At 34.9% G+C, this 288358-nt stretch overlaps 1 protein-coding gene across 1 annotated transcript; it reads right to left on the bottom strand.

The window, feature by feature from the left end:
• Positions 1-104831: 104831 nt before the first annotated feature.
• Positions 104832-107464, bottom strand: LOC149559987 (uncharacterized). Its single transcript, XM_089823526.1, has 2 exons — positions 107079-107464; positions 104832-105032 (listed from the first exon to the last, which is right to left on the bottom strand). The coding sequence occupies exons 1-2, from the start codon at positions 107295-107297 to the stop codon at positions 104946-104948; spliced, it is 306 nt and encodes a 101-aa protein (XP_089679652.1). The 5' UTR covers positions 107298-107464; the 3' UTR covers positions 104832-104945.
• Between the last annotated feature and the right edge of the window lie 180894 nt (positions 107465-288358).

Below are 288358 nucleotides of genomic sequence, written 5' to 3'. Positions count from 1 at the left end.
GTATAATCCTCAGAGCAAATGGTCACAATGAGTCTCCCCATCATTCTTCTGTAATACATTAGCATAAATTCCAAACTGTTACTTTAGCAGCAGTTTAAATGAAGCTTCATAGTCACGTTCCCATGACCAATTTCCACCAACAAACCTAACCTTCACTGATTACTCCGAACTCAACCCCAGGTGTCTCAGAGTGGACTCTTTGCGGTGATCTCTGAATAAGCTTTTGTCTCATGCTATGTCGTTGCAAGGAGATAGTCCCCGACGGTGAGAAAGAATGACAGATAAGAACAGTAAACCTGACCTTAGCAAAATGGTCAGCAACCAGAATGACTGTGGTAGTGGCGTCAGAGGAACCTGTGACAGAAGCTGTCAAGTCATGGAAGGCCTCGAGCTTTCCAAGACCAACAGTAAGATGATCTTGATGTGGAGGCGTCTCACAACACTGCAGACCTACCATTTTATTTCTTACTTACAAACCATCTGTGATTTGTGTCTCTATATTTAGCTCAGACCCTGTAAGTATTTATAATACAATTTATTTCCCTGGTCACAAAAAATTGTTGATTGTTTGCGTAATATCCTGTTATCGTTTCTCAGTTCTCACTGCCACCTAAATTTCCACATTCAGAACAGACTGATAATGTCGTTTGAAGACTTCCTCATTGTAAAAAAAAATGAAGAGTTTGATCATGCGAGTACCCAAATATGAGTCAAAGAAATACAAATGGCAGTAATTAATTGCAAACGCCACTCATATTGGCGAGGCACAATAAGGTTTTAATGCTGATGACAGAGAGACAAAACTGACGATAGAGGAATTTGAAGAGAAAAAGAAACGGCAATGCCAAGTCATCACAACACATGAAGAGGAGACCACATCAGATCTGAATGCAATTTATCGACCATACAAAAGAAAGATCTAATAATCTAAGTCGCTTATTAATTGAAGGACTCACTGAGAGTATTGCGATGTTGCCTCGAAAAAAATTCCGACATCAACATAAAAGATGACTGCCAAAACCATAAGAATGTGCTAGACAGAAAGAATGATGAGCACTTCAGATGCCTTAGTCAAATCTGGCAGCATGCCAGCAACAATGAGCTACTGATCTGTATACTGTTAAGTGACGCCTGATGTGGCATTCATGAAACTCCAGTAGAAACAAATTGTCCCTTTGTGAGATGTGAAAGACATATTACATCCTCTGACGTTATGTACAGTGAAATGTTATCCAACATCGGCAAGTAATATGTACACTTAAGCCACCAAAAAGAACCAACAAACTGGAGTAAACAAATACCCCTGCATATTATCAAGAATCCATGCCTCGGTCTTAGGGTTGATTTCCATGAAAAGTTCGGGTTATTTAACTCTTTCTGTCTTAGCAGCAGAGATGGAGCTTTTCCTGCTGCTGTCTCACAAAGCAGCATCAAAACAAGAGCATAAAGGCTACCCATGCTTAAATCCTCTGGATTTTGCCAAAGCTCTTCTGCTCATCTATAAGCAAATTGATATTTTGATATTTCTCATTCCATTCAAAACCTTGAAAAGTCATTAAGAACCAAGCTCAAGCCTAACTTATAACTGATGAAGGTAATCATGCAATACTTCTTACAAAAACTTCAAAACTTCCAATCAAAAGATATTGCCAGGTACCCGTAAAAGCTGTTATCTAACTAGGCTTTGCTACCATGTTATGTTCTTGTTGCACCCTGAAAAATATAGGTAAACAACAATAAGGGAGAGCCAAAATGGATACAAGAGATGCACAAGTTTATCCTGGGAAAATCCTTCCACTTGAGGGAAAGACCCAGTCACACAACAAAATATTCTTTTTATTGATCAAGAAAATGTTAAGAGTCCAATGCTTTTCGTTTGATGTGATATATATATAAAGAATAGAGAGACTCTTCACATCACAATTGAAGGTCTCTTCAATTTCCTAAAACGCCTCTTTGTATTTCCAAATGCACGCCTCTACTCATGATGCACAACATGTCTTCTATATTTAATATTTTCTTAATTATAATTACAAATGTCTTCTTCAGCTTAAGATGACCATAACAGTTATAACAATCATATTTCTAAAAATCAGAGATAAATATCCCTATCGCAGCTGCAACTTCAACATTTGCATCATGCATAAAATCTATATCTAGATACTTTGTTTGTCGTTTGTGCATGTTGATGTAACAACCGATGATTCAGTTTCAAGTTCATTGATATTTTAATAATAAATATTTTTTTTAAGGTTCAATAAAAAAAATACTTTTGAGCAGATTTGTTTTTATATTTATAATCATTAGATGTGGTCTGCTGTAAATATTTTTGGTTTCTTATTTGATAACAACCCACTTCCTTCAACAAAATTTATTTTCTTATGTTAGAATTCATTCTAAGAAGAAAAAAGTAAAAATAGAGCATTGCCATGACCCAGCCATAATTTGTAGTTTACTATTTATAGAATCTGTAATTATCTTAGTTTAAAAAATGTGACTGTAACAATGCAAGTTGTGTAATTATTTATGTAAAGGGGTGATAAAAATGTCTCTAATGTTATCTCTAATCAAATGACACTTAAACAAGGAACTTGGAGTAGATTTGCTTGATCATGGGCAATTACTAGAAGCTGTGTTAATTAATTCCTGTTACATTTATTAAACATAGAACAAATCTGCCTATTTTGACAATAGGGAGGGACTCCAGCTGTACCACTGTAGCTCTTGTTGCTTTTTGTTTTAATTTATTATTTAGTTGTTTTATGTATCACATTACATTTTGTATATAGTATTTGGCCTTAAGGATATTTGGGCCATTTCTTAAGGAGAAGCCCTTGTTTGAATCTTGAAATGATCAGAGAAGTCATTTCAATGATGTTCGTGTGAGTGCTATAATGTTACTACTAGAGTATGGCAATGAAACTTTGGATCATTGGGATGATTGGAGCAACAACACATTTTGCACTTGAGCTTGGTATGCTTAATGAGGACATTCTTAGTTATGCTAAGGAGAAGCCTTTATTTGAATCTTGAAATTATCCAATTCATAGAGAAGTGCTTTTAATGATGTTTGTGTGCGCACTATTATGTTACTACTACTATCAAGCATGGCAATAAAATTTGGGATCACTAAGGATGTTTGGAGCAACATATTTTGCACATGAGCTTGCCTTGTTTGTTGAGGTGGATGGCCCTAAATGTTTGATTTGAGCTTTTAATGTTTTACCATTTACTAAGCAATTTGGTTTGTAAATTATTCTAAATATGATATACCCTTCAATTTCATTCCTTGCATTTCTCCCCTTGTAACGATAGAGCTTCTTATATCTATCAGCCACCTTTTGCTTGATACATACTTTTCCTTCCTTTCAAGCTGCTATAATATCACCGATCTTTAATGCTTTCCTTGCTAGAGCTATAATTGCATATTGTCCTAAGGTTGTCTCAGACCAAATCTTCTAGTGCATTGCCTACATCGATAATTATTTGTCCTTCATTCCAGTCTTAGCTTCACATCTCATTCCACATCCTCTTAACACTTCTTCCATTTCTGATTCCATTCTTTATGTGGTCATGTTTATGTCCTATGCCTTATTTTATTACCTTATTTCTTGTCCTTATCACCATTATTCTTACCTACCTTGGAAAATCTTTTTCAAAAGCTAGGTAAGATGGAGCATAACTTGAATGATCAAGACATAGATGAATATTGAAAAGAACAAAATATTCATCTCAGATTTAGGTTGTTATTTGTCTATCACTTATTTTGAAAAGAACAAAATACACTTTGAAGATATTGATATTAAGTGGATGGGCATTTTAAAAGCTGATAGGACAAGATTAAGATGAATATGAGGAAACATGGAATACATAACTTGCATATGAGATTGTTATGTATTCCTTAGTGGTTCTATGGTATCTCAATTTGAATTTTACAATGGCAAAGATGGAACATGATACTATTACAGATTTTAAAGTTTTGTGTATTTAGATCATATATATGAAGATAAAGAGTTGGCTTAGTTGTACCAACGTAGTTTAAAGCTTATGCTATTGAGTAGTTTTTGTACTTGGCTTAATGGACGTATCCATTATTATTTGGAACTAGTTAAATTATTTGTAAAAATGCTTTGAAGGTCATGGATTTGAACTACTGTTGTTGGCTTATTTGGGCATACCTAAGAGCCTATCGAGCAAATACGTAAGCATTTTATTAGATTTTATTTGCCAATTTGCAAATTAAACAATGGGGTTGCTGCTACCTCACAAAGATGAAATGTACTTGGATAGCCTTGCTTTTTTTATAGATATGTGGGCTCACATGAAGAATATGGAATTGACATTGATTGCATCCAATGGGCTTTAGTATATCTCACCTACTCATGGATCTTTGACATCCTACCTTGCGAAATTCCAAGAGTCTTGTAAATTTTCAATGAAATTGCTTTACGACACCTTTCTAATACATTTGATGTTCCATCTTTAAAGCCTCAAACTTTAGGGAAGTTTAATGAATTGTACGACCCCTTACAATGTGTGTTAAAGTTGCTTGAGATCTAATTTAATCACTTCTCTACTTAAATATTCTATAAGCTTCAAATAGAGGTAGACTTGAAAGTTACAATAATAGTGTATTTTGCAATCTTAAGAGTTAATGACTGTCACACTCTAAGGTCACATGACTATAAGATGCAAGATGCAATATTTAATTAATATTAAAATCACCAGTTCACACGAAGGGTGTAAATTAATTCTAAGATTTTATGCTGATCTATTCCATTTGAATAACATCAATATGTCATGGATATAATGTGTTGTATAAGAGTGACAGGGATTCATGGGAAGATTACTATGTGGATTTTCATGTACAAATGTGGTTATACATACTCTTCCACTTATATAACTATATTAACAACTTTCGTAGATGAGGATACCCTATAAAATAATTGTGATGGTCCAAAAGATAGGAATGGTCCAAATCAAAAAGCTTTAAAAATACGGGCCAAACCAAAATGCACCCCTAACCAAGATAAAAAAACATGACTAAAAGAAGAAACCAAAGAAAGCCCAACATGCAATCCACCTAGGTATAACTAGTTTAGATTTTGGTTTACCTTTGTGGGAAAAAAGATCATACCAGATGAAGATTGGGGAGATTTAGTTTTTGTACTATTGACTGTAATCCAACCATCCTCCTCCCTAGCAACAATATTTTTCTAAGAAATTGAGTCTAACATACAAGTTTTCCTAGTGTGGGAGGGAAGACAAATAGAGGGACCAATAGGAACTTGTGGAGTAGGATGAACATAAATTGGAGAAGTTGAAGTATCTGAGATAGATCCAATGGAAGCTCGAGAAGTCAATGATAACCATAGGAGAACCAACAATCTTCATCTGATCAACAGAATAAACCAACATTTTCTGAAGTAACCATATAATTATGAGAGACAACAACATTGCTAGCAAAACCACCACCATCAAGGACCTCAATAGGGGTAAAAGATCCAGTAGTTGCAGTAGTAATTTGAGGCACGCTAGTCTAACACTCAAAGCTTCAATTGGGACAAACTTTTCTTCCTAATAGAGTAATGCTTATAAGAATAATCAAAAGCACAATCTAGAGTATGATTAAAGATGAATAATCAAAATCACAATCTAGAGTGTTGGTCTGATTTTTCACAGGGCAGAGATTGAATAAATTTTTGGTGAAAAATCAATTAGGTCCTTATTTCTTGCAAATTAGGGTTGCGAACTTTATGATTTTTATTTGTCATTATGACCTATAATTGCTATGTGTTGTTTAAATTCTTGCTAAATTCTCAAGGTTTGTTATCAGAGCAATTATCAAAATACCCTAGATAAAAAGGACCCTGAATTTCTTGTTAAGTTTTCAAAAGGTTTGGAAAAGCACTCGAATTTGCCCCTTTTACGGTCTTACGGTGTAGGGTTGAGCGAGTGAACGCAAAGGGTTTGAAAAGGCATTCTCGGGCATACGCTTAAGGTGATTTGCGAGTAAGCGTAAAGGTTTTGAAGGGAGATATTATATTGTTTTACGTGGTTATGGGTGAGCCTTTGAGCAAGTGAAAATGTGTTTGGTCTTGATCTACGCGCTTATGATCTAGGGGATAGCGTAAGAGCGTAATGCTTTGCACAGTGAGAAGGCATAAAATCCTTTACAGTCTTACGTATGAAAGGATCCAGTAGTTGCAGTAGTAATTTGAGGCACGCTAGTCTAACACTCAAAGCTTCAATTGGGACAAACTTTTCTTCCTAATAGAGTAATGCTTATAAGAATAATCAAAAGCACAATCTAGAGTATGATTAAAGATGAATAATCAAAATCACAATCTAGAGTGTTGGTCTGATTTTTCACAGGGCAGAGATTGAATAAATTTTTGGTGAAAAATCAATTAGGTCCTTATTTCTTGCAAATTAGGGTTGCGAACTTTATGATTTTTATTTGTCATTATGACCTATAATTGCTATGTGTTGTTTAAATTCTTGCTAAATTCTCAAGGTTTGTTATCAGAGCAATTATCAAAATACCCTAGATAAAAAGGACCCTGAATTTCTTGTTAAGTTTTCAAAAGGTTTGGAAAAGCACTCGAATTTGCCCCTTTTACGGTCTTACGGTGTAGGGTTGAGCGAGTGAACGCAAAGGGTTTGAAAAGGCATTCTCGGGCATACGCTTAAGGTGATTTGCGAGTAAGCGTAAAGGTTTTGAAGGGAGATATTATATTGTTTTACGTGGTTATGGGTGAGCCTTTGAGCAAGTGAAAATGTGTTTGGTCTTGATCTACGCGCTTATGATCTAGGGGATAGCGTAAGAGCGTAATGCTTTGCACAGTGAGAAGGCATAAAATCCTTTACAGTCTTACGTATGAAAGGAACTCGTAAGACTGAAAGTGTTGATCAATAATGTTTATGTGCCTTTGCTTTGAAAGGCCTATGGACAACCGTAAAAGCTATATTATGATGTGAATGTGTTGAGTGGGACCTTTTGAGTTGTCAAGTGGGCCCTGATGCAAGTAAATTTGATAATGACATGTCATGTTTAATAGATGGGCCCAACCAATGTGGCGCATGACTTAAGTTTTTCTATATGCACGTGTTTTAAATCAACGGTTATGATTTCTCTAAATCTGTTAAGGTTGAATCTGGATTGTTGTTGGGCTAAAGCAAGAATTTCGCTTTACGTTTTGACGGTTTCAAGGTAAGCGTATGAGCAAAAGGGTGTTGAAACTTTGTTTCCATTATGCTTTGATCATGAGCATGTAAGCATGAAGGACGAATGAAGAAAAGGTAAAGGGTATTACGATATCACGGGTAGACTTTGAGCGTAAGATTGGAGAATGGTTGAGATAAGTCTTGAGATATTTCGCGTAATGAATTGCGTATAGGCGTAAAGGGTGAAGAAGGCTATGACAAAGGTTATACGTTTATATGACAAAAGTCTAAATTGTAAGAACGAAAGTATCAAGTGAAAAGGTTTGAGGTCATACGGGATTTTCAATATAGTGCCAAGACATCATTACGTTCTTACGATTAGGGCATGCTGAAGCATCTTTGAGTGAACGTAGAAATTCATCAGGGGTATCTCTAGTGTTACAAAGATTGAAGGTTTGACTCAACTTAAGAGCGGGAGACCATAATTTGAAAGAAAGCAACTGATGTGTCATGCTAGGTAAGCAGGGAAGACAAAATCCCCATAGCCAAGTAAAATAGAGCTTTGAAAAGTACATCAGAATTAAATTTTGCGACTGATATACCTTGATGACAGCTTGCATGAATGGTTCTAAAGCTCGTGCATGCTAAATTTATTGAAAAAGCTAGTAGTTGCATGATTAAAACATCAAGGGTTTAATTAAATAATAGAGTATTTGTCACTTTGAAGAATTCGTTTTCTGTTCCATTCTAAAATCTACCAGTTGCAGAGTTTTGTGTATCCTATGTAAAGAGTGAAGAGCATACTTATGGAGAAGATGGTAGACAAGGAAGTTGAAGAAATGCATGAAGAAGAAGTTGAAGTTGCAGACGAGGGTGACAATGTTGTAGAGGTCACCCCTGAAGGAAAAAGGAAGAAATCTGCTACGAAGACCGAGAAGAAGTCAAGGGTTAGGAAACCAAATAAGCATGCTGAGGATTGGCTGAAAGTTCTCCCAGGATCATCGAATGTAATTTCAGCAAATGATCATGTTTTCCGAGACCCATATGTTTTTGTTTGAGATGCTGAATGCGCTAGAGTGATTGGTTATGATCTTTTTATGTACTTCTATCATAATAGAACAGAAAATTTGCCAGTGTGTAACCCATGGAACAGAAATATGGCAAAATTGATATTTCCAGAAGTATTCATTGATGTTGATTTGTTGAAGGCCCTAATGAATTCCTACAATTCAATAACCAGGACATTCCATAGGCATAATGGGAGTATATTATGCACATTGGACATAACTTCTTTTGTTGAGGCCTTTGGATTAATGTGACAAATGGATGTACCTATTGACATTGCAGATTTGCAGGGAAAGTTTGACAGGAATAAAACCTACTTTGTGAACAATGTTATTCGGCCACATATTCCTTTCATGGTAAAAAAGGCAGGGATACTTCCAAAAAAAGGTGGGGGATTTTCTACCTTTGAGTAGGTTTAAGAATTATTTCAAAAACACAATGTATGGGTTGCACAAAGTGATGGGAAGTGATGGTGCAGAGGATTGTGTGTATTGTTCCCTTTTTTTGATGGCATGTGATATACATGATCCTTTCCACCATAAGGAGTATAATTATGTAGCCTTCATCATTGACAATATGCACATGCAGATTTGTAATGCAAAGAAGGGAGAGATGAAAGACTTCAAGTTCCACCATTATTCACCGCTGATGCACCTTATCCTATATAACAACATTGGATACATCAACGGGGACTTCATTGATCAAACTTCTGATGAATTTGGTGAGTTCCACAGCCTCCTCACATTTTACCCAAATATGTACCCCCCAGATTGGCCATTATTGAATTCTTTTGGCAATTTCTATTGATGAACAAGGAAATGATCCCTCCTACCTTACATAAGCCTGCATTTGTTCGTAGAACTTTTAAAATAGGGGATTTTGAAATTGGGAAAAATGCATATGAGGAATTGAATGAGTATTTGAGCCAATATAAATTTGCTACTAGGCCATATAGGATGTATGACCCTGAAAATTATATTACCAATGAGGTCAAGGCCATTAGGGGATATGTCCTGCCTCCAAGCAAACCTATTCTTGTCAAGGATTTGATTGCAAATATGGTAGCACCAGGGGAGGCTGATGAGCTACTGGGAAAATATGGTGAAATTAGGAAGGTGGAAGAGGCTTTGAGGAGAACAAATCCTGATTTTAAGGGTTTTTACATAGAAGTGCCCTACCCTAAAAATTTAAAGAAAATGGTAGAGAATTTTGACTACATTATGTCCCAAATGCCACATGAACCAGAAGGGGAAGAGGCCACTATAAATAGGGAGTCACCTGAGCTAGATGTGCAGCTAGAGGTTGAGTTAGAAGAAGAACAACCATCAACCTCTACATGGGTCCACAAGGGAAATAAAAGACAAAAAACAATGCATATCTCGGAGAAGGTATGAGTAGAGCTTTCCAGGTAATCTCAGGAAATGATGAATATTTTGCTGAAATTAGGCAAAATTATCTATATCAAAGAGCTACTGAAGCAGGAAAGGCTTCTACTGATTTACAAATTTCAGCTTCAAGACTGGATGACAGGCTCATCCAATCTAAAAAATTCATGGAGAGTTTAAAAGTTTCTTGCATAAAATAAAATAAAATGAGCTCACTTTGAGCCTTATGCCAGGAGAAGACCTTGAGAAGAATAAAGAACTAGTGGAAAAATTGCTTGCATATGATCTTGAGACTGACACAATGACCCTTGATGAGGCTAGGGAGTTAGTACACAGGAGTGGTATGATTTTGATACCTAACTGGGATATTGAGAGAGCTTTTGTCCTTGATCAGATGAGAAGACATGACAAAGCTATTAGCTATGAGGCTAGTGGTAGTGAGGGATTAAAGAGGGGGTTAGGTTTTAATGTAGATACAAAAACTCTAGCAGTTTGGAGTATTCCCCCTGAGACAAAGAAGCCAAAAATGATGGATATACAAGAAACTACCCAAGGTAATATGATTGTTTGGACATTAGATAATACTTCTGGAAGAGAAATTTCTAGCCTGGTCAAACATTTTGCACTCATGAATGAGGCCAAAGTTGATCAAATTGAAGATAGGTTAGCTGCTATGTACAATAAATGTATAAATATCTGGAAGTTGTATGAGGAGGAGCTTAAAATAAACATGTATAGAAGCAGAGGATAGAAGAGTTAGAGGAAAAAATTCAGAGTTCGGAGACAGAAGTGTCATCTCTCAAAGAACAACTCAAAGGTGCATTAGAGGCAGAAAAGGTACCAAGGTAGGTTGAAGAAGAAAGGCACATTGCAGAAGCAGAGATACAGACCGAGGAAGTACCTATAGGAGTAACAATACCAGTGCCTGTAATGAATGTGGAAACAAAGAATCCTCCACTTGATAATATAACCATGAAAAGTGTTATGATGAATGTATTGAGCCATGGGATAAGTGTTTTGAAAAGAATATCTTAAGATGCCTATAATGCTTTCATCAATTTACAATCTGCTGAACAGGTATGCAAGGATGCAATAGGATGGCTTGATCCGATCTTCCAGCAGTGGGGCCCTACATGCAATTTTTTGACAAATTGATACCCTTGTTAGCAAAAAAGCCAGATTTGCCGGATAAAGTGATTGTTGTGAAAGAAGGTATGGACAAAGTAAAAGAATTATTGCAATTCTTCATAGGCAAGCTATCATCTATACAGAGTAAAATGAAGATTTTGACAAGCGGTTTTTATTTTTAATTCTTCCTATTATTGATTCTGATGGAAAAGTGAAGGATTTTAATGAGTGGTCTAATTCCTTTGATCATATTGTAGACTTGCCACAAGTGGTACCCATTTTCCAAGATGGTATTGATGAATGTCTTTTCAATGAGTTGGTTGATACCTTATTCAAAATTGAAACAGAATTGAATAGGTTTACAATAGAAGGAAGAGTGATTACTGATGCTAGGTGGCAAAAGTCTGTTAATGAATTAGCAATAGCCAAGAGATGCGAGTGGCCCACTAAAATAGAAGTCATTGTTTGGGAAGCAATTGCAGAAATAAAGGCTTTGCCAGCAGGGAGCAGTTAGAGAAAAGTAAAAATTTGAAGTTTTATGCTCTGGCTGTCATCTATAACTTCCTTTTTTGTTCTTTTTGAGTAAAAGTGTCCAGATATTTTGGAGTAAAAGTTGTTTTGTTTTTTGTTTGGAAGGACACTTGTTAATCACAATTGCCCTTTGCTTGTTGCAACTCATGTTTATATAAATGAGTTTTCAAGGCAATGTGATGATCTGAAAAACTTGAAATTTTTTGTTTTCTTTCAAGAAAAGTATGTTCAGTCGGTCCAATAGTATGTAGTTGTTTTGAATTTGCTTCCAATTGTACTCTCTGATGACACATTGGAATGACAGAGATAGCCATCTGTTCTGGGCTTTCAATTATTTTCTATTGGTCATTGTATTAGTCATCTGAAAGGATAATACGAAGGGGTATTTACACTATATTTGTGTCATCAATTTCTGTCTCCTTTTTATGGGTTTGTTTACTTTGAAGTCATTTTAAATAAGGTTTAACTTGGCTGAATGCAATCTGGATGGGTTGTATGTTGATATCACTGTTGCTTTTAATTCAAGGAATTATAGAAATGATTCAATGAATCAGTAGGGTTTATGAGTTTATATAAAGGATACTTCATAAGAATTGAAATGGGTGATTATAATTGATTAATTCATTTACAAGTTATTTGAATTAGATCTCTCGCCATTAATCAATTTTCTGCCCAAATCGATAAGGCATTGGTCACATGAGTCAGAAATGAGCAAGGGTGAATTTTGCTGCTACATATCAAATCATTTTTTAAAAAATCAAAATTATTTCATTCCAATTTATTTACAGGTTATAAAAAGCTGGTCAATACTCATTTATATCTAATTCCTGAGTCTTAGATAGTTGCTATTTCCAGGAATATTTGTAAATTCTAGGAGAATTATAACCAGATCTGCTTATAGGGGATGCATATAGATTTGAGAAGCCTTTAGAGAAAGTTGATAAACTGTGTATGTGGCTGAGGGTAAAAGGTGAGAATCAAAATGAAACTAAGATAATTTCATATTATAGTTTGCATTAGAATTATCCCTAGGTATACCCGCCTTGGTTTAGTAGAGCCTAAAGAGTAGAAAACCATTCTTGGTTTTGTTGAAGTTGGGTCAAAGTGGTTTATTCATGTAGTTGCTACTAGGTATTGGCTACTCCTTAGATTTTGTGAGAAATTTCACTGTGATATTGAGCATTTTGTTGCTCAGTAGTTTCAAGCACCAACAAAATGGCGACTCTGCTGGGGAATACACTCTATGTTGTCATAAACCAATATATCATTTAAGATCTGTGTTTACCTTGGGTAGAGTTTGAAGTAAGCGTTTCATGTTGAATTTACTCGTGGATTTAGAAATTGTGCATATTTTCCGGAACCCGTTAGCTAAGCATTTGTCATTATATCCAGTGATTTTCCCATTCAGATAAGAGTGGGTGGCGACTCAAAAGGTTTAACCAGTGTCAATACTTGCAAGTTTTTTCTCTCAATGATGACAAATAATAAGAAAAATACATGGGCAAATATGAAGCAAAATTATGGAATCAAGTTACAAACTGATCTCCCTCCTAGGAGAAGGCAGAATTGGGCTGTGAAAGGAGATCAGATACAGAAAGGAGGTTATTCTCAAGAACAAATAATAAGGAAAGACAATGCTTATCATCTTGTTGTTGATAAGGAACATTTCTCAAAAGGTCCTAGATCTCACCAAGGGTTGTCTGATGATGAATTCTATAATACTCTATAAATGATACATTAGGAAAAGATTGTACAACCCCGTGCACTTGGTTTAGGTGATAAAAATAGTACAAATATGTGCCAATGTAGTACGAACCCTTTCATGTCAGATTATTCACCTGAAAAGGTGAGACCCAAATACTTGGAGCCTGAAAGTTTTAATGAAGATAGAACGACTGGTTCTGAATTTACTGTTCCTGATCATAATGAGATTGAAATCTTGAGAGAGAGGTGTGCTGAGCAAGAAGCTATTGATATGGGGATTCAGAAGGTAAGGGAAGAAATGATTACGAAGAATTATCAAGAAAAACAAGAATTACTAAGGTGAATTGCTACTTTAAAAAGGAAAAATGAGATAGCAGCTAGTGATGGGCAACCTGAGATTGTGGGTCAAGTTGAGCGACTTAGATTACAAGAGCAAAAATTATTACAGAATGAAGACATGAATCAAGAGGGTCTTGTAATACAACAGATCAAGAGTTATAAGGCTCTAGAAGCTAGGAGAGATATATGATGTGCTGTTGATTTTCAAGATAAAGAAAAACAAAAGGAAGTTGGTATTAGGATCAATGAACCAGTACAAGTTGTCCAAATCCATGATTCTGTGTCACTTTTAGATATTGAGTTAGAAAGGAAAAGAAAAGAGAGAGATTCTTTAGGTAAGAAATTGGAGATTGCAGAAAATGAGGCTGCTATAGTTGAGATGAATAATAAGATCAAGTTCCTAGAAATTGCTAAGAAGCAATCTGCAGTTATGCCTAGGAGTAGTGTAGATGGTGGATATGATAAGGCAGATCAAGATACCACCTAGGTACCTTTTCCTTTTTTATCTTCTTTTTCACAGAAGGTAGATCTAAATAAGCCTCTTGGTGATGCTAGTACTAGTAATGCTAATGATAATGTCAAAAGAAATGATCCCTACCATCCTAGGATTGATTTGCAAAGAAGACCTGTCCATTTAGAAGGCTATAGGCAAATATGTTTTGATGGAATTCCTGGTTTCCCTAATCCTATTCCACAAGAGATGAGAAAAAGATTGCCTAAGTTTGCTTAAAATAATGCTATTACCTTTGAAGATCACTTAAGAAGTTTTCTAGATATGATGAGTGACTATGAGGTTGAAGCTGAAGATGTTATAATGAAGTTGTTTGTTCAGTCACTTACAGAAGATGCTAGGGAATGGTTTAAAAGACTTCCTAAATTGTCTATTATGGATTGGAAGGATATTGAATATTGTTTCAGGGAACAATATGGTGACAAGTTAAATCAGAGTTACATTCTGATTGAATTTAATAACATCAAGAGATTGCCCAATGAATCTATCACTGAGTTCAACAATAGGTTCCAAAAAAGGATGTATAAGCTAATGCAAGCCATGCAAATTGATGACAAGGTATGCTTGATCACTTATTTGAATGCTTTCAATTGTAAAGTAGCATATCAGCTTAGGGACAAAGAGCCTAGAACTTTAAGGGAGGCCTTTAGGATTGCTATTAATATTGAAAATAATCTGAGAATTTCAGGCAGATTAGAAAGTAAAAGAGATGACCCTAGATTGTTTGGTAATAAGGGAAATAGGAGAGTGGACCATAAAGTTGTGGGTGGGAAGAAACAAGAGCCTAGTGAGATAACTCAACTTCTCAATGCCATAAAAAGTTTAAATCTTCCTCAAGTAAAAAAAATGATAGGAATCCCACCGACAATAGGATCCCTTATCAATCTAACTTCAATAGACATAATAGATTGCAGAATTTCCCCTACAATACTACTTGGAAGGATTGTCAACCTAGCGTTCCCCCTCCTAAGAACAACATCAATAAAGTGACCCCTGATCCTTTATCAATTTTTTTTGTGAATTTGGTAGATGACCCTGAGTTTATTGTTGAGCCTATTTGGTGTTTTGCATGTCAGTTAACTCATTCTCTTGAATCTTGTGCAGTAGTACTGTCATGTCTAGGGAATAAGAATGTAGTGGAAAACTATTAGGAACAGGAGGAAACTAATGATGATGTAGGATGTAACATGTTTGATTCACAATATTCTGACAATGAAAGTTATGACAGAGATGTAAATGATTAGAGACGGTTTCAAAATGTCAATCAACAAGAAGTATTTTTTGATGAAAGTGATGTTGAGGACAATGTGTGTAACATGGTAGGTTCAAAGGAAGAAGTGACCCTCAGAAAACCCTCTAGAGAAGAAATTGACCAAATTACTTCTAATATGGTAGCTCAGGTTCAGACTAGAAGTATGGTGCAAGGAAATGAAAGTAATAAGGTAGCTAGTATCTTCATAAAAGGGGCTGATCCTAAGAAGGGGGAAATTGTGAAACCTAAAGAAGCTCCTGTTGTGAAGGTTAAAACTATTAATAGAAGGTGGGAACAAAAGAAAGGAGGAAATCCTAAAGATATGGAGTTTTCAAATAATGTCCCCAGAAAAATAGATGAAAAGGTATCAAAGATTGTCATAAAACATGATAAGAATCATCAAAATGTTCTGAACATTTTGGATAAACAAGATGAGAAAAGGAATGTGACTAATGATGATCCTCTTGGTTCTTCCATAGATATGCTTGCTGTTTTGTCTTAGATTACTGTTAAGGTTCCTCTATCTGAATTACTAAGAATTCCTGACCACCGAAATAAAGCTATAGCATGGTTGGGAAATACTGATGTAAAGGTAAGTCAGGATTGTAATGAAAATCACAGTCCCAAAGAAAGTACTAAAGAAGAAGTAAAGGACAATGAAGCTCAAGGAGTTGTCTCTTAAATTCCTCAAATGTTTTTGGATAATTCTATAAATCAGTGTTTGGGAAATGTTGAACCATTTTTCTTAAGCATTGTAGTAAATGGTAAAACATTAAAAAATTGCATGATTGATTCTGGTGCTTCCAACATTGTGATGCCTTTTGAAATAATGAAGGAATTAGGCTTAAAAGTGGATACAACTCAAGGAAGATGTTGTGCTATGGATAAAAGAGAAGTGATAGTCATAGGCACTATAAACTCTTGGCCATATAGATTAACAGCCTACCCTAACAAAGAACTTACTATGAGTGTATTGGTTGTTGACATTCCACCTCAGTATGGCATGTTATTATCAAGAAAATGGAGTGCTGCTATGGGTGGGAGTCTACAATGCGACTTGTCATTTGCCACTTTTAATATTGAGGGGAATTTGATAAAAGTCAATAGGGAGCCTAAAAGTATATACATGATAGAGGAAGATGTAGAAGACAATATGACAAATTTTGTGGATACAAATATTAATGCATTTAGAGCTGAGGTCCTGACTTTGAAAAAATCTAAGCATAAGTCTCAGATGGAAATGGAAGCTGATACAAAAACAGATAAGGGTGATTTATGGACTATGTTTTTTGATGGTGCATGTTGCAAAAATGGATCTGGTGCAGGCATTTTGCTGATATCTCCAGCAAGGGTAACATACAAATTCTCCTTTACTTTAAGTTTCCCTTGTACTAACAATATAGCAGAATATGAGGCTCTATTGTTAGGTCTTAGATTAGCTCATAAGCATGGGATAAAATGTTTACATGTTGTAGGAGTTTCTGAATTAGTGGTATCCCAAGTAAGAAATGCTTATGTGTCAAAGAATAAAAGATTGGAACAATATAGAAATGCAGTGTGGGACATGATTGAATGTTTTGATGCATTTGGGATTATTTGAAAAGATAGGACAGATAATAAAATGGCAGACTTAGCAAACATAGCAATAAAACCGGATGATATCACATTTGCTGGTGTATCTAAAATTGAGCTTCAAACTAGACCCTCTGTCCCTGATAATGTTCAAAACTGGCAAGCATTTCAAGATGATAAGGTTATTTTGAGATTTTTGAATTGTGAGCATATGTTATCAGGACAAGAAATTGATTGTGCAGCTTATGTAGAAAATATAGATGGAAAAGATACAATTTTTGGGCAGGAAGTTGTACAATTGAAAACAAATAAAATTCCAAAGGGTCTAGTTGTTTTAGAAACTGTTTTTGACAACCAAGATAGGTCACAAATGGACACTAGTGGATATAATGCCAAGGATTTAGAGGAGGTGAAATTGGGAACTCAGGAAACACCTAAAAAGGTATATATTGGTAAGAAATTGCTGTAATGCCCTACCAAGGGATCCAAAGAATTAACTTAGAATTTCACTAAATTTGGTAGCATTTTTTATTTCTAACATGAAAATAAATACCACATATAACTTATGCACAATAACAGAAGCAATAGTAATGTCCATTTGAAATTAAACATAACATACATATCATATTACATTCTTTAAGATCCCTTAATGTTGGAGTACATCTAGAAACATCTAACATACATGAATCTATCTGGTACAACATCCACATGAAATAATAATCATAAGTCCAATGTTTATACATTACATTTCAAATGCTCAATCATCCACTGTACATGTCACAGGGTATGACAAGCTCAAAAGAATATACATATGTAGAATAAGGTACATCATCTTATTCTAATCCATGATTCATGATATACATGATACATCATCATAGAAGACAAATACATCCATCATAAAGATCAACATAATAAACTAAGTGCAAGGTTCCTCCCAAACGTTAATAGCATCATTAGACCATCGTGGATCCTGGCCATCCCTTTGTGCGTAACATTCCAAATCACCGAAGAGATCATCGACACTAACATAGTAGGAATGTCACTCCTAACATATACAACATCATATGTAGAAAGTAATCTAACATGCAAATGTAAGCATAAGATAACATCATCTAACATATGCTAATCATCAATGAAAGGATACATATCTACCATCATGAAGGATGCATCAACCACGATGTCTCAATGAATCTCAAATGATAAGAGTGGAAAAACACTACCACCTGACCGCGTGGTACCTAAGTGGTCCACTCCCACCGTGCTGAGGAGATAATCTCAAGTCCCAAATAGCCTAACAAAATCACATAGCACAAATTTCTATAAGTTTAGGAATCCTAAAAGTATACTAACTCAAAGGGTTCCAAACACAACATCGACATCTAATTCCCAGAGGCACAAAATGACATGTAGGAACCTACTATGCAAGAGGAAAAGTGTCATCGCATTTATCACATACAAGTTACCCTGGCAGTTAGCTAAACTCCACGGGTCCATACTGATCTCATGCGGCCACTAGTATCCTCTCATAATGACGAGGCATACTGCGGAATGCAAGGTCGCAACCATGCGTTCTCACTACTTCCATCCTAGCCTGTACAAGCACTCAAGGCATGGGTGAGAACAAAACACTTACCTTTTTAGGTTCATTTAGTTAGTATTAGGTGTGAATGTTATCACTTATTAATCCAACTTACAATGAGTTACCTTGGCAGCCTCTTAGGGCCCCGACCCCCATTGCAAGCCACTTCCCGTCACTACATGCAGATATCCTACCCTAAGCTCATGGAATCATAAATCTCAAAATCACAAAAGATAATCCATAATAAAATCATCAAATATGCATAAAAGCATCAAATCTCCATGAGAAAACATCCATAGAAAATCATGAACACAACAACTCTCCATTGACAACTAAAGTATCACTGATAATCAAAGTATCCAATGGTTCTCAATAACCAAAATATATCTCAATCATTCTGATCAAAGACTCCAAAAATGGTTGCGTCAAACATGTCACAACATGACATCATCAAGAATAAATCCACATTTCAGTCCCATCATGGCAATTAGAAAATAACCAAGGATAACTGATCGATGACCAAAACTAATGGTTAAGTCAAGTATCTCATACATAAGAATCTCAACTATAACAATCAGTAATCACATCCAATACATAGAGCATTCCATCACATAACCATGGTTGGGTTTATAAAGATCGAAACTAAACATCATCATGACATCACAATCACATAACCCCCAAGCCTCTGGTAGACGTCCTATAACTGGTTAACACTAGTCAACCCGAACCCAAGACAATAGCATAAAAAATACACAATGCAAACACATGTTTTGGTTTTGCTAAATTTACAACTTAAATTTAAATGCAAAAGTCTTGATTTACGTTTCCAAGTTTAGAGAAAGAATTGGAGGAACATTTATATGTTTTGAATGAATACAAATATTCTTTAAAATCCATCTTTCAATTATAATTTTAATTCAAACGTCTCCCACCAAACTAACAATTAAATTTTATATAAAATAATTAATTTAAACCATGAACCTTTGATATAAATCATTTATCAGTTATACAATTTTAAAACAAATTATTAATAATCATATTTACATATTATATACATACTTTTATATATATATATATATAAATATATATATATAAATACATATATGAATATATAAATTATTTTCTCATTAAACAAAATCGAATTAACAAATTCGATTAATACCAAAATTTTTAATAACAATTAAAATCGACTTCATACATATGGCAAATGTTTTAAACACATATATAACATAACCGCCGGTACGCAGGACCCTGCGGTCGTAGGGCATGTGACGGCAGTACACTGCGACCACAGTGGGGGAGCGAGTCTCGTCTCCCCCCCCGACTTAATGCATAATATGTATATAATTTTTTTAAAATCACTAATGCGATTCCCATTCAGGTTTTGCGATTTGGTTTAAAATGTTTCTTAAAACGTTTTTGCCTAAGGATATATACTTTGGATTTTAACAAATATATATTATATATACATATGTATGTATATATATATGAGGGTATATATATATGTGTGTGTGTGTGTGTGTGTGTGTGTGTGTGTGTGTGTATGTATGCAAATTGACAATATATATATATATATATATATATATATATATTTCAATTTTCAAAATTTGTCCATAAACTTTTGATCTCCAAAATTTTCAATAATTAATCTAATGGGTTTGACTATGAATCTCAACCCTAGCCCCGTGTTCTTTTCAGATCTATGCATATAGAATTCTCAAATAAATTAAACTACCCATATTGAGAATGCATATAATAAAAATATGAAATTCCTCAGAAGACATATGGAAGACACGAAGAAGACAGGGAATGCATGATGCGGAAATAGCATAAGTAAAATCACAAGAATCTATCCGAATTCTGATGCTAATTCAATCTTCCTCAGAAAACTCGCAAAGCAAGCTCCCTTTTTCAGAATTCTCGAATCCTCCAATGCTCCAATTGCACTCCAAATGCTATGTCTAAGCTTCTAGGAATGACTGAATATAAAGAGCTCTCAAGAAACACCTAGAAGGCTTCTAGAAATAGCTAGAAGGTGTCACCAACTAAGCATGGGTCTTTTCTAACCTTCAAGATGAGCCATAGGGTTGTAGACACCATGTGCTTAATTGATGCACTAACCCCCGTGTTGTTGACACATGAGAAATAGAAAAGTGTGTTAAATCGCATGCAAGCTTATAACTCCAATTCACTTTTATATAATTTTCTATTAAATATTTATAACTTTCATTTTAATCTTTATAACTTTTATTATTATTATTTATTTATTACTTTATTACTTTATTATTATTTTATTATTATTATTAATTTTAATTTTCCAATTTTCTTTTATTTATTTCTTTTTCCTCAAATAATTCACATTTAATTAATTATAATCAAAATATCAAATAACATGATATTTTATATTAATTTTTTTAAATAATTAATTTATTAATTAAATCTATTTATTAAGACTTAATTAATAGAAAATTCACCATAGACCTCCAAGATAAAATATGAAAACCCATCATAGAGAAAATCACACAAACTCAGTCTAAAGAGTTAAAAATCACGAATTATGTCATGCGACACATTCGGTGGGTAGAATATCCAGATACTTGTCCTACCTCACTAGGACAATTGGCTTAAAGGTTTGGGATTTGGACTTGAGAATTTATCTCCTTTCTCTTATCATTGAGATAGTATAATAGGGTACGCTCATCTTGGCAATTCAGAGAAGTCGATACCCAGTACCTACAACCTGCAGAAAAACCATGCATGTACATACAATATATATAATGCTAAGCTAAACAGACAATGGCAGGAAGTGGTGCATCGTGTAGATCCCAGCTAAGCAGGTGACTACGATTCCCCTCCTTAACCACATCAAAAATGCCATACAATAAGAAAACATGCACACCATACATATGCAAGTATGGGGTAAGTATCCATAATAAAACACATGAGATAATAAACCATCTAACTAATCATCAACAATAACTGAAAACAATATAATGATCATCATGTATGCATGAAATGTAAAGTCTAAATGATTTCATCACATAACCACTAAATCCATAACATAATGTCTGATAGTCTCAAAACAATACCACTAATCCATCAACATAAAACTAGTCCATCATAGTCTGATAATAATAGCAACAATATGTCCAGAAAATGTGTGAACGAGGGTAGGCACTACATCCACCCCCCTTGGGTTAGGCTTACTCTTGGAAGCCTACAAACAAGTAGGGATATAACTCCCTCAATCTAGCTGCATCCTCCCAAGTAGCTGAAGAATCATCAGTAGGGTCCCATTGGACCCTTACCTACTCGATAGTTCGACCCCTGAGGGTCAACTCCCGCTGCTCTAGAATATGAACCGGCTCCAAAGCCAGTTGCTCATCCTCTACCTGCAACGCATTCCAATCAAGAACATGTACAATATCAAGAATATACTGCCGAAGCACTAAAACATGGAAAACATCATGAATGCGAGCTAGGCTGGGCAATAGAGCAAGGCGGTAAGCAATCGGGCCAATCCTCTCTAGAATTTCGAATGGTCCCACAAAGCAAGGTGCTAGCTTAGAACCCTTTCCGTACCAGATTGGACTCTTTCGCAGATGCACTCTCAAGAAAACCTTATCTCCCACAACAAACTGCTTATCAGTCCTATGAGCATCAGCATACTTCTTCTGCCTATCCTGTGCCATAGTCGAGTGCTCATGGATACACACTACCTGTTGCTCCATATCACGAAGCATCTTAGGACCCAACAGGATGCGATCCTCAAGACTGTCCCAAGACAAGGGTGTACGACAAGGACGTCCATATAATTCTTGAAATGGTGCCATGCCAATAGAACTATGATACCCATTGTTGCAAGAAAACTCCACCAGGTAGAGATAGTCCTCCCAATATGTCTGCCTATCCATGACATACATCTGTAACATGTCCTTCAAAACCTGATTCACCCTCTCTGTCTAACCATCAGTCTCTGGATGATATGCCGAACTGAAGTTTAACTGTGCTCCAAGCTCATGTTGCAGTGATGTCCAGAATGTAGTTGTGAATATAGGATCCCTATCAGAAATGATCTTTCTAGGAATACCATGTAATCTCACAATGTCACGCATGAAAACATTGGCTACAGAAGCTGTTGTGTAGGAAGACCTAATTGGTAAAAAAATGCGCCACCTTAGTCAACCGATCAATGGTGACCATGATAGCATCATGATGACGAACAGTCATAGGTAATCCTACAATAAAGTCCATGGAGATGATATCCCACTTCCAAGAAGGAATGAGATTAGGTTGCAAAAGTCTAGTGGGGTGCTGATGTTCTACCTTAACTCTCTGACACTCAAGGCACCTAGCCACAAAATCAACAATATCTCGCTTCATCCCAGACCAAAAGAACAAATGTCTCAAATCGACATGCATCTTCTTGACACCTAGATGTGCTGAGTAAGGTGTATGATGGGCTTCTGCTAGAATCAAGGTGCGAAGCTCATCCAAAAATGGCACATAAATCCTCCCCAAATGTCTTAAAAGACCATCTGATTCTCGAACGTAACCTGCAAACTACCTTCCAAAGGTTTTTTTGAATCTATCTCTCTGCACACTTCGTGATACCATGAATCCATAGGAAGTGCCTGAAGGATCCGACTCCTCAAATCCACACTAAGGGTCATCGATGATACCACATGTCTCTTGCGACTCAAAGCATCCACCACCACATTCTCCTTACCTTGAATGTACTTAACCTCAAAATCATACTCGCATAGAAACTCCATCTATCGCCTCTGGCGAGCATTCAAATTAGGCTAAGTAAAAATGTACTGAAGACTACGATGATCACTGTGTAGCTCAAATCTGTGCCCCAATAAGAAATGTGTCCACCTTGTCAAAGCATGAACTACTGCTGCTAACTCAAGATCATGCGTAGGGTAGTTTAACTCATGATCCTTGAGCTTGCGTGATTCATACGCAATCACCCGTCCATTCTGCATCAACATTGCCCCAATCCCTTCAAGAGAAGCATTTGTACACACCATAAAATCACCTTCTGGATCAGGTACGGCTAGAATTGATGCACTAGTCAAAATCTCCTTGAGCTTCTGAAAAGCTTCCTCACATTTCTTTGTCCACATGAACTTCTTTCCTTTCCTCTGAAGAGAAGTGATAGGATGTGCTATCCTAGAGAAGTTCTGGACAAATTTACGATAATAACTGGCTAAACCCATGAAACTATGAATCTCTGACACATTAGTCAGTGTCGGCCAATCTATTATCGCTCAAATCTTTGTAGGATCCACTGAAATAGCATCAATTGAAATAACATGCCCTAAATACTGAATCTTTGATTTGAAGAATTCACACTTAGTTGCATTGGCATAAAGCTGATTGTCTCTCAAACACTGCAATACCAACCGCAGGTGTTCCTCATGCTCCTTTTGAGTCTTAGAATATATCAATATGTCATCAAAAAACACGAGTACAAACCTGTCCAGATAAGATTGAAACACACCATTCATCAAACTCATGAACACCGATGGAGCATTAGTCAACCCAAAAGGTACCACTGTGAACTCATAATGCCCATAGCAAGTTCAAAAAGCGGTCTTGTGAATATCTGCTTCCTTAATGCAAAGCTGGTGGTATCCTGACTTAAGGTCAATCTTGGAGAACACTGTAGCTCCTTTGATTTGATCGAATAAGTCATCAATCCTAGGCAGAGGATACCTGTTCTTAATAGTGATCTTATTCAACTGTCTGTAGTCGATACAAAGGTGCAAAGAACCATCTTTCTTCTTCACAAAGAGCACTGGAGCTCCCCATGGTGATACACTAGGTCGAATGCTCCTTTTGGCCAGAAGTTCCTCTAGCTAAAGACATAGCTCACCCAATTCCTGTGTAGTCATGTGATAAGGAGCTTTAGAGATAGGCTCCGCTCCAGGAATCAGATCAATATTAAAGTCAATGTTCCTCTTTGGAGGCATGCCTGAAACCTCACTCAAAAAGACATCTGCGTACTCCTGTAAAATTGGGTGATCTAAAGTCTTCCTCATGGGATCTTCCTCATCAAGATCATTTACCATAACAGAAAATATTTGACATCCCTTACAGAAACTCCGCTTCAATTGCATAGCAGAAATCATCCGTAGAGATATAGGCCTTGGTATCCCAAATATTTGCACATTCCCTTGGTCATCTTGGCACAAAATAATCTTCTTCCTGCAATCTATACTAGCTCTATGAGATCCAAGCTAGTCCATGCCTAAAACCACATCATAGGAACCAAGGGGTATAACTCGAAGATCCACTGCCGTATCAAAGCTTCCTAAGCTAAGCCCACACTTATGAACTATAGAGTTTGTGGAGACCTTAAAACCTGAGGCTAGTTCCACTTGCCAACCATGATCTTGTTTCACCACATCCATCTTACACTTAGAAACTATAGATGGTGAAATAAATGAATCTGTAGCTCCTGAATCAAACAATACTGAAAGAGATATACCTCTAATAGCACCTGTGGTCTCAACCACTATTCCCTGATGATCTGCCTAACGCTGATCAACTGCTGCAAAAAATCTATGAGCTCTACTTGCATCACCTACTGTAGGCTCTGAAATTGTAGGTCTAGGTCTTGAAAATTGAGGTGCTCGCTGAGGACACTGAGCTGCATAATGTCCAATCTGACCACATGAAAAACATTCCGTATTTCTGCCAGATCCTCTACCCATAGGTGGTACATTTGATTGTTGATGACTATTCCTGCTAACAAAAGACTGGCTACTCTAAGCTGGCTGATTGGACTGATTCTATTTATTGCATTGAGCATTGCGGTTGTTCTTGGTGTTAGAACCTTTGCCACCGCCTTGAGCTTGAGAATTCAATCCCTTCTATTACTATGTCTGTTGAGACTGCTGCTAATACTGTTTCCCCTTAGAAGAAGAAAACTTCTTGTTACCACCTGAATTGTAGTTGCCTTTAGATCCTGATGCTGCTAGTACTCCTACAAAACCACCTTGACTAAGATTGACACTTTGCTCAACAAAGATAGCTTGATGTACCGCATCCTTGAGGGTTTTTGGCTCAAATACTTTAACTCCCCCAATAGTACGATTATTCAACCCCCTAATGAAATGTTGTGTCAACTGAGTTGAATTTTCACTGAACCCTGAAAAAGACATGAGATTATAAAACTTACACTCATACTCGATCACTGACAAGGTGTACTGTCTAAGATTATGAAATTCATCATCCCTTTGCTGTTTCCATTCCTCTGGTAGGAATCGTTCACGAAAACTTTCCAAGAATAGTTCCCACGTAACACTGCTCATATCGATTCCTAGCTTCTTCTCCTCAATCGTCCACCAAGTGGCCCCAAAATTCTCTAAATTAGTGATCACAAATTTTGCCTTAACATTGATGTCAAACTCCTGCATGGCAAAAATCCTATTGAGGGAAATAAGCCACTTCTCGGCCACATAACCAGAACCTTGCCCATTGAAAGGCTTAACCTTGGATCTTGAAAGATCTTTCATCTGAGTGGACACAATGGACCTCTGACAATCCTTCCAAGGACTTCTAGATTTGGGTCTATGCTCTTGTTTTATCTGGTGCACTTTGGGCTGTTCTTGAACAGGAGGTAGACGTTCTAGAATAGTCTGCATCATCTATCTCAAACCGACCTCTTCAGACTCAGCTTGGTTCTCTCTATGGCTCTCTTGCTACTGCCTACTAGAGTGCTCTTCCCTGCTCTCTACATGAGCTGAGCCCTCATGGGCAGACTCATGGACACTGATAGCTTTGCCACCACCATGACCTCTACCACAAACTCTACCACGACCTCTAATAGAAGACCTAGTCCCAGATACCATCCTACAATAGTGCAAGGTACAATTACAATCACATGTTGCAATAAACTAAGTTCAGTTCTATGTTTAGGTTTAAGTAAAATTTCCAATTTTGAAACTAAGTGTTGAAGTATGAAAAATATGCATGTAACAGTTTAGGTTCTATCTCAGTTCACCTAGTTTCAAGTTCGAAAAGATACACTTAATAGTTCAAAGTTTCAGTTGTTCCAAAATACCCAGAGCTCCCAATGTAGAAACTCAGGCTCTGATACCAAATGTAATGCCCCACCAAGGGATCCAAAGAATTAACCTAGAATTTCACTAAGTTTGGTAGCATTTTTTTTTTCTAACATGAAAGTAAATACCACATATAACTTATGCACAATAACGGAAGCAATAGTAATGTCCATCTGAAATTAAACATAACATACATATCAGATTACATTCTTTAAGATCCCTTAACGTTGGATTACATCTAGAAACATCTAACATACATGAATCTATCTTGTACAATATCCACATGAAATAATAATGATAAGTCCAATGTTTATACATTACATTTCAAATGCTCAATCATCCACTGTACATGTCATAGGGTATGCCAAGCTCAAAAGAATATACATATGAAGAATAAGGTACATCATCCTATTCTAATCCATGATGCATGATATACATGATACATCATCATAGAAGAAAAATACATCCATCATAAAGATCAACATAATAAACTAAGTGCACGGTTCCTCCCAACCGTTAATAGCATCATTAGATCATCGTGGATCCTAGCCATCCCTTCATGCGTAAGATTCCAAATCATCGAAGAGATCATCGACACTAACATAGTAGGAATGTCACTCCTAACATATACAACATCATATGTAGAAAGTAATCTAACATGCAAATGTAAGCATAAGATAACATCATCTAACATATGTTAATCATCAATGAAAGGATACATATCTACCATCATGAAGGACGCATCAGCCACGATGTCTCAATGAATCTCAAATGATAAGAGTGGAAAAACACTACCATCTGACCGCGTGGTACCTAAGTGGTCCACTCCCACCGTGCTGAGGAGATAATCTCAAGTCCCAAATAGCCTAACAAAATCACATAGCACAAATCTCTATAAGTTCAGGAATCCTAAAAGTATACTAACTCAAAGGGTTCCAAACACAACATCGACATCTAATTCCCAGAGGCACACAATGACATGTAGGAACCTACTATGCAAGCGGGAAAGTGTCATCGCATTTATCACGTACAAGTTACCCTGGAAGTTAGCTAAACTCCACAGGTCCATACTGATCTCATGCAACCACTAGTATCCTCTCATACTAACGAGACATATTATGAAATGCAAGGTCACAACCATGTGTTCTCACTACTCCCATCCTAGCTTGTACAAGCACTCAAGGCATGGGCGAGAACAAAAAACTTATCTTTTTAGGTTCATTCAGTTAGTATTAGGTGTGAATGTTATCACTTATTAATCCAACTTACAATGAGTTACCCTGGTAGCCTCTTAGGGCCCCGGCCCCCATTGCAAGCCACTTCCCGTCACTACATGCAGATATCCTACCCTAAGCTCATGGAATCATAAATCTCAAAATCTTAAAAGATAATACATAATTAAATCATCAAATATGCATAAAAGCATCAAATCTCCATGAGCAAACATCCATAGAAAATCATGAACACAACAGCTCTCCATTGGCAACTAAAGTATCACTGATAATCAAAGTATCCAATGGTTCTCAATAACCAAAATATATCTCAATCATTCTGATCGAAGACTCCAAAAATGGTTGATTCAAACATGTCACAACATGACATCATCAAGAATAAATCCACATTTCAGTCCCATCATGGCGACTAGAAAATAACCAAGGATAACTGATCGATGACCAAAACTAATGGTTAAGTCAAGTATCTCATACATAAGAATCTCAACTATAACAATCAGTAATCACATCCAATACATAGAGCATTCCATCACATAACCATGGTTGAGTTTATATAGATCGAAATTAAACATCATCATGACATCACAATCACATAACCCCCAAGCCTCTGGTAGACGTCCTATAACTGGTCAACACTAGTAAACCCGAACCCAAGACAATAGCATAAAGAATACACAATGCGAACACATGTTTTGGTTTTGCTAAATTTACAACTTAAATTTAAATGCAAAAGTCCCAATTTACGTTTCCAAGTTTGGAGAAAGAATTGGAGGAACATTTATATGTTTTGAATGAATACAAATATTTTTAAAAATCCATCTTTCAATTATAATTTTAATTCAAACGTCTCCCACCAAACTAACAATTAAATTTCATATAAAACAATTAATTTAAACCATGAACCTTTGATATAAATCATTTATCAGTTATACAATTATAAAAAAAATTATTAATAATTATATATATATATATATATATATATATATATATATATATATATATATATATATATATATAAATATAAATACATATATGAATATATAAATTATTTTTCCATTAAACAAAATCGAATTAACAAATTCAACTAATACCAAAAATTTCAATAACAATTAAAATCGACTTCATACTTATGGCAAATGTTTTAAACACATATATATAACATAACCACCAGTACGCAGGACCCTGCGGTCGTAGGGCCTGCAATGTCAGTGGTACTGGGTACCACTACTGTCGCAGTACCTACGACGGCGGTACACTACGACCGCAGTGGGGGAGTGGGTCTCATCCCCCCCCCAACTTAATGCATAATATGTATATAATTTTTTTAAAATTGCTTACGCGATTCCCATTCGAGTTTTGCGATTTGATTTAAAATGTTTCTTAAAACATTTTTGCCTAATGATATATAATTTTGATTTTAACAAATATATATTATATATACATATGTATGTATGTATACACACACACACACACACACACACACATGCAAAATTAAAAATATCATAGCATATGAACATATATATATATATATATATATATATATATATATATATATATATATATATATATATATATATATATATATATATATATATATATATATATGATTGCATACATATATACGTATATGTGTATGCAAATTGACAAAATATATATATAAATTTCAATTTTCAAAATTTGTCCATAAAACTTTAATCTCCAAAATTTCCAATAATTAATTTAATGGGTTTGACTATGAATCTCAACCCTAGCCCTGTGTTCTTTTCAGATCTATGCATATAGAATTCTCAAATAAATTAAACTACCCACATTGAGAATGCATACAATAAAAATATGAAATTCTTCAGAAGACATATGGAAGACACGAAGAAGACAGGGAATGCATGATGCGAAAATAGTATAAGTAAAATCACAAGAATCTACCCAGATTCTGATGTTAATTCACTCTTCCTCAGAAAACTTGCAAAGCAAGCTCCCTTCTTCAGAATTCTCAAATCCTCCAATGCTCCAGTTGCACTCCAAACGCTATGTCTAAGCTTCTAGGAATGCTTGAATATAAAGAGCTCTCAGGAAACACCTAGAATGCTTCTAGAAACAGCTAGAATGTGTCACCAACTAAGCATGGGTCTTTTTCAACCTTCAAGATGAGCTATAGGGTTGTAGACACCATGTGCTTAATTGATGCACTAACCCCCGTGTTGTTGACACATGAGAAATAGAAAAGTGCGTTAACTCCCATGCAAGCTTATAACTCCAATTCACTTTTATATAATTTTCTATTAAATATTTATAACTTCCATTTTAATCTTTATAACTTTTATTATTATTATTTATTTATTACTTTATTATTATTATTAATTTTAATTTTCTAATTTTCTTTTATTTATTTCTTTTTCCTCAAATAATTCACATTTAATTAATTATAATCAAAATATCAAATAACATGATATTTTATATTAATTTTCTCAAACAATTAATTTATTAATTAAATCTATTTATTAGGACTTAATTAATAGAAAATTCACCATAGACCTCCAAGATAAAATATGAAAACCCATCATAGAGCAAATCACACAAACTCAGTCTAAAGAGTTAAAAATCACGAATTATGTCATCCGACACATTCGGTGGGTAGAATATCCAGATACTTGTCCTACCTCACTAGGACAATTGGCTTAAAGGTTTGGGATTTGGACTTGAGAATTTATCTCCCTTCTCTTATCATTGAGATAGTATAATAGGGTACGTTCATCCTGGTAATTCAGGGAAGTCGATATCCAGTACCTGCAACCTGCATAAAAACCATGCATATACATACAATATATATAATGCTAAGCTAAACAGACAATGGCAGGAAGTGATGCATCGTGTAGATCCCGACTAATCAGGTGATTACGACTCCCTTCTTTAACCACATCAAAAATGCCATACAATAAGAAAACACACACACCATACACATGCAAGTATGGGGTAAGTATCCATAATAAAACACATGAGATAATAAACCATCTAACTAATCATCAACAATAACTAAAAACAATATAATGATCATCATGTATGCATGAAATATAAAGTCTAAATGATATCATCACATAACCACTGAATCCATAACATAATGTCTGATAGTCTCAAAACAATACCACTAATCCATCAACATAAAACTAGTCCATCATAGTTTGATAATAATAGCAACAATATGTCCAGAAAAGATGTGAACGAGGGTAGGCACTACATCCACCCCCCTTTGGGTTAGGTTTACTCAAAGCATCCACCACCACATTCTCCTTACCTTGAATGTACTTAACCTCAAAATCATACTCGCATAGAAACTCCATCCATCGCCTCTGGCGAGGATTTAAATTAGGCTGAGTAAAAATGTACTGAAGACTACAATGATCACTGTGTAGCTCAAATCTGTGCCCCAATAAGAAATGTCTCCACCTTGTACAAGAGTTCAATATTGAAATTCAAATCACTAAACTAGTTAGGGGTCAAGGTTTGGCAAAATTAATGACAGAAGCCAATTTAGAAGCAAACCAGATTAATCAATTTGATGATAGCTTTAGCGATAATCTCTGTGACATGGATGCTTTTAACTGGTATAAAGATGTAATCTATTATTTGCAAAATATTAAATCTCCATCAGAGTTAACAAAAAATCAGAAAAGATGTCTTAAGTTACATGCCATAAGGTATGTTATAGTACAGGGTCAATTGTGGTGGAGGAGTATGGAAGGGGTACTTTTGAAATGTATAGATGAAATTGAGTCTGTAAGGATTTTGAAAGACATGCATGAAGGTGTATGTGGAGGTCATTACATGGCTAAAACCACAGCCCACAAATTCCTTAGATCTAGTTTTTGGTGGCCAACACTTTTCAAAGATGCTCATGAATTTATTAAGACATGTGATACTTGTCAAAGATTCAGTAGAAAGTTGAATTTTTTTGGGAATTTACCATTAAGACACCATTTCAATAGTGGAGATTTGATTTCATAGGTGAGATCTCAAACAAATCCAGTGGTGGACATTCTTTGATCTTAGTGGCTATTGATTACTTCACTAAATGGGTTGAATCAATCCCTACCAAAAATGCTACAAGAAAAGTGGTGATCAACTTCATCTTAAATAATATCATAACCAGATTTGGTTGCCCATAGAAGATAATAACTAATAATGCCATGTGTTTCAGATCTGATGAGTATAAAGAATTCTGCAGGAAATATGGCATTATAGAGTATACATCCTCACCTTATCATCCTCAAGGGAATGGCCAAGAAGAATCAAGTAATAAGAGTATATTAAAATTATCAAGAGGATATTAGGAGAAAACAAGAAGGCTTGGGACTCAAAGTTGCCATTAGCTCTGTGGGTTGACAGGGTTACTGTGGAAAAGGCCATTGGATGTGCCCCATTTGATTTGGTTTATGGTATACAGGCCAGACTTCCACAAAATAACTTAAAGGAGATGTATAAATTTGTTCAACTATATGAAGATGACATCATTGATGAGATGCAACTCAGAATGGATGATATTTTGCAACTAGAAGAAGCAAGGAGAGAGTCTTCTATTCAAAATGCCAATTTACAATCACAAATGAAGCATTTGTATGACAAGAGAGCCAGTGAAATGAAATTTGAAATAGGTGACATGGTACTAATGTGGAATGCTAGATTGGAAGATAAAGGAAAACATGGTAAATTTGACCCAATCTGGCTTGGCCCATATACCATTTGTGATAAAAATGGAGAAGATTCATATTTTATGAAGTATTTAACTAGAGGTATTCTTGAATTGCTAGTTCATGGATAATTCTTGAAGAGGTACTTTTCTTAAAAGTATCTGTTTTTCATGTTCTTGGTTTTCCTATACATTCTGTATATTTAGTAAATCCCTGTAAATAGTCTCTCTGTACAATTGGTTTCTTGTTCTTGTGTCTTGCTCTGTGCTCTCTGAAAAAGTTATCTCTTTACCAAGTATGTGGCCTGCTCTCCCAAAGATTATGAATTCTTGCATAGACTCAAGTAGTCTATCATCCCCAGATAGAGCCACCGTTGGTCTGATTTTTCACAGGGGAGAGATTGAATAAATTTTTGGTGAAAAATCAATTAGGTTGTTATTTCTTGCAAATTAGGATTGTGAACTTTATGATTTTTATTGGTCATTATGCCCTATTATTGCTCTGTGTTGTTTAAATTCCTGCTAAATTCTCAAGGTTTGTTATTAGACCAATTACCAAAATAACCTGGATAAAAAGGACCCTGAGTTTCTTGTTAAGTTTTCAAAAGGTTTGGAAAAGCACTCAAATCTGCCCCTTTTACAGTCTCACGGTATAGGGTTGAGCGGGTGAGCGCAAAGGGTTTGAAAAGGCATTCCTGGGCATACGCTTAAGTTGATTTGCGAGTAAGCGTAAAGGTTTTAAAGGGAGATATTATATTGTTTTACATGGTTACAGGTGATCCTTTGAGTGAGTAAGCAAAAATGTGTTTGGTCTTGATCTACGCGCTTACGATCTAGAGGATAGCATAAGAGTGTAATGCTTTGCACAGTGAGAAGGCATAAAATCCTTTACGGTCTTACGTATGAAAGGGACTCGTAAGATCGAAAGTGTTGATCAATAATGTTTATGTGCCTTTGCTTTGCAAGGCTTGCAGACAAACATAAAAGCTATATTATGATGTGAATGTGTCGGGTGGGACCTGTTGAGTTGTGAAATGGGCCCTGATGTAAGAAAATTTGATAATGACACGTCATGTTTAATAGATGGGCCCAACCAATGTGGCACATGACTTAATATTTTCTATATGCACGTATTTTAAATCAACAGTTATGATTTCTCTAGATCTATTAAGGTTGAATTTGGATTGTTGTTGGGCTAAAGCAAGAATTTTACTTTACATTCTGAAGGTTTCAAGGTAAGCGTATGAGCAAAAGGGTGTTCAAACTTTGTTTCCATTGTTGCACTTTGATCGTGAGCGTGTAAGCATAAAGGAGGAATGAAGAAAAGGTAAAGGGTATTACGATATCACGGGTAGACTTTGAGCGTAAGATCAGAGAATGGGTGAGATAAGTCTTGCAAAATTTCCAGTAATGAATTGCGTATAGGCGTAAAGGGTGAAGAAGGCTATGACAAAGGTTTTACACTTATATGACGAAAGTCTAAATCATAAGAACGGAAGTATCAAGTGAAAAGGTTTGAGGTCATACGGGGTAAAGGGTATCGTAAGAACGTAAAAGGGATTTTTAGTATAGTGCCAAGACATCATTACGTTCTTACAATTAGGGTATGCTAAAGCATCTCCGAGTGAACGTAGAAATTCATCAAGGATATCTCTGGTGTTACAAAGATTGAAGGTTTGACTCAATGTAAGATAGGGAGACCATAATTTGAAAGAAAGAAACTAATGTGTCATGCTAGGTAAGCAATGAAGACAAAATCACTATAGCCAAGTAAAATAGAGCTTTGAAAAGTACATCAGAATCAAATTTTACAGCTGATATACTTTGATGACAACTTGCATGTATGGTTTTAAAGCTCATGCATGCTAAATTTATTTAAAAAGATGGTAGTTGCATGATTAAAACATCAAGGGTTTAATTAAATAACATAATATTTGCCACTTTGAAGAATTCATTTTCTATTCCATTCTAAAATCTACTAGTTGCAGAGTTTTGTGTATCCTATGTAAAGAGTCAAGAGCTTACTTATGGAGAAGATGGCAGACAAGGAAGTTGAAGAAGTGCATGAAGAAGAAGTTGAAGTTGAAGATGAGGGTGAGGATGTTGTAGAGGTCACACCTGAAGGAAAAAGGAAGAAATCTACTACTAAGACCGAGAAGAAGTCAAGGGTCAGGAAACCAAATAAGCATGTTGAGGATTGGCTGAAAGTTCTCCCAGGATCATCGAATGCAATTTCAGCAAATGATCATGTTTTTTGAGACTCATATGTTTTTGTTCGAGATGTTGAATGCCCTAGAATGATTGGTTATGATATTTTTATGTACTTCTATCAGAATAGAACATAAAATGTGCCAGTGTGTAACCCATGGAATAGAAATATGGCTAAATTGATATTTCCAAAAGTATTCATTGATGTTGATTTGTTGAAGGCCCTAATGAATTCCTGCAATTCAATAACTAAGACATTTCATATGAATAATGGGAGTATATTATGCACATTGGATAAAACTTCTTTTGTTGAGGGCTTTGGATTAATGGGACAAATAGATGTACCTATTGACATTACAGATTTGCAGGGAAAGTTTGACAACAAAACCTACGTTGTGAACAATGTTATGCTGCCACATATTCCTTACAGGGTAAAAAAAAGTAGGGTTACTTCCAAAAAAAGGTGGGGGATTTTCTACCTTTGAGTAGGATTAAGAATTATTTAAAAAACACAGTGTATGGGTTGCACAAATTGATGGGAAGTGATGGTGCAAAGGATTGTGTGTATGGTTCCCTTTTCCTGATGGCATGTGATATACATGACCCTTTCCACCATAAGGAGTATGATTATGTAGCCTTCATCACTGACAGTATGCACATGCAGATTTGTAATGCAAAGAAGGGAGAGATGAAAGACTTCAAGTTCCACCATTATTCACTGCTAATGCACCTTATCCTATATAAGCACATTGGATACATCAGCTGGGACTTCATTGATCAAACTTCTGATGAATTTGGTGAGTTACCTATGCAAGTTTAGACTCGTATTTGGCACAAGGATTTCTATTAGTCAAATGGCCTTGTGTTCTTTAATTTGTTTAGTTCTGTTATTATGAGGATGGTAGACCGTACATTTTTCAGAGCACCAAATGTTTTGAAATCTTTGCTTAGACCTACTTTCCTAGATGAGAAAAATAGGACAGATCATAATTGTGGGAAAAATGCATATGAGGAATTGAGTGAGTATTTGAGCCAATATAAATTTGCTACTAGGCCATATAGGACGTATGACCCTAAAAATTATATTACCAATGAGGTCAAGGCCATTAGGGGATATGTCTTGCCTCTAAGAAAACCTATTCCTGTCGAGGATTTGATTACAAATATAGTAGCAACAGGGGAGGCTAATGAGCTACTGGGAAAATACGGTGAAATTAGGAAGGTGGAAGAGGCTTTGAGGAGAACAAATCCTAATTTTAAGGGTTTTTACATAGAAGTTCCCAACCCTAAAAATTTAAAGAAAATGGTGGAGAATTTTGACTACATTATGTCCCAAATGCTACATGAACCAGAAGGGGAAGAGGCCACTATAAATAGGGAGTCACCTGAACCAGATGCGTAGCTAGAGGTTGAGTTAGAAGAAGAACAACCATCAACCTCAACATGGGTCCCTAAGGGAAATAAAAGACAAAAATTAATGCATATCTCGGAGAAGATAGTGAGTAGAGCTTTGCAGGTAATCTCGGGAAATGATGAATATTTTGCTGAAATTAGGCAAAATTATCTATATCAAAGAGCTACTAAGACAGGAAAGGCTTCTACTGATTTAAAAATTTCAGCTTCAAGACTGGATGATTTTATTAAATCATCAGTGTTTAAAAGTTTCTTGTATAAAATAAAACAAAATGAGCTCACTTTGAGCCTTATGCGAGGAGAAGACCCTGCGAAGAATAAAGAACTAGTGGACAAACTACTTGCATATGATCCTGAGACTGAAAAGCTGATCCCTGATGAGGGTAGGGAGTTAGTACAGAGGAGTGGTATGATTTTGATACTTAACTGGGATATTGAGAGAGCTTTTGTCCTTGATCAGATGAGAAGACAAGACAAACCTATTAGCTATGAGGCTAGTGGTAGTGAGGGATTAAAGAGGGGGTGAGGTTTTAATGTAGATACAAAAACCTTGGTAGTTTGGAGTATTGCCTCGGATACAAAGAAGCTAAAAATGATGGATATACAAGAAACTGCCCAAGGTAATATGATTGTTTGGACATTAGATAATACTTATGGAAGAGAAATTTCTAGCCTGGTCAAACATTTTGCAATCATGAATGAGGCCAAAGTTGAGAAAATTGAAGACAAGTTAGCTTCTATGTACAATGAATGTATTGATATCCGGAAGTTGTATGAGGAGGAGCTTAAAATAAAACATGTACAAAAGCAGAGGATAGAATAGTTATAGGAAAAAATTCAGAGTTTGGAGACATAAGTGTCATCTCTTAAAGAACAACTCAAAGCTGCATCAGAGGCAGAAAAGGTACCAAGGTAGGTTGAAGAAGAAAGACACACTGCAAAAGCAGAGATACAGACCAAGGAAGTACCTATAGGAGTAACAATACCAATGCCTGTAATGAATGTGGAAACATAGACTCCTCCACCTGATAATGAAACCAGGAAAAGTGTTATGATGAATGTATTGAGCCATAGGATAAGTGTTTTGAAAAGAATATCTCAAGATGCCTATAATGCTTTCATCAATTTACAATCTATTGAACAGGTATGCAAGGATGCAATAGGATGGCTTGATCCGATCTTCCAGCAGTGGGGACCCTACATGCAATTTTTTGATAGATTGATACCCTTGTTAGCAAAAAAACCAGATTTGCCGGATAAAATGATTGTAGTAAAAGAAGGTATGGACAAAGTAAAAGAATTATTGCAATTCTTCATAGGCAAGCTATCAACTATACAGAGTAAAATGAAGATTTTGATAAGTGGTTTTTATTCTTTAATTCTTCTTGTTACTGATTCTGATGGAAAAGTGAAGGATTTTAATGAGTGGTCTAATTCCTTTGATCATATTGTAGACTTGCCACAAGTGGTACCCATTTTCCAAGATGGTATTGATGAATTTCTTTTCAATGAGTTGGTTGATACCTTATTCAAAATTGAAACTGAATTGAATAGGTTTACAACAGAAGGAAGAGTGATTACTGATGCCAGGTGGCAAAAGTCTGTTAAATAATTAGTAGTAGCCAAGAGATGCGAGTGGCCCATTAAAAGAGAAGTCATTGTTTGGGAAGCTATTGTAGAAATAAAGGCTTTTCCAATAGGGAGCAGTTAGAGAAAAGGAAAAATTTGAAGTTTTATGTTTTAGCTGTCATCTATAACTTCCTTTTTTGTTCTTTTTGAGTAAAAGTGTCCAGATATTTTGGAGTAAAAGTTGTTTTATTTTTTGTTTGGAAGGACACTTGTCAATCACAATTGCCCTTTGCTTTTTGTGACTCATGTCTATATAAATGAGTTTTCAAGGTAATGTGATGGTCCAAAAAACTTGAAATTTTTTGTTTTCTTTCAAAAAAAGTATGTTCAGTCGATCCAATAGTATGTAGTTGTTTTGAATTTGCTTCCAATTGTACTCTCTGATGACACATTGGAATGATAGAGATAGCCATCTGTTCTAGGCTTTCAATTATTTTCTATTTGTCATTGTATTAGTCATTTGAAAGGATAAAAGGAAGGGGTATTTACACTATATTTGTGTCATTAATTTCTGTCTCCTTTTTATGGGTTTGTCTACTTTGAAGTTATTTTAAATAAGGTTTAACATGGCTGAATGCAATCTAGATGGGTTGTATGTTGATATCACTGTTTGTTTTAATTCAAGGAATTATAGAAATGATTCAATGAATTAGTAGGGTTTATGAGTTTATATAAAGGATACTTCATAAGAATTGAAATGGGTGATTATAATTGATTAATTCATTTACAAGTTATTTGAATTAGATCTCCCACCATTAGTCAATTTTCTACCCAAATGGATAAGGCACTGGTCACATGAGTAAGAAATGAGCAAGGGTGAATTTTGCTACTAGATATCAAATCATTTAAAAAAAAAATCAAACTTATTTCATTCCAATTTATTTACAGGTTATAAAAAGCTGGTCAATACTCATTTATATCTAATTCCTAAGTCTTAGATAGCTTCTATTTCCAGGAATATTTGTAAATTCTAAGAGAATTATAACCAGATTTGCTTATAGGGGATGCATATAGATTTGAGAAGCCTTTAGAGAAAGTTGATAAACTATGTATGTGCCTGAGGGTAAAAGGTGAGAATCAAAATGAAACTAAGATAATTTGTGTTTCCATTATATTGTATTTGTCATTAGTGACAACACTTACTTGATTCTAAATGATTATGGAGTTTATCACTCAGTCTACAATGTATACCGGGTATTCAATGGTTACCTTGTACGCTCATCACTTAAGTAGTTCATATCGAGCATTCCTAAAGCTACCAAGTGAGTGTGCAGTCAAGTAGTTCATACCGAACATTCATGAAGCTACCAAGTGGGTGTGCAACCCAACAGTATCTATCAAGCATACAGTGTTCATCGAGCTTCATAGTGTTTACTGAGTGATGGAAGTCCAGTGTTTACCGAGTAATGAAAGTGTAGTGTTTATCGAGTGAAAGCAAGGTAAACGAAGGATTTAGTTTTTACTAAGTGATACTATATCTACCGAGTTCCAAGCTATGTTGTGTGATTAGTATGGACCGAGCTTCTACTTCTACCAAGTGCATGATGATGCCAAGTAATGCAGTGGATGTCGAGTATCAAAAGGTTACCAAGTCAGCTTGAAGAACCTAAGTTTTCTACTATTTGGCTGACTCAGTAATATTTTGTTCACTTGTGTTTTGCCCGACCTTGCAATTGTAATTATTGGAATGGTATATATGTAATGTATTATATCATTTACAATGTATGCATGAGAGTATCAAGATAGACATGTAATTCTTTGGGAAGAATGAAACCGAATTAGAAGTAGAGCAGAGTGTTCAGCAAGGTCTACAAGGAGAAGTAAAGATTCATCAGTCCCAAGAGGTGATCTATACTTCAAGGATCTAATTAGCAATCAAGTTGTAAGTAGATCCACTATTTAATCCTAACTGATGAATCAATTTTGTAAATCTTTTAACAGGGTAGACTTAATAGTCTTTGAATAAATCTCCTAATAGAGTGCATACTTCATTGTATTTTTGTAAAATCCTCTAACAAGGTGGACCTAGCAGTCCTTTTTGCTCATAACATGGAAAATCATTGAAAGTGGTCAATGTAAGTCTTAATAGGCTAACTTCATACTGTAGTAATGAAGTTTTGTGGGTACCATCCCCACCCCAGTTTTAATTTCTATTTGGAAGGTTTTTGGGTTGCTAAATCACTGTGTACATGTGTTATAAAAGTTTGATCTCTCATATATGCAGTAGATTAGATGAATGAATGGTGAATAGTATATATGGTTAAAATGTTGAATTATTTAAAAGTTTTGAGGTTACTAATTCACACCTCCCCTCTTAGTAACCTATCATATGTTGAATATTTCTAACAATTTCTATCAGAGCTTTTGTGGTTCTTAGGATAAAAGTTTGACAATTTGAGCAAAGATCAAGGGAAATGGAGATATTCAGACTTGAAAAAGCTATTGAAAATGAAAAGCTAGATCTGGAAATGGCCATGGCTCAACTCAAAGAAGCAAAGGAGCTTCTTTCTCAATCCCTGAAGAGAAGGAAGGAACTTGCAAGATGAATGAATGACCATCAGTATGTTGAAGAAAAGATTGAAAACCTTTTACCATCAAGTAGTTCAGATGAAGCTAATGAGGCAATCAAGGCACTCCTAGCAAAGAATGGCTCTCTGTAGGAAGAAGTAAGAAATCTCAAAAGAGAACAAGAAATCCAATCAATTAGGCTATGTGAAGTTTTGGAACAGAGAAACAAGGTAAATAAAGACTTAGAGACAAGAAATAATCAATCCCTTCAGCATGAAGATCTTATAGATCAACTATCTAATGCAAATGAAGAAATTATGAATCTGAGATCTGAAAATGAAAGCCCGAGGAATGATTTAATCATTGAAAGACAAATCAATGAAAGATTACAAAGTGACTTAAGATCTAAAAGATAAATCAATGAAAGTTTGGAAAATGACTTAATCACTGAAAAGCAAGTCAATGAAAGGATAATGAAATCTCAAGCAGACATGACTCAATTATATGAACAAAGTGAGCAAAATCTTCATTGAAAAAAAGGTAAAGCTGGTCTTGGTTATAAGGAAGAAGGTGAAACCTCCAAAAAAGGTGCCCAAAGGAATCAAAGACCTACTTGCAATCATTGTGGTAAGTCAGGTCACACATTAAACAAGTGTTGGAGCAATGGAAAAGGTAAATTCAATGGCAAATGCTACAATTGCAGTCAGCATGGTCATAAAGCTAATGAATGCAAGGAGACACCAAAATTTGAAGGAAATTGTTACAAATGCAAGAAGCATGGTCACTAGGCATTCCAATGCAGATCCAAATCATTCAATCCAGCTGAACAACTTGTTAAAGCAATATTTGGATGGGATTACAATACCTAGTGTAGATGTCATTATTGTGGAGAATATGGACATATTGGTATAAATTATGCAAGACATCACCTAAGGAAGAAGGACACTACTGTAAGATGCTATACATGCACAAAACTCGGTCATATAGGTGAAAATTGCATGAACATAAGAAGAGTTGAAGATGAAAAGAAAGCTAAAGCTGATAACATTCAGAAGCAGATGAGGCAACAATGGATTCCTAAATCTACCGACCAAGATAGTTCAAATGATGGCAATGTCACTGAAGAAGTGAGTGACTCCACCATCTCCAGTTAAGATCCATAAACAAAGATATGGAGCTACATCTTCTAGTGATATCTCAAGCAGTTCCAAAATAAAAGAAAGAAAAATGATCAAATCAGTATTCCAGATACACAAGGATCAAAGAAAGCATATCTTTCGCTGAGTTGCATCTACCGAGGAAAGTCAGTTAAAGACCTTGCCGAGCTAGGTCAGGAGCAACAAAAGTTTTATTTGGTCACTGAGTTGTAAGCTTCTACCAAGCAAGTGAATGACAGCTTGTCAAGCACTATGTCATCTCAGCTACCTTCGTAACAAGCATTTATGGCAAAAAAATTGTCAAAAAGGGTAGAATTTAATTTCATTCTTCACTGTGATTATAGAGTTAAGAAATTTTCAGCAATTCCAAAGCAAATTCCAAGCGATTTCAAGCAATTTTTAAGCAGAGAATTTGTTCAAAATTTTCTTACACCTACCAAGCAGCGATAGCATCCGGGAGTAGCAGCAGCACCAAGGCAAAAAGAGGTTCAAAAATGCTAGTTAAAGGTGTGGAGTGGAAGGCGCCAAATTTCAAGCTAGTTCCAGAAATTACAGAATCACTTGACCCCAATGGAGCTCAATCAAAAAATCCACCAAAGGTACTTCTCATAAATGACATTCGTACACATTTCAAATGTTTTTTTCAAGAGATTGAAAACCTAGAGATGGACAATGCCCTAAGAGAAATGAGTGTTGATGGCTCTCTAAAAACCAAGCATAAGAATCTAGAGACCAAAGGGTTAACCCATATCTCGCATATGCCAAGAAGTTTCCAAATTAAGTGGATCAGGTACATACTTAGTCGTGTTCACAATGGGCAACTATGGTCAGAGCAGCGAATGTTAATCACCAAGAAGATGATTCACAAGATTACTAGTCTCCCCATGCTAAGTAAAGCGAAATCTACCAAAACCCTAGGTCGGGAGGAGCTATAGAAGAAAACCCTAGCTGAATAGGATGGTAGAGGTTTGAAGGTCAACATTGTATCTGATGTTGAATTAAGGTTTGGAATTCACATCATTGCCCACAAAATTTATATCTCTAGTCATTTGAACAGTGTGCCTTGTGAGGCTATTTGTTTAGCATTCAAAATTGTGAAGAAAATTTTTGAATTTGACCTGTTAGAATTGTTGTTGAAACAATTGAACAAGAATATGGACAGCATAAGGACTTCAAAGAATAATCCCTGCAAATTTGGTTCCCTGTTAATTTGTTAATTTTTCTATATTCAAAAATTCTTTCCATCAAAGGGCTCAGTTGTATGGAGAAAAGATATTCCAATTTTATATCAGATTAATGAGTTTATTGCTAACATGGGTGAGAACTTTGAGAAGGTTATGGATAATTATTTTGAAGATTTCAAGGAAAGAATGAATAATAGGTTCCAAATTCCACCAAAATTGGTTGAAGATTACAAAGATGATGTATGCTTCATGGTTGACTATGATAAGGTATACATTCAGGCAGTCAGACCCCGAGTTGTATGGGTGAAACCTCTTCCTTTTGAGGTGAATATTGATGAAGCCAAGGACATTATTGAAGCACTGGTAAATGAGCCTATAGATCCTAAGCTTCCTGCCTTTGGCACTTATGATGAAGCCAAGACTAGAATTGAGATTGAAATCAAGCTACCCTAGGCTATAAGCAAAGGCAAGAGAAAGATAGCAAAGTTAAAAATTGCAATCGGCCCTCTTATGCTTACTGAAGGAAAAGATGAGAATGAAGAAGAAGAAGAAGAAGAAAGTAAAGAACTTGAATCTAAAAAAGAAGAGGAACTGTCAAAGAAGAAAGGGAAGGTGATTATCACCAAACCTAAAAAGAAACCTACTGCAGTATTCTCTAGAAGAACTAGACAAGGCAAGCATGAAACTGTATTTGTTAGGCCTCCACTCACATTTAAGGAAAGGCTAAAAAAATTGGAAGAGGGAGCTGGCATCACAAATTTCAAGGCATTGAAATTTGAAACAAGGACTGATGTAGAGAAAATGCAGATTGAGGAACTGGTACTCAATAAGATGAGAAAATGGAAATACTCCCCAGACTAGCTTGCCTCTCAAATCTCCAAAGAGCTATTGGAGAGATTGCAACCAAGATGGGAGTCAGCCACCCAAATGACCAAGGACATATATGAGAAATCCCTGAAGAATCTTCTACTGAGTCTTACTGAAGCGAAAATAAAGGCAGCAATGAAGAACAATGAAGGTAAAATGATGATTAGATTTCACACATGTTTGATTTTAACTAAGGACATTGAGCATGTTGTAAGAGATGCAACAAACATGTGGAAGAACATTTATCATCTACAAAAGCCTAGTGATGATTCTATTGAATCAAGGATGATGATAGCAGTGACAACGATGATTTTGATAGCACTCCATCCATCACAGTTACTCGAGGAGAGCTGCATGCACTAATGGAAGAAAAGGAGGAAGAAGCACTTGAGGAAAAAAAAGATGAAGAAGATCCAGTAAAAATTGCAGCAGAAGTTTTTGCATCCCTTCCTCACTCTCCACCAAAGACAGTTAAATCTACTATGGAGACAGCTTTTGTCAGTGAATTTTTGAGTACAATAGTCACTAACACAACTCAATCTTCACCAGCCACCTCTTAGCTCCAAGTATCTAAAATAGATGTGCCAAGCACTTCATCTACCGAGCTATTTGTCACTTCTTCAGCTACTGAGTTAGCTTCCTTAGCTCCTTCACCATCAGTGAGTGTAACAGTAAGTTCTACAATTTTTTCTCCATCAATTTGAGTAAGTTCTATAGTTTTGCTCTGATCAACATTATCTGTATCCACTTCGACTCCAATCAATTCAAATAGTACTATGGGTACTCTACTAAGTGTGATACCATTTTTGGAAAGTGTTTCAATTTTTGATCTGGTTAGTACTTCTGTTGGTATTCAATCCTTGAGTCCTATCCTAGTTTTTACTGCTAGCCCTTCTATCTCCACTATTGTGTCTATTCCTAAGGTCAAACCAGTCATCACATAAGTCAAAAAAAAGCATCCATTAAAACTTTTGATCACTGGAAAGGAAATTGGAGAAGACATTGACTTAGACACAAAAATAGTGATTCCAAAGATTGACTATGACAATGCTACCATTGAAGAGATGAGGTTAGCCAGTCAACTTATAGAGATGAAAGCTATGCAGAAGTAGTTAAGGTCTGAAAGGGATAAGGAATATATAATAATTGAGAATGCCAAGGATATAATTACAGATGCTGTAGGTGTTGAAGTAGATTCCACTCAACACATTTTGATTTAGTTAGAAGAGGCAATACATAAATTTAATGAAGATCCTTCTGGACAAGAGAAACTAATTGAAAAAGCTAAAAGGAAATTTGATAATAAGATGCTAGAGCATATTACTCAAAATATAGCAATCAAGCAAGTTGAATTGTCAACATTTTTGGGTAATTTTGAATATTCTTTTAATAATGCAACATCACTTTTTGCCAAATTTTGTGATGTTTCTAGTTTTACTAAAGAAATAAAGGATAAGCTAAATAAGATTGACATTGATATGCAATCACGTGCATCCAAGTTAAAGGTGGACTCCTCCTCGACAACCTCCCATCACACCAAAATTAGATATTTGGCAGATGTACAGGCAAAACTATTGAGAGAGGAAGCAAGGATCTGGTCTACACTCATAGACATCCAGAACATGATCCTTCCTATCATGGATACAATGCAGAAACATATTGCTCATTGAAAAACATTATTCCAAGATCAAAACTTCTCAGTGGTTGATCACATGATCCAATTATCAGCAGAAGTTCAAATTGCTCTCTCCACCTATCAAATTTTGTAGCAGACTTGGGATAATAATTTTGCCACCATCCTTAAGGTACATCAAGATTTTCTATCTCACTTTGGTGTAGTCATATAAAATATATATGTAGTCCTTTGGCATTATTGTCAAAAAGGGGAAGAGATTCAGCATAATAAGTGAGGAGAGTTATCACTATAAGTGAAAGGGGGAGTTAGCACCCAATAGAGTTAGCATGTGTACATAAGTATATTTATATATACATTATAAGTCATCAAGAAGATACACAGAAACATATATGCAACAATTCTACAAAGATCAATTTTGAAAAACAAAAATTCATTGAGTCAGGTTATGTACATATGTTTTGGCTTATAAGTATTTTTTCACTAATGCCAAAGGGGGAGATTGTTGGCATTATATTGTATTTTTCATTAGTGATAACACTTACTCGATTCTGAATGATTATCGAGTTCATCACTCAGTCTACAATGTATACCAAGCATTCAGTGGTTACCTTGTAGGTTCATCACTTAAGTAGTTTATATCGAGCATTCTTGAAGCTACCGAGTGAGTGTGCAGTCAAGCAGTTCATACCGAGCATTCACGAAGCTACTGAGTGGGTGTGCAGCTCAGTAGTATCTACCGAGCATACAGTGTTCACCGAGCTTCATAATGTTTATCGAGTGATGGAAGTCCAATGTTTACCAAGTAATGAAAGTGTAGTGTTTACCGAGTGAAAGCAAGGTAAAAAAAGGATTCAATTTTTACCAAGTGATACTATATCTACCGAGTCTCCAATGGTTACCAAGTTCCAAGATATTTTGAGTGATTAGTATGGACTGAGCTTCTACTTCTACCGAGTACATGACGATGCCAAGTAATGCAGTGGATGCTGAGTATCAGAAGGTTACCAAGTCAGCTTGAAGAACTCGAGTTTTCTACTGTTTGGTCGACTCAGTAATATTTTATTCACTAGTGTTTTGGCCGACCTTGCAATTGTAATTATTGGAATGGTATATATGTAATGTATTATATCATTTACAATGTATGCATGAGAGTATCAAGATAGACATGTAATTCTTTGAGAAGAATGAAAGCAAATTAGCAGCAGAGCAGAGTATTCAGCAAGGTCTACAAGGAGAAGTAAAGATTCATCAGTCCCAAGAGGTGATCTATACTTCAAGGATCTAATTAGAAATCAAGTTGTAAGTAGATCCATTGTTTCATCCTAACTGGTGAATCAATTTTGTAAATCCTTTAACAGGGTAGACTTAATAGTCTTTAAATAAATCTCCTAACAGAGTGCATACTTCATTGTATGTTTGTAAAATCCTCTAACAAGGTGGACCTAGCAGTCCCTTGTGCTCCTAACACGACAGATCATCAGAAGTGGTCAATGTAAGTCTTAACAGGCTAACTTCATACTGCAGTAAGAAAGTTTTGTGGATACCATCCCCACCCCAGTTTTACTTTCTATTTGGAAGGTTTTTGGGTTACCAAATTACTGTGTACATGTGTTATAAATGTTTGATCTCTCATATATGCAGTAGATTAGATGAATGAATGGTGAATAGTATATATGGTTAAAGTGCTAAATTATTTAAAATTTTTGAGGTTACTGATTCATCCCTCCCCTCTTAGTAACCTATCATATCTTGAATATTTCCAACAATTTTCATATCACAGTTTGCATTAGAATTATCCCTAGGTATACCCACCTTGGTTTAGTAGAGCCTAAAGTGTAGAAAACCATTCTTGGTTTTGTTGAAGTTGGGTCAAAGTGGTTTATTCATGTAATTGGTACTAGGAATTGGCTAATCCTTAGATTGTGTGAGAAATTTCACTGTGATATTGAGCATTTTGTTGCTCAGTAGTTTCAAACACCAACATAGAGTACGATAAATGATGAATAATCGAAACCATAATCTAGAGTATGATTAAAAAATAGCAATTCTATTTTTATTGAGACCTTGGGATTTATCATTTTACCTTTAGTGTTACTAGGTATACAATGTATACAATAATATAATCAATTGCTTTATTTTTGCATCAATGAGTCAAACTTGTGCACATCTATAAGTTTGTTATGTTGAATGATTATAGCATTATCCATATAATATTCATTATGCTCTTCTTGTTAGGATCCTACTAATTTTTGACTGACATTTCACCATCTTAATTTTGTAAATTACGCTTCACCTAGTTTGAATAATATATTTCATAGTCATTTGATGAGATAAAGGTAGAGTATAGAGAATAATGTTACATTGGCTATTTTTATTTCAATGTAGAAATTCATACTAACATAGTTCCCTTATTATATCAATTTACGTTAAATCAATAGTAAAAATTACCTATTGATATAACCATGAAATGATGCTAGTATCAATCTCTAGATGAAAATGAGATTTTATTATGTAACATACTAATTTGTAGTAGTCAATTTATCCATTACTTAAATGTAATACCTTTACAATCTTGACCGAATGAAAGGAGTGAAACTTATAATAGTTGCTCTACACATTCACAAATATGGGAATTACGAGTTTAACTATAACTTACAATTCATAAAACTGAAAAATTGAAATAACATTTCTAATCTAGATTCACATGAAATAAAATTAAGACTACCACATCTATTTCATTTCCAAATCATGATTATTATGCTGAGAGGCATTCTATATAATGGCAACACGAATGCCCAACATGAGAATATGCCAAAAAAAAATTCTGTCAATAAAAAAGAATTGGGAGCGGTTTCAAGCTTCTAAATCATAAAATACAAAAGCATTCCCAAAATAATAGCTGGCTCAAATAACACAAACCTTAATGAATCTAAAGTAAATTTGAAATAATAGGCGGTCAAATATTAGAAAGCCAAATGGCATGCCCAGATTAATAAGGCTCAAAATTGCTTAAAATACGAAATCAAAACTAATAAAAAAAGAAAGTTCAATTTAGACCACCTGTTATTTAATTTCATTAAAAAAATAAAATAAAAATTAAACTAAAAAGAATTAAAAAAATAAAAAAAGAAAAAAAATAAAAAAAAGAAAAAAAAGAAGAAAAAGAAAAAGAAAACAATACACAATTTTTTAAATCCACCACAACTGTGGGGGTTATACCTTGCACGTGGTAGGCGGCGGCACACTGTCGATGCTGATAGTGACAATAAGTGCTGAGGTGGGGTGCATGAATAGGTAGACGTGGGTGTACATGGCACCTCCACGTGCAACATTTTTAAATTTGTTTTCATTCACATTTCCCTCCTTCATCGTAGGGTTTATTTTGTTTTTGCATTTTCCAAGATTCTTAAAGGTTAGTGTAGACACCTAAAATTAGGCAAAGACCTAAACTATGCAATTTCGATTAATCAACGCAAATTAAAGAAGAAACTAGAGGAACACAATAGATTTTCAAATCAATGATCACATCAGGTCATTAATCATTTATCAAATCAACAAGAGCTAAATCAACTTTAGAAAAAGAAGAGAACAACAATTCAAAATCATAAAATGAAATTCAAAAAGGTAGAAAGAAAAAGACAAACTTTTGAAAATAAGTAGAAAATTTATTAAATCAACAAAATCATTTATCCTCACAAAAGTGAAAATCCCATTTTTGCATTTAAAAGAGTTGGAAAAATCCTCATTTTATTCTCAAATCTATGTTTGTTGGACTCTTCCTCCTAGTCTTTTATGAGATATTCTCAATTTCACCTCGATCCTCCAGTCAAAGGTAAAATTCAGATTCTTGCCTCAACCCCTTCGGAAATACTATTAATAAGAGGGAAATTCAAGAGCTAAGGGTCCCAAGTTTTAAGCATCTGCACTATAGGCACATTCTGAGTTATCATCTTAGCATTGTCATTATAGCAAGTTCATGTCATTTTGATAGTATTTTAACTTTCTCTTCATGTTATTTAGTATCATTTTAGCACATCCTTAGCTCATTGCATATTCATTTAATATCATTCTAGAGTTGTTACTCGCATATAAGCTGCATTATAGTCATATATCTTGCATGCATTCTTGTAGATCTGCATTGTAAGCATAATCCTGTTCTAGAACTATCATTGAGATGCTGGTCTGAGAGCTTTCGTAGTGGTTGTAGTTAGGGAATCATGAGACGTTCATAGAGTTTACATTTTGATAATGATTTCTTGGGTTTAGTTTAGTTCATTGTCATTTTATCTGCACTCTACATTAAAGTCTCATGAATATGTGAATATATTGTGTACAAATTGGCACCCACTGTGGGGCTTGAACTCAAAGCCTCTCTATTCTTCAATCTTTTTGTTTAATCTCTTATTTTAGTGTAGATCTGTGTTTCTTGTTGTTTTCTTGTACAAATCTGATTGGTTGTAGATCCTACAACATTTTGTAGGTTTCATAACAATGATAACAAACTATCAAAGGCTTCCCCAAACTCACAAAGGCCAAATCTACAATTTTCTGATGCTACAATGCTTTTGAACTCTGTTTTAATGCATTAAATTTTTTTTCTAGCACTTTTAAAGAGTTTTATATCGCATTTAAACATTTATGTAGTGCATTTAAATTTTCCCATAACACATTTGCCACTTTCTGTAGCGCATTTACTAGTTTAAATAGCACATATGATACATTTTGTAACACAAATGCTTATTCCTCTAGTGCATTTAATAAAAGTTATAAATTGCTGAATCTGACTTTCAAATTTGATTATCAATTGTTTATAGGTCTTTTGCAAGCTAACAGGAACTCTTAGACTAACCCTCAGAAATGTGCCTAGCCTTTGTTAGCATCAAATCAGGTAAGTGAACCTCGACCCTTTTCAATTCAAAGTGTGACATTTCTAAGTTCAAAACATAGTTTAATAGAAACATTTGATCTTGTTGGCTTAAAGAGGAGTTGAGTTGATTAGAATGCCCGACCTTATGTAAAGATCAGTTATAATTGAACAATGAAAGAACCCACACATAGCTTAACTAGGAGCCCCTTTGTTTTCTATAGTATAAGGGCTGGTAATTGAACAATTATGTCTATTGTGTTTGGGAGGTCAGGATAGAAGGGATATTCTCTCACTCTCCTAGAGTGATCAAATTCCCATACCTATTTGTGATTTCCATTTTCCTGCTTTCTACTAGGTAGGATTACTCAGCCATAGAAAGGCTACTCAAATCGAAGGCTACTCACTGAGTTGCCTTAGCAGGGTCAGTGAGAGGGAATGCCTTTCAATTTTGCATTTCCAATTGAATGCAAGCCACTCATGTTCAGAATATAGCCTTCCTCTAGTAGTCCTGTAAGCAATTGTGCCAAACCTCCTTAGCGTTGGTGGGAAGCTTTTTGTCGCAAGAGAGGTAAATCTGAACATTGTTGGTTAAAAACTAAAACCCACTAGTCACCAACTCTAGACAACCTTGTTAGGAAGCCCTTTTCTTCCATTTTCTAGGTGCGAGCAATTTTATATTTTATTGTGGTTTTTACTATTAGTGTGCGCGAATGTGTCTTAAAACTTTATAAAAAACTCCACTTTGGATCATAGTCCTTCCAAAAGGCACAACTATAAACTGATATGAGAAACCAAGTTCAAAATGAGAACACTACCAAAAGAACCTAAAATAACACATTTACTGCTTAAAACAATGCATTCGACCCATTCTATGACGCATCTAAGCTCTGTTAGAGCGCATATGACTAAAAAATAACACATTTGAAGATTTAAATATTGCTTTTTATTTGCAAAACAATGCATTTAAGCCCTCAAACAATGCATATGACTGACAAAATAACATATGTGAAAATTTAAATAGCACATATAGTCGGTGAAATAGTGCATTTGATCAATCCTATGACACATCTGATAAAAAACCTAAAATAGAGGCTATCTGCATACACAACACTTGCAAATAGAAAATAGATTCAGATACCCTTTTCCATCATTGATATTTTCCAATACCAAGAGATCCTGAAATTGACCGAAACCATTTTTGAAACAAGCAAAGCTACAAGTTCCCTTTAGAGATTTTTAATCCAACGGTCATTGTTGCTTCACTTTGCATATCAAGCAAGAAACGTTTGGATACACACATCTGTTTCCTACCCAACTTTGTAAAAGTAAACTTACCCTATCAACATTACCAAACACCTTGTTCAGCCTAGCTTGTTACCTCAAACAAATCATAGTCAACAGAAACCTTCATATTGCAAAAATGCATAAGAGTTAGAGGGGTCCTATTCACATCTCATGCCACTATGTAAAACCAGTGTAGCCATGAAACCAAAATGATCACTTAAATGGGTGAGTGCTAGAATAGCCAATAGAACCATAAAATGCATGAAACCTCTAGATCTTATTGAACCTATCACATCAACGGATTATTCACCAAACACAATTATCCATGAGTCACCCCTATTCAACCAAAGTTCATAACCCCTTGCCAAAATGGGATCATCCAACATGTGGGATGAAAAGAGCATCGTAACTAAAATTGAAGACTTTCAGCAAAATCTTGAGCTTGTCAATATCATGGACAAGATCCTTGAAAAACACAAAGAATGTTACATACTAGCATTAGCACAACAAGGTGCAAAATTGCCATCCAACTTTGATGTGACCAACCTGAAATGAGATGAAGAAGAGTCACCCTTGGATATTTTCACACAAAAATTATAAGACCTACAATTGGAAATGGAAAGGATGAAACAAGGAAAAATACAACCTATAGAATTTAGCCTCAAAAAGATGTGCCCTCTTCCATTTGATAAAAGCATTACCTTCACACCTTTCCCTCAAAATGTGCAAATACCTAAATACAATAAATATTTTGGTACATCAGATCCACAAGATCAGCTTAGACAATTTTATACCCTAAGTATGGAGTTTTTCCATGACACGACTTAACTAATGCGTTTGTTTCCTAGAAGCCTCGGAAGACAAGCCATGTAGTGGCTCTCCAAGTTACCCTCGAACATTAAGACCTTTGATCAATTGGCTTATGTTCTTATCATTCAGTATTCTTATAATATTGAAAGGGAAGTTATAGTGATTGATTTGTATAACATAAAACAACTTTCAGATGAATAATTCAAGGTCTTCCTATAGTAGTGGAGACACACGTTTTCCAAGTATCATAAAGACATACCAAAAAAAGAGAAGATTGACATCTTCATCAATAGTCTCTCAAAATGCATGAACTACTGGGTCCAACTCCAAGGGCTTAAAGACTTTAATACTACCCTAGAGAATGTCACCAAAGTAGAAGAAACCCTAATAAACAATGATATCATCAAATTATCAAAAGATGGTAAGGGTTTCTCAAACAGCTCCACACAGACTCACCATTCCTCTAATTGGTCCATTGACAAATAAAAGTCATGGTGGAGAAACAACAACAAAAACACTGTCAATAATGGGGTGATTGAAGCTAACCATGTCAAACCTCAAACTCAACCTCATCCAAATTAGCTGTATCCTATCATCAACACCAATCCAAACACACCTTGACAAGATAATGCCTGTCCATTTTATTGACGCAACATGAAAACTCCCTTGAAATCTAATCAACAAGTTGCTTATAATCAAGCTCCTCCTCCATGAAGATATCAGTCTTCCGATATACCCAAGGAGTATACACCTATTGGGGTGTCTTATGAGAGTTCTTTACAAACCCTCTTGGGCAATGAACTCATTGTACTCCTTGAGGAAGAACCTTATGAACCTCAAGTCAAGCCCAAGTGGTGGAATGACAAGCACATTTGTGCCTACCATCGAAACAGGGGGCACTTAACAAACAATTGTTTTGCCCTTAAGAGGGCCATACAAAAATTAATCAACGCCAGGACTATCAAAGTGAATAACCTTAGCAAGAATGAAGACCATACGGCCTTCAAGAACCCTTTCATGAGTTATGAAAATGGTGAATCCTTTAGAGATAATCAAAATACACCTTCTCATGATAAGGTTGATTATGCACATCACTACAATAATACCATCAACACGATCTCTAGATTTGATGACACTATAAATGTTATCATAATTAAGGATAAAAACAAGAAACAATCATCAAATGTTGTTACCCAAGGCCAGGCCTCTAAAGTTATTTTACTAGGACCCATGACAAATTCTGCTCATGCAACTACGAGTTCCTCCTTGTCCAAATACAACTTAGTCAACTAGTTACTTAAGACTCCTGCCCATATCTCTATTTTTGAATTGTTGCAAATTACCTCAAAGCATAAGGAAATGCTCATCAAAGCCCTAGTGCCCAATGACCTAGATGTGAGTAGGTTTTAAAACATGGTCAACAATCTTGCTGCCCCTCATTGCATTTCCTTTTTAGCCCAAGATGACATGTTCGTCATCTAGCCATAAAATTCCCCTTTGCATATTGAAGTCTTTATCCATAGAAACAAAGTTAAGAGAGCATTGGTTGACGGTGGGACAAGTCTTAACATTTGCACAATAAATTTAGTAAAAGCCCTAGGATATATAGAGGATGCTATTGATCCAAGAAAGAAAATCACCATTAAAGCTTATGATGATGAGGAGAGATCCTCCAAAGACATGGTTATTCTGTTGATCGAGGTAGGCCCGATTGTGGAAGAAACTATTTGTTAAGTCTTGGAACTACAATTAACTTACAATATCTAGTTGGGGAGACTGTGGACTCATGAAATGCAAGCCATTCCCTCCACTTACCATCAATGTCTTAAATTTTCATACATGGGTCAAGAAGTGACCATACCCAGGGATCAAAACTTTGCCCAATATTGTAACTCCCTTGTTCCTCATAATAGGGAAGAAACCAACACTCTAATAGATGACATCAACTGGTCCATATCAATGAATACTTCATGTTCTATCAGCCAAAATAATGACTACTCATCTACATCAACTAAGGGTAAAGATAAAGTTGGTTGTTCAAGTTATTCTCTTCCTTCACCATCATCATCAAAGGACTCTAAGCAGTCACACTATGAAGAAATAGATAGGTTAATGAAGAATTTTGATAGGAAGTGTAAACTACAATGCAAAGGGGTAGGTGAGTACTCAGTCTCCTTACTTGATCCCCCACTTTCTCCAAGATCTCATGGCAAACCGTCATCCACCACTAGACCTTACCACACACATTTTTTCAAAGCAAGTGAAGTACCTCCAAGCTTGGTAGAAGAAATCAATTTAAAAATATTGACATCTCCCATCACCTATATGAAAAAGGTTTTGATTTGATGAAAAGATGGGATATATGGGAGATGGTCCCTTAGGGAAAGAGAAAGGCATCGTCAAACCCCTAGTAGCACAGTTCAGGTCTAACAGATTCAAAATAGCAGTAGGGTACAATGAACAAGACAATGCACAAATCACTCCCGAATCTCATCCCAAGCATAGTGACTCCTTTTCCACATAGGTGTGGGTGCCTAAAGAAAGGGATGGTAATAACAAGAAAGCAATTGACATTATAAATGTAAATCTATCCCTCCCAGGTTCGCATCACACAAGAGAACCACTCATGGCTGCCTCTAATAATGAAGACAATGATGATTCCACTAAGTGAGAATTCAAATCATTATTTGAAGAGTCCATTCATGACAAAGAATGTGATGTTGTTCACATTCCTACATCCACTAGTTTCATTGCACAAGGATCAACCTCTCGTTAGATTTCACTTCACCAAGAGTTAGAGTACAATAGAAAAACTTAGAGGCTACTACAAAACATATATGTCACATAAAATCATATGAGGATGATGAACATATTGAAGGGTTTCAATTTCAAACCCTATTTCCTAACTTCTTTCCATCAGAAGTTGAAGATGACTACTATGAGCTGCTTGTGAGCTCTACTTTTCTTAACACTTTAGAGAAAGCACATGTCATAGACCTAACTGATACAACGTATGAATCATCTAATGAGATAATGTCTTTAAACCCCACATAAACCTTCCCATATTATGACTCACTCTCCCTAGTCCATTTCAAACTCATTAGTTGGGATATAACTGAGCCTCACCATATTCCCCATTTTGACATTGACCATGATGTCTTTGTCTACCTTAATGTGGTTGAACCATCTCATCCATGAAGAATAGAAGAAATGCACATAGCCGGGTCTGATATCAATCATTTGAGTCATACTAGAACAGGCTGAGCATTTCATGGCCTTGATGATCAATACCAAGTTGTAGTTGATCTTGAGAAAACATAAAAAAAAATAGAAATGACACATCCAAACTGAAAACCCAACTGTGGCACCTACAGATGAGATGACTAATACCTTACCCAAGCACTTAGAGGAAAGATTATCTATCCTTATTGAATCAATAGAAAAGTTCAACATTGGAATAGAGTAGGAATCAAGGGTCATCTATTTGGCATAGTCCTTAAACGTAGAAGAAAGAGACAATTTTATCCATTTCTTCAGAGTTTGAGGTAGATAAACTTTGCATGGTCCTATGCAGAAATGCTAGGGCTAAATCTGACTTTAATCCTCCATCACCTCAAAATTTCTCTTGAGGTCAAGTAGATTAAGAAAAAGCTTAGGAAAATTCATCCTTACATAGCTCTACTAGTCAAAATAGAAATAGAGAAATTGATCAGAACCAACTTCATCTAACCTTTACCATATGTGTCATGGATATCAAACATTATGCCTATATCAAAGAAAGATGGTAGCATACACATTTGCATTAATTTTTGGGATGTAAATAAAGCATATCCTAAAGATGATTTCCCCCTGCCCAACATTGACACCATCTTAGATTTGACAGTGGACCATTCCATGTTTTCACTCATGGATGGATTTCCAAAGTATAATCAGATTAGGATAGCACTAGAGGATCAAGAGAAAACAACCTTTACTTGTGCATGGGGCACGTTTTGTTGGAATGTGATGCCCTTTGGGCTAAAGAACGCAAGGGCCACCTATCAATGGACCATGACCACTATCTTTCATGACATGATGTACATCTTTATGGAAGATAATGTAGATGATATCCTTTCCAAATTCCATACTCAAGAAGAACATCTCCCCATCTTGGACAAGATATTTACCTGCCTAGAAACATTCAAAGTTAGGCTAAATCCAAAGAAATGTGCTTTTGGCATCAAATCTGGCAAGCTTCTAGGATAGATTGTCTTGGCCAAAGGGATAAAAGTTAATTCTGAAAAGGTACAGGCTATAGTCAACATGCAACCTCTGAAGAACTTGAGTTAGCTATGTTCTCTTCAAGGCAAGCTTCAATCAGTCCATTGTTTGATTTCCTAGTCAGCATAAAAGTGTGTGCCTTTCAACCACTTACTACACAAGAACATAATTTTTAAATGGGATGATCAATGTCAGCATGCCTTTGATTTACTTAAAAATTACTTGATGTATTCGGCCATGTCGGTGCCTCGAATATCACACAAACCATTGTTGCTATACATTTTTCTAACCGATAAATCAATTGGAGCCCCCTTAGCACAAGAAAATGACCAAGGAAAAGAAAGGGCCATTTATTACATTAGTCACACCCTGGTTAACTATGAGTTCAATTGTTCCTTTATTGGAAAAGCTTGTTTGGCTATAGTTTTTGCTTCCCAAAAACTATGACATTATCTATTGACACATAAGGTTAAACTCATCTTCAAGATTGATCTCCTCAAGTATCTTCTCAGGAAAACAACATTAGCAGGTAGATTGGCCAAGTGGGTGATGATCCTCAGTGAGTTTGATATTAAGTATGTTAATAGGAAAGTAATAAAAGAACAAATCATTGCTAATCAATTGGAAAATGTGCCCATAGGGAGCTCAAATCCTATCTTAGTTGATTTTTTGGATATGCACATTCTTCAAATCAAGCTGGTAACTTGGAAGTTCTATTTTGATGGTTTTGATAAATACCATGGTTTAGGCGCTAGTATTTTGTTCATCATGCCGCTGGGTGTTACCATCCCCAAATCCTACAAACTACTTTTTCCCTACACCAACAACATGGTAGAATATGAAGCCTTGGTCTTGGGCCTTAAACTAGCTTTGAAATGGAAACTAATAGGGTTAGAAGTTTGTGGAGATTCCCAACTGATCATCAATCAAGTCACCAACACATATCAAACCAAGGAGGAAAAGTTATTGCCATACAAACATATGGTTGACACACTTAAGACATGTTTTGTTCATATCACTTTTGAACAAATTCCTAGAGATAAGAATAGAGCAGCAGACACCATGGCCACTTTGGCCTCCTTGCTTCAGTTACCAGAGTAGCACAAGTAGTATGAGTTCCTAGTAGAAGAGGTGGTTTAGTCTACATTTACTCAACCTAATTCCTTTATTATTTTCCATTTAGAGACTCTTGATTCCCTTTAGTATAACCCTATCATCACTTACCTCCACGATAACACTATCCCCTCTTACCTCTCATGTAGCCAAAGATGTAATTTTATTCGACAAACCTTGCAATACACTTTGGTGGCTGATATGTTGTATAGGAAGAGTCTTGATGGTACTTTTTTTAGAGGTCTTGAAAAGGATGAGTCAAGAGCCACTCTGCAAGAAGTCCATCTAGGGATCTATGGGTCACACTCCAGTGGGTTTACACTAGCAAAGAAGATCCTTAGGATGGGTTATTTTTGGCCAACCATAGAAAATGATTCTATTGACTATGTTAAAATTTGCAACAAGTGTCAAATCCATTGTAACCTCATCCACACACCAACCTAGGAGCTTAACTCTTTGGTCACATGGCAATCCACCCACCTTCCTTTAGTGGCCATAGATGGATTATCACTACAACAAAATACTTCATGAAGTGGGTTAAAGCAGTGCCACTTGTCGACTCTACGGGAAAACAAATCTCTTCCTTCATTCTAAACCATATCATTTGTTGGTTTGGAATACCACATGCCATTCTCACTGAGAATGACTTGTAATTTAAGAATCAAATACTTGATGAATTATGTAAGAAATTTCATATTATACACCACTCCTCATCAATTTTATATCCCCAAGGAAATGGCCAAATAGGGGCCACTAACAAAACCGTTATCAACATTCTCAAAAGAATCGGCAACAAAATTGGTAGAGATTGGAATCTATAGCTAAATCCTACCCTTTGGGTCTACAAGACAAGTGTTAGGACACCTACAGGTGCAACACCCTTCTCTTTGGTTTATGGTTGTGAAGCCATTCTTCCTTTAGAGGTTGAAATCCCATCCTTGAGAGTTACTCTTCGTGATGTTCTACCAGATGAGGACTATAGAGTGGCTCATTTAGAGCAACTCAAGTTATTATAAGAACATCAACGTGCAACACATTAACACCTCAAAGTGTATCAAAACAAGCTATCAAGACATTACAACAAAAAGTTCAAACCCCGTTTGTGTCTTTTAGGTTGGTGACCTAGTGCTCCAAGGAAACCCTAAGAACCAAGATGTTAGGGAAAAGAAAGGAAAATGAGAGGCCAACTGGATTGGTCCCTACATTATCACAAAATCTTTTGGGACTGGTACTTATAGACTTTCAGATTGTTATGTTGCAGACCTGGTAGAACCCATCAACAACATCCACCTCAAAAGGTTTTATTTCTAGAGCTTTGAGAAACACATCATCACCAAAAATACTAAAAAAATAAAAAAGTACCCAATAATAATAATAATAATAAAAATGGTACAAATGAGATGAGAAATGCCACCTTTCATTTAAAAAGGAGCGAGAGATAGCACCTCTAGATTTCCCTAAACAACACAAGTCCTTCAATGTAGAAATACAATCAAGGTAGGAATCAAGCAACTTCCTCAGAGACAAATTTTTCTTGTTTGTGGCCTACCTAGCATAGTTGAGTTAATTTCACACATACCTAATTGAGAAACAGTTGTAGGTTATAGTTTATTGGTTTCTTGGCATCAAACATTGTTCTTAACAACAGAGATAGTCAGTATAACAACACTAAAGAGAAGCACAATAGATCAAGAGAAACATGGAGTCAGATTATGTATTAAGATACCACATACATGAATTGTAGGAAAATTAGTGCACATCTCATCCATTTTCCATGGCCAATAATTCCCAATATCCATGTTTAGCTTTTATTCAATGTTTGTGATGTTCTAGAGGTCCTTTTTGCCTTCATCATCTCCAATTTAGCTTCTTGATCCCACTCTTAGCCTTTTTGACTCACTTTAGTATCCTTGACTCTTTAGGTACCTCCACACAAGCTGGTTATCTCCACAGTCCAAAAAATCTCACACACATCCTCGTCTCACTCCCGCCAGTTGAAAAATTGTTAAAAATTATCAAAAACATTGAAAAATTGTTAAAAATTATTAAAAAAAATTTCAAAAATTATCAAAAACATTCAAAAATTGTCAAAAATTATCAAAAACATTCAAAAATTGTCAAAACTTATCAAAAACATTCAAAATTGTCAAAAATGATCAAAAACATTGAAAAATTGTCAAAAATTATTAAAAACATTTAAAATTTGTAAAAATTATCAAAAACATTGAAAAATTGTCAAAAATTATCAAAAACATTCAAATATTGTAAAAAATTATCAAAAATATTGAAGAATTGTCAAAGATTCTCAAAAACATTAAAAAATTGTCAAAAATTCTCAAAAACATTGAAAAATTGTCAAAAATTATCAAAAACATTAAAAATTGTCCAAAATTACAAAAAAAATTCAAAAGGAGGGTAATAATTAAAAAAAATCCAAAAAAAAATAACACCCCAAAGTTTCAGTCAAACATGGTTCACTTCAAATGAAATAAGCTATTTAACAATGCATAAATTATTGATGTATTTTTCACATTGATGATCCATTATTTCATGTCGAACTGGTGTTTGTTTACAATTGCTGCTCCTGTAGGATAGGTTTGCGTACCTTGACCGATTTTATATGAAGTCAATGGCGAGGCCCAATATCTTGAAAAATATTAAATATTTTATGACATGTTTTGTGGCTCTATTAACTATGGCAAAACAATAAAGAGTACCTCAAAGGGGTTTAAAATGGCATAGTTATGTCCTAAAACATCTCGCTAGGCTTTGGGAAATTTGGTATAGCACGAATAGTGAAAGAGGCTCCACTAGAGTCCCTCTTCTTTCCTCCAACCAAGAACAACAATTCCCAACTAATTATTAGTCTTATTTATGTTGTAGTGGCCACAATTGATCTAGACCTCTTCAACAAATATATCAATGCTATCCCGAGAGGCCTAATAATCCATTAAATTCTTTTGTCGTGCCTTAACAGGGGGCACAGAATAAGCAAGAATAAGTTTGAGAGATCATAGTGGTCTTCTTTCCTTTTCAGGTCCCTCAAGTGCCTTTTCAGGCCCCCAAAGCACCTCTTTATGCCCAAACACCTTTTTTAGGCCCCTTAAACACCTTTTTAGGCCCCTCCAATGCCTTTTTAGGCCCCTAAAGCACCTCTTTAGGCCCAAACACCTTTTTCAAGCCCCTTAAGCACCTTTTTAGGCCCCTCAAGTACCTTTTCAAGCCCCCAAAGTCACCCCTTAGGCCCTTAGGAGCCTTTTCCAGCCCTAGATACCTTTTTCAAAGACCAAACATCATTCTTAGACCCCCAAGCACCTTTTTCAAGGTCCTTTTAGGCCTCTTTTGGCCATCAAATCCTCCTATAGGTCCTAACACCTTTTCATAGGCCTCATGAGCATCCATCTCAACACACACCTAGAGAAAAATCCTAACTTTGGTCTTAAGCTTGTTTGTAAAGGCTATCAACACATACAGACTTGTGCCTTACAATTTGTGGTTTAGCACTTCCTACTTTCTCCACATTATACACCATCACTCTCCAAATGTTACACAAGTTTGTACTCATCTTTTGTTGAGAGCCTCCATTGACATTTAGTTCCCTACACATAAGGGAAGGTCTTTCTTCCTCTACAAATCTTATCGTTCTCACTTTTACAAAGGTTGATGCCTTTCCAAATATTTCCAAAAATTACAAAAACATTTAAATATTCACAAAAGTATGCCAAAAGCATCCACATATTTCTCAAAATTCTAAAAACATTTGAATACATTCTAAAAATATCAACAACCAACACAACAATGTCATCCGACACATTAACATTGACACTAGTCATCCTTTTGCTTGCCACTAAAAAAAACACAACTTTTATTCCATTATGATGGAAAAACAACATTACATTCAAATAACATTTAGTGGATCATTTATTCTAACCCCCCTTGGGGGAGGTGGCAAGGTAGGGTGTCCAATCAATGGCCTTTCTTTAGACCCAGCTCCTAATGATGAAGCCCCTAGCATCAATCCTCTACGTACCCACATTGCATCCATGGGAATCAGAAACCTACCACCACACACACATTTAATAGTTGTGTAAATTCCCTATCTACAAACTGCGTCTCTCATCGGTTCTCATTTGTGAATGCCTGATGATAACATCCCATATAATAAGTGGCTTCTTGGTGTACTTTCATTGTTTGTTGCATATCCACGAACACATTCTCCACCAGCTTTTTTATCCCTGGTACAATGATCACTCATTGCACCACATCCCACTCCTGCTGCATTTGATCAGTCACCATTCACCAATGCTCCATGTTCACTTTTGCCTTGCCCAACCATTGCTGCAACTGTCTCACCTTTGATTCACTCAATGCTAACCGCTCCTACAGCTTGAAAGATAGGGAGTTTGAATTTGCAATTGCCTCCCTAAATGACTTAGACTATGACTGCTGTAACACCAGCTCGTTTTGCGCACTCTCCAAACCTGCTTATGCCATCTTTAGAGATTCCTGCAACCTTTGAGCTTGCGACCGCTCTACCTATATCCCCATGTTATTTCCCTCTACTCATGATTACTCCACCTGTAGTTTTTCTTTTAATGATTGTGACCACACCTGCTTCATATTCACCACTGCTTTGAGCTATCTTGCCTCTATTTGTGCTCCATCTTCTCATGCTTTCTCCATCAGCCCCAACAAAAATATAACTTACTATTTCACATTTTTTCCCTGACCTCTCTCCATAGCCAACATTCTCTGTAATTCTTCCACATTACTTGATGATTGACCTCCATGTCCAACCTCTAGCCATGGCTCCTCTACATTCACACCGCTTGCTTCTTCTTCCATGGACCCTTGTCCTGGAATCCCAAGGTTGATCAACTGACATGCTCCACTCATCACCTCGCTTGCACTAACGTCTTCCACCTCCCTCAGAGATTTTCCCATAGACTTTTCAAGAGATTTTATCTCCTTCGCCTCCTTCGCCACTTCAGACATGCCCTTCATCATGCTGGGCAGACTATTCTTTGCCTACATCATCAACCCATCATCCAATACCAGCTGCAATGCTTGCTGCACTGCAGTCCCTAAAAACATCATTAATGTTGACAAGGGTGTTTCTTCTACATTGACACCCACATCCACAAGTTGTGTTGGCCCCCATCCTGCATGACTTGATTCACCCTGCTCTTGAACTAATGCCTGAAGTTCAGATTGATATACTAATTCCCCATAGGCCCATCGACTATGTTTCACTTTTTGCCCTTGCCTAATCCCCCTTCCTTGGCTTGCATCACCCTCCTACTATGACTGATCTAGTGAGCTCGACATGGTTTCACTTGCACACTTCCCAAGATTTCTTGATAAACCTGATACCCAAGTTACGATCTTCACCTTGCTTCATTCCATCTCCATGCTATCTACCTATTTATGGCCATCATTGGCCTGGACTCATCCTTTACTAGCCTTACCACGTGTCTTCTCTTTGGATCTCACCACACTAGTACCAGGTACACTTGACACTTGAATTTGCCACTCAGACACCCTAATTCACACCGACACATACCATCAGATAGAATCTGCTGCTAAGTTGCCACTAACACATCTTGTAGTGCCTCTCGTGTTTGTAGTCTATACATTGTTTATTTTTTATTTGAGAGATACTTGATACTCTTATTGATATTTGTACCTTAAGATGACCTGAGGGTTGAATGTTATACTTTGATTTCCATACCATAGATGCTTTGTTGCTATGCTATTTAGTTTATCATATTCACATGTTGATGCTATTTTGAGATGATAGTAGATCTATGATATCTGATTATCTGGTTATATGATGTATTGGACAAATTTGTGGTTTTTATGACGTGATGAATCTTATGCTTTGATTATTTACTTCATTCTCATCTTTTATGATTAATGCGAATGTGAGTGGTGTAAATGGATTAATGAGTTATTTAATGCTTTAATTGCTTTAGCTATTATGTTATATGCAATTGTAGTTGATCGTGTGTTTTAGTGTGCAGGAATTACATCCCTGGCAATGGCCTATGGAGTTAGTGATCCATCTATTCATATTTTGCCAATGTCACTCCTGTATGGTCGACGTATCCTTATTTAGTTGTTTTAAATTAAAACCTTTAGGTGATTAGTAAATCCAAACTTCATCTGCATTATGTGATTAGACCAGTGAGCATGTCTATGCATTTAGAAGTTCACATTTGTTGCGAAAGTGTTAAGTGATTTTCTATGATTTTGGGTTTTCAAGTTTTAAATCTTTTTGGATTTAACTTCTAGTAGCTTTGCCTTAGGTGAATTTCCATTACAGATAATAACCTATTTTTGTTTGGGTTGATTCGAAGTTTAACTACTCCAGCTAGCTATTTTCCATAATCAACTATTCATTCAAAATGAATAAGCATTGAAAAAGTGAATTCATTATTCACTTCTCATATTTTGGAAATTGAATTTGGAGAGAAAATTTGGAAATCCTCTTCTAAAGGATTATTTTTTTGTTTGTTGTGGGAGTTGTGAGTGTGGGATCTTTGTGAGGTTGGTCTTGTTGGATTCAGCTCGAGGAGCTCTTGCTTTGTTGTCAATTTCAACAGTTTTGGCGGATTGTTTATTTTATTCTGCGGATTTCTGTTTTGGCTTCTTTTGCTGTCAGGTAGGGCCTTCCTATTTTAATGTTTTTGCTCTATTTTTGCTTTCGTTTCTTGTAGCAATATGTTAGGAGGTTGAGAACTAGTGTTCCCCTCCATTTATGTTTGCTAGTTCTGCTCGGTTGGTCGGGTATGAATGTTTTCCCTATTTTTGAAATGGGGGTTTGGGTTTTTGGGCCATTATGCTGACCATTTTTGCATATGGTGTTTGATTTCTTTTATTTTTTGGATTTTTGGGGTTTTTGAACCCAAAGGTCAAATGGGTTTTAATTTTGAAATTTTTTCAAAATTTGGGATTTTTACCTCATTTTGTGTGCTGCCCTATTTTCTTGGGTTTTCTCGACACATTGTGGTTCATGGACCTGGATAATCCATTTGGATATCAGTCAGACCATTTTTGCATCTTTTGTTGCATTGGGATGCATGATACACACATCCTCTTCATTATGTTTTGATTGAGGGATTTTCTGCTTTGTGTTCTCATCTAGTCCTTTAGTATGATCTTCATGATGGTGGTGCGCCACACACAAGTACATTTGTCAGGTGACCTGCGAGGCTCGATCTTCTATGGTACTTTCAAAAGTTGTGATCATTTGGGATGGGTTGGGAATTTGCATGCCTACGAGCACTCATCATTGGATGAGCATGGGTAGGGTAGGGTAGCATATGGAGGGGCCTTCTACCTCGCAGCCTGGTGATCATTGTGCCCTGAGGGTTGGCGAAGGAAGCTTTAATTAAGTGATAATTAAATAAAATACTGGGTTGTAATAATCTTAAGATAATAAAATGTTTGGGGTGCCAGAGCCTTTCCGTTGAGGGATGTTGAATCTGTACAAGTCCTAGCTTGGGCTTTTGATGCCAAGCAACTCTCCATGATGTTAGTCCCTACGTAGTATCCATTGAGATGTCTGACCAGGACCTATAGTTTTGCATTGTCTATGTCTTGAGTTCAGTCACCATACTGCCTAGCATGAGTGTTAGCCTTGGATGTTGTCTTGCGTGTGTTTGTGGTTGGATCATTATCTCCATCAGCACGATGGGTGTGGACCTATGGGTGCCACATGGTTGGGAGGCATAGCTACCTTCACCACTACTAGGGATCAGTGTACATAGACGGTCTTGAGCCTAGTACGATCGCTGCTGGATGTTTTCACTTAGTACTTCGATCTTCAAAGTATGCTTCCTTGTGATTTATGCTTTCATTAGGATGCTTGTTTATCATGTGTAGATGATGTTAGTTTGATACATTTCCTTATGAAAATGAATAGCATATGTTAGATGATTTTATCTCACACTTTACTACTACTAGCATGTTAGATTTCCTTATGATTGTTGTAGCATGTTTAGTAGTGACGTCCTGTTACGATAGCACCGATGATCTGATCGGTGGGTTGGGACGTTATGCGTAGGGGGATGGCTAGGACCCACGATGGTCTTATGATGCCATTGACAGTTGGGAGGAACCGCATACTTAGTGGTTGTTTTCTCTTTGTGAGGTTTTCCCTTTTCATACTTTCTCTTCATTATTTGATAGATGGTTAGATTTCAGCTTTTCATCTTTTAATTATTCAGTTATAGTTCGAGTGTTCATGCCTCGAGATGTGGATCTGGTACTACCCGATGTGGAGGTTTTATACTCTATTTTTCCCTTTTGTGTTCTTTTTAGCTATTTTTGTGTTCTTTGGGCGGCACTTTGTCAGCATGGTGCGACATAAAAGTGTATCACATGCCCATAAAAATTGTGTCATGTGACACTGGAAAGTATCACACGCCTCTTGGAGAAATGTCGTGCGATGCTGGAAAGTATCACACCTCCTCAGAAGAAATTTCATATGATACACTTCCAGTATCGCACGCCCTTTTGAGAAGTATCGCCTAAACCTTGATTATGTCACCCTCCTTGTGGAGAAATGTCATACGACACTGGTGAAGTATCGCACAGTGCTGATATAGTGTCACACAGATTTTATGAAACCTATGCGAGTGGGTAGCGAGCACTTTTCGGTCTGATCCAATCTTTTTAGGGATGGTTCGAGGTACCCTCTTAGGTGTTCTTCAATCCCTTGGCAATGCATTTTGAATTATGTTGTTTTTTTTTTGTAGTTCGTTCTTTGGGGTTAATTTCTTATACTTACGATATATTTTAATATATGCAACGATTCATTTGAGATGGGTTTCAAACCTCTACGGGCTAAGATAAAGGTTCTAGGAAATTTCAGGGTTTCAAAATTCAGACTTAGCCAATTTTCAGGAGTCTATTTTGATCTTTTAGCTTGGTCAAATTCTTATGTTTTCTTGTTTGTTTTTTGGTTAGTGGTGACATTTGGAGATCTGTTGGGTGCTAGGATGGTCATTAAGTCTTTCGTTACGATCTGTATGATCTGTGTATGTTGTTGTCATGTGCACTTGCACTTGTTTAAAAAAAAAAATATTCTGGCTTGTTTTCCATCCTTGTTCCAAGGATCTCTAGGTGGGGCATTACACATCTCATGCTTTGTTACAAGACATGTACAATAGTTGCTTCCAAGAAGAATTGAACAAATTTGACACTACTATACATAACTATCAACACTCCTGGTCTGCAAATAATGGGTTTTTCTACTATCATGCACTTCTAGTACCTCAATGATGTAGTTTACTAGAGGTACTGGGATGAAGTCATGATATTTTATTTGCCTTTGGTTTTTCACTATTCCACTCTAGTGATCCTATGATTTCATGCATTATTGGTGTCCACTTATAAGTGCCTCCTCTCATTTGGAAAGCCATGTGTACCTTGACTAGTTTTGCACAATATCTTAGGTGAGGTCCTTTCTTTGACATGTGACTGTTTGCATGATTGTTTTTATTTACTATGGCTATAACTTTTATTTTTAGTAGTTGTCATATTTTTCATGTACATTGTCCATGTTTGATAGTTCTTTTCGGCATGATACAATATTCATATCACCATAGCTGAGCTAGTGGTGGTTGTACTAGGTCACTTTGTATTAAATACTCTATGATGATAGTTAATTTTCATCTCTTTACAATAAAGTCATAGTTAGTTGTATTCATTTAGTTTGCATTTTCATCTTCGGTACCTTAAAAATAAATGGTTGGGATATAAATTAGGGTAATACACACACACACACATATCTGATCAATAATGATCAACATAAAGGGTTAAACAATTTGCGTAAGGCTATCCAACAAGAAGTTACAAACCAAACATCCTCGTGCACAGTTAATACTCTACTATTGTGGAATAGGTCTCATCACCTTGCATTGCACTTCATTCTCACCTTTCATTTATTCCACCTATTGCATAATGTGGCTTTCAAATCTCAAACAATTATGTCCACTATTTCATTACCCCATTCATCACATTTTATGCATTCACTTCTTCATCTATTCTTACGAAGGCCTCAACTTTCATTTCATGGCTTTTGAATGTCAAAGGTTGAGTCCCATCCCATGTCTTTTCATCTCTAGCACATTCATTTCCTTCCATTTTTCACTTTCATTCGACTCATTTTATCTCATTATGTTCACTTCATTTTTACATCTTCTTTACAAACTTCATTACATTCCCATTTCATTTATTACATTCCATTTTATCATATTTCACTTCATTCCATTTTATTACATTTCATTTCCATTTCAGTTTATCACATTTCCATTCATTTACAAATTTCACTTCATTTCATTTCTTTTCATTTCATTACCATTTCATTCCATTTTATCATATTTCATTCCCTTACATTTTATCACATTTCCATTTCATTTCATTTCATTCCCTTTTATCCAATTTCATTTCATTACGTTTTATCACATTTCCATTTCACTTCATCTCATTACCATTTCTTTCCATTTTATCACAGTTCATCCCCTTACATTTTATCACATTTCCATTACATTTCATTTCATTCCCTTTTATCCAATTTCTTTTTATTACATTTTGTCACATCTCTATTCATTTACAAATTTCATTTTGTTTACATATTCATTTCATTACATTCCATGTTCTCACATTTCATTCCATAATATTTCCATTCATTCACAAATTTTATTTCATTTCATTTCCCCTCATTTCATCACATTTTATTTATTACATTTCTTCCATTATATTTCATTTATCACAATTTATTACATCACATAACATTACATCAATTTTCATTTCACTACGTTTCATATTATTATGTCACATTGCATTACATCAAATTTCATTTCACCACATTTCATTTCATTTACACATTTTTCATTACATTCATACTATTCCATTACATTTTCATTCATTACATTTTATTTCATTCATGCATCTCGTTACTTAACATTTCCTTCACACATCACATTTCACTCATACATGTCATTTAATAGCTTCATTCGTTCTCCACATATCATGCTATTCTATATACTATATTCATCATCCACAACTCAATCCATATCAACATAATCCCATCAATCAAACTACACCATCACATGCATAACATGAGTCCATGATATAACTAGTGCACTAGACAGAACATCAAAAAGCTTGAATATCTCATAAAGATAACATCAAAATGATAACATCACATGAAGATTACAAGATTGCAAAGTATATCCATATGAACATCAAAAGGTCACCAAGTACTCAACATGGCTATCCAATAATCCTCATCAATAACAAAGCACATGATAAGCACTATGATGCTATATGATATACAATCATCCTCGTGTCTCACCGCCTGCACCATCTCTATGTGGCTAATCTGGAGGACCCTGCTTGCTGGGGGAACTCCTATCACCTTGTGGAGCTTGCTCGGTCACGTCTATCATCGCCGTGATATGTATGGCTATGGCTATCTGACTGGTCATAGCCCCATTTGTTCTTGGTGGTGGTGGTGGTGTTGGTGTCATTGCCACTATAAAATCCTATAGCATACTCATCAACTCACCCATTTGAGCTTCCATGGCACTCATCTGAGCCTCTAAATTAGTGGATCCTCCAAGCCTCTCTAGTGGTTGCTATGTATCTGGTGGCATCTGCTACTGCCCTTGTGGCTATAAATCTTCTGCAACTTTGATAAGAACTTTTACTCGTGGCCTTTGTTGCCAAACAAACTGTACATCATCAGGTAACTTGGCCCTTACATGCTCTGTCCTGCCCTACCCAACACCACTGTCTTGCTGACAAGATCTTGTAGCACTACCCATCCCTCCTCTCACCCTTGCACCTCCACAGCCTTGGATCCCTCCAAACCTCCCTACACCCACATCACTTGGCCTCTGCACTGGACCTTGTGCAACAACCCTTTGTGGTAGTACCATTGTTGCTCGACCTCGGCCTCCATATCTCCACCAAGCTCTAACTGCACCTCTAGCTTTCCCTCTGGCCTAATGCCTCCCTCTACCTCTCCCCCGTTCACCATCCTCATCATCTCCATCCTTTCTTCCACTTGATTTCTCATCAATCCCAAGAATATGCTCTATTGTATCTGTGTATCTCAAAAATGGATGCTCACAGAACCATTGTGCATAATCCCCCTCCATCCCCGCATTTTCTTGTCCATCTCTCAATGCCCATGAATATAGAGTATCTATCATCTAAAGAAAAGCCTCAAGGCATGCCTCATACTCAAATGTCAGCCCCTATACTGCCCTCTTTGCCTGCACTCGAGAAGAATGCACTGATCCCTGTGGCATGCCCTGTTGTCACCCAAGCTGTCTTGCAACCTGCTTGAAACAAAATCTCTCTATCACTATGGGCACTCGACCAAGAAAATATCTTGGGCCAAATAAATATACCATCTCATCATTTTCCTTGGCCCATGACTCTGTAAAGTTGTATGGTCTCCATATGACCTCATCAATGTCATCCAATATCCGTCGCCAATACTCTATCTTTCCTAGATGGGGCTGCATTATCACACTGGAATAAGTGTATATGTAAGGCATATCTTGAGGATGTTATTGCACACATATCAAATGAGTAATGGGTAGATGCTCCCATGTCCATAATTGTAAAAAAATCACCCCCACTGACAATGATGAGGCCCCATAATATACAACCTGATGCAAATCATGATATAAGTGGGCCAATATGCAACTGCCCCATGCAAATCTCTATGGATGATCAATCATGTCCTATATCAACTGACCCCATCCAACTAGACATCCCTGCCCTCATCTATTTGGCAACAAAAACCTTCCTATCAATCTAGCCAACACCACCAACAATGGCTCATACTCCAACATATGGAACCATGATACACTATCATCACCAATGCTGTTGTCTCCAAACAAATCTCTAAACGTAGTGCCATTTATAGTCTAATCATAGTACGTTAGGTCTCCCATTGTTGAGATCCACAATAATCGATATACATACTTTGGCATCACGATCATCTCACCCATGGGAAGGTGAAAGGTGTTGTGGTTTGAGTGCCATCGCTCAACCACAACTATCAATAGCCCTTTGTTCACTTGGAACTGGGGCATCTGTAGTAAATAAGTGAACCGATAATCTGCCTATAGCCTCTAAGAGCCATGGATACAATCCTTGCACCATGAGCTTTCACCCACGTACCTGTTTACATAAAAAAAACACACAATAATGTCAATTTTCATCCCAAGTGATCATCATACATTAGTCTACTGTCAATATCTAGCTAATCAGCTACTAGTTCTATCTTGGACCTATTAATTGTCCTTCTTTATCCTGAGCTAGACATGTTTGTTTTCCCTACTATGTATCCTAAGTTGGGGCATCATTCTTTATCTATCTATTTTCAGATTGATCCTACAACATCACTTTATGACTACTTGATTGCTATTGTTTGCTTGGTCCAATAGACCACTACTAGACACACTCAAAAATCTTGCCTTTTCCGCTAATTTTGGGCTTCATAATCTGCTTCTTCTCTTCAAGTCCCCATTAGCACCATTTTAACAAGTACATGCGCTTTAGAATTCATTTGCACTATTTCTTAGAACATATGCACTATTTGATCCGACAGATGTGCTAAAAAAGCATATGTGCTATTAGAATAATCAAAAGCTCTATTCAACATGTCGGATGTGTTATGGCAGCATATGCACTATTACATCACATGTATGTGCTCTTTGAAAATGCATAAGTACTATCAAAATTAGAAATGTTAAAATATCATTCATATGCACTACAAGATCAATCAAATGTGCCTTCAAATTCAAATGTGCAATCTAAAGCTATATATGCACTATCATTCTACTAAATGTGCTATTTCACTCCTAAAGTAGGGTTTCATATGTGCTAATTTATCTTGCATATGTGCTAAAACATTGTTCGAATGCGCTATAAGATTTCAAATGCACTAAAATAGCTAAACTACAATATTTACCACAAAAATTCACACAAAATTCAAAAAACTCAAGTACAAATGCAAAAATCTTAAAAATGGAGGATCTGGATGACTTACCAAGGCACCATAGTCAATTGGATGCTCGTACCTGCGACCCCTCTTAAATCTATGCACTTGTAAAGGGACCACCATCCTCGCTAGCTCAAAGCTCCAAATTACCAAATGTCAAAGGGGAGTCTGAAAATGACAAGGGTAAAAGGTTTTTTGACCTATTTAACCCTTTAGGGGCATTTATATCACCTTTTCACTCTACATACCCAACATTAGAACCTTTTACTCACTTTCATGAGTTGGGTATTGTCTTAAACCAAGTTGATCATCTTCATCTACCAATTATCAAACATTTCAGAAATAAAATTTGAACCTCCATATCTTGTGCTCATTCATTTTTTTCCAATTTCATTTTCGAGGGGGCAATATATCCATATCAAACTGGGGCATCCAAACTAGGGCATCAAATTTTTTTGAAAAATCAAAAAAATCCTACCCCAACCAAAATTTCAAAATGTTAAATCAAAAAAATCATAGTATCCAAGTAAAAACATCGCAGCATCAATCAACAAAATCAACGACAATTAGACATGAAGTCATCGACGATCAGACATCAAGCCATCAACAATCAGACACCATGATAACCATGAAATGTCAAAATATCATTGAATAGACATTCAATCATCAAAATTTGACCTAAAATTAGAAAATCAAGACAATCTTTGGATTAGCATATTAGCTCAAAGAGGGGAATTTGTAGGCACCGAAAATTTAGCAAAGACCTAAACTACACAATTTTGATCAATCAATGCAAATTAAGGAAGAAATGAGAGGAACACAACAGAATTTCAAATCAAGCATCTCATCAAGTCATTAATCATTTATCAAATCAACAAGACCTAAATCAACTTCAGAAAAAAGAAGAGAAAAATAATTCAAAATCATAAAATGAAATTCAAAAAGGAAGAAAGAAAAAGAAAAACACTTGAAAATAAATAGAATATTTATTAAATCATTAAAATCATTTATCCTCACAAAAGTGAAAATCTCATTTTTGCATTTAAAAGAATTGGAAAAATCCTCATTTTATCCTAAAATATAAGTCTATTGGACTCTTCCTCCTAGTCTTTTATGAGATATTTTCACTTTCACCTCCATCCTCCCCTCAAAGTTAACATTTTGAATCTTACCCGAAGCCCTTCCAAAATCCTATAAATAGGAGGGAAATTCAAGAGCAAAGGGACCCAAGTTTTAGGCATCTGCACTATAGGCACATTCTAAGTTATCATCTTAGCATTGTCATTATAGCAAGTTCATGTAATTTTGATAGCATTTTAGCTTTCTCTTCAAGTTATTTAGTATCATTTTAGCACATGCTTAGCTCATTGCATATTCATTTAATAGCATTCTAGAGTTGTTACTCGCATGTGATATTCATTATAGTCATAGATCTTGCATGCATTCTTGTAGATCGACATTGTAAGCACAATCCCATTCTAGAACTATCACTGAGATGCTGGTCTGAGAGCTTTCTTAGCAGTTGTAGATAGGGAAACAAGGGACACTCGTAGAGTTTACATTTTTATAGTGATTTCTTGGGTTTAATTTAGTTCGTTGTCATTTTTTCTACAGTCTACATTAAAGTCTCATGAATACACGAATACACTGTGAACAATTAGTTTAATGCATTTTATATTATTGGTTATTCAATTTTTAATAAATGAATATGCCATACAAATATTTTGTGGGGTGGGAGAGGAAAATTTTTTGTTGAGAAAAGAAGAGTTACTTTCACTCATTATATAAGAATGTTTTCATTTAATTCTTGTGTTGCAAAGGAGAGTACATTTACATTGCAAAGGAGACTGCATTTATAGAGAGTACAATAGAAATTAGAATGTTTTTTTGGAGAGTTTGTGTAGGATAGAAAAGATAGATAGTGAGTAGAATATAGATTTTTTGTGAAAGATTACAGGTTGCTAAAGAAGAGAAGAAATTTAGACAACGAAATTGCAAATTTGGCGATCAAGATTCAAGAGTCACATCAAATACAGAAGTAAGTTTCTGCTCGAATTTTTTTAATTTATTTTAAATCATGATTGTATTTTATTTAGATTGGTATTTTGATATATAAAAGTAGATATATTTATATTATTTGTTAGATTTACATTACTAATATCATTCACATTACTAATTTCATTTATAATAGTCTTTTAGTTTAGAGTACTATTTAGATTTTGAATAATATTTAGATTTACAATAGTATTTTGATTTAGATTAATTTTTACATATTATTTCTATTTAACTTTTAGGCAATTATGTTTGAAAAGTGGAAGGCAATGCTGCCATTTTTCTAATATAATATTGCTAAGTCTTTTATTGAAATATATTTTATGCATACATTAATTTAATGTTTGAAATGTGGAAGGCAATGACGCCATTTTTAAACATTAGAATATAATTTTTTTGTAGAACATTAGAATATAATTTTTATGCATAAATAAATTTAATGTTTGAAATGTGGAAGGCAATGCTGCCATTTTCGAATATTACAATGTAATTTTTATGCATAAATAAATTTAACGTTTCAAATGTCAAAGGCAATGCTATCATTTTCAAACATTAGAATGTAATATTTTCTAATGCATATTTCAATACTAACCATTTCTTTATACTCTTATTTTGAACTAAATACATGTAATTGACAATATTTTATGTACTTTGTTTATGTTAAAGCTGCACATCATGAATTTTAACTATGGAATGAAAGTGGAAGTTTGTTGTGATGATGATGGCTTCCAGGGAGCATGGTTTCCTAGTACCATAATAGTCGAGTGGAAAATGCTCAAAGGCCAACATTTGTTGTTCAATATGATCATTTTATTATAGGTGAGCTTACTCAAGAACCTCTTATAGAGGAGATTTTTTTTTATCATATTAGACGTACACCACCAACCGTTTCACTACTAGGATACATTCCATTAGATTTGGCTGTAGATGTCTTTGAGAATGATTGTCGGTGATTTGGCATGGTTGTTGATAAGTTTCAGTCCCTGCTAAGTCAACAACAACTTTTTGAAATCTACTTTCCACATATCCAAACTCTTGAAGCCTATTCTCGAGCTCACTTGTGTCGATCTCATGATTGGGTTAACAGAAGGTGGATATTAAGGCAGTGGTATTGAATATGCTCTTGGTTCTTTTTTTTGTGGAGACCCACATATGTTTCAGCAAGTACTCTACTCTATTAGAAAGTGAACATTCATTGTCTTCTAAAGTGAACTTCCTATTATTTTTGGTATTGGTATTTTGTATTGTAAAATGGTACATCATGTACTTATCTATTTTGTAATAAAATGATGTAATAAATAAGATTATTGTTTTCCATGATGTAATAATCTTTTGTGACTATTTATCTTGATGTTGTATATTTCATAATAAAAGTATACACTTCCATAAATCTTTTAATTTGATTAAAAAAAAAAAAAAAACATTCTTCATGCTCTTTTTTGTTCTTTATTAATATATATTTTAACAATCTAATAAACTTTCTCCAATGTTTCTCTCCATTTATGGATACTCTATGCATATAGTTTGATGCTTATATAATCTCATCGATCTACTTGCACAATAACTTTCTCCATTTTTTTTCTACATTGTAATAGTAAGGTTCATTCATTGTGTATTTCTCATTTATATACAAACATATGTTACTTTTCCAAGGTTATTTATCTTCATTCAAGCATATGTTATATAAAAAATTTAAATCACATTTCATAATATTTATTGGTGAAATATTTGTCATTTATATATAAATAAATGTTACTTTATTAATATTTTTTTTTTCGACTAGCTATGGTGAGACCTAGGTTGAATTTTGAGATAGAGAAGGAAAGGAGAGAATACCAAAGACAATATCAAAGAGAGTATCATAGATGTCAACAAGAAAAACAAACAAAACCTAAAATAGAACAATAAAGAGTAATAGAAAATCAAGGGCGCAGGCGAAGATATGCTAGGAGAAGTGAAAAAATAACGGTTGAACAACAAGAAACTGAAAATCGAGATCTAGAAAACGCAAAGAGAAACCATTGTCAATGTACTTTTGAGAGGGTCCTTCCTAAAAATGCACAAAACTGCCAAGTTCAACATACTCAAGCCCAACCAAGCCACATATATGACCATCCTCCAAATACAAACAATCAACTAAATATTGAGAATGTACACTCACCATCCATAGAACATGTACTAGAAACACCACAAAATGGAAGTGACATACATGTTGATTTAGAATTAAAAAATGATAGAGAAAGCATACCCAACCCAAATGGTATACTTCAATCCAAATTTAGAAGATTCCAAATGTAGTTTAGATATCAGATAGATAGTTTGGAAACACCAAATATGTGTTATGTTTGTTTGGAGTCATATATAGGAATGAATGTATATCGCATTAGTGAGGGTTAAATATGCAATAGGTGTCATCAAGAGATAAGAACTCATAGGTTTTCATCTTCAAGTAATATGGATCCGGATGTCAACCACAAGAGCTTGCAAATTTAACTTAGATTGAAGAGATGTTGATTACATGTGTAAACCCTATATTGCAAGTTACACATGCAACTAGTAGTTAGTATAAGTGTAAAGGACATACCATTAGTTTTCCCCAGCATGTTGAACAACTATCAAAAGTCTTGCCACACAGAGTTGATCATTTACCAATCATTATTGTTCGAAGAAGGGATCAATGTGGTACACGATATAACTTTACTGTGAATATGGATTGTGTTTATAGAGCATTGAAATACAAAGTTGAAAATGATAAATTTTATCTAGATGTTAGGATAGATGAAAGTGCTCTTAATGACCTACCTAGCAATATGGATGAGAATATTTTTCATAGCTTAAAGACAGTGCACATGGAGTTTGATTCTGATGCAAATGAAGTTGTATTCCAAGGTCCTCTCATGGAGATAGACGAAGGTAATATAATTGAGCACAAAAACTCTATGGCTTCAATGCCACCTAATGTTCAAAGGGAAATGGAATTAGTTCATGCTTGGCTTAATAATCCTGATACAGTTTCATGTACTTTAATTGAGTGGCCATCTATAAGTGCATCACCTATCAATGAGTACGTCACATTTGGGTTGTTAGATATGGCTTTCCCAACATTATTTCTATATGGAAGTTGTGATTGGTTAGATCCTAGAATGAACCAAGTATATTTGCATGAATTTTTAAAGCATTTGATCAAATATAGGGATCGTCGCTTTGGAAAACATTCACGATTTAGGTATTTTGTGTAGAACATGGTAATGAGACATTGTGCACAAAGTTTAGCATCTATTTTTCCAAAAATGAGCTTTCAAGAAATGCCGATTAATATTAATGAATTGCATCAACATATGGAGAATATGCCATGTAATAATCTTGCAGATAGGCTAATGCACTTCAGAACAAGTCTAAGAGGAACAAGATCATATTGGGAAAAATGTAAAGAAAAATCAACTAACTTGCTTGACCAACTTGGCACACCTACAATTTTCTTCACATTAAGTGCAATAGATATGCAATGGCTTGATTTACATGCACTAATGCTTGGTACACCACCTACTGATCCATGAAGGCAAAATATCATTGACTACCCACATATAGTCACTTGTTACATACACTTAAGGAATACAATGTTCAAGAAACAAATACTTTAAAAAGGTATGAAAGTAAAGGACTTTTGGTGTAGATATGAGTGGAAACATCGTGGTTCACATCATGTTCATGGCTTCTTATGGCTCGAAGGGGCACCAAATATGGACATATTAATTGGTCAAATGAGGATGAACAAAAAAGTACAGAGAGATATTTTGACTCCATTATTCATGCATGGAATCCTAGACTTGATCCACATCAAAGAAATATACATGTAAGTTTCATATTATAAATGAGTTAAATATTAATATGTGTTGCTCACCTCTATCCAATAGAATAATATATGAGTGATCATTTTTAGGTCTTCTAGAATTTCAGTCAATAGCCATGCCTCAAGAATACAACACAACTCGTTGAGATGGATATAGATCAAGATTATGAATAGATACTCAATTATGTTGAAAGTCACATGATTTGTAAGGAGGGAGCATGCATTTGCAAAAAAAGAGGATGAATGGTTTGTAGATTAATCAAATTGAAAAAAAATTATGTCTAGATTATCTATTTCACCTTTTTCAACAAGTTGGGTTAACAAGATATGTATTCACCAATTTTTTAGGTATAATGCTCCTTGACAATTAAATTTGGAGGGGTCAAAGTTATGCACCAATGCAAATTCGGGTGAGAAATTTTTTGAATCAACAAGAAATGATGATAGAGATAATACACACAATCGATACATACTACAATTGTGAAGGGCCAACGTTGATTAGCAACCTATCCTTTGAAGACATGTAGTTATCATATATATTGCAAAGCATGCAACAAAAGTAGAGAGAAGCTCTAAAACATATCAAAAAATGTTGATGCATCTTTGAAATCTTGAAAATCCTGATGATTTAGCATTACGGGCTATAGAAAGCTTTTAACTAAGATAGTTATAGAAAGAAATATTGGAGCTCAAGAAACATGTCATATATTATTAGAACTTCCATTGGTGGAGTGTAGTAGAAATTTTGTTAATCTAAATGTCTCACGTGAAGTTTTCAAACCCGTGGTAATCAATGATGACAGAAATGAGGAAGAACTCACAAAATCTTTTGTTCATGGTTATAAAACAACACCACTTTGTATGGAAGGTGTCAGATTGATTGATGCAGTAAGGTCCTGGATGTATAATCCTAAAAGAAGAGAAGATATTAAATGGGGCCCAAGAAAGAAAGTAGCTATTGTTAGAGTTTTTCCTAGGTGTTTTACTATTCCTCTGTGAGATTCTAATAAATGGGTGGAATCTTGTTTGTCTGAATTGATACTATACAAACCTTTTTGTAATATCAAGAGAGACATTGGTCATGATGATGATACTATAGTAGCAAATTGGGACTCATTCAACCATAATCCTTGGCATGTCCAAAGGCAAGAGCATGCACAAAATGATGAACCTTAAAGTGATTCAGAGATAGAAGATAACTGAGCCATTCAAGAAAATACTACAGAACATGAGTGGGAAATAATATTTGGGTTACACTGTGGTCAAAATATGCTAGTTTCTAAAATTGACATGATGAGAAGAAGATATATTGATAGAAATACAAATTGGTGTAGTGAATATCAAACTAAACAGGAGACAATTCGAGCAATAAAATTCATACCTAAAATGAAAAAGCATGGATGTCTTATGTATGATGACATTCCACAATGCATCAAATTTACAACTCTCAGTCACAAGCAACAAACTGCAGTTGACATTATTCTGACACACTACCATAGCAATCAAGTGGGAAATCCTTTATTTATGATAATTCAAGGAACATCAGGAAAGGGAAAGTCTTATCTAATTGGTGCCATCAATCAATCTCTTCAGATGACATTGATGAAAAATCCTTCTCCACTTCTATTGCTTGCACCAACTAGAGTTGTAACTTTCAATATAGGAGCATCTACCATTCTTTCAAAGTTGTGGATTCCAATTATAGATTTTGCCCAACTACAAGGGACAAGACTTACAAGCTTTCAACAAGAGATGAAATATATCAAATATATTTTGATTGATGAAATGAGCTTCATTGGCCAGAATATGCTGGAAAATATAGATAGTCGACTTAGACAAGCCTTCTCGCATAAAGAAGACATACGCTTTGGAGGTATCCCTTTCCTTACAACACATGGTGTTATTAATGTCTCTTAATTCTTATCAACATTGGTCTTATAGAATGCAAACATTTTGATGTTACTTTATGTACGTAACTTATAATTTAGCAACTATTTTTCAGGTGTATGTATTATTTTAGTTGGTGATTTGGGGCAATTATCTCCTGTTAATGATAGACCAACATATGATAGCAATAGGTAGGAAAAGTTATTATGGTAGGAATTCAAGATAGTGGTTACACTAGATAAAGCATTTAGGCAAGATGGAGAAAATATCCAACAACAAAGATTTCGTTAGCTTCTCACAAATATGAGAGATGTAAATCTACAAATAGATGACTGGAACTTGCTCATGACAAGAACACATGTAAGATTAGATGTTGTAAGCAATTATGGGTTTGATAATACAGTGCATTTATTCTCTAAAAATGACAATGTTTGTAACTATAACATGAGGATTTTGTATTCTTTAAGACATCTAGTTGCACATAGCCTTGCAACCAAGTCAAGGACTGGTAATAGAAATTTACATTTTTTAAGTGAAGAACTTGATACTGAGTTATTGATCAGTAACAATGCAAGAGTAATGTTGACTACAAATCTATGGATAGAAGCTGGTCTTATGAATGGATCATTGGGATATATGAAAAATATTGTCTACAAACTAGGAATTGCTCCACTTGAGCCACCAAAATATGTTACAATTAAATTTGATAATTACTCTGGAGTACCATTTGATGATCATCATCCAAACATAATACCAATAGCTCCATTGCATAGGGGTAGGGCCTTCCAACTACCATTAAGATTGGCATGGGCATTGACTATTCACAAATCTCAAGTGCTAACTCTTTCAAAAGCCACAATTGACATAGGTCTAAGAGAAAGAGTAGGATTGACATTTGTGGCCATATCTCATGTTAAGTCACTGGAAGGTTTGAGGATAATGCCACCATTTACATACGACCATTATGAGAAAATGAAAAGTGGGAAACAACTTTCAAAGGGAAAAGTAGAAGAATGTAGATTGAGAAGTCTTGAAAATCATTGACGTTTTCAAACATACTATTTAATAATAAAGATTTATTTGTTCTACTACATTTTTTTATCATCATCGTGAACTATTATGTTGTTATTCTTATTATGTACATTGATAGTTTATATTCCATAGTTAATGAAAACTATAATTGGATATGCTCAGTGCAACATTATAACCTTATTATTTGGACATTTTAATAGTTGCAAGTATGATTAGGCTGAAATTTCATTATATTAATTCTCTAATTTGTAAATTTAACTATGATCATCAATTGGGTCATCAAATTAAGGTAGCTATAACATTAATTCAAATTATAAAGGCTTTCTTCGATTGAAATAAATCATAATGATTATGCTTCATGACTTTCAACCAATGCATTGCTACTCAATATTTGAAAAGTATGTTTGTCTATTCTTCACTATCCATGAAAGGTCATATTATTACCATGTTTCCATACCCAAAATTTCATTACAAATTTTAATACAATTTGGTTTTTATATTCATTTTCTCCACACTTGATTATACTAAGTGACCTATTATGTTTTTTCAAAACCATTATTGATTTAAAATTTATGTACCTATGATTAAGTATACATTTGTTCTTCTTTTTTATTAGTGGAAATGCTTTCTAAATTGTTTTCCAAGATTTTTTTTAGGCATGACAGCCTCTGATAGATAGTCAAGTATTGTCGACATGAGCCCAACTTCTTCTGTAGGATCAAATCATTTTTTTGAGATAGAGTTTCAAAAGTGTGCATGAATAACTAAACAATGTTGTACAACTATGATAAAATCACTTGAGAATGTAGCTTTATCAATTGATCATGTACAAGAGATAGAGATAATGGAGATGGAAGATGTTTCCAAATACGTACGCAATACATCTGCAAAAGTAGATGCATTTCCACCCATGATGAAAGAGGTCTATGATGATCATATTACAAACAAAGTTTGTAATACGATTTTAATCTCTGAAGAATATGTGATGTACTTACATCATTATGGAGAACTATACACATGGTCCATATGATGATTTCACATCTTTCAATTTTTCACTTATTACTTCATCTAAAAAATTGTACTAGGAGATATAGTTCTCCTTTCATCTATGTATTGGAATAATAAATAAATGATTTAACTTTTTAGCTCAAATTCTTCTCAACTATACTTGTAAATATTTGAAACATTTTTCCTTGAACTTTGTGTTTGAAATATTAAAGCTTTTACATGAAATATATCATTAATATGTTGATCATTAAATTATGTATAAAATTAATATGCTATTTCTAACTATTAACCTACTCTAAAGCATAATATTCATGTTACACTCATTTTAAGTGTAATCATTACCTCAATAATATTTACTAGGCCTTCATTGTACACTATTCTTGCTAAGCATAATTAACATTAATCAATGATCTATTTATAAATGTAAATAATAAAATTATAAAACTACTTTTAAAGGAAAATTTATTTCTTATATTGCTCTATTATGCTAAGAGGCATGTCTAATGAGAACAAGCTACCCTCCTAAATGTAACTCTAAACGCAACACTAACCATAACTCTAACCATGGTCCTACTTTTTCCCCTAACCCTAACCCTAACCATAATTCTAATGCTTTGTCTACCCCTAACTCAAAATATAACCCTAATTGTAATTTAGACTCTAACCCTAACTTATATTCTAATATTGAACCTAACCTTGACCCTGACCCTAACCTTAACCCTAACCCTGTCTCTACCCCTAACTCTAACCCTAACTGTGATCTAACGTTAACCCTAACCCTAACCTTGATCCTAACCCTTTCTTTACCCCTATCTCTAACCCTAACCTAACCCTAACTCTAATCCTAGAACCTAACCCTAACTCTAATCCTAACACTAACCCTAACCTTAACCTTACCCCTACCCCTAACTCTAACCCTAAATCTAACTCTAACTCTAAATATAACTCTACCATAATTAGACTCTACCCCTAACCCTAACCCTAACTTTATTGTTGATTGAAACCCTAACCCTAGCCTTAACTCTAACCTTAACCTTGATGTAACTCTAGATATAGCCCTACCCCTAACTCTAAGTATTAATCTAACTCTACCATAATTGGAATTTAATATTATCCCTAACTCTAACCTTACACTTGACTCAAAAATCTAATCTTAACCCTAAATCTAACATTAACCCTAACTCAAACCCTAATCGTAACATTAAATCTATTTGTAACTCTAACCCTAACCCTAATTCTAACCCAAAATCTAACTCAAACCCAAACTCTAATTGTAACTCTAACCCTAACCCTAACTCTAACTCAAATCCTAAACCTTACCCTAATTCTAATATTATGTCTATCCCTAACTCAAACTACAACCCTAACCCTAACTCAAACTCATGCTCTAACCCTAAACTTAACCCTAAACTTGACCTTAACCTAAACCCTAATCCTAACCCTTTCTCTAACCTTATATATAATCCTAACCTAACCCTAACTCTAATCCTAACCTTAGCCCTAACTCTAATCCTAACATTAACTTTAACCCTACTCCTACCCCTAATTCTAATTGTAAATCTAACTCTACCATAATTAGACTCTAACTATAATCCTAACCCTAACTCTAACCTTAATCCTAACTCAAACCCTTAAGATAACCTTAACCCTGATGCTAATTCTATATATAACACTAACTCTATATATAAACATAACCCTAACAATAACCTTAAGCCTAACCATTTCTCTAACTCCAACCCTAACCTTAACTATAACTATAACCCTACCCCTACCTCTAACTATAGCCCTAAATCTTACTCTACCATAATTGGACTTTAACCCTAATTGTAATGGTAACCCTAACCCTAACTCTAACCTTAACCTTGACTCAAAACTCTAACCCTAACCCTAACTAAAACCCTAACCCTAACTAAATCCCTAACTCAAACTCAAACCCTAAATCTAACCCTAATCTTCACCATAATTCCTATGCTCTATTTACCCCTAAGTCAAACTATAACCCTAACCCTAACCCTAACCCTAACCTTTTTTCTATGACTATCTCTAACCCTTACCCTAACTCCAATTCTAACCTTAACCATAACTCTAATCCTAACACTAACCCTAATCCTAACTCTAACCCTAACCATAATCCTACCCCTAACTCTAACCCTAAATTTAACTCTAACTATAAATCTAACTCTACCATAATTAGACTCTAATCCTAACCCTAACCCTTAGTTCCCTAACCCTAACCCTAAATCTAACCTTAAACCTGACTCAAAAATCTAGCCTTGACCTTAACCCTTACTTTAATCTTGACTAAAACCCTAACCCTAACCCTAATCCTAACCTTAACCTTAACCATGACTCAAACCCTTACCCTAACCTTAACCCTGATGTAACTCTATATACAACCCTAACTCTAATCCTTACAATAACCTTAACCTGACTCCTACCCCTAACTCTAACTATAAATCTAACTCTACCATAATTAGGCTCTAACTGTAATCCTAACCCTAGCTCTAACCTTGACCCTAACTCAAACCCTTATGCTAACCTTAACCTTGCTGCTAACTCTATATATAACCCTAACTCTATATATAAACATAACCCTAACAATAACCTAATCCTGACCCTTTCTCTAACTCCAACCCTAACCCTAACTATAATTGTAACCCTACCCCACCTCTAACTGTAGCCCTAAATCTAACTTTACCATAATTGGACTTTAACCCTAATTGTAATGGTAACCCTAATGCTAACTCAAACCCTTATGCTAACCTTAACCCTAATGCTACCTCTATATATAACCCTAACTCTATATATAAACATAACCCTAACAATAACCTTAAACCTAACCCTAACTATAATTGTAACGCTACCCCACCTCTAACTGTAGCCCTAAATCTAACTTTACCATAATTGGACTTTAACCCTAACCCTAACTCCAACCTTAACCCTGACTAAAAAATCTAACACTAACCCTAACTGAAACCTTGACTCAAACTCAAACCCGAAATCTAACCCTAATCCTAACCATAATTCCTATGCTCTGTCTACCCCTAACTCAAACTATAACCCTAACCCTAACTCATTTTAAACCCTAAACCTAACCCTAACCCTAACCCTAACTCATTTTCAACCCTAAACCTAACCCTAACTCCAATCCTAACCTTAACCCTAACTCTAATCCTAATCGTAACCCTAATCCTACCCCTAGATATAACTATAGTTGTAAATCTAACTCTACCATAATTAGACTCTAATCCTAACCCTAATCCTTAGTTTAATCTTGACTAAAACTGTAATGCCCCACTCGGAGATCCTTGGAACAAGGATGAAATACAAGTCAAGATGTTTTTTTTACAAGTATGAATGCACATGACAACATCATATAGGGATCACAAAGATCGCAACGGAAGACTTTACCACAATCCCAACAACCAACGAACCTCCGAACACCACTACCAAACTGACACACACAAACAAAGCCAACAATGACCATGCACATGATGAGGGCTCGAAGGAATGACCACTCATCAACAAAACACCAAGTTGGGGTAAAATGCAGAACCCTGAAATTTGGCTAAGTTTGAAATCTTGAAGCCTTGCAAATTCGGACTTGGATTGATTCCATTTGAAAACCATCAGAAAGATATTGACAAGAACTACAACATGATGGAGCTTCGAGAGTCCTAAGATCAAAGAGCTTGAGTCACCACTCAAGACAACACTAGAAAGGCAAAAATAACAGTTTTGGTTACCAACACAAGTGACAAATGAAACGTCCAAAACCACTCAAGAACACACATGCCCAAAAAACATAAGACATGGAAAGAAAGGTAATTCACACACTAAAACACATCATTACTTATATTTCATAATTTCATTAATTAAACATAACATAAGCACTAATGCACAATGAAACTGAAAGGTTTTCAAAGCAAGGGTTCAAGAGTCGCTATAAAACAAGTACATATCTTTCAATTTCTTTCAAGAATAACATTATGTTTACTCATCACTTAAACCATCCAATTACAATAACAAAATTTACAACTATAACAAACACACTAGTATGTTCTCTATGATATTATCCCTTGCACATACTACTAGAGGTTCGAGATGAACATAGTAGAGTCACAACACACAATTGGGCAGCAGTAAAACACATTCAGAAAGTCATCATGAAACAAAACCAAAAAGCTCAAATGGGGAATTGTCAATTCCAACAGTAAATATAAAAAGGAGCTCATTTCAACAATAATTCAAGGGTGACCACTATCACAAAGAGAGCAATAGATAAAATTTGATGACTATTCCAAGAGAGGAAAAAAATACTGAAAACCAATGCTAGCCCAACAACATGAGGAAAGTACTTCTAGCCAAAATAAAATAAGGCATCAATTAAATCGCATTACATGTGATGACTGAGAACAGTCACACAAGAGGGATAAATCACTGCATAATGCTAAGGAATACACCATCCTAGCAACGTTAGAGAACACACTCACACACATCAAGCGATATACCATTAGTAGTCTCATGCATATGCAGACAACAATAATTTCCTTAATTATTTTTCCATGCAATGCAATATTTGAATATTCATCAATTTAATACAATTTACATAAGCTTAAGAAGCAATCAGATTGGGGACTTAAGTCATTAACCCAAGGATATAATGCAAACTTACTTCTTTGCAATGATTCGCAATAAACACTCGTTTCTCAATGAAAGGAACCATTTCATTACTATAACAACAAAATGAAGAATCACAAATAAGATTCATCTATTTACTTACAATTAGGAGAAAAATAGGGAATCAATACACCTTACTTCACAAGGAGAAAAAAAGAGGCACTCAAAGCCCACACATGGACACCAATTAGTGGTTCCATCCAAAAAAAGTCACACACGCAACTAACCAAACAAAGGCACACCAATACCATCTACAGAACTAGGAAGACTCACTTCCTTCTCCTCACACTAATCTAGTCTCATCTACTAGACAAGAAAGTCCATCCCAAGTAGATACCAAAGCAAAAGGATCACGAGCTCTCAACAAGACACTCGCACTCACACAACGCAACAACAACCATATGGGTAACATAAACATAGAGATCCCAATGTTTGAACATGGGCTCTGATACTAGATGTAATGCCCCACTCGGAGATCCTTGGAACAAGGATGAAATACAAGCCAAGATACATTTTTTACAAGTATGAATGAACATGACAAAATCATACATGGATCACAAAGATTGCAATGGAACACTTTACCACAATCCCGGCAACCAATGAACGGCCTCCAAACGCCACTACCAAACTGACACACACAAACAAAGCCAACAATGACCACGCACATGATGAGGGCTTGAAGGAACGACCACTCATCAACAAAACACCAAGTTGGAGTAAAATGCAGAATCTTGAAATTTGGCTAAGTCTGAAATCCTGAAGCCCGAAAAATTGGCTAAGTCTAGATTTTTGAAGCCCTAAAATTTCTTAGAATCTTTATCTTATCTCCAAGAGGTCTAAAACCTATCTCAAAAGATTCGTCGCATATATTAAAATATATCTTAAGTATAAGTTGATCAAATTATACTTAAACGATATATTTTAAACCCCCTAGAAAGACTATTTTGAATTGGAAAGGTGCAAAATCCAAAAGGGTGTTCAAAACCAACTTCCAAAACTTCTTCGGCCAAGCCTAACTGCCCCTTGTTTCTCACACAAGAAAGTGCACTAGTCTCGAGTTTCATGCGAGACCTTTCAACACTCTACGTGAGAAAGTGCATGGCTCTGCACGAGGACTTGCATCCCTGCGCGAAGAAATACATTCTCGCACAAGGAACTACCTTTCCATGCGAGAAAACACATTAGTGCGACAACAGAACAAGACTAAAAAGCATAAAAACATTACAACCTCCACATCGAGGAGTACCGGATCCATGTAAATCGAGGAATGAACACTCGAGTGCATAAACAATAAGGAAAGAGAAGCATCTATCCATCTAAACCATAGCAGTAAAGAACATACTGAAAGAAACATCGCAGTGAACAAAAATACATCTTAATAACAAAACAAAAAAAATTAAGTATGTGGTTCCTCCCAACTGTCAATAGCATCATAAGACCATCATGGATCCTAGCCATCCCCTGCACGTAACATCCCAAGCCACCGATTTGATCGTCAGTACTATCATAATAGAGGCGTCACTACTAATCATGCTACAATATAAGCATAAGGAAATCTAACATGCTAGTATAAAAGCATAAGATAATCCAATACAACAATTGACATCTTCTAGTCATATGCTAAACATCATAATATGGGAATGCATCAAATAAACTAACATCATCTAAACATGATATCCAAGCATTCCAATGAAAGCATAAATCACAAGAAAGCATACTCTAGAACCTGAAGTACCAAGTGAAAATATCCAGCAACGGTCACACTAGGATAAAAGACCATCTCTGTACACCAGTCCCTAGCAGTGGTGAAAATAGCTACGCCTCCCCACCACGTGGCACCCGTAAGTCCACACCTGCCGTGCTGATGGAGATAAAGATCCAGCCATAGACACACATAAAACACAACATCCATGGCTAACACTCATGCTAGACAATATGATGGCTAAAACCAAGAACCTAAGATAATGCAAAAAGTAAAGGTCCTGGACAGACACTCAAAAGGCTACTAAGTAGGGGCTGACATCATGGAGAGTCGCTTGGCATCCAAAAGCCCAAGCTCAAATCACGTGTGGCAACACTCTCAAGTGACTCCCTTAGAACCATCACACGAATGTGGATCTTTTCATTATCTTAAATTTTATTAACACTCACACATTTTAATTTAATTATCACTTACTTAAAACTTCCTATCCTCTGTCAACCTCTGGGGCCATAAACGTCGAGCTACGAGATAGAAGCCCCCTCCATATGCTACCCTACCCTACCCATGTTCATCCTACGACAAGTGCCTATGGGCATGCATACTCCCATCCCAACCCCAATGCTTGTAACTTTTGGAAGTACCACAGAAGATCAAGCTTCACAAGTCACCTAACAAATGTACGTGCATGTACTCGTGTGTGACGCACGACCATCACGAAGATCATAACACAAGGACAGGATGAGAACACAATGCAAAATATAACACCCAACCGAAAGCAACTCAAGAGGATGGATTCTACATGAATCCTAAAGCCAAATAAAATCATACATCATGAAGTCACTCTAAGGGCCTCAATCTAAGAGTATGGAATTCTACATGAATCCCAATGGTGCAACAAGACCAAATATCATGAACTCACTCAACCGGCCTCAATCTAGGAGTATGGATTCTACATGAATCCTAGTGTTCACGAAATAATAACAAGGGTCTAAAAGAAACAATAACACCATGTATAAAATCACTCAACTGAACACAACATTGGGAGTATGGATGCAACATGCATCCCAATGCAACATAAAAGTGCAATAGTGGTTTAACTAATATCCAAATGGATCATCAAGGTCCATGACCCACATTGGGCCAACAAAACCTTAGAAAACAGGGCAGCACACAAAACAAGGTAAAAACCCCAAAATTTTGGAAAAACAACAAAATTAAAACCCATTTGGCCTTTAAGTACAAAAATCCCAAAAATCCAAAAATAATCAAGTTCCGACACCGTATGCAAAAATTGCCAGCATAACGGTGTAAAACCCCAAACCCTTATCTCGAAAAATAAAGAAATGTTCGTACCCACCCAACCAGGTAGAACTAGCATACAAAAATGGAGGGGAATACTAGTTCTTAACCTTCAAACAAACAACTACCAAAAACACAAGCAGAAACAATAAAACAGGAAAGCCCTACCTCAGAGCCAGAAGGGAAAAACGAGAATCTGAACCATAAAATAAATAGCCTGTAGAAGTAGCTGAAAATCATGACAATCCACGGTTTCCTCGAGTTGGATCCAATGAGCCCAACCTCACGACGATCCCATGCCCATAGCTCCCACAATGAACAAAACAGTAAATCCTCATGAAGACGATTTTGCGTTTTACTCTCAAACTTTCTAATTCAAAAGTGAGAAGTGAAGAATTAAATTCCTTATTGGATATTTATTCACTTTTTAAGTGAATAATCGATTAGGGCAAATAACTAGCCAACCTAGTTAAACCTCGAATCGACCCAAATGAAAATAGGCTATTCCTATAAATAGGAATTCATCCATGGCAAAGCTGCTAGAAATTAAAATAAATCAATTAAAAAGCCTAAAAACCCAAAAACACATAAATTTTCGTAACAACTTTTGCGACAAATCGAACCTCTAAATGCACAGACACACTTACTGGTCTAATCACATAATGCAAATGAGTTCGGATTTAATAATCACCGAAAGGTTTAATAAAATAATTAAAATAAGGATACGTCGACCATACACGGACAACATTAGTAAAATATGAATAGTTGAATCACTAACTCCATGTGCCACTGCCAAGGATATAAATCCTGCACACTAAACAACACGATCAAGTGCAATTGCATATAATAACATAGCTGAAGTAATAAATACATTAAATCACCTAATTAATCCATTTATTTAATTATATTCAAATAATCTATTTACATCACTCACATTCGCATAAAGCATAACAATGCAGGAATGAAGTATATAACCATAGCATTAAATCCATCACCTAACATAATTAGAGGTATGTCCAAATACCAGATAACCAGATATCATCATAAAATACACAGTCATCTCAAAATGGCATCGTCATACAATATGATTGACTGAACAACATAGAAATCTAACATTTATGATACTGAAATCAAGGTATAACATCCGACCCTAAGGTCATCTCAAAAGTAAAACATAACATAAGTAACAAATATCTCTCAGATCAAAATATAACAAGGTAAATGTCCACAACACATAACCAAATAATCCAACATGGACAAACCATTTCTAATCATTTAAGCATTTAATAATGGTTGTTTAAACAACATGAAAAGGCACTTAAAACACATAAGCAAACACAGTCATAAACATAATCAAAGCAATTGATACAGAAACATACATCAAATCACCTCAACAGTGTAGACCACTTATGGTCACAATCATGATCCCATCTCAAGGAGAAATCAACAAGGTCGCATCCATCAAGATGACTCACAAAAGTCAAATGGGAGAGGCACTACATAAACCCTAACCTTAACCCTAACTCTAACATTGACCCTGACTTAAAAGTCTAACCCTAACCTTAACCCTTACTTTAATCTAGTCTAAAACCCTAGCAATAACCCTAAGCCTAACCTTAACCCTGACTTAAACACTTACCCTAACTTTAACCTTGACTCAAACACTTACCCTAACCTTAACCCTGATGTAACTCTATATACAACCCTAACTCTAAATATAAACCTAATCTTAACCATAACCCTAAATCTAACCCTTTCTCTACCCCTTTCTCTAATTCTAACCGTAAATCTAATTTTAACTCTAACCCTAATCCTAATTTTAACCCAAACTTCAATTCTAACTCCAACCCTTATTCTAACTCCAATTCTAACTCTAGCTCTAACTCAAACCCTAAGTCTAATTCTAACCCCAACCCTAACTATATTTGTAACCTAAACCCTAATTCTTACCCTTGTACTTACCATAACCCTAACCCTAACTCTAATTGTAACCCTAACTATATTTGTAACCCAAATTCTAACCCTAACCATAACTCTAACTCTAATTCTAAACCTAACCTTAACTATAACCCTAACAAGATCTGTAATCCTAAAAATAGCCCTAGCCCTAACCCTAACACTAACCCTAACTCTAATTGTAACTCTATTGTTGACCCTAACTCTAGCTTTAATTATAACCCTAACCCTAACCCTAAGTCTAATTAAAACCCTAACCCTAACCCCAACCCCATCCCTAACCCTAACCATAGTCCTAGCCCTAACCCTAACCCTGATTTAAATCTTAAATCCAACCCTAACTCTAATTGTAATCCTAACCCTAACTATAACTCTAGTCTTGAATATAACATTTTACGTAACAATATCCTTAAAATAAAACTGAATTAAAGTGATGCAAAAAAACACCATATATAAAATTAAAAAATAAAATGTTGAAGAATAATTTTATAGTAAGTTTATACAACTATATTAAAAAAAAAACTAATAATTTGAAAAATAGAAAAAATTAAAAGTAGTTTTCATGTTGCGCCGCAACTGCCACTAGCTTATATATATATATATATATATATATATATATATATATATATATATATATATTACACCAAGAGTAATTGTTCTCGAGGTGCCTATTTTCATGAATCCCATTTGAGAAAAAATGACCCTTGGATTTATGAAAATAGGTGCCTCAAGAATGATTACTCTCAGCTTAATATATATAGGTATATATAAGCTAGTTTAGTGTTATTAATGTTGATATCTAATGTAAAGAAATAACATATCTGCATATATAAAATGAAATGTAGGAACATGAAGTAAGTACATGAGAAAATGTAGATAATGTCCATGTGTTGTGCAAGCCTTGGCATCTAGAAGAGAGGAGAAGCATTTCCATGGGCTTAACCTCTCAATCGTGGACCATTAAGTATCCTTACACAATCTCTACTGAGAAAGATCCTCCCCATCCCAGGATTAGGCTTGGGACACCACTGTCCTGCCATTGAGCATCTCGATGTTGAAGTGTCAGCTAATTAGCTGATGAGGCTGTGAACACCTTCCATCAATCTATCTTCTAACTATTAGCACTTTGACATCTAGTGATCAAAACACCAATCATACCACTAAACTACCTTGGTGGAGGATTTAGGTAGGCAATATATAAGCCCGATCATCCACCGCTCGACTTGACAACAATAAATGATACAATGGACTACCATGAGCTAACTTAGTTATTTAGATATCATAATTGTTACTAATTTATGTTTACTTTTTCTTGAGGGGTATTCCCATTCTCATCCTTTATCTTGACTATGTTGGTCCTCATGGATGAATTTCGGGGCGATTCCATAAGTGAAATTTGGTTTTTGAATATAGAAACTACCATCTCATTATGCTCAATCTAGCCTATGGCATTACAAATGAGAAATATAATTCTTTTCAGATTGTTCCAATATCATACAGGTGTTGCACTCATTTAAGAAGTATATTGACAATACCCCTGTATGAGCTAGCACTCTTTGACAAAGATTCATTATAAATGCACAATCATACTCGAAAGTGTCTTCATGGACATATTGTTTCCATCATCATGACACTCCTTATATCAAGATAGGAGGAAAGAAAAAGAATAAATACACACGTTGAGAATCATTCCAAACTCTAGATTAAAGAAAGATATTATTGCCTTCTTTTGATAGGCCAATAAGATAATTCTAATATTTGAATTTTGAAAAAACACAAAGATAAACATGGTATAAATCATAACCTAAAAATTGTAAAGCTTGACTTGAGCAATGCACCTAATCAATCAAGGCTGAATATGGCCAACACTCCTGTGCAAGAATAATTACAAAGCTTCCTCCTTTAGATGGACTTTGGTAGTCGACCCGATAATTCGGCTCACTTAGAGCAATCGATGGAATTGAATACACACTAGCTTTGGTATAATAACATAAGCTATGGAAGGACGAATGAATCACGACAAGAAGTAGAGTGTAGAAATTGAACTCTATACCTAAATGGGAGAAGTATTAATAAACCCATTGTGAGCGGTGAGTGCATCATGTAAATGCTTGCCGATTACAAGGTGTTCAGTAAAGCCATCAATTCAGTTAAAACATATAATAAATTAGAAGGAACCATTTAACAATTACAAGAGCTCTAACTAAGCTATAGTCCTTGCCTTATAGAAGTAGAAACTTGAAAATAAAATTAAAACTATTATATGTATTTTAAGAATTATTTTATTATTATTGTAAAGTTTTGATGTAGATTGAGAGGGGACATAACTCAAACAATTAATTATTAATCTCAAATGTATCATATTGTTATTTATATATTTATTCTAAATTTTTAATTTAAAGTTTATTAGTATTTATTCAAAAATATAATTTAATTTCTAATTCTAAATATTTTTAAATTGTAATTCGTAATAAAAATAAAAATAAAAAATAAAATTCTCCTAGTAATTGAAACATTTGATTTATAAACTATTTAAAAAGAAATTAGAAATAATTGATTTCTTAAATAAAGACTAAAAAATTAATTCCCCAAAAAGTTAGTAATTGAAACATTTGATTTAAATAAAGACTAAAAAAATTAATTCCCCAAAAAGTTAGTAATTGAAACATTTGATTTATTTAGTATTTGAAAAGAAATTTTAAAAAATTATTTCTTAAATTCACAGAAACAAAATAATAAAATAATAAAACGAATGTTCTAATACATTAAATATCTTTATAGTTAAAAAAATTATTTTATATTAAATTTTATTTAATTTGATTAACTGACGTAGTTTTAATGACTTCTTTCTTTTGCCTGATGTATATCAGTTGTTGAGCAGGATTCCTAACTCGCTTTAGGACGAGCATTTGTTATTTTTATCGTTTATCATTTATACTCAAATCGATTTCTATATACACATCGAGCTTTGGGTTTACTATTCCAAGGATTCTTCATTGATTTTGTCTCATGGAAATCAATTGTAGGGCTCATGTTGTTCGCTCAGTATTCATTCGATGATGTAGCTTCACTTTTTAGGATTTTTTTACGTACTCCATTATTTCGATTTACAGTTACATTGATATCAAAACAAAATGGAAAAGCATACCTATTTGTGTTCTTAGCTCAATTCAAATGCTCTTTTAGCTTGATCTGGTGCAATGTTGCAGATGAAAACTACTGAAAATAGTCTTTTCCATTTTAATTTTACTTAGTCCAATTGAAAAATACTGATTTTTACCATATTTTAATGGAAAAAAGATCTTTAGGAAAAACCCCACCAAAAACTCCAGTAAACATTTCTAAGACAAAAACACAGATTTCACTCCGCTCTATAAAACTCCAGTAAACATTTCTAAAACAAAAACACAGATTTCACTCACAAAACATCTTATCAAAGCCCAGGAAAAACATAAATTCTAACATCCAGAGATCTATTTCTCATTTCTTCCTTCTATCTATTGAAAGGATCAAGTTTGCATTTTTTGTGGGGTTTGAAAAAAACTCATTCTAAATTTTGTATGATTTGGGATGACGCTATTTTTTTTTGGTGGAGAAACATATGGGAATTTCGATCAGAAGAACTTGTGGGTTGAGCATGATCTGCACATTTCTTGCATTGGATTCACTGGTATGGATGGATATCCAGTTGCAAGCTTAGCTCAGCTCCGAGCGGCCGCCACACCCCAATCATTCCCGGAGAAAGGCATTCATTTCAAAGAGTATGGTTATTCCTTTGCAGGGCCATGATTGGGTAACAGACTGAAAGCGGGTGATACAGATGCAAAAATGCAACGTTCTTCTGGTTGCAACGATAGGATTCTAGATGGATGAAAAGCAGTTGGATGGGATGGGATTGGATAGAAGATGTGCTTAGTCTTCTCTTCACTCTTAGCCCTCTCATATAGAAGATTTTTGGATTTTGGAGCCATCAATTCATCAGAAGTCCCATGACAAGTAACGAAGGGGAGTAGCCTTATCAAAATTCTCTTGAAAATAAGCACAAACCCTAGCAAGCTTCCTTACGAATCCAACGGTAGGTTTCTCTGTATGCCGCCTAGGGTTGAAGCAATGTTTTTTATAGAATCCTTTGGCAGACAGTTTGAAGAGGCAACATAAACCCTCGGGTATATCTTGTCTTTGACATTTGGTCTGCGACTGCATAATCACAGATCTTTCAAAACTGGTCTGTGATGTTGCTGAGGACAGAAGGCGAGACAGTAATAACCAACATCAGCTTCAAATGAACATATCAATTGGAATAGAACCGGTAAATCTGATTAAGAAATGTTGTACGTGTTCATTGTAAAGACTGTTGTGATGCCCTGGGCTGACAACTCTCCAGCTAAAGGCATTTAATATCTCATAAATAACTCTGGTCATTTGAGAGGATTTTAAATAACTTTGCAGCCACCTGTCAATTGATGGAGATTTTTTCTTATTTTAATTTTCTGTAAAAATTCCTACAACCTTGTCAAAATTCCCATCAGCCAATCACAAAATTAGAAAAATAAAAGTAAAAATAATTTTTAAATAATTACACGACAAATCTTAGGTTCTGATTTTTATGTAGATGTCGGAAATTAGTGCCATCCGGCATCTTGGAACATTAGTTCCATACCTTGTGGGTAAGGCAGGGACTAATAAGGCTCGATGGAATAAGAGTTATGAAAGATGGCTATACATAAAACTAGTGTTCGCACCAAAGGTGCAATGGGTATGCCGAAGTGTACCAATGTTTTATAGAGTAAAAATGGAACTGTTCGAAATTGACATTGACGTTTCCCTACCGAACAGTCAGTCCTTATGTTATTCATATATTGATGTTGTTCTTTGTCCATGCTGGTATAACAACGCGACCCCACATAGAATAAGCCCTACTATTCTAGATATGCAACTGGGAGCTCCACAATGGTCTATGCTACTAATGGCTCAATTTATACCTTCCTTCGTTGATGATGAGTCAGATCAATCATGACTGGTACATGTGCATCTGGCACAAGGTGCGGTTCTGTCAGGTTGTATGACAAGGTCCAACATAAAGTATGTCAATGTTTGCACCGAGTTCATAAACCTGTATATTACAAGTATCAAATCAATAATTTCTGTGGTGGAATCTCTAGGCTTTTTGCAATACTGGATGAAACCCTCCTTGTTATTTTTTGATGCAGGAGCATCCAAAGGTATAAGGGCAATCCTGTGTCACCCAAAAAAAAAATATATTAGACTTAGTTTCTGTTTCATGTGTTTTCATTTTTGGATACCCATTTGGGTCAAATAAAGGTTCTAACTCTCACAGTTCCACTATCAGTGTTCGTGTAAATTCTGAAAAAATAGGAGTATGTAATTGAGCCATCATTTTGGTGAACTAGGAGGTGTAAATTGGCTAGATGAATTTAATTGTAATTTAGAGCATTCCAGAAAAAGAATCAAGTCAAAAGGCTCCACGGTTTGAAAGTTATTGCAATTTTTCGAGTTTTGGAGACCTCCTAAGAATGCTTCAAAGTCAAGTTAGGGGCATTAAATGACCTCAAAAAGGGCCAAAAAATGGGAGACGAGCGAAGTTGTCCTTAGGGCTATAGAGCGCTTCGAGAGCTTTTCGGAAATGTAAACGGTTCATCAGTCGGAGCTACGATTCAAAAGTTATGCCTCCCGAAAGTTCGGTTACCGTTTCTGGATTCTTCTAGATTTGCGCTGACTTCTAACGTAGCTTCTGGAGCCTTCTATTTGGTCGGTGGATGCCTACTAGCACCTTCTAGAATGTATTCCTAGTCCTTAACCCTCCGGGGTCTATTTAAGGAGATTCCTGGCATTGTAAAAGGCAGTTCGGAGTGGATTTTGAGAGGAGGTACTGAAAGGAGAAATTATCTCCACATTTATGCTATTGTAAGCCCTTAGGGAATGATTTGAAGTTTATTTTTCTCTGTACTGAATGTACTAGCTTATTTTTCAGTTAATACAATTTTCCCTTTTCTGTTGTGTCCATTTTGTGCTTGGGTTGTGTCCCCATCAAGTGTTATCAGAGCAGGTTTTCCTGAGTGTGTAGACAGAGCGCCGACTGTGAGGCAGTTTGCACCAGGACTGTGTGGTTGTGGGTTTGAGTTAAGAAGATGCCTCCACGAAGAGAGCATAGCGGAAGGGCTAGAGCTATTAATCCTGAGGAGGTTAGAGCCCTTCAAAGGTAGGTACAAGTATTGCAGGAGGAGCTCCGTAGAGGAGCAACTGTGGCCGCAGGTGATGAAAGTGAAGATGACAACGAAGAAGATGAAATGGGACCAGAAGGGGAATTTGACGGGGAAGTTCCGAATCATGCAGAGGAAAGGCTTTTTAGGGACATTACTAAGTTTGGGAAAAGACCCACAATTGAAGTGGGTGTATTTTCAGGAAATCTGAAACCAGATGAGTTGATCGATTAATGAATTGGAAGAATACTTTGAGTATGAGGATATCAGGGACCCAGATAGGGTTAAGTTTGCAAAGGCCAAACTGAAAGGCCATGCCAAAATCTGGTGGCAAGAGGTTCAATTGGAAAGAAACAAAAGAGGAAAGGAGAAGATCACAAGATGGGATCGCATGGTGGACAAATTGAAGAAGCAGTTCATTCTTGTGGACTACGAGCTTGATTTGTTTAAGAAGATGCATGGGTTAAAGCAAGCAGGAAGATCAGTCCAAGAATATACAGAGGAATTTTACCGACTCTTGATTAGAGCGGGGCATGCAGAAGCAAATAAGGAGAAGGTTGCTCGTTATATCAGTGGGTTGCGACCTAGCATCCAGGAGGAATTAAGTCTGGTAAGAATGACCAGCGTTGAAGAGGCATACCAGTTTGCCCTACAAGTTGAAGATAAGCTGAATAAAAGGTTTGAAGGAAGACAAAGAGGGCGCAGTCAAGGAGGAAGGGGAAGCGGTAGATCATCTGGAGGCCGCAATGAAACTCAAAAGAAAAATGAAGATGTGGGTACTAGTAGGAACCAAAGGAATGAGGGTTTCAACCACTCCCATGATCAAGACTTTGGAAATCAGAGAGGAAGAGGTAGAGGACGTGGACAAGGAAGAGGAGGCTTTCGTGGTACCTGTTTCCATTGCAATGAAGAAGGTCATCGTGCCTTTGAATGCCCTCAACGACAAGGAAGGACATATAGGAGAGCTGAGGGCCAAGCTAGGGTTGCTCATGTGGATGAGGATGCACAATCATCACATTCGGAGGATGCAGAAAGAGGAGAGACCTTGGTAAATGAAAGAGTCCTACTAAGTGGTGAGATTGAATCAGGACAATGGATGAGTTTGTTCCGTACCAGATGCAAGTGTGAGGATAAATGTTGTGACGTGATCATTGATGGTGGTAGCACTGATAACTTGGTATCAGAAGAGATGGTCTCTAAGCTGAAGCTCAAGAGGGAGAAACATCCCCAGCCCTATCGGATTGCTTGGGTAAAAGATGATCATAAGGTCCTGGTAAGTGAACAATGTTTAGTGATTTTCAAAATTGGGAGTTACCATGATGAAGTTCTCTGTGATGTTATTTCGATGGATGTTTGCCATCTATTATTGGGTAGACCATGGTAGTTTGATAGACATGCAGTACATGATGGACATGCAAACACATACTCTCTGACAAAGGATGGAGTTCGCCACAAATTGAAGCCCATGAAAAAGGAACGTGAAAAGGTATGTAGCAGTGCTAGGATTTGTCTTGTTGATGAAAGGAAGTTTTTAAATGGCATGAAACATCAGCATATGTGCTATGCTTTGATTCCTAGGAAAGATAAATAAGGTAGTAGTGAAATGCCACTTGAAGTTTCAGATTTACTAGGGGAATTTGGAGATATTATCTCTGATAATGTTCCAGATGGATTGCCACCAGTAAGGCAAATCAATCATCAGATAGATTTGATTCCAGGAGCTAGTTTGCCTAACAAGGCTACTCACAGGATGACTCCTACTGAAATAGAGGAGCTAAATAGACAGGTTTAGGAGCTGTTGAGGAAGGGCTTGATTCAAGAGAGCCTGAGTCCATGCACAGTACCTGCAGTACTTGCACCAAAGAAGGATGGAGAGTGGAGGATGTGTACAAATTCTCGAGCTATAAATAGGATAACCATCAAGTACCGATTTCCTTTGCCAAGGATGGATGATCTTATGGACTACTTGAGTGGAGCTTAGTACTTCACAAAGATAGATCTCAAGAGTGGCTATCATCAGATACGGATTTGAGGAGATGAGTGGAAAACAGCCTTCAAGACCAAGGAGGGTCTTTATGAGTGGTTAGTCATGCCCTTTGGATTGACGAACGCCCCAAGTACCTTCATGTGGCTCATGAATGAGGTACTTAAGAAGTTCTTGGAAAAATTTGTTATTGTTTATTTGGATGATATTTTAATTTTCAGCAAGACTTTGGAAGAACATTTACTGCATATTCGTAGTGTCCTTGAAAGACTAAGGGAAGAGAAACTGTTAATTAATCTGAAGAAGTGTATCTTTGCAAAAAGGAAGTTAGTCTATTTGGGGTTTGTTATATCACCCGAAGGTCTCAAAATGGATCCAAAGAAGGTAAAGGCCATCTTGGAATGGCCTACTCCAAGGTCTGCTATTGAGGTAAGATCATTTCATGGTCTGGTTAGTTTTTACAGGAAGTTTATTAAGAATTTCAGTGGCATATGTGCACCCCTGACTGATACAATAAGAGGGGATAGAAAAGAGTTCAAATGGACTGCAACAGCTGTGAGAAGTTTTGAATTGCTGAAGAAGAAGGTGACAGAACAGCCTATGTTGGCACTTCCAGATTTTAGAAAGGTTTTCCAGGTAGATTGTGATGCCAGTGGCAACGCTATTGGGGCTGTATTAAGCCAAGAAGGTAAGCCTATTGCATATTTTAGTGAAAAATTGAATGATGCAAAGAAGAAGTATTCTGTTTATGATCAAGAGTTCTATGCAATAGTTCAGGCCTTAAAGAAATGGAGGCATTATTTATTGCCAAAGGAATTTGTTTTGTATACTGATCATCAGGCATTACAGTACCTAAATAGCCAAGGTAAATTGAATCAGAGGCATATGAAGTGGGTAGAGTTCTTGTAGAGTTATACATTTGTGTTGAAGCATAGAAGTGTAAAATCTAATAGGGTTGCAGATGCACTAAATAGGAGATAGTTGTTGCTTACAGTTATGCAGGTTGAAGTAGTTGAGTTTGATGAGCTCAAGAAATTGTACCCCGAGGATCCTGATTTTACTGAAGCATGGAAAGCTTGTAAAGAACCTGTTGCTGTAGATAGAACCAAGTGGTTAGACTATTTGATTCAGGATGGCATGTTGTTCAAGGGTAGTCAATTGTGCATTCCAAGGAGTTCCATGAGGGAAAATTTGATTAAGGAGAAACACAGTGGAGGGATGGTAGGACATTTTGGTCGAGATAAGACCATTGCCATTCTTAGTAAACATTATTTTTGGCTTCAAATTTCACAGGATGTGAAGAAGTTTGTACAAAGTTGCCAGGTTTGTCAAGTTGCCAAGGGGTTTAGTCACAATACTGGCCTATATCAGCCATTGCCTGTTCCATCAAGGCCATGGGAGGACATGAGTATGGATTTTGTTCTTGGATTGCCAAGGACACAAAGGCGTAATGACTCAGTATTAGTGGTGGTTGATAGGTTCTCCAAAATGGCACATTTCATTCCATGCCACAAAACTCATGATGCTGTCCATATTGCAGACTTGTTTTTCAAAGAGGTGATAAGACTACATGGTCTTCCAAGGAGTATAGTATCTGACAGAGATACTAAATTTGTGGGGTATTTCTGGAGGACATTGTGGAAGAAGTTGAGAACAGACCTAAAATTCAGTTCCACGCGTCACCCGCAGACTGACGGCCAAACAGAAGTGGTCAATAGAAGTCTGGGCAATTTGCTGAGATGTTTAGTTGGGGATAAGCCCAAGGGATGGGATTTGATTCTACCACAAGCAAAGTTTGTTTACAATAACTCTATAAATAGGAGTACTGGAAAATCACAATTCCAAATTGTATATGGGAATAGCCCAAGGACTGCACCAGAATTGAGGAAGATAGAACAAGGGGAGAGGACAAGTGGTGAAGCTGAAGAATTTGCTGAACATATCAAGCGTCTACATGAGGAGGTTCAAGCACACATTAACAAGATGAATCAAGAGTATAAAGCTAGGGCTGATCAAAGGAGAAGACATAAGGAATTCCAAGTAGGGGATCTAGTCATGGTGCACTTACGAAAAGAAAGATTTCTAGCTGGTACTTACAACAAGCTGAAAATGAAGAAATTTGGCCCCTGCAAAATTTTGAAGAAACATGACTTAAGAAATGCATACGAGGTGGAGCTGCCAGATGGTGTTCACATTTCTCCTATTTTCAACATTGCAGACTTAACAGAGTATCATGATGATGGTGCAGATGAGGAGTTGGTGTTAGAGCAATGTCTAATTCTTGCTTCTAAGAAGGAGGAGATAGAAAATATTCTAGATCATCGTGTGGGTAGGAGTACCAGAAATAGGCAATATGAAGAGTATTTGGTCAAATGGAAAGGACGACCGATCGAGGACTCAACTTGGATTTCAGCAGCTGAGGTTTCCCATTTGGGATTTCCTCTACCATTCATAAAGTGACAGGGTCACTTTTCAATCTACCCTGGGTGTCTGATGCAGGAGCATCCAGAGGTATAAGGGCAATCCTGTGTCACCCAAAAAAAAAAAATATTAGACTTAGTTTCTGTTTCATGTGTTTTCATTTTTGGATACCCATTTGGGTCAAATAAAGGTTCCAACTCTCACAGTTCCACTATCAGTGTTCGTGTAAATCTCGAAAAAATAGGAGTATGTAATTGAGCCATCATTTTGGTGAACTAGGAGGTGTAAATTGGCTAGATGAATTTAATTGTAATTTAGAGCATTCCAAAAAAAGAATCAAGTCAAAAGGCCCCACGGTTTGAAAGTTATTGCAGTTTTTCGGGTTTTGGAGACCTCCTAAGAATGCTTCAAAGTCAAGTTAGGTGCATTAAATGACCTCAAAAAGGGCTGAAAAATGGGGGATGAGCGAAGCTGGTCCATAGGGCTATAGAGCGCTTCGAGAGCTTTTTGAAAATGTAAACGGTTCGTCAATCGGAGCTACGGTTCAAAAGTTATGCCTCCCAGAAGTTCAGTTACCATTTCTGGATTCTTCTAGATTTGCGCCGACTTCTAACGCAGCTTCTGGAGCCTTCTATTTGGTCGGTGGATGCCTACTAGCACCTTCTAGAATGTATTCCTAGTCCTTAACCCTCCGAGGTCTATTTAAGGAGATTCCTGGCATTGTAAAAGGCAGTTCGAAGTGGATTTTGAGAGGAGGTACTGAAAGGAAAAATTATCTCCACATTTATGCTATTGTAAGCCCTTAGGGCATGATTTGAATTATTTTTCTCTGTACTGAATGTACTAGCTTATTTTTCAGTTAATACAATTTTCCCTTTTCTGTTGTGTCCATTCTGTGCTTGGGTTGTGTCCCCATCATTTTTTAACAAATTCTTTGCATTGTCATGTGATAAAGAAACCCTCATTTTTTAAATCATTATATCAGGTGTTGCATATATATTAAACTGTAATCTATCAAATCTGGTGAAGAAATGGAAATGGGTTTTTCTTCAAAGCATCCCACCTAGTAGCATATAGTAAACAACATGAAAAGGAAAATAATGATTGCAAAGGTAAGAACTATTTCACATGAAGATCACATTAAACCCAACATGGAACCAACAATAAAACTAACTTAAAACCATTTTGTGTTGACTCATCAATGAAGTTACAGATATTTGCAAAGGGTGGTCTTAAAACACACCTCACAGCAACTTTGACAGGCCCAAGATGACATTTTGGCATAGAGGTCATTGAAAGATGTCCCATACAATAGCCATTGGCTGAGAGAATTTAGGAAGGTTCCAAAGAAGGCAGGAGAAGAATAATCATCATTCATTGATGAGTTAATTACATCATACATTTTCTAATATGGGCTACACACAAGGCATTTTAAGCATATTGAGACAACATGAGTTTTTCCCAAAAATCCGGTGTCAGTTGTGCTGATTTCAAGCTACAACATAGTTCCCACCCTCCACTCATTGTGTTCTCGTCACCACACACGTACACATGAGAATTGTTCATACAAGTCCTTTGGATAACCAATTGAAAATTAGAAATGTTCAAATTTTGGCTATGATCTACCATAAATGTCAGAATAGATCAAATATGTCCCGTGCACTCATAGTTTTGTAGGGCAGTAACTCTTGAGGCGACAATTCCTTAGGGGGTCACACACACCACTAGACATGCCTGTGACAAGTTGTCCACAACAGGAGTCCTTACAAGCTCCTTATCTTATGAGGGGAGGGAGCAACTAAATATATACTGGTAGCCTCTTGCTTAGACTGATTAATGCTTTGTGGTGAGTGTGCATTCAACTATCAATAATGTAAGGAAAATATATTTATCTTTCAATGCAATATACAAATCAGATCAATAATGTCACAATAAATACCAGTGTAACCTGGGTGTGCGCACCCGGGTCAAAACCCCGACGCACCCGGTGCGCGTAAGCACCTGGTGCGGGTGCGTCACGCACCCGAGTATCCCCGTCGGGAGTTTTTTTGCTGCCGCACCCCCGCCGCACCGGTCAAGCACCCGAGGGGGACACAGTACTTGGGTGCTTCCAGGGTGCTTGGGTGCGCGGGTGCTTCCTGGGTGCTCGCGAGGTGCTTCCTGGGTGCTTCTCGAGTGCTTGCAGGGTGCTTCCTGGGTGCTCGCGGGGTGCTTCCTGGGTGCTTCCCGAGTTCTTGCAAGGTGCTTCATGGGTACTCACTTTGATATGGCTATGATACATTATTATTATTTCATTGTTTCATGCTATTCGGCTCATTGTCATCATGAGCATCTTTATGATATATGATATTCATAGAATCATATTTGAAGAATGAATTTTGAATCTTGCATCTTGAACTAAGTTGATTTGTTAAATGGTCATTAGTAATGGTTATGAAGTTTCAAGTTTCAACTTACGGTTTGTGAATCACATTTCAATTTTCTCTTTTCATTGTATTCAACTATATTTGGTATGTTAATGTTATATAATATATTGAAGTATCATTTCATAATTACCATTTTCAGTCATATATATATACTATGCAACCCCCTCCCTCCACTCCCCCTCCTCCCCTACCCCCCCACCCCCCCTCCGCTCCCCCACCGCCGCACCCCCGCCGTCCCCTCGCCGTCCCCAATTTGAGGCTTTTTTTTTTCCCGCACCCGAAACTCATCCCGACGTCCCCCCGCACCGCCGCACCCCCGTGCTGGGGTAACACTGATAAATACATACCCATTTAACCAAGCTCTCATCCCCAAGAGGTTGTGATGTATGAACAGGTTTCCTTCTAGTAATAAGCTCTAACAACATGACACCAAATGAAAATAAATCTGATCTTTGAGTAAGCTTTCCCCGTGATGCATATTCTGGGGCCATATACCTTAACCTTAAGTATTCAAATAAATGTCACATAAACTAAAACTTCATAAGGCAACAACCAAGCATTCTTAGTTCCCCATTGAAATACAAAGATCAATACAAGGAAAACAATGACAATGACAACATCTGCATCTTACCCATAGGTTCCCATGACACATTTCTGACATAAGCGTCTAATGCTAATTTTGTCAGTCCAAAATTGGACACCTGGAACATGAAAATGCCATCATCAATTAAAAACCAGAGATAGACTAGCAAGTAACCCTTACAAATACAGATATAAACCTTGTTATGATTAGAATTCATAAAGAATCCATACCTATGTTTCAAATTTGTCATCCAAAAGAATGTTTTCTGACTTTACATCCCCATGAATAATCAGAGGATGACTTGTCATATTCAAATTCAATGTTTAGGGTACTAATCAAAGCAATTGAAAAGAGAAATTAAAATGAACAATCAAGGAATCACAGTAAAAATGCATGACTAGAAATGGCCTTACAATCTTCATGTACATATGCTACCCCATGAACTTCTCCAATGGCAATTCTTAGCCTGGTTGAACAGCTCTCGTTCCTTTGAAAAAAGGATGAACATAATTTAAAAATAAGGATATATATATATATATATATATATATATATATATATATATATATGCCAAAAGACAAGATATGATGTAAAGTTAAAACTTTGAGCTGCCTCTTAATCCAGAAGTCCAAAAATCAACATTGTTGTTGTTGGCTACATGAAGAGTACATGATATAGGCAAGGCACAAGACATAGTCCTCTACTTCTCAGGACATATTTGGCGTGATAAGCTCTTTCATCCTGGAAAATATTTTAGTGAAATTTTGTGTAAGGCTCAATTTATGATAAAAAAATGCATTTATATTTAATAAAATTGGTGGTATCCAACCATCCATAACCAAACAAACACCCTTGAGGAACTAAAAGATACTAAAAAATGCAAGGAAAGTAGATAGAAAATGCAAACTCCAATAATAAACTTCAACAATTCATTCATGGCATAAAGATCATCCCCATCATCATGACCCCAAGTGAAGACTATAAATCTTCCTAATTTAAAAAAAAGAAAACTGTGAATTATAAAAAATCTCCAGATACATTGACATCTATTAACAAACAGTTTGATTAATCGAGTTTTTGGAATCAATCAGAACTCAAACTGAACAATAGAGAGGTGTCAATAGTCATAACCACATTTATAGGGGTAAGAAGACTTCCTGATAGTGCAATCTGCAAGTAACTGCTCTATTAGAAAGCATTTTGTTCTATCAGCTTTTGAACATGGCTGTATCAAGGTTTAGAATAATATGCCACCAAACCAGGCTTCAACCTCCGCTTCAGCCACTAGTAATTTCAGCAAAATTCTTGGTAAAAAAGTAGGACATTGGTATGATAAAGTGTGGTGGTGGGGCAGGTCAGTGTCCATCACAACATAGTGGAAGTAACATGTTGTCCACTTCTACTAGAAGCAAAATTTTTAGGCAAAGTACCTGTGTCTTATCTTGTGAGTAAGATCGGACGGTCAATGAGCCCAAGACACGGATAAAAGGAATTCAGAGCTGAAGTCGCAACAATTGGTAGAATAAACCATACGAATCTCGTAAGACTCAGATGATTTTGTGTAGATAGAACACAAAGGCTATTGGTCTATGAGCTTTCAAGAAAATATGTCTCTGGGTAAGTGGTTGTTCCCACTAGAACACGGAGTCCAAAATCAGAAGAAAATTGTTATGTCTTCTTAACATGGGAGCAACAATACAATGTTGCCATAGGGACTGCTTTAAGTCTGACCCATCTGGATAAACATTGCAGGCAACAAATCATGCACCTAGATATAAAACCTCAAAACATTCTCCTCGACAAGAACTTCAACCCAAAGTCTCTAATTTTGGCATGTCTAAGTTCTAATGAAACTTATAATCAAACCCAAAGAAATCTGAGATGATCTCTTTTAGTTATAGAGAAAGTTGTGGATTTAACAAACTATTAAATTTCAATTTGGGAACAATAATCTCAGCTGTATAACTCAGCATATTAGAATTCAATAATAGGAAAAAAGGGACACGAGCACCGCTCTCCAACATGCCTAACAGAAGATGATAAAAGATATCAACTATATCTAATAAAAGAATTACAGATCAGCTTTCTGAAAATTAAGGCAAAACAATGTTCACACAGTTAAAATAAAGTAAAAGTAATAGGTAGTTGGATCATACTTTACATATCTATTCCAAACGCTAAAGACAACAACTACAGATCAGTGGACATTATTACGCAAGAGCTTCAAAATATTGATTGATTGATGCTTGTCTCATGCATAAAGGTTACATTAGACGGACCACCAAATCTAAAACCCTACACAGCCCTGTCTCCAGTCGGCCAACAAAAACAACTTTCAATTTGCAGAATTGACGTAGAAGACGTAGAGGGCTAAGGGATAAGAAATATGGCAGTTTGATTAAAACAACCACATCAATTGCCAAGGAAATGTAGGAAGATGGGCTAATTAACAGTTTCCCGACCAAATCAAACTTATGATCTTAAAAATTCGATAGAACAGACCTCAAAGACCAAATTACTAATTACAAATTGATTCCTATGAACTTAGAAAGTCGATAGAACAGACCTCAAGGACCAAAGTAGTAATTACAAATCACTTGATGTTTACTTTGTACAAAATTATTGAAATTATGGCACTGCATATACCAGTGGATAGAATGCAGATAGAGAAAAGACGAGATGAAAAATCCATTCAGACGACTTTCGGTTGTCAGAAAGTTAAATAGAACATGCCGCAAAGACAAAAGTGCATGTTGTATAGGCAACTTAAATAGAAGGCATATATACCTGAGATTTGGCAAAGGCTAGAAGCTCAGAGGGCTGCACAGAACCCAATTGGGCAATGATGGCTTTTGCCAGCAGACGTAAGGTAATCAGAATAAGCTCAGAGAAGGAATGATGTAGGAATGGTAAAACCCTTCCTCTCACGACAAGCACATTAACCTGTCTGTATTCCACCGTGCAGTTTGTTACCTGGCGTGTCAAGGTGAAAACCCTTCTTCTCATCCCAATCTCTGAACTTCGTCCGTGGCACACCCAACGACTTCGTGCCTATAGCGGCAGAGAGCTATTCGCCTGCACGCCAGGCGAGCAAGAACGTCGGTGGGAGCGGACGGCCACGACAATGGCCATCGTCTTGCGCACCTCCAGAGCTACAATGCCGTTAGAAAGGGTACACCTTCAGCGTAATAATAGTAAACCATAGTCAAAGTGAAAGAATAATAAGGGGCGCAAGTGCCAAAGTTCTTGCCTTCATGATTTTATGGTGGATTGAAGTAGGTTTTGGTTAAAATATAATGTATTTAGTTTAATAAAATAACAAATAAATAGTAATGACAAATAGAATATTATAGTGGTAAGCTAAATTGAATTATAAGTATAGTCATATATTATTAAATTATATAACTGCGATGATATATATTAATTAAAATAGTAAAAGAATATATAAATAAATATTATAGTATCATGGTAAATTAAAATTAGATGACATCGTAAAGAACATTTATGAGATCAAAGATATTTATGAACTAATTATATATAAGATATAGATAAAATTATATAATTTTTTAAAAAAAGAGTTAAATTGATTAATTTTAATGATGAAATTGTTTGATATATCTTGTTTAAGCGATAAATTTATTTAATTGAAGAAGGTGGACAATATTCTTAAGCTTAAATCTAATGCATAAAAATAAATAAATATAAATTAATTTAAAAATAACATTTATGCTTAAAAAAAACCAAACACACTTATCATAAATAAAGTTGATATTATACAAAGTTAAACAATTTGAACTTTATTAAAATTGATACAAAATTAGTATTATGTATTTTAAAGTATAAATTAAAAATATCAATATAATAAAAATTATATATAAAAATAAAAAATAAACAATAAATCTATTAAAAGCATTGGTTTAGATATGTCAAAATAAAAGAAACTAAATTCTAATTTAAACTTATATATAAATTAAAATTAAAATAAATATGAAATTAAGCTATATAAAAAATAATTTTTGAAAATTGACAATTTAAAAGAGTTAAAATGTCTATATTTGATTAAAATACCTATACTTTTTTTTTTTCTATTAGATATAAGAGTTTCAGAAAATACAAAGCAATCAAAGTACCACCACAAAAATAATCAACAAGGAGGCCAAGCCTCACAAAGGAAGAACAGACTCAGTTGTTCAACATAACAACAAGGGGAGAAGGACTATCTAACTAAGAACATCTATATCATTAAAATATCTATATTTAATAGCATTTTACAAATTACAAAAATAATCAATTAAAAGTGATTGTTTTTTAAAAAAAAAGTTTGTCCACTAGTCACAAATGTGGAAAAGGTAAAATTGAAATTAATGCATTCATGAGGTGTTAGGAAAATGATTATTTTTTTAATAAAATTTGTCCACTTGTCACAAGAAAAGAAAAGAAAAAGTTGCAATTAATGCTTGTTGCATTAATAGAGGTGTTGGAAAAAATAGTTGTATTTTTGTTGAAGAAAATGAAATTTTTTCATTGCCTTTTTTCTCATGAGCAAGTAAGGTTTTCAAAGAATTGTATTTTTCAATTCCAAAAAATCATGCAAATTACAAAACCTTTTGCAAACATTACTATATGAATGAAATCTAAAATCTGATTGATGCAGCTATTAATACAATGGACTAAGCGAAAGCATAAGTTACCTGCCGTAGGCATGAACTGATAATGATAGCTTCACCCTCTTAATGTTTTAATATATGCATAAATACTAAACATAAGTAGTTTATGTTTACATTCAAAATAGGTATATACATCTTAATTGACCTATGCACATATACATATATATTTATGTACATGTATGATTATATATAGGTATCATGGTGTCGTATTAAATCATGCTTTACACAACATAAGGTTCTCAAATTCTTAAAGTAACAAATTTTGTTAATGCTTAGTGGTTTTCCTTTATTATTTAATGATATATGATAATTGGTTAGCTCATGGTAGTCCAATGTTCACTCTTTCTTGCCAAATTGTCTATCCTTAGTCAAGGTAATTTAGATTCCATACTTTATAGTTCATCAATGGATTTGATGTCCCATTCCTAACTCCCATTTTGGCAATACTCCCTCCCCTCCCCCCCGTTCACTATGCTCCTACAAAAAGGAAGGGTACTAGAGTAATAACATATTTCAATGATTTCAAAATATCAAAATAATTTTAATATAACACATAATCATTTTCAATTTTTATAATATTCATTTTCATTTTTAAACATTACAATTAACTATTTTAAATTAGGATTTTTTTTGGGATGTAACATACCCTCCCTCTTGTGTTTCATTATCCTCGATGAACTTTGCAAGACAATAAAAATATTCTACCTAAAACATATATAAATCCACAATGCATTTAATTTAGAGTTATTTTATAGTTTAGGCTCTTGGAAAAAGATGTGGGAACTTCTAGAAGATCTCATCATAATCTTCCCTACTGGCATTTCTCTCACTATATTGGTCCAACTGGACCTTGCACTGGGTTATATCTCGATTCCACAAGTGAAACCTTGTGTACCTCAAGTATTCAGAGTGACTCTATTTTCACCACCCTAGGTCTCGCACTTGCAAGAGATTTTTGTTAATAACATGCTCATGATGGGTTATAGATTTCTTAAGGTATGACATGTGGAACACATTATGCATTCTAGTAAGGGTTGGAGGTAGAGCAATTCTATAGGCTATTGGGTTTATGACTTCTAACACCTCAAATGGTCCCATATATCTTGGGGCTAGTTTGGAGTTTGTACTAAACTTGATAGTGCTTTTATATGGTTTAATATTCTAGAGAACCTTCTTTGCTACTGAGAACTCTCTAAGGACCCTCTTTGTATCCAGATAACTTTTTTTATCAGTCATTTGCCTTCTTTAGCCTCTAATGGATCTAAGCTACCCGTCCTCCATCTTTAGAAGCATCTTGGGTTCGAAGATGATTCGATCCTCAATTCTGCTCCAACTCATAGGAGTTCTACACTTATGCCTATAGAGAGCCTTAAAGGGTGTCATCTTAATAGAAAACAAGTAAGAATTTTTATAGAAAAATTCTTATTGTGGAAGTTACATTTCCCATTGATATAGATGATCCAAATAATATACCCTTAGGAGGTCTTCTAGTACTTGGTTTACCCTTTTAGTTTGACTCTTAGTCTTGGGATGGTAGGCGGAACTGATATTCAATTTGGCTCCTAAGGCTGAGGACAAGGTTTTCCAAAATTTGGATGCTATTATGGTATCTCTATCAGATATAATATTTTCTAGGACTTTGTGGAGTCTAAAATTCTCTCACAAACTTGTGAGCAATTCTAGCACTCCATCAATTAGGTTTTCTGGTATAAAATGAGCCACCTTGGTTAGCCTATCCAAAACCATGAGGATGGTATTATGTTTGTTTTGGGTCATAGTATCCCTTGAATAAAGTTCATGGTGATTATTTGTCCATTTCCATTGTGGAACATCATTTGGGTGTAATAGCCCAACCAAGTAATGATGCTCTACCTTTACCCTCTAACATTCAAGGCATCCTGCCATGTATTCTACCATTTCTTTCTTCATTCCTTTCCAAAAGTACAAGGGTTTAATATCAACCAACATCTTAGTTACCCCTGGGTGTCTTGAATAAGGAGCAACATGAATTTCTCCTAAGACCATCCTATAAATTTATGGATCCTTACGTATATACATCTTGCCTTTATATCTCAAGAGACCATCCTCTTCTAGTTGGTATCCTCTGTATTTGGGATCTTGAGGATCCCTTTGAAGTGCTTGACATACCTCGTTATAAAGATCATCTTTTGGCAGACATTAACGTACTTTCTCCCTGAGCCTAATATTTATTGTCACTATGGCTGATATATGCCTTTGTCGAATCAAGGTGTCAACTACCTTATTCTCTTTACCTTTGATATAGCTGATCTCTATTAGAGTAATTAATTATTTATTCCATTTACTTAAGCTTACTTAGGTAAATGCATTTTATTTATTAATTGTAGTCTAGGAGTTTGTTATAAGTTGTTGACAATACGGGAGTTTGTTCTCTCCTAAGTCATACTTATCCTCTCACATTGTTCGAGGACTTTCCACCTCATGTGGATGTATGCTTAGTTGTCACACACTTATCTCCTAGCGTCTTCTAACTCATTCTAGAAGATTCCTGGAGATCTTTATATTCAGGCTCCCTCATTGTATTTTCATCACATTCTATTGTAAATACATTTTCTCTTGTGTTTGCATTCTTGTTTCTCTCTCATGTCCGTTTAGGGTTTTTCCCTTGCTCCACGCTCTTCCTTCCTTGGCTTCTCTTTGACAGGTTTTTGCATGCAGGTAATCTTGGGTGTCTTCGGAGTTAGATTTCATCAACTCCAACATGGTATCAGAGCCTTCCTACTGCTACTTCATTGAAAGATTTTTGAAGCCGTGATTTGAAGTCACAAACCCTAGTTTGTTTATGCATTTTTTGTTCAAATAAAGGGGACATCGAATTTTTGGAGCACTTTTAGCCCAAACGGATGCTACCATTGGATCTGGAAGGCTGTTTGCAGTCAAGATTCATATAAAACTTGTCATTTTTGGAGATAGGGCTCCAGGAGGCAAAAATTTTTTTTGCCCTATAGGCTGCCGTACAGATAATTTTGGCAAAAAAAAAATTAAAAAATCTTTTTTGGAGCACCACCGCGGGGCCGCTCGAGCACCTCTCCTCTGACGACGACTCACGTTTTCCCCACCGTGGCGATTTTGTTTCCGACTATGGCCTCCACAGGTGGCACCTCCCTCCTGCGCTCAGCTCCGTCAGTAATCTGCCACAGCCTATCGCCTAAGCAGTGCTCAGATGTTCGTCTGTAGTCTCTGCCACTCCTGCAATGCTCAGCCAATGCAATGCCCATATTTTCCACCGCCACAAGTTCTGCGCTTGTCCACCACCTCTGACAGTGTGTTTAGCACAGTTGGTAGTTCTGAGCACAGTCACCCAGTCTGTGGGTGCCACGTGGCACTTTGCCACATCAATCGTACGACCACGTGGCATCCATGTGGGCTTTTTTTTGTGACGATGACCTTGAGGCCGTCAAATTTAATCCAATGACTTGCTGACATCAGCAATGCATCATCCTTGCTTGCACATCTCCTTCAAGGTCCTTTTTGACCTACTTGCAATTTTTTGGCCATAACTTGAGCATATGGAGGTATTTTTTCGATCCAAGAGAAGCGTCAGAAAGCTGGTTCTGAGACAAAGACATTGATGTAGGTATTTTTAAGTTTTGATGCATTTTTATGGCCTATTTTTTAGTTAAAGTTTAAAGTTGTGTTTTTGACTCCGACAAGCATATCTTTTGCATCCCATGTCAGTTTTTTGAAAACTTTATATTTTTGGAAAGCTGGTTCTGTCACCTTTTTAGAGCTATTTATATTCAGGCTCTCTCATTGTATTTTCATCACATTCTATTGTAAATACATTTTCTCTTGTGTTTGCATTCTTGTTTCTCTCTCATATCCGTTTAGGGTTTTTCCCTTGCTCTACGCTCTTCCTTCCTTGGCTTCTCTTTGATAGGTTTTCACATGTAGGTGATCTTGGGCATCTTTAGAGTTGGATTTCATCAACTCCAACAATCTCAAAGTTGTAATCTACTAGAAACTCTAACCATCTTCTTTGATAAGCATAATATTAATTGTAGTCTAGGAGTTTATTATAAGTTGTTGACAATACATGAGTTTATTCTCTCCTAAGTCATACTTATCCTCTCACATTGTTCGAGGAATTTCCACCTCATGTGGATGTATGCTTAGTTGTCACACTTATCTCCTAGCGTCTTCTAGCTCGTTCTAGAAGATTCTTGGAGCTCTTTATATTCAGGCTCCCTCATTGTATTTTCATCACATTCTATTGTAAATACATTTTCTCTTGTGTTTGCATTCTTTTTTCTCTCTCATGTCCGTTTAGGGTTTTTTCTTTACTCCACGCTCTTCCTTCCTTGGCTTCTCTTTGACAAGTTTTCGCATGCAGGTGATCTTGGGCATCTTCGAAGTTGGATTTCATAAAATCTTGTATAAATAGCTTAGGATTAGGGATTTCATAAGGTATGATGCAACAATTTCTTCTTGTGGTGGTATTGAGTTGTAAGGGATTACAGATTGTAATCAAGTTGTAATCATTGGATAATAAAAATATTGGTCTCGTTGTTGGTGGATGTAGCCCAGGGATTTGGGTGAACCACGTTAAATCTTTGTGTCTTGTGTTCTCTTGTGTGTGCATTATTATTTTTTGATATTGGTTATATTTGCATGTAATTGTTATTTTTGTCTTATTAATCCTAATAGAATATGGGGTATTGGGGTTTCTTACAAGGAGTCATTTAGGTGTACATCCTACTTAACATTTAAATCTATATTTTTTAGTTTTCTTGTTGGCTAAAAGTGTGATGAGTCCAAGGTTCAAAGTCAAACCCAACACTCTGATAACATATGTAACATGCTAATTCCCAGAATTCAATTAATCCATTACTTAAATGTAATACCTTTACAATATTAACCGAATTAAAGCAGTGACAATTATAACAATTAATCTACACATTCAAAAGAAGGGGAATTATGAGCATAATTATAACTTGCAATTCATAAAACTGAAAATTAATATAACTTTTCTAATCTAGGCTCAAATGAAATACAATTAAAACTACCACATCTATTTCATTTCCAACTCATGATTATTAAGTGTAAGTGAATCTTGATATCTAATGTAAAGCAATAACAACGTTTAATTACATATCTATATATAAAAAATGAAATGCAAGAACATGAAGTACCCAAGAAAATATGGATAATGTCCCTGTGTTGTGCAAGCCTTAACATCTGAAAGAAAGGAGAAGTATTGCCATGGGTTTAACCTCCCAACTGAAAAGCCTTAAGAATCCCCACACAATCTCTACCAAGAAAGACCCTCCCTACCATGGGATTAGACTTGAGACATCATTATCCTGCCATTGAGTATCTTGGTGTTAGAGTGTTAGCTAGTTAGCTAACGAGGCTATGAACACCTTACATAAACCAATCTTCTAACTACTAGCACTCTGACCTCTAGTGATCACAACAACAATCACTCACTAACCTACCTTGGCTAAGGATTTAGGTGGGCAATATATAAGTTTGATCACCCATTGCTCAACTTGACAACTATAAATTATACAATGGACTACCATGAGTTGACTTACTTATTTAGATATGATTATTGTTACTGATTTATGTTTACTTTTTCTTGTAGGGGTATTCACATTCTCACCCTTCATCTCAACAATGTTGGTCCTCATGGATAAATTTCTAGGTGATTCCATAAGTGAAATTGATGAATGGTGCTCCCCTTAATACTACAACACACAACAAAAACAAATAAATGCCACAAATTGAGAGAAAAAATCACAAGCTTCTTATCGTTGTTACAAATGTGGAATTACAAAATTACAATATGAACACTCACATGGGCACCTTTCTTACAACAATCTACAAGACAGAGTTGTGAGTATCACCTAGAACTACCCTGGACAACTTACAACTCTTCCTTATATAGGCACTTTTTACCACCTAAGAAGGTTCTAGATACTAAGCCCTAACTCTTGAGGCCGACCAACCTCATATTGTATCATTTCATTACACTTTATTACATAGGACCGACTCAAGACAATTTACAAATTAGATTTTGAGGTGGGTCCACTTCTGAGACCATAACTATGAAACCATTGACTTGATGAGCTATTATAACCCCATCCTGGAATCCTCGATTAGCGATTTGCAATGGTTAATCACTCAAGCATATATTAGCCAAGGTTTCATCTTTTTTTAGTGCCATTTAGGCTTTCATTGTTTGACCTAAAGTTTGGATAACCAAAATCCATACTGAAAATATGCAATAACTACACTAATACATATGATATGAGAATGAAACCCATCTGGAAGGCTGATATGTCTAAGATGAACCTTCACATATTAGATTAGAATAATTTGAACAAATAATATCAACTTACTAAAATTAGCAAGCTCCTACAAATAGCAACTCTGTACAGGAATAGCCTTTATTGGAAACACAAAATAAGAAAACTGTAATAAGAAATATTTTTGGATGATGCAAGATTGCCCTTACACCCAGGATGCTCCTACATTTGATACTTGAGGTAATTTGAGAAGTGAGCTTTTCACATCTCAAGTATTTAGAGGAAAACCAAGATGACCAACCTCCTCCCATGCTGGCCATGATAAATCCTCCATTGGCCTCCATTTCCATTTGACTAGACACTCTTTATATGTTCTGTTTCTTGTGCTTCTTTCCAAATGATTGTCCAATATCTCCTCAATCTCCTTTGTAGCTAAAGTAGATGCTAGAATACCCATTGTGCTTCTACAACTTCATCATCACCTCCTTTAGAATATTTTCTCAAAGCTAAATTGTTAAATACTGGTGAAGTATTTAGTTCACCTAGAAACTCTATTTAATAGGGTTTTCCATAATCACACCTATTCATCATCTTGCATGGTCCAAACTTATTCATTTTCAGCTTATTATATGTGCCCACCAAATATCTCTCCTTCCTCAAATGAACCATGACTTTATCTAAAATGAAAGTCCTTATTCCTCCTTATCACATTTGCCTTAGCCTTATATTGTGTACTCATTTATGTAATGTGCTTCCTCACCTCCTCATGGACGTTCTTCAAATGTTTTCAACAATATCTTCTATCTTAGCACTAATTATCTCTCCTTTATCCAACTACCTCAATTTAGAAGCATTTATGGGATTGCTTCCTTATACAATCTAGAATGGTGATTTACCAGTACTCCTGTTGACAAAATTATTGTATGCAAATTCTTCCTATGATAAGATCAGATCCTAACCTTTTAATTTATCTCCAACCAAACATCTAAGAAAATTGCTCAAACTTTGATTTACAACTTCTATTTTTACATTAGTTTTTGGATGATGTTATGGATAGAACCTCAAACCTATCTTTAACTTCTTCCACAATGTACACCGAATATACTCAACAAACTTGGTATCTCAATCATAAACTATGTTCTTTGGAAGATCATATAGTCTCACCATTTCTCTGAAAAATAACTCTGACACATGAACAACATCACTAGTCTTCTTAAAGGGAACAAAATGTCCCATCTTAAAAAATATATCAACCACCACAAATATCGAATCATGCCCTCACTGTGTCCTTGGTAAACCAAGAGTAAAATCCATGCTGACATCTTCCTATGAATTCTTAGGCATAGGTAATGGATGATATAACCCTGCATTTTTCTTTACTCCTTTTTCCACATACTTTGCAAGTCTACACAAACTTCTTTACATCTTGTTGCAACTATAGTCAGTAATAAGTCTTAGCAATCAAAGCAATCGTTTCATCTCTACCAAAGTGTCCAACCAATCCTTCACTATGCTTCTCCTTAGTGAGATTTTCCCTTATAGAATTTATGGGATGTACAATTGACTTCCCTTGAGCAACATAACATCTTGTATTATGAAATCTAGCCACTTTGTCCTATCAAGTGTAATAGGTTCTGCACAAGCTTTCCAAGGCTCAGCAAAATTAGGATCCTCCAGATACAAATTCTTGAGTTTCCTGAACCCAACCACCTCAATCTGCATTTCTATTAGCATAAAAATTCTTTTCCTAAAAGCATCTACAACTCTGCTAGAGTTCCCACTTCTGTGTTTCAAAACCTTCTTCAAATGCCTTTAATTCAATTTTCCTTGACAATTCAAATATTATAAAGCTTGATGATCAGTATACAAAAGAAACTCCTGAGGAAGAAGATAATGTCTCCACTTCTTTAATGCTTGAACTATATCATAAAATTCTTGATCATAAAAAAATACTTTCTTTTGGCATCATTCAATTTCTCACTTAAATAAGCAACATGTCTACCTTCTTGGCTCAAAACAAACCTATTGCAATACCACTAGCATCATAGTCTACTTGAAACACCTTATTAAAATGTGGAAGTGTTACATTAAACTTCTATGTAACTTGCTATTTCAATAGATTAAAACCCTTATCTACTCCTATAGTTCACTTTAATTCTTTGCTACCTCCTCTCATTTTTTTTTGTCAAAGGTCCAAAAATATTGCTAAAAACTCTGATAAAATTTCCATTAAAACTAGTCAGTTCATGAAAAGATCTTACCTCTGTTGCACTCCTTGGAGTAGGTCATTCGAGGATAGCCTTCACTTTCTAACAATCTATTTTTAGACCTTCTACTAATATTACAAATCCCAAGTGCACCAAATCCTTCACCAAACTACACTTCTTCAAATCTATCAACATATTTTCCTCCCTTAACTTGTTAAACATCTTAAGAATGTGCATGAAATGCTTATGCAATGTCTTACTATAGATCAAAATATCATCTAGGGAAACAATGACAAACTTACCTATAAAATCCTTTTGTACCTCATTCATGAGCCTCATGAAAGTGCTCAGTCCATTGGTTATCCTTCTCTTGTCTTGAAGGCAATTTTTCAATCATGTGAATATGATGGTATGCAATCTTCAGATCTATCTTTGTGAAATACACAACTCTACTAAAAAAATCCATAATATCATCCATCCGTGGCAATGGAAATTTGTACTTGATTGTGATCTTGTTGATATCTTGTGAATCTATACACATCCTCGATTCTTCATTCTTATTAGGTTCTAATACTTCTGGTACAACATGACATGGGCTCATACTTTCTCAAATCAACCCCTTTGCAACAACTCATGAACTTGTCTATTCAACTCTTCACTTTCTGTTAGTGTTATTCTGTGTGCTGCCTTGTTTAGAAAATTGGCTCCTAGAATTAAGTCCATTTGGTGACTGATCTTCTTGAGTGGGGGCAATCCATTAGGTACATTATGTGGTACAATCTTTTGGAATTACAACAAAATAGATACGCTCATGCCTTATACCCTTGAGAAACTAATTTCCACCATAAAACATATTCTAGTAACAGTACATACCTTTTCTTCTTTCTCCTTCAATGAGTTTAACTTTTGTTTCACTCCATCCTTTGTTAGAGTGTAGGTATTTGCACACCTATCATGTACAACATACATGTCAAACTACCATGGCCTACCTAGAGACATAATGTCCATATATATGATATCACAAAGAACCTCATCCTAGTAGCTTCTAATCTTGAAATTCATTAGGCACTACTCATTGACCATGACCTTGTTGTCATCATGTACCCAGATGATACTGTATTGATGTGAGTGTTTGTGCCTCTTGAGATTTAACTTCATGACCATCTTTTCTAACACCAGATTTTCAGCATTCCACCATCAATGATCATATCACAACAATTATCTTCAAAATTGCACCTGGTGTGAAATGAGCTCCTCCTTTGATCAGGTTAATTCTCACCTCTCAGAAGAAATCTTCTATTAACTAGGAATTCTCCTCTTTTAACATCTTCAAAATATGAGGATTTGACATCTTCATAAATATGCACAACTCTAGTCTAGCCTTAAGTTCTTCTATCAGTCTTTCCTTTCCATTGAGGAAAGTAAAATGCACTATGCCTGTCTTCTCTACAGTGAGAACAAGATCCACGAAAACCTCCTATATCATATCCTTTCCCTTTTCCTCTTCCTCTTTGATCTCTATTATCCTGATCATGGAAATGATTATTTCCCCTTTGATTTTAGTTTCTACTACTAGCCTCATCCTTCTTTTGATAATCATTTTGGCTTTCATAAGACCGTCTTCCATTCTTCTACAACATCTTCTTTTGCTATTTTTATTATCAAACTTCTTGTTCATCTTATCCTCTTCTCTCAAGGAAAACTATCATGCCTCCTCAATACAGGTCATTCAAATGAGACTTAGCTCCTCTTGAATGTTTTTCCTCACCCCATTAAGATAACATGCAAATTTCTCCATATCAGCTTCCACATGGCCAGCTCTATTGAGAATTCAGTATAACTCTTTGGTATACTCCTGAAAAAATCTTCCTGCTTGCTTTAACCCTTTCATTTTCTTTAGTAGATCAATCTCATTATCCATGAGAATGAATTGTCGCTTCAATTTAGCTATCATCTAGTTCGATCTTGTGATTTTTTCCTTCTCTATTCTACTTGTGCTCCAACCAAATCTCCTGCCACCAAATCTTCACATGACCATTCAATTTGGCCTTTGCAAAATTGATCCTATCAAGATCCTTAATATATATTTATACTAAAAGTATTCCTCCAATTCATTGACATAATTGATCAACTCCTCTGGGTTAAGATTTCTCAAAAAATGTGGGAACCTCAAACTTAGGTCTTTTTCCAATCTTGGAGATGGCCTTAATAAGCCTCTTTTCTCCTAGGTTCAAAACTACCTCTTCTTCAAGATTTTATTCTTCTTCTCCTCCATCCTCACTTTTATTTCTTACGACAAGATTCATTCCTCTACATATATGTTCTTCCAATGCATGCATTTGCCTCTGGAGGGCTCTAAAACCCTTAGATGTAACAAATGTGGCTCTTCCACCATACTCTCTTTATGGAGGTATTTTTGTGCTTCCACTGAAACTCTAGAGAAAGTTAACTCACAATCAATGATCTATCCACACACTCAACCTAAACCACTATCTTGGTGTAAACTGCTTCCCAATCGACTATCTATTTACACACTTAGGAAATATCACTTTGATACCACTTGATGAAGGGTACTCCCCTTAATACCACAACACATAACAAAAATAGAGAAAAATACAAATTAGGAGAGTAATATATGAGCTTCTTATTGTATACGAGGATTAGTAATGCAAAGAATACTAAATATCAAATCAAAAGTATTTACAAAGATAAATAAACGTAACTTCAAAATAGACTAAGATTAGCTCTCGATTGAGAATATGAGCCATTAATGGGCTGTCTCAATGAGAAGCTCTCTTGTTGAGTAGCTTTGTCTAATTAGATAGGATGTATGCTTGATTCTCCAAAGGCATCAATGGTGTTCTTGATGGATTTTGGCTTGGGTGAATGGATTTGATGTAAAATGGCTTCTCAAAATTGGCATTATGGCTTTACTTCATGATCAAAATGGCATTACTTTGTTACTATGGGTGATTGTGTTAAAATGGCTTGGGAGAGGATTCCTTAAATAGGCAAAGGGCTTGAGAGATCAGGGGCTAGGATGCAAGGATGAGAGAAAGCTTATGGAAGGTTTAGATTGAATGAGAGGAGAGCACATGGATTGTGCTTTCTTATAGCCAATCGGGGAGTGACACATGTCACAGGGTCATTGGTTAGAGCAAGAGAGGTTGAGGGGTTAACAAAGGAGGCTCAAAGCTCATAAAGACCTTCATAATGGCTTGTAAGAGCAATGAATGGGCTTGTAAGAGTCATTTATGGCTTTGTGGGCTTCATAAAGTTTTATGGTTGGGATATTTGTGAGAGAGTTGAAATATTTTGACTTGGGTTGGATTAAGAAAGTCTTAAGCTTGACTTAGGAATGTGAAAATGATTAAGGCTTGGATTAGGCTTGGGTTAAGATTAGAGTAGGCTTGTTAGAGATGGGCAAGTGGATGGCATTTAATGAGGGTGGGTGAAGGAGGAGATATTTGTTGGCTTTGGCTTGGGTTAGCAAGTCTTAACCCATGTTTAGGGAATGTGACAAGGTTGGGGGGGGGGGGATTAGGATTAGGGTCAAAGATAAGGATTGACATCTTCTAGAAGAGTCTAGGCTTTGGATGAGGATGAAGACTTTCTAGAAGAGTCTAGAACTTCCTAGGATGAGGATAAATAAAGTTTTTAGGAAATAAATAAAGTTTTATTTATTTCAAGGGTTTGGGTTGAGGAGATATTTATTAAAATATTTTTAATAAACATGAGGATTAATATTTAATCTTAATTAAATATTTTGAGTTGGGATTAGGGATAGGAAATGATGGGATTAGCCTTTAATCGAAATTAAAGAAGAATTATAAGATTTTGGAAGAGGTTAGTGGTCTTAAGGAAATTGGCCAAGTTTTGGGCAAAAAATAAATTATTTATTTATTTTGGGATTTTTGGTCAATTTATTAATTAAATAATTAATAAATAAGGAAATATTGTTTAAATAAGATTTAAACATTTTTGGGAGGGATTCCTTAATTAAATATTTTTAATTAAGATAAAGGGATTTAATGGCATACAAATAAATAAATAAATAAATAAAATAATTAATTAATAAATGATGATGTCATCAGGGAGTTTTTCAGACAATAAAAATACTTTAATTTCTAAAGGATTTTTAGGTGTCTACACTTATTATTTCCACAAAAGAAAAATTACATAATTACAATATGCAAACCCACATGGGTGCCTTCCTTACAACCGTCTGCAAGACAGAGCTACAACTATCACCCAAAACTCCCATAGAAAATCTATGAGCCTTCCTTATATAGGAAATTTTCACCACTCAAGAAGGTTATAGACACTAAGCCCTAGCCCTTGATGCCAAGTAACCTTGTATTATATCATTTCATTGCCATTTATTACATAGGATCAACTCAAGACAATTTACAAATTGCATTTTTGGATGGGTCCACTTTTGGAGACCATAACTAGAACACCATTGACTTGATGGGCTATTATAGCCCCATTCCAGAACCCTTACTAGAGACCTACAATTGCTAATCATGTGAGTGTCCATCAACAAGGTTTTTCCTTGTTTTAGAACTATTTGTCCCTTCATTGATGGACCTAAAGTTTGGATAGCCAAAATTCATACCAAAATTCTATAATAGCTGCACTAATACATTTGATATGACAATGCAACTTATTTGGTAGGCTACTATGTCTAAGATGAGCCTCCACATATGAGATTAGAATAATTTGAGCATATAATATCAACTTATTAAAATTAGAAAGCTCCCACAAATAGAAGCTCTGCACAGGAATAGCCCTTATTGGAAACACAAAATTGCAAAACTAGAATTAGAAATTTTTTTGGGTGATGCAAAATTGCCTTACACCTAGGATACTCCATGAAAAAATTGCTTTTTGAATATAGACACTACCATCTCATTATTCCCAATTTGGCCTATGACATTACAAATGAGAAATATAATTCTTTTCACATTGTTCCAATAGGATACATGTGTTGCACTCATCTTGGAAGTATATTGACAACACCCCTGTATGAGTTGGCACTCTTTGATAGAGATTCATTGTAAATGCACAATTATACTCAAAAGTGTCTTTAGGGAAATATTCTTTTCACCATCATGATGTCTCCTTCTAGCAATACAGGAGGAAAGAAAAATGATAAATACACATGTTGTGAATAATTGTAGATTCTAGATTAAAGAAATATATCGTTTCCTTCTTTTGTTAGGCCAATCAGATAATTCTATGTTTTGAATTTTGAAAAATACAAAGATAAACATAGTATAAATTATGGCATGGAAATTGTAAATCTCTACTTGAGCACTGTATGAAATCAATCAAGGTTGAATGTCGTTGAGGCTCCTGTGTAGAAATAATCACAAAGCTTCATCCTGTAGATGAAAATTGGTACTCTAGCCATTAATTTGGCACAATTGGAACAATCAATGGAATTGAATACACACTAGCTTTAGAGTAATAATAAAACATATGGAAGAAAAAAAAAATCATGACAAGAAGTAGAGTGTAGAAATTAATCTGTAGAGCAAAATGGGAGAAGTAATAATAAACCCATCATGAGAGGTGAGTGTAGAATATAAATGCTCACCAATTGGATGATCAATTATGCAAGAAGTTCGAGGTGGAAAGACATTCAACAAAGCCATCATTTTAAAAATATAATAAATTATAAGAAACCATTTAACAATTATAAGGCCCAATGGAATAACAATTATGAAAGGTGTCCATACATGAAATAATATCAAACCATAGCCAAGGTGAAATAATAATAATAGCTTCACCCTCTTAATGTTTTAATATAAAGACATTGTTGTACTTACCTATACTCACATGTGTATGTACACATACATGCATATATGTGTGACTCCTAAACATATGTATTTTATGTATACATTCAAAATAGGTGTATGTACATCTTAATTAACTTATGTACATATACATATGTATGTATGTACATGTATGAGTATCTATAGGCATCAGGGAATTGTTATATTAAATCATTCTTTATGCAACAAAATGTTCTTAAATTCTAAAGGTAATTTTTTTTTGTCAATGCTTAGTGGTTTTATTTTATTATTTAATGATATATGATAAATAGTTAGCTCATGGTAGTTCAATGTTTACTCTTGCTTGTCAAGTTGTCTATCCTTAGTCAGGTAGTTAGATTCCATACCAATAGTTCATCAGTGGATTTGGTGACCCATTCCTAACTCCCATTTTGGCAATACTCCCCCCACTTCATTGTGCTCCTACAAAAATGAAAGGTCCTATAGTAATAACATATTTCCATGATTTCAAAATATCAAATAAACTCCAAAATAACACAATCATTTTCAATTTCCATAATATTCAATTTTAATTTCAAGCATAATGATTAAGAAACATGTCATGTGAAATTCAAGTATAATGATTAACTAATGTGTCATATGAAATAATAACGAACAACCAAAATTCCATTTCACATGATAAAATATTTCAACAAATTTACCGATCAATTGACTTCACATGGATTCTCAAAGGCTATGAGATTATTTTTAATTAGGATTTCTTTTGGGATCTAGCATATTATCATCTCATGACTTTTCTTAGTTCTAGTAATTTTTTAAAGAGTTGTTAGAGTGAGCTAGTGTAATTGGAAAGTTGAATGAAAAATGCAAACTGCACGATATTGTAGACATAGTATAGCTTAAGATTATGGATACTAAATTACATTTGACTATAAGACTATGAAGATATATCATGTGATTGTAAATTCACATAAGCTCTAGGAAAATGTTATGAGGTTTAAACAATGACCATTGATCAATATCAAGGAAATGAACATCAAATAATATAGCCAACAATGATGCACCACCTGTAAACATAATGTGTTATCAATATTCAATGAATTTTCACTAATAAATTTGGACTCAATTTTTGATGAATTTTGGTTGAAATTTTGACCTAGGTTGGTCGAAATTTCTATCAACCAGTTTATCATTATTTTTCTCATTGAAATTTTGACCAACTTACAGGTTGGTCAAAATTTTGACCAAGGGTTGGTTGAAATGGTTTTGTCTCTGTTAATCCTAATTTTTCATTGTTGGTTGAAATTTCAACCAACTATTGGTCAAAAAATTTCAAGTTTTGGTTGAAATTTCCACCAATTGTTGGTAGAAAACAATCAATAATTGGTCTAAATTTTGACCTATTCTTAGTGAAGAACTTCCAAGCATTGGTTGAAATTTCCACCAATTACTGGTAGAAAACAATCAATAATTGGTCGAAATTTCCTCCAATTATTGGTAGAAAACTATCAAGGATTGGTCTAAATTTTGACCAATTCTTGGTAGAAAACTTTCAAGCATCGGTCAAAATTTCCACCAATTATTGGTAGAAAACTATCAAAAATTGGTCAAAATTTCTACCAATTGTTTGTAGAAAACTATCAAGAATTGGTCGAAAGTTTGACAAATTCTTGGTGGAAAACTTTCAAGAATTAGTCAAAATGTTGACCAAATATGGCCCATCCATCGAATAGGATGCCATGGTCACAACCAAAGGATTGGTCAAAAATTTGACCAATGGTTGGTGGAAAACCATGAGGAGATGGTCAAAATTTTGACCAAACTAAGTTCTTTAAAAAAAATAGAGCAGGTGAATCCCCCAAAAAATGCCTACCCGTGGAGTCTCTCTTAGATCATTGTCTTAGACTAGCGCAATTTTGGAAGAGGCTTGGCAGCGGTTGCCATCCTATAGTGTGTTTGTTCAGCAATTTTGAAGTTGATCTAATGATGAGACCTCGTATAGCATTAGGTGGTTGCTTGGCACTCTAGCAATTTGTTATGAACCTATCGTGGCTAATGGGAGATACTAAAATGAAAGCTCCCAGTGATCCTCCAATAGAATCAGTGCTGGTGTTCAAGAAAAATACATTTTTCAGATTTTGAATATTGGCATTAGCATCCTTTCTATTAGAGGGTCATGAAGCATCCTAATTTCTATGCAAGGGCTCTCCAAAGTCATCTATATGCAACTTCATTGGCACAATTTGTGGAATGGTTCGATAATGGTTGTTGTTGTGGTTTCCTAGAAAGATATCTAAAGGGTGAGCCATCATGTAATAGTTGTGCTGCTTATCACGAGTGATGAGGGAGCCATTTCCAAGAATGAGCAAAGGATGAATGCAGTACCAAATTCCAAATGAAATCAATGACATCAGATCTATAAGAGCGGAATAAAGCAGTAGCCCATTTGCATTTCACACATAAGTTGTGGAATTTTTCTCTTCCAATATTTTATACCTTTTTTTATCAATTTCTTTAGAGGATAACCACCTAAAAGAGATTCAACATGCCAGAACATATAAATGAGATTTTAGATAAAACTATATAATAGATTTCAGATAAAATTATACAAATCTAAGAAAAAAAAACTTATAACCTCGTGTATTTTTCAAGATCATATATATAACTTGTTTAATATTGTTGTCAAATTGGTGTGGGAGGGATAGAGGTAGGACTTATTACAATCATTAAAAAATGATCATTTTAATATATTATTAAATAATGCAATAGGTAGTACATTCAATTTTACAAATATACTATAAATAGAGAACATGACTTACCTTGATGAAGGTATTCCAATAATGTGCTTTCAACCTTGGCCCAAAATCACCTTTCTTTGATAGAAGAGTGATTATATTTGTAGCAAATCTTGTGAGATTTTTTTTTCATGACTTCTTTTAATGCATCACTTTTTTGCTCTGTTAATAACCAAGGAAGGGCACTCATATTTATGCAGTCTCCATTGCTATTTGATTCAATGAAATCTTTTAGTGCATGATTGGATTCATGAATGTTAGTACAAATTTTGGCAATTTTTTCTCTATCACACCTTCCATCCAATATTTTTCATAGTATCTCTATTACATTCTTTCCAATATGCATAGCATCAAACAAATGCATGATTGGGAGATCTTTGTAGTATGGTAACCTACTAAATTGAGTAGGATAAATTTTCATTCCTCTAGGAAGTTAGTCATTGATGCCTTGAAGACATTCACAAGCATCAATTACATTATTACTAAATATAAGACAATATCAAAATATAAATTTTAAACTTCAAATGACAAACTGGACATTACCTTGATGATTTAGTTGATCGTATTCCAACTTCCATAGATGAGGTGTCATTCTTCGTAGCCTTGATGATGTCTCTTCTTTCCCATTAAAAAAATGTTTTTCGGTAATTTGATACTTATGATTATTGTGGAGAAAGTGCCTAAACTCATCAAACACTTGCTTTCCTAAACTTCTTGAATGACAAAATTTCATCTTCAGACCACAAACTGGACATACAAATTTTCCATTTGTCTAAAGACTTAAAAGATCATGTACAATTATCATGCACAACTTAAGCATACAAAAATAATGTGTAAGCACTATAACAAACCAAAAATATGTGATCCTAACAATATAACATAATGCAAAAATGAGTTATCCTAGGGGCATCATGTATTGTCCATACAAGTATTGCATGGAATTGAAATTGTCGATGTCTTATTGGTCTAGAGATGTCATACATAGTGATGCCATTCCATAACTTTAACAAATCGTCAATTAAGGGATCGATATACATGTTTATATCTTTAACTTGGTACTTACCTAGTAATTGAATGAACATAAACATTACATAATTATTATGACCATTTTCATGCACTATTTATAAATTAATTTAGATAACTATCAAATGAAAAAAAACCTTGCACAATCATTGAAAACATTATGTGCTTCCTCTTTATGGACATCTGAGGAGGAATGTTATTGTTAATAACAAAAATAGGCCACATTGAGTAAACAGATCTCATATCTCCAAATGGATTGACATCGTCTACTTCAAATGAAAGCTTCAGATTACAAGGTTCTTTTTTAAAGTGTGACCATGCTTTTTCTATCTCTTTAAATGTAGAACCATCTGTAGGTATTTGCATAATGTCATCTTGACTTCTATTGAATGCATGGTAATCCATAAATTGTGTCAAGCTAGTGCACTTGAATAATCATTGAAGATGTGGAATAATGAGAATGTATCGAAGAACCTTTTGAGGAACCTTTTTTGTTATTTGATCTGATCGATATCTACTAATATGCCAATTAGGGCATTCTATTGAAAATTTATGTTGTTTATGATATAAAATGTGATTATTGGGACATGCATGTATTGTCTGATACTTCATTCCAATCCAATTCACAATGGTAGATAATTCTCACTACAAACAAGATATAATGTTTGATGGTGGTAACAAAAACTCACCTATCAACCTACAATAAAAAATATGCATTATTAATATAATGAATAGTAATTGTATGCTAACATTGAAGATAACAAAAATGGCATACCTTAGCATACGTGACATTGCTATATTGGATGAACCATTCATAACCTTTAAGTTCACCAACAACACTATAGCCGAGAGAAGAGTTGTTTGGGAGCCTTCATAAAGGGGCTTGTGTGCCTTCTCAAGTAAAGGTATATCAAGACCATCTTCATCATTATTATCAGATGCACTAGTACCATCATCGTGAGCCTCTTCATCATTTGCTCCAATACCATCTTCTTCAATCATGTCTTGTAGCACATTATCATCTTCTTCCATGGGAGTACTATCCTCAACTTGGATATTCACACCTCCATATTCCTCTAGTAGGAAATCCACATTCAGTAATGGACAAAAATCGTGCCCCCCTTCAACATGACCATGTTGCTTACAATAACTCTGAGATGTTGTGATTAGAATTCTTCGATTCTTTAAGCCCTTACACTTTTTGCAAGGGCAATTACATTTATCAACTTTTCTTCAGAACTAAGACCATAATGTAGCCATTGTCTCGTTATTTTTTTCTCGGTTTATATTGTTAGGCATGATCTTTCTTCATAGGAAAATATAGCTACAAATAAATTGGACATGTTGTACTTAATGTTTATATTTGCACATATGGTTTTGAAAGAAAAATTCAGTGTAACTAATGTGTATATCTGCAAAAAAATTACTCATTGATTTAATGAAACCCTTGGCAAATACATAATGTGATTAGAAAAGTTGTAGATTTCTACTGCTTAGTGATGACAACTTGAAACGTTTCAATTGTTTGCAATGTCAACTTGAAACTTGTCAAACATCTGCAATGGAAACTAAAACTTGTCAAACATCTGCAATGACAACTCGATCAACCTACAAACTATTAGTGTAATTAATTGTTTACACTTATTAATTAAATCACTTTGATTTAATTAATCAAGTTGCCTATTACTCTAGTTTGCTTAAGCTATCTTGTAGGTACATATAATTAATATTTTATATTAATTATATTGTGCAACCTAGCTTTTTTAGGCTTTAGGGCTTTCATTCACCGTTAAGGTTGAACTCTTGTAATTCTTTTTTCATCCATTATTCAATTCAATCGATCTTGGAATACAGTTTCTCTCTCATCTTGTTGAGTTTTTCCAAGCTCTATTTTTTCCTTCTTTTTTCGATTTCTCTTCAGCAGGTTATTTGCATGCAGGTGATCTTGGCAATCTGTGAAGTTGGTTTTCACAACTTCTGCATGGTATCAGAGCCTCCCTACTGCTTCTCTATTGAATCATTTTTGAAGTCACGATTCGAAGACACAAACCCTAGTTTGTTTATGCTTTTTTCTTCAATCGAGAGGAAGAATATTTTTTAGGAGCACTTTGGGCCCAAACGGATGCTGCCATTGGATTTGGAAGGCCATTTACAGTTAGGATCCATATAAAATTTGTCTTTTTTGGCTTCCGTAGTGTCCGGCAAATTTTTTTTTTCCCTTGGGAGGTTGTACAGACGTATTTATTACAATTTTTCAAAAAAAAAAATTTAAAAAATTATTTTTGGGCCGCTCTGCCCAGTGGCCACCTGTGCACCACCCACACGCCATCGGAGGACCACCTGCGCTTGGCCCACATGCAACCACCACTGGCGCGCCACCACAGCTTGGCCACCGCCCCTGCGACCACCGTCGCGCCGTCAGCCCTCCACCTTCTAGGCGGTGCCCCCAACTGAAGCCGCCCCTACGGCCCCACCATCTCAGCAACGCCAATGTGGAGTCTTGCCCATGTGGCACATTTTACACCAACTTGCCGTTGACACATGACATGGGTGCTACATTAGCATCTGCCACGTGGCCCCTGCCACGTTAGCAGGTCCAGTCAGTAGTGCCACTACCATGTGGCCTTTTTTGCTGCGATGGCCCCGTGGTTGTCAATTTTTTTCGTAAAATGTTGATGTCAACACTGCATCATCAGCCCTCCAGCACCTCTCCAGGGTCCTTTTTGACCTACAGTTGGTTTTTTGGTAATATCTTGGGCATACAGAGGTCTTTTTCTGATCTGAAAGAAGCACTGAAAAGCTGATTCTGAGACGGAGATAGTGGTGTAGGATTTTTTTTGTTTTGATTAATTTAGCTTCTTATTTTTGTAGTTGAAGTTTGAAGTTCTATTTTTGACTCCGACAAGCGTCTCTTGTGCATCCCATCTCTATTTTTTGAAAACATGATATTTTTGGAAAGTTGGCTCTATCTACTTTTTAGAAATGATGTAATTTCTTTTAGATTTTGCCCCATGCTCTTTCTATCATGTTTTTGGCATTTTTTTCTCTATGATGGATATCTTGGGTTTTCAGGTTTGAGGATCATTTTCTTGGCATGAGATCTTTTGTTTTGGGTTGTACTATCTTTTGTATTAGCTTTTTTCCCTTTCTAATCATTGTTGATATCATTTGTAAGCATCTTTATGCAAACACACTAAGATAAAGTGCCACTCTTGCATTTTGAGATCCTTTTCATCATTGTGGTTTGTTGTACTGGCACTATTTTATAAAGTGCCATGGGGGGGGGGGGGGGGGGATAGTTGTTTGCCAATTTTGTGCCCTCTTCCTCTTTTGCTTCATGTAGTGTCGATGACATGTGCCTTTATAGGTGTCTGTACCTCACTCTCGATGTGTTTGGTTCCTATGTTGTAGGAGATTTTTGGCCCATCTTTTCAGTTTCCTATCACCTCATGTCGTTTGCATTAAGGGGGGGTTATATTGTTGGTTCTAATGCTTCCTTGGTTCGATGGTTCATTGGAGTAAGCTATGTATTTAGTATTTTGATCCTATATACTAGACAATTGTAGTGGCTAGTTACCTATGCATTTCAGTGAGATGGATCACCTACCATATAAACACTCTCAGTTTGCACCTTCTATTTTCGTGGAGGATCTTTAGATCAACAATTTTTTTTGATAGAGTTTGCGACTTCTTCTGCTTTGATGGTTTTCTTCATGATCTTCTCTTCGTTCCTATCTTCTAGAACATTCTTTGGTATCTCTTTTTGGAGAGGGGTTTTTCCCACTGGGTTTTCTCCTTTGTCTCCGGTTTACAGAGATTTCTTTGTTTTGGGTACCTGATTAGGCCTTGTTGCTAGGACCCATTTTTTCTTGCTTTCTTAGTTGTGCTAGGTTAGCTTACCTCTTGAGCTTCGCTTAAGGGGGGGTGTTAGACTAATTAATTGTTTGCACTTATTAATTAAATAACTTTGATTTAATTAATTAAGTTGCCTATTACTCTAGTTTGCTTAAGCTATCTTGTAGGTACATATAATTAATATTTTATATTAATTATATTGTCAAACATCACATCGCAAAACTAAAACTTGTAAAACACCAGATCTGATCCGTCAAACCCTTGTTCTCCCTTTTTCTTGAAACACCGAACAAGCTACAACAGATATGGCTCTGATACCATTTAGGATTTGAGCAAAAGCGCACAACAAATCCACGAAGCCCAAGAAAACTTGCATGCAGAAAACCTATCATAGAGAAGAAAAAGACAAGAAAAGGCAACGGTTTGATCTGAAAAACTCAGACGAAGAAAATATTATTCAATGGATCTTCATAATAAAAAATACAAAGAGATCAATCCTTATAAAAGGAAATCAAAACCCAAAAAGGGAAACCTAGCTTTTTTAGGCTTTAGGTTACCCTTTTCGGGTTTTGATCTCCTTTTATAAGGATTGATCTCTTTGAATTTTTCATTATGAAGATCCGTTGAATAATATTTTCTTCGTATGAGTTTTTTAGATCAAACAATTGCCTCTTCTTGTCTTTTTCTTCTCTGTGATAGGTTTTCTGCATGCAGCTTTTCTTGGGCTTCATGGATTTGTTGTGCACTTTTTCTCAAATCCTACATGGTATCAGAGCTAGATCTGTTGTAGCTTTTTTGATGTTTCAAGAAAAAGGGAGAACAAGGGTTTGGCAGATCAAATCTAGTGTTTTTTCAGGCTTTTTATGAGAAAATAGGGGGGTCACTAATTTTTGAAGTAGTTTGAGGCCAAATATATGTCACAGATGGATTCAGAAGGTGTCAAAACCCTTGTTTTGATATAAAATTTGTCTAATTTGGACAGCGTTGATCTAGGAGGCAAATTTTTTTTGCTCGGTAGGGCCATACGACTCTGCACACACTCTGAGGCACTGAAAATTATTAAAAATCACAAAAAAAAAAATTGTGGCTTTTTAATTCGCCAACGGTTAGTTAACCGCAGCGGAACCACTGAGGTCACCAATAGCAATTATCACTCAATGGTTCGCGAGCGGCTCCGTAGTGGCTCCACTGTAGTAGCGCCTCCCACCCACCACTACCACTAGTGACCTAGTCGCCCTCCTCTACTCTACCTCTGCTCCTTGGGTGTAAAAGCTAGATGTTCTATTTTTCACTCTGGGAGGCATATCTTGAGCATCCGATCTCTATTTTTGGACTTCTTTATATTGCTGGAAAGCTCTTTTTGTGCTCTTTCCAATGATGCTGGTTGTTGTTCCAGACACATCTTATTTATTCTTTTTCATTTTAGCATTCTGGTGGATATCCTGTTTGTTTCAGGTCCAGGGATCAATTTTGTTGCTTTAGATACTTCATTTTGGGCTCTACCTTCTATTGTTTCAGCCTTATGTTTTTTCTGATCATTGTTGATATTCATTATTTTTTCTCTTTTGCCTCATGCAGTGTTGATGACACGTGCCTTTATTGGTGTCTATACCTCACTCTCGATGTGTCTAGTTCCTATGTTGTAGGAGATTCTTTGGCCCACCTCTTTAGATGCCCATCACCTCACCAACCTTAAGGGGGGGTTATATTTTTGTTCTATGCTTCTTTGGTTGATGGTTCATTGGTGTGAGCTATGTATTTAGTACTTGATCTTAGATACTAGGCGATTACAGTGGCTGGCTACCTATGCATTTCGGTGAGATGGATCATCTACCATATAGACACGCTCAGTTTGTGCCTTCTATTTCCATGGAGGTTCTATAGATCAGCATTTTCGATAGATTTTTGCGGCTTTTCATGCTTCAGTGGTTCTCTTCATGATCTTTCTTTGTTCCTTCTTCTAGAACGTTCTTTGCTATCTCTTTTTGAAGTAGGGTTTTTCCCATGTGGTTTTCTCTATTTCTCCTCTTTATAGAGATTTTGTTGTGATTGGGTACCTGATCAGGCCTTGTTGCCAGGACCCAATTTTCTGCTTTCATAGCTGTGCTAGGTTAGCTTACCTCCTGAGCTTCACTTAAGGGGGGGTGTTAGAGTAATTATTTATTTGCACTTATTAATTAAATCACTTTGATTTAATTAATTAAGTTGCCTATTACTCTAGTTTTCTTAAGCTATCTTGTAGGTGCATATAATTAATAGAGGGAGAACAAGAGTTTTAGAAGCTTTTTATGTGGATTTAGGATCATTCATTCCTACTATATAAAGCGGATCAAATCAGATTGGTGACTAGAAACTAAAACTTGTTAAACATCTGCAATGGCAACTCAATCAACCTACAAACCATAGGAGAAATGTAAACCTAAATAGAAAAGACACCTAAGGCAAATCAAAATACAGTAAACAACAAAGGAATGAAAGGAAATTCGATGGAAAATGGTTGCTTCTTACCTACAATGGCACCTATGCTAGATGCAATCATTCCTTGTCACACGTTAGTTCACTGGTCGATCCCTCCTAATGATCAACTATTTATTAGGTTCAAGAACAAAAAGGAATCATTAAGTAAGAGCCCTTCCAAAGCAATGCAATGCTTAATAGAAAATGCATAAGATAGCTTGGAAAATATGATTCAAAAGTAATAAAGGGTTTTGTTATCTTGCATATTACTACCATATTACTATAAAATATCTAGTGAAAGAACATCCAACAATAACTGATCATTAAATCAATGACTAGAATGTGGTGGTTGTCTTGATTTAAATGTAAAGATTGAAATCAAAGGCAAGCTGGCACAAATTGCTTGAGATTATTTCAAGGTCTTCAATCATATTCATTATATCAAGCTTTGAAATAGAACATAGTGGCTTGTCCAAGTTAAATTTGTATTCTAGAAAAGAAATTGTTATTGAATCTTCATAGTTTCTTTACTCTAGCTATCAAAGTTTTAAAAAACCTCCCCTTTTTTGAAATGCATAACATTACATATACATGAAGATCTAAAATTGCAACAAACTAGAGTAGGAAATAATTATTGAAAAACTTGTGCACAAATACATATAAATGCACAAAAGGAAATAAGAAAGCATGCATATAAAGACATGTTCAATCTCCATAAACTATTTGTTAAAAATGGAACGATTTATAAGTTAGCTTGTAAAACTATGCATATCATAGTTTTTCATAACATAATTTTTTTCTTTAGATTGGTAATATTTATATTCACTTGATTAACTCAAAAGATAGTGAATATTCATGTATCCAAAACCATACTATTTATTGCAAAATGGATGATTTATAAATAAGCTTTTGAAATTATGTGCTGAAAACTTCTTCATTAGATATCATAGTTTGACCTAACATGGTTAAACTAATTCAAAACCTAGTGACCAAGTATGTATCTCTAAGTGTATGTATCCATAGTCCACATACAATACCTATAAATGAACTCCTAATGAGTGATTTAATAGTGGCAATCTAGAATATTTAGACACAATATTTTCAATAGGCTAGTAGCTTAGTTGTAGGGCATCCACCATTGATGTGATGGGTTCTAGGATGGTGTTGTAGCTAGACCATACAAATTTACAAGAGTTCAAGTCTATATAAGGATTGAAACATTTGTATAAGCCTTAATCTAAGATCCCAAGCATCACACTCTCTTATAGAGGCAATAAGAATGGATTTTTACCCCTTGCCAAGGAGTTACTATTTGCTATTGTACTTATAGGTAAAGGAAAATACCTTGCATTACTATGTAGATTGCAATTGCAAAAACCCCCCTCAACTTACTAAACATATTTGAAGTTTTGAAGATTTTAAGTATATGTGAAAATTCTCTGAAGTACTAAACATATTTAAAGTTTTGAAGATTTTAAGTATATGTGAAAATTCTCTAAAATACTTCATTCACTACTCTTAACATTCAATTTCTTACAAGAATTACCCCATACACTTTTATTTCAGTATTTCCTATATCCCCTTAATCTTTTGCAAGAATGCAAGTTATACTTTAATATACCTTAGGAATATTTCGTTGCTTCTTCCTTACATCAAAGAAAGCTTATAGCAACTTCTCCAGCATTTGTATGACCCATCCATGAGTGAAAAGGACAAGGAATAGTAGTCCCTTGATTGAAGAATTTCATCACAATCACACTTAACTAGCTAGATGGAAATTAATGCTATGCTTTACTTTTTACAACTTTGGGCATTATTAATTGACATGGATAGTATTAGCTATATGAAATGCAAAATGGATACCCAAGTAAATGAATTTTACCTAGGTCTATAAGTTTTCATTTTTTGCTTTGTTGGAGGAAAATCACGTCGACCAACAAGACAAGCTATCATTCATTACCCAAAACTATTACAACAATCTCTTCAAAGGCACCCGAACTTAGTGCCTTGTGGGATTCCTAGGTCATAAATTTTTTCAAGCTCCTTGATGTAGGTCAAAGCATGAAGTTTTGCTAGGATATATGGTACTAACTTTCAATACGACATAGAGATGGATGAAAGCTTGTTTTAACCAAAAATGAAATTTAGTGAAATACTAAAAGCATGAACAAGAAAATGCAAGGGTAGTTTATGGATCCACTTGGTAAACAAATTTTCCTTTATAAAAAATTGTTGATTTTTAACTCTTCTAGCCTAATTGATAAAGACCAATGCCATCAATAGTTGTGGAGATCACCACTTCATTGCATTTGAGAGGTGCAACTCTACTGGCATAGTTTGGTTATAGGGGTATACTAATGACCAGAGAGCACGAAAGGAAAATATAACATTTGTGTATAGTCATGACACAAATGTAATCATAAATTTTGACCAGAAAAAACTAACATTTGTGAATGGTCATTACACAAATGCAATTATAAAATTAGACTAAGGGAGCAAAAACAGATGCCATAGATCATTCACTACATACCTATAAATGATAATTAGGAGAATGAACAATGATACCTTCTAAATAAATATATTTGGAATTCACATATTCCATAATGATGGCCAGATAACAACACCAAAGCAAGATTCTAAATTTACACATAAGGAAAGCTTACAATTAAATGCACAGATTGAAACTCTCCTTATTTTTTTGATTAAAAAGTTAGAGCTGGCAAACTCTACATTCTGTGCATAACTGGAAAAATTCTTCTATTGTCTTCCCTCTTTCCAGAACTCAAACCTTCCTCTTTACTTACTCAGTCCAACATATATTTACATTTCAATTTTAACTGCATCTTGGAGATGTAACTACCTCTTTTTCCCTTCACAAACATTAAAATGTTTTAAAAATGAAAATCTTTTTGATATCTTGTGTAATTAACTTTTAATTTAGGAAAAAGCTCCATCTTAAAATCTTTTTGATATCTTGTAGTATAATCCAACATATTTTTTCCAAAAAGGCTCCAACTTAAAATTGACCAATGAGGCACTACCAAGGTATTTGGTATGGTTTGAAAATGATGATCAGTCTTCTATTTACTGATATCTTTATTCCTACTTTTGAACTTTAAGCTTATCTCTTCATTTCATTCTCCTATGTATCTTGCCATCTTGAAGACTCAGTTTGTAGATTATTTATTTGACCAAATAGTGGGAATCCATAGTCTTCAAATTATGTCAATATCAGTAAGAGATATCTCAATCCACCTTTAGTTTGAGAAGTTTTTTGGGTAATTTGAGTTCTTAATCTACCTTCCAAGGGAGGTTATTAGGTAGAGCGATTTGTATTGGTGTTGTGAAGCCTCTAAGATGTCTAGAACCTTATGAATAATGAAGGTATTGTATTAGAAATGAGTTAATTCATTTGGAAGCTTATAGGGATATGGTGTTGATAAAGATCCAGGAGGTGTGAGGTGATGGAGGTGTTGTGTGGTGAGGTGTGAGAGGTTGTTGTGTGATCTTTTTTGAAGGTATAGGTAGAGACAACTAGAATAGGTGAAAGTGACATGAGGAAACAAGTGTGTCTCCTTGCATGTAGATGAAATGATGTTATATTTCATTAGGATAACCAAAGCTTTCCATTCAAGATCTATATAATTAAAGCTATTCATGTATGCAAGTTATTGTTCCCCTTTCCCCTTTTTTTACTGATCACCATCAGAATTGTGTTAGCAATAAAAAATAATTGGTAATCTAATAGAAATTTGATAGCCAAGTAATCACCATATCCTCTTAAATGATTAAATCAATTGAATTTTTTTTTGGGCATGCATAATTTTTCTTACTCACTCTCCTCTTTTGACCTTTCAGCCAAGCCCTTTCTTCACTAAACAATTGACAAATTTTGAAGCATGACTTGAGCATGGATTTGAATGAAAAAGCTACTTGAGAATCTTTGTATTGTTCTTATGATAAATTGTAGTTTTCTCACTTTATAATTTCTATTTAACTACAAGTGAAAACAAAGAAATTTCTAGGGTTCATGAACATATCATATTTCACCATATGCCCTTTTGGTTATACATGTAAGTAATTAGCTATAAAGATTAAAAAATTGTGTGTTTACTGCTATAAACTTAATATTTTGGACTACAAGTTTGGATAGTTTGATAGATTATCTTATGCCACTAAGTGCCTTAGGGTACAGTTGATGATTATTAAAGCCACATTTAAAATTCTATAACAGTATCAATGAAAGGAAAAAAAAATGAAAAAAATAAAGGATGGTGATTCAAAATGTCAAGGCTCCAAATCACACACATTAACACAAGCCATAACAAAAATGCACAGAATCAATCAGGAACACATAGAAATCCACCTTATTATTTTCTTCCTTGTTCTGATGTAGAGACACAACCTTAGAAAACCTAGGAGGATGGTTCACTCAACTAGGTTTGCTTCAAGGCTCTCACACATCACAACTATAATTACATAATGAACTCTTTAATCAAATCTACATTATTTCAAATATCATTTCAAAATATCTAATAAGAGCCTCTATCTTCTTCAATATTGTTTTCCTTATTCCAAGCAGCTAAATTTTTTTAGAATAATTTCCTTATCTAAATTCGCATATTCTCACGTCAAACTCATTCATAACTATAGGGATAAAAATAGATGCCGCATATGAAAACACATTGGCATAAACTGTACATTAACTGGTAGAATTATTAGTCTATTTCATTTTCTCCATGAAGAACTGATACCATTATTCCAAAATAAATTTATATTCACCAAATTCAATTTTGAACCTAATCCTCTTTTCTCCATATACTCATTCCTTCTAAACAAATGATTAGCACCAAATGGATTTTTAATCCTACTTTTGAACTTTAAGCTTATCTCTTCATTTCATTCTCATTTGTATCTTTCCATCTTGAAGACTTAGCCTACAGATTATCTATTTGACTGAATAGTTGGGAATCCATAGTCTTCAAATTATGTTAATATTAGTAAGAGATATCTTAATCTGCCTTTAGTTTGAGAGGTGTTTTGGAGAATTTGGGTTCTTAATCTACCTTCCAAGGGAGGCTATAAGGTAGAGCAATTCGTATTGGTGTTGTGAAGCCTCTAAGGTGTCTAGAACCTTATGAATAGTGAAGGTACTATATTGGCAATGAGTTAATTCCTTTGGAAGCTTATAGGGATATGGTATTGATAAAGATCCAGAAGGTGCAAGGTGATGGAGGTGTTGTGTGGTGAGGTATGAGAGGTTGTTGTATGATTTTTTTTGAAGGTATAGGTAGAGACAACTAGAATAGGTGAAAGAGGCACAATGAATACACCATTCACCTTGTCTCTAAACTTAGAGAATTGAAGGGGATAGCATATGTTATGCTTAGGTAGTCTTGGAAGAAGCCTAGCCTAGTTTGAGAGTTTTTGTATTAACAAACAAGTATCATCTCCACCATTACTTGTATTAGTATTGCATATATTCAAGTAGATAATATGTATGCTCTTCAATGAACACATGGAAATCAAGCTATGAGATATTATGTGACTGTGCCTTTGGCTTGGTTGAGTTTGGTAATGTGAACAATAAACCTAATTTAAAATAAATCTGACCCATTAAATTGAGTTTCAAAATCAAGATTGGCACAATGTGTCTAACAAGAAATAAGAGGGGTAGGAAGATGCCAATTTTCAAATACAAAAAATGAGTTGGGTAGTGTGTAAAAAGCATTATTGAAAAGAAATGGAGTTGGAAAAAAATGAAGAAATGAAGTGAGCAACATGACAAGAAGATAGAATGCTAAGGGACAAAGAGAATCTCTACAAGCATTAATGAAGGAAGGTGAAGCAAACTTGAGAAGATGTTTCCTTTTAATTAAAGATTGGATGGTTTCCTTGAGATTGAATTAGATGAATAAGAGGAATAAGGCACACTCAAGTAGAGAAAGAGCAATGAAAAGAATGGTTTTGGAATGGTATGAAGAAGTAATGAAGATAAACAAATATGGAATGACATTGCTATGAATATATGAGCAATGTGATTTTGCTATTGGAGTAGTAACAAAGATAGATAATGATGTTTGACCAATTATAGAAGATATTCGGAAGGAATATTGAATCCTTTGCATTTCTAAAAGATAAACAAATATCTAATGGCGTTGCTATGAATATATCAGTAACATGATTTTACTATTGGAGTAGTAACAAAGAGGGATAATGATGTTTGACCAATTCTAGAAGATATTTGGAAGGAATGTTGAATCCTTTGTATTTCTAAATGATAAAAAAATATGGAATGACATTTCTATGAATATATCAAAAACATGATTTTACGGTTGGAGTCGTAACAAAGAGGGATAATGATGTTTGACCAATTCTAGAAGATATTCAAAAGGAATGTTGAATCCTTTACATTTCTAAATGAGAGGGATTGAAGATGAGGAGTTGTCAAACATTTATTGATCAAGAAGTTTCATAGAAATGACTTCTAAGAGACATGCTTTTATGACATGTAGAGTTAGTGAGAATTGGTAAGGAAAAAAATCTTTGCAATGTCATCGCTTCCTAGCTAGTTTCCCATTGCTTCACTCGTAGGTCTCATAGTGGTGGGGCCAACGTGGTTGATTATGCACTCTCTAACTAGTTGTTCCTCCATTCCATCTACTAGTTCTCCATTCTTAGTTACTTGTACAAGTCTTGTTGCCTCTTTTTTTTTAGAACATTTATCCAACTTTCCCAAATCAATTCTTTCATGATAAAGTGATAATTATACTTGATTGTAATCCAAACACTTTGGATATAGATGTCATGATTGTATGAGTGAATTGTGTGCTAGAAAAGCTAAGAAAGAATGTTTGATGATGTGGAAGACATACTGATGGAAACTATGCCAAATAGGACATTGAATGAGAAGGCTCCAATTGTGGAGAAATTGGTGCAACTTTTGAAAAGATCAATGAACTTGATGTGGATACCAAGTCTAAGTTGATGGTAAGAAATAAGAAGAAATTTGAACATAAAGTGTTGGAAATGATTGCAAGAAAGACTGCTATATAGCAAGTGGGTTTGTATACCCAAGCTACCTAGTTAGAAACAATTGTGCAAAATTTTTTAACATTGTTTAATAAGTTGTGTGATATTCCATTTCTTACCAATAAAATTAAATAAAAAATGTAGAAAGTGAGTGAAGATCTAAAAGAAAGTGCAAAGACAATAAAGGCTGATATCTCTACTTCATCATTACATTACTCCTTAGTGATGGATATCAACATAATCTCTTACAAGAGTAAACTTGATTAAGGGATGAAATTAATGAAATTAAAGCATTACTACTACCTCATCTTGAGGTAATGCAAGATCATTTAAAGATCACCCAGGATCTTATTATTGCCTCAAGTCTATCATTTTCCAATCATATGACTAATCTCACAACAAAGACAAAAATTTAACGACATATTGAGCTACTAAAGAAAAACTAGGACAATCCCATGGCATGAGACAAATTGTTAGCAGTGTCCTCTACATTTAGGGTCAAGATTGTCACATATACAGTATTCAAGCTAGTCTTCTCCATAATAGAAAAAATCTAGGTCTAATAAATGGAGAGCCCTTTGATAGCTTAAAGCAAGCATGGGTATACAAATTCACCATGATTTTTAGAAGAAAAGTAAACAACACCATCAATGGTTTTAATATTTCACAACCTTCAGAATAGGTTGGGCCTCGGGAATAAAACCTAAAAGAAAATTGCTAGCAAACTAGGAAAAGTTATTGAAAATAGCAGGTGAAGTTTGGAAATATTGAGATGAGAGAGAAATGGGATCATCTTGCCATGATTTGATTAAGAGGAATTATCATCATGGTGATCCCTCACTATTTCCTTTTCTCTTTCCCAATCCAACCTACATGACACCAACACAAAAATCAATTGAAAAACTCCAAAGTTGAAGATGTAAAAGCACAAATGTATGCATCAAGCCTTTGAAGAGAAGAAGAACCTGAAACAATGGACTTCCTCTAGCTCCAGGCCCAGGACTTAGTGTATGTTGCTTAATCTATGCAAAGCAAAAATGGGAATAGCCCCAATACTCATAGGTGAATTTGTCAATGTATTACCCAATGTGCGAATGAAGCCCCAATTTTGCTGTTACTCATGCTTGTACCTTTAGTAATATAATGCAACATAATATTATATAATTTTTTCTTTTTTTGTTATAACCTAAGTTGGTCAAAATTTTGGCCAACTCAGGCATAGAACGCTTATTTGGTCAAAATTTTGACCAATGCAAGAATGAAAAGAAAAAAAGAAAGATGAAATCATAGCTTTGGTAAAAAAATTTGGTAGAAAAATAAGTGCAAATGTACTAGTGTTTCATTATTCAAGAGAATATAAAAGGAATACAAAATATGTCAAAAATTTAAAAATAAAAAAGTGTTGCATGCAAGGTACACTTACAATTTACAATCCAATTGCATTCCATCAAAGTCATGTATGTACACATTCTATTCTAGTGCAAGATCTATATTAGGTAGGACTTTAGTTGGGTTTTGTTAACATTCCAAAGAATAAGGAGGAAAGGCATCATTTCCTATTCAAGCTCATAATTTATTTTTAATGTTGAAAATAAGAGCATACTACTCATATAAATGAATTAGAATTTGATTTGTAGTCTTCTTTTATAATGGCCTTATTCTTGAATGACTTAAAAAAAAATTACGTTTGGAGTTCGTCTACTAGTCTTAATTTCTTACTTTATGTGGAGAAGTGAATTTTCTAGCCTCAAGATTAATGAACCCTAAAAAATGAATTGACCCTTATGTGACCTCACTTCTTTGAGAGTTATAAGGAGCTAGGGTGATCAATAAACTAGATGATACATGTGAGTTTTAGTCTTGGTAAAAATATGATACAAAATAGAAAGCACTTGATTAATTTTAAAGTGCTAACTAATAAAATTAGTTTGATAGTTGAAAATGAAAGAGCTACTTAGTGAGATTAATCATAGGAATTTACAAGTTGAGTATTTGGGACACATGTGCGAGTACATGACTACAATGCGGGTACAAGACAAAAAACTAGTGCACATTAGTCATGTACAAACTAAGTGCAAATGATGAGACAAAAAAATGTGATACTAACTAATATAACAAAAAATAATCTATGTTGGTAATAGAAAATAAGAAATGTGACTATGTAATAAAAATAATGTGATTATGAGTTAAGGCACTTTACTTTAGAAAACTTGCTCATACAAACACAAAGAAAATTTTGGCATCTCCTTGAGACCTACTCGTAGCAAGTCATCCACAACAATGAGATAGATAGCTAAAAATTGATATATAATTGAGAGATAAAATAAATAAATTGATAATGCAATTTTCAATACTAATACACCAAATAATAAGAATTCCCATCCTCCCACCTTTATATCACTTAGAAACTATGGGATATCACCCAAAGTCTCCTCATTTAAGTCCTAGGCTCAAAATGAAATTATAAGAGAAAATTAGGCTAAACCATATAGAGAATCAAAAGAATTAGAACCATTGTACTTACACTAGTATATTTTGACTCATTTTTGACAAAAATTGGTCAAATTTTCAACCCATGTTGGTCAAATTTTTGACCAATTATTGCGTCGCTATTTTTGTCGTCAAAATTTTGAACAACAATTGTGTGTCAGAAGTTTGACCAAGCATTTGGTTGAAAAAGGATTTTTTTGGTGTGAGGATCATTGATCAAAATGTCCACCAAACATAGGTCAAAATTTTGACCAATGCTGGCCCTTCATCGACTGACATGCCAAACCCATGATCAATGAATTGGTCAAAAGTTTGACCAATATTGTCTCTTCATCAACCAACATGCCAAACCCACAACCAATGCATTGGTTGAAATTTTGACCAAAATTTTGTGGAAATGTCAACCAAGATTGGTCAAAATTTTGACCAAGATGATTCATTTAAAAAATAATTTAGTGGAATATAAATATCCTAAGTAATCACTGATGACAGCCTAGTTAGTGGTTAGTTTGGATATTTATCTTGGGGTCTTTGGTGGGTTGACCAACACCTTGAGATGAGATCTCATAGACATATATTGATGACACTATAAGTGGATATAGATGGATGGGGTTCTCCAATATTGTTTGCATATACAAGTCCAAATGTGATTTTACCTTGATCATTTCTCTCTCATAACCTTGCAAATAAAGCCACTTCAACCAGGGAATGTAATCCCCAATATTAACATACCCATGATACGTAAAAGAATCCTCAATCACCTTAGAAATAATCTCCTTTGAGACCCCTGATTCCTCTCCAAAATACTTCTCATTAATGATCATAGACATGAGCATCTTGAAGTTCAAGAAGGAGAAGAACCTCTTCATGTTGACACTATTCTGTAGTTGAGCTTGCTTAAATAGAGAAGTGACTCCTTTGTGAAGTTGTTGGGATCTCTTAAGAGTAAAAGACTAGATTCTCTTGGGAGAGAGAAGCTCAAGAACACAAATCCTTTGAGTAATTCCCCAGAAGGGGCCATATGTAGCCCAAGCAACTATTGAATAATTTTACCCCAAATGATTCCCTTGTGAAAGCTGAAGCTTCGATCCCTAAGCTTGTCATTCATTGTAAAACACTCTCTTGCTAACTCTGCAGAGCTTATTATCAAAATAGGGTGGCTACCAAATTTGACATGTATAACTGGTTCATAGCTTTTAGAAAGAGAAGCTATGATCTAGTGAATTGGCCTTTTACTATCAAGAAGAATATGAAACTGCCCAATTAGAGGAAGATCGGTTGGGCCTGGAGGAAGACGGTTCTTGTTATTAAAATTTGCAAGGATTTTTAGTAGAAAAAGAATAACATAAATTGTAGCAAATCTTGCCACAATAAGAGGGCTAAATGTTGTTGGAGAATGTGTGTATCAAAAATTTGATATGTAGAGATAAAAATATGTGACGTAGGTAGTGACATACAATATCCTAAGAACAAGGGCCATTGTCAATAAATTTAAATAAATAAATTACCTCTAAGCTAAGCCTCCAATAAGTGAGATTGCCTCTTTGTCCCCAACACTCAATCATTGAAGGACACCTCTTAGCATGTCAGAGCATTCTTTAGCTCTACATTACTAGTTAGATTCATATGGAAAGAGACTTCAATAAAGCAATATCACAATGGAAACTTCAAGACTACAAACTTTCCATGAGTTTTATAAACTTAATATAATAGTATCATTTCTTTATATCACAAGATAATCAACATGCATAAAAGAGGAATCATAAAATAATCATCAATGACAACTAAAATATGAATAATTTATAAAATAACCAACAAAGAGGGATACTACATATTATCATCATTAACACATTTCCCTCAAAATGGTATTGGATGGTATATATGACATAACAATGCTCAAAACTACCATTAATTTAGAATCAGCCAAATTTGCAACAACCTTTAACCACACAAAAAGATTCAGAAACCATGGAGTCGTGAAGTCATCTGGGCCTAGGGTATCAAAAAATAAACATAGTGATATCATATGATAGTTAAATCTAAACACCAAGAAACCATTAAAATAAAATAGGGGACCTCGTTGAATGATTTTCAATGGAAACTAAAGCATCTCAAAACACTAGAATTAGGATCATTCACATAAATGCTACCAAGGAACATGAGGACTTTATATTGCAAGCATTAAATTGAAGAAAATAACTTAAGAAAAATCTTTATAAATAGGAATAGTACTAAATAGAATATAACACATTTGTGTAAAGCCTTTTCCAGACAAAAAAAATCTAGTGTCAGCGATGTCCCCAAGACTATTAGAAATTAAATATAACGTTATCATATAATAAGTAGAAATTCTAAATCTCCATGTAAGTTTAGAATCAACAAAGGCCCCTACAACATAATAGGTTTATGGATTCCCCTAATATGTTAGAAGCTAAGTATGATATTGTTTTATATTAATGGGATCTTTAAACCTTGAGACCTCTACTGAGTTGGATATTGAGTAAGTGATGAGAGGATATAGTCAGAAATCACTAGCTTGTAGCAATAAACAATACTTAAAATGATCACAAAAAATAAGTGAAATTAAAATCCATTGTAAATTTCTTTGGAAAAAACTACACTCTGAAAGTACAAGAGTTTCTATTCTAATCAAACTATTTCATATTTATTCGTTCCATATCATTACTAATTTACTATTCTACTCAAACTATTTCATATCAGTTCCATACTATTATCAATTCAAATGTATGCAACATTTTCTTTAGAAAAATCTATAAAGATAATCACTAGCAATGTAATAAGTACAAAATCATACAACTAAAAATATTGAACTCTACACACCTTTTGGAAAGAAAAAAAATACTTACCAAGAATATTATTATTTGGATTAATGGCTTGTATCATGTTTCCCTTCTCTTGGTGAAAAAATATTATGAAATACATAACACAAACGAAAATCCAAAGTCAGAAATGAGAGGGAAAAAGGAAAATAAGAAGAAATAAATGAAAATGATCAATTACCTATATAGTGATGAAATCAATGGATATATGAGCACAGGGCATTAATTTATTTTACTTACCCAAAATAATTTTGGTTGGATTTCAGCCTGTATCATGATAATATATATTACTAGCAATATTTAAAATATTCTAAGTGAAGGAATTGAATATAAACATTTAACACTTTTTTCTAGAAGTCAATCTATCATTAGTGTATAATGCTTAAATCAACTGAGTATTAGATATAGAAGAAACATCATGAATTGTAAGAAAACTTTCTACTAGAAATCTTAGAAATTTTTAGCTATTTATAAGGATATAACAAACTATTAAATCCTAAGAACATGCATAATCGATGTAGGAGCACCAAGGTCACAAGTAGGAGTTACGAAGAGCACTAGGATCACTGATGGATACTTAGGTGGAATTGAAGACAAATGGCTTTCTAAGGTCATTAAAACTTGTAATGAGAATGCTCATGGTCATTAATACTATTTTGATCATAAATTGATCCTATTTTAATCACAATCCTAGATGTAGGCCTAATGGCAATGCTAAGGTACCTAGGGGTCACTAGGAAGGGATTATGGTTTGCTCCTAGGTTAGGGGATTGGGAAATGATAAATAATGGTTTGAAATGATGTAATAAGGCTATTAAAGTCTCTAAGTGGTGTTAAAAGCACTAAGAGTGCAAGAAGTTGTAAAATTCCTATATTGGCCATATGAGCCTAAAAAGGCTTAATTCGAGTTGGTAGTGGTTAGAAGTAAGGGTTTATGAGTTAGTTTGGTTTTAAAGGGTGTCATTAAACCTTTTAGAAGGTTTTTTATATGGATTGGAATGGTGTGTTGTTGAGTTGACAACTTTTTTTGTCAACTTGACAACAAATTACTTGTTTTAGTTGGTAACAATTAGTTTAGACTCGTACAGAGACAATTAGGAAGTAGTTAGTCATTATTTACAATAATTAGGGTCTATTTCATAGGGTCTCTTGATCCACTTGTTATTGGTAAATCTACTCACTCTATCTATCATTGATGAAATGTTTCTAAAAGTGTTGTCTGTCAAATGTCATAAAAATTTCTACTTTCATGAAGAATATGCACAAGACATCAGATAAATGCATAGCTTTTTCTCTTACAAATATGTTGTTCTCAATTATGATCAATGCCAAGATACCTTTCAAGATCATTTAATGAGCATCAAAAACATTGGTGATCATTGGAGACCAATGATCACAAGATTAAAAAAAAGGATATCGTGATTATTACTTTGAAAAACATACCACAAATCTATGAGCACTTCAATGAAGATCTCAGTGTCACCTTTGCAATGTTGATTTTAAGTTTGATAGTTTGTGAAATAAGCTATTAAAAGAGGATAAATGTAAGTATTTTTCTAATAGTAATGACACATCCAACATGAACAAACATTAAATACCAAGGACAAGGGCAAATACAATTCTACTATATAGAAAAGGCACAACTAACTTCATGATTCTTCAAAGAATCTAAAATCTATCACATGCCATTATTTTTGTAAACTAGGTCATATGAACTTCTACAAAAAGTAGTTGGCTGATCAAAAATTGTGCCTAGAAAGGTGTCAAAAAGGCTCATGTCATAGAGCATTCAAAGGAGTCAACCTTCTACGCAATCATATGACCATATTACACAAATGTAATAGAATAGGGAGAAGAACAAAGTGATAAAACTTGTGTGACACAAGTATACATCCCAACACCTCAAACAACCATCCCCATTCACTAAGTCAACTTGGGATGAGGAGAATTTTGGGGCTTTTGGGAATGAGGGGACAATTCTACTATATATAAAGGACACAACAAACTTCATGATTCTTCAAAGAATCAGAATATGAAATCTATCACATGCCATTATTGTTGTAAACTAGTTTATATGAAGTTCTACAAAAAGTAGTTGGCTGATAAATACTTGTGTCTAGAAAGGTGTCAAAAAATCTCATGTCATAGAGCATTTAAAGGAGTCAACCTTTTATGCAATTATATGACCATATTACACAAACATAATAGAATCGAGAGAACAAAAAAGTGAGAAAACTTGTGTGAGATGAATATGCATCCCAAAACCTCAAACAACCATCCCCATTCCCTAAGTCACCTTGGGATGAGGGGACTTTTGGGGCTGTCCTCCCAATTGAGAAAATTTTGAAATGCTCAAAAACATGTCCATAAAATTGGGGATGACATGAAACTTATAGGGGGGATTACATGAGGGGAGTAGGTGGAGGGACTTTAGGATTACTATGGGACTCAGGAAGGGAGAATTTTGCATAGAAAAGGGATTCAGGGGAGGGTTATGTTGGCGCTCAAAATTGTAGTCCGAATTTTGAGCACTATTGAAGAATTTGAGCCCTATAAACGTTTTTTGATGCCTATGTACCCCGCTGTTAAGTGAATGCATAAATGGTGTTTAATGTTTCTAACACCCTTCATTTAGCTCATTCACATTTTTTGTAATGACAAATTATCGTTCTAAGCCATTTGGCAAAGTCTTGTTTTGAGTTGGTGCCAAATTTGCATTTTACCCCAAGTGTTAGATAGCGACAGGAGGCTGTGTTTGCATCTGAATATCCCACACCCAGAAAGGTTTTGTGACTTTCCACTTTGAGAGTGTCTAGTGTCCATATCTAAGAACCTATCTTTCAGATTTCAAGTCATTTTGAGTCCGTTTGACTAGGTTTTGAATCCCTCAAAATTGGTCAGTTACTATCTTCACACATTTGCAAAATGTTCATAATTCTAGGAAGTCCTATTCGATGTGCTATAACTTTTTCCCAGTTGACCAAAATGTTGAAATTCTTGTTGCATTGCATTGTAGATATCAGAGACTTGTTATGTTTCAAGTTTTAGCCTATGACGAATCCGTTTGATTAGTTTTCAAACGTGATTCCAAGTGGAATTTCTATCTTTTCACTGTTGTTAGCATTTGCAGATTGTTAGTACCCCTGTTTGTGGTGTTATAACTTGAAATCTGTGATTGGAAAGATCAAATGGATTATACACTATATTTTCCTCTGAAAATACTACAAGTATGCCAATTTTCAAATCTTGACGAATCTGTTTGCACACTTTTCCAGGTTAATTCCATTTGCCAAAATCACTTTTCAGTCAGTGTTCCTAGTTGCAAAATTCTAAGTAGCCCACTTTGAACGTCTGCCATTTGTGCCCAGTTATACATCATGAGCCTAAATCGTAGATCCATAATGTCATCATGACAAAGAATGAGTGTCCCAATTATCATTTCCCCATGTGCTCATTTGCCTAGTTTTCCAAGCCGATTCTAGACCTAGTTTGTTGTTTTCTGACATTTTTTCTTGCAGCTAAATCTGAAAGGGAAACTTTGATGGTCAATATCTTTTGACCTCGAATTCATCATAAGATGAGATTTGACGAGGTAGAAGTGTGTGGAACAGAAAATCAATGCCCCAATTTTTAGAGCTTAGTTAGGTGTTTGGATCAGTCTTTAAGGCCAGTCAAGGAACTTCCTGGCACAAAAAATGATAGGTTGCAAGAAAATGAATAAATGGGTTTTTAATGACAGAAAATTGCTCGATTTTTGAATCCACTCAACATCACGAGATGAGTAGATCAATTTGGGATCCAGTCATTCAGAAATGAAATTTTTTTTAGTCGGACCCGCTTTTGGGCCCGACTAGTATCAGACTAATAAGACATTGGGAAGTAAAAATGAATATAATCTTTGAAAAGTCATGTGAAATATTTAATGTGTCATCTTCTAAGCTGCCAATTTAGAAGTCGTTTGAAACATGAAAGATGGCTCATGTTATTGGTGTTCCTTTTATCATTTCTGCTTTCTAGAGGACAAAGCATCAAGGTCTTATCTTAGATATTAAGAAAATCAAAGCAAATTAATCTCGTGGTGCCAAATACCAAAGGCCAAGTATCTAGTTAGGAAATTTTTGAAGGTGCTACAGTTTTGCAGAGTTCACAAAGCATGTTAAGGCCCTTATTATCAGATTAGCCAGTTACATCTTTCTATGCCAAGAAAGCAACTTGTGTGCTATATCAAGGGAATACTGACAATTCATCTGTGTCTACTAGTGGCAATGGATGCATTGCTCTTGTTAATAAAGTTATTGATAATGGTAACAAAGATCTAGAAAGTGAAAGTAGCAGATGCTCGTGTACTCATGATCAACTAAAAATTGAAGGTTGCATTGATTTGTTTGTTGATATTGCTAGTGATAGATGCAGTGTAAAATCCAAAGCAGGAGAGAATGATGTTACTGGAACTAAAGGTCAAACAAATTCTCTGAAACAAAAAGATATAGAGGCCTATTCAGGGAAAGAAATGCTACTTGTTCAACAAGAGAGCTTGTTTTCTAGTCAAAAGGATGAGAAACCAATTGAAGGAACAACACCTTTGCATGCATTCCGTTCAACGTAGCTTCATGTTTTATAGCTTACCTATAATACACCTATTTCCTATGATGCCTATGCTAGTCTGCTCCTATTGGTTTTGCATATAGAACAGGAATAGGCTCAAGGAATGGGTCCTAAAATGTACGACCTATCACGCTATAACTTATACGAATCCACCATAGTTGGTCGTTCTCTAATTTTTTTTGCCCTTTGCCTATCTCTGTAGCATTTGTAAATAGAAGCCAAAAATCAAAGAAGACAACCCACACATCATACAGCGTAGACTAAAGGAAGGAGGCAAGCATTGGAAGAGGTAATTTGCCAACATATAGGAATAAAAACCTGTGTGTAATTTGAAGGAACAAAGATCACACATGGATAAATAGATTTGCATAAAATGCCAGAGGAAGACCACGCATCAAGCCAAGTAAGAAATGCTACGCGCAGTCAAAGGACAGCATAAGCCACGTAAGGAGAAGTAGAAATGAAATTTGATCCATGCATTTTAACAACCATGCCAGGAAAAGAGAAAAGTCGCAAGGTATAAAAAAGAGACCCTACGCTGATAAGAGGAAGCCGATTGAAGTCATGTAGCAATTGCAGTCTCCAACAGTTCACGTTGAGCAAGGAATTGCCAAAACATTGAAAGGCAACCGATATAAAGAACAAAGGAGTTCAACACATAGGAGGAGCGACAGCTTCAAAGCATGCACACAAGGGAGTCTCATAAAAATGACCACACAATTGAAAGTTGGTTTGAGCAATGAAATAGGATGCCCATGTTTGAAAGAGGCTGCCCACACTTATAAAAGACTCATGCCAAATCATGGGGCAGTTGGCATGAATAAACATAGCCGCAGCTTCATAAAGAAATCCACGCCTAGCAAAGGAAATAGAGTCAAACCTGCAACAAGCAAATAGTCGGCCAGTATTTGGCAAGAATGGAACCTCACATGTAGTCAAATCAATTTCCACACGCAATGCAGATTGGAGGACAACATCAATGGTGGAGCTCATGTTTTAGTGAGGGATCAATATTTAGTGAGAAGCTCGTGAGCTAGAACATAGGTCAAAGACTCCTCTAGTCAAACATTTAATCCCACATGCGGCTCACATTGGAAGTCTATAGTTTTTAAATACTACGCAACACATAACCCAATATGAATTCAAGGTAGGGCCTTTTGAAAGGCAAGGGTGCGTGACAAGGTGGGCCCCATGTGTCAGACGTAGATGCCAGCTTAGCAATGACATAAGAAAAATTTTAATCAAAGTTACGCCCGCGATGACATGGCGCTAAAACTCAGATCGCAACAGATTGCGCCACGTGGCCGCATCCGACAGCGTGCGCATCCCCACATTATGAAGTTGTAGGTAGTTAAGTAATCCGGAGAAGCGCATTTTTGACAAGTGGTAGGAGGGCCCGCTCAGCGATGATGAGGCAAGTGATTTGGCCAGGCCAGGGGTGAGGTAAGTGGGTGATAAAGCAATTGGCCAGCCAATCAGGAACTACCACATGGCAGCCTGGGTGGCGCCCAATGGGCCTAGAGAAGCATAGAGGCAAATTTTTAAAATACAAAAATAATAATTTTAAATTATTATTTCAAAAATCTAATTTGCACGTAATGGAATTTCAAAATGGATTTATTCTAAAGTGCCAACTTTAGATATTTTAAATAATTTGAAAATTAAAATTTTAATGAGTTGCAGACCTGATTTTTATAGCAGATGAGTCATTTTCTAAATGACTTTCAGGGGGTTTTCGGTAAGTGAAATAGGCATTGTTATATATCACCAAAATCATGGAAGTCTAAATTTTCCAATTTTGAGGTTAGTTTCTACACAGGAATCCATCCATTCAAGCTACACAGGGTTTTGTGTCAAGTTTCCAACTTGCAACCGATTTCAAGTGAGGAAGTTCAAAATTGGTTTTTGGCAAGGTAATGACTTGAATATGCATAAAAGATGGTAAAAATGCAGTTGGGGTTGAATTGGTTACATTAAAATCAGTAAAAACTCATAATTTCACCAGAATTGCATAAGGTATTAGATATTTTGGTGACCCAAAGAGTTTTTCATCATTAAGTAGAGATTTTTTCCAATTAGTTACAATGTAATAATGAAACAGAGGTTTTCAATTGCACAAGATGGGATTCCAAATGGACACTTGTCCTCTTCAGTTTCAATCTGAGAATTCATCTCCTTGCTATATCTTTCTTTCTTTCTGTCATTTAGGGGGTTCTAGTTTTTTGTAACTGAGAGACTATTCATGGTTCCAATCTTGAGTTCTCTCAGATCTGTGATACCATTCTTCAACAAATTTCTCATGTAATGAACAATAAGAAATAAGAATACAGATAGTCTGATCTATTAGGTAGCTTTGCATTTAAATTTCATGCATCTTATTGTAATTTGTTTCAAGGAAATGAATGATAAGTAGTAGCAAGTCAATCTTCATTCTGATATCTTGTCTCTCATTCATGCTGTTTGTGATCTTTTGTGTTTTGCAAACAAAGAATATGAAACTTAGTTGCAACTTATTGGTTGTATATGTTGATTTATTTTGCTTATTATCCAAAGAGTTATGTAAATGCTTGATTCTTCATCATAGGATTGCAGATTTCATGAAGGGATAAGTTAAGTATGAGGTTCAGAAGGATGTAGATGTCTAATTCACAAAGTGGATAGATAGATCAGGAAGTCCTGATGTATGGCATATGTCAATGATTTTCAGGGATGTGTTAGGTTTTTCTGTGAACTGCCCAATAGATAAGGCACTGATCACTTATAGGATCACCTATTATATTGCTGCATATTTGAGGTTTTGTTGAGATCAACATCAATAATCAAACACTTTTCCCCTTTCATGTTGAAGAGTTATAATAGAATGCCCTCACTCAACTCATGAGATTCCTAGATTTGCATTTAGCTATTGTAGATGGATGTCATTTCATGAGTTGTCAAGAGAAATAAGGGTTTTATCTGCTTCACATTAGATTCAGTGTATGCTTTGATAACTTGTACCATATAAAGAATCTATAGGTCCACCTGCCTAGGTTTTGCAGAGCCTGAAGAAGAAGAAGGGTCATGCCTTATAGTTGGCTTGATATCTGAATGGGCATGTTGAAAATGGGAGTTAGCTGCCCCTAGATGTGTTTTGTTCTCATCAGGGTAATTGGAAATGGGTAACGTTTTCAAACACCAACATGTTATTTGGAGGCTCATGCACTATGAAGTTGGGGGTGGAGTTGTTAATTGAAGATGTGTGAGGTTAGGAGTTTGTAATGAGGGAGGTCTCTAATAAGAAAACCTTCCTTCTAAGAATATAAATAAGCCTTAGAATTGTTGAGATATATTATCTGTTGAATAGACCCAAAACTAGGGCTTAAAATCTTGATGGAGTCAAGAAGTAGTTGGGTTAAATCCATTTCAATATAGCCTATGGGGTGAACTTTCAAGCTAGCTCATTTGTTAGAGTTAGTACTGCACCAAATGACACCCTAGATGTGAAACAACATTATGAAGAAAAGGGTAAAATGCTGGTCTAAGTAGTGGTAAATACACCCACATGAGATATTTAATTTACAAACTCCTTCTAGATGGAAATTGTCACAAGTCTTCAAAGATAACAAATCTGGCCATAAATCATATACATATCATTGACTATATCATGTAAATATTAAATAAATAAAAACCATCGTAAGATCTTTGTTAGGCTACTACTAATTTTGTGCACAAAATTGGTACATAAGAAGGGAAGTAAAATTTTATATAGATCTGAACAAAAGGTTGACCAATTTAAGGTAGAGAGTCTCAATCATAAAGATTGTACTCATAAGCTTAGTCAATATCATTTAAGACATAATGATGAAACTAAATATGCTCTATAAATGATATAACTACTAGCTCTACCACACTGACACATTCCCCTACTCATGGCCTAAGGCTCTGCTTCTACTAGTCCAACCACCCTTCTACTCTGCTCCTAGTACTACTACTTTGCTCATATTCATATAGATAGAGACATTTTCATCACTTTAGATGATAATCATTAAAGCATTCAATATCAAATTAAATATAGAAAAAGCTAACCACCATGGGACTACCAACTTTGTATCTATGAAGTCTTTTTAACATCCATAGATGTTTAATGCAAATTATATTAAATAATTTCCTACTTTAATGAGGCATGACATATGAAAATTGTATTTAATCATTTCCTACTTTCATGAAGCATGACATTTTAGTATTTTATGATAATATTTATGGTTTTTGGAAATGAATGTTCTCGTTTCATCCAAGTGTCTACAAGATGTTTGTATTGACAAGGACTCTTTTATAAGGGAACCTCTAGAGCAGTTTCTTGGAATCTCTCTCTTTATGGCTTTTCCCATAAATTGGTTCCTCTTGCCAGTAATAAAATTCAATTAACTCTTAAAAAGTATCATTACAATATAAACATTAACTTCTAATTACAAAGACTTAGTAACTATTAATAAATTGACCGATCACACCCATATTCTAAATTCAAAAAAAACTAAGATCTCAAATTGGATAATAACTTTTGTAGCACTTTTCATTTTACAAGTACCTTCTTTTTGTTGACAAAGAGATCATTGAAATAATTACAAAGTAATGTGGATCAACATAGGAGAAATATTAATTTGGTCTCCCATATATTTAAATATTTTTTGGAACCACCTGGCAAGAACTAAGTGTTGGAAGCATGAATGCTGATGATACTTCTATGGAGGAGTATTGTAGAAACATGATCAGATCATTATCATGATGATATGTTACATTCATGACCATGTTTGTCATTGATGTCAACATAACACTTTTCTATGGTATCTAACAGAAGAACAACAATAAAGATCAAGTTGGTACAGACAAATCATTGAGCATTTTCACTAAGTTAGGTTAAAAGGAGATACTACTAAGTGTCTAGTATACACGGCTAAACTTAGAAGCATAACATATTGAGTCTGGAAGAAGTTATGCAAGTTTTGGTGAAGCATGTTCTGGTAAACTTGTTATATCTCTTAGCAAAGTTGTTATTCTAAGAAGCAAGGTTAAAGGCATGTAGAATACATGTTGGAGATGACATGGTTAAGATCTCTTATCATAATATTACACATACAAAAATTTATTTTAGTTACAAGGTGAAAGATTAATGTCATCGCTAAGTATAACATGTTCTTAATCAAGTCTTATAATAATTAATTAAGAAGGTGTAATAGTTGACTTAGAGAATTGTTTTATGGATTCAGTATAAAGGAAGAACATTTTCCTTTTTTATGTATGAATGTATGAAAAATTTCAAGAAGTAGGAAGAGTAGAATAGAAGAGAAATAGGTTGATATGTGAGGATAAGAAGAGTAGAGCGAAGTTGGAGAGAACTTCATTGTCGAGGTTTTATTTGAGATCTAAGGTTTGATATTTGGATCCAAGGTTCATGACCTAGTCTACAAGGTCTGATAGTGATTAGTCCAGTTGACAGGATAGAGGAAAGAGGTTACAACAAAGTATGACCAAGTATTCTACAAGGAATAGTTGAGAGATGGATTGGACAATGAAGTTCAATGGTCTTGCCCTAGAAGCTGTTTGGACAGTGAATCCTTCTACCTTCTACAACTCCTAACAAGGTTGGTACAACTCCTTAATAGGGTTGGAATCTCCTAACAAGGACTCTTATGTACTGAATGTGTTTATAAACTCCTAAAAAGGTCTATCGTCTAACAAGGAATATATATATCAGTATATCTTTGTGGGCATCATTCCTACTGGGGTTTTCCCTTTGATCAAGGGTTTCCCTAGTTAACAAATCTTGTGTAATTGTGTATGTGCATCTTGTTATGGTTTTTTTAACTTTGATTGGATGGTTAAGATTAATTAAGGTTGATAAATGTTTTAATTGGATAACTCACCCCCCTAGTTATCTTGGTGGACTATTATTTCTAACAATTCGTACCAGAGCATCAGCTCCTTGAAGATAAAGTTTAAGAACTTTGGGATATCCATGGTGAACATATTCAAAAAAGATAGTTCAAAGTTTGATGGAAAAAATTATGATAGCTGGAAGGAAAATTTGAAGACACATCTACTATATATGGGTCTAGGATATTGTATCTTGACAAAATAAAAAAAGACAATTATTGTTGAAAGTGCTTTGGAATCTTGTACCAAGGAAGAGAGAGAACTTTTCATGTGACATGAGAGCTAGAGAAGCACTATTGTCTACACTTCCTAAAATTGATTACAACCAGGTAAAAGCACTTGATACTTCTTACAAGATTTGGAAAGCTTTGGAAAATAGTTTTGAAGGTGATGAACATTCTAAGAAATTGAGGCTACAAAGTTGGACTTGTGCATTCCAAGATGTTAAAATTATGGAAGATGAATTGATAAGAACATATGTAGGTAGAATATCAGAAATTATTGTAGGTATTAGATCTCAAGGAGGAACCAGGGAAGATGGTGAGGTGATCTAGAAGATATTGAAGAGCTTAATGCCACCATTTAAGCAAGCAATTCAAATGATACAGTTGTTGATCTCTTGTACAAAATATTTCACAAAGGAAACATTACTTAGGAGACTTGAAGTAGTTGAGAATGAGCTTAGATAGTCTAGAGAATTGTCTACAATAGAGACAACTTTTAGTGCCCTAAACATTTGACCTAGTTTATCAAGGAGCATGAGTGCTAGAGGAGGGTTTGCTAGCAGTAGCAAATCTGATGAGGACAAAAAGATAGAAGGAGTAGCCCTTCTAATAAGAAGAGAAAATGATAGTAAAAAAATCTTTAAATATTGGACTTGTAATGAGTTTGGTCATTATACACCTAAGTACCCTAAAAGAGAGAAAAAGTATAAAGAAAAGTTTAAACCTAGAAGAGATAGAGATTGTTTGTATGCAAATGAAGAAGATGATTCTGATGAACAAGTAGTAAGTTCTAGTGATGATGAAATAGGATTTGTAGCTATTAAAGAAAAAAGTCCAAAGAAAATGGATTTGGTATCACATGTTGAAAAGAAATCTGATTGGATAATCGACAATGTTTGTTCACATCATATGACCAATGATATGAACAAGTTTATTGACTTCAAAAGTTATGATGGAGGCATTGTCAGAGTTTGAAACAATACAACTTACCACGTGAAAGGTATTGGAAATATAACTCTTGATGGTAAGAATAACATTGAGGATGTATATTTTGTTGATGGTTTGAAACACAATCTTTTTAGTGTTGGACAACTAGTAGATAAAGGTTATCAGTTACAATTCATAGAGAAGACATATATGATCAGAGACAAAGATTGAAAGGTAATTGCAATAGGAACTAGATCTAGAGGCAATGTATATCAGCTGAACGCCACTGAAATGACATGTTTGGTTGTAAAGGTAGATGACAGTTGGTTACATCATAAGATATTTTGTCATATAAATTTTGATAACATTGTGAAAACTAGTAGTATATTTTTAGTTAGAGATTTTCCCAAGATTGTAAAGCCAACCAACACCATTTGCAAGGAGTGTGTATTGACAAAGCATACCAAAACTTCATTTCATAGTAAGAACTTTACTACTACAAAAAAATTGGAGATTGTACACATAGATCTTAGTGGTTCTACAAAGACTAAAGTATTCTATGGTGAAAGGTACTTCATGACTATTGTTGATGAATTTTCTAGAATGATGTGGATTGTATTTATTAAAGAAAAATCTAAGAAATTTGATAAGTTCAAGATATTCAAAAATAGAGTTGAGAATGAATCAGGTATGAAGATTAAATGTTTAAGATCAAATAGAGGAGGAGAATTTACTTCAAAAAAGTTTAACATCTTTTGTGAAGCTAATGGAATCAAAAGATAATTATCAACTCCTAGAACCCCTGAACAAAATGGCATTATAAGAAGAATAAACAGGTTAGTGACAGAAGCAACATAAGATATGTTAGCTAAGAATGATGTATCCAAGATGTTTTGGAGAGAAGCTATGAATACAATAGTCTACACTATGAACAGAGTGCAAGTCAAGAAAGACACAAACAATACCCATTTTGAACTATGGTTTGGTCACTCACCTACAATTAAGTATTTTAGAATTTTTGGTAGAAAATGTTATATCAAAAGAGATGATGATGTTGGTAAATTTAATGCTAGAAGTGATGAAGGTATCATTTTGTGTTTATTCATTGAAAAATAGAGATTATAGATGTTATAATTTGAGAACTAAGACTATTGTTGAAAGTGAAAATGTAAGAGTTGATGAAAAATTCAAGATACAAGAAAGAAAAGTTGACTACAATTCTGATGATAAGAATGTTGTTGTTACTAAACCAAGGGATGATGAAGTATTCTTTGAGACTAATAATAATTTTCATAATGAAGGAGAGCTAAGGCAGGAACAAAGTTCAGAACCTAGAATAGAGCTAAGAGTTGAGATAACAACTCATAATTTTGGTAACAATATGACAAAGAATCATCCACCAGAGTAGATCATCAACAACAAAGATAAAGTTATGATGACAAGAAGCAAAATCAATGAAGAACTCTGTCTAATATCTCAAATAGAACTAAAGAATGCAAATGAGGCATGTAAAGATGACTATTGGAAGCAAGCTATGAAATAAGAATTGGATCAAATAGTGAAGAATGAGACATGGGAATTGGTCCCTAAACCAATAGATAAGAATCTGATAGGAACAAAAGGGTATTCAAGAACAAGATGAATGAACAAGGTGAAGTTGTAAGGAAAAAACAAGATTGGTATGTAAAGGTTACTCACAACAAGAAGGAATAGACTATGATGAAACCTATGCTCTTGTGGCAAGAATTGTAAGCAATAAGGTTATTCTTAGTGTATGCAACACATAAGAAGTTCAAAGTGTATTAGATGGATCTCAAGTCAACATTTCTAAATGGAGAACTTGAAGAAGATGTATACATAGAAAAACCTGAAGGTTTTCCTTTAACAAATGATAAGGACATGGTATGTAAATCAAAGAAAGAATTGTATGGCTTAAAGCAAGCACCTAGAACTTGGTATGCAAGGTTGGACAAGCATTTGACCAAACTTGGCTTTAGCGAAGGTATGATAGACTATAATCTATACTGGAAAGAAATAGATGATGGATTGATGACTTTGGTAATATTTCTTAATGATATCATATTTGCAGGAAATGATGATGAAAGTGACAAGTTTGTAGAAGAAATGAAGAAGGAATTTGAAATGAGTATGATAGGAGAGATGAAATACTTCCTAGGATTATAGATTGTGTAGGATAAAGAAAGAATCTCTATTTCTCAAACTAAGTATTTGAAAGATCTATTGAAAAGGTTTGGTTTGGAAACATGTAAACCAGTTGGAATACCTATGGTAATTGGACACAAGTTATCTACAAAGGATGAGACACCGACTGTTGAGTAGAAGAAGTACATATTTTTTGCCCCACTTTTCACCTTGTAACCATTTTGCAAAAGGGGAAAATTTTGTGTCTTAGTTAAGCCTAGGTATTTTTGGGTCTAGTTTTTGATTTCCCTTAGGTGAAAAGAGTCTCTATTAGATTTTCCATCTTACCCTTCTCCCACATTTCATGGTTGGGTGGTTTACCTTGATGTTGTGAGTTTATGGGTACCTTAGTACCTAATTCAAGGGGGATTCTTGCAACATGCAAAAGTTATTCACAAAGCTGTACTTGTTCTCAGCTTATCATGTTTTCAATGACATAAGGAAACTTGCAAAAAATTGAGCATCGCCTTCTCCTTGGTAGGTTTTCTACCCATGAAGGAAATTTTCTGCAAAGAGCAATAAATGATATTTAAGGGCCTATATAAGAAGATAATGAGCTATTTTATGGAAAATCCCTATTTTCATTACAATATTCTACATTGGGAAACATTTAAGATCCATCACAATGCTCTGAATCATCTTAAGTGGAAAACTCAAAAATGACTTCTCCTCGATAGGCTTTTGACCCATGAAATCCATTTTCTGCCAAAGGAAATTGTAAAGGAAGAAACAAGGAAGTCGGCCCCTTTTTGAATTTTGTAGTCCTTTTAAGATTTTCTAAACCAAAAGAAAATATTAACTCAAAGGATAAAGTTTAAAGGAAAGTCTAGGTAGAAAAATCAGAATCGTCTCGTCCTCGGTGGGTTTTCAACCCATGAGGACAATTTTCTGCATTTGAGAGAAGATCAACTTTATAAGTGGATTGGGCCCATAAATTACACACAAAACCTCTTAAGATGATAATGGAAATAATCTAACCATTGCAAGAAAGGTATATTGAGCAGAATTCACTTAGGCGGATATTTCCTTATGGGGTACTCTGTTCATAATTCTCTAAAACTTAATTGGAAATAGAAAAGTAAGTATGAAAGAAAGGAAAGTTACCATTGGGCCAATGGAAATAGTGAAAGGACACCAAAATATCTATTAGAGCTCTCACATTTACTATTTCAATGGATTTATCCTTTAATTCATTCATGTGGTGTGAATCCTGAAGATTAACGGATGAACTGAGACTCCTATATAGATGGAAACATGACAATTATTCAAACTACCACTTTTCTTGAACTGTTATTCTATTAAATTGCACAACACTTTCAAACAATCTGAATTTGTGAATTCAATATCCTGTTCTTCATCTACATTCAAAATTTCAATTTACTTCATTCTTAGACAAAATGACAACCAGATTTGTGGGGTTTGATGGGCTAAATGGAATCAAGTCCACATTGCAGAATTTCATGGATACTTCACTACATTTTTATGATATGCAAGATTTCCAAAGGAGGTTAAAGTCAGAGCCGATTCATCCCATACTTAAGAAGCTCTGAGGAAGTGGAATAGAAGAGGTAGCTAGTTTTTTTATGGCTGTCCAAGCTCCAGAATCAATTTATGAATGCATAAATCACTACAATTCAGATACTAGATAGATTGTGTTAGTTGATCATACATTATTAAACTCCATTGATAGGAAAACTGTGGTGAATTGCCTTTAGGTTCTAGAACAAGAGGATTTTTTTGACTTGATAGTAGGAGGAGTAGTCTCTAAGTTCTCCACAAATAAGATGGTGTGGAGGAAGGAAATTATACAATCCTAGTTTCAAAAGCCACTGAGTGCTAAGAATAAGGTCCCCAAAACTTTTTTTGGTACTAACCTCAAACCTGAGATTGTAGACATTCTAGTTCTCCTACACAGACTGAAAGCTCAGGTAGAGGCTCTAAATTTTGTTGAACAATATTTCTTTCTCGTACAAGTTATTTGTTCAGATACACAATATATTGATTGGGCCCACGAGGTAAGTGAAAATCTTTCCAGAGCTCTTAGTGCCATAAAGTTCTACAACACTTTCTATATGTCTTCCTTGTTAATTTACATGCTAGCATCTCTACAGTTATGGCCAGGCCTTCCAAGAATAGAAAACTTTCCTGATGATGTGAAGTGTTATGATTTTTATCCATGTTTACAATTGAAAAATAGTTATGAGGAGTATGTCAAAGTTAATGATGCATTCACAATAAGAATTTGTAGGGAACTCCAAGGATGCCCAAAGAGGAGATTCAGTCCAAAGGTAATGGAAACTATTAGTTAGTTCAAAAGTTATTTTATCCAATTCTCATATTTCTAATATTTGCATCTTGTGGCATTCAATGGATTCCCATTTAAGTTGCCCAAGTATTTGAGTGACATGATTTTACTAATAGAGATCATGAGGCCGGTAGTCCAGGTGAATGTGCTAAGAAAAAGCTTGAAGAAGAAGGGATATGAGTTCCCTATGAAAGCAGGAGCTTATAGTTATGAGTTCCACTCTGATGCAAAGACTATGCTCAAAGGTTTTGAGATGAAATAAAAATTGGAGATGTATGAGATTTTGAGACCTATGTTTGATCTGAATGGGTATATTATGGATGTGTTGTAGATTGGGAGTGTGATCAAACACATTACCACTATTGAAGACTATTGGGCAGATTGTAAAGATGAATTTGAAACTCAAAATTGTGCTTTCACTAGGCTCATAGTGGAGCAATTAAAAACATATAATATCAATCTTGATGTTAAAGGATTGGAGGATGATGAGAAAAATATGTATAGTAATACATATTTGACTAAGTTAAGGAACACTCCTATTAGTTTAGAGCCTTATGAGAATGCAAAGGAATATTTAGACATTATGATGGCTCAAATCATCAAAAGAACTGGGAAGTGGGTTGAATGCATAGCCAAAAGAAGTTAGAGTAAAGGCACAACCACTCAAGCTTCTCCAACAATTGCAACTCCCTCTTCCTCCTAGAGTGCTACACCTTGCGTAACAGCAACTATCACTCAAGGTCTAGCTCAACCTCCAGGAGGAGGTGATCAACCTCTAGGCAAGAGCATTCCCATAGCTAAGACTTGTCATGATGGCTCCCTACTAGTTATTGGAACCCAAACTGGTGCTAAAGAGAAGAAGATGGAGGAGCCAAAGGATAGTGCTATTACACCAATTCCCTCTCTGCATGTTACACTAGTCTCCTCTCCTTATCATAGCCTAGTTCTGCCAGTAAGTGCACCACTTATGCAACCAAGTGGCTCCCCAATATAGATAGTAGATTTGGGAGATGGAAAGAGCAGTAGTAGTGAATCTATTGACTCTAATGAGGAAACAAAGAAAACCTTAGAGGTGGAGAAAGGCCAGAGCTCTTCCAAGCTCATTTCTTAGGCTCTAAAGAATCTCTTCTCTTCAACTACAATGATCATCACTCCAGTTATGAAGAAGATGTTTAGCATAGAATCACTTGGGATGCCCTCCAAAGTGATAGGCATTGATTCCTAGTTAGAGGATACTTTGGAGAGGAAGAGAAAAAGAAAAGATGAAAGTGCCCCTTCCAAGGATACCATATCCCTTGTAGTTTGTTTTGGATCTACATTAACCAAGGTAAAGAAGTAGAAAAATTTGTCTATACTTGGGCAAGATCCAGAAACAAGGCACCTAACAATTGAGATAGCTAAGCCCAAAAAAAAAGGAAAAATTGAACATATGACTGCTAATGATTTTACTCTACACTTGGTCAACCTTGGAGAGGCCAGACATGATACTAAGGTTGGCTTATGGAAGTCAACCAATGAAGTAATTGAGGGACAATTGGAAAACTTGAAGTTTTCAAAAGATAGGATGAAGGCTGAGATAGAAGAGTTGAACAGATTCATTGGACAATTGGTCACTCCATTAGCAACTATCTCCAGAGTATCAGTAACAAGAAATCCTATCACCACTGAAGTTCAAGCCCTTATCTCTCAACTTTAGGAAGATAGGCATTGTGGCCAAATTGGTAGAGACTAGATTGGGAAGCTCAAATTATAGGGAGTCGCTATTATAGAACAAATTGGCAATGTTATCTTAAGATTAGAAATTGAGAAGGATAACATCTTAGCCAATAGAAATACTCTAGCTAGAGAAAGAATGAAGTGCAAGGATTGCATCTCTCTTCTGAAAATGGTCATTCAAATGAAGGCAAAGGAAGCCATTGAAGCAAAAATCTTGCCTAAGGGAGATGAACCTCTATTCGAATGGTTTTAGAGCATGCAGTTCAAGTGAGAAATGATCTTATTAGCAGAAAAAGGACTCAAGGAAATAGATGATAAAGTGAAGAAGACCCAAGATAGGGAATTTGAACTCATGAAAGGGCTACATACAAATTCACAGACTAGTGGCCAAGGGAAAGCACTCATTGGGATAAACATCATGAAGGAGAATTTCTCCAAATTCTTAGATAGTTTGACTGATGTGTCTTCTAGTAATCAAAATATAGTCATAGAACTCTAGAAACTCAGTGGATGCATACATGTGGCCATGAAGGAATTACCAAATCAATTGAATGATGTGAAGGAGTTGGCCAGGGAGAATTCTAAGTGGCTCTTGATATACACCAACATACACATGCCTAAACATGAAGAGCTAATCCCAATTATAGTTGCTGCTAAGGCCTATAGAACAAAAGCAGAAAAGGGGAAGAAGTCAAAGTGATTTACATTCCACCCCCTTTTCATTTTCTTATGTAATTATTGTAATATGACAAATTGGTTTCTTTCCATTTGTCATTCTTTGAGGAGATGAACTAATTGTGTTAGGATAAACCATAGACAGAAATAAAAAACTACATGCAAATATAACCAATAATAGAAAAATAATAGATCACACAGAAATGAAGACAAGCCACCAAGATTTAATGTGGTTCACCCAATCCCTAGGCTGCATCCACCAAATAGAAAGTCTGATCTTATTACAATCTAGTGATTACAACCTGATTACAAACTGTAATCCCTTACAACTCATTTCCACTGCAAGAACCAATTTTGCATCACAACATTATGAAAAATACCCAACCCTAAACCCTTTTATACAAGTATTAAACCACTTTAGGGTTATAACATGTCGGCCATAAATTAGCCATAACTTTAGTGGCGAATCTACAAATGGAAAATAGTACCAATTTTTTTTACCCCTTTAATTATGAAGTATGTATAGTACTTTCTTGATTAGTCACCACAATCTAACAATCTCCCACTTGGGGACTAATCAAACTCCACACTAAACAACAATCTCCCACTTGGAGACTAATCCTATAGAAATACCACTATCACATGGGGCTCCCACTTGATCAAACCAACTTGGACTCTGCTATTCTTTTATTCATGTTCAGTCTAAAAGACCAACCAAAGCTGAAGAGGAGTTCAGCATCTCCTGTGTTACAACCTTTGTCAACATATCTACTAGATTATCATTTGTATGTATCCTCTCTAGCTTTAACTATCCATCCTCCAAAACTGATCGAATGAAATGGTACTGCAACTGTATGTGTTTGGTCTTAGAATGTAGAGCTAAATTCTTTGCAAGATGAATGGCACTCTGACTATTTGTGAACAAATAACTATCCTTTTGAGGATGTCCCAATTCTTCCAAGAAGAAGTAAAGCCATATCATCTCTTTGGCAGCCTCTGTAGCAGCAACATACTCTACCTCTATAGTGGATAAAGCATTAATCTTTTGTAACTTAGAAACCCAGCTCATAGCTGCCCCACCAATAGTAAAGACATAACCTGTAGTACTCCACCTGGTATCAATATCCTCTTCCAAATCTGAGTCAACATAGCCCTGTAAATTAGTAGTAGAGCCTCCAAAGTGTAAACACTTATTGGATATTCCTCTCAAATATCTGAGAATCCACTTGACAACATTCCAATGCTCAAATCTGGGATGACTCATATACCTGCTAACCACTCCCACTGCATGTGCAATATCTAGCCTAGTGCATACCATAGCATACATCAAGCTTCCTACAGCTGAAGCATAGGGTACCTAGGACATCTTATCCCCCTCTTCTTGTGTCTTAGGACACATGTCGTTAGTCAACTTCAAATGACTAGGTAAAGGTGTGCCGACAACTTTAGCATTCTCCATAGAAAACTGTTGCAAAACCTTCCCAGCATAATTAGCTTGAGACAGCATCAATTTTTTGTTCTTCCTATTTCTGCAAATCTTCATACCAAGTATTTTTTTTTCTGCCCCCAAATCCTTCATAGAAAATGCATGTGCTAACTAGCATTTTAGCCCCTTAATATGATCCATGTTAGACCCAACTACAAGCATATCATCAATGTATAAACATAAAATAATGTAGCTATCATCATCCAACCTCTTAAAATAAACACAATAATCTAAATGACACCTATTATAACCATGCTCATGCATAAACCTATCAAATTTTAGATACCATTGCCAAGTTGCTTGCTTCAAGCCATATAAACTTTTCTTCAATTTGCACACTAAGTTCTCCTTACCTTTGACCTCAAATCCCTGTGGCTGAGCCATATAGATTCTTCATCCAAATCACCATGAAGAAAGGCTATTTTAACATCCAACTACTCTAAATGCAAATCTTTAATAGCCAAAAGACTTAAAACAGTACGAATAGAAGTCATTTTAACAACAGGAGAAAATATCTCATCAAAATCAATTCCCTTTTGCTGTGCAAATCCTTTTACAACTAACCTAGCCTTAAATCTGTTCTTACTTCCTTCCTCTTCTTTCAACCTATAAACCCACTTATTCTGTAAAGCCTTTTTACCTGTAGGAAACTTGCATAGATCCCATGTCTTATTCTTCAGCAAAGAGTCCATTTCATCTTTCATTGTAGACTCTCACTGAATCTTAGTATCCACCTGCACAACTTCATCATAACTTTCAGGTTCACTAGCATCAGTAAGTAAAATAGAATACAAAGAGGGAGAAAATCTTTGTGGAGGTCTAATTTGCCTCGTTGATCATCTACCATTCACTAGTATGTGTGGTATTTTTTGTTGCAGTTGTTGCACATCATGAGGAATGGCTGGAACATTAACTTTTGGAGTATCATCTAGCACTACATAATCATCTTCTTTCTTCTCATGTTGCTGCAACAAATCTTTGTACAACACTTTCTCATTGAATATGACATCTTGACTTCTAACAATTTTATGATTTTCAAAATCCCAAAGCCTATAACCAAATTCATTAATGCCATATCCAAAAAAGACACATTTTTTTTATTTAGCTTCTAGCTTGGTTCTATTTTTAGAGTCTATATGAGCAAAAGCTTGACAACCGAAGGTCTTGAGAAAAGAATAACTCACCTTCTTACCAGTCCATGCTTCCTTTAGAATACCACAACCCAAAGGAGTAGAGGGACCTCTATTAATCAAATATACTATAGTATTGACAGCCTCCGCCCACATGTGTAAGTGCAACCCAACATGCAACCTCATGCTCCTTGCGCGCTCCATTATAGTCCTGTTCATGAGTTCAGCCACTCCATTTTCCTGTGGAGTCCTTGGAACAGTTATTTGTCTACAAATACCATTAGTGGAGCAATAATCTACAAATTCATGACTATAATACTCACCACCATTATCAGATCTGAGACATTTTAATTTCTTACCAGTCTCATTTTCAACCAAGTATTTCCATTTCTTAAAAGTTTAAAATACATCAAATTTCTGTCTAAGGAAATAAATCCATACTTTTCTAGTTGCATCATCAATAAATGTAACATAATAATGAGAGAAACCAAGGGAAGATACCTGAGCTGGTCCCCATACATCTGTATGCACAAGCTCTAATTTCTCCTTTTTGTTTTCCTTCCTAGTCTTTACAAAACTCACTCTCTTTTGTTTTCCATACACACAACTTTTACAGAAATCCATATTAACACATTTTAGACTTGGTAAAAATTTCTTTGCATGAAGTACTTTCATACCTTTCTCACTCATGTGCCCAAGTCTGTGTTGCCACAGTGCTGTATCAGAATCTACAACAGCTATTTGTTCTCCTTGCTCAACTGTAGCAATTGTTCCTGAACATTCAATTTTCTCTAAAAAAATCAAAGTAGAAGGAACAATATGACTTGTACAAAGATATAGGGTGCCTACTTTCACACTTTTTGCTACTACAAGGGAACCTTTTGAAACCTTCCAATTTTCATCATTAAAAGTAACTACACAACCCTCATCACCGAGTTGCCCTGCTGAAATTAAATTCCTACTTAGCCTTGGAACATGTCTTACCTCATGTAGTAGCCAATGATTCCCATTCTACAACTTAATCTTAATTTTTCCCTTTCCAATAATCTGACAGGGTTCATTATCCCCCAAATAAACAAGCCCAAAATCCCCTTGGACATAATCAATGAAATAATCTCTATGAGGTATAGCATGAAATGAAGCACCAGAATCTAAAACTCATGAATCATCAACACTTTCTAAAGATAGAAGTAAAGCATCCTCTTTGAATTTGTTACTTACCACATTTTCCTCATCTCCATTTGATGTATCTCCTTCATTTTTCTTTCGATTCCAACAATCTTTCTTTTTGTGCCCTGGTTTCCCATAGTACCAACAATCGTTTGGTCCTCTCGATTGAGACCTCCTCCCTTTTGAATTTCCTCTTGATTTCCCACAATTTCTAGAGTGACTTCCTCTCTTAGTCATTTTGCCCTTGCTTTGTGCATTCAAAGCACTTCCTAATGTAGATCCACCTGAGGATTTCCTATGAGTTTCCTCACTCAAAACAACACCAATCACATCATCATATTTTAGGGTACTAGATCTAGGAACAAAATTAGCCACCATCATTACCAAGCCATTCCAACTTTCAAGCAAAGAACAGAAAATTAAGAGAGCCCTAATTTCTTCATTAAAATTGATACCCACAGAAGATAACTGACTAACTAGTGATAGTATTAAACTCATTCAAATGATCTACAATAGATCCACCTTCTGCCATTTTCATATTAAATAAATGCTTCATGAGAAATACCTTGTTTGAAGTGGAGGGCTTTTCATATAGTGTCGCTAGGGTTTTCATCAAATCTTTTGTCGTCTTTACTTTTGTAATATTAAATGCCACTGATGGTGCCAAGCATAACCAAATGCTTCCAAGTGCCTTTTTGTCCAAATGATCCCATTCAGCCTCTAACATAGTTCCTTGTTTCTTGGCTTTTCCTTCTAACGGCTTCCATAAATCCTTCTGATAAAGATAGTCTTCCATTTGCATCTTTCCTAACTGGATGTTCTGCCCATTAAACCTATCAACCCTCAGCTTACCCTCATCTACCATCACTCCCACTCAACCGTGAGACTCCCACTAAACTGTGAAACTTTCCTGCAAAGGATAACTAAAAGACAACCTCGCTCTGATACCACTTGTTAGGATAAACCACAGACAAAAATAAAAAACTACATGAAAATATAAACAATAACAGAAAAATAATAGATCACACAAAAATGAACACAAGGCACCAAGATTTAACGTGGTTCACCCAATCCCTAGGCTATGTCCACCAAATAGCAAGTCCGATCTTATTACAATCTAGTGATTACAACTTGATTACAAACTGTAATCCCTTATAGCTCAATACCGCTGCAAGAACCAATTATGCATCACAACATTATGAAAAATACCCAACCCTAAACCCTTTTATACAAGTATTAAACAGCTTTAGGGTTATAACATGTCAACCATAAATTATGAAGTATGTACAGTACTTTCCTGATTAGTCACCACTATCTAACAAATTGAACTTCTATTATAACTGTCATCTCAGAATCCTATATGTATGAAATTAAAAGAGTAATAAAAGGTCAGCAAATTTTTGGTGTGAAGTACTTGATGTTGCAGAGTTAATTGAATGGTATTTTGTGTCAACTATTTTTTGTTTCATTTATGTTAGTTGTAGCTATATGTTTTCTCTTTAATCTAGATTGAAGCAAGGAAAGATTAGAGTTTCATTCCCCTATTTCAAGGCAAAAAATAGATGTGATAAGCACTATCGTTCATGTTCAAAGAGGAATCCCTTAAACATTTTTCCCTTTAGCTAACTTCTTCTTCTTTTTAGTTTAGATTCTAATCAATTCAATTCAGCATTAGTTGTTATGCTATTAAGCTTTGTGAGTTCATAAGATGTGTGGGTTCATAAACTTAATCAATTCTTCAGAAGTCTTTTTCTGCTTGAGTTAGATCCTAGTTAGGTCTGGCTTGGTTTTATCTCTTCTATTCTTTGGTCAAGAACACACCCCAAATTAGTTTAGAAATAAAACATAATTCACTACAAATCTACCATAGGGAGCTATACCTATCAATTTAGAGAAAAGCTAGTTTATCCATAAGTGGCTTTTCAACTGTTTGTAATCAAATATTGTTCATAATTTGGACATTCAAGATTCATAATCAAAGAAGAACAAATATGTTTACCAATAGATTTTTGGTGACTCTATACTGGGGATATGAATAGTCACTTGACTGATAAGCCTATATCATGAGGAAAAATAGTACTACCTCATGAGAACATTTTTCCAGTGCTCCAACCTAAGCTTGGTTTTCAAGATGACCAAGAAGACATAATTTCATCCCTTAATATATTTGTTTGGAGACATAGGAGGAATGCTAAACATTACAGGAACACTAGCCAAGTGTTGGAAGGGGAAGAAAGAAGAGCTGAAGCTTTATAAAGAGCTATTCAAAGGAGGGACATCTGAAGAGCAGAAATACAACTGAGATGAGAAGATCAAAGACAAAACTAACCTAGCACCCTGGAACAAACAAGATTCCTTAGATGTACCGAGGAATAGGGTGGGCAAGACCCTATTTTTGATAAACTTATAGAGCTTGGTTTTCCCATCTAAGACATTCTAAAATGGAAAGGTGAAAAGAAAAGCTAAAGTAGACCACCTCCCCCTATTAGAAATCAAAGTGCTTCACATAATACATGCTAGGTATTGGCCCTACATAGGTTCACTGCTCCCCCAGCTATCAATTTCCTACCATACCTTGCCAAAATAATTATGGCTACTCCATCGGCTACAGTAATAGGACCATTAGCACTAACAACTTATCATCCACTCCCAGCTAGTTCAAGGAAGAATTTTCCTAAATTTTTAGGTCATGGGAAGGTTACCATAGACGAACACATTAAAGCCTTCTTTGCAGCTACTCACATCTTAGGAGTTGGACATGAGGATGTTGTCATAAGATTATTCATGGAAACATTGATAGTAAGTGCAACAGACTGGTTCTATCATCTAGATGATGGCTCAATCACTAATTGGGATATAATGAGAATGGCCTTTGAGACAAGATTTAAGATTGTAGAAGATGAACATGTCTTGTTAACATAGTTGACATCTATTAAAAAGAAATCTACCATGAGTATGAGAGATTTCATTGCTAAGTTCAATAAGATTATTAGTAGAATTCCAACTACTGACAGACCCACAACTGGTAATTTGAAAACCTTCTTCATAAGTATGACGCCCCCAAATATCAATTATGACTTGCGAAGGGCACATCCCACGGATTTGGAAAACACACAAAAGAAGGCAATTGAATTTGAAGATGACTTGATTTCCATAGGAAAATGGAAGTGAGAACTTAAAACTAAAGGAAGTTCCAGTAACACCACATCATCTGATGAAATGATTCATAAATTATCAAATGAGTTGGTAGCAGTAAAAAGGAAGTTACTCAAATTCAATAATTCTTACTAGTGGAATTATCAAAATTTTCCAAGAAGGAACAATGATGGAAAATTTCTATAGCTCACAGGCTTACAACCTAGATTGCAAATTGAAGTAGCACCAAAGAAAGGAAATATGTGCATCTTTCATTTGACAATGGATCATGATAGTGAAAGCTGTCTGAAAACTACTTGTATGATGCAATTATTATCCACCAATGAGCTGAACACTACAACTCCTTGTTCAAAATTAGATTCATACTCAAATGGTGACTCTGGAAATTTATTTTTGGAATATGAGTCAGATTCTAAACTAAAGGGCAAATGCTATCCAACCATTGATGGAATTTCATATACAGTATTGACTCAAGGTCAAAGGCAAAAGAATCAATCCTCTAGTCATGCTAACAAGAATGATCCTAGTCCTTTAGCAAGTAATGTTCATGTTGATCAAGGAGTATCCTCATCTTAGATAGGTAGGAACAAAATGCCCTTTAATTTCATTCAATTTTGTGAGGAATCAAAAATCCAAATTTACCCCATAGATTATTTGAAGTCTCATCCCTCTGAGTTGAAAAGGTTGGTAGATCATTGTAAAGGAAATGGTAGAGATTTAAATCACAATGTGATTATTGAAGAAGGGGATGAAACCTTGACATCTAACTTGTTTAATCAAGAGGATTCTATTGTTCTAGCAACCTCTCCCCAGAAAAAACCCTGACCCATTCTATATTTCACTATATATAAATGGATGTAAACTAAGCAATTGCATAATAGATTTAGGTGCGTTAGACAACGTTATGCCTTATTCTGTAGCTAAGGCCCTGGGTCTCAACCTCACCAAGGTACATGGAAGATGTTATTCTATGGATGCTAAACAGGTTCTTGTGCTTGGACAAATTAAAGATGCTCAAGTAGCCTTAGCTTTTTATCTGAAAAAGAAACTCTTATTGACCATTCTAGTGGAAAATATTCCAGCAAGCAATGGGCTTCTCTTAAGTAGGAGTTTTTGCCGAGACCTAGGAGGAGAAATAAAACTAGACTAGTCTCAAGCAGTCATACCCATAGGGAATAAGAAAGTTAAATTAGAACCTGAAGAAATGGAAAAATTTACTGTCTTAAAATGAGATGACCCTAAATCTCAGATCCTTTACCAAGAGCTAGAGTTCGGCAATTACATGTTATTTACTAAAAACATTCTAAATGAGAAAGAAACTAAAGGTTAAAAAATGAGAGCCTTAACTGAAGAATAAGAGTCATCATCTATATGGACATTGGAGTTCGATTGGAGTTGTTCCTTGTCAAGATCTGGTGTAGGTGTAGTGTTAATACCCCCTAAAGGAGAACCCAAACCCATGGCTTTCAAATTGGAGTTTGGGAACACAAATAACATTGCAGAGTATGAAGCCCTACTTCAAGGGATAGTGGCTAGGAAAAAGAGAGGAATAAAGATCTCAAAAGCTCGAGGTGATGCAGAGATCATTGTAAGATAGATTAAAGGGAAATACTTTATGAAGAATCACAAGTTAAAGAATTATAGAAATAGAGTTTGGGATGAAATAGAAGGCCTAGGTGCTTTTTCTATTGAAGCAGTGCCGAGGGAGATGAACACCAAAGCTAATTCCTTAGTGATTTTTGCTTCTCTATTGTTACCTCATTCAAAATTCAAGGATACAAAACACCAGATTTAAATTGTGTATTGAGCCTCTGTTCCAAATAATATAGAATCCTGGCAAGTCTTTTATGATGACAAGAGCTTGCAACTATTCCTAGAAAATGACAAATCGAGTTCTGAACATGAATTCAATGATGATAATCATGAAAAATTTGATGTCGAGAGGAAATGAAATCAACCTGATGAAGTTCAACTACAAGGTAATATCATTCCCCCATAATTTGTGGCTTTGGAAAAATTGTTAAATAGACATGATGCCTACATAAAGAAAAAGAGGGTAGAAAAGGGGCCTACCACTGGTGAGTATGAAGGAGTAAATATTGAAGATGTTCATGATCCCAAAATGATTAATATTAGGAAATGTTGTTCACTAGAAGAGAAAGAATTTGCAAAGCAACTCTTCATAAGATATCAGGATTTTTTTTCCTAGAGTTACAAAGATTTAAAAAGCTATAGAGGTGGTAAAATAAAACATCAGATTCCCCTCAAACCTGATGCAGTCCCTTTTCGACATAAAACAAAGGAATTATAATCCTAAGGTAGCAGAAACCATATTTCAGGAAGTAGATAAAATGTTGAAAGCAAGAATCATCTATCCCATACATCACTCCACTTGGTTGGCTAATATAGTACTAGTTAGAAAGAAGAACAAAGAAATAAGGATCTATGTTGATTTCTATAATTTGAACTAGGCATCTTTGAAGGATAATTTTGCTCTCCCCAATATGGATTATTACTACAAACAATGGCTGGATCCAAAATGATGTCCATGCTCAACAAGCTCTCAAGTTACAATCAAGTTGAAGTGGAAAAGAAGGACCAACATAAGACAACATTCACCACTCCCTAGGGTATGTTTGCATATCATTGAATGCCCTTTGGGCTCATCAATGTTGGCACCATATTTTAGAGGTGTATGAGTAAAATGTTTTCTAATCTAAAGGATCAAATTATAGTTATATACCTGGATGATCTCACTTTATTTTTGAGAAAGTGAAAAGATCACATAAAGGATTTGAGGAAAGTATTGCAAAGGTGTTGAGAACATGGAATCTCACTTAATCCCAAAAAATCCATTTGCTGTGTGATAGAGGGGAAGCTCCTTGGCTATATAGTTTCTCAAGAGGGCATTAGAATTGATCCTGAACAAGTTGAAGCCATTCAAAGATTGAGCTTGCCATCAAATAAAATAGGAGTTAAATCATTGTTCAGGCAAGTGAATTTCCTCAGAAGGTTTGTATTAGATTTTGTAGAAACCAAAAAGTTTATTGTGGACATGATGAAGGGAAATTCAAATTTCAAATGGAATGAGGTAAGAAAACAGGCCTTTCAAAGTATAAAAATTGTTCATCTTAGTTTGGTTTTAACATTTGAGTGTCAACACACTTAACTACTTTCTACATTGAAGTTGAGTACACTATATATGCTGAGCTATAGTATGTGCCAAGCTAGAATTCCAACAAGTGAAGTGCTGATCATTATATAGGTGTTGAGTGATATATTGGTACTGAGTCATAGTTGATGCCAAGCAAGTTAGAATGCTTCATGTGCCAAGTGAACCAGAACTATGTATGTGCTAAACAAGTTAGAATGTAATAGGTGCTGAGCAAACCATAATCAAACATGTGCCAAGCATCAATAGTCCAACATATGCCGAGTAACACAGAATCAACATATGAGTTTGTGCCTTCACAAACTCAGATGTAAACCATTTTTTGAGCTGACATAGAAGGATTTTGAAGGATAATAAGGATAATAATGAATCTTTTATATTTCCTATGCAATCATCATGTAGCCAATAATAAAAATGTAGGAGGCATGCAACTAATGAGAAAAGTGCAAGGAGTGAGCGAGAATTAAAGATTCAATATGGATCATAGATCCATACATAACCCTAAGTCTATGAAGTCTTTATAAGAAGGCTTAGACCCCATTATTTTATGTTGTTGAATAGGAGTTAAGGAAGTTGCTAAGCAGATATAAAAATTGCAAAATAGGGCAAACAATAGGGGCATCATAGACTTAGTGAATTGAATAGCAATTAATTGTCTAGTTGATCAGAACAAAACAAGGGCTACAAACAAATATCAGATCAAGCAAGGATCACATCAGAAATAAGCAAATAAAGTGCTTGAAACTAGAAATTAAGGAATGTAAGCAATTAGGTCAAAATATTTCTAATACTTTCTATCAATTGTATTAGATAGTGGAAAACCCTATGTTGATAGGTTAGCTTAACAACTATTTTGTAGATCCTTTGAAGAGGTGACTAAATCCTTTAACAGGGTGACCCTTCATGTAAAGTGTTTTAAATCCTTTAACTAGGTCACTATTGACACAATGTAAAGCCTTTAACAGGGTAGGCCTTTCATAGGGTAGATCATCAGAAGTGGTCAAACAATTATTGCTGTAGTGATTTTGTTTGTATCATCCCCACCCCAGTTTTACCTTCTTATTCCTAGAGGGTTTCTGGGTTACCAAATTCTGGTGTCATGTGTCGATGCATGTGTTTACTTTATGATTATTTGATATGTTTACATACATGTAGTTTACTTTTAGTTATTTGTTTTAAAAGATTTGAAAAGGCTAAATTGTGTTACTTCTGATTCACCCCCCTCTTAGAAGTACTCTTCCCATTTGAATATTGCAACAATTGGTATTAGAGCAAGGTTGTCACAAGGAGAAGCCTAATGGCTTAGAAAAAAGATCTAAAGATGAAAGTCTTCAAACTTGGGAAGATTATAGAGAATTAGGTGATTGATGTGCAACTCGCCCTACACAACTTGGAGCAAGCTAGAGAGGAATAGAGAAAATCCTTGAAAAGAAGGAAGGATATAGCCATAGCTAAAAATGATACATACTACAAGGATATTGATACCACACAAGTATTTTCCAATGGAGATTCCAAGGAATTTGATGCAGCAATAGCTAAATTAATGGAGAAGAACAGAGCTCAAGTAGAAGAAATCAAAATACTCAAGCTTGAACAAGAATTAAAAGCCATAATGCTTCGTGAAGTAACTGAACAAAAGAAGAGAGCCATTTAAGACAAGGCTATGATAGAAGATGACAAGAGAAATCTTCCCAAAAGAATAGAGGAGAAGACAATTGAGTTTGAAAGAATCTCAAACATGCAACTTGACACCTCAAGCTAGATGATGAATGCTCATCATGAGCTAAATATGAAAGACATTGAGATCTCCACCTTGAGAATGCAAAATGAACAATTATAGAATGAATTGAGTAGAGAGAATGAGATAGAAGAAAGCTTAAACAAAACCAATAAGGCTATCAAGTACTTTGAGCAATTACTAAAATCACCAAGGGCTAGTAATGATACTTCAGGACTTGGTTACACCAACATTGAATAAGGAGAATCATCCAAGACTGCAGAAGAAAGGAGTAACAAAGGTAAGAACACTAAACCTACTTGTCATTTCTATGGTAAAAAGGGACATAATTCTAATGTATGTAGGAGAAAGGATGGTCATCAACAATGATAAGCCTAAAAATGCAAGATTTTTTCACAAATGCAAAAAATAAGGACATCAGGCACATGAATGTAGGAATAGGACTATAAGAACACCAAGATTTGAGGGTCACTACTACAACTATAAGAAATATGGACATAGAGCTTTTGAGTGTAGATTAAAGCCTATGCAAATACCCAATCAGCCTAAAAAGGGAAATAACCATGGTCATCACTACAATTGGGACTATAACACTAGGTATAGCTCTCACTACTATCAGGAATATGGACACATTCCTAAGAATTGCATAAGAACACACTTTAGAGGGAACTAAAATAGATGGTTAAGTCAAACCACATGTTTTAGTTGCTTGAAGATTGGTCATATTAGCAGGTATTTCCCAACAAGGACCAAGGCACCCAAGTGAGAAGTCAACAAAGGAAAAGAGAAAGTAAATGTTGAACAAATTAGAGGAAAAATGAACAAGACATGGAAGAGAAAGGATGGAACTAGCACATCAAATGAAGGGATCACTTCACCCAAGAGGTCAAGTGATCACATCCTATCCAACTAAGCAAAGATAGGTGTATGGGATTGATATACAAAGTTATATTGTACATCAGTCCCAAGACAAAGACGTACTACAAAGAAGAAATCAGCATGAGTAAAGATGCCAAGTCAAAATTTGAAGTTTTTGCAAATACTGTTGAACTGTGCTTAGATGCTAAGTAAAGCTCTAGTGCATGCCAAGTTGCTAGTATCCACTGAGTTGATGGTTGATGCCAAGTTAAGATATGTCAATGGAAGCCAAGTGAATGAAATCCAATGGAAGCTGAGTCATGTTGAAACATTCAAGTGTCAAGTTTACAGCTATATGCACTAAGCATTTAATGCTAGGTTTTGAAAGGTATAAGGTTGAATTTTGATCATTTTTTACATCATTCGAATGCAGAGAAAAGATGAGAAGAGTGCAGAAGAAATCAAACAAAAACCTTGAAGCCATTTGCATCGATTTCAACAATGATTTAGCATAAATTTCGTTGATCTAAGGTATTTATAAAGTGTTGAGCTATGCAGTGTTAAAGTTTTAATATATTGAAACCCTAGTTCAGTATAATGGCTTCTAGTTCTAAGAACCTCGAGGGAAAGGAAAGTCATGAGGTGCAGCTAGTTAGTAATGAAGTAAAACAACCTGAGTTTAGACCCATTCCTGAGGTAGCCTACAAAAATGACCCTGTCGGCATGTTGTCCATAATTCCACCCAAGGTTGTTATGGTGCAAGATGTAAGGAAGTGTTACAACTATAAAATAGGAGTAGTAGGTGACCTTGAGATATTCCAAGCCTATGACAAACTGTGTGATAACAAAATTCTAAAGGATGAGTTTCATATAGTTGAGAAGAAGGGTTTAACAAATGCCTTAGTTTACCCAACAAGTTTTAAAACAAAGTGGATAAGAATTGTTTTAAGTAGGATACACAATAGCTATCTGTGGCTAGAAACAAGACTAGTTAAGATTACCAAGAGGATAGTACATAGGGTTACAAGTTTCCTAACCTTAGATTGGCCTAAGACCTTGAGAAGTGATTCAAAAGAGGTCATTGAAAGGAATTTAGGGGCTAAGTGGAATAAGAGGGGTATGACAATTGATACTATAACAAATCCTCTTCTAGAATTTGTAGTGAGAGTGATATCTAACAAATTTAACCAATCCAATAGATTAAATAGTGTACCATGTATTGCTATTGATGTAGCCTATAATCTTGTAAAGAAATATCATACTATTATCTAGAAAAACTGATGTTACAGTAGATAAATGAGAACCTAGGAGCAATAAGAAGATCAAAAGGTGCTCAATGCAAGTTTGGCTCAGTTCTTGTCTACATATTTTTCTATGTCATGGAAGGGTTTCCATCAATAGGAAAGGTGAACTGGAATCCAAAAAAAATTGCAATCACTCAAATCAATGAGTACATTGATTAGATGGGTGACAACTTTGAAGCCCAAATGACAAGCTATTTTGAGGATTTTAAGAAATCCATGAAACAAAGAGTGAGAATAGTAGTTTCCTTAGTGGAAAAACATATCAATGACATATGATTCCTAGTAGACATTGACTACACTTACATTTAACTAGTAGTTCCAAGAGTGAGATGGCTAAGGCCATTAGGATATGAACTTGATGTGGATGAAGCCTCAACAACAATCACAACATTGCTTATAGAAGAGATTGATAAAGAGGCACCCCATTTTGAAACATATGATGTTGTACGTTCCAAGGTAGATATGGAACTAAAAACAACCTCCACCCTAAAGAAGAAGGATAAACTAGTAAAGAAAATAAAGAAGAAATTTGGTATAGATATTGAAGGGACAACAAGTGCTAAAGAGGAGGAAGAAGAAGAAGGTGAGAGTGAAGAAGAAGAACAAGGGAAAGGCCCTATGGAATTGACCTAGGGCTTAGGAGAAGTTAAGGAGGAAGATGTCGAGGAAGAAGAAGCCAAGGAAGCACCTACACAAGCCAAGTCAAATAAGAGAAAGGCTAAAACTCAGCCTTCAGCCCAGCCAAAAGAGAAAAAGAAGGCTACAAAAACAACTCAAGCCAAGCCAACACCAGTAACAAGAGTTACCACAAGGGCCTCTACTCAAAAGGCCAAGGAGCAAGTAAAAGAGAAGAAAAAGGCCACTAAATAGACCAGTGAAGTGAGAGAGAAAAGAATAAAGTACGTTGCACAGCCAAATTCTGATGACGAGGAGAGAATAAAGTCAGAGGATATAAGCCAATTCAGAGTGGTAAGCCATCCTCCCAAATCTACCATAGATAAAACTTGTGAAAATATTAAGAATGTAGATTTTATTGATTTGAAAAGTGTTGATTTTAATAAGTTAAGTAAAGAGGATAAAAAAAAAATAGAGGAATCTGTATATGCCGTGATGGCTGAATTTAAGAACATACCTCTAGAGCTAGACAATACCATGCCTAGGGAATTATATGAGATAGTTGAAAACAAATGGCATTATTGTCTCAAAATGGAGAAGGAGATCAGAGAATCTACCTTAGCACAAGTGATGCCTGATCTGACAAGAGGTCAAATTACTAAGGCTACTAAGAAACATGGTGGCAAATTTGCTCCGAAATATAGGGCCTTCAGTATTCTACAAAATAAAATTGAGGATGTAGTGAATAAGTCCACATAATTGTGGAACTCAATATACAAATTGATTGATGACAAGGATGCAAAAGAAAATAAGGCTAAAGCTAGTGAGAAGGAAAAGAAAGCCAAAGCAGTGGAGGAGGAAAAGAAAACATAAGAGAAGAAAGGAGAGGAAGAGAAGAAAGAATAAGAGAAGAAAGAGGAAAAGGATAAAGAAACAAGAAAAGGACAAGAAGAGAAAAGAGAAGAAGAAAAGGAAGATGAGGAGGATAAAGAAAAAGGAGAGGAGGAAACACAAAAGGGATAAGACATGGCAACAACTGAGCAGCAACAATAGCAAGAGGAACAGAGTGTGCAAGACATACAAATACCAACCTCTAGCCCTCCTCATGTAACCATCACACCTGTAGACACTATAACAATCAAGGATGTTCCTAAGAATTCTACTCAGAACATCAATCCCCTAACTACAGAGGATCTCTCCAAGATCCTTCACCAATCAACTTTACAGGCACAATTATGCACAAATCATGTATTGGAGAGTATAGATGAGTTATAGAAGGTAGTAGTAGAACCAAAAAGAGACAAGGTGAAACCACAAGAACCACCTTTCATCTATACAGCTACTAGTACTCAAATTTTAATGCGTCCACCACTATCTCCAACAATTGCAATAGTAGTAGGTGACACCATTTAGAAGTTGAATGTAGAAGAAGGGAAGTCTGATGAGGAGAAGGAGGATACATCAAAGGAAGAGGAGCAGGTTGCTATTTAGATATTGGTAGAGCTACCAAAAATAGTCGCTCCTACAAAAATTCTTCAAAAGTCGAGCACTGAATCCATACCTTTACAAATATCAATACCTGGCTCGATTTCTACAAAGGTGACTAGGGTACTTCACTATGGAGACCCTAAGCTAGATGAAGAGATAGTAATACCTTCCTATGACTCAAAGACTATCACCATTGAGTAGATTATAGAAACACAAGATGCATTAAATAGAAGGAGAAGACAAGAAATACTTAGAAAAGATTATAAACATAGGCAAGCACTACTTGAGATTAAGGATATCTTTATGGATGCCTTCAACTTGTAGTCACCAGATGAGTCAAAGCCTATAATGGAACAATTATCAGATATAGTTGACCAAGTGACAAGTGAAGAATGGGATGCAAATGTCAAACTTATGGAATGGTTTGAAAGGAAGTTTCAAGGAAAGGTAAATGAGAAAATATCAAGTGGCATAGCACTCCAACAAGTTGAATTGGCCAAGAAGATTGAAAAGGTCAAAACTGTACTTGAGAATATCTTCTCATTATACAAAAAGTTGTGATTTTTCCAATTTCACACAAGAGACAGGCCAAAAGATAATGAGCTTAGAGAGGAATTTGAAGATTTCTAGCATGCAATTATGAAGAGATCTAGCTCAAAGTTAGAAGCATTTTCCCAAATCACTAACACTCAAAGAGAGTTAGCTATAGTCACAAGTTAAGAGGCCAATATAAAGGCCAAATTGATGCAAAGATAGTCCTCCATTACCCCACATCTAGAGGTCCTCCATAAAGAGAAAGTCTATGCTAAAAATATTTAAAAGAAAGATCCTAATCTTTCTACACTTGATGGACTTGTACATCTTGCTATAGAGACTGCCATCTAGCATAAGTCACTAGACATTGCCTTGGAAAATTGGGATGCAGCTCTGAAAATGATAATGGAGGTAAACAATACATTTTTGGCTAAATATGGTATTACTCCTTAGAACCCTTTGACATAAGTGTCAAAAAGGGGAAGAAATATCAATAAGGGAGATAATACTTAATGTGTAAATAGTGTGGAGGAGAAATAATTTTTTGGGGGAGATATGAATAAAACCTGCAAGTGTAGACAGAGCAGACAAAATAGACAGAACATCTCAGCACATAGGTATAGATTATACAAACAAGGCAAAGGCAAAGAGTATCAGGCACATTCAGCACAAAATTTTGGTTACAAGAATAGACAAGGAAGAATTAGCTCAAGGGGAGTTATAAGATATTTTAAACAAATTTTGAAATTTTGTACATATGCAAAGTAGAACGATTAATGTACTCATACGGTCAGATCAATAATGTCTAATTAAGTGTTTTTGACACTCATGTCAAAGGGGAAGATTGTTGATCTCAGTTTGGTTTTGACATTTGAGTGTCAACACACTTAACCACTTTCTACATTGAAGCTGAGTACACTATATATGCCGAGCTACAGTATGCGCCAAGCCAAAATTCTAACAGGTGCTAAGTGACTTCAAGTGCTAAGCATTATACAGGTGTTGAGTGATATATAGGTGCCAAGTCATAGTTGATGCTGAGAAATTTAGAATGTTTCATGTACTAAGTGAGCTAGAACTATGTATGTGCTAAGCAAGATAGAACGTAATAGGTGTCGAGCAAACCAGGATCAAACATGTGCTGAGCATCAGTAGTCTAGTATGTACCGAGTAACACAGAATCAACATATGATTTTGTGCCTTCACAAACTCAGATATAAACCATTTTTTAAGCTGACATAGAAGGATTTCAAAGGATAATAAGGATAAGAATGAATCTTTTATATTTCCTATGCAATCAGATGTGGCCAATAAGAAAAATGGAGAAGGCATGCAACCAATGAGAAAAGTGCAAGGAATGAACAGGAATTAAAGATTCAATATGGATCATAGATCCATACCTAACCCTAAGTCTACAAAGTCTTTATAAGAAGGCTTAGACCCCATGATTTTATGTTGCTAAATAGGAGTTAAGGAAGTTGCTGAGTAGATAGAAAAAATGCAGAACATGGCAAACAACAGGGGCATCATAGACTTAGTGAATTGAGCAGCAATTACTTATCTAGTTGATTAGAATAGAACAAGGGCTATGAACAGATATTAGATCAAGCAAGGATCACAGTACAATTGAGTAGATCAAGTGCCTGAAACCAACAATTAAGGATTTTAAGCAATTAGGTCAAAATATTTCCAATACTTTCTAGCAATTGTATTAGATAGTGGAAAACCCTATGTTGATAGGTTAGCTTAACAACTATTTTGTAGATCCTTTGAAGAGGTGACTAAATCCTTTAATAGGGTGACACTTCATGTAAAGTCTTTTAAATCCTTTAACCAGGTCACTATTAGCATAGTGTAAAGCTTTTAATAGGGCAGGCCTTTCATGGGGTAGACCATTAGAAGTGGTCAAACAATTATTGCTGCAGTGATTTTGTGTGTATCATCCCCTCCCCAATTTTACCTTCTTATTCCTGGAGGGTTTCTAAGTTACCAAATTCTGGTGTCATGTGTTGATCCATGTGTTTACTTTATGATTATTTGATATGTTTACATGCATGCAGTTTACTTTCAGTTATTTGTTTTAAAGGTTTTGAAATGGCTAAAGTGTGTTACTTCTGATTCACCCCCCCATCTCAGAAGTACTCTTCCCATTTGAATATTCCAACAAAAACTACTATTGCTAATGCTCCAGTATATTATGTCATTTAAATAATGAGTGAGATTTCATTATCTACTATTATGCTTCTAAAAACACTTTATTGGCAATACTTATGCAAGAAAATAATGAAGGGATACAAGCCCCAATAGCTTTCATGAGTGTACCCCTAAAAAATCATGAATTGAAATACTCACAAGTTGAGAAACATGCTTTTGCAATGGTCAAAGCAATTAATTTTTTTTGATTTTACATCTTTCATTCACATTCTATCATTTATGTCCCAGATGTAGAAGTAAAAAGTGTGTTAACATAGCAAGATGTAGGGTGTAATTTCAGAGGAACATGGATAGCAAAGAGACAAGAGTATGATACAGAAATTAAACCTACCAAGCTAGTAAGGGGTAATGCCTTGTGTAAGTTGATTGCGAAAAACAAAATCACTGAAGGATCAGAAGAATTGGGAGAAAAAAACTAATTTTGGCTTTAGGTCTTTATGACCCATGGTTTGAGAACATTACTTATTTACTAACATATGGAGAATTTCCAGAAGGCCTAACTGCAAGACAAAGGAGTGATTTTAAATTGAAAGTGGCTAAGTATGTAATTTGGCACAGAACATTGTTTAAAAAAGACATAGATGGCACTTTCCTCAGATGTGCGGACAAACAATAGCAGGAAAAGCTGTTGAAAACATTTCATGATGAAGCCTATGGAGGGAATTTTTCATCCTCAGTCATGGCTTTCAAAATATTGAGACAGTGCTATTACTTGCCCAAAATGTTCAAGGATGCCTATTCTTGGGTGGAAAAATGTGAAAAATGTAAGATGTTCACCGGGCATCCTTAATTAGCTTCTCTTCCGTTAAGACCTGTCATCATTGAGGGACCTTTTCAATAATGGGGTCTTGATTTCATTGGTTTAATTAATCCAACATCTAGTGCTAGTCACTAGTATGTGATAACTACAACTGATTACTTCACTAAGTGGGTGGAAGTCAAAGCAACTAAGAAAACTACTTCTGAAATAGTGTGCAAATCCATTAAGGAAAACATATTGGTTAGGTTTGGTGTTCCCATCAAATTAGTGATGGACAATGTAGCCTATTTCTCTTCAATTGAGATTACCAAATTTTTCTTTGAATATGGAATTATAGTCAGTCATTTGTCTAATTATTTTCCATAAGAAAATGTCACGTCGAGTCCAGTAATAAGAATTTGATAAATATTGTTAATAAATTGGTGTCAGATAATCAAAAGACTTGGCACAAGAAAATTCATGAGGCACTATGGGAAGATAGAGTAACACCTAATAATGTAATTAGAATATCTCCTTTTGAATTAGTCCATGGAATTGAGGCTAATCTACCATTACCTTTGGAATTGGCTACGAACAAAATTAGAACAGTGATTGAAGATGATATCTATAAAGATGGTTTAGAAAAGATGATTTTGTACTTGAGCAAGCTTGAAGAGGAATCCCTTAAATGTTTTTCCCTTTAGCTAACTTCTTCTTTGTAGTTTAGATTCTAATTAATTCAATTCAGCATTGGTTGTTATGCTATTAATTTTTGTGAGTTCATAAGATGTGTGGGTTCATAAACTTAATCAATTCTTCAGAAGTCTTTTTATGCCTGAGTTAGATCCTATTTAGGTCTGGCTTGGTTTTGCCTCTTCTATTTTTGGGTCAAGAACATGCCCCAAATTAGTTTAGAAATAAAACATAATTCACTACAAATCTACCACAGGGATTTGTACCTATCAATTTAGAGAAAATCCAGTTTATCCATAAGTGGCTTTTCAACTATTTGTAATTAGATATTGTTCATAATTTGGGCATTCAAGAGTCATAATCAATGAAGAACAATTTTTTTTACCAACAATATCCATGATTAGAGGATTGCAATATCTAAATCACACAAGGCTAGATATAGCAGATGTAGTTGGAATTGTTGTAAGATCTCAAGCTGATCCCAAAGAAGCACATTATGCAACAGTTAAAAGAATATTTAGATATCTAAAAGGAACACTAGAGTTTGGATTATGGTATGACAGATCTATTGATTTCACTTTATATGCTTATACTGATGTTTATTGGGTAGGTAGTATGGATGACAGAAAGAGCACCAATGGTGTATCTTTTTTTCTTAGAAGAAGATTTGTTTCTTAGTTAAGCAAGAAGTAGGACTATATCTCATAGAGTACATCAGAGGTAGAATCTATTGTAGCAACAAACAATTGTAATCAAGTTGTTTAGATGAAGCAAATGTTGTAGGATATAAGAATAGAGTTCAAAGAACCTATTGTCATACATTGTGATAACACAAGCATAGTGAATATGTCTAAGAATCTAGTGTTGCATTCTAAGCCTAAGCAAATTTCTATCAAATATCACATGTTGAGAGAGAAAGTTGCAAAAAAAGGAAATTAGATTCTAGTATGTAAACACCAAAGAGTAGATTGTAGATATTTTTACCAAGCCTCTTCCCAAAGAGACTTTGAGTATTTGTGAGGTATGCTAGGGGTTATGCCCCCACCTACATCAGAGTAGATGATGCAAGAGTGCATCAGCCCAATGATACAAAAAACTATTATTTTTCTAGACTAAATGTTGATGCTTCCTATATGAGGGAGTATCTATGATGGACAAAGTCATCTAGGACTCTTGATAGTTGTTGTTTTGAACAATGTCTTTGGACACTTAAGCAAGTAAGAGATAGTTGTTGCAGAGATAAATGGGTGCTAAAACCTTTGACATTGATGTCAATGGGGGAGAGATTACAACATGAAATATAGTTTGATATAAATCACATTGAGGTGTATCAATGGGGGAGAATGATTGATGAAGAGGATTTGAAAAGAAAAGATAACAATCTTTTACAGTTGGTATTCTTGGAACTAGATATTTTTCATCTATGTTGCCATCAATGCCAAAGGGGGAGATTGTTGGAAGTATGAATGCTGATGATACTTCTATGGGGGAGTATTCTAGAAACATGAACAGATCATTATCATGAAGATATGTTACATTCACAACTATGTTTGTCATTAACATTAACATAGAAATTTTATGTGGTATTTGATAGAAGAACAATGGTAAAGATCAAGTTGGTACAGAAAGACCGTTGAGAATTTTCACTAACTAAGGTTAAAGGGAGATAAAAAGTTATTCAAGTTATAAGGTAAAATATTAATGTTATTGCTAAGTATAATGTGTTCTTAATGAGGTCCTATAATAATTAATTGAGAAGGTGTAATAGGCAACTCAAGGAATTATTTTATGGATTTGGTATAAAGGAAGAACATTTTCCTTTGTTATGTATGAATGTATGAACAATTGAAAGAAGCAAAAAGTTCATAATAGAAAGAAACAATTCGATATTCGAGGATAAGTAGAGAAGAGCAAAGTTGCAGAGAACTTCATTGCTAAGGTTTTATTCTAAGATCTAAGGTTTGATATTTGGATCCGAGATTTGTGGCCTATTCTACAAGGTTTTACAGTGATTGACTTGGTTGATAAGATAGAGGAAAGAGGTTAAAGTGTAATACAAACAAGTATTCTACAAGGAATAGTTGAGAGATCAGTTGGATAGTGAAGTTTAGTGGTCTTGCCCCAAAAGCTATTGGACAGTGGGTCCTTCTACCTTCTACAACTCCTAACAAGGTTGGAAACTCCTAATAGGGATTCAAAGTCTCCTAACAAGGACTCTTATATATATATATATATATATATATATATATATATATATATATATATATATATATCTTTGTGGGCATCATTTCCACTAGGGTTTTCCCTCTGATCAAGGGTTTCGCTAGTTAACAAATCTATGCAATTGTGTATGTGCATCTTGTTATGGTTAGTGTTTACTTTGATTGGATGGTTAAGACTTGTTAAGGTTGATAAATATTTTAATTGGATAACTGATTCACCCCCCCTCTCAGTTATCTTGGTGGACTATTGTTTTTGAAAATGAGGTAGTACAACTCAAATTTATTAGTCAATTCTATATAAATTAAGATCAATAACTCTAAAAAGGGAAACTGTTGAAAGCAAACAATAGGCACACTGTTTATGTGTGGGGCCTTCTCTCTCTATATCTTAATTGTAATCTTATTCTAGCTTTAATTTAATAGAATCTACTTGCTCTCAAATTCTTCCTTCTTAAAAATAATTTATTTTTATATTTTTAACATTCAAAGTTTGTATAATGCCATTGTACCTCTCTATACAGTGACTGATAAGATCCATCATTTATAGTAACATTTAAATAGGAAATCTCTACCAAACTCAAAAGTGAATTAAATTGACCACAACATGATAACTATTCAATTGAACTTCTACTACTGTAATAGAACCCTGATTACATTTTGTACTATTCACACAAAAAGGCAATGACTAATCGTAATTGCTTGGCTAAAATGAGTATTGATAATAATTATGACTTCTAATCCAAAAATCCATTTATTTAAAGATCATAGAGAGTAAAATGAGTAAATAGCAAACTAGGATAGCTTAAAAAGATGTGGGTAAGGACAAAGTGGTGAAAGAAGACACATTGTTCAAAGAAAGAAACTGGAAAATTTTAAAAGAAAAGAAATAGCGCACAAAACATGAAACTAAAGCCATGGAAAATTGTACAATAAATGAGTTATAGAAGCAAGAAGGAATACAAATCCACACATCAAATAAGTTATAGAAGCAAGAAGGCTCTTTAAAATAAATGATAGGGCATTTCCAATACAAAGTCAAATGTAATTGGTGCATTTAAAACTTTCTTAACACTAACACTAATAATATAAAATAATTAACTAATCCAATTAGATAAGAAATTACTTGAAACACCCTCCTGTTTGTTTGTGACCCTTCTCATCCTCTTTGTCCCAGTATAGATCTTTAAATATTTCAGACCCTCATTTTTGTGTGTGAACTATTGCTCCATACTTAGAGAAAGATGGCTAGTCCATACTTGTAGCAATCTTTTGACATTATTGGCACAAATAAAATTCCCATTATTGGCTCTTTGCATTAACACTAAATTATGCTTTAGACAACACTCCATGATGACAAAACAATTTTTTTTGATTTAGATACTTACAAATAAAATTGATGGACTGCTATCATCTCTAATCCTTGAATGTGAGATGTCAGCACCAATGATTAGTGAAGGTACTTCTGATATAAGAGGCAAAATTTTCCTCCCATTAACCAATAGTGAATTTTTCCCTCTTAACTATTTAATAACAATTTTCAAATTATTTTAATTAATATTAAAGATGATATTAAGATAGAAAAATCATTTTCTTTTGAAGGAACATCCACCTTTGCATTTATTTTTAATATAACAATGGCAATGTATTCAATTTTAGACTTTTTCACATGGTCCATTCTATTTAATACCAAAGATGATATTAAGATAGAAAAATCATTTACTTTTGAAGGAAAATCCACCTTTGCAGTTATTTTTAATATAACATTGGCAATGCATTTAGGTTACACTTTTTCACATGGTTAGCCAAGCAACATTGAGTCCAAATCCCCAAGTCCAATTCACAAATCTTCTTTACAGAAGCTACAATTGATGCCAAAACTAAATCAGTATAGTGTTCCATGGTAACAATCTATTTTTAATTTGGTGGTTTTAAAAACAATCTAAAATCTTGACAAAATTATATTACAAACCATATAGATGCTTGTTGTCTATTTGGGGCATAATGCACATAATCAGTTCAAGAGGACTCTTGTTTTTGTCCATACAAATCCACATTAGATGTCTTACCACACCATCAACATTACCATGTACCTCATCTATAGGTGGTGCTGATGGTAGAGGATTCATGTTTTGCAGATAATTCTATTAAAAATGCTTTAGAATAATTGAGAGGGGGGGTGAATCAGTTATTCAAGGTCCAAATGTCCCATTCAAACTTTTTTCATCAAGTAAAGTGTGCCCATATAACCATTTATTCAACTAAGCTTTAACCTTCCTATTCAACAATTCAATTGTAAATCAACATGCAAGCATCACACATGAAAAGATCAACACATAACACAGTGATTTACGTGGAAGCCCAATTTGGGAAAAACCACCAGTAACATGCTACTCAATTCTCACTCTTCTAAAGTGATGCCTTTTGAAAGGCCTGCCCTATTAAAGACTTACAACACATTGTTAAATGTGACCTAGTTAAAGGATTTAACCACCCTGTTAGAAGTGGGCCTGGTTAGAGGACTTTAGAACATTCACTTAGAATGCCACCTTGTTAAAGGATTTACAAATGACTGTTAGGCCAACCTAAGTCCATAAGATTTTCCTTCTATCCTAGTTGATACAAGTTCTAGAGAGTAATAATTAGGGGTTTTGACCAGATTACAGCATACAACTCAACTTATAGATCGCAGATCACTTCTCAGCTCATATCATTACCTAGATTTCAGTCTCTGCAACTCTGATAGCTTACCCTCCTTTCAAGCTTAGTCTCTTTGAGTCTCCATGCTCAATGTACCAGTGCAATCATCTCTTTCTGACCACTTGTTGAAGTAGAGTCTATGTGCTTTGTTCTTCCTTCTCCTAGATGTCTTCTCCTTGACACCCTTCTAAACACTTCATAATTTGGCACTCCAACAACTCTTGCTTCTTGGTTTGTGACTTCTTAAATAGAAGTCTAAGAGTTCCTTTCCTGCTCGATTCTTCCTTCCTTTAATTTCAATTTGTATGGATTAGGTGGGATTCATTATATCTAACCTATATTTTGTTTCTTCTAGAAACATCATGAAGAATCCTCTTGAATTTGCTCAAAAATGGTTCACATAGAATTTTGTGCCACCAACTCATGATCCTTATCCTCCAAATGGTTCACAAAATTCAAGGTAAGAACTTTTTTAGCTTAGATTTGGTGAATCTTTGTCATTTCCAATAATGCAACTGCTTGACACTATTGAAATTTTGATGATCAACACATACTGTGTTACTCGGCACCAACTATATGTTTATTGATGCTCGGCACCTGAAGTTCACTCAGTACCAACTAAGATTTTCTGATGCTCAGCACTTGAACTTCACTCGGCACCTAAAGTTCACTCGGCACACAGTAGAATTTTCATTTGCTCAACTCCAACTGAAAATTTTCTCAACTTCAACTAGCTTGCTTGGCACCCACTAATGGACTTAGTTTAAGCTTTACAATCAACCTTGTTACAACTTATACTTCTAATGTTTCTAAGTGTGACCAACCTCTATATCTTCAAGTATGTTATCAATACATCATTTAACCATTGTCTTAGTTGATCCTTGCAATTCATTACAATATCATAACTCAACCTTTCCCTTAGGTGCTCTTGTTATATCTTGTTGATCAAATCCTCTTCATCAATCAACTAAGTGATAGTACTTGGATCTTGTAAGAAATTTTCATTCCTACAAATAGTAGGTTTGAAATCAATGACAAAACAATGATTGAAAACATTCTTTTAACAACAATCTCTCTCTTTGGCCTTCAACAATGATCTTTTCAATCAGATTTCCAACAATCTCCCTCTTTGGCATTGATGGGAAACCAAACTAATCAACCATCAGACCAAACTATTCAACTAGGTTATCAACATGCTAACTAGGTTAGAACAGTAAGTCAAATGCCAAAAAGTAATTGTTACCATCAATTTTCTCATTTCCTTCTCTTGATCTACTATCCTAATTGCTTCATTTTTGCTTCTCCCTCTTAGTTGTTGTATCCTTATTCTCTTTCCTTTCTTCCTTCTTGCATTCACTCCCTCTGTATGCATTGCTCATCTTCTGCTATTCTTTGTTCTGATCAACCTATTTCTCCCTCAATCTTCATTTGATCAGTTTCTACATTTTCTCCCCCTTTCTTCATTTTTTAATCAGTTTCTGCATTTTCTTCGTCTTTCTTCATTCTTTATTTTTTCATCAGTTGTTAATTAGTCAGTTGTTGATCAATTTTCTACTATTTCTCCCTCTTTGAAAATAATTCCAAAGACATATTAGCATCTTATCATGCAAGTGTAGTATTTGCAGGTTCTTTTATTTTCTCCCTCTATCACCTTGCTTGTGACTAATTCGGAACTTCATCACTTCAATTACTTCAAACATGAATCCCAAAGTAAATATCGTTCGCATCAATGTGTAATATCTCAATAATCAATTTCTTTGATGCAGGGAAATCTTGCTTTTTCTTAAGTAGCCTATACCCCTAACTTACCTCTAAGATACTCAAAAGCATCTTTAGGTAGTGCTTTTTTGAAGATGTTAGCAATCTATTCCTTTGAGCTAACATATTCCATCTTCACTTGTTTGTCTTCCACTAGTTCTCTTACATAGTGATACTTGATTGCAATGTGCTTAGTTTTAGCATGCATTATAGGGTTCTTTGATATGTTGATAGCACCTGTATTATCACAATAAAGTATCATAGGTTCATTTACCTCTTCCTTCATACCTTGCAAAAAATGTTTGATCCATACAATATTGGTGCAATTTATAGCAGCTGCAACATGTTTAGCTTTTGTAGTGGACTATGAGGTACAACTTTGCTTTTTTCTAGTCCATGTAATCAATCTTTTTTTGAAGAAAAGTGCTCCTCCACTGGTGCTTTTTCTATCATCAATATTTCCGTACCAATCTGCATTAGTGTAGACTCTTAGCTCAAACTTTTCACTTCTCTTGTAATACAAACCAAAGTCATCAGTTCCTTTTAGATACCTCAGTATTCTCTTTACTGCCATTAGGTGATTTTCTCTTAAATTTGTAGAAAATCTTGCCACTATTCCAATAGTTAATGCAATGTTTGGTCTACTATGTACAACATATTGCAACTTTCCAATCATTCATCTATACAATGTCTAATTCACTTTAGTTGACTCATCATTCTTTGATAACTTATGTCCTATTGCCATTGGTGTGCTAACTGGTTTTGAGTCTTCCAATCCAAATGTCTTGAGTATTTCTTTGATGTATTTCGATTGGTTCACAAATATGCCATGTTTCAATTGATATACTTGTAATCCAACAAAGAACTTGATTTCTCCAAACATTGAAATTTCAAATTCATGCTTCATTTCATTAGCAAAATCTTTGCATAGAACATCTTTTCCTCCAAATATTATATCATCAACAAAGATTTTAGATATCAAAATGTCTTTACCTTTTTCTACCTTTATGTACAAGTTGTTGTTGTCATCTATTCTCTCAAATCCTATCTTCATAAGATATTGGTGCAGTCTCATACCATGCTCTAGGTGCTTGCTTCAAACCATAAAGTGCCTTATGTAGTTTGCAAACTATATCCTTGTTGTTGTCATCTACAAATCCCTCTAGTTGTTCAATGTAGACTTCCTCTTCTAGTATACCATTTAGGAAAATAGACTTCACATCCATTTGGTAGACTTTAAAACCTTTGTATGTAGCATATGCAAGTAGTGTTCTTACTCCTTCCATTCTTGCAACAGGGGAAAATATTTCCCCATAATCCAATCTTTCTTCTTGTGCATAGCCTTTGCAAACTAATCTAGCTTTATTTCTTGTTATCTCACCATTCTCATCAAGTTTGTTCCTAAACAACCATTTGGTACCAATTACATTCTTGTCAGCTAGTCTACAAACTAGAGTCTAGGTTTTGTTCTTCTCAATCTAATCTATCTCCTCTTCCATAGCTTTATACCAGTCATCATCTTGTAGTGCATCTTTCACTATTTTGGGTTCAACCTTGCTCAGTAGACATGATTTATTCCTGAGTCTATTCCTTGTCATAGGTCTGGCATCCTTATCACCAATGATTTGATATATAAGGTGATGCCTTCTCACATATTTGGCTAACCTTAGTTCTTCCCTTCTTTTCGTGTCTAATCCTTTAGCTTTAGAGTCATTTTGTTCTTCTCCATCTGGTACTTTATTATCTCTTTCATGTGCACTAATTTCAGAGTCAAAATGTGGATTTCCTTCATTTTGCAACTCCGCTTCTGAATACAGCTCAACATTCATTGGCTATGACTCGGCTGATACTGAAATTTGTTGTTGATTTCTGACTTGATTGGTGCATTGTCTCCAACAATCATTCCTTCATAGAAGTATACAAAGGATCTATAATCCTCTGATTGCTTGGACTCATCAACTTGGACTTCTGCATGTTCATCAAAATTTACATTTGGACTCTCCACAATCTTGTTAGTTTAATATTCAAACATTTATATGCTTTTCTTCTAGTGGAGTATCCAAGAAATATACCTTCATCACTTTTTGCATCAAACTTGCCATTTTAGTGTCTTTAAGAATATAACATTTACAACCAAAGAATTTCAAATGTTTTACATTAGGTGAGTGACCATACCATAGTTCAAAAGGTGTTGCATTTGTACCTTTCTTGACTTGGACTCTATTTAGGGTGTAAACAATAGTACTTACAACTTCTCTCCAATACTTTAGTGCAACATTCTTCTCCATCATCAAGATTCTAGCACAGTCTATCACTAACCTATTCCTTCTTTCAATAATGCCATTCTGAGGTGGAGTTCTTGGTGCTGATGTTTTCCTTTGTCATTGTAGAATATTTCAAATTCTTTTGTTGTAAACTCGCCTCCTCTATCTGATCTTAGACATTTCCGACTTTTACTTATTTCCTTCTCAACTCTGGCTAAATACCACTTGAACATTTGAAATGCATCAGATTTTTGCTTTAAAAACATAACAGTCATCATCCTAGAATAGTCATCTACAAATAACATTATGTATTTGTCTCCTAGGTAGCTTTGCACTTCTTTTGAAACACATAAATATTTATGGACTAACTCTAGTACTTCTTTGGAAGTGTATTTTTTGCTTTTGAAACTAGACTTAATCATCTTCCCTAGTTGACATTGTTTGCACATTGTATTTTTAGGCTTCTTTAGTTTAGGCAAACCTCTAACTTTCTTCTTTTTGCTGATGCAAATTAGATTGTCAAAGTTAAAATGACAAAACCTTTTATGCCATGACCACACATCATCAAGTGTAACAACAAGACAAGTTGCATCTTCCATATCTAGGTAAAACAAGTTACTTCTAGTTTGTTTACCTTTTCCTATTAGATTTCCATCAATGTCATAGATCTTGGCAGATTTGTTTCCAAATTCTACTTTGCAATCTACATTGCCTAACTGTGATATACTCAACAAATTTTAGTTCAATCCTTCAACATAGTATGCATTATCACATGAGATTTTTTTTATAAGTTTAATGAAACCTTTTCCTTTGATTTGACATGGAGCATCATTACCAAATCTAACACTATTTCCATCATATTGAGTAAAGATAATGAACTTACTTTTGTCTCTTGTCATGTGATGTGAGCATCCACTGTCTATGATCCACTTGTCATTCTTGTTCACACAAGTCACCAATGTTGTTGCTTCATCTTCATCTTTATCTGATTCATCCTTCATGGCCACATAGACTACTTCATTATCATTTTCATCATAATCTTCTGCAACAATGTAGCATTTTTTGCCTTTGTCCTTGTAATCTCTATTATCATCTTCTCTCTTGTTCTTGTACTTATTTCCTTCTTTGTAGTTCTTTTGTGTACACCTTATAGCAATATGACCTACTGTATTGCAATTGAAACATATGATAGGGAGCTTACCTTTTAATTTACCTTTTCCTCTATGGAATCTCCTAGCTAGTAGTGCTTCCATCTATTCCACATCTTCCTCATCTGTGTTGCTATAACTGGATGCATATTTTCCTTTTATTCTCTTCTTATTTGATGTCACCTCCTTAGTGTCTTTCAATGTTAGCTTGGCCTTGAAAGTGGATTCAAGGTTCTTAGGTTTGTAGTTGTCAAAGTTTGACAACTCAAATGCAGTAAGTCTTCCTACTATTCCTTCAAAGGTTAGTGTGTTTCCTTGTACACACCTTAGCTCTTGGATGGCTGAAACTCTAATGGCATAAACAAGGAGCAGAGTTCTCAAGTATTTTATGTTGATAGTCTCTTCTTCCAATTGACCACCTAGAATTCTTATTGCACTTACCACTTCTTTCATTCTGGATCTATATTGAGCAGCATTCTCACATTCCTCCATTTTTATGTCATCAAACTTTCCTCTTAGGCTTTCTCTCTTTTCTCTTTGGACATTCTGATCTCCTCCATAGATATCTGACAAGGCTTTCCACATCTTGAATGTAGTATCACATGCTTTGATGTCATCAAATTCAGCATAACTGAGTGTAGAGGCAATCTCCAACATTGCGTAATTGTGCTCCTTCCTTTTGTTCAAATCATCTACAGTAAGAGTTCTAGCTGGTTCTACATGTTTTGTTCTAATTGAGGTTTTTGCATAATCACCTATTGATCCAAGGTAAAATTTCATCAGGCTCTTTCATGCAACAAAGTTGTCTTTGTTGAGCTTGGGAACTTCTCTCTTGGACATTTTCATCTTCCTTCTTCTAGTACCTTGAAACTAAATCAGTAGATGGCTTTGATACCAATTGTTAGAAATGCTTTACAATAACTAAGAGGGGGGGTGAATTAGTTATTCAAGGTCCAAATGTCCTATTCAAATTTTTTTCATCAAGTAAAGTGTGCCCATATAACCATTCATTCAACCAAGCTTTTACCTTCCTATTCAACAAGTTATTGTAAATCAACATGAAAGCATCACACATGAAAAGATCAACACATAACACAATGATTTATGTGGAAACCCAATTTGGGAAAAACCACTTGTAACATGCTACTAAATTCTCAATCTTTTGGAGTGATGCCCTATGAAAGGCTTGCCCTATTAAAGGCTCACAACACACTGTTAAATGTGACCTAGTTAAAGGATTTAACCACCCTATTAGAAGTGAGCCTAGTTAGAGGACTATAGAAAATTCACTTGGAATGTCACCCTATTAAAATATTTACAAATGGCTATTAGGTCAACCTAAGTCCATAGGATTTTCCTTCTATCTTAATTGATATAATTGCTAGAGAGTAATAATTAGGGGTTTTGACCTGATTATAGCATACAACTCAACTTGTAGATCTTAGATCACTTCTCAGCTCATATCATTGTCTGGCTTTTAGTCTCTGCAACTCTAACAATTTACCCTCCTTTCAAGCTTAGTCTCCTTGAGTCTTCATGCTTAATGTACTAGTGCAATCATCTCTTTTTGACCACTTGTCAAAGTAGAGTCTTTGTGTTCTATTCTTCCTTCTCCTATATGTCTTCTCCTTAACACTCTTCTAACCACTTTGCAATTTGGCACTCCAACAACTCTTGCTTCTTGGTCTGTGACTCCTTAAATAGAAGTCTTGGAGTTCCTTTCCTACTCAATTCTTCCCTCCTTTAATTTTAATTCATATGGATTAGGTGGGATTCATTGTATCTAACCCGTATATTGTTTCTTCTAGAAACATCATGAAGAATCCTCTTGAATTTGCTCAAAAATGGTTTACATAGAATTTTGTGCCACTAGGTCATCATCCTTATCCTTCAACTAGTTCAAAAAATTCAAGGTAACAACTTTGTCAGCTCAGATTTGGTGAATCTTCATCATTTCCAATAATGTAGCAGCTCGGCAGTATTAAAATTTTGGTGCTCAGCACATACTGTGTTACTCAGCACCAACTACAATTTTACTGATACAAGGCACCTGAAGTTCACTTGACACCAACTACAATTTTTTGATGCTTGACACTTGAACTTCACTTGGCACCTGAAGTTCACTCGACACACACTAGAATTTTCATTTGCTCAGCTCCAACTAAAAATTTGCTCGGCTTCAACTAGCTTTCTCAGTACCCACTAATGAACTTAGTTTAAGCTTTGTAGTCAACCTTGTTACAACTTATACTTCTAATGTTTCTAAGTGTGACTAACCTCTGTATCTTCAAGTATGTTATCAATACATCATTTAACCATTGTCTTAGCTAATCCTTGCACTTCATTACAATATCATAACTCAACGTTTCCCTTAGGTGCTCTTGTTACATCTTGTTGATCAAATCCTCTTCATCAATCAACTAACTGATAGTACTTGGATCTTGTAAGCAATTGTCCTTCCTACAAATAGCATGTTTGACATTAATGACAAAATAATGATTGAAAACATTCTTTTCACAACAATCTCCCTCTTTGACCTTCAACAATGATCTTTTCAATCAGATTTCCAACAAATTCAAGTACCATGATAAATTTTAACCTTACTGACCAAACCCAATACACAACCAATATCAAAAGGATGGATTAAAATATATAAAAGATAACCATCTCTAAAAGAAATTGAATATGTATATGGTTGATGTATGAATGTGGTGCAATAATCAACCTGTCATTAACTTACCACACCATATTTCTTACACAGGTCAGGTAGTTTTTGACAAAATTCTTTAACTGCTCCAATAGGGACACCTCAAACGAAGTTTACCAATGACCAATGTGAAATTTTTATGCCCTTAAATATCATTTGCAACACCAAATAGTAAGCCAAATTAGAAATGAGTTACAAATAATAGAGCTCATTTACATGGACAAAGGCACAAATCAATACTAGAAGCTAAAATATTTTGTCATTTCAGTTTACATTAGAAAATACTTCCTATCAAAAACACATTAAGAATATTGTAAAGAAATGCTAGATAATTTATAACTAAAAAAATATAATCTTCCTAAACTTAAATGATATCAAAGTCAGATTCCCAAATTAGATTTCTATTCCTTCACCAACGGATATTTCATTACTTCACCACTCATACATGAATTCAATTACAAGTAATTGAAATTATTGTAAAGCACACATTCTTATATGTTAGTTCTCATATTCAATTTCATTTTGGACTGAAAGCATGCAGTTTCCAACTGACATTACAGATGCTTCTTGCATCACCTCTTTCAAACATGTATGTGTGTGTGTGTGTGTATGTATATATATATGTATATATGTATATATATATATATATATATATATAACTCCAGACAACATTGGATCATATTAAGTGAGACTTCAACAATGACTATGCAGACATGATAATAGGTTTGTACCTAGATGTCCTGGAAGATGTGAAAGAATGTATGAGAAGCTACAATTAGTGTGGAATCCAAATCCAGTCTCAAGAGTTACAAATACTTGTTGCAATCATTGCATAGACAAGATATTTCTTAGACAAGATTACATTCTGATTAAAATCTATGCAGATTACAAGCTAAGAAGTTTTTTTGGATGACCACATTATGTTATCCATGAATCATAAGATAAGGTCAATGGTTATTAACTACACAAAAAATAACCAAAAATTGCCAAGATTGGATTAGTTAATATTATTGACCGAGTGTTTCCACCTAGCCTATGTGCATTTAGTATGAACATGACCTACAAAAATAGAATTAATTGCTTCATACATGTAGCTAACTGCATTTACAAATGTGTTCAAGACTTACCAATCTTCATTGTTTACAGTATTAATGAAATTCATATCTGGGTTAAAAATAACTCACAGTGTTTTATATAACAATCGAAAACATAGCTGGAACTGCAAAACTTGCACCTCCTCCCATGGAAAGCCTATGAACAAATTGCAACTAGATATAAACCAAAATGGAATATTATTTATAAGATAAATATAGAAATAGAGAAAGTAAGACTTTTTGTATGATAAGTGAAAAGTTTTGAAGTACAAAATGTTGAAAATGTTGTTGAGATCTAATATGAGCCATTTGGATAAATGCACACACTTCTAATACATTAACATAAAAAGATTCATGCAAATATTTTATTTTTAATAATCATGCAGTATTTTTCTTCCAAGACTGTAATACAAGACATTTTCACTAAGTTCCTTAATACAATTTATTGAAAGCAAGAATTGAATTTTTGGTGCTTATTAGTTAGTTTCCTTGCTCTCACAAGCATCATTATATTAAAATTTTGTGCTACGAAAAAAATGGATTTCACAATAGAAATAAAAACCTTACCAGAGTTTTCTTGTATGTATGAATATAGTATAGAAGCCAATACATTCTATAGACAACCTCAATCTAAGATTCATCTACATAAGACTATTCTTAGATAGAACTTCTCTCTCTTTCAAATTCATCATAGAAAATAAGTTACTAATGTAGCATCTTCATATTTCATATTCATTTGAAATGATAACTAATTACTCTATTCCTCTCCATCTGACACACTTATATCCCACACATAAAAAGTAGAGATTAGAAAGAGATAAGTACATGAGTTCACATTTATATACAAGTTGTCACCCACTACACAAAGTGAGACTTGAAAGACATCATTGTTAGCCCAAAAATGTTTAGTAAACAAGTTGTGAATAAAAGTTCTTGCGAAATCAAATTTTTATTTGGCGAAAGTAAGGTTCTCTCAAGAGGATGTATCTCAATGTCATCAACCTCCCCAAGGAGGGGAAAAAATGTAGAATCTTAAAATTTTGAGCACGTAGTATGATTAGGAAGAGTTTTTGATGGGGAGGATCTTGAACAAGGTTCTAGCCTCAACTACTAGAACTCACTTTAGGCTTTCTCCTAGCCTCTTAGGGTATTTATCCTATACCCTACTCCAAGGGAATCTTCTCTCTATTCCCTTATTACACTAATCCTCACCAATCAACTCAAAACTCTATTTCACCATGGGGTCTCCCTAGTGCTCTCATTGCACCGTTCTTGACAACTGGCTTCCAGGAGTGCATTCTTGGCTATATTGAATTCCAAGGCTTGTATTAGGTCTCATTCAATAGTTTTTAGGATCACTAAGTGAATTGGAGTATTGGGTTTCCAATCGATTTGAAGATTGCATAGTTAAGAGGGCTACCAAGACTAATAACAAAATTAGGCCTCCAAAGCTGATTTTTGGCTTATATCTCCTCAAACCCTTAAGAAGTACTCAAAAAAATTTATGATTTGGATACCCTTTTGGCTCCCCTTGAAGATTTTTTAGGTCTGCAACACCCAGGTCATCCGTACAAGGGATTTCCAAAAATATGTCTATTTACAAGGGTTTCTTGTTTGTATGAACAGGAATATAGAGAGTTCTTCCTTCCACCACTCAAATGGACTCTAAATGACTGAACTCCTGGAATTAACTTCCTTCACTCACCACTCTTTCCTTCCATGAATTTGTATTGCACCCAACACCCCATTCTATGCCCCTTTCAAACACTTATTTGTTGATTTCATTGCCTAGCCGGGTATGCAAACTCGCCTAGGGCCTCTTGGAAAAAACAAAAAACCTCTGAAAAACAAGACAAAAATACATATTTACATTGTTTATACAGTCTAGTACTTGATTCCAAAAGGCCATCATGGTTCCACCATTGGAATTCAAGTTATAGAGATTTCTTTGCTGATTGCTGTGTACAGACCAGCGAACTGGCAACTTTAAAAAGATTTTTCAAACTAGTAATGAAACTGATCAAAAAAACTCCTAATCTTTACCAAAGCATCTAAATTCCATACACTATAAAATCACATGAAAACAGCAACCCTATCGATCCATTAAAGGTGTGGATGAAGGGTGAAATCAGAAAACTGTCATCAAAATGCTCAGTTTGCTCTTCATTCCAATGCCAAAATTCGTACAAAAGCATATGCCAACCCTCAAACTAACTTGGATTGGTATTAAATACCTCTTACCCACGTGAATCAACAGATCCCATAGGTTTCCAACTGATTCTTGAAGCCCTTATAAAGTTTTAGCACTTTTTGTCAATGTTGTCAAGCAACTTTGGAAAGTTGCAAAGTTGCCAAGTGCAACTTTTGCACTATTGTGCATTTAATGGCTCCATGACCTCAAACATGGTTAAATGAACCTATTTCCATGTAATTAAAACTTTTAACATATTTTCCATGTTTCCCATCCTCCTGGGGTCTTGGTCAGTGTTTGACCATTCTAGGCTCTAACAAGCAATTTAAGCAATTTTGCCAACATAGAAGCAACTTGGAAACTCAAACACAACAAAAACCTATTTACAAACACAACTCACACACTTGGGGCTTTATCCCATAGCCCTTATTCATGTGGTCTAGCCAAGACCACTACAAGCCAAAAACGATTTAGGAAACTTGGCATTTTTCCTAGGTGCTCCTGCACCATTCTCCCCCTATGACAAAAAAAAACTTAAGGTGGGTCAGTATTCAAGAGATCTTGACTGATACCTCTCTTTTTGAATTCATGTTCAGCTACCCATGTCGCTTCAGATTCAGGCTGGTTCTTCCATTTTACTAAATGCTCCATATAAATTCCATGCCTAGTCTTCTTCTTTACTCTTGAATCTAGAACTTTTTCAGCTTGAGGCTTGGTTTGGAGAGGAATACTGATTTCTGGAATATTCTTATCTACCTCTATGATGTGTTCCTCTTCCATGACATTAGGACCCTTGTATTTAACCAAATCTTGAATGTTGAAGATGGGAGAGATGGCTAGATTGTTTGGCAATTTAATCTTGTAGGCATTTGGGCCATACTTAGCTAGAACCTTACAAGGCCCTATCCTCCTCATTTGAAGCTTGCTTGGAACACCTTTTTGAAGTCTAGCCTTGTTCAAGTGTACCATCACCAAATCTCCTACTTCAAATTGTAAATCTCTCCTCCTTTCATCTACTTTAGTCTTTAACCTTTGAGTAGCCTCTATCAAGGACTTCTTGACCTGCTCATGTACCTCTCTCATGGACTGGGCAAAATCATCTGCATGTCCACTAATCTCTTCTTGATTCTTTAATTCTCGTAGCTCACAAACTCCTCTTGGGTGATAACCATAAACAACTTGAAAATGGCTCTTACCGATAGTTCTATTTGTGCTATCATTGTAGGCAAACTCAGCTTGTGGTAGGACTTGATCCCACACTTGGCCATACTCCTTTGTTAAACACCTTAGAAGGTTTCCAAGCACCCTATTAATTACCTTAGTTTGACCATCAGTTTGGGGATGGTAAGCTGAACTATGTGCCAAGTTAGTACCTAGCCTTCTCCACAAGGTCTTCCAAAAGTGCCCCATGAATTTAACATCTCTATCTGAAACTATACTGATTGGTAAGCCATGAATCCTTACAACTTCTTTGAAAAATAAGTGAGCAATATAGCTAGCATCATGAGTAGTCTTACAAGGAATAAAATGACTCATTTTGCTAAATCTGTCCACAACTACAAACACACTATCCAAACCTGATGTTGTTCTTGGTAAGCCCACTATGAAGTCCATGCTGATGCATTCCCATGGCCTATTTGGAATGGGTAAGGGCTGGTACAATCCTGCATTTGTAGAGTTCCCTTGGCCTTTTGACAAGTCATGCATTGTTCAACATACTTCCGGATATCTCTTTGCATCCTAGGCCAATAGTAGAATCTTTCCACCAACTCCAATGTTTTGTTCAAACCAAAGTGTCCACTAAGGCTTCCATTATGCTTCTCTTGGATCAGATTTTCTCTCATTGATCCTCTAGGCACACATAATTGATTTCCCCTAAACAACAACCCATTTTGCAAAGTGTAATCAGCAAACTTGATATGAAAATGATTGTTAAACTCTACACATACCTTGTAGGCCTCTGAGAAGTCTTCATCATCAGCATATAGGTCTTTGAAACCTTCAACTCCAATACTCTCTAACTGTATTTCTTGGATAGTAAGCAGCCTTCTACTTAATGCATCAGCTACTTTATTTATCTGCCCTTTCTTGTGCTTGATGGTGAATGTGTAGGATTGTAGGAACTCCATCCATTTGATGTGTCTTAGGCTCAACTTCTCTTGAGTGTTGATGTAACTCAATGCTTGGTTATCAGTGTATACAACAAACTCTTTAGGTAAAAGATAGTGCCTCCACTTCCTAAGTGCTTGCACCAATGCATACAATTCTAAGTCATATGATGAGTACCTAGATTTGGATTCATTTAGCCTTTCACTAAAGAATGCTACTGGCCTTCCTTCTTGGCTTAATACAGCCCCAACAGCAATATTACTTGCATCACATTCTACAATAAACAACTTGTCAAAACTAGGTAAAACCAAAATGGGTTTAGTAGCTACCTCTTTCTTCAACCTTTCAAACCCTTCATTGGCTTCTTTGGTCCACAAGAACTTAGTTTTTAGTCCTCCCTTGATGGTGTCTAATACTGGTGCACATATCTCACTAAAACCCCTTATAAACTTCCTGTAGAATTGTGCCAAACCATGGAAACTTCTTACTGCAGCCCCTGTTTTAGGTGTAGGCCAGTTTAGAATGGTTTCTATTTTACTTTCATCCATCTTCAAGTTACCTTTTGAAACTACAAAACCAAGGTAAACCAACTCTTGTTTCAAGAACTCACTTTTCTCAAGATTAATGGTCAATTTTTCTTCTTGTAACTTCTTTAAAACAATTGCCAAATGCTTCATGTGTTCTTCTTTAGTCTTGCTGAAAATGAGAATATCATCAAGATAAACCACTACAAAAATGCCTATGTAGTCCTTCAACACTTCATTCATTAGCCTCATGAATGTACTAGGTGCATTAGAGAGGCCAAATGACATTACTAGCCATTCATAAAGTCCTTCCGTAGTTTTGAAGGCTGTTTTCCATTCATCACCCTCCTTCATTCTGATTTGATGGTAGCCACTCTTGAGATCTATCTTGGAGAAATACTTAGCACCCCCCAAACAATCCATTAGATCTTCTATTCTAGGAATAGGAAACCTATATCTAATTGTTATCCTATTTATGGCTCTAGAATCAGTGCACATTCTCCACTTACTCCTTTCTTTGGTGCCAAAACAACCGGTACAGCACATGGGCTAATACTCTTCCGAATGAGACCTTGGTCAAGTAGCTCTTGTACTTGTCTTGCAATTTCTTTATTCTGATCTGGAGTCATCTTGTAAGCAGCCTTGTTGGGCAATGAGGATCCAGGAACAAAGTCTATTTGATGACTAATAGATCTTTGTGGAGGGAGTGTGGCAAGTTCTCCATCACTTATGATGTCTTTGAACTGATCCAATAGTTCTTTTACCTCTCTTGGCAATGGTGTTTGTTTGACGGCATCTTTCTCCTTTGGTTTCACAACTATGGCAAACCCAACTTCATTGTTCTCCTTGAAATCATGTAAGAATTCTTTTCCACTCATGAGTAGAACACGCTGATCTGTTGCTGCATCTATGCCTTCCTCAACAAGTGATTGGATTTTGTATGTCACTCCTCCTTTCTTGAATGTATACAAGTTCTTCTTCCCATGATAGACAACATCCCTATCATATTGCCATGGTCTACCCAAGAGTAGATGACAAGCATCCATGGGCAAAACATCACAAAGAATTTTGTGTTGATATCCTCCAATTGAAAAATCCACCCAAACTTGTTCATTTACCAACACATTCTGCCCTTTATTCAGCCATGTGACTCTATATGGATGATCATGAGGAATCTTTATTAGCTTGAGCTTTTGGACAGCCTCTTCAGAGATGATATTATCAGTTGATCCTGAGTCAACAATAACTTTGCAAACCTTACCAAGTATCTTGCATTTTATTCTAAAAAGTGCGCTTCTTTGTTTAGGCTCTTCTTTGCTAGGCTCCTTGATCAAAACTCTTCTAAACATCAGATTTTCTCCCTTCTCAGAATCAAGATTCACTTCTGAAGTTATATTGTTGCTGCATTCTTCTTGAACATATGTTATCTTCTTATCCCCTTGGGAAGATGATGCCTTCTTAGGACATCTATAGGCTGGATGACCAAGTTGTCCACAATGGTAACATTTCATGTTTGCAAAATGTGAACCCCTGCTGAAATTGTTTGATCTGCCTCTAGCTCCACCACCAAATCCTCTTCCTCTAGTGAAATTACCTCTTCCACTTGTTTCCCCACTTTGCTCAATCAACTTGGAGTCTCCTGTGGACTTGGGTTCATTGCTTCTTCCCCCATAACCACCTGTATGTCCTCTAGAGTCTCTCCCTCTTCCTCTACCCCTAGAGTTAGAGTCTTGTTTCCTTCTATTCTTATCTTCCACTTTGAGTGCCAATTGAAAACACTTATGAATAGTAGTAGGAGTCCAAAGGCTGATCTCCTCTTGAATACTCCATTTAAAACCACCTAAATATCTAGCCACCTTGATGCTATCCTCCTCTTGGACCTTGGATCTCAAGAAAAGTTTTTGAAACTCTTCAATATAGGAGGCCACATCCAAATCTTTTTGCTTCAAGCTTTGTCTCTTCTTGTGTAGCTGGATTTCATAGTCTTCAGGCAAATAGTTATCTCTGATTTTTGCCACCATAGCTTTCCAATTAGAGATAGGTTTCTTGCCTTCTCTTTCCCTCTCTTCTTGAATGAACTTCCACCATGTTAGGGCTAGTCCCCTTAATCTTGCTTTGGAAACCTTCACCTTTTGTGCCTCTGATACGCCTTCACATTCAAAATGGTTCTCCATCCCTTCAATCCATTCCATGACCAACTCTGAATTCATCTTACTAGTAAATAGGGGTATCCCCTCAAGAGATTTGCCACCCAATGCCTTGATGGCTTTAAGGAAAGGTTCCTCTTGTAATGGAGGATCAAGTTCAGGTACATAGTCCTCTTCATTCTCTTCCTTTCCCTTTTCTTCATTAATTTCCAACTTCTCTTTCATTTTTCCAGCTGTCTCTACCACTTCATCAAGCTTATCTTTCATAGCTTCTAAGGCTTCCTCAAGGAGCCTATTTTTCTCCCTTTGTTCTGTCACTTCCTTTGCCAACTCAGCATTTGTTACCATGGTGGTTTCTCCCACTAACTCACTTCCAAAATAAGACATACACAATGTCTTGTTCCAAACCTTTCAAGGCTCTGATACCAATTTGATGGGGAGAATCTTGAACAAGGTTCTAGCCTCAACTACTAGAACTCACTTTAGGCTTTCTCCTAGCCTCTTAGGGTATTTATCCTATACCCTACTCCAAGGGAATCTTCTCTCTATTCCCTTATTACACTAATCCTCACCAATCAACTCAAAACTCTATTTCACCATGGGGTCTCCCTAGTGCTCTCATTGCACCGTTCTTGACAACTGGCTTCCAGGAGTGCATTCTTGGCTATATTGAATTCCAAGGCTTGTATTAGGTCTCATTCAATAGTTTTTAGGATCACTAAGTGAATTGGAGTATTGGGTTTCCAATCAATTTGAAGATTGCATAGTTAAGAGGGCTACCAAGACTAATAACAAAATTAGGCCTCCAAAACTGATTTTTGGCTTATATCTCCTCAAACCCTTAAGAAGTACTCAAAAAAATTTATTATTTGGATACCCTTTTGGCTCCCCTTGAATATTTTTCAGGTCTACAACACCCAGGTCATCCGTACAAGGGATTTCCAAAAATATGTCTATTTACAAGGGTTTCTTGTTTGTATGAACAGGAATATAGAGAGTTCTTCCTTCCACCACTCAAATGGACTCTAAATGACTGAACTCTTGGAATTAACTTCCTTCACTCACCACTCTTTCCTTCCATGAATTTGTATTGCACCCAACACCCCATTCTATGCCCCTTTCAAACACTTATTTGTTGATTTCATTGCCTAGCCGGGTATGCAAACTCGCCTAGGGCCTCTTGGAAAAAACAAAAAACCTCTGAAAAACAAGACAAAAATACATATTTACATTGTTTATACAGTCTAGTACTTGATTCCAAAAGGCCATCATGGTTCCACCATTGGAATTCAAGTTATAGAGATTTCTTTGCTGATTGCTGTGTACAGACCAGCGAACTGGCAACTTTAAACAGCAACCCTATCGATCCATTAAAGGTGTGGATGAAGGGTGAAATCAAAAAACTGTCATCAAAATGCTCAGTTTGCTCTTCATTCCAATGCCAAAATTCGTACAAAAGCATATGCCAACCCTCAAACTAACTTGGATTGGTCTTAAATACCTCTTACCCATGTGAATCAATAGATCCCATAGGTTTCCAACTGATTCTTGAAGCCCTTATAAAGTTTTAGCACTTTTTGTCAATGTTGTCAAGCAACTTTGCAAAGTTGCAAAGTTGCCAAGTGCAACTTTTGCACTATTGTGCATTTAATGGCTCCATGACCTCAAACATGGTTAAATGAACCTATTTCCATGTAATTAAAACTTTTAACATATTTTCCATGTTTCCCATCCTCCTGGGGTCTTGGTCAGTGTTTGACCATTCTAGGCTCTAACAAGCAATTTAAGCAATTTTGCCAACATAGAAGCAACTTGGAAACTCAAACACAACAAAAACCTATTTACAAACACAACTCACACACTTGGGGCTTTATCCCATAGCCCTTATTCATGTGGTCTAGCCAAGACCACTACAAGCCAAAAATGATTTAGGAAACTTGGCATATTTCCTAGGTGCTCCTGCACCAGTTTTTCCCTTAATCCTCACGTAGGAAAGTCCTTTGTCTAATTCAATCTCTATTTATAATATTATAGGCATGCATGAACTTTACGTGTTCTTTGGCCTTCTAAGAGTACAAAATAATTTCTCTCTAACAAACACTTATATCCTAATACAAGAATACACTTTTCCAGAGCTTAGTATAGTCACAAGCAATCAGGGCCTACAAATGTGAGGATAATAATTAGAAAAAAGTAACATTCAGAGTGAGCAGATCTGAGGATTGATTCTACTATAGGAACACTTAAACCTAATATTAAATAGTTTAGATGCTTGAGAAAAGAGATCTATGTTCGAAAGGAAAAAAATTACACACATGTCCTTCCCTCATAAACATTTTCAAGTCTCCACCAGTAGAAAATACTTGCCCAGTTCCCTATAGGAAGGCTAATGTAAGCATGTGTTGGACATGATTTTATTTTTTAACAAAAAATATTAGTTTTAAATTTAATTCTATAATGAATTCAATGCTATAATGAATCCTAGAGAAAATTAGTGGAGAATCACCAAAGAATCTCAATAACAATTGATTTTAATAATTGGGTTAACAAAAATAATATGCAAGAAATCAAAGATGAGAAGGAGACATACACGTTGAATAGTAAAATGAAATGATTCAGCCATATTGCTAAAAAATTAGATAGATTTTTCCTTAGAGGGAGCTGGGAAAACTTTCAATATACTAGCTGTACCTATATCCTCCCTTATTCTCGTCCAAACCACTTTGCAGTTCAGTTGAATATTATTGAGGATTCACTCCCAAAATAATGTCCCTTCAAGTTTGAAAAAATGTGGGTGAGGGATGAAAACCAAATGAATACAATAGTTTAGTAGTTGAAGGAAGAAGAGTTATCAGGATCAAGATTATATTGCTTGGTAATTAAGCTAAAGATGATCAAGAATAAATTGCTACTTTGGAACAAGAGTCACTTTGGTAATAGTTTTGAAGTAAAAGAAAGGATAGAGTAGGAAATTGAGGAGCCTAAAAGAGTAGTGATTGATAAAGGAATGGACATGGAACTCTATTTCAAAGAAAAGAAACTATTAGCGAGTTAGGAAGATATCCTTGGTATGTTAGTTTGAGCTTCACTTGGTTTTGAGAATACTTTAATATTCTCTACTTAACAAGGCCAACAATGTGAGGGTGGAAGCTCATCTGGCCTCACCCCCACTCTCCCTAACATCAATCTAAATTCTCCATTATCATCTAATTACATACTTCATTCATTCATTCATCCTTTTATGAACTATAATATTCAATCAATACAATCAAATAAAATTCATTAATATAATATAAAATTCATAAATACAAAATACTAATCAAGACTTCATTAACAGATAACAATATTCATTAACATGACATACAAATCAATATTAATATGCAACATTCATAGATGATTAATTAAAAAAACATTCTTTCATGATCCAACAAAGTTTATGAAACAAGGTTTATCAAAGAGCATTTAAAGAAAAATCATTTCTTCTTTTTGTTTTCCTTATCTTTCTTAAGGTAAAGGCTAATAGAAGCATCAATATTTTCCTCATTCTGCTTCTCTTGTGGTACATGTAGTGTCAAATTATGATGCCTCCTCCTATTTTGAGGAGTAGGAGGTTGCTACACTAAAGGGGGCTCTGTTGTAATAACAAGTAAATGGGTTAAATTGGCATACTCTTTTTCTTTTTAAAACTATTACAAGTATTTATTTAACTAGTAGAACATAAAATTCATTTTTCTTGCTTGAAAATGCCACATTATGTACAATAACATTTTGATTCGTCGCCACCTCAACATGCTGAACACTTGGAACATGCTCTAAAATATTCAAAAAAAGGTTACACGTCAAATTACAATTGAAGATGTTAAATTGCATGCATAATTAATTTTCAAAAAAAAATTAATACCTCCGCCACTATGATGCACATCATGGCCTTCATCACATGCAAGTTTTGTGATAGGATTTGAAGGCTATAGTGAAATGTTATGCACTTTGTTATAGTCAATTTATGTTGGAAACTAACACCAAATTTTTTTTTCTCAACTATTCAATTTGATTTACTTTTCATTTGACCAATTTATCTGTGTCTCAATTGGTGTACCTGATTCTTGGGTATGGCTTTCATATTCTTGGCATAGGTGTGCAACCATGACTTTATAGCCTTCCTTCAAGGCAATTTTTTTTATCTTCATTCGTGGGCTCTACATTAAATTCTGAGCCCTATTTTTTTTGCTTAATATTGTCAGTTTTGCATATATGATTTGATTAAACAAATTTTTTTGCAACATTATATAATTTTTATTATTATATGAAATTCTATTGCTGCTACTTACAAGTCGAGACTGAAGATTCATATAGCCACCAAAGCCAAGTTTATGTTGGCCAACCTTTTGTAGTCTCGCTTTTGTAGCCACTAATGTGTCTTGCAATCTATGAATAGTTTGAAACATGTTAGATTATATATTTAAAAATATCACTAATTAGTTCATGATTAAATTCTAGTTAATACTATCATGATATACCTGAATTTTTTCCTTTTTTGGTTCATTTACAGAGCTACACAACCTTTTCTCTTTTGCATCTTCTATTATTTCATTCTAGTCCATTGGTGGAATCATAGGAGGATGGTCATACTTTGGTTTATCCTTTAGACCCCTTCTATATTGGTCCCTCATAGTCTTTATATGTTTGGATGCTCTTTTGAGAAGTAGGGCAATGTCAAAAATATTTTTTCCAAAAAGGTCCCCATAAGATGTAATGAACTGATTTTTTAATTTAGGACCTTGCTCATTCCAACTTTTAAAAAAAAAAAAAATTGTTAGATCAATAACTTTAATATAGTACAATAAATGGAAGGAAAGAAAAATATTGTAGCAATGATTTGAAACTACATACCTTTTACGTATGGTGGCTCCAAATAGCTTCAATGTCATATCAAAAAGATGATCAAAGAAATTATTATTTCCTACAAAAGCATCATAGGATTATTAGTCCAAAATGAGTTATGTATAAGTAAACTACAATTACACTATAAATAACAACAATTTTAAAGCACCTGGAAGCTTTAATAATTTTAATGGAAACATAGTTTTCTTGTTCAGCAACAATGTCCTCACAAATGAACCGGTACTAGTCACACCAGCTGCTATAGGAAAAGGATCAACTTCAATAGTACTTGTCTCTATTGCTCTATCAACTTAAGGTCTATCTATTAGTGCACAAAATAGGTCCATGAATATAAAATCCACACAAAAAAAAAAAAATGCATGATTAGCACATTACAAAATATAGCAAAACAAGGTTTTACTAGTTGTACTTGGCATAGTCAAAGATATTTGTAAGCTCCTTGTTATCGACAATGCACTTGGCAATATTAGAGCGATGACCAAAGGAGGTGTCCACACTTCATCATGAGTTGAAGAATACATTGTTAGCAAAGACATTTGCAATGGATAAAGATCAAATGGGATACTACCTAGAAGTATCCAAAAATAAAAGTTAAGTGTTATAATGTTGATGAAAACAAACAATGTTGCAATAGTAGGGCCACAATCTTCTGTTAATGCTCATATTGTTTCACAATGTGTACAACTATTTCATTCTTTATGCTAATCAATTTCCTTTCTCCTTTAGTTGTTTTGACTCATATAGATGTTGGTTTCACCAGTTTCACTTCCAACATTAGATGTCTTATTTCAACACTGAGTAGGATGGGCTAAAAAATCAAACAAATATAATAGTCATAAGGTTACTAACATAAACACAAGGAAAAGGTTAGGTAAGATGGCCAAGTGAAATCCATGTCATTCTTCTCTACATACCTTCCATTTGTGAAATGGCTGTAAATTTCTTACACACCCAATTTAAACATTTCTTGCATTTGCTTAGTACTTAAAAAATGCTTAAGCAAATGATAAATTAGTAATTACCCAATATTATAAGATTCACATTTAAGATTCATATTTCATTTGAATACAATAAGCATAGAATTAATCATTTATTTAAACTAGATGGAGAAGGGAAAACAGGTTAACACATATAGGCAATACATTGTAGCTCAACCTACAGTGTAATCTTGTTGTTAATGTTTTCCTTTGATCTATGTTTTAAAAATTTGTAGCAACATTTTTTCATGAAGTAAATTTGTATCATTTGATTTTATATATTTAGTAAATGTTCTTAGATTTGTAAGTTAATAATAGGGAAGGATTTATCTCTTTTCTTATATGATTCGAGAAGTAGCTGGAGTAGGCTTTTTGGAAACAATAGCTCATTAGTGGGTGTCAAAGAAAGTGTAAGTAAAAGTGAAGGTTCTTAGTAACAAGAAAAATAAAATTAGACACCTTTTCTTTCTTAACAATTTTTTTTACAGCTCTTCTAGAAATCAAAATATATACAGTTTTTAATGTGTAATGCTCTCTATTTTAGACATGGATCTGGAAACAACATGCATGCATAAAGATAAAGATGTTTTTGTGACCATAAAATTTTCTTTAATGTTTTTACTATAGAAATTGGATTCTAATTTACTTTTTAGTAAGTAATGTTATTTTTTACTTGGCTACTACATTATAGGTTTCTTTAGTATAACTTTGAATCATATTTTGATCTTGCAACTAGGCAGTGGTCTTGCCTTTTGCATCGTCTAATGCAAGGAGGCCTCCAAGATTTGAGTTGGTTATTTATCCAATGTCAAAGGTAGTGTAATTTGGGATATGCAATCATTTGCATTGTAAGATATACCATGAAACATTTTCTATAAATGTGGTTGTGTTAACCTTCTATAAATGTTTTCAAAATTGCTTTACTACATTGAGTTTTAAGTTTTTTGAACTAGAATTAGTGATCTTAAATACTGTCAATGAAGTCGAAGATTTTTATTGTCATTATTGACATTTGCTTGGAATACCCTTTTAATTATAATATGTATCATTATTCATAGTTATGTATAGAAGTTAGATATTTTAAATATTTTAATAAGCATTTATGTTTGTGAGCATAATATTGTCATAACTTGAATATTGTTTGCTCAATTTTAGATAACTATTTTTCTATTAAAAGTTGAGATTGAAAAACTTGAGTTCAACTTGCTAGATCCTATGCTTGTGCTATTTGACAAGTGTACAGGTGAGTTTTTCTTATAATTTGTTATTATTAGATATTTATTTGCATCAAAATATGTAATATGTTCAGACATACCAAGACATATATAGTTACATTTTTTTCCCCAATATTAACTCCTTTTTATGTAGGTTATGTCAGTGCTTGTTAGTAATAGTTGACATTAAAAATGATCAAGTTCTATAGCCATTTTAATATTTCATTTTTACTTCTATTTATCAATGCACCAAAATTATTTATTTTCAAGCTTTATGTTTGTTTAGATCCTTTTGTATGTCATTATTTCTCCATTGTACATTATGATACTTTATATTTGATTTGTATAATATCTTAGAACTAGTATGATGTGATATCCGATTGTTTTAATCAAAATAACAAACATGTAAATAGTGGCTAGGAAAAGTAAATATACCTTATCCGATACACACATTCCATGCAATTGCATAATAGTTAGATTCATTTCAGATAAACTAGTAGATCACCATCATATTCAGTATATTCACATAGATGCATACATGCTTGATAAACTATCACATACAGTACCAAATCATTCATATCCTTGTTCCCTAAATACTTTCATATATGATACAATGTTCCATGCACATTGAGACATATAGGAAACGTCATACTATGCATAAATGCTCCTATATTATGCATTCCCATAATCCTACATTAACATGCTTTTAGGAAATAATTCTTGACAGAGCCCTAACTACTAAAGTATATACTATTTCAATTCTAGAAATTTTTTATGGTTCTAAAACATCCTACTTATCTTCCAACTAGTTTATTATATTGTATGGAATCGTATATCACATAAAGCCACATTCAATTGTAAATTTTGATCATAGAATGTGAAGTTGCATTTAAAACTATAAATCTTATACCTGATACGATTTGCAACTTACAAATGGACCTGTTAACAATAAATAAGTTCTTAGTTGAACTCGGTGGTCATAACACTCTCACCTTTCATCATCAGGCACAACCTGAACTAGTTCAAACAGAGACCCAAGTATGGAATAACACTCAGCAATAACTGAATCTACCTTAAATAAACTCAATAGTGTAATATTACTGTAATTTTTAGCAATATTTTAAAGAGAAAGTGTTACTTAAATGAAGGTTGTACGCTACAACTTTCACCATTTTGACCACGTGGTCTCGCAGGTGTCACGAAATCTTATAGAAGAACACATAATATTTTAGATCATGATTCATAAGATACTATAAAATATGAACTTCTATTGAACTTTTATTATTTCTTAAGATTAATTACTACTTACCTTTAAAGAATTGACTCTAAGTATCAATTCTTCTATCAGTGCCTTTGTCTCCTTGGTTATGTTTCTCTCAAGGACAATGTTTAAGAATTTCATCACTATATCTTTGTATGAGCTGGTGGGCCATGAATATGGGGTTAGCACTATGGGTGATGTCATCTATAAATGATGCCTGTGTTTTAGATTGCATTTGATCTGCTGTCATTTTCACTTTTCCCTACCAATAAGTATCAAGTTGTGACATCAATATTAGGAACATTCTATCAAAATAACTCCAAAGCCATAAAGAAAAGAACATAATAATATGATATTTGTTTCTATATAATTTGTACAATTATAATAATTAAGGTTCACCTTCACTGAAGAAGGTGTGTGAGATGGTACATCCTTGCCTGTGCATTGTGGTGTATCCATGTTGCCCTGTGAAAAAGATTAGTAATTCTTAGCAATCAACAGAAAAATGAAAGTAATAGATTTTCCAAAAAAACATATTAATAAAATAGTAGATTGTATATTGGAGTCAATATTAATTAGAGGCAATTGGTTTAAATGTTATACTTACCAGTCCCATGATAGGGAATTTTTTTGTATCTGCATGATTCAAATTGTAATCTATCATAAGCTTTTCCCCTACACTTATTGTTTTATCGCACATACAAAAACACGATTTCCCTTACGTGCCTTGAATATACAATTTGACCACTTATTAGTTGACATAGGTCAAGAACTATTTATAAATCCTACAATATTCCATATTGCTTTTGGCCTTCCATTAATATACATAGCGATCCTTTTACTTTGATCATTTTCTTTTCATTGTATATAATTTTGTGACAATGCATACCTATGCATACTTTTTTTATATTGCACAATCCACATCCAATTATTGTAATTGTAACAAGGTCCTACATACTCCATCAATTCAATAACTTTATTATAACTAACTTTTATGCCATCCATGGAAAATAAGCCCAAACCATGTAATGAAGATGGAGCTATGCGATATATCCTTTCATTAAAAGAAAAATCAGTGTTAATTGGAGGTATTTCCTTGGGTATCCATTCTTTCTAAAGATGTGTGTAACTTAAGGGAACCTTCCTATCACCTTCACTCTCATTATCATAAGAACATGACCCCTCTTAGCAAGAAAAAATTGCATTAATTTATTGAATTTTCTTGTACATCTTTTGACCTCTAGTTGATATCCCTATTTTAGACCTACTAGATGTCTCATTTTTGTCTTCTATTCCCACATTTTCCTCACTTGAGGATGACAGATTGGACAAATACATATTTGGTGATACCTGAAATCCATAAAATGAGAGACATACTAGGATTAAAGTTGATGTTGACTGTAAAAAGAAGATATGCAAATAAAAAATTTTATCTATAGGGTCTATTGATTTATACTTGTCAATCCATGTGATTGTGCAAGATCTTGGTCAAAGGTGTTGAATAGCTTGCATATGTAAATCATTTATCTTAAGTTAGCCAAATATTTGGTCTAATTAATATGTAAATCTACAAAACTATTGGACATGTACTTAATGTTTACATCTGCACATATGGTTTTGAAAGAAAAATTTGGTCACCCTGCTCATCAAATTCACCCATATTATAATCAATGAAAAGTTGTCCACTTACAATGCTCTATATACTATGAATTATGTAGAAGACAAAAATTGCATGATGCATTCATCAAAATCATTGTATGTTTTTTAACTCCTTACCTCTACTTTATGTGTGGTAGCTATGCAATAGCATTGTATATACTTCATGACATTAGAGTTCAACACATAATAACTTAATAAAAAAAACATACAAGTCAAAAAAAAATTTATAAATAAATCATGAACCCATCATACTTGGCATTGATCATACATCAACATACATTTCATTGATCATGTCATTGATCATCATCTTCATCCATGTCATCATCATCACCATCATAGTACTTGTCACTTTGATCATCATCATCACCACCACCATCTTCATGACCATCATCATCATCTTCATCATCATTATCATGACCATCATCATCATGACCATCATCACCTTGATCATCACCATCTTGATTAGCATGATCGTCATCATCATCATCATCACCATCATTGTCAACATCACTAGAATCTTCTTCTTCATCATCATCATCATTGTGTAACAGTTATTCATTATCATCATTTACTTAATCTTCTCATTCTTCAGCATCTTCTTCTTCCATCACATTATACTTTATCAACCTTCCTCTTGGATCATGTCTAACAACAAATGATCAACTCGATTTATGTGGAATACTAAAGTAAAACACTTTCTCACATTGACTTGAAAGAACATAGGGCTCATCTCCAATTTGCTGAAATGACCTTGTATTAATAATTGTAAATTCAGTATCATGTTCAATAATAGTCCTATCAAGATCATTTTGATTTAGTCGTAGCTTCCATTTGATGGAAAATAGAACTAATTTGAATGAATTAAAGTCACACTCAATTATATCATCCAAAATTCCATAATATCAATTTTTAGATTGTTGAGGATGTATTTCATTTCTAGACAAAATATTGGTGACCTCAAAGACTGCACTTATCCCAGAATCACAAGTTTTCTTTGTTTCGTCTAACTTTTTTATGCAAAATTTATGGCCATGATAGTACATAGCTTTGTAATGTTTGATCTACAATTCTTCACACATATCAAGATTATTTGCATAGATCTGTGAGTTGATATTAAACTTATGAGTCATTATTAGTAATCTTCTGTGTACCTTTCTATCTCTTAAGTCATATGCTAGATCAAGTACCAATGGCATAACATTGGGATCTCCATTATGATGAGCTTCTTTAACCAATGATTCAATATTGTCCCATGTTAATGGGTGACCATTTTCTTGAGACTAATGAATCCATACCATCATCCAATCAAAGATTATTTGCAATATACAAATGTAGTGCATCCCACTCATGACCAACTATAAAGAAAACAATTAGACCAATTAGAAACAACTTGTATTGATGATGGATAAGATTTAATTAATTATAATAACATCTTATAATTACTTCTCACTCTCCTCAATCTACCTTTTCCCATCAAGTACTCCCCTTAGAATTTGTTAATCGAGTAGGGATCCCGAATGCTATCTACATGGAGGTTTGATGAAAACTTGGCAAGATATTCACTAATGTACACCATGGTCTAGTATACCATATATCCCTCTACCACAGAACCCTCAAGATGTTCTCTTTGTTGAACCAAGCCCTTCATAAATTTCAAGTGTCTCTCAACCATCCAAATTGACCTAGTTTGTATAGGTCCACACAATTCAATCTCCTCAACTCGATGTATGAGGTAGTGCTCTTGAGCATTGAAAAAAGTTGAAGGTAAACACTTTTACATTTCGCACATGATCTATATAATTTTTCTCTTCCAATATTTTATATCATTTTAAATCAATTTCTTTAGATGATGATCACCTAAAAGATATTCAACATGCAAGAACATATAAATGATAATTTAGATACAAATATACAATAGATTACATAAAAAAGTAAAGCAAGTCATAAATATAATATATGTGCAACAAATTATTGCCCAAGTTTCAATTCATATCTTTTACCTTAGGGTTTTGAGTCAAGCCAAGTGTCAATGTCTTGAGTCTGAGTTTAGACTAGCTATAGGATGATCTTTCTTCTCATCATTCTTTTGAGTTAGCCTAATGCAGGAATCATATGAGCAATGTATCAGTCCAAAGCTAGGTGATTAGGGTTTGGAGGGTTTGTTATGCTTTATCCTAATGAGAAGAATGTCTAGATATTCTACTAATTCTATTAATTTGTTCCTAATCATGTTGAAGATAAGGATTCATGCTTTGAAGTAGTTCTTCATGAAAACATTTCTAAATCTCTAAGAGTTTCTAACTTCATGGTCAAAGGTTTATATCTAAAGAAGAATAAATTTTAGAAGAAAGAAGAAATCTCAAGCATACTCAAAGCATATGGAGTAAATAACATCAAAGACTCTGGCTAAAGATTGATATGTAGATCATGAGAACAAGTTAGAAGTAAGATTGATTGAATTCAATACAAAATCAACACTAAAAAATGTAGAAATAGTGAAGGAACTAAGTCAAAGGTGGTATGACCCTTTTTGGAGTGGAATTAATGGTTGATATTTAATCCACGTGCATATGTTTCAGAGTTGAAAAGTCAATTGAACAAAAGAATGCATGCTATTGGTTAGTTGAAAAGTCCAAATGCTTACCTATTAGATCAGGTCCCATTTAAATAGTATATGAATATCAAATTCCTTTAGTTAGATTTTACAAGATCTACGATTGTCATCATGTCATTATAAAAAGTTGTTAGAAGAAATGTTATAGCAACATAATGACAAATCAACATGTGTCCAGGTGGGCCCAATGTATTCAACATAGTACCATAATACAAAGAAGTCTGATGTCTGAAAGAAATAAAACTTTGCAAGCAATAAAATTCTTCCATTTGTTTACCATGATGTGCTTAGTTGGAAAGAGGGACCTGCATCGCAAAACAAAGAGACTTAACATCATTTTATTATCACTGTTGGGTCAAAATGAATCTATGTTTATCATCATATCACTATAAAAAGTTGTAAGGAGAAATGTCATAATGAAGTATCGACGATCAAACATGTGGAATAGGTGAACCCATGATGTAAAGGGAATTCAATGAGTTAAAGACTTTAAATGAACACTGTCAGATGAAGATGGATCTACATTTGTCACTATCTTGCTATGTAAAGTTGTAAGGAGAAATTCCATAGTGAGAAAGTGATAGAAAGACACGTGTACTTGATGGACCTACAAAGGAAGTTAAAAAGGAAAGTTATAACATTTTAATCAGGATCATTAATTTAAGATTGATAGCTAGAATTTGAAGATGTAGTACTGTTGGAATATGAAATGCATGGGTTTGGTGCAAAAAAATATGAGATGAAGAATAAATGATTTTTATAGGATTATCTAAGATTACAGGGAATTGAAAGGTCATGGAATGTTTTTAGGAATATCACTGAATCAAAATCATCAGTAAAAGGAATACCACATGCTCATATTTGGATAATTTCATATTTTATTCTTATTTTATTTTCTATTATGTGACTGTTGCTTTGCCAGAATTAAGAAAGGATAACAAAGAAATATAATGTAACCTCATTTGGAAATACAAAGGTCAATGAACTTGATGAGAATCAGTCTATAATTCCATTTAACCTATTTTCTTGTCATGTTTTGTTGTCCATTCTTAGATTAGTTCTGCATTAAGATTTGAAGGACAGTTATATGTGATCCTGTGATAATCAGGTGGATTCCATTTTATTTTGATAGTTGTAGTAGGAGTGATTCCATTTAATTTCTTCATATATGATTCTACTTCCTCTCTTGTTCATTTTGTATCATGCTAGATAAGTTTCATTGGGAATTGAAGGATAGATTTGTGTGAATCTATTAGTAACTTACTAGACTCCATTTTATCCAAGCCTAATAGTCAAAGTAATTACATTTTCTCCTAATGTGAATTTCTTCTTCTCTTCCTCTCTTGCATATAGATGATTAATACAACATTTAGAATAGAAATAAAAGTCAAGAATCTCGAGATAGTCTATTACAGTCATTCCATTGGGTGTGATAGGTTGTCCAAATCTATTTTGCCTAAATTGTTTGTGCCTACAAACAATTTGGTTATCCTTTACTACTCTCAGGTTAAGAGCTTATAATGTCAAGAATTTTGATCTTATAAAAACATATTCATTGCATATCATAGCAAGTCATAGGGAGTTGTACCTAGTCAATTTAGAGGGCAGTGATAGAGTACATACACTAACCCATTTGTTGGTAAACAACATTTTGTCTCTCCAAGCATTAAGTATCAAAGAGTCAAGATTATAAAATCTAATAGGAGGATGAATTGTTAACCAATAGTTTTTGGCAACTCTACTGGGGACATTCAGATGAAAGCTCTAAAGAATTTTCCTTATTATTAATTTATAATCTAATTCTGTACTTTGGAGTTGCAAGAAAGGTCTTGTGGTAGTAAGGTGTTTTTCCATAAGAACTTGATACCAATTTTACAGCCTCAAATTGTTGAAGGAAAGAAGCCCATTTTCTCAACATTTGATACACTCTAGATTCCAAATATACCAGGAGTGCCAAGGAGAAAGGAAAGATTGACCCAATATACAAAGAGCTCAAGAGGGATAACTTTGTAGAAGAGGAAGAACATGTGCAAGGGAATCTTTAACCAAACAACTTCAAGATACTCTATTGCCTACAATTATTCCCCTAATAGGACATAGAGAAGTCAATCTTTTGCCCTCTTGTTGCTAGAGCTTCCATGCCTATTATCTTTGATGCTTTGTTGTTGATTGGTGCAACACTTCTACTCTTTGTTACTTTTCAAACAAATCAAATCACTGTACCCATAGTTATGGCACAACCATGGGGAAATTCTATTGGTCCTCTAGCTCTTACAACTAATAATGATTTGCCAAGAACATCAAAGAAGAACCTCCCAAGATTTAATGGTGATGGTAGCACCTCTATAGAGCAACACTTAAGTGCTTTCCATAATGCTTGTGGTGTAGTAAATCCTCAACATGAGGATGTGGTAGTTAGGATGTTTGTAGATACACTAGTGGAAATTTTGCTGATTGGTTTCAAGACCTACCTATAGGATGCATCACCAATTGGGACATATGAAACAAAGGTTTGAGGAATGTTATAAAAGTATAGAGGATGCACAAGTATTGTTGTTGCAATTGACATAGATAAAGAAAGAACCATCAATTTCTATGAGATATTTTAATGCAAGATTCAATAAACTCATCAAAAGAATACCTACTACAAGTGCACCTACAAACAACAATAAGAATACTTTCTACATTAGCTTTATGCCTCCGAATTTGGGATATCAAATTAGAAGAGAAAATGTTGCAAATTTACAAGTTTCCAAGACATTAGACGTGGAGATGGAGGATGACATGATAGCCTCTGGTAAGTGGAAAAGATAATTCCAATCTAGAACCATGAGCAATACAACTAGTACTTCTAATAATACAGAAGCTATGCTTCAAAAATTGTCTAATGAGCTCATTTGATTGAAGAAACAGATTAATAGGCATGCTCATTATTTTCATCAACCTCATCAAGAAGGTTATAGAAATCCAAATGGAGGTAAAGCATTGCAAATACCACATACTCAACAAAGATTAGAAATTGCAGGTGTTCCCAAAAGATAAAACATGTGTGCTTTTCACATAAGGGCAGACCATAATGGAGATACATGTGCTAATATGGTCAAATATAGGCAAATGGTAGATAATAAAGAACAAAAAAATTGAATAACTTGAAAGTGAGGATGATCATGCTCCTTGTGGAAACTTTTAAAATTATTTTTTGGAGTATGAATAAGATTTAGAGATAGGAGGTGACTACTTTGTAGAAGGACCTCAGTTGATAGTAATGGCCAGAGGTCAGAAGAATAGAAATCAGATCAACAATTTAGTCCCTATCAAAAATAATGCACCATCAAAAAAAATTGATATAGATAAAGGTATGGTAACATCAACTTCATAGAAGGAACACAAAGGTAAATCATATGATTATTTTGACATCATACAATACTGTGAAGAGACAAGAATTCATATTTCTCCATTAGATTACTTGAAAGCTAATCCTAATCAATTGAAAATATTAGTTGAGAATTGAAATAAGGATAAAGAACATATTAATGCTAATATTGATAATCTTAGTAAAGCTAGTACTAGTGGATTTTCTTTAACTAATGAAGAATTTGCACTCCCTAAGTTGTTTCAAGAAGAGGAATCCATTGTTTTAGCTACATGCCCAAATCAAAAACCAGATCCTTTCTATATTTCTTTGTTCATCAATGGGAATAGGTTGAGTAATTGCATCATAGATTCAGGAGCTTCTAATAATTTAATTTCTACCTCTATAGAAAAAGCTTTAGGGCTTCCATTGACTAAAACCTTTGGTAGATGTTATTCAATGGATGCAAAACAAGTGCTTTTTCTTGGACAAATAAAAGATGCTCAAGTTGCTCTAGTTGCCTATCCCTCAAAAAGACTCAAACTTACCATCCTAGTAGTAGACATCCCTCCAAGTTATGGCATGCTCCTAAGAAGAAGTTTTTGCAAAGATATGTGGGGAGAGATTAAATTATGTTGGTCTAGTGCTACTATCCAAGTTGGAGATAAAAAAGTGAAGCTAAAACTAGACAAAGAGGCAAAGTTTACTATTTTTAAAGTCAAATGATCCTAGATCTCAAATATTGTATCATGAAATGCAATTTGGTAATTACATGTTATTCTTTGACACTCTTGATATTTCAAAAGAATCAGGGAAAACTAAAGGTGATCAATTGTGGACTTTGGAATTTGATGGTAGTTATGCTAATGCTGGTTCAAGTGTAGGGGTAGTGTTGACATCACCTAATGGGGAAATTAATTGCTTGGCTTATATGTTAGATTTTAAGAATACTAACAATACTGCAAAGTGTGAAGCCCTTCTCCATGGTATAATGGTAGCAAAAAAGAAAGGGGTCAAGTTACACAAAGCTTAAGGAGATGCAGAATTGGTCGTAAGACATGTCAATAATCAATATGTAGTAAATAATTCAAGGTTGAGAAGCTACCATAATAAGGTGTGAGATGAAATTGAGGGTTTTGATTCCTTCTCAATTACATTAGTACTTAGAGAATTCAATTCAAGAGCTAATTCTTTGGCAGTCTCTGCATCATTACTCTTACCACACCCTAATTTCAAAGAACAAACATATAAAGTAGAAGTACTATTCAGGCCTAATGTCCCTAATAATGAAGATTCATGGGAGGTGTTTGAAGATGATAAACACATACTAAAATTCATTGAAGGGGAAGAACCTTGTGAATTCTTGTATTTTGAAGGAAGCATTAATGCAAATGGTGATGATTAAGTGATAAGTGATAAAAAGAAAAAAGAGCCTGATATGATTCAATTGAAATGTAATAAGATTCCACCCCATCTAATCTCTTTAGAAAAAAAAATTTCATAGGCATGATGCATACGTAAAGAGGAAAAGAGATAAGAAAGGAAAAACCTATGGTGAATATGATGAAATCAATATTGGGACAAAGTCATCCCAAAGATGATAAACATAGGAAAATGTTGCACACCAGAGGAGAGGGTAGAGGTTAGGAAGTTACTCATTAAATTTCAAGATGTATTTGCTTGGAGTTATGAAGACCTAAAGAATTTCATGGGTGGAAAGTTCAAACATGAAATCCCTCTTAAACCAAAATCAAAACCATTTAGGTAAAAGCAAAGAAACTATAACCCTATAGTTGAATGAGAAACCTTTAAGGAAATTGACAAAATGTTGAAGGCTAGGATTATATATCCTATTCATCATTCTACTTGGGTTGCTAACATTGTGCTAGTGAGGAAGAAGAATGGAGAGATAACGATTTATGTAGATTTCAAGAATCTAAACCAAGCCTCACTCAAATATAGTTTTTCTCTTCCCAATATGGATCACCTATTACAAATAGTTTCAAGGTCAAAGTGATATCAATGTTAGATGGCTTTTCATGGTATAATCAGATCCAAGTGAATGAGCAAATCAGTTCAAAACTACATTCACCACACCATGGCGTACATTTTCCTACAATATAATTCACTTGGTTTAATTAATACAAGTGCAACTTTTCAACATGGCATGAAGTTGGTCTTTAAATATTTGAAAGATAGAATTATTGTTATATACCTTGATATTTTGATAGTCTTTTGTGAGAAGAGGAAAGATCATATTAGAGATCTAGAAAAGGTCTTGCAAAGATGTCAAGATCATGGTATCTCACTGAATCCAAAGAAGTCAATATTTTGTGTGACTGAAGCCAAGCTTCTTGGTCATATTGTATCCCAAGAAGGAGCGAAGATTGATCCAAATAGGGTTAAAGCTATTCAAAAATTAAGTTTGAGTAAAAATGGAGTGAATTCCTTCTTTGGTCATGTAAATTTATTGAGGAGATTTGTGCCTAATTTCTTTGAGATAGTTAAATGTATAGTTGACATGATGAAAGGCAATAAAACTTTCAAATGGAGTGATGTTGGGAAAAAAGCTTTTGAAGATATCAAGTATGCCATTGATAAAGCCCCTATGCTTATCCATCCTAATTACACAAAAGACTTAATCATTTACTGTTATGCTTTAGAACATACTATGTCAACCATATTGATGCAAGAAAGCAAATAGAGAATACAAATTCCAATTGCTCTCATGAGTATACCATTGAAAAATCAAGAATTGAGATATTCATAGATGGAAAAATATGCATATGCAATGGTGAAAACTCTAAAAAAAATTAGGTTTTATGTATTGCATTCACATTCAATAATATGTGTTCCAGATCCTACAGTAAATTGTATTTTGACACAACAAGATGTTAGTTGCAATAATAGAGGAGTTTGGATAGCAAAAATTCAAGAATATGATATAGAAATTAAGCCAACCAAACTTGTAAGAGGTAATTCACTCTGTAAAGCTTTGGTAGAAGATCAAAAATGCAAAGAAGAAGATACTCCAAAGGTCCTTATGGTAAGTCTTCAAGATCCTTGGTTCTCAAACATTGCTTATTTTTTGACATACGGTGAATGCCCTGATGGATTAACTACTAAGCAAAGAAGAGATCTAAAAGAAAGGGCCTTGAAGTATGTGATTCATGATGATGTTTTGTACAAGAGGGAAATTGATGGAACATTTTTAAGATGTGTAGATAAGTAGTAGCAAGTAAAGTTATTAAGATTTTTTTATGATGAAGCATGTGAGGACATTTTTCTACCACTGTCACTGCATTCAAACTTTTGAGGCAATGTTATTATTGGCCTGCTGTGTTTAAAGATGCATATAAGTGGGTTTCTAATTGTGAGAAATTCAAAATGTTTATTGGTAAACCTCGGTTAGTTGCTTTACCTCTTAGGCTAGTGGTAATTGAAGCTCCTTTTCATCAATGGGGTTTAGATTTTATAGGTCTGATTAATCCTCCTTCTAGTTAAGGACCTTCATACATATTGACTACAACATATTATTTCAGCAAATGGGTAGAAGCAAAGCCAATGAAGAAGACTTCATCAGAAGTGGTATGTGAATTTCTCAAATAACATATTCTTGTCAGGTTTGGAGTTTGTATGAATTTAATAATCGATAATGCATTTTATTTTTCTTCTTCAGTGATTGTTGAATTTTTCTATGATAATGGTATTCAAGTTGGACATTCCTCTAATTATTTCCCTCAAGGAAATGGAAAAGTTGAGACTAGTAATAAGAACTTGTATAGCAGCAATTTATGGAAGAGATTGTGTTAGAGTTTTTGTGTCAATATTTTGGATCACACTCTATGATCCATCATTAGGACAAAAGAGAGCTAAAGAATGAATAAGAATAGATTGTAGACCATGGTGTGGGTAAAGGGGGTTAAAAAGAAGGGGAGGACCAAGGGCTTAAAGATCGAGGTCAAGGAGGGAGGAGAGGACAAAAAGGAACAAGAGAATAGATCTAAAGGATAAGCTTTTTAACCCCCTCTACCCCCACCATGCTCTGCAGTCTATTCTTACTCATCCTTCAGCTCTCTTTTGTACTAATGATGGATCATAGAGTATGATCCAAAATTTTGACACAAAAACTCTAACACAACCTCTTCCAAAAACTGCTGCTATACATGATGGATTGTGGAAAATTAATGTGTTTAGTAAGAACCTGATTAATATTTTGAAGAAATTGGTCTCAGACAATCAAAAAGTTTGGCACAAGAAAATTCATGATGTCTTATGGGCTGATAGAACCACACCTAAAAGAGCCAAAGGTATTTCACCTTTTGAATTATTCAATGGAGTGGAAGCTAATTTATCATTACCGCTAGAACTTGTTGCCTATAAATTAAAGATTGTCATTGAAGAAGATGTTTTCAAAGATGGATTAGAGAAGAGAATCATGTATCTCACCAAGCTACAAGAAGAAAAGGAATAGATGGTTGACAAAATTGCTAAACACCAAGGAAGGGTAAAGAAGTTGTTCGATAAAAGGGAAAGGCCTAGAAAATTCATGGAAGGTAATCTAGTACTATTATGGCAGAACAGACATGAACCAAGAGGTATGCATTCAAAATTTTAGTCTTTATGGAAAGGGTTATTTTAGATCATACAAGAAAATCAAAATAAGTCTTTAAAATTAGCCTATCCCACAAGAGAAACCCTAATATGTTCTTATAATGGACAAGATCTAAAGTTGTATCAGATGCAAAAACAAAAGTAGGTAACCCCTACATAGTAGTTAGATAGGTAGGTTTTCCTTTCATGCTTTTTGCTTCAGTTTAGTTGTTTTTTTCCTAGTTTAGTTTGTCTTTTTTTTTTTTTCAAGTTGTCACCTTTTGTGTGAAACTAGAGATTGTTGGAGTTCTTTCAAGCATTATCATGCTTAAATCCCTAGATAGAGCCAATTTTTGCCCAAGTTTTAGTTCATATCTTTTGCCTTAGGGTTTTGAGTCAAGTCAAGTGTTATTTTCTTGAGTTAGAGTCTAGACTTCCTATAGGATGATCCTTCTTCTCATCATTCTTTCAAGTCAACCTAATGCGAGAATCATATGAGCAATGCATCAATTCAAATCTAGGTGATTAGGGTTTGGAGGGTTCATTATTATTTATCTTGATGAGAAGAAGGTTTGGATATTATACTAATTCTATTGATTTGTTCCTAATCATGCTAAAGATAAGGATTCATGCTATGAAGTAGTTCTTCATGAAAACATTTCTAAATCTCTGAGAGTTTCTAACTTCATGGTTAAAGGTTTATATCTAAAGAAAAATACACATTAAAAGAAAGAAGAAATCGTAGGCATATTCAGAGTATATGTGGTAAAGAACATTGAAAATTTTGGCTAAAGATTGATATGTAGATCATGAGAACAAGTTAAAAGCAAGATTTATTGAATTCAATACCAAATGAACACTAAAAAATGCAGAAATGGTGAAGGAACTAAGTCAAAAGTGCTATGACCCTTTTTGTAGTGGAATCAATGGTTGATATTTAATCTATGTGAATACATTGTAGAGTTGAAAAGTCAATTGAACAAAAGAATGCATGATATTGGTTAGTTGAAAAGTCTAAATGCTTACCTATCAGATTGGGTCCCATTTAAATAGTAAACAAAATTTGAATGCCTTCAGTCGTCTGATCTTACAATATCTGCAATTGTCTTCATGTCATTATAAAAAGTTGTCAAAAGAAATGTAATAGAGACATAATGACAAATCAACACATGTCTAGATGAGTCCAATATATTCAACATAGTACCACAAAGGAAAGAATTTGATGTCAAATTTTGAAAGAAATAAAATTCCGCCATATGTTTGCCACAATGTGCTTAGTTGGAAAGAGGGACCTACGCCACAAAACAAAGAGACTTAACATTGTTTTGTTATCACTGTTGGATCAAAATAAATCTACATTTGTCGCCATCTCACTATAAAAACTTGTCATAAGAAATTTCATAGTGAAATAATGATGACCAGACATTGGAATAGGTAGACCCATGATGCAAAGGGAATTCAATGAGTTAAAGGCTTTAAATGAACACCACTAGATGAAGATGGATCTACATTTGTCGCTATCTCACTATGTAAAGTTGTCAAGAGAAATGTTATAGTGAGAAAGTGATAGAAAGACACATGTACTCGGTGGACCCATGGAGGAAGTTAAAAAGGAAAGTCATAACATTTTAATCATAATTGCTAATTTAAGATCAATGACTAGAATTTGAAAATGTAGTGATCGTTGGAATATGAAATGCATGGGTTTGGCACAAAACAACAGGAGATGAAGAATTAAAAAAATTTACAAGATTTTCTGAGATCACAAGGAACTAAAAGGTCATGGAATGTTTTCAAGAATATCATTGATTTAGGATCATAAATGAAAGGAATACCACGTGCTCATATTTGGATAATTTCATATTTTATTCTTATTTTCTTTTCTATTATGTGACTATTGCTCTGCTAGAATTAAGAAAGGATAACAATGAACTAGAAATGTAACCTCATTTAGCAATACAAAGGTTAGAAAACTTGATGGTGAATTAGTCTATAATTCCATTTACCCTATTTCCTTATCGTGTTTTCTTGCCCATTCTTAGATTAGTTCTACATTAAGAGTTGAAGGATAATTAAATGTGATCCTATGATAATCAAGTGGATTCCATTTCATTTTGATATTTGCAATAGGAGTGATTCCATCTACTTTCTTCATATATGATTATGCTTCCTCTCGTGTTCATTTTGTATCATGCTAGATAAGTTTGATTGGGAATTGAAGGATAGATGTGTGTGAATATATTAGTAACTTTCTAAACTCCATTTCATCCAAGCCAAATAGTCAAAGTAATTCCATTTTCTCTTGATGTGCATTTCTTCTTCTCTTCCTCTTTTGCATATAGATGATTAATACTACATTTATAATAGAAATTAAAGTCAAGAATCTCAAGATAGTCTACTATAGTCATTCCATTGGATGTGATAGGTTGTCCAAATCTATTTTTCCTGAATTGTTTGTGCCTACAAACAATTTGGTTATCCTTTATTGCTCTCAGGTTAAGAGCTTATAATGTCAATAATTCTAATCTTATAAAAACATATTCATTACATATCATAGCAAGTCATAGGGAGTTGTACCTAGTCAATCTAAAGGGCAGTGATAGAGTACATACATTGACCCATTTGTTGGTAAACATCATTTTGTCTCTCCAAGCATTAGGTATCAAAGAGTTTCAAGATTATAAAATCTAGTAGGAGGACAAACTATTAACCAACACAAATCTAAGAAATAATACTTCTAATCTCATGTATTTTCCAAGATCATGTATAACTTGTTTAATACTATTGTCAAACTAGTGTGGGAGAGATAGAGGTAGCATTTACTGCAATCATTAAAAAATTATCATTTCAATATATTATGAAATAATAAATAGGTAGTGTAGACACCTAAATCTAATTACATCACTTAAGTAATCTTATTTAGTCATCTCCTAAGGCATCATTAATTAAGTATTTAATATTTAATTAATCTATTGTCATCCCCTAGTTAATTAGTTAATTTAATTAACTATATTCCAATTGATAAAATTAAAAGATCACCCAAAATCAATTTATCAATTAAATCCCTATTCCTCTATTAAATTGAATAAATCCTCAAATCTATTCAATTTAATTCTATATCCCCATTTTATTAAATAAATTATTTAATAAAATATCTAAAATCCTAAGAGCATCCCTAAACCCTATCCTAACCCCTAATCCAACCCATTCACACATACTAACCTCACTTAGCCACCTAACTAACCTATCCCATCAAATCTAAGCCACTTACCCCCTAATCCCCCTCTAATCCAAGCCTAATCCTCTTCTAATCATGTGCACAATCATAAACATGGGTTAAGACATGCTAACCCAAGCCAAAGTCAACAATCTCATTCTCCCCTCACCCTCCAACATTTATGACCCAAGCCAAAGTCAAAAATCTCATTCTTCCCCCAACCATCTCCATTTATGGCCCAACCATCCCCATTTATGGCTCAATCTCCCTCATTACTCCTTTGACCAACCCATATCCTACCCTCTCACATCCAATCACCCTGTGACATGTGTCACCTCCTAATTGGCTTCAAACAAGCACAATCCATGTGCTCCCCTTTGAGTGCGTCCTAGCCCTCCCTCACCATCTTTCCATCCTTTCATCTTGACCGTCCATCCCTCTACCCCTTGGCCTATAAATAGAAGCCTCTCCTTTCACAAACATCAATCCACTTTTGAAGCAAACTTATAATGCTATTTTGAGAGCCTAAAAACTACCAAAATACTATTATAATGTTGAAATACCTCCATGAATCCATTGTTAAAACCTTGCTTCATCCACTCCATCCATCCATCTAAAACTTGAGTGTACATGTGAGAACACATATCTTAATCAGGGACAAATCCTTCGTATCATGTGTTATGCCATTAGGAGCCTACCATTCTTGGTTTGCTTCCTTTTGTGGTGATAACCCTCGATCCTATCTTAAGTGTTAGCTTGCTTAGTATTGTTAATGCTTTCATTTAATAGTTAGTATTCATATTACAACACTAATTTAGGTGATACAGGTAGTACATGAAATTTTACAAATATATTGTAAATAGAGAACATGATTTACCTTAATGAAGGCATGCCAATCATGTGTTTTCAACCTTGGCTCAAAATCACCTTTCTTTGATACATGACTACTATGAAGGAGACACATAAGAAGATAAATAAGAGGAAAAGATGATGCTACTGTGAAGGAGACACATAAGAAGATAAATGAGACGGCTACAACTAAAGAGAAATAGGAAGAACAAAGTGTGCAAGACACAAATTCTGAGAATGAACCCTCAACATGACACAAGCATGCCTCCCTATACTATAATTGTAAAGGATGTTCCTGATAGCTCAGCTTAGAAAATCAATCCCTTAACTGTAGAAAACTTGAAGAAGATCCTTGACCAATCCACACTGCAAGCAAGATTGTGTGAGAATCCAATGTTGGTCAGTGTTGATGAACTTCAAAAGGCAGTAGCTGATATTACAAGGGATAAGGTGAATACACAAGAACCACCTTGTACTATCCCTTTACCTATCAGTGCTCAACATTTGATGTAAACATTAGAAGATACATCAACAAAAGATGACACAACTATAAAATTGATAAATTTGAACAAAATCAAGTAGAAGAATAGAAGACTACAGAAGAACAAATAGGATAGATAGATATATCTACACCTACAACATAGACACAAGATGCAAGCCAGACAATAGTAATTGATCAAGGAAAATCTAAAGAAAATGACATACCAAAAGAGAAGGAGCAAGAGGCCACTAAAGCATTCGTAACATTACTAGCATTTGGCACTCCTATAAAAGTCCTTTAGGAGTTGAGCATTAAAGCTATACCACTACAGATTTCAACACTAGGCTCTAGTTCATCCAAGGTTGCAAATGTAATTCACTATGGAGATGCAACTCTAGATGAAGAAATATTGATACCTAAATATGACCATGCAACCATTACTTTGGAAAAAATAGGCTTAATGCAACAAGCATAAGAAAAGACAAAAAATCAAGAAATACTCAGAAAGGAGTATAAATAGAGGCAAGCATTATAGGAAATAAAAGACATTTTCTTAGATGATTTCAATTTGCCTACACTTAAAAAATCAAAGCCAATATCAGAACAACTATCAGATTTTGTGGATCAGGTGAACAATGAAGACCAAGATACTAATGCAAAACTTATGGAATGGTTAGAAAGAAAATTTCAATGGAAAGTCAATGAGAAAATATCTAGTGATATAGCACTAGCATAGGTACAATTGCTACAAAAATTAAGATAGTGAAGAAGGTACTTTAGAACATATTCTCATTGTACACAAAATTGTGTGATCCCACACTCTTCACACAAGAAACAAGCCATAGAATTCTGAGTTTGGAGAGAAATTTAAAGGTATTAGGTATGTAACTACCTCAAAACCTAGCTCAAAGTGAGAAGCACTTTCATTAATTGCTTCAATCATAGAGTCAACTAGTTGTATTAATAGCATATAAGGCTAATATAAGAGCCAACTTGCTTAACATTCAAGCCTCCCTAACCCCTCATATGGACATACTCTACAAGGAACTAGGATATTCAAAAACTTTGATGAAGAAAGATCCTAATATTTCTACATCTGATGGACTAGTTTACCTTGTAGCAAAGATAGAAATCCAAATCAAGTCACTTGATATTGCATGTGATAATTGGGATGTTGCTCTGAAAATAATAATGGAGGTCCAGAAGTCTTTCTTGGAAAAATACACCATTAGTGTATAAACCCATTGACATAAGTGTCAAAAAGGGGGAGTTAATAAATAAGCAAGGGGGAGATGAGATAAATGTACAAAGAGGGAGTTAGAAAGAAAAGGGGAGATAAAGGTAAACCATGGGGAGAGAAAACACAAAGAGTAGAAAATAGAAGAGCAGAAATAGAGTGTAGAACCAGAATCAGTATGCAAAGAACATTAACAAATGAAGTAAACATTCACAAACCAAAAACTAAATTCACATATATGCTTAGACTAAGAAAGAAAATAAGAAGTGCAAACCTCACAAGAGAAAACACTCCATGCTTTCTTGATTCTGTAGATGTGTCCTTTTGCTGTGGATGTATGCTCAAGATGCTCAAAAGCTGCTTCAATGGAGATGGATAATGGCAAATTGGTAGCTTTGTGAGCTCTCAATTTGGCATTATAAGGGTATGGTTGATGGCTTTGGTTCTCAAAATAGCATGGTAACTTTAGCTCAAAGATTGTTGATGAAATGGCTTGGGAGGGGATTCAATTTATAGGCTAAGGGGTAGAGGGATGGAGGGCTTAGATGCAAGGATGGATGAAGGCTTAAGGAGGGCTAGGATGCACTCAAAGGAGAGCACATGGATTGTGCTTGTTTAGCACCAATGGGAAGGTGACACTTGTCACAAGGAGGATGAGTGTGAGAGGGTAGGGTTAAGGGTTGGTTAAAGTCATGATGAGTGGGGTTGAGTATGTAAGAGGGATGTAAGAGGAATGAGTGTGGAAGAGGGAAGAGTGTGTAAGATGGATGTAAGAGTCATGAGTGGGCTTGTAAGAGTCTTTATGTTTTGTAAGAGCACTCATGACTTAGTGGTTGGGTTTTTTTGAGGGGAGACTTTGGTTTGGATTAGGAAAGTCTTAAACTTGTTTAAGGAATGTGAAAACATTAGGGGGTGGATTAGGCTTGGGTTTAGGATTAGATTAGGGATGTTAGAGATGTGCAAGTGGATGGCATTAATGAGGGTGGGTGAGTTAGTGGCTAAGCTTGGTTAGTATGGGTGGATGGGGTGGATTAGGCTAAATGGAGGATTAGAAATAGGTTAGGGGTTTTTGAATTTGAGGATTTCATTTATCAAATAGATTTATTTAATAAATGGGGATTTTTGGAATTAGATAGAAGAATAGGATTTAATTGATAAATAATAGATTATTTGATTTATCAATTAGGACTATAGATGATTAATTAAATTAATCAACTAGGGGATGACAAAGGATTAATTAAATAGAAATTTAATTAATAATGCCTTTTTAGATAACTAAATAGGATTACTAAAATAGTGTAATCAAATTTAGGTGTCTACATAGAGCATATTAGATAAAGAGTATTAGCATATTTGAAGACAAAGATTATCAGCAAGAGACAAAATTACTCAGAATGGAGAATAGATTTTTGGATAATACAGGAACATTAACTCAGGAGGAGTTATAAACTTTGAGGTATATAGTCTATTACAAAAGTTTGAAAATTTTGAAGTTTTGTATATAAGCCGAGTTGTGAATATTTTATACTCAAGAGGGTTAGAATGATCATGTAAAGTTAATTATTTTTGACACTCGTGTCAAAGGGGGAGATTGTTGATCTCAAATTTGTTTTGACAATTGAGTGTCAACACTTAAAACATTCACTAAGTTCATATTGAACTAAGTAATACATGGCAAGTATGATATGTAAAAATAGATAGTATTGAGTTGCAATGAGTGTCGAGTCACTTATGTGCCAAGCAGACAATACATGTCGAGTGATTCAAGTTAAAATAGTAGATGCCGAGCAATTTAGGTGCTGAGTCAAAGATAGAATTTTAGTATGTGTCAAGCATCAGTAACTTAAAGTGTTGAGCATCACAAATTGGACATATTTTTTTGTCATTGCACAAATAACTATGTAAACCATTTTTCAGCCGACTTAAGGACAGAATATGATCTTTTGAAGATAAGAAAGAATTTTTATACGGATTCCCTATGTAATTACATGTAGCCAATTAGAAAAGGGAAGGATTAAGCATCAAAAAGGATGAATCTCAGCCATAGATTCATACCTAAACCCAAGTCTTCTAGTCTTCTTAAGGAGGAAAAAACCCTAAAACTTCATTGAGAGAGAGAGAGAGAGAGAGAGAGAGAGAGAGAGAGAGAGAGAGAGAGAGAGAGAGAGAGAGAGAGAGAGAGAGCGAGAGAGAGTATGTGTGTGTGTGTGTGTATCTGTGTGTGTGTAAGGAATTGAAGGAAGAGAACAATGAAGTTTGCATGGAGACTTAGACGTTGCAAGAGTGAATTGAAGAATCAGTTTGAGAAGAATAAAGAATAGACGATACAACATTGACATATTAGATCAGAGAGGATCAAGAAGGACATAGTAATGATTTGATCTTTAATCAAGCTACCAGATCTAATCACAAGATCTATGTTGAAATATCCTAACAAGTGATTTTGGTTAAATCTCCTAGACAGAGTAGTTCTAACAGACTATTGTAAATCCTTTAACAGGGTGACATTCCAAGTGGATGTTCTGAAGTCCTTTAGCCAGAAACACTTCTAGTAGGGTGTTGAAATCATATAACAAGGTGGGACTTAACAATCCTTGTAAGCCTTTAATAGGGCAGGCCTTTTACAGGGCAAATCACGTCTCATGGTCAACTCATTGTAACCTTAATTGGTGACAATTTATTGCTATAGTAGTGAAGAATTTTGTGTGTCATCCCCACCCCAGTTTTACCTTCTCATTTGGATGGTTTCTAGGTAATCATACCTGATGTCAAATGTGTGATTATTTATGTGTTTACATGTTTTTGATTATTGTGCTTTGCATGTTATTTCAAGTTTATCTATTGAATGCATGAGATGGATGAGTGGTGAAGAGTTTTATGGGTTCATGTTTTAACCTCTGATTTACCCCACACCCCCCCACCCCCTCCCTCTCAGTAGTTTATCTTTCCTACTTGTAAATTCCATCATTTCATTATTTGTGGTAAAAGATTTATTGTTAAGGAAATTGGCAAGGAAGCGAGGACAAAAGATAGAAGAAGCCAAAGATTTTATTACAAATATCACCTCCCAAAATCCAATCATAGAAACAAAAAGAAAGAATTCGTAGAAATGCAAGATGGAGAAGTAGAAGAGTTGGACAAGGTTCCAATAAATTCAAAATTGTTAAATCTTCCAAAAAATTGGAATTCTTATATGTTTGATGTACAAAATGCCAAAGTGGGGCGGTGGTGCAAGGGCCTAAGGTCCTAAACAAGATGGCCAAACATCAAATTTCAGATAGATTAGGTGATTAATAAGTTTCTAAGTTGACACATGGCAATATTTAATCTCAAGCATCCTAGAATGCATTTTAGGCAAATTTCTTGCATGTTGTAATAAGGCCTATGGGCAAGTTGTAGCTCAGTCAACGTTGGTCAATACTATGAGTTGACCAAAAATCTTCAATTTTATGTTTTTTAGAGTTCTTTCATGATTTATCAAGTTTTTGTAGGCATTTGAAGTCTTTTTTTTTTTTGGAAATATTGAAAAGTTGCAAAAATTGTCAAAAAGTTGTCATGCAACTTCTCTTGCAATTTTGGAAGGTCAACAATCACAATTGTGTTTTAATTGAACAAGTAGAGGTGAATATGTATGGTCAAGATTATTGGGCTATAAATTGAATGGTCTTCAACCTACGAAGGTTGTTGGTGTTGTGATATATGAAATTTCAATTAATAAAGCAATTTTTGGTGGGAAAATAAGTGCAGACAAGAAGTACTATTTTGACGAGAAATTAGAGGAATGAAGTTGTAGAAGAGGTTCATGATGACAAGAATATGGTGATGGATCAATACAAGACTAGAGATAGTATAGAATTGGATTCTCTTAATGTAGATGCAATGAGTTATCCATGGACAATAAACATAGTTGAAGTGCAAAAAAATGAAGTGAAAATAGTAAGGTTAAAGTTGTTGAATTGGATGAAGCCATCATTTTTGGCAATCGGTATGTTGAACAGTAAAAGTATGGTATTTATGTCACCAAGGAAAGGTAAAACTTGTGTAAAGATGAAAAATATTGTTTCATGTGGAGAAACTTTGAGTAGAGATGGTGATGTAATGGAGCCTAGTGGGTTATATCAAATGATGATCAACTGGTCCTAAGACCCTCTTCACTGAAGTTTTGTCAACCAAATGAATTTATGATGATCAAAGTGAAAGAACCAACCAAAAGTGCTTTAGGGATGATGTTAGGTTATCATAACCACTCACCCAAACATGAAAAGCCCCAACCAAAAGGGAACCCTACAAGCAAGCCAACTTATCACAAGTTGCTCAGATTGCACTATTTGACCAATTTTGGCATAACAGCCCTAAAATTTATGATATGACTAGGGGAGACTCATAAACATGGAAATGGTCTATTTAGGTAATAAATGGAATGGTTCAATGGCTAAAATCAAACTATGCAACTTCTAGCACATAGTTGCTTTGCAAAACCACTCAATAGGGCTAGTAGCCCTTTTTGATGAAAATCAGAATTAATTACAAATAACTCCACACAACCTATGGAATAAATCATACATATAAGTACCCTTTTGGGGCTTATAATAAATACTAAAACACCAGGGTTTGAAAGCATAAAAAAAGTAGGCTTTGTCAAGCATCTTGCTTAGGCAATTAGGCCTAATAGGTCTCTGTTTCCAAAGGAAGTATTCTTTTTAGAGTTCCACCCTCCAAACCAATGGTTGGAACATGTGAGGAAAAAAAAAAACTAAGAGACAAACCAATTTCCAAGCTCTAATGACAAAACTAGCATGAATTATGGGAGTTGTTGCATTCATTTCCTACATGCACATGGGTCTTGCATGTCGAGGGCATCAAATCATTAATTATTCCCTCTAAGTACAAGCCTAAAACCAAAGGAATCTTATAGTACATTTAAAATAATATTATTTCATCAAAGGTCGTTAGATTCCCATGGTGAAACCCCTGCCTTTGCCTCAAAATCCTTCAAAACCCTAGGTTAGCAACTAATTCAGACCAACCAATGCAAAAATGTGAATAACTTAAGATTGGTGATTAGGTTGATATTTAAAAAAAAATTAATTGGAAAGATAACTCATTCATCTATCAAAAATTGTGGGTCTCAACCTCTGGAGCATCCATATAGGTCCATACATCATGTTACAGTAGTCAAACTACAAGGAAACATGGTAATTTTATTCATTCAAAATATGTATATAAATCTTATTTCCTATCACCTGCCTAAAAGGGATTCTTATAGGCCTTCCAATGGTCATAAAAATATTTCAAACCTATTTGTGGCCATTGGGATTGGTTTTACATTAGTTTGCAAAAATTTGCTTGACAACTTTTGAGCAATTTTGCATTTTTCGCAAAGTATAAGCAAAATGTAATGAAAACTAATACAAATGACCCAAATAGGATCAAAACATGAAAAAATGCAAAATTGTAAGTTTCTAAGGCCTTTGAGCACCTTTGACCATAGTTGACCAAGGGCTTATAATGTGTCAATCTTGGAACTAGGTCTTACAATTTGGTCTAGATGCCTAAATGATAATTCTAACCTATTATAGATTTTATTAGGAATTTGATGAGTTATCATTTATTGAGGGTGCTTCTCTACTAGTGTTCAATTTCCTCCAGTCATGTTGACCTGATAAGTTTTAATTTCTTCATCAATTTTTTGTGGAGAATGATGATATACAACAACCTTTTCCTCAAAAATTTTGTACTTGCATCTCCAAATTGTATGTTTTGTTGATCATAGTTGACCAACTAATGATAATGTAGCCTATGGCTATAAATTCCATATCCAATTCAAAATCCATCATAAAGCACATTTTCCCTAATCTAGTTGTGTCATCTCCTATTTGATTTTTTAACACAAAGACATAAATTGTGGGAGACATAAATTGTAGGAAAAAATAACTTATTTATGATTATTTTACTCTTGTTCATATACACGTCAAATATCTACTCACTACTACATACTACGCAAGAAAAAATGATATAGGGACTTGAAGACTAGTTTTCAAAGGCAAGTGAAATAGGGGGAAGTTGACTTCTAGAATGTGTTGCTCTATCTTAAACTTGTAAGGAATCTTAAATAAAATATTTCATTTTTAGAACAAGGAAAATAATCAAGAACCTAGAATATAGTGACTACAAGCTGATGAAAAAGTGATCAACAAAAAAGTCTAGAGTTAGTACACCCCCACCTTGTCCAACTTCCTCTAAACTTTATACATACAATGGAAAGCCATACCTACAAGTAACAAGACCATAGATTGAATAACCATGGCACTATTTAGCATAGCTATAAAAATAAAGTTAAGCATATCATTGAGGAAATTGAAATAATTATGAAGTGATCATTCTTGGTAAGTTGGACAAAAGAACTAATGGTCTAAGACTTTTTATGTAGAATATACAATAGCAGACTATAGTGGATTCAAAATTATTATAAACAAGATTCATTAGGCATTTAAGTAAGAAAAATAACTTAGATTTTCTTTCCTCTAATTCTTTAATGAGAATAGATTCATTAATTAAACAACAACATGAGAATCTATAGCCATGACTAACTTATCTATATCCATGAATAGCTTAATTTGAATTATGTAAATCCTAAACCTAAACCATGAAATACCTAAACCAAACACTCATATCAAACAATGTCACTCAAAAAATGAGCCATGAGCACTCTCCAATTATTGCAAAATGTTATTATGTACCATGAATGTTAACTACTAATCCATTTTGTCTTGTATGAGCATAATAGAACCATGTCTTAGTTAAATTATTGCTTCTTACATTTAGTGTAAATAGGAAGAATAGCTATAACATATTTTCTCAATGTATTAGGCGACACCCAACAGTTTCTTGATATCTTCCTACAAACATAAGGTTACATATATTGGCCATTATTCCTATAAGATGTGTCATCAAACAAATAAGACCAGTTTGAAAAGATTGTAAGTGCAATTTTCATTAAAAAAAATTAACAAAAAAATTTTTAAAATTATTTTCACGTACCTCAATCTTTAATAGAGATGTTGTGGGTGCATATCTATCAACTACATTTCCATCATTGTCAACCAAAAACTTAGTGAAGTTCCATTTTATGCTATCACCAAAAAATCCACCTTTGATTGATTTCAAGAACTTGGAAATAGGGGTTGCATTACTACCATTGAGCTCAACCTACATCATCAAATTGCAATTCAAACACAAAAGATAAAATATAATAACTTTGTTTACTAGTTAAATGAAACTTGAAAAAAAAAAATCAATTATTTTACAATAAAAATGCCCCTAAAATATCTAGTAAAGATATCTAATGAGAAATCAAAATATAGCTAATATGTTAACCTTACAAAAAATAGGAAACTCTGCTATAAAGTGAGTACATGCCACCTCTACAATCTCCTCATTATCACTTGGTTCCTATCCACCAAACTAATTGCAAGGGAAGGCTAGGATTTCTACTCCTATAGTTATCCATATTAATATTTATCAGTTACTTGACTCATATTATAGAGTATTAGAACAAGCTAAGAACCATTTGTTAAAGTTGGTTTCTAGAAAAGAATTTGATAACAAATAAGTTGTGTCCTACCTACCAACAATAGCTAAAACATTTTCAGAGATTGCCATATTATCATCAAGATTACCATTTTTTTGTCATTGATTATAATATTATTAAAAGATTTAAACTCATTAACTTGTATTTTTTTAGTAGTGATTCATAAATAATATTTGTCAAGCTATGATTTTAGTAATTGTGATGCTGAGGCAAAATGGAAAAAAAAAATCAAAACTTCATTCTAAAGATTCTAGTATTGCTATCAGAATTTAACTTGTATTTTTTTATTAAAATTCATTGATTCATGTTTCATGAAATCATTTATTATGAGAATGAATGACACATTTCACTTATTACACCTAGGTGATGTTCACAAAAGTGAATTGGAACTTAAGTTTTAAGATAAACTTCTGATAATAAAGAATTCTTGTCCAATCTAATAGGTAGAACATATCAGACATATTGATTCATGTTTTCTTAATTATGACTCAAAAAAACTCATTGACTTATATTTAATAAATTTTGAAATGTAAAAATTCATCTCTCATGATCACAGTAATATTCATAAATTGTGATATTGCTATCAGGATTTAACTCTGTGATTTTGAGTCAAACTCATTGACCCATGTTTCATGATTAGTGATTCAACATGAATCCATCTCTCATGAGAATAAATGGAACACTTAGCACTCATTGGATCTAGGTGATGCTCACAGGGGTAAAGCCCTGGGAGGAAACTCCATAGTTAAGCACACTCAATCTGGAGTAGTACTAGGATGGGTGACCTCCCGAGAAGTCCAAGTGCTTCACCCCTGTGAGCATCACCTAGATCCAATGAGTTCTAAGTGTTCCATTTATCCCATGAGAGATGGATTCATGTTGGATCACTAGTCATGAAACATGGGTCAATGAGTTTGACTCAAAATCACACAGTTAAATCCTGATAGCAATATCACAATTTGACTTGGTGTGGAAATTATCTCCTACTTATCAATATTCATAAAGATTAGTTTTTCATTAAACCTAATTCTAAAGGTTATACTATTGCCTCATTCTAAAGATTATATCAATGCTATCACAATTCAATGTGTAGTTCTCATTCAAAATCATTGATCTATATAAATTGTGAGTATTGTGGTCTTAGATTAGGAAATTTGGTAGGATGCTAAACCTTCTTGATTCTCAACTTGAAGAAGTCAAAGAGCTTGATTTCTAATAACTACAAATAAACTATTTTCTTGAGCTCTCAGACTCTCACATGATCTAATCTAATCAAAATTGCACTAATTTGGTATAAGACATTAGTTAGCACAATTGGAAATCTTGTAAATCTGAGGAAAAACACCAAATTTAGCTTGGCCACAAACAAGGGCATGTTAGGTTAAAAGTATAGCCTACCTATATTCTCTAACAAAAAGACTTGAGTAGCTTGATTAAGACCACATGGCCACATTACCATATATTTTATGTTTCTTTTGTCCACAACCTTTCAAACAGTTTCTTAGGTTTGTGGTAAATTTGAAATTTGATGAAGAGCCAAATTATGGAAAATTGATTTGAGTTTTAGATAGAATCATTGGTCTGAACCCCATGGTCAGACCAATAAATACACATGGTGCTCTGAGGGTGTGATTATTTCTATAGGAATATCAAACTTTGGAATGTATGTAGGATACTCTCTAATGTGATTTTACTTTTGGTGAAGGTTGTCTACCAGGATGGTAAAAAGAGAAGGAGGTTAACTATGGAGGAAGGTGGTGATGAGAAACCAAAGAATATACTATGGGCATAAAAGCCACCCTCATTGATTTTGATCCAGAATTCAAATTGTAATCACAACAGTAACAAAAGCCATGTAATGTAAACACAAACTAGATCGCTAATCTGAATACAATATCTCCAAAAATAAGTGAGATCCATAAAATTAAAACATTTGAGATCATAGAGAAGCCATGATTTACTGTGAAGCCCTTTGAAGCTAGCAATTACCAAGGTAGGCACATTCAGAAAAAAGGCATAGCTAGAACACACAAGATTGCAAGAAAGAATTCCTTTTTGCAAGTATATTTTCCTCTACAATATGATATTTATAATAAAAAGAGTTTCCTTATTAAGTGTCAGTTTATTTTCACTAATATAATTAGATGTCATTACTAGAAGATACCATACGCAATGATTAAGTATATTTGCAGTCAATATGATAAGAGTATATTTGCTTATGGCTCTTAATAACAAGTGATAATGTAACGCCCCACCAAGGGATCCAAAAGAATAAACCAAAATTTTTACTAAGTTTGCCACACTTTTTTTTTTTTGAACAAGAAGAATAACATACACATCAAAAACATAGTAGTGGAAGCAATAACATACAATCAACTAAAAACATACATAATAGGTTACATTCCTTAAGGCTCCCATGGCGTTGAGTCACATTTATATTTAATTAATACTAAGTCTAACAAATACCACATCCACATGAAAGAATAATTAAAAGTCCAAAGTCCATGTAAATAATATACATTTGTTCCAAATGCCACTTGGCAATAAAATTTGGAATGCTCAATCATCCACTGTACATGTCATAGGGTATGAAAGGCCAAAAGAATATACATTTATAAAAATAGAATTTACATCATCCCTATCGGATCCATGATACAAAGTACAGTACAATAAATGAAACCATCCATCATAAAGATATAACTATCCATCATAAAACATAGAGATAGAAAGAAAGAAAATGTAGACAAGGAAACTCCAACCATAGTATCAATGGATAGATCTCAATGGTAAGAGTAAAAATCACTACCATTGACTGCGTGGAACCTAAATGGCCCACTCCCACCATGCTAGGGAGATAGTCTAAAGTCCCAAATAGGATATCAAACCAAATATCAAAGTACTCTCTAAGTCTGGAAATCCCTAAAGATAATCTAACTCAAAGGTACCAAGATAAACTGACATCTAATTCCTAGAGGCACACAAAGACATGTAGGAAACCTACTATGTAAGCATAAAAGTGTCATTGCATGAATCACGCTAGAGTTACCCTAGCAGTCTCTCAGGACCCCGACCCCCTAGTGATCCCTATGTGGCCACTAGTATCCTCTCATACTAACAAGGCATACGATGGATGCAAGGTCGCAACCAAGCATTCTCTCTACTCCCATCCTACTCTGTACTAGCACTTGAGGCATGGGCGAGAACATATAAAGACTCTTATTAGGTTCATTTTATTCCCATTTAGTGTAGTGTTTTCACTTATTAAACAAATTAAAATGGGTTACCTTGGGAACCACTTAGGGCCCTAGCCTCCATTGCAAGCCACTTCCCAACAACACATATAGATAACCTACCCTAGGCTCATAAAAGCACAAATCAATAATCAGATAAAATCACCTTAGTCCTATACAAGTGACTAGAAAGAATCAAAAGATAATTCAAAATAACACATCAATTCTCTACTAGCAATTGGAAAGCATCCCAAAAATAATACTGATCAAAGACTCATAATGGTTAAGTCAAACATGTCACAACATGATGTCACCAAGAACAAAGCAAACAAACACCTCAATCCTATCAAAGCTGTCATGTCCTAAATTTAACAAGACAACGTACCATCAAATTTTTTTATTTTATTTTATTTTTGATCTTCTAAGTTAATACCTAATACACTGATCAGGTTAAGGAAAGAAGAGATAGGAATAAAGTGAGATTCAAATACATAACATTAAGAAGCGGGGTTAACATCTCTGCCTACTATACAAGTTCAAACCCCTAAGTCCTAAAGCTACGGGAACCCTTAGGTTCAAATTTTACAAGGGGTACGCTGTCAAGTTCAAGGTACCTTTTGGGGCTTCCAAGATCTTAAGTCAACCATGTATCTAACCCTCATTACACTATCCTAGATCAATATTTTAGGAGAGTCTGATTCTACATTTAAGGGTCAAATTGTCGTAACATGCTAATACCCAATCTAGATTCTATCATGACTCATTTTGAGCTAATTGTAATATTGAAACATTTATCATTAAACAGTTTATAACATCTAACTCATTTTCTATTGTAAATCAACCCATCCTATTTTGTACCTTAGCCAACTCGAGTTATAATATTTTTTTATCATGCTCTCCTATAGAGTAAATATTTCCAAATGTGTTATAAACATCCTACACTTTCCATTATGTAGACGCCACATTTTTTTCCTCTTTTTTTTCATAAATAAGTCACTTTGCACGAACACTAATTTCAAATATATTTTTTTCTTTTATAAAACATAAATTTAAAATTAACATTATCTTCAAGTAACTTGTCTTAAACTTATAACATTCTTTATTTTCTAATCGATCTAATTTTCTTTAGTGACATTCCTTCCATATGAACAATATATATGTATAATTTTACTTTATTTTTTATTTACTAATTCCTAACTCCTTTAATAACCACTAATCCAATTTAATGTGACTAAATTATTTACTTACTAATCACTAACAAACATTTCAACATTCAACTCAACTAACTTACTAGCTAGCTATAATAGCAATACATAATAATAAAACTAACTAATTTTAACCTCTAACACATTCTAACATCTAACCCCTAATCCGTACTAACAACTATTTACAAAATCAACATAAAAATACTACCCAACACTTAGCAAACAATTTAACCTAAACTTACTAACTAAAATATTTCAAGATGTCAATCATTAGTTATTCCGCACTTCCACTAGTCCCAAGTTAATACTAATTATCCATGCTTAGTTTCTTTCTAAATTTAACCAATTCACCTATCTACTTGCCCTTTCGTATGCTTTTACTATTATTATTTAAAAAATAAATTAAAAAATTGCATGTTGAGATGAGAAGACTAGCATCATTTCCTACACATTCATTTTACATGATCACATTGATAGGACTTTAAATTCTAGTATTACAATTTCATAGCTATTTTACCTACCCATCTATTTCTCTAGTAAAAGAATTTAAAATCTAATAAATTCACAATTAATTAAATGAAATTAATAATTATTCCCTTTAACCATGCACCCATTTAAATTATTAACTCCTAACCAACATTCTAATCAATGTCCTATAAACTTACCCATGTCAATTCTAACTAACTATTAACTAACCATTGTTATTTATAAACAATAAACTAAACAACTAAAAAATAAATTACTAACACATGTTTACCCTTAACATACCCCATGTCTTTCCCCTACCACTTTAATCCATGTGAATTCTAGCCTCATGATATGACTTTTCAAAAAAAAAACACACACTTTTTTACTCCTTGTATGTGCCCCCTAAATAAATGGTTCCCTCCTTCGTTAATACCAAGGTGCGCATTTTTAAATAAAAAATGAGTGTGGGCAGTTATAGTAGCAAGTACACCTACTAGGGTTAGGGTTGACAGTGCTAAAAGTGCTCAAATTGTTTGGAAAGGGCATGGGTGGGGAGATGGAAGGTGGGACCCCTTCCTCCCTCTTTCCCATACAATGCATATATATATGCATAATCATGGTCGCCTAGTCTTCGAGGGGCAGCATACTTGATTTTAATGAATTTTTTTTTAGTTAATTATTTTATTGTTATATGTCCCTATCAACTACCTCATCATCCCTTACATGGGGATTTGTTTTTTTAATAGATTTGTTGACTTCTTATTTAGGGCATAATGAACTGTACTTTGGATGTTTTATCATAGGGTATATATTATATTAAAAACACACTTGATTATCTAAAGATTTTTCTATTAATTTCACATTGTGAAGATTCCATGGCATATTCTCTTGAATATTTTAATACTCTATCTTAGTTGTATAATATTTTCACTTTTCCCATACAAATTCCAGAGAGTTAGTGAGCACCTACATCAAGATGTTTCTATGTACTTATACATTCTATTTCCTCTATTAAATTTCTTCTTTTAAAGTCTACAGAATCCTTCTTAGGTTATTACAATGATGATTTAGAGTTACTCATTAGACTAAATATAGTCTAGATTGATGATTGATCTAGCATTTAGACATTAACTTAATGCATTAGATATACATTTCATGACAAAGTTACATATGACTTTCTGAATTGATTTTATCTATGAATTATAAAGTTTAGAAAACATTGCTCAAGGATAAACATCATATTCTCATGTAGGATTCAATTTGAATATACATGCACAACTATTATGCAATAGAACTAAGATGATCATAATGTTTCAACAAAGATAATCTTCCTATAAATACAACTCTTTTATGATATCAAATTTAGTTTGGCAATCTTTTGCATACTACTCCTGAACATCAAGCATTAAAACCCCTGATTGATATTCCTATTTAGAGCAATGAACGACAATGTTATTACAATGAATTTTCTCTTCCATGATACTCTCATGATACACAAAAAGGTGGTGAAATCAACATATCAAAATGTACACAACCTAAATGCTATTCACTAAACATAGATGTTTCACCAAATCTCCTTGCCAATAAGAGGAAATAACACTACTTTTACAATACATTTAAATGCACACAACAAGAAGGAATTTGCCCATAGCCTTAGCTCAAATACAACAAAAGAAAATGTCTTCATCTCCTATGCACATGGAAAGACAATAAGAGCTCCAAGTTTTCAAGATCATCTAGCAAGGACTTGCAAATGAGAGATAAAAATGGTGAACCATGAAGGCTCACCTCCCAACCTAGGCCTCAAGGAGGTCACCCCTACGCTAGGGAAAAAAGGCTCAACCAAGATACATTCAAAAAACATCACAATAACAAGAACCAACATGAATACCACAGTTTAACAACACATTCACAATCCCCAACCAAGGCTTGCACAATGATTCACAATTGGAATCATAAACATTGGGTGAAGGTGGGCTCTTCAAGGAGCAGAATACCATATCCTTGTGAAACAAAAAATATTGCAATTTCAGTATTCCAATAAGGCTTCCAAGAAACATGCCACAATAAGGCTATCAATAATCACATGCCCTCAACAAGGCTATCAATAATCACATGCCTCAACAAGGCTATCAACACATACTCCTCTTCACATATCTTCACTTATACCTCCCATAGAACAATAGAAAGGCATATGGCTTCAATGGAGCCCATACTCCATGAAAACTATCCCCTCTCCAAGAGGAGGACTTCTCAACTTCAATGTTGAGCCCAACTAACCCCTTCACCCCAAGGCTTCTCTTCCCTCCCAAGGGTGAGTGATGCCTTCACACCCAACACACCATTCAATCCACCATAGCATTTCAAGAAACAAAATCAAAGGCAAATAGATTCAACAAACACACTCACATACACTAACATTTACAACATGCACCACATGCAACACATAAATCCTACAAGAACACTCTTACATTTTCCATCCTCCAACTTTCAAGAGATGAGAAAAAACATGGCATGAAGCACTAACCTCCTTCCAAGCTAATGGCTATGAAATGGTGATGAAAAGCTTCCTTCCTTGGCTTCCAAGTTTCTTCTCCCAAAAAACCCTAAGTGTCTCTACAATTAGAGAGTTGGTGAACAACCACTAAGTTTGGCACAAGCTCCCTAAAAGGACCTCCACTTCCATACCCACCTACCCCTCTTATACCCTTGTACCATTCTACCAATAGAAACTTAACCAAGTGGTGGGATGAGGAAAGAAGTCATGTGACACTCTGATTTTCGAATTGTCTTTAAAATGACTAGTTTAGAGGGTCTCCTAAGTCCCCTAGGCCAACTTATGGTTATATTTAGACCCCCAACCTATACTACTACCATGTGGGTAACTTATTTTCACCAAAATGACACCTAGGGACCACTTTTAGGACCTCTAAAGTTCCTTTCAAATTTACTTTGAATTCCATCATGAAGGTGACTCATCCTAACAATCTCCAAGGTGAGTTAACTTAGTTTCATAATGGGATTAAGTTTAGGTTAAGTGACTTCATGCCCAAAATCCTACATGACATGTCATTTACACATAAACAACACAAGTGTCAAATGACACACACACATTGAATACTTACACAACACGATGACATCTCGCTAATTAACCATGATCTTTAAACTTATAACACCCATGCACAATCACATTATGAAATAAACACATTACAATGAGGTTTTGAATCTTCCAAAGATTCACCTTGGCTTTACCGTGTTCACATAGGTTGAACCTTGTTTCCCCGAATAGTCTCCATGGTTCAACTTTCCTACACACTCAACTTAATGTCAATAGCCTAATGAAATAATATATAATGCATGCAGATAAGTGTAGAATAATCCAATATTACTTAATTGCATTAACATATTCAGTTAACTTCCTTCTAAAAATATTCAAAACATTGAAATATCAAGATATGCATAACATTAATCTTTCTAATCATAACAAAATTACCGTTCTAAATACCATCACAATCCTTGTCTATCATAATAATGAAACACTGAAGTCATATCTATTAAATCATTAAAACATGTAAAATGGATCGTACTATATATGTCATAAGTGAAAATCACTATTGTGCAAACTTGTCAACTAGTATCCCTTTCAAATCAACTGACCAAAGTAATATTTCTAACAATGTCTTATTTATCTTGTTACAAGGTGTGTGTGCCCCTAGGGTTAATTTCTCATGCCATTGAATGTTTCCAAATTATGTCTTCATATTTTAAAACCAATCTATGAGTGCAACCATTATGTTTTTTTATCATTTGATCTATATTCATTGGTATTTCTTACGAGAGTGAATGTTAATTCATCTCCCCTAATTGTCTAGTAAATCATAACTTGAATCTTGTGACTAGGTTCTTAGCTTGAACATGTTAAGTCTCATTTTCATGTGGTCCTATCTTATCGACCTAATGCTATTGAATGGGTATTACACTTTTAATAGCCAAAATCTACTTTAGTCTCTAATAGGATCTCATAATTCATTATTAGTAACAAAAATATCAATCATAACCTAATCAACTCCTAATCATATTTATTTCATCAAGATCTATAATAGGGTACTAGTGTAGGCCTTACAAAAGTGACTGGAAAGCAATCCAAATATAGCTGATCAAGGACTCAAAAATGGTTAAGTAAACTAGGTCATACATTCACCTCAGTGTCACACAAGAGCACTGGAAAGCAATAACAATCAATAGATCAACACACATCATAGAGCATACCAGACACATTACCATTGTTGAGTTTTAAATGATCAAGATCAAACATCATAATAATACAAATGCAAAACTCTCAAGCCTCTGGTAACAACCTAAGATTGGTCAAAGCTAGGACAAACCCCAAAACCCCAAATCATAGATAGTACATAGAAAATAGGATAATCTCACTATTGGGTTTGATTTAGAAAACATAATGATGAGTTAAGTGTAATGTTTCTGTTTCTAGTTTATAGTAAGGTTTCAATCCTCGTTTCAGTATAAATTTTTGAGTAGATAAGAATTACCATTTTACCCTTGCAATTAAACCAATTATCATTCTCAAAATTAAAAATCATAATATGGCTTAAAAGTAATATTAATAATCCAACAAATTATTAAAATAGTAACTATTGGTTATTGAATTCAATACTCCCAATACCATTAATAATCGAATTATTAAATAGTAAATATAATTAACATTATTAATTGATATTTATTATTTATTCAAATTAATTCCAATAATCATTTGTATTACTAAATTTAATGGTTATTAATTAATTAATAATCAAAAGCTATTAACAAAATTCTTTAATAAATAATATTCACTAAACATTAGTTAAATTTAATAATTAATAATTTAAAAACTATGAATTAAATTCTTTTTAATAAATAATAATTACTAATCATTAATTAATTAATTAAAAATTATTAGTAATTAACAAATTAATAACAAACTAAATTTAATTTAATTATATTAACATAAAACATTTTTTTTTTTTTAAACAACATATCATAATTATGAAAGCGATTTGAAAATCATAGTCCCTTTAAAAGGGACGGTTGCTTAGTGGCCCGTTGCCTAAGGCAGTCACTGCCTTGGCAGCTGCTACTATGGTTGTCACTACCTCAGCAACTACTACCTTAGCAGCCGAGGTGGCATGAGGGTGGGGTAAAACCCCCTCTATTTAATATTTAATTTTTTAATATAAATTTTTAATATATTTTTTAATATATCTTTTCCAAAAAACAAGACTCCCTCCAAATTTATATTTTAAAAATATTTTTGTAATAACATTTACAATTTTAGTCTGATAGGAAAAATACGTTTAACCATTCAAATTTTCAATTTAAAATTTTATTGTATTTCAAACCCTTCCCAAATTAATTTCTTTTCTTAAAATCTATTGGAAGAGGGTTGTATAGATCTTTTAATTTTCTTGTGAATCGAAGATTTAACATTCATACTAAAAATACATAATACTGAAACATTCATCACAAGAATTTTTCAAAAAATATTCAGCATACATGATGAAGACAGGAAAGAAAGAGCATAATAAATTTTAGTGAGTAATCACAAGCATCTACCTAGACACTAATGCTAATTGCTATGCCCAAGAGAATTGTATAGTAGTTCCTCCTCTCAAAACCTTCTTCTTTCTGAAAATTCCTTTCCTCTTCCAAAATTCGTGGTCCCCCGAAAATGAACCCCCAAGTTATGATATGGAGTTCTCTCCTAAAATCGAGGCACTAATTATGAGTTCACCCGAGAGAACTCCTTGCTCACCAGACTCCAACTCTAAATTAACTTTTCTTTATCTTTCCTTTGTATTTTCTTTTTCTTTCCCATGCACGTTTATTGAATTATGAAAATTACTTTATCTAATTTTTACTTGACTTCTCTTTTAATTAATTTATTAAATTTAATCTCATGCACACATCATGCAACCATGAAATTTTTAATAAATTAATTTCTTTTTCACTTCTTAATTCATTTTTGAATGTTAAATGATAACATATTTATTAACTTAATTAGTAATAGTATTTAGCATTTTATTTAAAAATGAACTCTAAATATCTTATTATTAAATTACATAAATATTATCATGTTCTAAAATTATTCTTATAATTTTTATCTTCAAATTTAGTTCTTTTTATTTAATTAATTTTCAAATTAAATATAACTAAATATTAAAATATCATAATAATTTTTCGTTAAATTAAATCATTTTAATTTAATCTTTTAATTAGACTTAATTAATAGAAAATTTCACCAAGGACTTATAAAATAAAGTACGAAAAATCCATCATAGCAAAACACATACAAAATCAAACTAAAGGGTTATAATCACGAATTAATGTCATTCGATGCATTCAGAGGGTAGTCAATTCAGATACTTGTCCTAATTTTCTAAGACAAATGGCTTAAAGGTTTAGGATTTGGACTTAAGAATTTATCTCCCCTCTCTTACCATTGAGATAATGCGATAGGGTATGCTCATCCTAGCAATTCAGGGAAATTGATACCTAGTACCTACAACCTACATAAAATTCACACATGTACAAACACAATATTCTAAGCTAAACAAGCAATGGAAGGAAGTGGTGCATCGTGTAGATCCCGACTAGTAAGTTACTACGACTCCTTTTCTTAACCACATTAGAAATGACATACATAAAGAAAACATATACACACACCATACACATGTAGTATGGGGTAAGTATCCATAAGAAAACACATATGATCCATCTAACTAATTATCATCAATTACTGAAATCATTGAATAGTCATCATGCATACATGAAATATAGAATACCAAGTAATCTCGTCATATAATCAATTGAATGTAAAACAATATCTAATAATCTCAAAATAATACTACTAATAATCCAGCATAAAACTGGCCTAAAAGAGTTCGGCAAAAAATAACAAAATGCAAACTAGGGGTAGGCACTATAGCTAACAAAATCTTATTCTTGAAAAATCTATCTATCTATCTATCTATGTATTATGAAATTACATCTATCTATATATATGTATGTTCATATATGATTGAAAAGATCATTTGAGTAGAAAGATTGTTATTGTTGACGAAGTGTTTTTAATCATTGTTTTGTCACTGATGTCAAACATGCTATATGTTGGTAAGACAATTGCTTATATCTTTCAAGCACTATCACTTAGTTGATTGATGAAGAGGATTTGATCAACAAGATGTAACAAAAGTACCAAGAGAAAAAGTTGAGTTATGATTATGTATTAAAGTGTAAGAATTATTTAAGACAATGATAACATAAAGTATTGATGATCTACTTGAGATTACAAAATGATTGGCTACAATTAGAAATTTTAGAAGAAAAAGGTTGGACAAAGTTCATTTGCTAAGCTTGACCAAGTTGATAGAAGGTGCTGAGAAAAGTTAATGCAAGCTGAGCAAAAAGTCAGTTGGAGCTGAGTGAAACCAATTTCTAGTAGATGCCAAGCAAACTAATAGGTGCTATGCAAGTATGTTGAGTGATTTTTAGTTGATGCTGAGCACCAGTAAAATCCAGTTGATGCCATGTGATTTTTCAATAGATGTCAGAGTAATACAGTATGTGTTGAGCATTAGTAAATTGATAATGCCAAGTTGTTACATTATGAAAAGATCAGAGATTTGCCAAATAAAAGCTGATAAATTTGTTTTCTTGGAACTTTTAAATCAGGAAGAAGATAAGATTGATGAGCTAGAGGTACAAAATCTTATGTAAACCATTTTGAAGGTGAATTCAAATGGATTTTAGGAGAAGTTTCTAGAGAAGACAAGATATAGGGTAGATAAATTATATCATACCTAATCCATCAAAAAACCTAATTCTTGAGATGGATAATGAGTGAGAAAAAGAATTCTAATTCTTTATATGTAGGGATGTTTGGTCATGAAGAAAAGTTTGATAGAGGATAGAGAGTTTTTGGATGCAAAAATCTAACAAGGTGAAGGAAGAGGGTTTGCTTCATCAAGTGACCCAAGAGGAGAAGTCTACAATAGTGAGCTAAGTAAGAAGGCTAGAAAAAATGAATGATTGAAGGGTGAACAAGTTGTCAGAACTACAAAGATTGGAAGCCAAGCAGAGTTGAGGACTAAGTAGTGATCTGTAACTAGCAAGTAAGGTTGTAAGTTGTATCAGATCAAACTCTATTGTTACTCTCTAACAATTGTATCAGATTAGGGTAAATCCTTTGGAGAAAGGTTGACTTAATAGTCATTGGAAAATCCTTTAGCAAGGTGGCATTCCAAGTGAATGACCTAAAGTCCTCTAACTAGGCTCACTTTTAATAAGGTGGTTGAAATCCCTTAACTGGATCACATTTAATAGTGTGTGCTGTAACCTTTAACAAGGCATCACTTTAGAAGAGTGAAAAAGGAGTAGCATGTTACTGGTGGTTTTTTCCAAATTGGGTTTCCATGTTAAATCATTGTGTCAAGTATACTGGTGAATATGTTGTGTCTTATGCTTTACATTTCTACATGTTAGTTTAACAATAACATATCAGTTTTGGTTAACACACAATGAATGCATGCATGGTAAAGAAAGTTTGAAGGGTTCAATGAATTGTGAAAATTTTTATTTGGACATCTGGACCTTGAATAACTAATTCACCCCCCTCTTAGTTATTCTAAAATATTTCTGACAATTGGTATTAGAGCATAGTTACTTAAGAGGATTAGTTTTGAGGTATTAAAAGCACAAAGATCAGGATATCAAAAAGAGAGGTACCCAAGCTGAACAGAGATGACTTTTCTACATGGAAAAGTTTGATGAAGCTAAATCTTGGAGGACTTGGAGATTATGCACAAACTTGCATTACAATAGAACATGTTGATCCAACAAGAGCCCTAACTACTGAAGACTTGAAGAAAAAGAAAGAACACAAGCAGGCAATGTTGGAGATTGCCTCTACCCTAAGCTATGCTGAGTTTGATGACATCAAAGAACTTAAAAGTACAAAGAAGATGTGGGATGCCCTAACCACTATCTATGGAGGAGACAAAAATGTACAAAAATCCAAGTCAGAAAGCCTAAGAGGTAAGTTTGATGATATGAGAATGGAAGAAGGTGAAAACATTGCTCAATATGTTGCTAGAATAAAAGAAGTTGTTAGTGCAATAAAAGGTGCAACTGGTAAAATAGATAATGATACTGTGCTTAGTAAATTTTTGAGAATAGTGTTGCTCATGTATGCCATTAGAGTGTCTACAATCCAAGAGTTAAGATGTATGCTAGGAAATGATCTAACCCTTGAAGGTTTGGTGGATAGACTCACTACTTTTGAGTTATCTAATTTTGACAACTACAAACCAAAAAGTATTGAATCATCTTTCAACATAAAATTGTTACTAAAGGATTATGAGGAGGTAAAGCAAAGAAGAAGGAAAGAAAGGTAAAGTATGCATCCAGTGATAGCAGTATAGATGAGGAAGACATTGAACAATTGGAAGAATTGATGGCTAGAAGATTCCACAAAGGAAAGGTAAATGTAAAAGTAAGTTGCCTATCATTTGTTTTAATTGCAATGAAGTTGGCCATATTACAGCAATATGTACACAGAAAAAAAACTTTAGAGAAGGGAACAAGCACAAAAACATAAGAGAAGATGATGGAAGAGACTGCAGAGATAAAGGCAAGAATTCATGCTATATTGCTAATGAAAATAACTCTGATGAAAATGATGATGAAGTGGTATATGTTGCAATGAAGGATGAATCAAATGAGGATGAGGCTACTGAACATATGACTTGTGTGAACAAGAATGAAAAATGGATCATTGATAGTGGATGCTCACATTACGTGACTAGAGACAAAAGTAAGTTCATTACCTTAACTTGTTATGATGGAAATAGTGTAAGATTTGGTAATGATGCACGATGTTCAATAAAAGGAAAAGGGTCTATTAAGTTTACAGACAAGATCTCATGTGACAATGCTTACTATGTTGAAGAATTGAATTATGATTTGTTAACTGTGTCACAATTGAATAATTTGGGATGCAAAGTTGAGTTTGAAAACAAATCAGCCAAGATATATGATAAAAACAGAAATCTAATTGGAAAAGGTGATCAAACTAGGAGTAATATGTTCTATTTGGATATAGAAGATGCTAATTGTCTTATTGTAAAATTTGATGATGTATGGCTTTGGCACAAGAGATTATGTCATGTTAACTTTGATGATCTAATTAGTATTAGTAATATGAAAAGAGTTAGAGGTTTTTCTAAGTTGAAGAAACTAGAAAATATAATGTGCAAACAATGTCAACTAGGCAAGATGACAATGTCAAGCTTTAAAATCAAAGCTTACACCTCTACGAAAATAATTGAAATTATTCATACTAATTTGTGTGGACCTATTGAAGTGCAAAGGTACAAAGGAGATAGGTATATTATGCCACTTGTTGATGATTACTCTAGGATGATGACTGTTATGTTTCTAAAACAAATATTAGATGCTTTTCAAATGTTTAAATGGTACTTGGCAAGAGTTGAGAAAGAAATAAGTAAGAGCTTGAAATGCTTGAGATTATATAGAGGAGGTGAATTCACTTCACATGAATTTGAGATGTTCTACAATGACAGAGGAATCAAAGATAAACATTAGCACCTAAGACCCCTCCACAAAATGGAATTGCTAAAAGAATAAATAGATCTATAATGGACTATGCCAAAACAGTAATGATGGAGAAAAATGTTGCTCTAAAATACTAGAGAGAAGTTGTAAGTACTGTAGTATACACTTTGAACTGTGTGCAAGTAAAGAAAGGTACTCACTCAACACCTTTTGTACTATGGTATGGCCATCCACCTAATGTGAAATATTTTAAGGTATTTGGAAGTAAATGCTATATTCTTAAAGATGTTAGGAGTGGAAAGTTTGATGCAAAGAGTGAAGAAGGTATATTTTGTGGTTATTCCACAAAAAGTAAAGCTTACAAGTGCTTAATTACTAACACCAACAAAAATGTGGAAAGTGCAAATGCAAATTTTGATGAGTCTATAAAAGTACATGAGGCAGAAACTACAAAGGAACTAGAGGACTACAAGACATTTGCATACTATGATGAAGGAATGCCACCTGTAGAAGATGTTACAAATCATGCAACAAATCAATAGAAAGTTTCAACAACTGCTGAGTCACATCTTATGAATGTCAAGTTGCATTTAGCTGCCAAGTTGCAAAATGACGAAAATGCACAATCTGACTCTAAGATTGGCACACATGAAAGAGATGTTGAAACACCTGATAGAGATGCACATAGTGATACTAAAGCTGCGAGACAGAATGCAACTACAAGAATTGGGCCTAGACTATCAAAATATGTCAAAAGACACCATCCTATAGATCAAATTATTGGAGACAATGATGCAAGGCCAATGACAAGAAATAGGTTGAGAGATGAAGCATGTTTGTTAAGCATGAAGGAACCTAAGACAGTGAAAGATGAATTGGAAGATGATGATTGGTACAAGACTATGGAAGAAAAATTCAGAAGATAGAAAAGAACAAGACTTGGAGCCTAGTTCCTAGACTAGAGGACAAGAATGTGATTGGCACAAAATGGGTATTTAGGAACAAGCTAGATGAGAATGGTGAAGTAATAAGAAACAAAGCAAGACTAGTTTGCAAAGGGTATGCACAAGAAGAAGGAATTGACTATGGTGAAATATTTGCCCCTATTGCAAGAATGGAAGGAGTAAGAATTCTGCTTTCTTATGCTACATACAAAGGTTTCAAAGTTTATCAGATGGATGTTAAGTTTGTATTTCTAAATAGAATATTAGAAGAAGAGGTACATAGAATAGGCAGAAGGATTTGTGGACAAACATAATAAAAACATGGTATGTAAATTGCACAAAGCACTGTATGGATTGAAGCAAGCACCAAGAGCATGGTATGAGAGACTTCACACTTATCTTGTTAAGATTGGATTTGAAAGGATAGATGATAACAAAAATTTGTACGTGAAAATAGACAAAGAAAAAGGTTTACTATTGTCTAAAATTTTTGTTGATGACATAATGTTTGGAGGATAAGATGCTCTGTGCAAAGATTTTGCAAATTAGATGAAACATGAGTTTGAAATGTCAATGTTTGGTGAGATCAAATTCTTTGTGGGATTACAAGTATATCAAATAAAGTATGGTGTATATATCAGTTAGTCAAAATATATCAAAGAGATATTAAAGACATTTGGACTTGAGGACTCAAGACCAGTAAGTAAACCTATGGTAACAACACTCAATCTATCAAAGAATGATGAATTAGCTGAGGTCAATCAAACATTATACTGATCCATGATTGGAAAATTGCAATATGTAGTACACAATAGACTTGATATTGCATTAGTCATGGGGATAGTTGCTAGATTCTCTGCTAATCCTAGAGAGAATCACACGATGGTTGTAAAAAGGATAATGAGATACTTGAAAGGAACAAAATAGTATGGATTATACTATAAGATGAATGAAAAGTTTGAACTCAAAGCCTACACTGATGCTAATTGGGCTAGAAATATTGATGACAAAAAGAGCACAAGTGGAGGAGCATTTTTCTTAGGCAGAAGACTTATTACATGGACAAGCAAGAAGCAGAGTTGTACTTCCCAATCTACTACTAAAGCAGAGTATGTTGTTGCTACCATTAATTGCACAAACATTGTATGGATCAAATAGCTTCTTAAGGGAATGAAGGAAGAGAACATTGAACTAGTGACACTTTATTGTGATAATACAAGTGCTATAAATATATGAAAGAATCTTGTCATGCATACAAAGACAAAGCACATTGCAATAAAGTATCATTATGTAAGTGAGTTGGTCCAAGAAAAAGAGGTGAAGATGGAATATATCAACACAAAGGAGCAAATTGCTGATATCTTCACCAAAGCATTACCTAAGGATGCTTATGAGTATCTGAGAGGACAATTAGGGGTGATACCCCTATCAAAGGCTATGTAAAAGAGAAAGGGAATACCCTGCATCAAATAAGTTGATATTCATTTCATACACATTGATGTAGTGAATCTTACTTTAGGAAGTTTCCTACAGTAATTACAGAGCTAGAATTTTGAAATCAGTCACAATCAAGGTGACAGAGGGAGAAAATTAAAGAGCCTGCAAAAGCTTGTATCTACATACATAAAGATGCAAGTATTGAGTATATGTCTTTAGCATTGTTGTCAAAGAGGGAGAAAGTACAAGAAATTAATCAAGTGCATACTGATCAAGAGGGAGATGATCAAAAGTAGAAAATCAAGTTAGAGGGAGAAAGTATAGAGAAAGTATAAGGTACAAGAGGAGAAATGAAATGAGAGCACATCATCAGAAGATTAGAAGATTGAAAAATCAAGAGAGGGAGGAAGTAGAAAGAAAAAGAGGGAGATATTTTGAGGTTTTGTTGATCCATGAAAAAGAGAATGTTATATTTTGTAGACTAAGACGGAGTTTCTAATAGAGGGAGAAGTGTTATTCACAAGATTTATTTTTGGTATTACCTTACTATTTTAATCTAGTTAGTTTATCATTTGTTTGACTAATTGATGAGTTTGGTTTACCATTAATGCCAAAGAGGGAGATTGTTTTGGATTAAGGTAACAACAGGTTTTGAAGGGACCCGAAACCCTTAACAGAAAAGAAAAAGATAATCCAATAAGCACAACCAGGTTTTACAATGACCTAAAACTTGCAGTATAAAAGTTACAAAATTAGGTTTTACAGGGACCTAAAACCACAAAATAAGACCATAAAATGAAACCAAGTTTTACAAGGACCTAGAACCTAGTGTTTGAATAAAAGGAACAAAAACTAGATTAAAAACCTAGACCAGAGACCAGTTACTAGTACCACCACCGGAATAGAGACCAATTACTAGAAACACCACTAGCTACTACTGCATCTCTTTGATTTTTTTCACCACCTCTTTGCCCACCTCCGCAGTGCTTTGGATGGTATCAGCAGCAAATCCTCCAGTTACCTTAGCCACTTTCTTTCTTGAGCTTTGTCTTGTTCTTTTTCTTAGTCCACAAGGAGGCATGATTTTCTCATTATTTCTCTTTCTTGAGCTAGTAGTAGCTAGACAAATGCTAGAAGTAACCTGCTCCATCTTATTGCCACTCTCTTTAATCAAACGATGGAGTTTATGTTCATATTCCTTTAGTTTATCTAGAATGTTACCAACCTAAACTTCCATCTGAATGATCTTTGCTCAGTCAATTTCCTGGTCCTACTGCATCTTTCCTACTTTTCTTTTCAAATTCATTAGCTCATTGTACATCCAAGAGTCACCTTGGAGAGAGGAGTCGGCCTTAAGCTTAGCAGTATGAAGGAAAGAAAGCATAGTGTCCTTACCAATAGAGTCATCCTTCTCCTTCCTCGTTTCTTCCTTACTAGTTGACTCATCCTTCTATTTCCTCATTTCTTCATCTACATTCATAACATCCTTACCAGTGAGGTCCTCCTTTTCCTTCACCATTTCTTCATTTTCATCCCTCACTCTCTAGGTGTGCTCACTCTAGTTTTTATCCTCTTCTTCAATATTATCTGACCTAGTATTCTTATGATTACTCTCCTCAGCCTCATCCTTACCAGTCTCGCCCTTACTTCCAGGGTAACCCTCCAAATTTGAACTAAGATCTCCCACATCCATATTCTCCTCATCCTCCATATTCTTATCATCATTATTATCTAAATTCTTAGACTCAGTAATCTCCTGTACATTTTTTTGAGGAGTTTCTTGCTTCAAACTCCTCCTTCTCACACTAACACCTTCCTCGCCCTTACTCTTCCTATAGTAGGTTTCACTAACAGAGCCCTTCTTTTTCTCAAAGGGAGGGGAAGAAACAATAGCCTTGTTCTTATAGTAATTCTCAATTTATAGGACTAGCCCTTTATGTAAAATCAGATGAGACTCTTTTTTCCTATGAGCTTGAAGACTTTGAAGCAAAGAAAATCTTAGATAAAAAGGAAATGAAATCCTATCCTTATATCGAAAATGATTCAGGAACACAAAATAAAATTTATGAACACACTTTTCCCTACCATCTAAAATAAAATACTCATGGGTGCATGAGAGAATGTCTTGCCAGATAGTCTTAATTTGACCTTGTTCATAAAAGTCACCATCCTTCTCTAGATTCTTTTCCTCTTCATCAGTCTTTGGAAATTTCTTACACACAACATTGAAAATACAATTTTCCTTATTAAATATTATACCCTCCTTAGGCATCCCTATAACCTCGGCTATGAAATCTTTAGACAAATGAACTGTCATCCCTTGCATAGAAACCCTATCCTCGATCCAATTTTTGAAGAATGCCTCTGTGACATGTGGTTTATAGCCATGAAGGCACTCCAGGTAAGTGGTGACATTTCCCTTCTATAGAATTTTCTAGATAGAGACTTTGGCCTTTCATGCTTTATAGTTCTTTGGTTCCTATTTTCTTAGTTCCCGACCCATTTCTAAAAACATTGTTTCACTGCAAAATGCCAAAGTCAAGTAGACAGGTAGATGTAAAGAATTAAGAAAAGCCAATGTGTTCATTAAAAAAACTAAGGTTCTCATTAAAACACATATGTGCCAAGTCAGGATAATAATCATATTTATGTACTTTCTTAGTAAAATAACACTGGCTTCCATAACCCCACTTCCATTTATCATTAAATTGCTAATCTTAGCAAATCTTTTCCTCCGTCGCATGAGTTCTGTCATAATTAATAAGAGCTTTCATATCCATGCTCCTTCTTAGGTCATCATGCCATGTCATCTTACACTCCCATTGGATAGCCTGGTTAGCAATCTAGTTAGCTACAACATTTCCTTCATGAAATGAATGAGATATAAGGACATTCTCAAATTTATCCATTAAAGATTTAATTTCCATTACACTAGCTTTGATAGACCAAGTGATCGAGCTTTTACCATTAAGAATATTTACAATGTTCAAGGAATCTCCTTCCATCCAAAGGTATCAAAAACTAGTTTCCACTACTAACCTCATCATATACAAAGTTGCAGTAGCCTTAGCTTTATGGCTATTAGAAATATTGATAGGCATAGCAATAGCATCTATGATATTACCTGTGTGATCCCTCAAAACCCCTCCACAAGCCACTTTGCCTAGATTTCCATTAGCAGCACCATAAAAATTCCCTTTAATCCATCCCATTGGAGGAGTCTTCCACTTAGTATTCATTCTTAGATCTTCTTTCTTCATATTAGAACCTTAAGAAAACATTCGATTGTCAATTTGGAAATATTCATTACACTTTCTCTGGGAATTGAAGTTTACAATGTTTTGACCAAGCACTCACCCTAGCATTTCTTTAGTTCTAAAGATTCTGTTATTTCTTTCTTTCCAAATACCCCACTAGAGATGGGGAAGAGTAATTTTCCATAGGAAATCAACATCATTATCCTTAGATGGGAAAATCCAACTCTTAAAACATTGTTCTATATTATTTTGGTGGACCCAAGTGATATTCCAGAAGTTGAGAATAGAACTCCATACTTGTTGATTGTAAGTACAGTTTAAGAATAAGTGATCGCTATCTTCATAACGTTCTTTACATAGACTGCACCTATTAACCACATTAATGCATCTCTTTTGCAAATTTTCCTAAGTAAGAATTTTATTCTGAAGCAAGATCCAATAAAAGATATTTATTTTTGGTATAAGACCTTTTACCCAAGCTCTAGTCCATAAAGGGTAGTTACCTTTCTCCTTAGATTTGAATACAGAGGAAACTTTGAAATGGCCACTTACATCAACATTCTATATCATCTTATCCTCCTTAAGGGGATATAAAGAAAAGGCATTCAACATAATCTAGATTTTAGGAAAAGCCTAGTTAACATCAACAAGGCTAACCCAACTATTATTAAACCAATAATGTCCCACAAGAGTCTCATATAATTGCTTACATTTATCTATATGAGTCCTATCCTCAAATTCCTCAATCAAAGGATGATCCAAAATCCAAACATCTTCCCAAAATCTAACCTTCTACCCATTTCCAACTTTCCATGAACATCCTTTACTTATGATATTCTTAGTTCCATACACAGCCCACTAGATAGCAAAAGGGAAAAGAACATCAGGAGATGACAAAAAATTAGATAAAGAAGGAGCATTAAAAAGATACTTATCTTTCCATATAGTACTCCATTCCTTATTATCATGATATACTCTCCAGCCCTATTTGGCTAAAAGAGTTCTATTCATACTTCACACTAACCTAATTCTCGATCCACCTTCCTTGATAAGCTTACAAATTTCAAGCTATCAAAGCCATTCTCTTCCTTTCCTCTATGCCAGACCAGAACAATAGTATCTACAAATTTTGTTTGAATTCTAAAGAGACTCAAAGCATAAGTAGGAATGCTTTGGAGACAAGCTTTAAGCAGGGTAATTTTGTCAGCCTGACTCAAAAGGTTACCCTTCCATCTAGCAAGCTTCTTATTAAACTTCTTAATGAGATCTTCCCAAAAAGAATCTGGAGCTTTAGGTCCTAAAGGGAGGCCCAAGTAAATTCAAGGAAAAGATCCTATTGAACACGCTAGAATTTTAGCAATTTTGTTCTATCTTAAGATAGGGGTATTAATAAAAAACAAAGAGCTCTTATTCCAATCTATCAATTGAGCTGAAGTAGAAGAGTATAGGCTAAGAGCTTTTTTGAGATTTCTAGCTTTCCTGACTTCAGATTTCCCCATAAAAATGGTTTCATCAACAAATTGACCATGGGAACAAGTAAGAGGTTGAGAAGAAGGCTGCAAACCTTTAATATCCCCTTACAAAACTAGTTTCCCAATATACCTCCCCAAACAATCAACCATAATAGTGAATAGAATAGGGGATAAAGGGTCTCCCTATCTCAAACCCCTAAAAGGGCTAAAGAATCTAGAGGAACACCCATTCACCAGAATAGCAATTGAAGTAGTAGAAATCAACTAAAAAATTGGCCTCACAATCCTATGATTAAAATCAAAGGCCAATAAAATCTTAACAAGAAAAGTACATTCCACTCTGTCATAATCTTTTGCAATATCAATTTTCATGATAAAACCCTGATTATTGGAACAAGATAAACAATGAATATTCTCGTGAGCAACAATAATAGAGTTAATAATTTGCCTACCTGGAACAAGACCATTTTGCTAAACAACAATAAGAGACGGGAGCACCAAAAGCATCTTGGAAGTGAGGGCTTTTGAGATAATCTTATAGAAAGAATTACACAAACTAATAGGCTTGAATTGGTCTAAATAATTATCCCCAATCTTTTTAGGAATAAGGCATAGGAAGGTTGAATTGATCTCCTTTAACATTCTTTTAGCCCCAAAGAATTCTTTAACAACATCACATACATCTTTTCCAACCAGATTCCATGCCTTTTGGAAAAAGAACATAGGAAAACCATCCAGTCTTGGAGACTTACCCCCTCCTAAAGAATAGACTTCCTTTAAAATTTCCTCTTCCTTGGAAATGGCACCTAACAATTTGTTTTTCTCCTTAGTAATTAGAGAGGGAATCACCTTTAAAAGTTTAGCTTAATGAGTGGAATCAATGTTAGAGTCAGATGTCATCAAAGTGGAAAAAAAGGAGACCATCTCTTCTAAAATGTCCTTTTCCTCAATAATCTTCAAATGACCCTTCTTAAGATATGAAATACAAGTTTTAGCTCTATGCTTCAAAGTGGAAAGATGAAAAAACCTAGTATTCTTATCTTGTTCATTTAACCAAACCGATCTGGATCTTTGCCTCTAATAAATTTCCTCTTTAGTAACAATGTCATGATACTCCACCAATTTTTCATTTTCTTCTCTAACAAGGTCAAGAATGTATCTTGCCCTAGATATTTTGTAGTTGTTCCTTAATACTTGATTTACTCTCAAAAATATTACCAAAACATCTTTTATTCCATATTTTAACCTCCTTTTTGACATTTCTTAATTTTGAAGCCACTCTAAAAAGAGCAGTTCCATCAACTTCTATATTCCACCATTCAGCAAATTTACTCTCAAATTGTGGGTGTTGCATCCATATTTTTTCAAACCTAAAAGAAAAGGTTTTTTTGATATTAACCTTCTCAAAAATAAAAATCAAAGGGAAATGATCTGACCCAATTTTCTGGAAAGCCTATAACTTGCATACAAAATCTTTAGTCCAATCAGGAGAAATAAGAGCTCTATCCAATCGAGCCTAAATACACTCATCACCTGGCCTCTTATTATTCCAGGTAAACTCTATTCCATGAAGATCCATATCCATTAAATCATCCTTATTAATGAAATCCATTAGATCTAGTCTCCCATCAAGCTAACTCACATTAGCCCCCTTTTTTTCATGGTCATAAAGAGGAACATTAAAATCCCCTGTGAAGATCCATCTGCCAAAATAGTCTTTACTCTTTATATAAGATAGAGTTTTCCATACCTTTTTCCTAGAGTTCTTAATATTAGGTGCATACATATTAACAATATACCATTCATTATTCTAGTCAATGCTAATAATTTTAACCACCAAAAAATGTTTACTAGCATTCAAAATAGTTCCTGAGTAGTGGGATTTCTTCCATAACATCAGAGTTCCTTGTAAAGCTCCTTTTGAACTACTTGCTTTCAAACAATAATCCTTAAAAGACTTAATTTGTTCAGCTCTCTCCTTCTCAATCTTAGTTTCTTGTAGCAAAAGAAAATTTGGCTTATGCTCCCTAAAAAAATTCCTAACAACAACAAGTTTATGACTACTATTTAGTCCCCTAATATTTCAAGTAATTATTTTCATGTTTTTTTTAGGGGTAAAATCTAGAATGGTTGCCTATCTTCTATCAACAATATTTTGCAAACTTTCTATTTCTCTATTTTTCCTAGAAGATTTCCTTCTAGGTTTCTCCGAAGTTCCAACATTTGGTTTCACCTTAGATTGCTGCTCAAATTTACTACTACGAGTCTCTACTCCTTTAGGAGTTTTTTTTCCTTTGACTCTTTTTTTGTTTCAAATCCTTCCCTTCCAGGTTCTTCTCCTCAATTTCAAAATCATTCCTAAAGGGAACAATTTCTTTGCACAAAGGTGTCTCAAGAGGCTTAGGAGAAGCATTCTAGTTTTCAATAGACTGGATATTCTGGAATTCCTCCAATACCATCGATCTACTTCTATCCATTAGAATTTCCCCCTCCTCTATTTCCTCCATCTCAACTAGGTCTTCCTAGTTTGTATCATTCTTCTAATAAATGACTAATTTCTTCGTCATGTCAACCATATTCTTTGTATTTTTCTCAAGTGAGGTAGAGTCTAACATCACCCCAATCTCCTGATTTTCACTACTCAAGTTTTCCTTCAAGGCAAAATTTGGCATCATACTAGTTTCCTGATTTTTTGGGTTTAGATTATCCTTCAAACACTTTGCAAGAGTAGCTTTAGGTTTCCAAACTTTCTTTTGGGTTTTTTCTTCTTTCTTTTTATCCTCCTTATTAATCTTAGGAGTTTTTGCCTTTGTTAGGACAATTTTTCACCCTATGACCCTATTTTTTATAGGAAAAACAAGCATTTGGAAGATCTTCATATATAATTTCTTGTATTCTTTTTCCAAGTTTTTGAGAAGAACCTCCTTATAGCAATATCGTGAGAATGCTCGAAATAACAGAATACAAAGTGATAGCAGAACTCAGAATAAATCTACTGATCGCAGGCCACTTCGAGGGGGTAACCTCCTTTGAGCAAGCTCAATACAATAAATTCGTCCGTGCCCATCAAGGGCCTCAACCTATTCTTATATACTGGGTACGATCTAGAAAAGTAATACTACCTATGCATGTGGGATAATAAAATAAACTCACGGGACGACTTACAAAGCATATGCGTCCAACAACTCTACTCTAACAAAATAAACAGAAGGAACACACAGGTTCCTAACATCCCCTCTCCCTTAGAAAAAAGCTTTGTCCTCAAAGCTTAAGGTGTGGAAATTGTTGTTGAATCTGAAGAAGGGGTTCCCAGGTAGCATCCTCTGGTTGCATGCCATGCCACTGAATCAAGACCTCAGAGATGGAGCGAGAGCGAAGCTGGCGAGTGCGCTGGTCAATGATTGCCACCGGCTCCAGGATAATGGATCCTTCCGTATCCATTTCAGGGAGAGTAGTTTGTGCTCTGACAGTGGTACCCAGAACTTTCTTTAGACAAGAAACATGAAAAACTGGATGAATGCGGGAAGAAGGAGGAAGTTCCAGTTTATAAGCAACTGAACCAATCTTCTGCAGAACCTGATAAGGCCCATAAAATTTTGGGGCCAGCTTATGACGCCCTTTCAGCTTTAGGGAGGATTGTTTGTATGGCTGAAGACGAAGAAAAACCATATCCCCAACTTGAAATGAGCGCTCAGAACGGTGTTGATCTGCTTGCTGTTTCATCCGATTACGGGCCATGTGAAGATTATCCTGTAAGGTACGAAGAATCTGATCCCTGCTGCGGAGAACTATGTCAACTGCCTGGACTGGTGAGCTGTTGGGAGTGTAGGGAAGGAGCACTGGAGGTGCCTGACCATAGACTGCTTCATATGGAGTCATTTTAGAGGCAGTGTGGTAAGAGGTATTGTACCACCATTCAGCTAAAGGGAGCCACTTGGCCCACTGATGTTGCTGTTCGGAAGTGAAGCAACGAAGATAAGTTTCCAAGCATTTATTGACAATTTCTGTTTGACCATCAGTTTGTGGGTGATAGCCCGAACTCATCTTCAGTTTGGTGCCAGTTTTCTGAAATAGTTCAGTCCAAAAATGACTGGTAAAAGTTGCATCACGATCAGAGACAATGGAAGAAGGGAGTCCATGAAGACGAAATATCTGGTCCATGAAGATTTGTGCAACAGAGGAGGCAGTATAGGGGTGGTTGAGGGCACAAAAATGACTATATTTCGAGAGACGATCAACCACAACCAAGATCACTGTCTTGCCACTGGATTTAGGAAGCCCTTTAATGAAATCCATAGAAATATCAGTCCAAATCCGTGTAGGGATGGGCAATGGTTCGAGCAAGCCAGGAAGGAGGGTCGTTTCACCCTTGTGGCGTTGGCAAGTATCACATTCAGCCACCATCTGTTGAATCGTCTGTTTCATTCCTTTCCAAAAGAAGTTTCTCCTTGCTCGCTCATAAGTTTTGAGGAAGCCTGAGTGCCCTGCTGAAGGAGAAGCATGGAGTTCATAAAAAATAGCCTGATGTAGAGCTGGGTTCTGAGGAAGCACTAGCCGACCCTTGTATCGAAGAGAAGCACCATCCCAAGAGTAATGTGGTATAGCAGAAGGATTATTGGCTAGCTGGTGAATGATTTGAGATAAAGAAGAGTCACTGTCATAGCCCTGCTGAACAGATGCTAACCAATTGGGAATGGGCTTAGAAATAGCGGAAAGGGAAGCTTGATTATCAAATGTGCGAGAAAGAGCATCTGCCACAATATTCTCCTTACCCTTCTTGTAGGTGATCTCATAATCATACCCCATGAGTTTGCTGACCCATTTCTGTTGTGTAGGAGAGGATGCCCGTTGTTCCAGGAAGTATTTCAGACTTTGGTGATCGGTTCTGATGCAAAAATGACTCCCTAAGAGGTATGGCCGCCACTTCTGTACAGCATGCAAAATAGCCATCATTTCTTTTTCATAAGTAGAGAGGGCTAGATTCTTACCAGAGAGGGCTTTGCTAGTGAACGCAATAGGATGGTCATCTTGCAGGAGAACAGCACCCAATCCATTGCCGCAAGCATCACTCTCAATAGTGAAGGGTTTGGAAAAATCTGGCATCGCGAGAACAGGTGTACTGCACATAGCCTGTTTCAGTTGTTCAAATGCAGTCTCAGCAACAGGGGTCCAGGAGAAGGCATCCTTTTTTAACAGAGCTGTCAATGGTGCTGCAATTTTTCCGTAATCTTTGACAAACTTGCGGTAGTAGCCAGTCAACCCCAAAAAACCCCGAAGGCTTTTGAGAGTTTTAGGATGCGGCCAAGTTTTCATGGCGTCTATTTTTGTAGGATCCACCCGCACTCCATGGTGTGCAACAATATGCCCGAGATACTCCACTTCCTCCTGGCCAAACACACATTTAGATAGTTTTGCACAGAGTTGATGATCAGAGAGAAGTTGCAAGACAAGCTCCAGATGATGGAGATGCTCAGCCCAAGTTTTGCTATATATGAGGATATCATCAAAGAAGACCAGAATGAATTTTCGGAGGTATGGTCGAAATATGTTATTCATCACTGCCTGAAATGTTGAAGGAGCATTCGTGAGGCCAAAGGGCATGACTAAAAATTCATAGTGACCATCATGTGTGCGGAAGGCAGTTTTAGGTATATCCTCCTCATTAACCCGAATTTGATGATACCCAGAACGAAGATCTAACTTGGAGAAAAAATGAGCCCCATGAAGTTCATCAAGAAGTTCATCAACAACTGGAATGGGAAACTTGTCCTTTATAGTGAGATGATTAAGTGCTCGGAAATCAATGCAGAGTCGCCATGACCCATCTTTTTTGTGAACAAGCAGAACTGGAGAAGAAAAAGAACTGGTACTAGGGCGAATAATACCTTGCTGCAGTAAGTCACGGACAAGTATCTCGATTTCGGTCTTCTGATGAAATGGGTAGCGGTAGGGCCTGATGTTGGGCGGAACACTGCCAGGAAGGAGCTGAATACGGTGGTCCTCTGGACGAGAAGGAGGTAATCCCACAGGTTCAGCAAATATACCAGAATACTTGTCCAAAATGTGTTGGAGATCGGCAGGAGTGCTAGAGACTGCTGATGGCTGCAGCTGAATGGAATGGAGCTGAGCGATGACACCATGTGAATTCTTCTTAAGAAGTTTTTCCATACGGTGTGAACTGATGATGCTGAGAGACCCTGGTTGTAAGCCTTTCAAAGTGTGTTGGTGCCCCTCGGCTGAAAACTGCATCCAAAGTTCAGCAAAATCCCAGAGAATGGGGCCAAGAGTGCGTAACCATTGGGTACCCAAAACCACATCACAGCCACCTAAGGGTAAGGCAAACATGTCAGAGCGCATGTTATAATCTCCAATAGAGAGACGCACATTGCGACATTTCCCTTTACAAGGTAAAGTGCCCCCATTGGCAATCATGACTTCAAAGCTAGAGCAGGGATGGATAAAGCAATCAGCCTGTTTGGCTATTCGTGGATCAATGAAGTTATGAGTGCTACCAGAATCAATGAGTATAGTAAGAGGGATCTTCTTGAAGAAACCCTGGACCCGCATGGTTTGTGGAGTAGTGACTCCTGCCAAAGCATGGACAGATATCTCTGGTGGAGCCTCTGGGGAAGGAGGTTCAGGCTGGTGAGGCTCAACCTCAGCATCCACTGTTTCCTGAGCATCTACATATTCTTCCAGTTCCGGTGGAGAATCCACATCCAAGAGATAGAGCTTTTGCTGAACACATCTATGGCCCCGAGACCATTTCTCATCACAATTATAACAAAGCCCTTTGTCTCGCCTAACTCGCATCTCTGTTTCAGACAAGTGCTTGATTGGAGTAGTTCTGGGAGCTGGTATGACTGGAGGGTTGTGAGAACCTGTATTTCTGAATGGAACAAAATTAGATCTGGAGCGTTGTAGAGCACTAATCTTGTCTTCCGCTAACTTAGCCAACCCAAGGGCTTCCATCATTGTAGTAGGTCGAAACATTTTGACTTATGAGCGAAGTGCATCCTTCAGACCACTGACAAAACAACTACGGAAGAATTCATCAGACAAGCCCTCTGTGTGATTAGCTAATTTTTCAAACTCTGTCTGGTATTCTCTTACAGTGCCTGTTTGACGCAGTTTAGTGAGTGCTCCTGTGAAATCATCAAAGGAACTAGGGCCAAAACGCTCCAAAATGAGGGTGCACAATTCGCTCCACGTTGGGCCTACATTAGCCTTGATGTACCAACGGAACCATTGAAGAGCTTCATGTTCCAAATGAAAAGATGCAAGGGAGACTTTGTGGTTATCCAAAGTATTATGCAAGCTGAAATACTGCTCTGCCCTATAGATCCATCCAGTCGGATCAGAACCATCGAAGCGTGGAAAATCAAGCTTTGGTCCACGGAAATTGCCAGAAGAGGACCCAGTATCTCCTGAATGGTTTCGGCTCATGGCTGACTGCTGAAAGTTAAGACCCAGAATTTTGTCATCCAGATCTTGAAGTCTGGTTTTGAGGGATGCAATTTCCTCTTCCATGATTTTTGCTCCTGTACGCGTAACAACCATAAAACAAGGGTTTTTTTTTTTTTTTTTTTTTTTTTTTTTTTTGAAATGGGTAGAAGATGAGAAACAAAAACTTTTTTAGTTACGGCAAATTTGGATTTGGGTAAAACTCATATAGGAAATGGGTGTTCGACGGGTGGTGGGAGACTATCTGGGGACAAGGGAAAAAGAAAAATGAGGGTTTCAAGGGTAGGGAGGCGAAATGAGGCGAACAGTCCAAGAGGGATAAGGGAGCAAAATGAGGAATTGAATCTTGTGGCTCAGTTTGGTGGCGATTGGATGAGAGGTGAAAAAGATAGGGCAAACCCTAAAATTAGATAAATGAGGGATTTAGGGCTTTGATATGTAAAATTTGGGGTTGGGTCGCCAAGGAAGGAAGTATGGGAAATGATATTGCAGACGTTCTGCGGAAGTATGAGCAGAAACAGAACAACTGAAAAGAGTTATTGCAATAACAAGAGATATTAGAAGTGAGGAACCTGAAGGCCACGACAGAAAAAAAATTTGATGTAATTTCCACCCAGCGAGCCCAAGAGAGTGCTCTGATACCAGATGAGAAGAACCTCCTTATAGCAATATCGTGAGAATGCTCGAAATAACAGAATACAAAGTGATAGCAGAACTCAGAATAAATCTACTGATCGCAGGCCACTTCGAGGGGGTAACCTCCTTTGAGCAAGCTCAATACAATAAATTCGTCCGTGCCCATCAAGGGCCTCAACCTATTCTTATATACTGGGTACGATCTAGAAAAGTAATACTACCTATGCATGTGGGATAATAAAATAAACTCACGGGACGACTTACAAAGCATATGCGTCCAACAACTCTACTCTAACAAAATAAACAGAAGGAACACACAGGTTCCTAACAGTTTTGAAATTAGTTCCACCTTTTTAGGGAAGTGATTCAAGTTTACCACTTTCACATATAATCTTACACTTTTAAGTCTAGTAAAGCCATAGCATGATCCACTACAATTATTTCCCCAAAGGAACCAGCTATTCCCTTAAAGATATCTTCATGCAAAAATTCCAAAGGGAGGCCAAGAAGTCTAACCCAGATTGAAGTAGTTAAGAAGAAGGCATCAGATAAATCCATGTTTGGCTCCCATTTTTTAATGGTGAGAGTACTTTTGCCAAATAGCCATAGAACTCCACAAAGGACCATATTCATATCTTCCTTGCAATTAAAAACAAATGAAAGGAATCCATTCAACATAGGAGCTATATCAACTTGACCATGGATAACCCATTTCCATTTTATCATATTTTTCAATGTTGATATATCTGGTCTAGCCCCTATAAATTTTCCAACAAGAGTAAATTCCATAGAAGAAAGAGAGAAATCGACGATTGGGTCTGGAATAAATATTTGAAACTCACTAGAGGGAAAGATGATTTTCCACCAAGTTTCCTACCAAACAGGGAATACCATCTCCTTTAATCACCTAACACTTTCTATGAACTTTCTATTTTCCTCTTTTTAGTCTCGTCCACATTCTCCAAAGGAATATTCTCATTCTCGAGTTCTTGACCAAGCACGTGATTTGTAGTAGAAGAATCCAAAGAGAATTCCCATACCCCACATTTGGTGGTATCAGCATCCATAAATCCTATAGAGTTTTCCAGTTTTTCCTCATTTTGATCTTCTGTCCCACCAGGATCAATACCTCCCACAAGATTCTCCCCTTCCAATTTCCTGCCTAATAGAGAACCAGCCAATTCAAAAATAGTTAGAGTGCCAACCATTCTTCTAATTGTTGATTGTGCCAAAACAAAAAACAAAAATTAAACCTTGGTTGTAAGCATTACAGGCAAGAAGCCCCACTATTTCACCAAGGGTCAATGGAAAAACATTCTCAATTAAGATCCATAGTAGAGAATGGCCCTGTGGGAACTTAAACCTTGGTTGTAGGCCCTACAAGCAAGAAGCCCCACCATTTCACCAAAGGGACAAGCCCAAAGAGGGAGATTGTTGATATATGATTGAAAAGATCATTTGAGTAGAAAATTGTCATTGTTGAAGAAGTGTTTTCAATCATTGTTTTGTCACTAATGTCAAACCTATTATATGTTGGTAAGATAATTTCTTATATGTTTCAATAACTATCACTTAGTTAATTGATGAAGAGGATTTGATCAACAAGATGTAACAAAAGTACCAAGAGAAAAAGTTGAATTATGATTATGTATTAAAGTGTAAGAATTAGTTAAGACAGTGATAACATAATGTATTGATGATCTACTTGAGATTACAAAATGATTGGCTACACTTAGAAATTTTAGAAGAAAAAGGTTGGAGAAAGTTCATTTGTTAAGCTTGACCAAGTTAATAGAAGGTGTCGAGCAAAGTTAATGAAAGCTAAGCAAAAGGTCAGTTGGAGTTGAGTGAAAGCAATTTTTAGAGGATGCCAAGAAAACTAATAGGTGCCGAGCAAGTATGCCGAGTGATTTTTACTTGATGTCAAGCACTAGTAAAATCCAGTTGATGCCAAGTGATTTTTTAATAGATGCCGAGTAACACAGTATGTGTCGAGCATCAGTAAATTGATAATGCCAAGCTGCTGCATTATGAAAAGATCAAAGATTTTCCAAATAAAAGCCAACAAGTTTGTTTTCTTAGAACTTGTAAATCAAGAAGAAGATAAGATTAATGAGCTAGAGGCATAGAATCTTATGTAAACCTTTTTGGAGGTGAATTCAAATGGATTTTAGAAGAAGTTTCTAGAGAAGACAAGATATGGGATAGATACATTGTATCCTACCTAATCCATCAAAAACCCTAATTCTTGAGATGGATAATGAGCAGGAAAAAGAGTTCTAATTCCATATATTTAGGGATGTCTAGTCATGAAGCAAGGTTGGATAGAGGACAGAGAGTTTTTGGATGTGAAAATTTGACAAGGTGAAGGACAAGGTGAGGTGAAGTCTGTAATGGTGAGCTAAACAAGAAGGCTAGAGAAAGATGAATGTTTGAAGGGTGAACAAGATGTCAGAACTACAAATATTGGAAGCCAAGAAAAGTTGAGGACTAAATAGTGATATTTAATTTGTAAGTAAGGTTGTAAGTTGTATTAGATCAAACTCTACTGTTACTCTCTAACAATTGTATCAGATTAGGGAAAATCCTTTGGAGAAAGGTTGACTTAACAATCATTAGAAAATCTTTTAATAGGGTGGCATTCCAAGTGAATGACCTAAAGTCCTCTAACCAGGCTCACTTTTAACAGGGTGATTGAAATCCCTTAATTGGGTTACATTTAACAGTGTGTGTTGTAACCTTTAATAGGGTTGGCCTTTAATAGGGCATCACTTCAGAAGAGTGAAAAAGGAGTAGCATGTTACTGGTGGTTTTTCCCAAATAAGGTTTCCATGTTAAATTATTGTGTCAAGTGTACTAGTGAATATGTTGTGTCTTATGCTTTACATTTTTGCATGTTAGTTTAATAGTAACATATCACTTTTGGTTAACACACAATGAGGGCATGCATGGTTAAGAAAGTTTGAAGGGTTCACTGAATTGTGAAAAGTTTTATTTGGACATTTGGACCTTGAATAACTTATTCACCCCCCCTCTTAGTTATTCTAAAAGAATTCTAACAATGTATGTATGTTTATACACAACTTTTAGATATTTCATTTCTCATTGCATTGTCATTGGGATTTTGTTTCTCATTTTTCATTTCTGGTAACATAGGTAAACTCTAATTTTAGCCTTGCTATTTAAAATCTTCTGTAAGTGAGGCATCAATTGGGCAACTTAGAATGTTTTTATGTAACTTACAGATGGTTACAAGTTTTGGAATGTTTGAAATTGTTCCATGGGCTCTATTGTACCCTATAGTCCAAAGTGGTGATATTGTTTTACGCATGATGGCAAGGAATTCCATGATAGAGAAGCTAGCAAAAGACATGGATAGTGTAGTGAGAGGCATTTTAGATAATGCATAGGAAGGGCCATCCTATCTGAGTTTATAAAGATCCTAGTCAATAGCAAGGATGTACAGGATGCTCCTCAACTAGCATTGGCTTGATGGATATGGCTAAGAATATTCTAAGAAAATAGTTTAAAGTTATACAATGAAATGGGATGCAAGAACCCTTGCATTTTCTAGATATGTAGAGAGATTTTGTCTCTTGTTAGACACGTGTGCCATTATGTCCAGTATGTATAGAGTTTGTTATAATAAAACTCTAAAGGAAAATCTACACCATTATAGTTTGTGCACGCTGATTTATATGATCATATACATAGCATCTTTATTGAAGAGAGTTAATATTTTATGATGTTTATAAATTATTAATGAATTAGGGATAGTTATGTATTTTTAAGTACAAATCATAGGATTTTATGATGTTTATGGCATTTAAGACCCAAGATAAGGAGGAGAGTGGACACTTCATCAAGGTCATAATGTCTAATAGACAAGGGTAGAATCTCTTCAATATGTTGATGCTTGTGGGTCACAGTAAAGAGGAGAAACATGCAATCTTATAGCTGATTAGTGATTCATCTAGCTTCATTATTTATGAGGGAGAGGAGAAAGTAACAAAGATTATTCAGAGGCCTATGCAATGTCTAAGAAGAGGATTAGTTCATCATGAAAGCCCAGTTCAAAATGAAGCACGGGTTTGGAGAAATAGAAAGCTATCACCATTCAAACATAGGAATTACAACATTCTCAAAATTAAAGGTTCTCTACCACAATATGGATAAGCACAATTCCAAACAAAGAAGGAACAATCTTGGTATTGCATATGAATGTATCATGATTTGATGATTTTTACATGATGAAAAAAAAAATGTTTTTTAGAAATATACTGATATTCCAAATGTATCACAATTTACACCTATTTCCTTCACATTCCATAATATTCTGCACTATGCAAAGTTCTTATTCAATAGAATGAAGCAAATGACAATTTAGAACTAAATCAACACTACATCCATGATATACTTCATTGATGATAATAAAAGGAAGTCCATTAGTACCATATTATTTTAAGTTCAATTTAATACCAAATTTGTAATATAGCATTAGTAGTTAGTACAATGTGGTACTAAAATTTATCTCATTTTATTCTTGGACTCCATAACATTCACACAATCATTATGATATACTAATATTTAGGTATCAATAAAATATAATTCTCACTTAGTAAAATCATAATAATCACATTATATAAAACTATTCATACTACTCTTATCTTTTGTGTGGGGAATCACCATCTTCCACATACATTTGCAACATGCATGTAATATAGCTAACCAAATTCATCCATTCTCTCTCAAATCTAAGATGAGCCATGCAAAGGCAACTGATAAGCTTGACCAATGGTGATAATTTTTACTTCAACCAACCCTTCTCTCAGTTCTAAAATCATAGACTATTTTGGATGGTCAAAAATATAAAATTGATCATTAACTCTCTAGATTCTCTAAAAATAACCTATTTTGGGTGGTTAAAAATTTGGTGTAATTAATGTGGTCTTAGATAAGGAGATTTGGTAGGATGCTAAAACTTCTTGATTCTCAACTTGAAGAAGTAAAAGAGCTTAATTTCTAATAACTACACGTGAACTATTTCCTTGAGCTCTCTCACACCATCTAATCAAATCAAAATTGTATTGATTCAATTTAAGACATTGGTTATCACAATTCGCAATTGTGTAAATCTTAGAAAAAACACCAAATTTAGCTTGGCCACAAACAAGGGCATGTTAGGTTAAAAGTGGAAACAATTGTTTAAAATTAGAAATTTCAAACTATACTCTGCATAAAACCATACAAAAGGAGATATTAACCTAAAAATTTGAGAGAGACTTATATCTAAACACTAAAGATTGTTTATTTTTATTTTTTAAATATTGATGAATAAGAGTTAATTTTATATCATTCAAAATATTAGATTGTTAATTATATTTTGAATTACTTATATTGATTCACAATCTTCTCATGATGAATTTCTATAAATGATTTGAAATGACCATAAAAGCAATAATACATGATGCAACCCTGAAGTTGGTGAAAGTCAATCTAGATTTGGTAGGTTGATAAAGAGATAGCAGGTTTCCAAAATTATTATAATTACATTGTGAGTACTAGATTTGATTGTGAATATATTTTTAAAAGCTCTCCTTGATATGTGATCAAAATGAAAAAGAACAAGAACTATAACCAAAATACATAAACAATCAAATTTAGAAACTCATAATGTAAAGGTTGAAACAAGTTTATTCCTAACACTTAATCCTAACATTTTTGATGAATAGTCCTTTTCAATTAATAAAATTTACTAAGATTAAAATTCACAAAAAAGGGTCGGGGGATACAGGATCACCCCGCGAATGAGTTCAATCGGCCAAAGCCAGAGCAAACAACATGGCCGCAGCCAGCAACTATAAACTATTCATCAAAAAAAAAAAAAAAATAACAATCCTCATGCTTCCAAGGTAGTACTAGCAGAGGGAGGAGGATCATCTTTATCTAGAAATCCCCACGCATCAGTGGGATTGTAAGGCAGACTAGGAACAGTCCAGCCGTCAACAGCATCTGTAGGATCTGGGGTAGTTGCAGTCTCTGCATCCTTCTTGTTTGGCCACGAAGGAGAAATTGCCAAGGCCAGCCGGGGAAACTTGCCAGAGTGTGCTCGTCCAGGGGGAGGAGTCAGAGACCAGCCCGAAGCCTGCCCAGGGGGGGAGCTGAGGACCAGCCAGTACCACCACGTGGTGGGGAAGCAAAGCGGCACCTCCAACTGCCATGACCACCGTTGGCAAAGCGATGGCGGGGACCTTGGGAGCGCGGTGTGTGAGAATGGCGGCCAGAGGATTGGCATCTGGAATGGCGACCGCAGGATGAGGAAGCATCAGCTGAGGCCTCCGGAGGCACTCTGGCAATGGTACAAGGAGCATTGCCCCAGTGGTTTAACAATTCTTGTAAGTGGGCAACCTCCAATGCAACTTTATTAGCTTGCACCTGTACCTGCATAATGACATTGTTACAAATGCATGCCTTAGTGTACATTGCAATGTTAACATCCAAAAAATTGTGAGTGAATAAAACTGCATTCCTATCTTTCCATAGAGAAAACAAAATTTCCATCCTGAAGGTATGCCAAATCTGGGAAAACTTTTGAGGAAATCTGGGGGAATCACCCAGAAGGATCATGTGCCATGACAAAGGTTCGGGCCTGAAAGGCTTGAAAAAATCATGGATCCAGTGCCAATAATTCTGAGCACATTTGCAAAACCAAAAAATATGTAAAAAGGACTCAGGTTAGCCACAAAAGGGGCATCTGGGGTCAGGAACCCCAATGTGCTTGAGCCGAGGCCCTAGGGGAAGACCTTGGAAAGCAAGGCACCAAGCAAAGTGAGCAATCTTAGGTTCTGTAATGGCACTCCAAATGGTGTCGAACCATTTTCTCCATTGAGAAAGCGAAGAATGCAAGTGCCACCATTGATTAAGCGTGTCTACCATCAAAATGTGGGGCGAAAGCCATCTATATCCCATATTGGGCTTATAATTGGTAAATGGAGTGGCAGGAAACCACTACCAATCATACCACCAAGGTCGAATAGACTGAATCCCCACTTTATGAAGTAAGTGCACAGGGATGGAAGACAACAGAAGCTCATAAGTCTGATGATTAGCACGAACAAGGCGGTATTGAACTTGCATATCCTCCCAAGACCTAAAATTCATGGTGACTCTTGAAAAAATATCCTTAGTAGTGTGAATGCCTCATTTATAGAAATGCAGAGCACTGGCACCTTGAGTCTTGGCAAGAGGAATACCCTGGAAGGCAAACAGGGGAGACCACCAAATGTTCTGCTGATTTAAGGACAGCCCATTGCGGAACTCATTACCAGCCTAATGAAGCCAAGGCTTAATAGCTTTCCAGATGCTCTTTATAATGAAGGAGCCCTGCATGACCACTAGTTCTCGCATAGTGAGAAGAGTCTGAAAACCAATTCCATTCCAGGCCGATCTGTTAGCAGGGAAGCCTGAAGAGATGCAATGTCTAACAAGAATTTTCCAGGCTTCATCTCCAAAAATAGCTCTGATAATCCATTTAGCACAGAGGGCAAGGCCCTGCTTTCGAGTGGAAAGTAGGCCGAGACCCCCAGATTCCCTCGGGAGACAACAGAAATCCCAAGCAACTCTGTGAAAACCATGATGGTCAGAACCAGACGCCCAAAGAAAATCTCTGAGCAAACATTCTAATTTGAGGTATGAAGCTTTAGAGGGAGCCCAACAAGAAGAATAAAACACATGGGTGGCAGACAAAATCTTAGAACAAATCTGGAATTTACCAGCAAGAGAAAGTGGCTTAGTGATCTAATAATCAAGCTTTTTGGTAATCTTTGTAAGCACAGCATTCCAAAGTTCCACAGGGGAAGCCTAAAAAGCAAAGGGAATGCCAAGAAAGTGGAAAATTTCTCCATGAGTAACCCATTTCCATTGGAATTGGCTAAGCCAAGGTGGAGCTGGCAAAAAAGACTGTCGGTAACAGAGCATTTTATGCCATTGAATGGCAGATCCAGAGGCTTGACAAAAAGTGTCAAGACAATCTAACGCATTTTTGATGTTTTCTTCATCCTCAAGAAGAGTGAGAAAAGAATCATCAGCAAAATGACCATTGACTAACAAGGAGGAAGAATCAGGCAAGGAAATGCCATGGACCAGCCCAGAAGACACAGAATGAGCAAGTAGATAACCAAAGCCTTCGGCAGCAAGGACATAAAGCACAGGAGCTAACAGACAACCTTGTCTGATGGAACAAAAAAGTCCAAAAGCTTCAGATTGGAAATTTTTGATGGTGATGCAAGCATTAGCGTCACTAAAGAGCATCTCCATAGACTGAAGGAAATTGGGACCAAAACCTAGAGTCTGAAGTGTAGCCAAAATGAAAGGCCATTCAATACGATCATAGGCTTTAGCAAAATCTATCTTTAAAAAGATAGCCTGTTGCTTGGACTTATGGGCCCATTCCATACCTTCCCAGACAGCAATGATGTTGTCAAGAATATACCTGGACTTGATGAAGCCAGTTTTTTCAGGCCGCACAATTAGAGGAAGCATATGGCGGATTTTGAGAGAGAGCGCCTTAGCAATGATCTTATAAGACACATTGAGGAGGTTGATGGGCCTCCAGTTGCAGATGTCCTCAGGATCACCAGCTTTAGGTATGAACTTAATATTGCCTTTATTTAAGATCATTCCTAAGCTTTTAGAATGGTATGCTTCAAGATAGACTTTGTGCAGATCAGGACCAATTTGCTCCCAAAGATGTTTGTAAAATTCACAGGGAAATCCATCACACCTTGGGGATTTGCCATCCACCATGGAGTAAGTTGCCTCTTTAAGGTCTCAAAGGGAAAGAAGTTGCTCATAGAAAGTGTGTTGCTCAACCTCGAGGCAATTTGGAGTAAAAAAAATACACTTTCTGAGAGCCTCCTCCTGAGCAACCGAATGGCCCTGCGAAGTAAAAATGTTCTCATAGTGAAGAACAAAAGGTTGTAGGATGTCTGGCAGATTGGAAAGAACCTCAGTTCCCTATTTTATCTTTTCAATCCCAATATTGGTATGATGGGCTCGTAGAGCCTGAAAGAACTCCTTCGAGGCTTTGTCGCCAACCTCCAACTAGTGGAGACAGGCTTTGATTTGAGCTCCTCGGGTAGCATAGTTATCAGCAATTTTCTTTTCAGGGCAAATGACAGGTAGATCACGATCTTCAGAAAAATAAAAAAAAGATTGTGCTGAGATCATAGCACAATTAAGACGTTTCAATATGCGATCAGGACCGGCTCAAAAATTGGACCAAGTGTGCCAAGCCCCATTATCATGACAGCAGCTAGTATTGGGATCAAAGAGGCCCAATTTATGAGGCATGTGAAACCAGGCTTGTCTTTCCCTAGCTGTCCAACGGAAAGGTAGAATGTCATCTTTGTCAGAGGCCACTTCAACCACATTGAAGTCCCCACATAGGACCCAAGTAGCAAGCGGCAGGTTGTCAGCAAGCCAAACCCACATTTGCGTCCTTTCCACAGCATCATTGGAGGCATAAACATTAATGACTCCAAAAGAATGATTGTTGATGGAAAGCAAAAGCCAAATAATACAGTGTGTGGGGTCAGGATCGTGCGAAATAATAGCAAAATGAAGGCGAGGTGATAGGAGAGTAACTACACCACCTCGGCCAGCTTCATGCTGAGAAGAAAACATGACGCTATCCTGCCAAATGACTCGGCATGCAGCAGAAAGCATGAAACCAGAAATCTTAACTTCTTGCAGGCAAAGAAAATTTAAATTCCCAAGTCTATGACGGGTATCCTAGACATAGAATTTTTTGGGGAGGTCTATAAGACCTCAAACATTTAAGGAGAGGAAGTTCATGAAAACTCTTCCATATCATCCTCGTCCTCGAGAGAGGAGTAACTATTCTGCAAAAAGGTAGAAACTGGGTGGAAGTCAGACGAGAAATCCTCTGGACTTACAGCCTACTGTTTGACCCCTGATATCTTCGCACGTCCAGGAGGACTGCAAGAACGCCTTGTTGCTAGTGGTACTATGGAAGAGACTGCAAGAGGAGAATGAGCCCCAACCAAGGATGAGATCCTGGTGGCTGCCTTAATCCCCAGCGAGCCAGCAGGGTTCGAAACTTGCGTAACCAAAATCGGCGCAACAGAAGCCGCTGGCATCTCCATGCTAGTAGGCACTGATACTTCGATGGAAGCAAGAGGAATTGCGGTTACGACTGCATAGGATGGATTGGGGGCCAAAGGATTCAAGGCAGGCTTGCCTTTGTGCCCAACAGTAACCCATTCTTCTTTTTTTCCTTCGACCTGCTTGATAGGCATCGCTTTAGGCTGGGATTTGACCCTAGGCGTGGCAAAAGGGCAGTCCTTGATCTTGTGTTCTGCAGATTGACACCTATAGCAGGTGTTAGGTAGGTTCAAGTAAAGCACCTTTTGTGCGAAGGTTTGCGCGCCAATCTGGATTTCCATCGAATCCTTGAGATCTTTAGAAAGATCAACTTCAATGCAGACACGTCGTTGATGGTGAGCATTAAAAAAAAATTCTGGCTCCTTGGTAACAACTTTGCCAAGGGCTTGGGCAATAAACTCAATAAAAGGCCAGCAGGGCAAGGGTAGACCTAGGAATTCAACCCAAACAGGAACCCTAAGCTTTTTATTGTCCGAAACAGAAAAGTCTCAGGACCATTTCTGAAATACAAGCAGAGAGGAACGCACAGACCAAGGGTCGTTGGTAAAAACCGCATTAGCTTGCGATGAGTTAGCGAAGCGAACTAAAAAAAAACCTTTGGTAAGGTTTTTCACAGCGTCAAGGCGGATGCCATGCGGGGTCCAGCTTTTGTTAACCCATTCTCTGAGCATAGCTTCAGGTGGGGTCCTACCAACAAAATACCCAATCAAGGTATGTTGTTCTAACTAGTCACATGTGGCATCAAATTCTTGCAAAGGAAGGACAATATCAGGCTTACCTCGTGGAAAACCTTCGGGACAAACTTGCGTGGGCGTTTGTTCGGTGGCGGCACCATGGTAGTCCGAAGCAGCAACATGAACACCAGAAACAACTGGTTCACCGGTGGCCGGAGCCATTATATCCTAACCTAAAGCTCCCACAGTAAATGTGGTATGACAAGTGCTGACAGAAGGGGAGTGCAAGCGGAAGGCCGTACGCAAAAAAAATTGCAAGTTCACATGAAGCAAGAAAACCCTAGCAAAGCAAAAAACCCATAACCTCGATCGTTTAATCCTAAGATTGAAAAGAGTATGTATACAAAAAAAATTATTCCCACAAGGTATATCATACACTTATATATGTTATAACCTAAACTCCATCCTAATAAAGTTAACTTGTTTTCCTTGTTAGGTGAACCACTTAGTAGGAAGGGTCTAATTGCTAGGATGGTGTCACTTAGGATTCTCAGTACTCTTGAAGAATCAAAGTTTGAAACTAGGATAGCAATGGTGAACAGCAACCAGTTTATGGTCAGAATATATCATTGTTTTTTCTTCTTTTTATAGTTTGGTGAATTTCATTTTTTTAGCTGAACTTTAATTCAGCTATCTCGACAAAGTATATTTTTTTGTTAGATACACACAATGAATTGTATGTAGTAGAATATGGTGCTTTGTTATAGAACCCTAAATTATTCATCCAATATGGATAAAATAAAATAGTGAAAATGCTACAGCTAAGAAAATTAGACTGGTCCAGTAATAAGAACCCAAAACAATTGAGACTTTTCCCTCTATTACCTTATGTACTAGATTCAAAATTCAAATAAAAGGCAACACAAAAAAATCATTAAATTTATGTAAACCCAAGAAAGCCATAAACATAAGTAAATCCTCAAAAAACTAGAGAAGATATTTGATAAGATGTAATATGAAAAACCCAATTGAAACACTTGTGAACAACTAAGACTTTTGGGTAAGAATGATGATGAAATGTTTAATCGACTCACCAACAAATAGTTGTGCTTCTTTTATTCTTGAGTGAAATTATTCCGAGAGAAGGATGAAGGAAGAAGTAACTCATCTTTTCTACCTTCTACAAAATGGGATTTTTAAGGAGCATGAAAATATTCAGATAATTTGTGTTTTTCTAAGATAAATTCCTTCCAAATGTGGATCGATCGATGCAAAATGCTAGCTCCTACCTCAAATGGCTCTCGTGCACATAGAATGCATCCAACCAACTCCTCTAGCCAAAAAAGAAAATTTGATGCAACATTTTTCTTTTTGAGATTATGAAGCTGATTTGGTCAAAATTTTGACCAAATTGGGAAATTATAATTTGGTCAAAATTTTGACCAAATCAATCATAAAAATAAAAGACATAAAAAATCATAGGCTAATATGGCCTTTTGTGAAAAAAATTGGTTGAAAAACAAGGGGAAATGTACTAGTGTTAAGGTTGAAGTAAAATATCCACAGACATACTATTATGATTTTGTAAAAGCTAAAAATTGTGAGAAAGGGGAACAACATATAAAACCTCTAAGGGCAGCTACTTATTCATAATTCAGTGAAATGCAAGCTAATGAGTTACAAGAAGAAGAAAGATTAATCATTCAATGTTGGATAAGACTTCCCTGAGACTTGCAAGTTAAGGAGCCACAGTCTCCCCATAACTTTGTTATGGCAAGTAGACATGTACCATGGTATGTTATGTTCGGATAGACTAGCTTAGTAGTTTCTAGATTCCACTCAAGTTCTAGCCTCCTCTATTAATGCATCCACTATTAGGAATCAATGAGGATGTTAATGCACACAACATGGTTGCTGAGGTACAAGCTTGGGAAAGGCTTAAGGATTGTAAGGGTTATTATTGGAGTTGGTAGAATGGAGGAACCGGATCCAATATTGTGGAAGATTTCACATTGAAGGCCAGGGTCAAGAACTAAATTTTTTTCTAGAGGATCAGTTGTAATTCCTATGGCTACTAGACATAAACTTTCAAATAATGATGATTCTAAAGAGGTAAATCAAATATTGTATAGGTCAATTATTGGAAAATTATGGTATGTAGTTCATAGAAGACCTAATATTTCATTAGAAGTTAGAATAGTTGCAATATTTTTTGGTAATCTTGAGGAGAACACATGATGGTTATGAAAAGGATATAGACATATCTAAAAGGAATAGAAGACTATGGCCTATGGTATAAGAAGAATAATAAATCTAAGCTAAAGGTTTATACTGATGTTGATTGGGCTGGAAATTTTGATGGCAAAAATAACACTAGTGGGAGAACTTTCTTTCTTGGAAACAGACTAATTTCATGGACATGAAAGCAGAATAATTGCATCTCTCAATCCATGGTAGAAGTTGAGTATGTTGTAGTAGTAGTAAATTGTTTTAACTATGTTTGGATCAAGCAATTGTTGAAAGGTATGAAGGAAGAGATTACTAATCTTGGAGTAATATATTGTGATAATACAATTGATATAAATATTTCAAAGAAAAAACATATTGAGATCAACTACCATTACTTGAGAGAGCTGGTACAAGAGAAAGAAGTGAGGCTTAAATATGTGAACACTAAGGAACAAATATATGACATATTCACTAACGCATTACCTAAGGAAGTACATTAGTACTTGAGAGACATGTTAGGGCATCATTCCCCTCTATAAAACTAAGGAGAAATGTAGCATTGCATCAAATTTTATTATCAGAATATCATACTCATTTATGGAGAAGATCACACTTTAAGAGTTGTCTAAAGGTGTAAAATAATGTGAATAGATGATATTGAAGATGAACTTGATGATAGAGGGAGAAAATATACAAGTGAGACAAATGATATCTACATGAAAAGATGTATGATAGTGTGCCTAATGTTGCTATGGTGACTGAGATGTCATTGTCATTTTTGTCAAAGAGAGAGATGAAGATTGTAGATAGTTGCCATCACAAGACATAAAGGGTGATGAAGATCATAAGACATAAAGAAAGTTGAAGAATATTTTCATTACGCTAAGAAGATGAGAATAAGATTGAAACTAAGCATATTAATTAAGATCTACCTATTGAATACAAAGGGAGAAATGAAGTTGAACGCTCAAGGTGTTGTGTTACTTTTTGGATTGCATGGTAACTTGAAAATATTGCATATCTTTTCAAAGGTGAAAAGGTGTTTCCATCAATGCCAAAGAGGGAGATTGTTGGAGGTAAAATTGTTAAGAGCTTGATTAGAATAATTGTTACATTATCATTGATGTCAAACCTATTTGTATGACCAACTTTCAAATCTACTAGTAAGACATTTCACTAATAGTGGAGTACCATATCTATTGGTTATTGAAGAGGATTTGAAAAGAAGAGATCAAGAGATCATAAGATGATGACGCAAGATAATTCAGTGATGACTGAGTGATCCAGTGAAGACCGAGAAGAAGAATAGAGTGATGGTAGAGTGTCAAAAAAAGAATAGTTTATGAAAGAATCAACATTTGTGGCTGACATAGTTGAAATCTTGGAATAAGAAAAATACGTTGATGATAAGGATTGACACATTGTATTATTTAATGCAAGGAAAGGATTAGTTGAGTGATCAAATGCTAAAATTTGAGAAGATATTTCTAAGTGTTGAAGAGAATAAGAACAAGAAGATGGGAAGATTAATTAAATGTTTTTGACCTAATCATAAACCCTAAGATCTACAATTTTGATTAAGCAGAAAAAAAATCAAAGTTACATATTTAAGGAGGCATTCAATATGTTTTAGAGGGTTGATAGACCTTAAATTTGCAAAGAAAAGTGATGAAAAGACTTGCAAGGAGAAGTGAAAAGTTTGTAAGGTTAAGGATTTATTCAAGAGTTCCTAAGTAGACCTGAGATGATGAGAATGATGGGGTCCATTCAATGAACTAGGATTGAGCCAACCAGAGATCTAAATTTGAAAAGTGAGTTGTATGTTATCAGATCAAAAATCTGTTGTTACTTTCCAACCATTGGGGTAATAATAAAAATCATTTTGCTAAGGTTGACCTAATAGTCTTTTTATAAATCCTTTAATCAAGGTGACATTCTAAGGGAATGTTCTTAAGTCCTCTAAAAACACCACTCCTAATAGGATGATTAAATCCTTTAACAAGATCACACCTAACATTGTGTTTTGCAATATTTAATAGGGTTGGCTCCTAATAGAGCTCACTTTAGAAGACTGAAAAGTGATAGCATGTTACTAGCATATTTTTCCAAATTAGGTTTCTACATTAAATCTTGGTGTCAAACATTGTATAGATATTTTTTTGTTCTTATGCTACTTATTGATTTTAAGTTTAAGTTTATTGTTGCTTTTGGTAAGTTTATGCAAGTCAACACATATAGAGCAAAGACCTAATATGGAATGAACAAGTTGGATTGTAGTGAACAATTTTAATTATTAAATTATCGAGTTAGGTTTAGTGAAGTTTAAGTGCTTGATTTGTACATCTAGACTTGGACCTCCCCGCCCTACCTCTCTCAAGTATTCCAAAAATTCTAACACTTAGATGGAAAGGAATTGCACTTGCTTCCAAATGCATAGACAAATCCCCTAGAGGTAATGAACCCTAGAAAGTGCTAATAAAAAATAGCATTGCTCAAGGAGTCACTGATTAGGGGAAGCCATGGAAAAGCTTGCATATTCATGAACTCTTCTCAAGAAGATGGAGAATCAAAGTTGAATGATTTGCAGCATTCAAATACATTTGAAAAGCATGGGACTATGTGATAAATTAGGTGTCAAGGTATGGAATCACATATATAAAATCTAAAATTTGAGGGGAAAAATCCCCATGGTGGAATCTAGAGAGAAAGGGGAAAAAAATTATTGTTCTTCAATGTTGCTTAGCCAAATCTTGGGTCAAGTTGGGCATTAATAAGTTTAGTGATCTCAGTTATGGTAATTTAATTGGTGTAGAAGAAATCATTTCTAATTATAATCTCCCTCTCACTCAAAATAGGGTCTTTTCCATTCTTAAAGAGGTCTGATAAGGTGCTAGGCTTTTAGGTGAATGTGGAGATAATGTTGATAGGTTACCTATTTTGGTTTGGTCAAATAGTTCCCCTTTATTCTCTACTAAAGGAAAATACCTGTGTAACCTTTTGTCTAATAGTGAAGAAGTGTTTGATTATCTAACTAATAAGTGGCCTCTAAATTTGACTCCAATTTTTGGTCCAAGTATCTTTCCTTTGTTTGTAATAAAAATGTTGAACCCAAGATACAATATTTCCTTTGGTGGGCTTTTCTCCATAGATTGCCATTAACCAAACTAGATGGAGAACTGTACCCATATATTTTCTTCTCTCAACCATAATATATCCTTCACCTTTTTTCAAAGTGTAACTTTTCCAAGGAGGTCTGGAGTTGGTTTGATATCCCTATGGGCTCTAATAATTCATATTCTCCAACAATTTTTTGCTTACCTCTTATCCATTATTGGACTATTCCTTCCTCTTATTTTCTTTGGTTTATTTTTCTTATTAGAAATGATAACATATTTAAAGTTAGGATTAAGATCCTTAATGGGTCTCTATAGAGACTCACTATGCACAAAATTTGTATGCAAATTACTCTTAGCTACAAAGTGAAAGAAAAGTAGTTATTGAAGGTCACCAATGCATGCACTAAGGTCCTCAAGGATGAAGGGATCTAGTATGAAGTTTTAAAAAAGGATAAGGATGTCTTCAACTTTTATTGCACTCTAAAAGAGATGGGTGACCAAATTAAGTTGAGGAGGTCAATTAGATGAACAATCAAGATGATGCAATAAACTATGTGTTAGTGAATAGATTGTCTTCCAAGAAAATACATACAAATTAACTCTAAATGCCCAAATATGGATAGGTTATCATTGGATTGATAACCTTCCTCTAAATTTTATCAGGTATAGCTCCTTGTGTAGGATATATAATGAATTACATAAATGTAATTAAAAATGCTTTTAACTATAAATCACAAAAGGTATACAAACATCTATCTGTAGACATAGCATAAATGTGGAAAGACTAAATGACTGAAAAGAAAAAGAATGACAAATGACCCACAGTTCATTTACCCAAATACTAAATTACGAAGAGAATGAAAACAAAGAATATATCTTCCATCCTCCTGAGAAAATGAAGAATTAGAGCTTTAAAGATATCTTGAAATCAAAATGTATTTAGAAAACCGCAACATTTAAGTGCATTTAGAGAAAACTGAAAGCCATACAAAGATAACAGTCAATGGAAAGAAAACTATCTAAACTCCAAGTTTTTATGTAGAATTGTCTTCCAAATCTCCCTTCTCTAAAGCATAAGGGCATGTTTGGTTGTTGGAATACGATGTGAATTGGATTAGAAAATTAGAATATGATTTTAATTCTTTGTTTGGTTCACGGAATGGGTATGGAGAATAGGATTACGAATTCCTATTTTAGCCCAAAATGAGATTTTATCCATTCCTGAAAATACTTGTAATTGGAATGGCCAATCGCATTCCCAATTTGACTTTCCCAAAAGTTGACAAAATGTATAAATCGTTAGGTCCGTGGGAGCCTTTTACCCAATCAAAAAAACTCTCGCTCATACTCTACCATTTCATGAGATCTATGTGAGCAGTGAATAGCAAGAGAGTGTGAGCAGTGAGCAACGAACAGCGATAGTGTGAGCAATGAACAGCGACAAAGTGTGAGCAGTGACAAAGTGGGGGTTTTGCATGTATTTAGCATTCCTATAAAATTCTCGCAATCATCGAGACTAAGTGATCCTATTCTCAACATAATAGTTGCTTCGCACATATTGCAACCTTTGAATGTAGTTGCTTGAAGAGAAACAAAAGAGGTGCACATCATTCCAGCAGAAAATCACAGAACCCACCCAGAACATACGATACACCTAGGTAGGTTTTATTTGGGGTTATAGAATGCAACGATTGATCAAAATCACAAAATAATGAGCACCAACTATAGGTTTTCATTTCATGTTCATAAGGTCTTCATCTCTAAATCTAATTATTTTTCCATTCCTATTCCAATTTCAATTTCAAATTTATACAACCAAACAAGACTGGAATTACAATTTTCTATTCCCATTCCCATTCTTATTTTCAAATCTAATTTTCAATTCCTACACCTGCAACCAAACGGGCCCTAAAAGATAACAAAGATCTTATTACACATTACATCAAAATTGCATTACATTCCAAATCAAAATTTCCCTTCTTTTTCCAATACGCA

Source organism: Cupressus sempervirens, chromosome 4, assembly GCF_028749045.1.
Source record: "Cupressus sempervirens isolate cs-2001-9-10 chromosome 4, ASM2874904v1, whole genome shotgun sequence".
Lineage (NCBI taxonomy): Eukaryota > Viridiplantae > Streptophyta > Pinopsida > Cupressales > Cupressaceae > Cupressus > Cupressus sempervirens.
This window is presented reverse-complemented; position numbering and strand designations above follow the sequence as displayed.

Coding starts and splice junctions, on each gene's coding strand:
- LOC149559987 (XM_089823526.1), bottom strand. CDS start 107,297: ATGAGAAGAAGGGTTTTCACCTTGACACGCCAGGTAACAAACTGCACG. Junction 105,033..107,078: donor TAGCCTTTGCCAAATCTCAG/GTATATATGCCT, acceptor AATATTTTCCAG/GATGAAAGAGCTTATCACGC.